Below are 269,984 nucleotides of genomic sequence, written 5' to 3'. Positions count from 1 at the left end.
GTAATTTCTACAATCGGCAAGTACTGAATGCATAAATATCGATAATGTTGTTATGTAATTGTTATTATTAGGAAAGAAAATCACTAGTAAAACTAGACACTAGTAAAATTAACCTAAATAAGTAAAATATTTAATACCACCTCATATAAAACTATGTATGAACTAAGCATATTGTTTTAACCTTGCTTTAAATGAGATTTCACTAGATTAAACTTCAATTAATTTAAAGATGTAAGTAATTTTTATATGTAATCCGGTAAAATGTTGTTAGTTATCAAAGTCTTTGAACGTACCTAAGATTTTTTATGATTATAGCGTGTTTTCTTGCTTTTGCAAACTGCACTCTCCTTTTTTTTTTTTTAATAAAAACTGGACTAATAACATTTTAGCTATTCTGCTTGTTATGATAGGTAGGTAAGTGATCTTTTGTATGAGTTGAACAAATTTTTTATTAAGTAAATTGACCAAGTTTTTTTTATTGAGCAATTTAACCAAGTTTTTTTACTTATGATTTAAGTTTTGTAAGAAAAAAAGTTTTTTTCCAAAACTAAGAGCTTAGCAATCAGAAAAAGCGAACACAGAGAATGTTTCGTTGTTGATCAATTTTATACTATATTACTACTAGGAAATGCGGATTCTGGCGCATTGATACCTTTCCATACTTAAGGATTCTGACGCATTGATACCTTTCCATACTTAAGCTGACCTTTTTTTTGACGTATTAATATCTTGCCAGAACCTGCAATAAAGTATTAAAAATGTTTCTTGCCGTAAGCTATTCCAGACCAAAGACTTTATCATAAATTTAAAACAAGGTCTTTTTTTTATAATGCCCAATAGCCAAGGTGTGTATGCCGTCTTCCAAGATGATTCTTTTGTCGTCGTTAGCGCTGAGTGCGACTTTGTTAATTTCTTCAGTGTAGACATTGTGAAGATGAGATCGGATGACGTTCATGGTTGCAAGCTTTTCTTTGTTATTTATTAAGCAGTCGTAATAATCTTGATGATTTATTTTATTTTTAACAACGATCTTCTTGACTCCTTTGCATTTTTTGTGTTCATCTTTAGTGATTTTGTAAGAGTAGAGCTTGGGTCGAAGTCCAACAAACTCTTTAATTTGTTTACCAGCAGCCTCATCTTTGAACATTCCGATAACCTTTTTATTTTCGCCTACTTTGAAGCCAACGTTTTGAATGGCAGGATGGTCTTTTGGAAATTCGCTCGTGTCAAATTTTTCAAGTACATCATCGGCAATATCTTGATAAAAATCTTCTGTTTTGATTTCATAGATGAGCGAGTCAGTGTCAGTCATGAGTAATTTTGCGCGATCGCCGTATTTAGGTTTTATGTAGTCGTAGTGCTGTTCAAACATGAGAGTTTTGCTTATGTCCAGGATACACATTCCCAAGTAAACAGGCTTGTCGTAAAAGAGTTTTGTTCTCTTCATGTGAACCGCGATCAGGTTTTCATCAAAAATGGTATTTCGCTCATAATTAGGTTTTCTTGACAATTTTAAGACTTCTTTTCTCGTGGTAATAAGCCTAACATCAACATGCTTTTGAATATTCTCCATGGTTTTTCCAAACACGGAGTTGTTCATGAGCTTAAAAAATTCTTTTTCAAATTCGTTTTTAGCTTTTGCTCTTAATTGGGTGTTGAGATCAATGTATTGTTTCATAAAAGGTTCTTCTTCAAATCGAATGCCTCGATGAATTTTAGTAATAACCAACCCCAACCGTTCATATAGTTTCATGTTTTCATTATAGACGGTGTATTTTTCTTTGTTGTTTAAATTGGGAACGAGCTTGTCGACTTTATTAATTTTCAATCATTCAGGAGCCAAAGGGTAGTCATTATGTAAATCGTGAAGCTCTTCAGGATAGGATAAATCAACTTCGAGAATGCACGGCATAGATTTCCAATCAGACAATTCGTCTTCAGTCATCCATCTGAATCCTCCAACGGGAAGAGGTTTGCTCATTGCCCATCCATACAAATTGTTAGCATCTAAGTATTGGATGAATGTAGATGGTTTTGAAGGATCGTAGGAATCGCCCATGTATTTGTTGTTAGCAGTCCCATGTCGGTTGGAGATCATGCTAATTCCGCCACGTATCCCTCTTTGAAACATAAGAAGCATGTCAGGGTCAAATAGAAGCTCTAATCGAACTCCAGTTAATTTTAACATTGCATCCCAAGCCAAACCGGGGGAGGTGTAATACCAAGGAGGGTCAAGCCTGTAATAGGTACGACACACGTCTCTGAAATTTTCAAAGACATCAGCAAGTATCAAGACGTCGGACACGTTGTACAGCTCGTGGTAATCTTTAAACGTTTCACATCCAAATACCTTCCAAACGTTTTGAGCATGTGCATAGTCTTCAGAGCTTATTTCCTCATCATTCAGTTTGGAATGGAATGCTTCGATAGGAGGCAATTGCGTTTCGGAAAACTTTTCAATCGAGTCCACCCATTCGTAAGGGTAAACGCCTTTTCTTCGCAATAATTCAAACTGCTTTCCAGAATAATATTGAGCAACGTTTTTGCATAGATCGTCAGTCAGATTTTTAGCTAAAGTGTCTAAACTGTAGGACATGAATCTGAAGCTGTCAATAAACCTCAATTCTTTCCATACTTCCTGAAGTTTACCCTTCTTATTAATAAATTCTCTCACTTTGATGCTTTTTGTGAAGCTAATGTACTTTTCTTCATTGTTGGGTATGCATTTTAATTTCCCGCCTAATTTTTTGATAAACAAATGGCTGTCATAGCCGGACAAATTATGGAAAATGATAGGTATGAATTTTGGAATTTTATAATCCAAGTTGCATTTGTTATGAGCAGCTCCTCGATAATTTCCAGTCAAATGACAGTGGTCTAAGACTTTATCACCGTCAAGATCTTTTTCGCAAATATGGCATTGAGTAGCCTGTTCAAAATTCTTTTCATCCTCATCAGTCATGACTTTCTTTTTTATTAAATCAATCTTGTCGAAAATCTTTTTAAGGTTTTTTTCGAGCGAGTCTATGAACTTTTGAGCCACATCGTCATCATCGCTTTCTGCTGTGTATGAAACAGGTTTTCCTTTGTAAAGGTTGTCGTCAAAGCATTTGATGTAATAGCAGAAGGAGCTTGGAACGTGCTTTTGATACTGTTTGGTGTACGACTGTTTCGAATTTGGGGTGCATGTGTTAACAGGTTTGATGAAACTTTCAAAGTCAGCATTTACGACGTATGGAACTTTCATAGACATTTTATAGTTTTTAAACTGAACGGTTGTTCCTTCTTTAGGAAGTTCAATTCTTACTGAGGTGTTATCATAACAATAAGGTTGATGATGTTGAAGCTTTTCTTCCTGGTCATAACCTTGCAAGCAATTTCTGCAATAATGTTGTTTTCTTTTACCTTTTGATGTTTGCGTAGACAACAATCGACTCAAAATTTTAATCACGCAATAATGGTCAGTGTCTTCGTTTGAAATAAACAACAAATCAACACAATGCTTTCGATCTAAAAATTCAGATGTTCGCAAAGGGTAAGGTTTTTTATTTTCGTATCCAAAGACGTTGATGCTGATGTCGGGATTATTTTTCTCAAACTTGTCGATTTTATTAAGCTTGACAGGAAATTCCATTCCATCCCAATGGAGCTCTTCTGATTTTAGAACCAAGTCTTCATCAATTCTTTCGTTGTCTCTATTTTTCAGATTCAACGCTCGAGTGACCGACCATTTAAAGCATTGATCGTCGTTGTTTTTCATGTTGATGATCGCCTTTTTGTTTTTCAGATCGTCAGGCAGCTCCATGTAGGATCCACCGCTGAGAGGCACGTAATCAGTAAAGTTAATGTCCATTTTTAAAATCTTTGACATGACGCAATTGGATCCCATCTTATTGTATTTATCACTACGCTCCAAGACTTTTTCTTCCATCTCACTCATTAACGTTCTTAAATCTGTAGCCGCTAGAATAATCTCCGAGTTGGATGAAAAATTTGCTTCCCGAGTCACTTCTTCACCAGTCGTGATGCTTACAGATTTCATTTCACACGTTAAAATAATTCTTACCTTTGTGTTTCTTTCCCCTTCCATGGTTTGAATGGCAGACTCTCTTACCAAATTAAAAAAGGCTGCAAGGTCTTGATATCGAGAAGACGGCTTGTAAGAAAATTGTCTCACAGCACGCTCTGCTGAATGTTCAGTCATATTAAACTTTACTGTAAATGGCCTTGGAGCAGGAGCATCAAATACAAGTCCTTTGAGAGACTTGATTGTTTTTTCCACTCCACTTTTCACGTTGTTCACTGTATTCTTCACAGGCGCTGGAACATAAGGATCAATGACGGTAAGCACTTGGTTAAAACCATGAGTGACAGCCGTTGCAATCCTTGAAAACAGTCCAGGTCTCGGTGGAATGACTGGTTTTGGTAGGATGACAGGCGATGAATCTAAAACCGGCTCATCAAGGATGTGTCTTTGCAAATGAATTGGTTTCGGAGCGATGGGCGGTTTTATCACTGCGGAAGGTTTGACAAAAAACTGCACTTTTGCCGGCTTTATTGAAACTTTTGTCGGCTTTACAGAAACTTTTACAGCTGGTTGAACAAACCTAACCACGCTTTCATTAACAGGCAACGGTCTTGCCTCAGTCGTTCGTCTACGAGCTACATGTTGAGGAGCAGGTCCATACCCAATGATGGGTCCTATAGCTTCAATGAGCTCACCTTTTTTCATTCTTGAGATGCCTTTGATATCACCACGGCCTTTAGTCATCTCTTTTAACTCTTTCACAGTTATTTTATTTCGATCTTTTCGATCATTAACAGGCTCTTTGACTCCAATGACAGGTTTTGTTGTTCTTATTGCTTCAACGAGCTGCTCCCCTGTCATTTTGGTATAGCCTTTGAGGTGCCTTTCTTTAGCATCTCTTCGTAATGATGCCATTGAGACTTTTGATTTATTTTCCATTTTTATTAACGGAAGAAAAAATTTTTCGGTGTTTTTATCTTTCGCGATAAATTTTTCTGAAGATTGGCGGCTCATTTTATTTCCGCCGTTACTTTCCTTAAGTCAATTCAATTTTTTTAAAAATCTCGGCAAACTGTCGGCATATTTTAATTCTCGCGTGAAGAATTAAAAATCTTATGATGGTAACTATTAGTCCCTCAAATTCTGTTGATCATATTCCCATTCTTCAAAACCAGAATCAAAATCAACCAAAAGAATATTTCCATCTTTATCAAAGCCGAGTGTGTAAGAAGCACCATATTCATCAATCACATCATAATGGTCAACAAACACATATCGATTTCCAAGAACATCAATGAGATAACCTGATTCATCAATACTAAGCATCTTTTTTAATGCGAAAGAAATTTTTTAAATCGAGTTCAATTTTTTTAATTCTTCGAAAAGAATCAAAAATTCAAAGGCATACGGAAACTAAAAATTCAGAGAAACTAAGCAGCAGGAGCGCAATCAGATTTTTCCCACTCTTCTGCAGTCAACTCTCTTTCCAGCATTCTTCCCATTTCTTCAGGTTCGTCAGCTGCTTCATTAGAAATCCTGTTCATCAAATCAATGTCTTCGGCTGTGAAACTGGCAAGATAGTGATTGCCATCTCTGTACTCAATACTAATTTCCTCATCACCAAGCGTTGAATCTCCAGTTAAACTGTGAACATTAATAACAATTTGATCCCCTGATTCGTTCAAGACGATTGCATATGGTATATCATGTCTGTATTCAACTACAAGTCTTGTTTCAAATAAATGATAGCGATGACCATATTTATCCATCATATATTCAATAACACCATCGTTGAAGCAGACGTACCTTTCACCATTTTCGTCAAACTCAACATCATCTTCAGGCTCTTCAAAAACAGTGATGGTGTTGACATAACCATGGAGCATTTCCACATACTGATGACCCAAGTCGTCAACGCGAACGACATATTGATGTCCAGCCTCATCCGTTTGAATCAAGACCCTTTTTCCGAAAGAGTCAAATTCATAAGGAAGACTAAACCCATATCGACTTTCCCAAAGTTGCTCACCAGAGGAACCTGTCACGTATTGCCCATTTATTGCATCCATTTTTTCTTGCTGCGTAAATGCCATTACTCGAATTCAATTTTTTTTTCAGCAAATGGAAAATATTCATATTTTTGGATCATCGTGTCCATTTTCAGTTTTGCCGACATTTTCTTCATGTTCATCATCATCAAATGAAAAGTCATCGCTTCAAATCTCGAGTTCAATTTTCAATTCTTTAAAAAGAATCAAAAATTCAGAGAATTTCCAGTGATCAATAGATGATAACCTAAAGAGCCTTATAGCCATCTAGCAACCTACCATCTTTATCTACATATATAACCATACCAGAGCATGTATTGCTGTTTATCCCATGAAGATTAACATTTATTTTTTCATCACCTGGCTTGTAAAATTCATACCCTCCAAAAAATTCATCTTTAAAAATTTTGCTTTGATTATTTCCCATCTTTTTTAATCGCTGTCAATGATCTTACTCGAATTTAATTTTTTTTTTTCAGCAAAAGGAAAATATTCATATTTTTGGAGCATCGTGTCCATTTTCAGTTTTGCCGACATTTTCTTCATGTTCATCATCATCAAATGAAAAGTCATTTTCAACTCTTTTTTGAAGAATTGAAAAAATCAACGAGGGTAAAGAATTTCAAACTTGATTCCATTTTCAACCTTTCCATTTCGATTAGCAAAATATTCACATTTATGTCCAGTTCCTTTCACTGCCTTGTAAATAGACTTGTATTCAGTCACCTCACCTGCTTCAACGTTGGTCAATCTCACAGTGATTGGATTTTTTCTTGCTGAACGAAGCCATTCCCATTTTTGAATACCAACTGGTCTGCACTCTTTCACACTTTCCAAAAGATCATCTTTACTAATCAAGTTATTTTCAACTGCAAGCATCAACAGACCTAATAATTTGTTTAAGGTTTTGGTGACTCCGTTTTCCCTAAGCAAATTTTTCAAATACGACGTTGTATATCTCATTTTATTTACGGAAGAAAAAATATTTTTTAGATCATTTCATGATCCTTTCTGAAGGGTGTAAATATTCAAACTTGATTCCATTTTCAACCTTTCCATCTCGAAGCTTAAAATATCTCCATCCATGACCAGTTTCTTTCTTCGCTTTGTACATAGACTTGTACTCAGTCACCTCACCTGTTTCAACGTTGGTCAATCTTACAGTGATTTTCTTAACAGGATCAGCAATCTTCTTTTCTTTAGTCGACGTGTTCTCTTTTCTGTGGCTTTCTCCAAAAGATCATCTTTACTAATCAAGTTATTTTCAATCGCAAGCATCAACAACGTTGGCATATTTTTAGCTGTTTTAGTAACACCGTTTTCATTCAGTAAATTTTTCAAAAACTTTTTTGTGTAATACATTTTATTTACGCCGTGATTTTTTTAAGTCAATTCAATTTTTTAACACGGTAAAAGTTAAAAAATCATTTCCATGGATCTTGCTCAATAAACAGCAGTCATGTGAGTTCCATTTGAAACAAAATTAAGCATTTTATCAGAAATCACCACTGCAAAGATAACGGTATTTGCAACAGTTGAAGTTCGAAATTTAAGGTTGATCACCAATTCAGCTGTTTCTGAAGCCACTCTTTCTTTTTGCTTGCTGATATCAACAAAGAACAAGGGATACAATTTTAAATAATGAAACAAGGTTAACCCAGATTGACAAACAAGTTCGTTTGTGCCGTAATATTTTTCATCAAAAGAAAACGTATCTGCATAAGCCATGGTCACTTTCTTTTCTCCAAAATTCAAGTCGTAATTAAAATTTGGATACTTTATTCCATTGACGGTCACGTAAAAATTGCTAATATCGCAATGGTCAAATAGTGACGGATTAACAGTTTGACTGGTTGGTCTGTTCGTCTGAAGTCCAAACAAAACAAACATCGGAACGCTTTTGTCGGTGATTCTTCCAAGCGACCAGGTAAATTCTGTTTGACCAGCAGGAATAAGCTGTCTTTCACATTTGTTTGATTTATAAGCTACTTCGATAGGTATCTTTTGAGCTATTAAACTCATGAATTCAGCATTTTTAGAAACACTCAATTCAACGCGTGGCATATAAAGCTTGAATTTTTTAAGATCGATCATTCCTATACTAGCGCTTTCCGCTCTGTAAATCGCATCATCACATTCTTTCTTTGTAAAGGTGATGGTGTGTCTAAACCCATAAACAACTTTATCATAGGTTTCACAAAAACCAAAAATGTGTTTTAAAGGTATTCTAAACGAAAAAGCGCCAACGGATGTAGTGTCTGCAAACAAATGGTCTCGTCTAACTTTAAATCCTTCATTTTCAACAAGATTTGATGTGTCCATAAACCACATTTGCTTCATACCATCTGTCATCTGAAAACCGAAAGGATATTTCAACAATCCAAGAATGGTGGTGGCATGACCTGGATAAATAACTCTTTCCACTTGCTCTCCAGACAAGTCATAAGTCACGTCGTTGAACAAATACATCAAAGCATTATTCACCAAGGCGATCTTGTCTGTGGCTTTATAAAAGGTTCCATCACTCCTTCAATAAGAATGTAAACCTCTGATGGTAATGTTTTAATAGATTGACAGTCAATCTCAAAAGTGATCGTGCCTGAAGAATTTAAATCAAGATTGGTTGGAAGGTACTCAAAAAAATCCACTTTTTCAATGCCAGTGTCATACTCTGGTTTATCACTCAGTCTTAATCGATCAGTAGTTATCATTTTATAGAAAGAAAATTTTTTTTAGATCATTTCACACTCATCCTTCATGCGATTTTCATGCCTCTTCCCATCTTCACTAAGTCTTGGATTCGAATCGCATTCTGTTTCGACATTTTATTAATGGATGAACCAGTCTTTAATTTCTCAATGGTCTTTTTACCTTTATCAACAGCCGCATCTTTAGCAGCAGAAATGGCAGAAAAGGCTAACTCAGTACCAGCAGATTTTGCAGCTGTAATCGCTTCTTGACCAATTTTGCTTGATGCAGCATTTTTAAGCATAGTCATTGTTGCTTTTGACATACTTGAAGAAGCTGCTCTTTTGATGAAATTTTTAATCAAGTCTACAATGCCACCTCCTCCAACAACGTTCTTTTTCACATATCTTCTTTTGTTCACAATGAGCATTTTTCGTTAAGATCCTTTCATGTTAAATCCCTTGATGCTTTGGATCCGTGGTGTGTATTAAATTTTATCAACCGTCTTCATTAACGACTTGTATTCACTTTTATTAATTTCCTTTTGTCTCAACAACTCATCGCAAATGCTCACAGCTACATTTCTCGATGCTGTATTTCCAGCATGCCAGGAAGCAATACTCAATTCAAGCTTTTCAACTAACGCATTCGGATCGCTCGGAAGAATAATCACTCCACGACCTTTTTTCCCTTTTTCAATACGCACCATTTTTTCCCAAATAGGAGCAATAAGTTTCTGATACTTTGGTCTTCTTGAAGCTTTCGGTTTATTCGGCTTCGTATCAGATTGTATAGCATCGCTGTCCATTAAATTTTTTTCATAATTCTCCAAATCTTCATCCGTATACTCGCTTGGTATTTCAAATTTAGTCATGAGATCCCAAAGACCTTTTGTTCTTTCATACCTTTCATCACCAACAATAATGTAATCTCCATCCATTTCAACCTCCATTTTACCAATAAACATTTTATCTCCAACCTTATTCACTTCAAAAGGCATTTTTGACACAAATTTTTTAGATCCTTTGGATCCATGGAAAATCTTCTCGTTGCTTTCAATGAGAGGTCTAAACAGCTTGCTCGCATTAGCTTGAAAATCAGCATCTAAAATGTTGCCGTTAATGCTGTTCTGATAAATCCCCTTTCTTCTGTCATTCACTTCCTTCACAATCTCATCTCTTTTGTTAGGGTCTTGTATTTTAAAGAAAAACATCTTTTTAAAATACGTAGACAAAATATCCTAAATCAGTTTTCACATTAATGTTTCTTAAGATCCTTTGGATCCATGGAAAAAATTAATTTTTTTTAAACATGTTATTGAACGCTTTAATCGCGTGATCTCGACCTTTTTGGATCAAGTTTTCTTTCATCACTTCATCTATTCCGTTTTTAGTTTTGGTTCGTATTTCCTCCATCAAGGTCTTAAACTTTTGAAGCTCATCAAGAATCAACTGAAACTCTGAATCGCTTATTCTTCCATCTACCAACGCCTTGTAAATGTGCTCGCTGATCGTGTTCAATTTTGACTCTGCCAGCACTTTTATCTTTTCATGCTTTTCCGCTTTCAAAGCCATTCTTTTGTTCACTTGACCTCCGACAATCGATAAAAAACCCATTCCAATAGCCACCCCTTCACACGCAATCGCAACAGGACCGGCAATAATCGTAGACAAAAGACCAATTCCAGTCACACCCAATGCTATGCATAAACCTTGCATCGTATTGTCCACATTCGAAAAGATCCTGAAAACGCGATGGTACTTTTTGCTCAAAGCCATTCTTTTCACTTTTTCAGTTTCTATTTCTTTTTGAATCTCGCCAATCTTCTGAAGACGTTGTCCTTCATCTACAGGAGCTGATGGAAGAACTGGATAAATTTTTTCATTCAATATCTCCATTTTTTCATTAAGAAAGATTATTTTAAATCAATGTGCGTAATCGTGCAGAGCTTTTCACCCTTTTTAACAATCACGTCCTCTTTGCTGTTGCTGTTCACGTCCATAATAACGTTTTCTACAGGCTCTGAAATAATGACTTCGTTCTTTCTATAATTCAACTGCTCAGTGGTTTTGTTCATTAATGTCACCACTGCAATACCTTTCTCAAACTTCAACCCAATGGATAAAGCTATCGTTGTATGTGAGAGAGCAGCAAATTTAATATCTTTCTGAGCAAAAATCTCATACTGTCCTTTGTCGCTATAATAGGGTGGATGATCCAACGTTTTCGTATACATAATAATATTACTTGGTTTTCTCTCTTCCAACTCCCTAATCCTCTCTTCTAAAAATTTTAGTTGCAATTCCAAAGTGTGAACTTCAGCTGAAGCAACATTTCTAAAAAACTTGTGAGGAGCATGCATTTTCAAGATGAAGAAAATAATTTTAAATCCTTTTTGGATCTTGCAAACTGATTAATTCATCGTTGTTCACCCACGAATTAAACGAGTCTGGATACCCTAACCATTTGACTAACGATCTGGTCTTTGTTTTACGAACAATTTTTTCAATCCTGAATATGTTTTGATGCGTCTTTTGCATTTCCTGCTCGTAAAAAGTACCTTGAATTTCTTCACCGTTAGCATCAGCGATTTTATATGTGGGTGGATTCGTATGCTGAACATTTGATACGGTAAAAACCTCCTCACTCCATCTCGGTGTATACCCTTTTTCAAAATGAGACTTCTTTTTTACGATCCTCACTTGATCACCCATAGAAAATTTCGGTTTTTCTGGTAATGTTTGATCCTTTCCATACAGATTCCACCATACCCTACCTTTTTTCTTTTCATCGTGTTGTTGTAATTTTTTACCATCTCATCCAAAACGTCAACGTATTTATTGGTATTGTTGGCTGAAAAATATTTAAACATCCTCTCTTTCATCGTCCTGTTCCATCGCTCAACGACACAGCTTTTTTCCTCGTTTTCAGTAGAGTACAATTGAATACCTAACGCTCTCACATGCTTGTTGTAAAATTCTTTTCCTTTATCTACCCACAATTTGATGCATTTTCTTTCACCGAAAATCTTTTTCAACGCTTCAGCCACTTCAAGACCCGTTTTGCTTTTTAACGGAACAATCCATCCATACTTTGAAAACACGTCGATCACCATGAGCAAATATTTCACGCCGTTATTGAATTTTGAAAAAGACTGCATATCGACCAAATCTGCAGCCCATATCTCATCAATGTCGTTCACAATCACCCTTCTTCTTTTAAAATGGTGAATGACAGGTTTATGAAGCTCCTCTGCAAGCTGGTCTGTCCATTTCAAATCACTTACACCCAATCCAAATTTAGCTTTGGCTTTGATGATGGGAGCAATAAGCTTTCTTTCGTTAATCTCTTTTTGAGTAGGATTGGGAATTGAATTCCTCTCCTCAAGCATCATTTGATCAGCCACATTCCTGTTTTGTCGGTCGTTAAAATATTTATAAGCCAAATCATGATGATACGCTGCATTGTCCACTCTGTCTACCGGCTTGCTCCAATCTTGATACATGTCCGTAGAAGTCAATCTCTTATCCAAATTGGTTCCAGGCCCTGCAAAGTTCATCCCAGGAATATGCATTTCTCCTGGAAATTTTGCCCATGGAAGCTTGATTTTACTCGACAGCTTATTGATCGATTCGACCAAATCACCTCCTTTTGTTGTCTCGACAGCATCTTTAGAAATAAATTGGCATTTGGTCGTTCCACAAGAATCACATGTTCCTTTGATCATGTTTCTGTTGTTTTTTGTCATCTCCTTTTTCAAGTGAATGGTTTCAGTTTCTCTTTTGCATTTAACGCAGTACATTTTAACATATATAAAGTTTTTTTAACATAAAAATGGACATTGTTGATTTGTCATATGATAAAGAAAGCACAAGAAATCATAACAACTTTTTTCCAAGAGACATTCGAGGACTCATCGTTGGAAAGTCCGGTTGTGGAAAAACAACATTGATGTTAAACCTGTTATTAAGACCTGGATGGCTGGATTATAACCACTTGCAAGTCTTTGGCAAATCCCTTTTCCAACCCGAATACAAAATACTCAAAAAAGCCTTTGAGAAGAAACTACCAAAAGAAATCGTTCTCCAATTGCTTAATAAAAACAAAATGAAAAAATTGAATTTAAACCCTAAAGATGTGATTGATGAACTTTCAAAAAATTATTCTGAAAACGAGTGTATAGAGTGTCATTTTTTCGAAAATGAAGAAGACGTTCCTAACCCTTCCGAACTTGATCGAACAAAAAACAATCTGATGATCTTCGACGATTTAAGAGGAGAAAAACAAAGCATGTGTGAAAAATACTACACGCATGGAAGACACTCTAACGCAGACTGCTTTTATCTCGCTCAAAATTTTTTCGATCTTGACGGACATGCCATTAGAACCAATGCCAATTTTATTTGTCTATTCCCTCAAGACGATGGAACTGTTGGTGAAATTTATAAAAGACACGCCTCATGTGATATGGACATAAATGAATTTAGAAAGTTTTGTAGAGATTGCTGGTCTAAACATCGTGGATTTGTCGTCATTGATCTATCCTCTGAAAAAGATAATGGAAAATACAGAAGAGGTCTGGATGAATTTGCCTTTTTCTAACTTAAAAAAATTCTTTCCACGGATCCAAAAGGATCTAAAAAAATTTCGTCCATTTTTAAAAAATGTCAGGTACTATAATCGATGTAGATGATAAATCAAGTGTTATCACGACTAATTTTTTAGACAAAATCGTCTTTGAAAAAGGAAAAAGCTACGAAATGGCTTTTCTCGGACTTGAGACCTATAACAGTATTCCAAACATAAACAGCAAAAATAATTCAATCAAATACAGCATGAACAATGGTGCTCATTGGGAAACCGTTATCATCCCTGACGGAAGCTACGAAATTAAAGACATCAATGAGTTTATGCAAAGGTCAATTTCATCCACCATACAAAAGGCTCAACGTGGAAGTTATATTATTGCGAATAAAATTAGCTACTCATCAAGCAACCTTCAAATTGCAGTGAATGTCAACACCTTAAAATCAACCATTAAACTTGGAGCGAATTATATAATCGACTTTAACGTGGATAACAGCATTGCTTCAGTTTTAGGGTTTACTAAAAGAAAATTAAACTCCAATTCAGAACACGAGTCAGATCATATCGCTAAAATTTTAAGCATCAATACCATTAGAATTGTTAATAACGTCATCGGATCATCCTACGTTAATGGTAAGCAATTAAACTGCATCTACTCCTTTTACCCGCAAGTTGACCCTGGTTACAAAATCATCGAGAGACCTATGCATTTGATTTATCTTCCTGTTCAAGTTCCTGAAATTTCAACAATGGTTACTCGCATCATTGATAACAATGGAGATTTGGTTGATTTTCGTGGAGGGGATGTTACAATCCGTTATCACATTCGAGAAGTGAAATAAATAAATTTCTTAACTCTATAAAATGTATCAAAACATTAAACTCAACATCTCGCAAGGACAAGCCGACAAAGTTAAAAAAGCGTTGCATGATAAAACTGCAACCAGCATAAAACTCACTCATCAAGACTTGTACGGTGAACATGTTCTTGCTGTCACGCAAACCCAACTCAACCAAATTGCAAAAGCCTATAAAGCTGGAAAAGGCCTCACGCTCAAGCTCAGCAAAAAACAACTCATGCACAACGCAAAAGTAGAAGGTGGATTCATCGGTGCTCTTTTACCTTTACTCGGTACGCTTGCATCCCGTGCAGCTCCAGTACTTGCAAAAGGTTTATTAGGTGGACTTGCTTCATCTGCCGGTTCAGCTATGGTTGATTCTATCGCTGGACGAGGTGTTAATCATAAAAACCCCAAAACATTTTACTTGAGCAAAGATGGAAAAGGAATAAAAATAACCAAATTTGGTTCAGGCTTATTCTTAAAACCTTGGACTGGAAATACTCAAGGCGATGGGCTCTTTGTTAAAACTGGAAAAGGACTCTTTGCTCAAACTGGAAAAGGACATGAAATAACAGGAGGTTTCATCGGTGCTCTACTCCTCTTACTCGGTACGCTTGCAAGCACTCTTATTTCTGGTTCTGGTTTACTTCTCGGTCCAAATTCACCCTTCAATAGCATACCCATTTTAGGCTCCATTCTATGAAAATCGCTTGTTACAAAATTCGGATAAACTTTTTAAGAAATTAAAAAAATGATCGACTTTCAATGGATTGACGTAGAAGGAATTGTTTTACCTAATGAAGCTTTAACTAACTTTCAATTGATAAAGGCTGCTAAACAGTTAAAATTGAAAAACTTTCAAGGTGTTTTTGTGAGGGATGATTTATCAAAAAAACCGAGAAGAAAAGAATGTGGGATTGTCAACACGGGGGATTCGAGCACTGTAGGGTTTCATTGGGTGTGCTGGTATAAAGACGCTGACAAAAAATACAGCTTCGACTCTTATGCTCAGCCTCCTCTTGTTGAGCTGGTCGACTACTTGAAAAGCCCGGTTTATTATAACAGTGAAAGAGTGCAATTTGGTGACACTTCTTATTGCGGCCATTTGTGTCTTTACGTCTTGAAAAAGTTGGATGATGGTCTTGACTTTCAAAGCATTATTAACACCTAGTGGTAGACTGCTTAATAAATAACAAAGAAAAGCTTGCAACCATGAACGTCATCCGATCTCATCTTCACAATGTCTACACTGAAGAAATTAACAAAGTCGCACTCAGCGCTAACGACGACAAAAGAATCATCTTGGAAGACGGCATACACACCTTGGCTATTGGGCATTATAAAAAAAAACCTTGTTTTAAATTTATGATAAAGTCTTTGGTCTGGAATAGCTTACGGCAAGAAACATTTTTAATACTTTATTGCAGGTTCTGGCAAGATATTAATACGTCAAAAAAAAGGTCAGCTTAAGTATGGAAAGGTATCAATGCGTCAGAATCCTTAAGTATGGAAAGGTATCAATGCGCCAGAATCCGCATTTCCTAGTAGTTATATTTTACTAGAGCCGTATACTTGGTGGTTGGATAAACTTATTAGATTCTATTTTTATATTATTGTACATAATATATTTATCATATTTATTTTCTCTCAGCTAAATGCTTGGTAGTTGGGCTAAATGTGCAAACGAAATAAGTTAGTGCTAAAGACTTTACATTAGCCTTTAGAGTTAACTGGTCTTTCATAATTGGATGGTGTTCAGCATCTGTTCCTGTTTTAGCTGGATTACTTTGCTTCGTTGATAATTGCGAGTTCAAATCCATGAAATTTACTCAATCAAAATAAATTATGGGGACTTTTTTTTATATAACATGTTATAAACTTTTGTAAATTTGATTATTAATAAATTCTGTTTTTTTTCTCTTATTAAAAGGAATATGGAGAATCTACTCGTAAAAGGGTTTCGACAAGTTGAATTACAAATTGCGTTAAATCCATAATTCAACAATAAAAGTAGTTATACTAATATTAGTGCTTATAATAATGCAAACACTATTGGTTTAGATGCTTTTATTAGTACTAATTATTATTTCTAAATAACGATAGTGTTGATAATTATTTTGTTAATCAAGACGATATTGAAATAAGTTTTTTTATTTTCAGGAAAATAAATCTATCATTAGAGTGGCGCACTAAAACAAAGAACTATAGATTTTAATGTTATCGAAACAATAGTAAGATAAATCAGTAGAAAAACTACAAAAAATTAAAACTAGCTCATTAGCAATAAAAACTAATTAAAAACTAATAATTAAAAGTGTCTTTCACTTCTTTTTGCAAGCTGTGCATCCATTGAATCGATTTGGCCTGGCTATTGGAAGTTTCATTTGAAAATCTTCTGATTTGATTTTAATGAAGTATTATCTAGTGCTTCATTATAATCCAAACAAACGCAAATACCAGTACTCCAGCCACCATCTTGCGTTAGGTAATTGTGAATCAGAAGGAGTAGGTTGAAAATTTGGGTGATCAGATATATTTTGAAAATTAACTTGAAATCTGGAGTGGTAAAAAAGTATTTTGAGGAAATGTAAGTGAAGGAAATGTCCAACGAATTAAATTAGTTAAATCAAAACAACATGTCTTGTTTGCATTAATATCAAACGTAGGCAAGTTCTATATGGAAAGGGTATATTTATACACTTTTCATATAGAATATATATTGAGTATCGATATTGAATATATACACAATCAAGGGAGAAGAAATTTCTATTTGTAATTTTTAAAAATAGAGAAGAAAGTGAGAGCTATTGCAGTTAGAACCCCATAAGAGAGAAACAACTAAGCCTTAAACATTTAAGCCTTGCCCTTCCCACAAACAAAATATCCCCAGACCCTTAACCTCACCCTTAACCTCCATTCTTCTTGTATTTAAACTTCATGCCCATATCTCTATAGCCCTCTGTTACTCTTTCGTACATTTCCTCACACATCATTAAAGTTTCTCTCATTTTTCGTCAGAATAGTTACAGCAAAACGAAACATCCGAGGTTTTGTGTGCTTTATTTCAGTCTTTGAAGAGTATGATTGGTATATAGGCATTTAATCAAAATTGATTAGATGTTTTTAAACAGAACTTAAAGTCATGCTTGTAAATTTTTCTTCCTTTCTATCCGCTTCATGTATGTACCGAGGATTTTTGAAATATAGTGTGAATCAAAAAATTTGAAATTCCAATTAAAAAATGTGAAACTCGATTCAAATAAAACATACCATTAGAATATAAGCTTTGAGCGTGGTTATACTCTAGTCTTTTTCATTTGGGTAAGTCTTATTTGATGGTTAGAGTTCTATTATTAATAGTTGTTAATTAACTTAAAAAGTCATTCAAGCTATAATATCTTGAGGTTTCACTATTGTAAAATAACGAGGTTTTCAAAAAAATGATTTGGCATGTTTTTGCATCTCGAATACTTTTGTGGGGAATTATTTAGATTTTCCCTGAGACACGAAAGAGTCACTTTTTCTTTATGAGTTTGATAATATCTTTTACATCTGACTGCGAATCATACATTTTACAAACTACACTCCCCTTTTATACAGTTTTAGAAACGTGTCATTTTAAAACATTAAATATATTAAGACCGTACATGCTTAACAGCTACGTACATCAACACCCCACACACATTTAACACTTTACATGCTTTAACACCTACACACACGCTAATTGCATCTTGAAGACGTTATTCACGACGTTTTTTGGGTTAATAGCTCTTGGTTTCATTTTCGCCGTGGCGTCAACAGCAGGAGAATATTGGGAAGCGCAATCAGTATCTCATGATTCTTTCCATGTTAGACTTTTCAGGGGATGCAGAGTTAGATCTGTAGAAAAATCGTGTTTCTAAATAAAAAAAAAGCTTAGCATATCAAAAGATCGTAATTTCGAATGGTCCCAAATAATTGGTTGGTTTTCGGCAATTATTGCTTTTTCGACTGGAGGCACAGTTGATATTTTTGGGGATAGTGCCCTTCTAGCTAACCCAAAAAAGACACCTATATGGGGTGATAGTGGACACATGTAAGTGTCCTGAAATGGGAGTTTTGAAATCCATTTACTACGTCCTAGAAAAAAAAAACAATTTTAAGTTGAAAATTTCCCAATTTTTTTATTGTTTCGATTGTTTACAAAACAAGCCATAAAATTGAAATGGGTCATTGGAACTTCATGAAATTCTATGGTGTTCTACCTATATAGTATGGCTATCAATTTATAAAATTTTATGCAGATATCTTGCTTGCTTATAAAGTTATAGGCCAAAACGTTTTCCAAAATCATACATTTTGACAGTGTTGGTACCAAAAGTTTTTAGTTTTGGTAAAAAAATTTTGTCTGATTGCCCTGAATTTTTGTATGTATACTCTATAGACAAAAGGCAACAACTTTTATTATTAGAGTTTCGGAATTAGACTCTTTGCTAAAAAACTGTGGCCACAAAATCATTTCGAGCCCCAAAATTTCCTTATAAAATTGGCAAATCAATTTTCAATGAAAATGACCAACTGAGGGGTCCATTTTGCATTTTTTTTTACCCTGAGCACCAATCAATATAAAAAGTTATAGAGCCTATTGAAAAATATCACAAATTTGCAACTTTTAGGTCAGTTTTTAGATTTTCATAAAAAGGCCTTTTTCGTGTACATTTTCTATGCTTTAGTATAGGTTCAAAATGGAAAAGCAATAAGTAACCATGGCTTTTTTTGCATGAAAAACTAAAAAATAAAATTAGATTGTAAAATATAATGGAATGCATGTACATATAACTTAAATTGGGGGGTTTTGCCCAATAAGTTAATTTTAAGACTTCCTCTTCATGCACCTTTGGGCTTTAGTAAGGGTTCATAGCTGAAAAAAACTTTTAGATGCAATAAAACTTGAATTTTAATCAGGTAAGTCACCTGAAATAGTTGTAATGAAGAGTTGAAGAAAACTCAAATATTAGAGGTGAAAGCTTTTAACTCAATAATTTTATTTTCTTCTTAAATTGATTACTTAACAATTTACTCTCAATCACAATTTAGGTTTGTTTTCTTGATTCAAGAAACACCTACTTTCTAATTTAATTAAACAGTTCTAAAATAAGCTGCACAATTTTAGAATTATAAAATGTGGCATTTTTGGCAGAGTAAGACTATTAAAGGTGCTTGCTGTTGTAGTCCACAAGACAGTTTTTAAGTCTAAGAGCGTATTCTGAATGAGATGGCAGTCGTTTGCATCGTTGCCAATGATGAGAGTAGTCTTGATGAGCTGCTTCAACTACCTGTTTGCTGCAAATTCCAAGTGGTGACATGTGGCGGTTCACAAATTCTTTGATGTGGTGAAATTCCATATGGATCTTGGGTGTAACACTAGCATTCGGAATGGCAAGGTATGAGTCTTGAAATTGTTGGATTTTGTCCAAAAAGTCATCTTCAAGGTCTGATCAAAAGCAGCTTTTCACGACAGTATCAAACTTCCTGAGCGCTTCAATGAATCCAAAAACTTGGAAAGCCGACTCAGCTTCTACCAACTGTTGAAGCCTATCCACATTCCGAAGAAGCTTGCGACAATCGTTTCTTTCAAACATGCCTCCATGATGGGGGCTCCAGCTTTCTCTAGATTTGCAAAATCATTGCTACACCAAGAGCAAGGGTAAGAGCTTGAGTGAGCTTGAAGCCCACAGACAGTGTTGGCCAGTTTAAAGTCACAAGCAACAATGGTCTTCACTCTATCGACTTGAATGAGCGACCAAATATGGCGGACATTCTCATAAGTCTCGGGAAGCTCTTCTGCAACTGCCACAAGCATCTGGTGCTTTACACCCGTGTTTTTTGCAAGCCTGTCAGTCAAGAGACGCTTTTGAGGTGGCGACTCTTTTTTGGCTCTGTCGATGACTCCTAAGCAAAACTTCAGAAATCCCTTGCCACCATCGATTCCAATTTTTATAATTTGCTCAGTTGAAACATTTCGAGATGTGCTGATTGTGCCGATAAGGTCAGTGATGTTTTTACATTTGGTAACAGTGTGATCTGAATCAGTTTCACCTTTTGCATCAGAAGCCTTTATATTTGAGTGGGTAAAAAAATCACTCAGTTTTCGACCAGCAGCCAGAAAGTGTTTCTTGAAATTCGGCTCAACGAGCTTTGTGCCTGAAGTCTGGTTTACTACTCTTGCCAATTTCATCGTTCCCACATTAGATAAACCTGTGTTGAGCTGAACATTGACCATGTCTTGTGTCTTCAAAGCAGGAGAGATGGTTTTTGGTTTATCTCCACTTGGCCCTGTAATTACAAATTGGCTTATAAACCATTTTTCTAATTACTAAATTTTTGAGGAGAAAAATACTTCTTGAATAAAAATATTTGTCGTGTAAATGTAACATTACTTGAGGTATTCAATATTAAATGAAGCATCTGGAGTCACAGGAAGAGGTTTTGATAGCCTAACAGTGCCTTCAGATGGTTTTGATAGCCTAACAGTGCCTTTTGGTGAAGCTGTTTTGCTTGCAATCACCTTTGCAGCAATCTGTTCTGCAACTTTCTCATCTTGAGCAGCTAGCCCTTTGAGGTTTTCACGAAATGTGGTTACAATTGTGTGGAAAGCCTTTCCCAATGGGACTCAGACAATCGTTGCAGCGCGCAAAGGGCCCTTTCTCATAAGCTCGAGAAACATATAGCGGAAGTTTCTCATTCAGCTTTAGACGCCCAATCCTGCAGATGAGACAGTCACAGTTTTCGCCACGAGTTTCCAATCTGACACGGATAAACTTGAAGTCATACAGTGATGGTAGAACAACTACTTTGCCTTCATCTCGCTTCATGATTGTCCGGCATGTATCACATATTCCTTGAGGCACTCTTGCAATGCCCAAGTCAAAGTTGATGCCATAGATTTTGACAAACGCTTCGCTTGCAATGAAGTTATTTACCTGGTGCACTTTTTAAGGCAAGTTAGACACAATTTTTCTGTTCTCCTCGTGGCCTCTTGCATGATTTGGCATTGTGAGAAATTGCTTAGTCTCCTGTAAATGCAACAATATTCAAATAGTTTTATCAGTCTTGAAGTTTAAACTATCTCTTAGTTGTGCAAAGGGAAAGAATTAAAAAAAATATGAACGGTCACAAAAGTGAGGGTGAACCTTTTATTTGAAGATTGGTCTAAAGTTTAAGCAATGCTTTGTCACAAAATTTAAAATAATTTAATTTCAGAGCTTTAAAATATATTTATTAGGATTAAAATAGTTTTGATATAAAAGCAAACTTTTTTCATATCTACTCTCCCTTTAGTTCATTTACCCACTTGTCATCTTACAGTATTTTATATAGTATAGTTTGCATATGAGTATAGTGCACACTCAACTTTTTAACAATAAATATCAAATACATCTATTAAACAAATTTTTTTTTTAAAGTGTACACCTTTTTCTTTGATATAATTTTTTTGTAATAAAATTGCGCACGATACTCAATAAAATACAATACTTTTTACCACTTCCTACTTTTTCCGCTAAAAAACATTTTGATCTTAAACATCATAGACCAAAATCTTTTCTCAGAAGTTGAAAATGTAAAAAATAGAATCTTACCTTGATAATTGTAGTTTTGTAGAAGAAAGAAATTAATTCCAAATCCAATAAAATGCAAGATTTTATATCAATAACAAGCGATTTTTTTATGGATTAACTTGAAAAATCCGCTTAAACAAAAAAATAGGGAATGCCGTACATTTCTTTTTTCGGTAAAAGTTGTCTCTGTCAAAAACTACCCGTCAGATTTCAACCAAAATTTACACAAATGTTCTTAGTCTATTGCTCACATTGCGTTCTATTTTATTACTCGATAGCTCAAATTTTACGGCCTCTATAATCCTTTTTCTGAATGAAATTCATACAGACATAATGAAAAGAGCGAATTACTTTAAAAATCTACTACTTTAAAATCTACTTATTTTGCTAAACCCTCCAAATTGTGTTATGTGTAGATGCATTTCATTATATTTTATATAGATTACTGCTCAGGGTAGCAAAAAATGCAAAAACTTTCCCCAGAGGTGGTCATTTCACTCAAAAATTGAATAACCCATATTATGAGGAGATTTTGTGATTTTAAATGATTTTGTAGCCACAGTTTTTCAGCAAAAGTCCTAATTCCAAAGCAGTCTTAATAAAAGTTGTTTCTTATAACCTATAGAGTTTGACACAAAAAATTCAGGGCAATTAAACAAAATTTTTTTACCAAAACTAAAAACTTTTGGTACCAACACTGTCAAAATGTATGATTTTGCAAAACGTTTTGGTTTTTAACTTTATAAGCAAGCAACATATCTGCATGAAATTATATATATTGATACCCATACTATATAGATACAACACCATAAAATTTCATGAGGTTCCACTTACCTATTTCAATTTTATGGGTTGTTTAGTAAATAATCGAAACAGTAAAAAAAAATTGGGAAATATTCAACTTAAAATTGTTTTTTTTTTCTCGGACGTAGTAAATGGATTTCAAAACTCCCATTTCTGGACACTTACAAGTGTCCACTATAACCCCATATAGGTGTCTTTTTTGGGTTAGCTAGAAAGGCACTATTCCTAAAAATATCAACTGTGGAGGGGTTTCTTTGTTTATTCATGATCAACTCAAACTATTAGCTAACTTATCATAAAAGTTTTTTGTTTTGTTTAATAAAGAGAGCAGTTAGTTTTTAATGAACAGAAATTCGTTTTCGTATTATTGTATGAGGTAAAGACTTAAAATAAACTAATGAAAGTAATGCTCTTTGTTCAAACGCTTTTGAGTTCATAAAATGAAATGTTAAAAATATATTTTCGAAAGAGACTTTTGTATTGAAACCACGGAGATTTTATCAAACAATTAAAAATTTATTCAATACAAGTTTTATTAACGATAAACTTTCTAATTAACACCATAAACTATCTACAATTATCTGGTAAATCTGAAATTAATATAGTTTAAGCAAAATTTGTATAGTGTAACTCTACTTAGTGAAAGTGAATTTTGGCATGGACTAGGGAATGTCATCGGGTCCTGTTTTTCAAAAAATATTTTCGGGTCCCGAACCCGTTCCGGTATAAACCCATTAAATACCCGATAACTCGAAGCAATGATCAAACAGGTTATCGAGCACCGATAGCTAAGGAACCGAAACCGATAGTTTATCGGGTCCCGTTTGGGTATTGAATTTTTTTTTTACCCGAAAACCGGAACCCGTTCAGTTTTTGGCTTTATCACCGTTCTGGTCCCGAAACTTAGTAAAAGATATTTAAAAATTGCGAAAATCGCTAAAAATCACTAAGTTTTTGCTAAAGAGTTATTGCTTACGGTAATTTTAGCATCTTTGGAAGATTCTGTGAAATGTTTAAAGTAAAATTTTAAAAATGTACTAAATCGAACTTACTTAAGCAAGGAGTTAATGAAGTATTTAATTTAAGTTAACAGTTAATTAAACAACATGAGTAAATGAAAGAGGCTAAATGATGTGAAAATATATGCAGATTTGGTATCAAAAGTTAACTTTCTAAACACACTAGTTGCCTTAGTCATCATAGAAACAAAACACTGGCAAGTATAGCAATTTCACCTTAGAATTTTTGTCTAACTCTGATTACAAAATAAACATTTAAAGTTTGGAGATGTACTGATTCGGAGACTGTTTTAATGAGTTTCATAGCAAGAAACGAATTGGAAGAATTATGAACCAAGTTTTAAAAAATCATTTTCGACAAATTCTTTGTCTTCTCAATGTCATACATGTCCATAATGTTAATTGCGTCAACAGGAGCTTCCTCGATGTCATAATTCGGGTCCTCATTTGGAATTGATGAAGAGGTTTTGGTTTCTGAGCAGTCTTCGAGCAACATTTTTCTCTCAAACTGAGAGTAGTTGCTCTTGATGAAGAGCAGTTTTTCAGCTTCAGAGGATCCGTGCGATTTCTTCCCTTCGTGCCTGTCAGCGCTGAACAAGCGCTTTGAGGATGCTGAACTTGTAGGAATGCTCAGAATAGGATGATGTTCCGTTTTATCACCCAGAACCGCTTTGGCTTCACATCCATGCAGAAACTGCCTCAACATCATTTTCATCGGCAAAAAGTTTTCTTTTCAATCCATTCGCGCTTCTTCTGCTTCTTTGGCTGGATAAAACTCAAAGAGAAGCTTCCATATTGTGAGTGCCAAAGGCTGTCGTCGACGAGGAATGGTTCAATCTCGGAGCCATCTTCCCCACTATTGCCAAACAAACTTGACAAGAACTCTTTTACAGCTTCTTTAAGATCCTTGGCCACATTCTGGAGACTGAATTTTATTTCTTTGAGCCTGGCTTTCAAGAACTTGATGTATTGGTCTGAAAAATAAAATAGAGAATTTAAAAAGTTAGACTTTCATGGGCAAAAAGACTGACTTTAAGGGCAGATAGTCAGACTTTTTCATACTTTAACCAATTTTTACTGAGTTTGTGTCCAAAGATTTACATTTATTTGCATTTATGGAATTGTTCGCAACTATTCCCTCTCATTTCTTTTAACAATTCGCAACTGCATTACTTTAGATCATTAGTAGCACTTATTTATATTAGCAACTTCAGATGTAACATTTGACAATTGGCCACGTCTAACGGTGGGATTAGCAACTTGCACAAGAGTAGACTACAGCCAGTTACATTGCAACTTTTGACTAATAATATTTTTGAATGATCTGAAGATAGTGTAGGGTTTCCTTTTTCACGTTCACTTCCTTCTTCGTTTTCAGTATCAACATCGCCTAGACTTTGTGAAGACAGAGTACTTGACTGGCTGGCAAACATTTTCGAAAAGTTTTTCTCCAATTTTAAATTCAAAATTTCAAAATCACAGCCTTTCTAACATCATTTTAAGAAACGGAAAAGGAAACAATTTTGACACTCAATGATGCTTTACGATCGCTTTTATTGGTTTTGGCTTACCTTGGATTTTTTGTAACAACCAATCAGAGTCGAGGATTGCAAATAAAGGGTGAGATAAAGTAATTTTGCCAAACGGATGGCGTGAAAGGCATAAGGAAATATATTAAATTTTGTTTAACTGCCAAAAGGCGAAGTTCGGGAACCAATAGGATAAATACTGTCAAATGGGGTGACTATGAACGCTTTTTAAATATTTTTGCATCATATAACAAAACAGATCGCTACTTTTTTTTCTTTTAACAGAACATTTTTACTATCTAGCTTCCAGAATTGGTTCTAAGGCCTGATAAATATTATAAAGTAGATACCTCAATTTTCAATTATACAAGCATCTTCGTATTTTTAAAACGGGGTGACTATGAACACGGGATTCGGGGTGACGGGGTTACCAGCAAACATTAAATAGATGATTGCTTCGAATGTTCCTGTTTGTTTTCAACACGGTGTCCATGTCCACAACGAACAATAACAGCTTTGGATCCTGGATTATCTGTTATATTGGTCTTGTCATAATTATGTATGTTTTCTGGAGGTATACCTTTTAACTCTTGATATAAGTTGTTAAAATAACGGTAAAGGGTTTCTTCATTGACTAAAGCCCTACTGTGCTTTACATTGTCAGCAACCCTTTTCGTCAAACAATGCCTTTTCATGAGAGACTGAACCCAATCTGCATCAGGCATATTATTTTTAAATATAAAGTCTGTTATTTTCCTTTTATCACAATAACATTTAGCTAAAAGTCGAATGTCCAAAGAATTAAGTGGTACCCTCCAATCTGTCATATAAGTAATTGTTTGAACAGTTAAATTTTTTTAGAACTATCAAATCTGGTTTGTCCACCATGCTTTTTTGGAACTTGATTTTCAAGTTTTACGTTTTTACGGAGAATTCCTAGCGGAATGTTATAAGCTTTAGCTGCTTTCCTGATAGTAAATCCGTGATTTTTCGCTTTATTTACTGCTGCTTGTAAGTCTTTTTGAGTGTAATTTGTTTTGTAACCTCCGCTATATTCCTTTCTTTTGTAATTTCGAGGCATAGTTCCTTAAGTTAATAAAAAAAAAACTTTAATTCTTGATTAAAAAATGTCATTTTAAAATGAGCAAATAATCATTTACTGACAAGTTACCAGTGATATTTTCATTAACGTGAAGTAAAATTAGAAGTAAAAATAATTGATTTCGTTAATGTGAATAAAAATTTAAAATTAGGATATATCTGAAGAACGAAAACTGAAATAGAATTGAATATAAGCATCAAAAAACGAAAATAGGAATAAAATTAGGAATTATTACCGAACGAAAATTATTGAATATTAAAAGAAATTTCGATACACTAATTAGTTTTTTTTGACAATTAATTTACAAATTTTGCATACTTGCTTTAAAATTGGCGCACATGTTTGACCATAACGATGATATTTGGAATGATTATAGAATGTATCAATGGACCACAAAACGTGCTTGTCATTACGTTAAGTATAAATTCAATGCGTTCAATCTTTTGTTGTAAAATAAAATAAACATCTAAAGATTCTTAAGAGTTGCAAATTAATAACAGAATAATGAGTTTATCAAGGTTGTTGGCTGGTAGGAAGCGTGACAGTACTGTATGGAAATTCTTCGTTTACGATGAAAAAACTGACAAATCCAAGTGTCTAGTACAGGACATAAATAATGAGGGCGCGTGTGGCGCATTTCTTGCCGGAAAAAATTCCAGTAACTTAGTAGCGCACATTCAGAGAATACATAAAGAGACACACAAATGTTACACGGATGAAAAGAAAAAACGAAATGCAGAAAAAATGTTTTTGAAACGTAAAATTGATGAAATCAATTCTACATCTTCCCGAAATAGTGGAAAGACAAAAACCCAGACAATAAGAGAGAGCTTTGAACACCGAATCACCGCGTGGCCAGCGGAATCAAGTGAATATCAAGTTCGTCAGGAAAGCGTGATTGAAATGATTGTTAATACCAGCTATCCAATGGTATTGCTAGATCAGCCGTCGTTTCGAAAGATGGTAAAAACGCTTGACCCAAAATTTAAATTGCCAGGTAATAATTAACACAACTAAATTTTTCAACTATTGTTTTAGATTCATTCAATGCTAAACAATTTTTAAATGTTTACCTGTAATTATAGTATGATTAATGTAACACTATAGTAACTAACTACACAAACTGATGTGCATTAAATTTTAACTGATTTAAATTTTACATTGCAGGGTCTGCAACACTGAACAAGCGGATAAACAAGCGTTTTCTTCTACAATCTGCACAACTGAAAGACTTGATAAATCGTACACGCAAAGTAACAATTTGTCTTGATGGTTGGACGAAGAAGGGTCTCACAGCATCGTTCCTTGGAATATCTGCGTGTTTCTATGACACCACCATTGATAAAACACGGCATGCTTTCCTAAATTTGATGGAACTCCAACATCCCCACACGGGTGAGATGCTTGCCGAATGTTTAAAGAAATGTCTTGACCAGTGAGGTATTAGAGAAAATCAAGTTATGTTGATTGTTTCAAACAACGGGTCTAATATGGTTAAAGCCATCAGGCTCTTACAGGAAGTGCATGCAGCTAAGAAATCTGACGAATCTAAATCTTATGAGTTTGAATCTGACGAGTCTGAATATGAAACTTATGAGGAAGAGATCCAGTCTCAGTCAGAACAAACTGATTTATTCCTACCAGATCATATTCCATATCGTTGAATCCCCTGTATGGCTCACACACTCCAGCTTTTCATAAAACCAGTTTATGAACATTATAGTGCAACCATCTTAGAAACGAGACAAGTTGTATCAAGAATTAGGAAATCAAGTGTGGCAGTTGAGAAACTTATTGACAAATGTGGGAAGTCTGTGATAACTGACTGCACCTCAAGATGGAACAGTACATATCAGATGATTGACCGGCTGTTGAAAATAAAGACATCGGTGAATGAAGTTCTTACAGAAATTGGTACATATTATTTTATTATTTATGTTATTAGTGTATATAAATTGTTTTAGGAATTTTATTAAATCTACAAAATTGTGTCTTACCTTATTTAAACTAAAAAAACGAAAATGTTAAAAAAGAGACGTACATCAATGACAATTATTAGTTATTACAATTGTTATAAGTAAACTTTAATTACAGATAGTTTACTTAAATTTAGGAATCGACACATTCAAAGCAAGTGAATGGGTTCGTCTTCAAAACATTTCTTCACTTTTGGAACCATTTGCAGTACAAACAGATATACTTTAGACCGATGCCCAGTCTCTTTCACAGGTTCTACCATCTATACTCAATTTGTAATGCCATTTACAAGAATATCCTACCAACAAGTCTTTGACAGCGAATCTTCTTGGAGATCTACGTCTACGGTTTCAATCAACTCTGCAGCCGGACTCAGATACGTTTAATTTTCTTCCGTCTGCTGCATGTTTGTTAGATCCAACCGTTGCTGTCTTTATCCTCACACCGGAAACGGGCACCTTGCTCCATGCAACAAAGATGTATATAATAAAAGTTTGTGGAGTAGAACAAGAATTACAAGCTGCTGCTGAGTCAAATGGATCTGAATGTGAATTTGCTGCCATAAAGCGCTTTAAGTTCTTGTCAAATAAAATCTTTACAAAAGAAGGAAAGATTTATAACCAAGACAATATCACTGTTGCAAGTCAGCTGTCAAGGTATTTGGTTAACATAAGCGGTGATGAAGCGCTGCCAAGTAACGGCCTGCTCTTTTGGAAACAAAACAAAAGCAAGTATAGCAAGATTGCAATGTTGGCTGAAGATTTACTGTCCGCCCCAGCATCACAGGCGTTTGTAGAAAGGATTTTTTCACTTTATGGAATTTTAACTGTTGGTCGCCGCAATCGAATGAAAAAATCATTAGAGATGAGAACTTTTATGAAACTGAACAAAAACTTGTAACTATAATTCAACCAGATATTTTCTTTCAATTTCGAAAAAAAATCTTATTATAACTCAATTGAATCATTGAATGACTATTTTATGACTATTTCTATGGTTATTCAGATGTTTATTACTAAGTTAAAAAATTTTTTAAATTTTTTTCTTGAAACTTATGTATTACATTATTTCTAGAAATAACGATAGGGGAGACCGGGGCTAGTTGTCAGTAGGGGTAAGTTGACGAATTGCGTTTATCTGTCTTTTATCAAAAAGTATCAAAAATCTCAGGGAACTTTCCTAATTGACCATTTCATCTTGGGTCCTATGAATAAAACTACTATAAATATTCCAGTCACAATTGATTTACTATTATCAGTCAGGTTTTTTTAGTAGTTGTTGTTTTTCAGGATCTTTAGGCAGTTTATTGAAAGGCTTTTGGGGTTTATTGGCAAAATTTTCACTGGGGAAGCTGGAAAACAAAAATATCTTTATAAAATCAATTTTTTTTGAAATTATTATTTGTAACAATATTGAAAAAATTTATTTTTACAAAAATAAATTTTCTTAATTTATTTTTTACAAAAAAAATTTTTTAGGAGATTTTGTTACCAGGAACAAAGGTGGGGTGTTGTTTTGGCTTCATATTCGAACTACTAACTGCTTCTAGCTCATAGAAATATTAAAAATTTTTTATAAATTTTTACTCACTAATACGTTTGTAATCTTTATTATAGTTTGCGCCAACTTACCCCGGGGTGGGGTAAGTTTTTTTTTTTTTTTTTTAAGGCCCAGGAAGGAGCCATAAGATTTTTTTTTTTTTTAAATGAATGCAACTAGTACAAGTTACCCAAATTCATACACTTCAAGACTACACTTTAATTTTTTCAAAAAATTGTGCCGTTAGGACTACTAATTGCTGTAAGATTTGATAGAAGTAAAATATGAACTGATTTAGAAACTGAAATAAGAATTAAAATGATTGAAATCATAAGAACTGAACTGAAATTAATTTCATCAGAACTGATTCAAAAGAAGTAAAATTAAAATTAGAAATTAAATCAATGCTACAAGAACGAAGTAAAAATGGAAATTGAAATTATATTTATAACTTAAATATCACTGCAAGTTACACCCTCAATGTTGAATTCACTAGAACAATATGTACCTGAACTTGATGTGTAGCAATTTTTATAGAGTTTTGATGCGCGCTTCTTAAGATATAGCTTAACAATTCAACTAACTGCCCGAACAATTTAACTCATACTGTTGATATGCGATAAAGAAAAGGAAAATATTTTGCTCAGCCTAAAACAAGGTTTTAAATATTATATTTAACGCAACTGGATCAAAATAACACGCAATTAAGATCTAATTGTGTGTGCTGTTTCACCTTTTAGTTAACTTGGTACTGATGTTTATAGTAACCCCGCTTTTTATAGTCACCTCCGTTGACGGTAACTTTCGGAGACCGATAATTTAAATTACCCGAATGATTAAGTCGGATCGGGTATGAAAAATTTTGACTACCCAATTTTATCGGCGTTATCGGGTAATACCCGTTCGGGTAATCGGAGTCCGATAAATTTTTTTTTAGCTTTCATCGTTATCCGATTTATCGGATACCGATAAAAGCTTTGAGTAATTTTTCCAAAGTAAAAGTTTGTTTTCGAAAATCTTTTTTATATACTTTTTGTTACTTACCTTAATTGCAGGATTATTTTTGACAATTGGGTTAATCGTGTACTCAGTAAACAAAACCGTCAACCCAATAATAAAATCATCTTCAACTAAATACGGCTGGTCTTATATCATTGGTTGGTGCTCCGCAGTTGATGCTTTTATAGCTGGAGGCGTTTGTTTGCTTGATCGTTTTATTTAACCACAGCTTAACTTATCATAAACATTTATTTGTTTTTGTTTTAAAAAGGAATTCATTTTATTTTTAATGGAAAGAAAATGCGCTTCTTTTTTGTATCGAAGATGACTTGGTAAAGAGCTGGTGAAAATGGTTCCTCTTTGTTCAAATAAAACGCTTTTGAGCCCATAATATTGAATATTAGGAGATGTTCACCAAGGATTGAATCCAAAATAGGTTCTTAAACAATGTGCTAGTTTATTTATTACAAGCTTTATTTACAACTAACTTTTGTAACAAACTCATTAACTAGCAACATTATCCCATAAATCTAAAATTCATATTGTTTAAGCAAGAATCGTACAATGTTACACTGCGTAACGAGAGTGACTAAAGCTGAAAAGTAATTCAGATATGCAGCAACTTATTGTCAGGGTTGCCATTTGGTTTTTTTTCAAGCCAGATTTCTCAAATCAGGTTTGTTTTTTTTAGGTTTTGCTCGAAATTTTTTTTCTGGTTTATTTTAAAAAATCTGGTTTAAATCTGGTTTTGTTTAAAAGCGTTTGGTTTTTTTTCTTTTTGGATTATTTTATTAAATCTGGTTTAATTCTGTTTTGTTTTTTTGTTAAATCAATTTAATCAAGCTTTTTTGTTTCATAAAAAAGTGAAATAGAGCGAAATAAACGAAAATGAATGAAAATACGAAAAAACGAAAAGAGAAAAAGAACGAAAATGAGTAAAAAAAATGTTTATTTGTTTATTACGGCTTATTAAAGAAATTCAAAGAAATTCAAAGAATGAATTAACTCTCAGTCATCAGTTTCAATAAGTTCAAACAATTTATTTGGATTCTGCCCATTCATTTAAAATTCGGTTTTTTTCTTTAAAAAGTTTTTTTCAAATAATTTATTGCATTTGCGGAAAATATTAAAAAATTCTGGCATTTAAAAAGACAATTTAAAGTGAAATACTTTACATAAAAAGGTAAAACGAATGTTTCTTCGGATATTGAAATTTAGTAACTGTTACTATTTAAATAATAACTAATTAATCTTTGCTTTCTTCTTAAAATATCTAATTTAAAAATTGATCATACCTATTGGTTATTAAGTTTAACAATCTGTAGCTTGACTCTTTGTTTTAGATTAACATCTTTAAATAGATAATGCCAAACAAAAAATCATATGAAAACTCTCGTAGTTATCGAAGTGAATGGAAAAAAGAATTTGCCTAGGTAAAAAAAAGCTCTGATGCATCTGAACAAGCTTTTTGTTGCCTCTGCCGCACTAATCTACGTCCACACAAAGGTAGCTTAGAGCAACATCAAAAAGCAGCTTCACACATTAAAAGAGAAAAAACCTTGAATCCGTTTCAAAAGAAGATTAATTTTCCAGGTCAAGTAAAACTTTCAGATGAAAACAAAAAAGCAGACATTCAGCTTGCTATGTGTATATGCTGTCACTCAGCAATTTCAACTGCTGACCATTTTTGTGAAATTGTTTCTAAGTTTGGTGTAGGCAGTCCCCTGGAACATCTAAAACTCCACCGCACTAAGTGCACTAAAGTAATCCAGAATGTTATCTCATCAACTCTAGAAGAAGAAATTTCTAAAGAAATCAAATCAAAGCCGTTTTCCATCCTCATTGATGAATCAACCAATGTGATCTCAACAGCTGAATCAACCAATGAATGATCTCAACAAATGAATCAACCAATGTGATCTCAACTACTGGCGAAGATCTCTTTAATGTTTTGAATTACAAACTCCACTCTATTGGATTAAATCTTGAAAACTGCATCGGATACAGTTCAGATGGTGCTTCAAATGTTATTGGCATAGATAACTCAGTCTGGTCTCGTGTACTAACTAAATCGCCTAACTGTATTATGATGAGGTGCATTTGTCACTCTCTAAATCTTGTGGTGCAATATGCTTTTAATGCAATTCCATCTCCAGTCGGCTTTCTTCTGAGCGAGACTCCCCGGTTTTTTAACAAGAGCATTCTTCGTCGAAACGAGTATGAAAAGCTATTTGAACTCATGAATCGAAACAATGAACGCGTGGGAACCCCGTCCCCTTTTCAGAAGTTTTCTGCAACTCGTTGGTTGGTTCGAGGAAAGTGTTTTTATAACTTGCTTGTGAAATGGCAAGAACTAAAAGCATTCTTTATTTGTGCTGAAATGAATGCAAACTCTGAGGTCCGTTACAAAATCTCTTCAATAAGCAAAATGTTCCAAGACAACACCCTTTACCTCTATGTTGTTTTTCTCACTCCAGTCATTCAAGAGTTTGAGCGTCTAAACTCTCTCTTTCAAGGGTCAAATGTTGGTCCAGAAAATCTAATGAATGAGCTAAATATGCACTTCAAAAGCTTAAAGCAGCGTGTTTTTGATACTAAGGGCTTTGTACTTCCTCTTCAGTGTGTTGATTTTGGAGCCAAATTTTCCTCAAAGTGCGAAATTTACATTCAAGGGCAACCTTCAAATGTAAAACTGAATGCTGAAGAATCAGTCAAAATGTAAAAATTCGCTGTCATGATTTCTTCAGATGGCGATAACCGAGCTTGAAAAAAGACTTCCAGAGAACAGATCAATTTTTCACGGCTTGTCAAATCTGTCTCCAATGAAAGTTCTTTCCCAAGTTGAAAAAGTTCCATTTTCAAAGTTACCTTTTCCTCACCTAATGGGTACAAAAAGTCAAGAAATTGAAAACCAATACAGAAAAGTCAGTATCGTTGAATGGACTGAGTCTGATATTTTTAAAGAAAAAGAAGTTCCTAAAAATACTGCTGAATTCTGGATAACTTTAAGGGACTATGTCGACATTTTTGGACATCACGCTTTTCGCGACATTTCTGACTACTGCCTTGCTTGTCTATGTATTCCTGTTTCTAACTGTTTTGTTAAGAGAGTCTTTTCACAGGTCACCTATGTGAAAAGCAAACAGAGAAATAGAATGTGAAACCAAGTCTTGGATGCAGTTATTCGCATAAAATCTTATTTAATGAGCCGAAAGATTTGTTGTAAAGACTTTAACGTTCCCGAATCAATGATTTCAAAGGTCGGAAATGAAATTTACGCAACAGATGCATGCGAAAATGAAGACGACCTCCAAGTATTGACGGAACTTTATTAAATGTTTTAGAGATTAATACTTAACCAAATAAATTTTTGAATGAAATAGTTCTACTTTACTTCTTTTTTTTTTTTTTTTGTTCTGGTTTATTTCTGGTTTATTTTTTATTCATTTTTGGCTTATTGCCGGAAAAAAAACCTGGCAACCCTGGCAACAACGTGAACCTATTGCTTTTTTTTGCGAACCATGCTCGTTGCGCATTTTTTCAAATCTTTTGTTTTAAACAATACAAATTAAGTTATATTAAAGTCTGTCGGATCCGTCGAAAGTTTTTGGTCTCGTCTAACCAGTCATATCAACTTCCTTTTAGTTATTCAAGATAACACCAATAAAATCAGGTTTTAAAATATAATTTTATATAGCGAGATATTCTTAATACTTTTAGAAATAACGCTGATGATAATATAGAAATTGAGATCTAAACAAAAGTTAGTCGTTGTTCCAGATCATATATATTATCTTAAACAATGTTAGTTTCGAAAGTTGAAACAGTAAATATAAAAAACAACAATATAATAAAGATTATTGCAAGAAATGATTAATGTCATATTTCTACAAGATCATTTACTTAACTACTTTAGTACATATATAGGTAGAGATATAGTAAGTAATACAAAATATCAACTAGTTTTGTAGCTACCTAGAGCATGTTGGTTTCATGTCCAGGGAACTACTCCATCTACTATATTGCTGTAGACTTCTAGTTTATGAATATTATAGAATTTTCTATTTTTTATGTTTAACAACAGAAATATATACAGTTATGGATAAATAACTTAAACATAAAATGAATGTAAATACAATAAAGAAAAAAAATAATTTGTCACAGTATTAAAGAATTTCTCAAAGCCAATTTATGGCAAACCGCAAGAATAACTATTTAATTTTAACATAACTTGATTTACCAGCTATATATAAACTAATTTTTATTTGACGAAAACATATGGGTTATTCTGTGCCTTTTATGACAAATGAAATAATTTATGATATATGAGAAACGAAAACATGAAATATCTGGCCGCATTTTGCAAGATAATTGTAAATTTGAATAACGTTTTAGAAGGTTTTGCATTATCAAATGAATTATAAAAAAGCTTATTAGAAAATAGACCTACTAAAAGATAATGCATAGTGGAATATATATTATGGAGCTTATAGAGTAGTCGAGGCAAAAAATGGCGACATATCGGAAAAAATACTCAAAAAAGACACAAAATTAAGCTTGGTGAATGAAGGACCAAGGAGTTGAATGAAACCAGATCTTGATTAAAAAATTTATTTAAGCTTTTTTATATTTTGCTTTACTTTTTTTAGTTATTTTAAAATTATCCTTACTGGTCTATTTTATTATTGACGGAACTTTGTTTACACGAAAAAAGTACCCAAATTTACAAATGTTTATCTTGGAAAAATGATGAAAATCTGTTCGTGCCGACAACTAATTTCCTTTACCTTGGTGTAATTTGTTTATTAATTAATCAACGCGTGAAGTAGTTATTTTATTCTGAACAGTCTTATTAAACAAATGCTATAAAAGTTTAAACTAACCCCACGTGATCAGAGTTTCCGTTTTACAACTGTGGACAGCCATTTTGATAGATTTTTTTGTTTACGTGAAAATTTAGAGTTTGTCGGAAACTCGCTTGGCTCGCTGATTTCTGCCGCCTCTTTGATATAAAACATTAGGTTGCACGTCCATCTCTTATAGGTCCATACTGGAATTAAAAGCAAATTAGCCCCCAGTGCAATCTAGTAACTAGTGCAATCCAGCCACTGGCGCAGTTTAGTTATCTAATCAACAGCGCAGTTCAGTAAAAGCTTTAGTACCAGTAATCAAAATTAAACGCAATCTAAAAAATTTTTAAATTATACGATTAAATCTTCAAAAAAAATCTTTACTTTTTTCTTGTCCTAACGCGTTTGTGCGTCTTTCGCTATTACCAGAAAATGAGATGTCTATTCGCAGGGTTATAAACTTTCTGCTACCGTTTAATTAAAAACAAAGAATTTTGAAAACTTTTATTTGAATTCGACTGTTTTACAAGGACAGAGATTAGCACCGTGCGATTTTTTTTTGACGTGTGTTTGTTAGCAGTTCAAGTTAATATATAGGACTTGCAAATCTTGTTGTAATTAGCTGTAGCGCTGTTAATTAGAGGCTCATTTTGATAAATGTGAAGTATTATTGCAAATCTAGAAGGACCAAACTAAAAAATAATCCAGTAACTCAATTTATTCTCCCATAAAAAAAAGAAAAAAAAAAAAAATTAATAAATGCTTTTCCGTAATTATTGGCCTTATTGAACAGGGTTTCAGGTACAAATGAACTCAATTTCACATTGCGATAGTTTATTTTATTATTATTATTAAGAACTAAAGCTAAAATTCAACTGTAAAAGTATAAAATGTTAATGTTTTAAACAGTCGTTCTTTTCGTACAAATTATCATCCGTATTTTTACAAATTGCAAAATTAGTGTTGTGAGGTAGGGTTGTTCGCCGTAAAAAAAAACTTGCGAAAATTTCGCATTTTTATCTTCCGTATTTCAAGTTGCTATTGCGAAAGTTGTTCTTGGGCAAATTCACCTTCCGTAATGCGTTATACGAAAAAAATAAATAATAATTATTCCGCAATAACTCTTTACGAAAAGAAACTTGCGAAACAAATCATTTCGAAAGAATACTTGCGAAACAGTTCCTTACGGAAGGAGCGTTTCGGAATGTGCACTTACGGAATAGACTCGAAAGAATTCATTAAACTGTTATACACAAAAATATTATTATTTATTATTTAAGTAATGTTGTTAAATGATTCTTCAATAGTTTTTACATATATATCTGTATATGTATATATATATATATATATATATATATATATATATACATATGTGTATATATATGTGTATATATATATATATACATATGTGTGTATATATATGTGTATATATATATACATATGTGTATATATATATGTGTGTATATATGTATATATATATATATATATACACACAGATATATATATATATGTATATATGTATATAAATATATATACATATATATATATATATATTATATATATATATATATATATATATATATATATATATATATATATATATATATATATATATATATATATATATATATATATATACATATATATATACATACAGTGACCTAGAAGGATTAAGAACGTTAGGACGGGGTATGGCGGTGCTGAAACAGAATATAAGGGGGCCTAACGTAGCTAAAATTTTTAAATTTTAGCTGCGTTAGGCCCCCTTATATTCTATTATTAAATATATTAAATATATTATAATAATTAGTATTTTAGTTACCTAGTTAATTATACGTATTTGATTCATAAAACGTAATTAAATATTTAAAATTAGCCGCGTTTCGTAAGTGTTTTTCTGTTAAGAACCGTTTCGCGAGTTGCGGTGCGAAAGAGTTTCGTTTCGAAAGAAATTTGGTTTTTTATCATTATTTCAAAAAATAAAACCTTAAAATGTTCATATGTTGCAATACTGAAGATAAAATTTGATTATAAACCTTTTGGTATATAAAAATTTTATTTTTTACAATTATATCCGTTTGGCCGACAAAATTTTGTTATAGACTTCAAAACGTCGTTTAGCGAAAGAGCTCGTTCCGCAAGTGCGACTTCCGTAAGCGCTACTTTCGTATGTAGCAAAATAGTTTTATTTCGCAATTCAACTTGCGAAAGGCGACATTTCGTAAGTAGCATTTGCGAAATGAACATCAACGGTTTTTTTTGTTTCGTAAAATTCGGTACGAAAAAAAAAAATTCCTGATTCTCAATATCCTTCCGTAAGAATTTTATTTTTCCGGAATTGCACGAAATATTGCGGTTAACAACCCTATTGTGAGGCCTATTTTTGTCATGATGTAATTTGGAACATTTACCTTTAATTATCTCATTTGACTGTTATATATCTCTTATTAACAAGTACATAGGAAGATTATCTATAATTATATGTAATAATTATAATAATAAATTTATATTTGAAAATGATATAGTAAGAAACCTTAAATAGAACTATGATTTAAAAAAATACTTTTTCATAATTTTTTATGTTAAGGATTTTTTTAAAAATTATTTTAAAACAATCAAAAGCATTTTTCTAAAAGAATAACGCACAATTCAATAATCAAAGTCTATTGGTCTGAAAGAATAACGGAAAAAGTTTGCTACATTTGTCATGTTTTGTTGCAAATAGTATTGTTTTTCTTCGAGAAAGTTGATTTTTAATTAACATCATAGCCGTTTGCTTGTCGCTAAAGTCATATTTAAAGACAAAAGCTGATGCTCCTCGACCTGTTTTAGGAACAAAGTAAGTAGGATATCAAATATTTTATGGTTCTTGATGTAGTCTGCTTCAGCAACATATAAAAATGTAATATTAATCAAAATGTAATATTAATCAGCAAATTGTAATATTAATCAGCAAATTGTAATATTAATCAGCAAATTGTAATATTAATCAGCAAATTGTAATATTAATCAGCAAATTGTAATATTAATCAGCAAATTGTAATATTAATCAGCAAATTGTATTATTAATCAGCTATAATCACATTTAGAATTACATTTAAAAAATAGTTTTGCAACAACAGTTACCCAGTGGGCATTCATCATCCGCACGACGTTTTACAGACGTCTTACGGACGTCAAAGGGACTTATGGACGCCTTACGGACGTCTTTCGGACATTGTGCGAACAATGCATGCCAACTGGATATGGTAAGATAACTAGGGAATATCACACTGAATATTTAAACACATCAAAGTCATACAAAAAAAAATTCTAATGGGAAACTTTTTAAAATGAGAAGTACCTTTTTATCACTAAGTTTTCATATTCTCGTTTTCGGCTGTATAAGCATTTTGAAATCTTCTTAAGGCTATTTAGACTATTTAAAAGAATAAATTTTACCTTTTTTCAATGAGCAGTAAAGTAAATAGGAAACAAATGGGGGAAAACGAAAACAAAGTCCGGTGATGAATAGAAACCAACTTGTAACTATAATGATTTGATAAGCAGATGAATTTTATAAATTGAGGAATTTTTAGCAAAACAACTTTTTCTAAAAGCTGATTATTGTAATAATATAACAAATTGATTAATTGAAGTTTAAAGACATCAAATTAAAAACATCTAGGACTCACTTGAATAGACTGTTACATAAAATATACAAGAAAGTTTCTAAATCTAAACTAAATAATGGGGATTAAAGCTATGGGCGTAAATAAAACAGTGAAACAACGGAGTAAACCCGTCGAATATTTTGTGAATCCCGTTATCTCGGCTTTCAGATTGCGCATACAATATGTTGCTGCATATCTGAATTACTTTTCAGCTTTAGTCACTCTCGTTACGTAGCGTAACATTGTACGATTTTTGCTTAAACTATATGAATTTCAGATTTACGAGATAATGTTGCTAGTTAATGAGTTTGTTACAAAAGTTAGTTGTTAATAAAGCTTGTAATAAATAAACTAGCACATTGTTTAAGAACCTTTTTTGGATTTATTACAAGAAATCCTTGGTAAACATCTCCTAATATTCAATATTATGGGCTCAAAAGCGTTTTATTTGAACAAAGAGGAACCATTTTCACCAGCTCTTTACCAAGTCATCTTCGATACAAAAAAGAAGCGCATTTTCTTTCCATTAAAAATAAAATGAATTCCTTTTTAAAACAAAAACAAATAAATGTTTATGATAAGTTAAGCTGTGGTTAAATAAAACGATCAAGCAAACAAACGCCTCCAGCTATAAAAGCATCAACTGCGGAGCACCAACCAATGATATAAGACCAGCCGTATTTAGTTGAAGATGATTTTATTATTGGGTTGACGGTTTTGTTTACTGAGTACACGATTAACCCAATTGTCAAAAATAATCCTGCAATTAAGATAAGCAACAAAAACTTTTACTTTCGAAAAAACGTCGTGAAAAATCCATATTTTTGGGAATTTAAAATTTTCAATGAAGACAAGTATTTTTTAAATGTAGAAAAAGATGAAATGTTGATAGCGAAAAAAAAAAGCTTTACTTAACACAGCAGCTTTGAGTAGTTTATGATTTGAACAGCGCTTACCTGTTGCAAAGTGACCAACAATAAATGGTATTATTGATAAGTCTTTTTTGAAGAATAGAATACCAACGTAAAAGACCGAGAACCAGTAGCCCAGGCATCCCAATACCATAAAAGCCCTCGTCACCTTCAATTCATCTGTAATAAAACTGTATTAACATTTCAGTAAGTTTTATTATACGGCGCATTAACAAGAAAAAACCATACCTGATTCGAGTCTATCATTACAGAAGTAATAAACTGAACATGATCTCCATATTCCGAAGTGTGCGGTTTCATCATTTATTGTTAAAGTTTCCCAATTTACACCTACTGTTGATATCACAGCGAATATTAAGCCCAAAACAATTAACCCGATATTTATATAAAGTTTGGTAACTTGCGAAATTATGTTTTAGAAATCCTTGGTATTTTACAATAGCAAAGCCCCAAGACGTATATTATTTTATAGAAAATCTATTTAATAACCGCTGTTGATAAAAAGCCAACTACCAGATACTACTTTCCGAAAGAAAATGAATTCTTAAAATATAATACCAATCGAAACTGATATTAAATTGGTCTATTTGATTCCAATCCCTTTACAATTATAAAGAATCTACTCCCAAAGTATTGGAATTAGTTGGGCATGTAACCGGTTTTCTAAAACCGCTTTTAAACCGGTTTTTTTTAGTTTAGGAAAAAATCATAATCGGTTTTTTTGTCGGCGGCTTTTTTAATCAATATAACGAAAACTTTGAATATGTTTCTCTCGTATCTTTATTAAAGTAAACAATCAATTACAAGTTTCAACTGGATTTTGGCAACCCTTTAGTTTCTTTTAACGTCATATTTCCGGTGCTGCAGAATGAACTTAAACTATGAGCTGAACTCAAAAACATTTTTCCATCTCGAAGTCGTTTAAAAATGTCCTTCAAGGAAGAAAATAAAGATTCGCCCGTTTGGAACCACTTTTTGCACTGCAAAATATTGGAGCTCGCTAAGTGCAAGAAATATGACAAAGAGATGAAATGTAAAGGAGTATCTACAAGTGCAATGAGAGCTCATTTGAAGTCAAGGCATAGCATTGACTTGTCTGAGATTAAGATCTCTGCGGAAAATACAAAAAAACTCCCTAAAATTGACCACTTGTTCTAAGCAGAAAATGATTCCCTTTCAGTGGTTTTGTTAGAGCTAGTGGCTTTTGATGAAATTCCAGTTCGAATTCAAAATGTCAGCGATTAAGAGATGCTTTTGTAGTTCAGGTATACAAGGTTCCAGCTGATGCAAATCTAATTCGAGCCATTGCAATGAAGCAAGGGGTAGAAGCAGAGGATCCAAAATCGAGAAAAAACAGAGTCGAGAAAAATCGAGAAAAAACTCCGTCGGAGTCGAGAAAAAATCGGAGTTTTGATAAAACCTTGTTACAAATTAAAAAATTAAACTATCTAGTTGATAATTAAATTACATTGTTCTTATATTTACTTTTTTTAATTTTATATACTTTGATTTATAATTCATAATAAATTTTTAAAAAATTTATATTTTTATATTTCTTAGTACTTAAATATTTTTCTTATCACAATCTTTTAACGAACAAGTTTTATATAATAAATGGCTTTCTAACCGGCATCGGTTAGGAAGAAGGCGTGAACTTTCAGTTAAATGCCCTTCCGCGGTGCTCTGTAATAAAGACTTCTTGCGGTACCTATAGTAAAAACTAAAAAAAAAATATTAAAAAGTATTTATTCTGAAGATCTTTTAAAATGATATTTTAAAAAGATGAAAACATGGATGGATAGTTCAAATTTCAAAACTGCTTCTGATTTCACAGCAGTTACTTCGTATTCTTTTAACTGATCGGTGAAGGTCTTGACTTTTTTTTGGCTTTTTAGCTGTTGATTGATTTTGATATAAAACTTCTTGAATTTCGACCAAAAAAGATGTCGATTGTGATGGTTCTTCTAGCTTGCTTTTAGCGCGATCATCTGATTTTGTTTGGAGACTATTTTCTTTTGTTGCAAATAGTTGATCAAATAATTTTGCAGCATAAACTTGAATATCTTTATGGAAGCGTAAAAAAATGTGCGGTTTTTATTTTTAAAAAAATTGGGATTGTGCAAATAACGACTCAATGATACCATATAATGTTTTTACGATTTTCGTATCTGGAGATTAACGCCTCTGCAAAATTAGAACTGATGTCAATTTCTACAACCTTCAATTTCCTTACTAACGTTTCCATAATGATGTCACACTCCAAAATTGTTGTACTTGGTTTTTCCAAGCGAACTACAGCGTCAGCAATGACTTCCCATAAGTCAGACAGCGATTTTAAGAAATCCAAGTCAATTTCATCTAACATGTTTAAGCAGTTTAGTTCTTCGAGTGTTTTTTTTTTAACAGCTTCTAAGCAATCCAAAAATCTTTTGATCATCTGAAAAACACTGTTCCATCTAGTGCGGTTGTTGAGCAACAGTTCTTTGTCATGTGAAGATCCGTAAATTTTGTGTATTACTCTTTTAAGAAATTCATATCGATGAATATTTTAAAAACTTAATTAGTATTCGAAGTTTCTGTAGACTTTTTTCGATACTTTATTCATACTCAATCTCATTCTCCGAAAAGTCAAACAGAAACTCTCCTTCAGTCTCTCCATCAGTTTCCGTTTCTGTTTCAATATCCGATTCAGTTTCTTTGTTCAGAATTTCGTGACAATCTTTTTTAGCGTATATTAAATCACAAACACTTAAATGAATTGAATGACTCTGGCAGATTTGATGTGGAAATATAAATATGGTACTCAATTTCACCATCCAGCTACAGCCATCCGTAGTTTAACCTGCAACATCTTCATCATCTATACCGAATTCTTTTAATTTTTGCATTATCAAAATGTTAAATGTTTTGGCAGAACTAGAAGATGGCAACTTCATCATTTCTAAACAATATGTTCGGTCGTGATGAACATTTAAATTGTAGTATCTTCTACCTCAATTGTTACAACATTCGTCACCTGTTAGTCCAAATGTTTCTCCTTTTGCTTTCAAGTATGTTTTATTATATGGTTTTGAATAGAACAAGCTTTTTTTTGAGGTTTTTTCCACCATCACCACCTGTCCCACTGTGCATTACTGATTACTTCGCGGTGTAAATTAGTGTTGATATTGAACAAAGAGAACACTTATATTTTGAAAACAACATGAACTATTGTAAAAGCAGCGTAGAAATAAAATAAGACTTTAATTATTTTACGAGTAAAAATTGATATTTTCTAAAAACCTCGTCGAAGTTCCGTCGAGGTTTCTCGATATCTCTCAAACTCCGAAACTCCGAAAAACCGAGAAAAATCCGACGAGACGGAGTTCCGAATGGATCCATTGGGTAGAAGTCAAAACTCTCTTCAAGAAACAATTTCAGGATCTAAGAAATTTGAACCATTTTTTTTAAACAAAACTCTAGATGAATACACTTCTATGCGAAATCGACGTTACATGAATATTAATGTTCATGTTGAGGATCGTCATTGGAATCTTTGCTTTGTGAGAATCATTGGATCCATGCCAGCCAAAATAGCAGTAGCTGTAATGAAGAAAAAGCTTGATGAGTTTGGAATTAATCTTAATTCAGAGGTTGTGGCTGCAACCACTGACGGAGCTTCTGTGATGGTAAAATTTGGCAAATCCATTTTTAAAATTCACCAATTATGCTCAGCACATGGCATACGTTTGGCCGTTTGTTATGTCCTATATAAGATTTGATAAGATTTGGAGCCAAATCCAGGTGACTTAACAATTGGTGATGACACTTTATCTGATGAAATGTCTGTATTTTAATGTAGAAAATATCGTACAAAAAATTTAGATATGTCATTTAATGTTTTAAAAAGTATATGTGTCACCCAGGTTAGAGGCAGAACGTTCATTTTCAGCAAGCGGTTTGTTTGTTACTAAGCTTAGGACAAGCTTAAATGATGATGCACTTGATATGTTTTGTATGTTTAGAGTCTCATCTTAAATCGGTTTTCATCGGTTGTTCATGTTTTCATCAGTTGTTCATGTTTTCATCGGTTGTTCATGTTTTCATCGGTTGTGCATGTTTCAGCACAGTGTTGTTTTGAGTTTATTATGTTGCTAAAAATGTAAATTCTTATGTCTATTTTCAGCTCGGACTATTTGTTTTCCAATAACTGCATTTCGATTTTTTGTTAAAAAGAGCCAAAAATTAACAGTTTCTTCTAATAATATTGATATTATCGGTGTTAAATAAATATAAAAAAGCCCTTTTTGCTCGCGTTTTAAGTCTAAAAATGAAATAGTAAAATACCGGTTTATTCCGGGTTGTTTTCTCGAAAACCGCGGTTTTTACCGTAACCGGTTTTTTTTGAAAGATAAACTAACCAGTATGCCTTAATTTGAATGACATTTCACATTTTTTCGTTTAGAATTGGTTTTCACAATTTCTATGAAAAATGAGAACTATTTGTTGTCATTATGCATTTTTCAATTTCCAGTGGATTCAAAAAATGACTCTGATCACCAAGATAATCAGCATACTTTTTCTGATTCGAAACTATCTATCGCAAAGTGGTAGCTTGAGTACAGATGTTTGGAGTTGCTTTGATTTTTTAACAGAACCCAATAAAAAAAGTGAAGCACACTCTTCATTACTAGTTTTGATGTTTATTGCTGCAGTGTTCATTTCTTTTATCGTAGCTTTTCTCTGATTTGTTTTACCCTTGTATTTGATAACATTTAACAAAATAGGTACATGTTTTAGTGCGCCGCCCTGATGAAATATTTATTTATTTTTCTAAGAAAAAAAAAATCAATGCAATATCGAGTTAAGTTTTACTTTCATGGCACTTTAGTTAAGCTTCCAGCAAAAAAATACCTCTAAGCACTTTCATTTTTTAAAACTACTCCATATATTTTTTAAGAATGGAAATTAAGTTTCACTTCTTGTAAATTTGCTATTCACTTTTTGTAAAACATGTAAATGATAAATGATAAAATACCTAGAAAATTTGTTATTTACGCGATGCTTTTATGATTACATAAATAATTATCAGCTCTGTCATTATTTACAAGTAATATTTACTGATAACTATAACGACATTGTTTGCATTTTTATTACAATTATTAAATTGATATCACTAATTTTACTGTTGTTTATTACTAATAATTATAGTTATTACTAGTCAGACGCAATTTGCACATTTCCTAAGTATTCGTGCTTTTTTTTATGAACAAACGGTTTAACGTATTTTTTAAGTTAACATGTCCGAAGCCGTTTGAGAGCAGATTTTTAATATTCTTTTTAATAAGAGTGGTATTACTTAAATTCTTATGTCGATGCTACCATTATTGATTCGATACCTCACGATGCCGAAAACAATAGAATTCACAGCAAACATCAGACGTCTTAAGACCGTCTTATTCAGGTCTTTAAATAATCTTGTCTTCGAATGATGTCTGCAAGACGTCTTTTAAAAGACTGTATCGTCGTGAAAAAATGACCGTCTTCGTAAGACGTCTTGATAACGTCTTAACTTTTCGCATAATTCCAGCAAACTAAAGGACGTCTTTTTGTCGTTTTAAAGACGTTATTAAAAAGACTTTCGTAATGAGTAAATTTCATGTCATTTAAAGATGCGAAGTTTTTCATATAAACCTTTACCTCAACCAATATAAATTCTCTAAACCATTTTTCTAGCAAAAGATTTTTATAAAGAAAACTGAAAATCGAAGAAGCCTCGTCGCTTGAACAAAAGTACGTTGAATTTGATTATAACATTAGGAGATGAAGATGTTAAGTCAGTATATCGGATTTGAATCCTGAATTTAATGCTTCTCAGGCTTAGCCTCAAAATCCTTGTTAAGCTCTAAGTAATGTTTTTAAAGAATACGGAGAAAACAATAAGTCTCTGAGATGTAGTTATGAGAACTTTGAATGTTATGATGCAGCACCACTATTGACAACAGAAACATTATCCGAAAATTTAGCAATCCTACGAGCCTTTGAATATTTTTAAAAAACATGGTCATTCAGAGTTACCAAAAGAGGCAAGAACCCTTTTTAATACCCCTAAAATTGTTACAGTAGGCAGGAAATGTGGTGGAAATTTCGCGTATTTTACTATTGCTGATGGCATAAATTGTTTTTTGAATTTAAAAAATGATTCTAAATGTACTGAGCTATCTATTACTATTAACGTTAATGGGCTAACTCTTTTTAAATCTTCTAATCTTTAATTATGGCCATTACTTGGTCAAATAGGGAACTATATTTTTATTATTGCACTTTTCTGTGGAGATGGCTAACCAAACTGCTTAGATAATTTTCTTAATGATTTTCTCAAAGAATCTTTATTGTTAAGTAATGAAGATTTATAATATAATAATAAAAAAACTGATGTTACACATAAAGAATTCATATGTTATACACCTTCTCGCTCTTTTCTTTAATGTATACAGGTCATTACTTCTGTGAACGATGCCATGTTAAAGGATTTTACAAGGAACATAGAGTGGTTTTCATTGATAACAACCCATCAACTCCAAGACAAAATGAGGAGTTTAATACCTTTTTATATACTGATCATTAGAAATCTCTTACTCCTTTACCTAAACTTAAAGCATCTTGTGTTTCTGATTTTGTTTTGGATTACCAACCAAAATAAATTAGAACCATATTCCATTTACAGGTAGGTCATTGGAAAGCAACAGAGTTCAGACAATTTATTTCATACACTTGTCCCTTAGCTTTAAAGAGTGTTGTTAGGAAAGATATGTTGCAATGATGATCATGGGCGCCGGCAGGATTTTTTTCAAGGGGGGGGGGGGGGGGAAATAAAATTCAAAAGTAATATTTCAAAAACTACATAAATGCATCAATTAATCATGTCATTTTATTAGACCAGTGACAACAGAAAATTAAAGGAAATAAAAAATAAAAACACAAGAGTTAAATCATTGTTATTCAGTAAATAGAAATTGTAGTCGTGTGCGTTTACTGCCAAACTTATTTACAATTTGTTCCAAAAATTCAGATTTTCTGGAGCGTATTTTTTCACGATGAACGCTCAGCATGCAAAGCCCAGACAAACGCTCATAATGCTACTAATGCTTAATTATACCAAATAATGCTAAATTATATAATAATATAATGATTTGTTAAAAAACATTGATTTATTAAATACAAATTAGACATTCCAAAAAACAAAACAAAAATTAAAATCCAGCAGGTTAATTCAAGTTAATCAAATTAAATATATATAATTGTAATAATCAACATTTAGGTAGCAAAAAACACAAGGTAATAGTATTATTAAAATGAATATAACACAATAAATAGGAAAAAAATAAATAGAAATACAATACAAACAAGAAACATTTTGCCAACAAACAAAAAAACAACAGCATAAAAAAGTAAATGAAACTGACACATTAAAAAATAATTTTAAAAATTTGATCACTGCATCCAATTCTTTCTTCGTCAGTTTGAAGTTTATTTGTTTGAGTAAGAACTTTGTTATTGTAATTCGATTTCTTTTTTTTAATTATTATTTCCTTTATTTTCCATTTTTTTCTTCTTCTCTTCTTTTTGTTTTCTATACTTCTCCTTTATCTATTGTTTTTTACTATTTATTCCTTTTTTTTTTTTCTATGATCTATTTCTATCATATTTTTTTTTTAAACTTTCATTCAAACATCTTTTTTTAATAATATAAAATATGCCTTTATAAAAAAGCTTCCGCCATCGTGGAAGTCATTGGATTTTATAGTAATATTTCATTTAAACTTGTCATTTACATTACGGACAGTAAACTATAAATGAGTTGAATTGATAAGATATCGAAATAAACAGTTAAAAGAAATTTTGTGAATATCAAAATTTGTTATTTTGGTTTTCCAGGGGGGGGGGCAACTGCCCCACCTTGCCCTTGCCTGCCTGCGCCCATGATGATGATTCTCTTAAATGAAATCAATTTATGAATCATTATCTTGCATTTGCTGGAGAACTTATTTATTATGTTGTAATCAATTCGAAACATATACAAATTCACTCTGTGTTTATAATGTTCACAGTTTACTCCATGTTTGTGATGATGTTGTTAAGTTTGATTGTTCACTAAATGATATCTTGTTTTCCGTTTGAAAATCATATGCAAATATCTTTAGCAAATTCATTGGTGAAGGAGCGCTAACTGATACAAATTGTTTGCGATTATTTAAATAAACTTTTAACCATTTAAGAATATTTTCAGTTATTCCGTAATGTTTGAGTTATTTAAATAGAATTTCATGGTCTATAGTATCAAAGGCTTTGGAAAAGTCAATGAAGATGCCTAAGGTATACTCAGATTTTTCAAACGAATCAGTGATACTGCGTGTTAACTAGAGAATCGCGTGTTCTGCAGAGTTGTTTTTTTTTAAACCCATACTGGTGGTTATATAACAAATGATTGTCAGTAAGATGTGTGTAAATTCTGTTATACATAACTCTTTCTAGAATTTTTGAAAAAACTGGAAGAACAGATATAGGGCGATAGTTATTAACATTTGTTAGATCTCCTCCTTTGAATATCGCTGTAACTTTTGCAATTTTAAACTTATCAGGAAAAACTCCTTGTCTTATTGAAGATAAAAAAATCTTAAAAAGAATGTCTTTAATTACTTTGTTTGAATTTTTAACTATTTTGGTATTTATATCATCAAAACCACTCGCTTTGTTTGGTTTTAGCATAGTAAAAGCAGTTTCAAATTTCTCATGTGATAATTCAAAAGAATCAAGATTAGTTGTTGCTAAGGACGAGATATCAATTTTTTCTTTTTTTATATTTGGAATTTTTCTTGCTAAAGTTTGTTTAGTTCTGTTGCTATGAGAATCATATATGATTTCATCACTAATTTTAATGCCATTTTTTATAGCGCATGATTTAGAGTCCAAGTCTTTCAAAAACTTTTGCATAATTCTTGTAGATGGTTTTACTTTCAATTGTCTTAGCTTTTAAATATTTAATGTATAATTTTTGTTTGACTTTAGAAGATTTTCTTAGACTGTTCGTAATTCAAGGCGATTTTACATTTTTCGGTTTTAGATTTATTTTACATTTTGGAAAGTTAGCATCATATATTTCATAAAAATATTTTAGGAATTGGTTGTAAGCTAAGTTAACGTCTGATGAAGTATTTATATTTTTCCAATGAAGCAATGGCAGTTGCTCCCAAAACGATGATAAATTTGCTTCGTTGTAGATGCGTTTAAAAAAAATTTGTTTGCCAATTGGTATTTCATTTGTTTCTAAATTTTTAGAGAAAAAAATAGGAAAATGATCGGAGATGTCAATTTTAATGATACCCTTTTCCAGAGATTCATTAAAAATATGGTTTGTTATGATGTCACGAATTAAATAGTAAAATTTATTTTTTTGGTCAGTTTTTTTTTAGTTGTTGTAAATAAATAATTGTTAAAACATTTAACTACGCCAGAAGGTGGTCGATAGCAACAACTTAAAAGTATATTTTTAGTTTTTTTTGTTAAAATTTCGATTGTTAAAATCTCTTTATCGTCATCAGAAATACACGTATCAAACCTCGTAAAGACTTTCTTTTATGTAAATAAGAACACCGCCACCTCGCTTTTTCGCTTTACACGCAAGTGATATTTTAAAACCAAGCAAGTGGATATTTGAATTAGAATTTACTGCATCAGAATCGCACCATGTTTCGGTTATACAAATCAAATTAAAAATGTTCAGGGTAGATAGAAAGTATCTTTCATACTTTCAAAAGTATGAAAGATACTTTCTATCTTTTCAAAAACTTTAAAAACTTTTTTTAAGACTTATTTTATTAATATGCAAAACATTTAAGCGGTCACGCTCTAAGAATTCTTTTATTTCAATTGCCTAGAAATAAGTGCAATTACTTTGCAATTCACGTGCTTCGCTAAAATAATTTAGATCTGAGTCGGATCTTTCATCAATAAGATAATGATTTGTTTGAAAAAAATTAAATGACGTTAATTGAAAATCGTTAACTAAAACGGAATCTACTTTAGTAATAAAACAACTCTAAATTTCTAAAATGTTAGAAATAAAAGAATTCTAACTCTAAAGAATCACGCGTTATCAATTTATCGTAAACAACTTTCGCATATTTACCTTTTTGTTCGTAGTTCTTTAGCTTCTATAAACTATTCCTTTCTTATTTCCGTTGTTCTCTCGCTATAATCTTCGTTTATGTATATTTCCGTTGTTCTCTCGCTGTAATCTTCGTTTATGTATATTTCCGTTGTTTTCTCGCTATAATCTTCGTTTATGTATATTTCCGTTGTTCTCTCGCTATAATCTTCGTTTATGTATATTTCGTTTATGTATATTTCCGTTGTTCTCTCGCTATAATCTTCGTTTGTTTACGATCTGTCCAGAGTTTTAACTTCGAGTAATTTTCCATTACTAAATGTTTATCTTTATAATTTAAGAATTTTACAACTATAGATCGGTTTTTTAATTTTTCACTATGTTCTTTTTTTCCAATTCGATGCGCTCTTTCGATTACAATACTCTTTTCAATACCAAGTTTTGAATTTAATAACTCTTGTATTTTTATCTCGTTCTCTTGCCAAGTTTCATTATTGCTTTCTTTGATACCACTAAACCTTAAATTATTTCGCCAACTGCGATACTCTAGTTCCACTATTTTGTCTTTAATCGTATTATTGCTCTGCTCAAGGTCAATGCTAGGATTATTTAATGGTAATGTTGCTATTTTCTTTTTAGATTCAATCAGTTCTGATAATATGTTTTCGTATTTTTCATTTATGAACACAACTGATTTCTTTAGTTCGCCAATTTCATTTTTTAAGTTTGCGTTTTCCATTTGCACCCCAACAAGCTTGTTTTCCATTTTATCAAATGTATCATTAAATACTTTCAGTATTGTACTTTCGTGAACCTCTAGAAGTTCCTTTACTTGTGAAAAAGTAAATTTTGCCATCTTTATTTTTTAAAAAGTTATTTGTCTTATAGCACGTCCGTTCACATTCACGGCTTGATTGATGATCCATTAATTGAATTTCCATGATCAAATGAAGTATTTGGATGAAAGACAATTCTTACAAATTACATAAGTATATATATTTGCAAATCTCCCTTTTCTAAATGCAAACACAATGGAATAACGTTGGTTTATAAACATTAGATCAACATTAGGCCATACATTTTGGATTAATATTGCGTTATAAACACTGGATTAATGTTAATTCATATACATTAGGTCAATGTGGGGTTATACACATTTGGTCAACGTTGATCCATATACATTGGATCAAAGTTGATACCTATATATTGGATCAACGTTGGGTTTAGATATGAAAAACAATTAACTTTTGCAATGTTTTTACATACTGTGAGGAGGGAAAACTAAAATAAAAACGACGATCGATAGAAAAACATACACAAGATGATTCAGCAACTCTTCACATAAATAAGTGATAAAGCGTTAGAAGAAAAGTTAAATACAACTGTGGAAAAACGTAAATACGAAGACGCGTAAATGGTAAAGCGATAATAAGAAAAGCTAAAAGCAACGATCGGAAAAGACACATACAAGATGACTCGTCCACTATTCACATAAATAAATGATAAAGTAAAAAGAATTAAGTTAAAAACAACAACTGAGAAAAGACGTAAACGTGGAGACTCGTAAACGATAAAGCGACAATTAGAAAAGTTAAAAACAACGATCAGAAAAGACTTATACACGATGATTCACCGATCTATCACGTAAGTAGACGATAAAACGGAAAGAAGAAAAGTTAAAAACAACTGAGAAAAGACGTAAACACGAAGACTCATAAACCTGCCATATAAATAAATGAAAAGATATCGCAACAGGAAAACAAGCAAAAACTATAAAAGCTCAAAAAAGAAAGAATCTGACGGTTAACTGGAGTTAAGTGGAGTTAACTAGAGTTAACTGGAGTTAAGTGGAGGAAGAGTTAAGAGAAGAAGAATTAGAGTTTTTAAGTGAAGTTTTTGGGAGAAGAGAAAGAGTTTTTGAAGAAGAGATTTAAAAGAGAATTTTAAGAGAAAGAGTTTTAAAAAAAAAAGATTTAAAAGATTTTTATGAGAAAAGAGTTATAAGAGATTTAAAGAGGATTTTAAAGAAGAAAAAGAATTTTGTGGTAAGAAGAGTGTTTTGATGAATAAACAGTTTAATAAGCAGTTGAATAAAAGAAGAAAAGAAGATTTTAATATTGATTGTTGGAGAATAACCAGAAGATTTAATTAAAGAAGAGATATTTGTAATAAAAGAAGATATAAAAGAAAGAGGAGTAATTGAAATAAAAAGTATTGAACACTGCAAGAAGCGTAAGAGAATATTATTTGTATTATATAAAAGTTATAAGAGTAAGAGTGCTACCATTACACATTAAGAGAAAAAAAAAAAAAAAAAAACACCGCCCTCACACTGGAGGTCCCATGGTTCTGTTGCTGGTATTGGTTGTAGTGGAGCTTTATATTTTGGACGATTTCCTTTTCTTTGTGAACAGTGAGTACATCCTCGTATCCAGTGTTCAACATCAGAGTACATTAGTGGCCAATAATACTTCTTCCTAAGCTTATCGAGAGTCTTAATGAATCCAAAGTGTCCAGCAGTGGCATGGTTGTGAGCCCAATACATGATGTCGTCTCTAAACTTAGGAGGCATAACTAGTTGTTTGTAAATTCCTTCGGTAGTTTTCTTAGAAGGTTCGTATATGTGATAAAGAATGTCGTTTTCATCTAGTATGTAACTATTTATATCAGCTAATAATCTAATCGCTTCCTTCTTATCATCTGGAATAGTTTAATTTTTAAGGTAGAGTATTTTATGTGAGAGCTCTTTGTCGGATAGCTGTAAACATTTTAGTTCTTCTTTTTCTGGGGTTAATTTGTTGTGGATAAAGAAATGTTCCTCTTCCAGTTGTGGGCCATTCGTTTCATCATCTTCCTGATTTACAGTGTTATTATCCTCATGGTCTCCTGACATTTCTACTAATACGTTGTTGTCTGAAATGTCGTTCTCCAAAGAGCATCCTTCTAAAGCTTTGTTTGGTTGGTCAGCAATTGAACAGAGAAATATGTCATCTTCATTTGAAAAGTCTCCTTCGTAAGTTCTTCTGGATAAAGCATCTGCGCTCCCATTTTTTCTTCCAGGTCTGTATTCAACATCATAGTCATATGATTGCAATAGTAAAGCCCATCTTGTGATCTTTCCAGTGGGTTCCTTGGAGTTTAAGATATAATTTAATGGTTGGTGATCGGTAACTATTGTAAAGCATTTACCATGTAAATAAGCATGACATTTCTTGACTGCAACAACTATAGCTAGCGCCTCTCTTTCTGTTACACTAGCTTTTTGTTCTCTGGCTGAAAATTGTCGTCCTCCATATAAAATTGGTCTTTCTTTTCTGTTTATTCTTTGACTAAGAGTAAAGCCAAGTCCTGTCGCACTGGCATCAGTTGTGAGGATAAACTTTTGGGTAAAATCCGGATAAGCAAGTAAAGGTTCTTCAACAAGTCTTTGTTTTAAAATATTGAAAGCTTGTTGACAGTTGTTAGTCCATTGAAATTTGACTCCTAACCTGGTGAGGTTATAAAGGGGTGCTGCAATTTTACTAAAATTTTTAATGAATCTGCGGTAGTAGCATACTAATCCCAAGAATGATCTTGTCTGTTTTACATTTTTCGGTATCGGATAACTTCGTACGGCAGATAGATTTTCTTGGTTCGGTTTTATTCCATCCTTAGTTACGATGTGGCCAAGGAAGGTAGCTGATTCTTGCGCAATATTGCATTTGCTAGCCTTCAGTTTTAAGTTTGCTTCTGCAAGTCTCTGAAATACTTTATCAATATGCTGAAGATGTTCTTCAAACCCAGTAGAGAATATGATTATGTCATCAATATATATTAAACAGAATTTCCATAACTCTTCTTGTAAAACATATTCCATCAGTCGCTGAAAGGTGCTAGGCGCGTTACAAAGTCCGAATGGCATTACGTTGCATTCGTATAATCCTCGGTGTGTTATAAAAGCTGTTTTCTCTTTAGAAGTATCTTCCATTTCAATTTGCCAAAACCCACTCATCAAATCTAGTGTTGTAAAATATCGCGCACCGTTGAGACTGTCCAGTACGTCATCAATTCTAGGAAGAGTATGTGAATCCTTTTTAGTCACTGCATTAACTTCTCTAAAATCAATGCAAAGTCTCACTTCTCCATTTGGTTTTGGAACAAAGATAACTGGTGCTGCCCAAGGACTCACTGACTTCCTTATAACGTTTGTCTTCAACAATACGTTGGACCAATGTAACTTTGTTAACAATTTTTAATTACGTCTATATTAGGATTTTCGTTAATATAAACATGATACAACTAACATTGGGTAAACGTTTACTTACATTCGAAAAATAATAGCCAACGTTCGCGATCTATATACATACGTTGTCCCAACGTAAGTATGCTTACTGCCCGACAAGAAAATTTAACGTGGGCCATATATGGCAATTGCATGTTAACCATATATTTCCCACTCTCCTTTATGGGATGGCGCTTATGCGTCCCTTATGTGGCTTTAATGTTTATAGCAATAAAACCACACTAAATAAGAACAAATGCCACTCTTAATTTGTGCGCAAAAGTTCAAATGGCCCACGCGTGGGAAGCATTTGCTAGCCATATCATTACCACACTTCTTAATGGGATGGCTTTAGTGCGGGCCATATGTGGGTTTAATGCTTATAGCACTAAAACCACACTAAATAAGAACGAAAGCCACACTTCATCTGTGCGCAAAGGTTCATCTGGCCCACGTGTGGGAAGTATATATTAGCCATATATTTACCACTACTCATTATGGGATGGCGTTGGAGTGGCTCACGTGTGGCAATAGTACTTATATCGCTCAAAACCACTTTCAGAACGAAAGTACACTAACTTTTGACATGAAATCTGATATATATATATATATATATATATATATATATATATATATATATATATATATATATATATATATATATATATATATATGAAAAATAATATGCTTCTTGCTTTTTGTTATAAATTTATTTACAAACATTTTATTTATTTACAATAACTTTTCATTAAATTTATTTATTCATTCTTCTCTCGATGCATACGTCTACCACCACGATCTGCTGAGTTATGCAGTGAAGCGGTGATGGCTTCATTGACATCTTTGTCTGTAGCATTTTTGCAATGCCTTTGAACAGCAACTAAAATCAGTTTATTATTATTTATTATTTCGATTAAACAAAAAATTAATTAATTTATTAAGGGTTAATGTCAACTTTATCAATAAGTACTTGTACTTGACAAACGGTTAACTCTAACGGAATAGCTACTTTGCTTACTTGCAATAAACTTTACAAAAGCCTCAATTGAATATTTGTTTGAGCGTTTCCCAGTACGACAACAACTCATCTGTAACTCATCAGCCATGAAAACATTCAAAATGTTTCGTACCGTATCAGATATATACTTTCCACCTGCTGTTGCTAGCCAGTTAATCTACATTCAGAAAAAGAAAGTAAACAATTTAAAAGTACACAAAGGTGTATAAACACATACAAAAATATATATAAGTGATTACTAAAAAATAAAATTTATATATGAATTCAAATTATATAAAAAATTGTATTATCTAAAAAAAGGTTAAATATTCGAATTTTTAATTTTTCAATGGATGCAACCGGAGTTTTTATTAAAAAGTTTTTCAATAATATTTAAGTACAACTTGCAAAAAGTGAGGCCATTTCTTCATCCTGGCATTGCAACAAAACAGCATCTAACTCTTCTATGCTGCTTGATTTCGTAAATAAACTTTCTTCAGTATGACCAATTGGCATACGCTCTATCTAATGTTTAATCTCTTTTGTCGCAGACATTACAGATTTTACTAAATCTAATCAAATCGAACTGTTATAAGTATTTAAAAGATAGACAAATTAATATATGTACTTTAAAAGATTTTTCACCTTTAAGTAAATTTTCAATGGAGGACAATCGGTATTCAATTGACTGTGTGATTGGTGTAAGGGTGTTAGTGGAATTTTTGGTGTATGGCATTGGCAAGAACTCCTGATATAATTTTAAAAAAAAATTCTACTTTAATTACATTTATGCATATTTAAATTTAATGATCTTCAATTATAATTATTCTACTTAACAGCAAACTTATAATTACTAAAATAAAATTTACAAAAATCTTACTGAAGCTAAATTTATTTCATCAGGATCATTTAGTAATGACACAAAGCTTTGACTAGATTTTCCTTGGTGCTGCATCTCTCGAAAAACATTCTAATCATATATCAAAATTAAATGTCTAATAATAACATTGACAAATTTTAACTTATAGTATTGCTATCAAGCAACATGTTTAATACTTACAGCATGATGTGGTATTGGCAGTAATGGTTGGCTACCTGGTGTTGATGTCTAAAATATTTTATCCTAATTATTAAAATCTAGTAAAACTTTATCTAATTTAAGAAAATAAAAATTTGTTGATTGTAATCAACAAGAGTAAGCCATGTTTAAATAAATATTTTCGTTTCCACATTTAAAATAATTATTTAACATTTTTTTCATTAACGTAAGCAAGTTAATGAAAAAAACTTGTTTTTAATAAAGTCACTTTATAAGCTTACAGAAATGACAGCCTGCTGAAGAGATGTAGGCATGTTGAAATCAGAATCATCTTCACTAGACATATTGCCATGAATTTGAGAAGCAAATAATGAAGGGGATAATCGTTTTGATGTTGTCTTCCTACGACATGAATTACCTTCATATTCTGAAGCAAGATCACTTGTTTCTTCAGATATTTTTAACTTTTCTAATGCTCTTTCCTCACAGTCTGTAACAAAGTAGTCAAAGTAGTACAAAGTAACAAAAATGTGAGTTGATTGTGCATTAAAGTAATATTAATAAACCAGGTATAACTTAAACGCACACACACACACAAACACACATATGTGTGTTTTTACCTGCAGTAGATAAAATTCGTATTTTGTATCTTTCCCAATCTTTATTGGGAATCTGTCTCTTCCGGCGCATTCCTTTTAATGAAGTCATGCTACATTTTGGCCACATACACTCGCTGTTTCCATTAAGCCATTCCTTTGGAACATACTCCACAGTATTGTCGTTAAGGAAATTAACAATATAAAACATATCTTTACACTGTAAAAAATATAAATAATATAAACTATTTGTGCATATTATAAAAAACTCAAGGAATTAGGAAAGATAATTTCAGTAAATATCGTTTTGGGCTGGCACAATATTTACAGGGTATTTGCCACCCTGATGACACTATGTTTACAATAGAATTACCATAATTCAATAAAAAAAATTTTGCATAAGTAATAGTAGTAAAATAACTATATAAATTCCCAATACTTGCTAGGACTATAGCAATATAAATTAACAATATCAAGTAAATAAAAAATAGGTAAAACAACTCATACTTTTCTATATATAATTATTTCATAAAAAATATCTTTATTACATAGATATAAAATTCATAAGAATGCCTATAAAAAAATAACACTAAAAAACTCATTAAAAAATTAAACATCTTTTACGCAACTGATATAAATTGGTTATACAACTAATTATGTAACAAACTGTTTTTTAAAATTAAATACAAAATTTAAAAACTAGATAAAAGTCATTTTTCAAGATTTAAATTGAAGACTATAAGTGCTAAAAGTAAAAATGTCTTCAATTGTTAAACAGTTCAAAATTTGATGCTGTTCAAAAACTAATAGTTTATATAAATAATTCTGGTATTTTGATCAATAACTAAACAATTTATTAGAAGCAAATGGAATAATGTAAAATATACTATTCTCACAAGAAATACACACACATTTGTTAATTATTGAAACATTGCATACATTACTATTTGAGTGTTTATACAAACCTATATGGATAAATGAAGAAGGATATGGATGGGAATACACGTCTTCATATAAAGTCATTACATTTCCATTACACACAACATCGGTAACAAACGAAGTAACACATACTATTCCAGAAGAGGTGAGATATATATTGTCTGGTGAATGTGTAGATAAGTAAAATAAGTTATTGCAAGATGGCGATAATGTTTTGAAAATTGAACTTCTAATTACATTATTGATGCACTGTTTGAGGCAATTGGTGTTGGAATTAATGGTCTTTTTAATATGCCTTAATTTATTCTCAAAAGGAAATGATGACCAAAAGTCAAGTGGACCAAGGTTTTTTACAAACTCATCTAAATGTAAAAGACAATGAATGTTATACACTAAATTACCTTTACCATAATGATCTGCAAACGTAGTAACAAATTTCTTCAAACACCAGGAAATGTTATCCATAATTGGTAAAAAATCTGATCCAAGCATATTGAATGCTGCAAAATGGAGAAGCATAGTATGAGCATAAACACTGGGATGCAGAAAAGATCTCATGACTAATGGTGCCAAATAAATAAAAAAAGTTCTAAATTCAGTTGCTTTCCATCGGTCCATCTCAACCAATGGTCTCACTTTTCTGTGTTTAAATTCTTTAGGCATGTGTTTCCCATTTTCAACGATCTTATTTGATAAAGCAACTCGATTAGACGGTGGTATGCGAAATGAACCTTTGTACACACATGTTGAAGAAACCCATAAAAACAAAAGTTTTCTGAACACACCTTCACATAACAGATGCATGTACTCAGCTGGCACACAAGTAACAGGAGGTACAATACTACCAATTGCCGTCATTTCCTTTTGGTGATCTTTTTCTTGAAAATTCAAAAACTGTTGATCAGTTCGAGCAGGAGCATCATGATTATCAAAAACAACCTTTCCATTAATATAGCTACCAGTTTGTCTGCAATACTCACACCCATTGTAACCATTAAAATACTTTATACCCTTTATAAATGCTCTTGCCGGAGCATCACTTACAATACAAAAAGCTCTAATAAGATACCTCTGTCCTGAAACTACAATTGGGTATTTTAAATTGTTCAAGTTTTCTACAATCCCTGAAAAATATTTATTCAGGTCATTCGGTTTATTTGTGCCAAAATAAAGAGATACAATGAAAGGCTCAAGGCAAGTACTTTCATTAACTTTTGCTAAAATAGGCCAAAATGAATTAGAGCAGGATTTGAATAAAGGCATCCCATCGATATTAAATGTTAACGTGATAAGTGTAGAATGAAAATGAGTAGCTTCAGCGCAAAGCAAATTATATCGATCTGAACTTATCCTAAAGCTTTGCAAACCACATTCTATATACCTAATAAGTTCAGTTTCTAGGCCAAAGTGAACAAATTCTCCACTACCCATCTTTGAGATATTCAAATGGGTCAAAGAACATTTTAAAAGTGTTTTACATGATTTAGGTAACTCCGGATGTTTTGTTATAAGAATTTTTAACAAATCATCCAATGCTTTATTTTCAACATTGTATTGAATTGCCCAAACACGAATTTCCTCTAAAAGTGACTTATTTTTAATTTCTTCTGAGCTTGTATCTATGATACTTTCAAAAGAACGATAACTACCAAGGTTAATGCTATTATTGCTACTTGCTTCTAACGAAGAACTCTTGGGCTCTTCTTGATCGTAACTAACAACAACCTCATGAATTGCAGCATCTTCCTGAGCTTTTTTGTAAAAAGTATCAACTTCTTCATTAATGACAAGCCTTTTTTTCTCCTTTGACAGCCCACTCCATTTTTTATCCTTTAAGAAATAATATGATACAGAAGTAATTAAAAATAAATTGTATTTTAAATGTATTTTATACTAAAAAATGTAAATAAATATGAGTATATATATATACATAATATACATATAAATGTATATATACAATGTATATATATATGCAATGTATATATATATATATATATATATATATATATATATATATATATATATATATATATATATATACATATATATATATATATATATATATATATATATATATATATATATATATATGTGTTTATATATATATATATATATATGTGTTTATATATATATATATATAAATATATATATATATATGTTTAAAAGTCTATATTTATATATTAAATTAATAGTTGATACCTATTAAATATAAATAATAATTTAAATATATATTTATATAAAAAGTATCTATATATAATATATCTATATATAATATATATATATATATATATATATATATATATATATATATATATATATATATATATATATATATATATATATATATATATATATATATATATATATATATATATATATAGTAGAAATAATATCAATAGATACAAAGTACGCTTACATTGTTAGCCATTTTATTTAATTCTTTTATTACTATTCCCGCTTCTTTTATGCGATTGTGTGAGATGATTTTTTTTTTCTAGAAATTAAACTGAGATATTTGGAAAAATTATTTTACTAAGTAATATTTTCCTCACTTCTTTTATGCAATGTGCATAAGGCTGATTTTTTTATTTCTTGAAATAAACTAGGATATTTTTAATAATTTATATTGGATAACAAGCCACAAAAATTGTCATTAAAATACCGCTAAAAGTTATATTGGGTATATATACCCAATATAACTTTTAACAATAATATATTATTAATATACCCAATAACAATAATATATTACCCTTTAACAATAATATAATACCCTTTTACCCCCTTAACAATAATATTATATTACTATTTAGAGAATATTACTATTTGCCATTAGATGTTTACCTTAAAGGCAGTCTTTTAATAAAATGATTTTCCAGTAGGTATTATTCAAATAGCAACTATAACAATTATCAGTAGATTGTTCCATCTTATGTAACCTACACTAATAGGCAGATGATCACTGATGAACTTAACACTGGCAACAGAAATGTTTTCTACCTATTAATTAAACATCATACTAACAGCTTGAATTATAAATAAACAGGGTGTGAGAAGGGGACTATTATAGATTGACAAAAACATTTATTGGTGCAAAACATTGCTGGTAAATTTAAAAATTAAGTTGAAAATAAAAATTTAGGGCAAAAAGTACCCAAGTGCAAAACATCTTATTTCTTACAAAATCATTATTTTTTTACAAAACAAGTATAAAACTTGGTTTAGATATGTAGCAGTGTGTGCTGGATATAAAAAAAAATGTTACAGTTGAGTAAAATGAATAAAAGGTATTTCAGCTTCAATTTAAAAACTTTGACCTACTTTTTCTCAAAACTCTCAAAATACACTTAAGTACTTTTTCCACTGAGCCCTTCATATATATATATAAGTATATATATATAAATATATAAATATATATATATATATATAAATATATATATATATATAAATATATATATATATATAAATATATATATATATATATATATAAATATATATATATAAATATATATATATATATATATATATATATATATATATATATATATTTATATATATATGTATATATTTATATATATATGAAGGGCTCAGTGTGTGTGTGTGTGTGTGTGTGTGTGTGTGTGTGTGTGTGTGTGTGTGTGTGTGTGTGTGTGTGTGTGTGTGTGTGTATATATATATATGTATGTATGCGTATATATATATGTATGTGCATATATATATATATATATGTATGTATATATATATTAGCTTTATGCTTGACCTGTTTTAAACGTCCAACTATTAAACAATTTCTAGAGCAAAATTGTTATCCTTGCCAATTAAGTAATCCTATTAATTTGTGGTGTTACTTTCAAAACTTCAAGCCATCATAATGTCTGTTAATTTGTATTTACTTCAGACACTTTATAACAAAGCTAAGTTTATTTTCACTTTCATAATTATAGTTTAAAATAGTCATAAGTTTAAATGATTTTACATTTTTTCATAAATTTAAACACAGAATTATGTTCTTTTTCCTTATTTCTTTTCTTTTTTTGCGCTTAATTTGTTTGCTTACAGTTGAAACATGTTTTTAATTTAGTGAATTTATGATGTAAAGTTTTTTTGTAATAATTATTAGTCAACAGTTAGAAAAAACTAGAAATTTACATAAATAAAATGAAAAAAATTTAGTTTTCTGGTAACATAAGAAAATCAGTTTTTATTGTTAATTGAGTTTTAGCTGTTTTGCGCAACTATGTTTATATAATTTTCATTAACTTTTCTTATGCTCATAAATATTTACTTTTTCTAACACAGTGCCTTGAAGAAGCTAATTATCTCTCTCCTAAATGAGGATTTTTTAACAAGGGGAGATTTGATAGAACCCTCGATGTAATTGCTGAGATCTTACGTATTTCTTAATAAAATAATTGATAATGACCATGTATAAGAAATATCTTATGAGTTGCTTGCTATTTTATAAGATAGTTGTCGAATTGCTTAACTAGAATTTTTTTTTATCTTTTAAATTTATTTTGTCAAATTGTTTACAATATTTTGTTGTTTAGACTATAACTGTATATTTATTTATAACTGTATATTTGTAACCTGACGGGAGCAGGCAGAAGACAAAAGTCTTATCTCCGTTGTGTCTTTTACATATTTAACAAATAATAAGCTATCATATAAAAAAAATATTATTGTCTCGGTGAAATTATGTTAAATGATTTTTAATAAAAAGTTTTACTTTTTTTTTCATTCTGAATAATATATAACTTAAAATAAAAAAACAATAAAATTTCAAGTTAGGTATTGATGTAAATAGTGATATCGTTTTTAAACAAATGAAAAAACTGAAAAAAAGGAATAATTTAAAAATAAAATAAGATTTGAGATACGTCATAATCGAGTAACTATCTTTTTAAGATAATTTCAAAAGTTTAAATTGATATTATAGTTTTACTATTGTTTAGTAGAAATGACTTCCACAAATGTGGCTCTTAGTAAGTTATTAAAAATTCGGACTTTTTTAACAATGTTCTTGATACCTGATAATAAGGCAAATAGTCTCTAGTTTTTAATGGTGTAAGATCTTCTTAGTTCTGCCATTCGTACAGAGCACTATGCATCGCTTAGCGGAAATAGGATTTTGTACATATTTTTTAGTGATTTTTCATATTTAAATTTTTTAAGTTTGTTTTTTTTGCATTCAGTTTTTAATTCTCTTTAAAAAAAAAATCATTTTTAGTTTTTTTAAACTTTTGACATCTTAAGGGTTTTTTTAAGGTTTTAAAAAACTCGCATTTTTGTTAAAATCCTTTCAAAGTATATGATAAGTGTTAAATTTCTATATTATTTTTATGCGAAATTAAAATAATAATGTATTTAATTGAATGTAAAACAAGAAATAAAAAAAAAGGTTTTTGAATAGCATTTTTTTTGCTGATTTTTTGATTTCTTAAACGTTGATTGATTTAAGCATGTGGTCACAGAGGTCGCCTCGTTTTTTTTTAAATAAAATATAGCTACTGCAAATCGACTTTACTGCCATGCAAAAAAATTGAGGCGACCTCTGTGACCTCATGCTTTAAAATCATTTTTACTACTGTGAGTTTTATTAAAAACCGACTAAATTTTGTGAAGTAAATGAAAATTCCGTAGTTCAATAACATACGGTAAGTTTTTATTTGATTCAGTTTTACCTTGCGATGGTTTTTATAAATTATCAAAATGGCTACTTTCACTCTTCGTCAACTTTTAACACATACATTTCCAGAGCAGGTGAAATATTCAGAAACTAAAGTAAAATGTAATCTCTTCAATATGATCAAACATTCAGTTTCTAGAGAGTTTGAGTATCTTTTGGAGGATGAAGATAATTCTATTAAAGTTTTAGCACAGGAGGAACGTGATATCATATGTTATTTGCAAAGTGGGTGGTGATGGTCAGAGTGACCAATCTGAGTTTCAGAATGCAGCAACTATGAAGAGAGGTGTGGATGATTACACTGTGTTATAGTAAAGTGTTTGTACTGTTGGAGATTCGAAGTGGAAAAAAGATACTATGGAAAAATTGTAATCCAAATAGTCCAGATGCAACCCGTCATCTTATGTTTTGTTTTTCCAAAGAGACTACCAGTTTTATTCAAGAGAAGTTTGAACATTTACAAAATGAAATTTTGTCTTTAGAGAACGTTAAAAGTAAACTTACACTTCATGACAATGCTTTTGTTATAAATTCAAGTTTGTCAACTATTTATACCACAATGAATGATGGTAAAACACTTAATGGTATCAAAAATGCTTTAAAAAAATATAGCATCTTAGTGCTGTCATGGATGTCAAGCAAGTCCTAAGGAGTTTAGTTTGGAAACCATTTGGAATAAAGATAAAAATATAGACAAGAATATATTGAAACTTGGAATTTGCAGTCTTCATTTGTGGATATGCAGCATGGAGTGGGTTTTTTTTAATACTACTTGCAAACTTCCAGCAGTGAAACAAGGAAGAAAAATTGCAGCAAAAAATAGCCAAGAATTTATTGAAAACAAAAAAAAAATTCCAGCACTTATTCAAAATACAATTAAAAATAAGGGTATCTTTTGTCAGGAAGGGAAGTGGTATATCCTACACTAGCAATGTTGCATGAAAATTCTTTAATAATCCATCTATGACTGGAAGAATACCACTATGATCAAACTATTTAGGGACCTGCTCATTGATATGAATAGTGCAACCACAACACCAGATGTGAAAATTTTCAAGCAGAAATCTGAACGTCTGTTTGATCTTATTTCTAATGATCAGTTTTTAAAAATCATTTGTTATAAATAATAACTAATTATCAATTTACAACTCTCTTGAGAAATATTATAATCGTCGCGTTATAACTACCATTTAATTTTTTATTGTATTGATCTACGTTATTTGATAGATAAAACCTTTGGAGTTAAGAGGTTATTATTTCAATTTATCTATCAAAAAAAATTAAAAAATTAAAAAAAAAAAAAAAAGTAATTTTCATGGAGAAATATCTGCGTCCTGAAAGATTTGACGCGAATCCAAATTCTTCAACATCAGGCAAAGAATGGACTCACTGGTTTAAAACTCTCGAAAATTTTTTCTTATCTTCAGAATCTACATCTGACGAAAAGCTAAAAATATTAATAAACTTTGTATCACCAACTGTTTATGAATGTATATCCGATTCACTATCTTTTGAAAATGCGATCGACGTTCTCAAATCGTTGTACGTTAAACCAAAAAACGAAATATTTACTCGGCATCAATTAGCAACACGTAAGCAACAAGCTGGCGAAACACTAGACGAATTTATACAAGCTCTCCGAACTCTTGCAAAAGATTGCAACTTCAAAGCAGTAACAGCCGATGTTTATTGTGATGAGTCTATTAGAGATGCGTTTATCACTGGCTTAAACTCAAGCATAATACGTCAAAGGCTACTGGAAAACACGACACTCACACTAACATCGGCATTCGACCAAGCACGCTCATTAGAACTTGCTCAAAAGCACTCGGAACAGTACCAATCTAGCGTACCCCAAATCAATGCAATGCATAATGCAAGAAAATACACTGATAATCAGTTAACTTCACCTCCGTCCACAAAACTGTGCTACTTTTGTGGAAACAATCGCCATCCACGCAGTGCTTGTCCTGCTCAAGAAACCACATGTCACAAATGTCAAAAACGAGGACACTTTGCAAAAGTGTGTTAATCAAACAAATCATTAGCTGTTACCGAATCCGATGATATAGTAGCAATGATTAGTGCAGGGACAACTAATTGCCTTTCGTACGCAATTCGGAAGGTGGAAATAAATGGATGGAACTTTTCTGCTTTAATAGATACGGGAAGCTCGGACAATTTTATCAACAAATACATAGTAGATAATTACCAAATCCCATATACGAAAAGTAGCGGCAGTGTATCAATGGCATTATCACCACTCAGTACAAAAATTCAAGGCTACTGTAGGGTAAATATGATTTTCCAAAACCAAAAGTATGCTAATATCACCTTGTCAATCTTACCTAACTTATGCGCTGATATTATCCTTGGTCAAGCTTTTATGAAACAGCATAGCAATATAACAATCCCTTTTGGGGGAATATTACCCCCTTTGTCAGTTTGTAGCTTAAAGAAATCGCAAATATCACCTGCAACATTATTTGCAAATCTTTCCAAAGACTGTCGACCGATTGCAACAAAATCCCGAAGATTCAGTGACGTTGATAAGCTGTTTATTCAATCCGAAATTAAGAAATTATTAAAGGACGAAATTATAGAACCAAGTAACTCACCTTGGAGGGCCCAAATTGTAATCACTACAAATGAACGACACAAAAAACGAATTTGTGCTGATTATTCCCAAACTATAAACAAGTTCACTTACCTCGATGCCTATCCTCTACCCAGAATAGAAGACCAAGTTAACGAATTGTCCAAGTACCACTTTTTCAGTACTCTTGATCTTACTAGCGCCTATCATCAGATACCACTTCTAACAGAAGATAAGCCATATACAGCATTTGAAGCTGATGGCAAACTATATCAATTTACTCGCTTGCCATTCGGTCTAACAAATGCCGTTGCTGTTTTCCAACGGAAAATTGACGAATTTATAAATGAGAACTCTTTAAAAAACACCTATGCGTATTTAGATAATATTACAGTAGCAGGGATGACTCAAGCTGAACACGATTCTAATTTAAAGAAGTTATACGAAGCAGCGAAGGAAAACAAACTTACTTTTAACAGCAGCAAAAGTGTAATTTCAGTTAGTTCAATAAATCTACTTGGCTATGTTGTATCTCATAACAGCATAAAGGCAGACCCAGAAAGATTACAACCCCTACTTAATTTACCTTTACCACTTAATGGTAAAGCTTTACAAAGAACTGTAGGACTCTTCTCCTATTACTCAAAGTTTATCCGTAATTATTCTGAAAAAATTCGTCCATTATTACAGTGTCTAACATTCCCACTCAATCAACAAGCTACAGACGCTTTTAAACTACTAAAGAACGATATTGCAAATGCTGTTGTAAAAACAATTGATGAAACAATCCCATTTGTTGTCGAAACGGACGCCTCTGACTTTTCGTTGGCTGCAACATTAAACCAAAATGGTCAGCCAGTGGCCTTCTTCTCGAAATCTCTAAACCAACCTGAAACGCATAATCCGGCTATTGAAAAAGAAGCATACGCGATTGTAGAAGCTCTTCGGAAGTGGAAACATTATTTGACCGGACGCCATTTTACCTTAGTAACCGACCAACAAGCTGTTTCGTATATGTTCAATCAGAACCATCGAGGCAAAATTAAAAACGATAAAATTATACGATGGCGTACTGAACTTGGTTGCTACAGCTACGACATACAGTCAGAGTTGTTAGTGGGTTGGGTTAACCCATGGGTTGGGTTGGGTTGGGTTGGGTTGGGTTGAGGAAGTATAACCCACTGATAACCCACGCCTTAGCTGCATTTTCATTGTATTTTCGCCGTTTCACCGTTATGTTTATTTCATTATTTGCGCTAAAGATTTAACGGATTTGCTATCGAATGACGCAGTTTTATTAAAGCCAACCGTCGAAATTCGTGATGTGACTGACGGCATAAAAGATATATTTGAAGGTATGGAGAAGGTTACTGAACCAACTATGCAACTAGTAGTTCCGTCTTACTACCTACTGATTAAGCGGCTTCAACCTGCACCAGGATTGACAACAGCAGCAGCAACATTTCGGCAAAAACTCATTAAATACTTAGATTTAAAGTTTTGGACATCTATTAAAGCAATGCATTGGCTATCTTGTTTCCTAGATCCCTCTTTCAGAAATTTTGCATTTATACCTAATGTGACGGCGGCTGACAAAAGATTTAAGCGTGACTTGCTCAATGACGTCGATCAGTGGCTTCTGGCTGAAATGCAGCCCGCTGCTACACAAATTGCCAGGAAAGCAGCAGCAGAAGAATTGATGGAACAAGGTGTCCAACTCCAATTGGAAGCGCCAGCAAAGAAGAGAAGAACGGACCCGTTTGATGAGCTGCGAACAATGCAGTCAAAGCGAGATCGGCCACAGACGCAAGACGCGCAATTACATAATGAAGCAACAGTGCTACAGGAGACTTACCAACATGAACTGTCCAGCTACAAGAGTCTTCGTGTTACTGCTGCGTGCAAGAATCCCGTAACCTTCTGGAAGGACAACGCAGCCGATTATCCCATTCTAGCAGCAACATCTCGCAGACTATACTGCATATCAGCAAGCTCTGCGCAGTCAGAAAGAGACTTTTCTTCTGTTGGGCACTCCATTACAGACACAAGGTCGCAACTATCACCGGCTAACGTAGAAGCTATCGAATTAGTACGCTGGGGAATGCGAAATGACATGTTTCACTAATATAGTGCTCATTTATGTTAAAGCTGTTCTTTGTTAGTTTGCTTACTAACACATATAGTGACAGTAACTGAGTAACAACATATTATTTGTATCTAATATGGTTGTATAGGCTAGAATGTATTAAAATGTCGCCAATTTAACGGTATAATTATACATGTTTGCATGCACTCCGTGGGTCAACCTATGGGTTGGGTTGGGTTCATGTGGCAGTGGGTTGGGTTGGGTTGGGTTCAATTTTCTTAACCCACTAACAACTCTACATACAGTATCGACCAGGAAAATATAACCAAGCAGCTGATTGTTTAACACGTTCCTTGTGCTCCGCTTTACTGACTCAAAAATTATCAAACAATGACAGCTCACTTTGTTCGTATATTAGTAACAATAAAATAAAATTAGAGGAGCTTCATAATGCTCTCTGCCACCCAGGCATCACAAGAATGAATCATTTTGTCCGCAGTCGAAACTTACCATACTCTATAGAAGAGATTAAAAGTGTCGTAAACCAGTGCATTACCTCCTGCGAACTGAAACCTCGATTCTACAAACCACCCAGTACTCATCTTATAAAAGCAACCCAACCATTCGAGCGCCTTAACATAGATTTTAATGGCCCACTTCCAACATCAACTAAAAATCGTTACATCTTTACAATTATTGATGAATACTCACGATTCCCATTTGCTTTTGCTTGCCCTGATACTTCTTCCGCATCGGTAATAAAGTGTTTTAAGAATCTTTTCTCGTTATTTGGCATGCCTGCTTATGTTCATTCTGACAGAGGAAGCTCCCTAACATCAGAGGAACTACGTACTTTCCTTCATACTCGAGGCGTTGCAACGAGCAGAACGACACCTTATAACCCTAGAGGAAATAATATGGAAATCAATAACATTAGCCCTCAAATCGAAAAATCTACCAGTCGAAAACTGGGAAATCGTGTTACAAGATGCCTTACATTCGATACGTTCTTTACTCTGTACTGCAATAAATGCAACACCACACGAAAGGTTCTGCAATTTTCCATGGAGATCTACGAACGGACAATCTATGCCAACCTGGTTACTAGAATAAGGGAAAGTATTTATAAAGAAGCACTTTCAATCTAGTAAATACAATCCCCTAGTAGAAGAAGCCGATCTAATAGAAGCAGAACCACAGTACGCCCATATCAAATATCCAAACGGACGAGAATCTACTGTATCAATTAAAGATTTAGCACCATTAGAAGGAGATAAAACTCCCTAATTCTAATCCTGAAAATGCTGACAAAAAGGATTCCGTTCACTCTGAGCATACCCCACAATTAAATAAACCATTAATTACAGACCGAGAAAACTTGCTTGATAGGGTATCTGAAATGGAAACTCATCCAGAAGTACAACCTTTTCCCAGACGTTCTCAACGAAATCGGAAAGCGCCCCAAAGGTTTAGATTTGAGGACAATTAATTTATTGATTGGAAGAATGTTATAAATTATAACTAATTATCAATTTACAACTCTCTTGAGAAATATTATAATCGTCGCGTTATAACTACCATTTAATTTTTATTGTATTGATCTACGTTATTTGATAGATAAAACCTTTGGAGTTAAGAGGTTATTATTTCACCATTTTAATGTCACAGTCTTTGCATAGAATGGTAGTTCATGGTGTTTCTTTTATTAAATATTTTAAGTATCCAACAGGTTCTTTGTCTGAGAGTGCCATTGAAGCCAGAAACAAAGCCAACAAAAATGCATGAGTAGGTCATGTACGTTTAACTTCTTTTGCTGAAAATACTAGGGATACAGCTAATTATTTATTTATGACACCTGACATGTACCTATACTGTAAGAAGAAAAAAATGCAAGAGGTATAAAAGCTATACTGCAAGCTGATAACTGCTCTTAAGGTAAATATTGGAGAAAGCGATGTATATCTTAAATTTAAATATTTAATGTTATCATTTAATTTTATTAATGATACATTTTAGGTGCTGGTGGTAGCCAATCTGATATTTCTTAGATCTTTTCACATAATCAACACAGTATGTTTTTTTATGCTTGAAAAAAAAAACAAAAACTAATTGTTAGAAAAGTTGAAGCATAAGAATCCCAAGCTTTTATGTTTGAGGAAAAATTGCATCAATTGGCCTCAAATTGACTCAATTTTGCCATGTTTTTGTTTTCCTCAAAGATGTGTCTAAAGTTCTATTTCTACTTAGTGATGCATAATGCAATTCTTGAAGGCTTGTTGTAAATAAGGATTTCTGAGACATGTTTAGAATGAAAATTTAAATTATATTTCAATTATATACATTTATTACAGTGAATACAGTTTTTTCTTGAATGTAAAATTATTAGAATTAGAATTTGATAGATAATTTCTATAATAATTAGTTTATATCTTAAACTATACTATTTTTTACAGTAACAAAACTTTTTAAAATTTTAATGTTTGTTATTAAATAATTTTAGGAAGTCAAAGAGCAATGGTTCATATTAAGAAAAGAAATCAAGGAAGCATCATTAAACCATGCAGCTGTAATTGATAAGCAACTTTTAAAAAACGGCTATTTTCATAGCCACATATTGTTAAAAACCTATTTTAGCATCAGAACCTTTATTCTGCATTTGAGGGGAATGGAACTTCTGGAGTATTTATTTTACTTTTATTTATAATAAAATACTTATGTTATTTCCTTTTTTATTTAACATGAAAATATAATATGGAGACTAAAAATGCCTGTAACCCTTAAAAAACATAAATTGATATATCAGGCTTAGAGTTTTAAATATCAAAAACTATCGGTTTTATATCTTTTTATTCAAAAATCAAATTAGTCCGGATAAACCAACTAAAAAACCGGAATGAAACCGGTTTTAAAAAAGACCGGACTTTTTTTATAAATATTTGTGTTAACAAACAATACCTCATAACTGATGCTTTGTTAAAAAAATTACTTCAAAATGTTAAACAGTTCTCCAGATATAAGGCTATTTCCTTTTTTTCTATCAGCGCGACGCATAGTGCAGCGTTGCGAACAAACGTCAATAAGTGTAAACGCCTTTAATATATGGTGTCTATAAGTGTAAATGTCTTTAGTATATGTTGAGTTTGCAGGCAGCATATGGAACAATTGTGTACAATAAAACTTTAAAAATAGTACTTTATTTTGTGATTTTTAATCAATAAATTAAGAGAACGTCATAGCAGCATAACACCTGAAACTTTTATACAATTTTTTGGATGCAGAATTTTAGTTTGTCAGGGGGTAACATTAATCCTATTATAAGTTTTGATTAAACTGCGTTAATTTTCATTTTAAAAGATAAAAATTATTTTTAACAAAATTATATTTTATAAAAAAAAACGACCTGTTCTGATTAAGAAATTAAGGTATTCCAATTTAAGGAATTTGTTGCTTTAATTGGAACAAAATGGTATTTTTGAAAAAACAAATTTATTGCCAATGACAGTGGAATCAATTAAGTCAAGTTATGGTTAAAAGTATAGTAGGGTTGTCTGTTTGTAAAAATCAACTCTTTTTTATAGTTAAATCATCTTTGGTTAAAAATATTTATTCCTTAATTGTTTCAATTAATGCAACTCTCCCCTATGATAAAAATGCTATACTATAATTACTGTAACAAACATTTTGCTTTAAATATTGCGCATAATAACTGCACTATAAAAGGTTTTAGTTTTATTGCTCTTAAAGCAATTTTAAAATGAATTATTTTACGTAAAAATATTGAAATAAACAACTCATTAGATCAGATCAGCTAGTGTTATAGATTGTTTTGAGTTTCCGTAATTGATCTAGCTTACTTACTCCATTTAATTTATAAAAAAGAAGTCCTATATTAATTTATACGTTCAATGCCATTTATTGCTTAAGGATTCAATATTAATATAACTTAACCGTTCTATTTTAGAAATAAAGTAAACGTTCTATATTGGGTATTACTTAACTTTTCTGCATTTGTTATAACAAATTTATTCAATTTTAATTATAGACCACACGTTTATTAATAGTTAGAACCCTCTTTTAAGTTGTTTTGGTGCTCAGGAAACTCCTTAAGGTTACATCACAGAGCGTAGCAGAATAGCATGATACTTATATGGTCAGATGTCCAGAGCCGGCTTCAAACTACAAACCTCTAGTTCTAAAGCAAGTAATCTAACCACAACTCCACCGCTGCGTCAAAAAATAAAGAGCTTAACCTCCCGATATTATTCAGAAATTAAACATTCCATAGTGTCAAAAGCTTTTAAGTTCCATAAATTTTTTATGTTGTACTTTCTTTCTTATTTTTTATATAGCGTAATCATAAAACTTACGGCGTAACTCTTTCATATTTCATTTTTTTGAGTTAATGCACTTTAATGCTAGTTATCTCTAAACCATTCAATATATAAGGTAGAGATAACTCAACCTGTTTTATCTTTACCCTTAGTTTAACATACGAGTTATGATAAAATTCAAAATTTAGATAAAGTTAAAATTGACTTTAACATATCATAACTCGTATATTTAATGTGCTGAAGTCGAACTTCTGACCTTTTGGTTGTTAGTCAGAACCAATGCGCTACAGCTGCAGCATGTGTTGGAGTTATTACATATTCTTATTACGCAGCATTTATAATAACTTGTTATTATATATGCTTTTATGATATATATATGTTATTATAAATATGTCATTATATATAAAGTTATACTATACGTTACCGCTCATTGTTATTTAAATGAGATCAACTTTTTTAGAAAATGCAATTTTTTATTTACTTATTATTTATGTTTATTTATGCACTGTAAGAAAACTTAAAAGTGTTTCGATTAAAATGCTTTGAAAAAACTTATAATAATAGTTAAAATGCTAAAGAGGGCAAAACTACTTAAAATACGGACCATCAATGACTGGAAACGTGGACCGACGTGTTAAAGTTTTAAATCATTAATTTCAAGACAAGATTGTTTGCCTGGAAAAAAATCGTTAAATGTATGATAAATTAGTGCGTATTATCTTTAAAACATGTTGGATATAGTGTAAGGTGTTGGGCTGTTTTGGAAGTCATTTTGTTTTTTTGTAAGAAAATAACTTTATGCTTAAATCCAAAACATACTTTTTTAAAAGTTGTGTAAGTTATTTGACTGAGTTTGAGAGCGATCAAATATTGAACGGAATGATTTAGCTACCCCAATCACAAGCTCTCTCTCCTATCGGATTTTTATGGGAAGAAATAAAATTGATGTCAAAAACATATGCGCTAATGATGCATAAGATGTGGAAAAAACTGCTTAGTTAGTGGCATAAAATATTGAGCTTAACAAATTGGATGAGCCGTCAAGAAGAACGCCAAGAATATTGTGAGGGTGGCGTTTTTTTTTTTTTTATTTTTATTATTATTATTATTATGTTTATTGTGTTTTGCAGTAAAGGGGAAGGGGAAGGGGAAGTTTGGGTTTTCTGTTATGTTTGGATTAGGTATATGGAGGTTGGGAACGAGGTTAGTGGTCTGGGAAGTACTTGGTTAGGAAAGGGCTAGGTTTGGGAATAGTTTGGTTAGGAATGGGCAAGGTTTAATCTAAAAGGGCTAAACTTATAATCGCCGTCCTCAGTATATTCTATAATATAATAAAACTCAACAAATGTTCTTTTAATGTGTAATGGTAGCACTCTTACTCTTATAACTTTTATATAATACAAATAATATTCTCTTACGCTTCTTGCAGTGTTCAATACTTTTTATTTCAATTACTCCTCTTTCTTTTATATCTTCTTTTATTACAAATATCTCTTCTTTAATTAAATCTTCTGGTTATTCTCCAACAATCAATATTAAAATCTTCTTTTCTTCTTTTATTCAACTGCTTATTAAACTGTTTATTCATCAAAACACTCTTCTTACCACAAAATTCTTTTTCTTCTTTAAAATCCTCTTTAAATCTCTTATAACTCTTTTCTCATAAAAATCTTTTAAATCTTTTTTTTTTAAAACTCTTTCTCTTAAAATTCTCTTTTAAATCTCTTCTTCAAAAACTCTTTCTCTTCTCCCAAAAACTTCACTTAAAAACTCTAATTCTTCTTCTCTTAACTCTTCCTCCACTTAACTCCAGTTAACTCTAGTTAACTCCACTTAACTCCAGTTAACCGTCAGATTCTTTCTTTTTTGAGCTTTTATAGTTTTTGCTTGTTTTCCTGTTGCGATATCTTTTCATTTATTTATATGGCAGGTTTATGAGTCTTCGTGTTTACGTCTTTTCTCAGTTGTTTTTAACTTTTCTTCTTTCCGTTTTATCGTCTACTTACGTGATAGATCGGTGAATCATCGTGTATAAGTCTTTTCTGATCGTTGTTTTTAACTTTTCTAATTGTCGCTTTATCGTTTACGAGTCTCCACGTTTACGTCTTTTCTCAGTTGTTGTTTTTAACTTAATTCTTTTTACTTTATCATTTATTTATGTGAATAGTGGACGAGTCATCTTGTATGTGTCTTTTCCGATCGTTGCTTTTAGCTTTTCTTATTATCGCTTTACCATTTACGCGTCTTCGTATTTACGTTTTTCCACAGTTGTATTTAACTTTTCTTCTAACGCTTTATCACTTATTTATGTGAAGAGTTGCTGAATCATCTTGTGTATGTTTTTCTATCGATCGTCGTTTTTATTTTAGTTTTCCCTCCTCACAATATGTATGGAGGTTGTCGCCGCTAAGGTTGATTAAAAGGCTGGGATATTCCATGAGAAAGTGGGACAAATATTCTAGTCCTGTAACCCACCATCTCAGATTTTCTTCATACTTTGTGAAAATGATCACTAACATCACATAGATTACCTTGTAAAATTTCAGCACTGTAATCAAAATGGTTTTTGAGATATCGTTATTTCAAAATCACCTATTTTGGAGGATTTTTTTCATTTGGCGGCCATCTTGATTTTCGTGTTGTTTTTGTTTTGCATGTTATTGTAAAACCATACATGTGATCAAACTAAATTGTGCACCTTAATAGTTTTGATGATGAGGAATCAGAATATAATGTTTACTTTATATAAAAGCAATGGGAAAAAAGTAAAAATAAGAATTGTATTTCACCTATAGTCTATCTGGGAAAATTTAATTGACCAAGAAGGGCGGCCTGGGAAGCAAGGTAGCATTATAATTTTATCAACTTTTTTTACTTTTTTTTTAAATACATATTTTAATAAGTCTTTTGTTGAAAAAATAAGAGGTGGGTTTTTTGAGTTTTTTTATAAATAATCAAACAGAGTTGAGTAATAAATTACGTTTGGTTTTTAGATAAATACTTCTTTAGAAATTCTTGAATCTTATCCGTTATCATTAGTCTACTACTACTATGGCTGAGTTAAATTAAGGAATGGACCTTAAGCAAATCTTCTGTGTCTATCTGGTATCTGTGGCCTGTTGTTGAAAATGACAGTGTTTTTAGCATAATTAGGATATGAGGTTTAGGTACCCAACAACAATCATCTCTGCTAGGCCAATTGAAAAAATTGTTGGGTAAATGAGGATGCATGAATTTTACAAGGGCATCTTCATTGTTTTCATCAACTTCTAATACCAAACCGACCCACTTAAGCATATCGTATTTGCAGATATAATATTTTCCTGCTCTAATTTCTTGGAGATATTGTATTGAGCTTGTAAGGTTGAATGTTAAATTGAATTCCTCCTGCTCAGAGACTCTTTTGACACATATGCTTGTTGCATCCTGTGGAATAAATTGATGGAAACTTCTTGTACCAGGTAAAGTCTTTGCATTATTGAATCGGGGAGTCAAAGATTTACGAACTGAGCAAATATCTTCAGCCTTTAAAAAAGTAAAGTAGATGCCAGGTATGTTGTCTTTAGAAAAATTGAACATTTCATCAGCATTCTGAATTTGTAAGCCAGTTGGAAGTTGAAGACTTGCATTGGAAACAAGTCTTTTAACTGTCCCACCAATGCCATCACATGGTGACTTTCCATGTGATGTCGCAAAGAAATTCCATTCACATTGCATCTCAAAATCTTTAGCATAACATAAATTTAAGAAATGCTTTCAATTTTTGTACTGGCCAGCACAACCGTCAGAAAAATAGTGGATTTTTTTTGTATTGGGGAACATTTCTTGTACAAATGTGACAGTTCTTTTCATAACACAATAAACAAATCCAACATCATGTGCTAAGTCATCAGATATAATACATAAAGATGTTGGTTGACTTTCAGTAGCACCCTTATCTTGTTTTGTATAAATAACTACAGGGTGCAGTGTGCATTGTTGTTGGTTCCAGTGGTAATTTTGGATTTCGTCTTGTATGACAAATTTAAAGTTTTCTGCAAAATCAACCAAAACAATAATTTAATTTGGGGGTATCGATGACTTTAATTTATTTAAGTATTTACCTTGTGCTTTTGCAATATAAGAGTGGGATGTTATATTATCAAGCTTCTCACAAAGACCTTCTATGAATTCACCAACTGTAGATGTGTAACTTAAAAGTTCTGCTCTATCTGTTGTAGTCCACTGTTTAAACTCAATTATTTTATCTTCATAAACTTCGTCATTCTCTTCAAGTTGTTTTTCATTTTGTAATAACTTTGAGGTTACATAATTGATAATATTCTGAATTCCAGGGCAACTATTGCATCGATGGACCATGCATTCCCTTGACTCTCTACTACAAACAATTTTCTCCATAAACTCATGGTAACTTTTCTCCAGTTTAACTGCACTAAGCATAAGCTTAAGGTTCTGGTGTACCGTACAGACGCATACAGCATGGGTTCCTTTTTGCCCAGCGTAGATACACCATTTTGGCTTCAACTGAGCGAATTTGGAAAATCCTTTTTTGGGCTGAGGGTTTTTTATTTTAAATTCAGCATATAATTCTTTAATATTGCAAAGAAGTAATCGTTTTGATACATGTTTATTTTTAGATGTTCTTACAAAATCCTTTTTACCTGGCAATTGCCGACTGAACTGATCATTGCAGTAAAGGCTTTACACTGTACCTATGACATCTGGGTTAATTCTAACAATATTAGTTTTTTCTGGAAGTGCTAATATCCCCTTTTCAGCTTTAAGTTTCCTTGCTTTAATTATTGTTGACTTTTATGTGTTAAATACTTCAGCTGCTTTATTTAAAGGCCATGAATCAGGAATCAAAGTCAAAACCTGAATCATTTCCCTTCTGTTTGCAATTTTTAGTTTTTCTTGCATTGAAAATATTAACTTATCTAGATCATCGGCTTTCTTTTAGTATTCAACATTGGGGCACTTCAGTAACTTCACTTCTCAGGTCTGCTTCATTAACATTGAGGATTACTGATAGCTTTTTTGACATGACTTCATTAGCTTGCATTAATTTTCTTTTGCCTAGGGAAATCTTTGCATGTTGTGGGATCCCATGAAATTTACTGGTAATACATCTAAAATATCAAAACTGCTGTTTATAAGTTCTTTTTCTTGTGAAACTTCGATCTCTTCATTAAAAAAATTTTGTTCCAGAGAGTCATCTTCACCATTGTGATCCTGTAATGCAGACCAATCATCTATTTTTTGTACCACTTCTTTTCGACAGGAAGGACACATTTTAAAACCAGGTGTTGTTACCACACCAATTGAACACATATCTTTTGCCAGTTGAATATTGATTTCTCTCAAACCACCTATAATCATTAAGAGTAAAAATGGTCTACAAAAGTAAGAAGTATGATTTAGGAACTGAGAAAAAGAAACTGAAAAATTGTTAATATATTTAAAAGCATAGTTTATGTACTCTTTGTAAAAAGTAGTTGCATAACTATTTAAAAACAAATGATTTTACCTTTTATATTGGTTTTATGCCTCTTAAATGGGTCAAAGCAATTCTTTTGGAAATTAGCAAATCTGTTAAGTAAAAGTTGTTCATGATGAAAACAGATTTTAAAATTAACATTCAATATTGATAACCCAGATCGCCATAATAATAAATTTCTATCTCTCTCTGAATAACTTGAAATATCTGTCAATCCAGTTGATTTAGTGTATACCATTTTATGGCATTGATCATTTGATAAAATACCAACTGTACATAAGTCCTTGCTCATTTTAGATACTACTTTTTATTAGTATACTAGAAGTAAACACAAAATAACACTGACTGATACACAGTCTCATTATCATTAACATTTTTATATATTGCATATGTTTTGTAACTTTTATTGAAAGGCTTATTTGTAATTTAACAATTAACTAGGGGAAAAAAACAACAGCTACTCAGATGACTAATGATCTGACTAATCCTAAGTCTTTCAGTTTAAATGTTCATTATTTTATTTGATTTAGTAAAAAACTAACTGACTAAGTATGTCAGTAGTATCTAAAAGGAAGCAAACATTTGATGATTTGAATAAAAATAGGTGAATATAGTTTTAATAGGAATAGGTGAAATAAATTTTACCAACTTTTCTTTTGTATAAGTTTTCTGATTTGATTAAGAAAAAGGAGTAACCAACACATACCCACAATACTTTCAACCATTTTTTCACATAATTTTCCTACATTTTTATAACAAATCCACATAAAACCCACATCCAATTTTTTGCAAAAGCATTCTTTAAAACATGTATTTTGATAACAGCAAAAAAAAAATGACAAAAAAAAAGGGCTACCTTGGTTAACAGACCTCTTTTCTTTGTCAATTAAATTTTCCCAGATAGACTATAGGTGAAATACAATTCTTATTTTTACTTTGTTCCCATTGTTTTTATATAAAGTAAACATTATATTCTGATTCCTCATCATCAAAACTATTAAGGTGCACAATTTCAGTTTGATCACATGTATGGTTTTACAATAACATGCAAAACAAAAACAACACGAAAATCAAGATGGCCGCCAAATGAAAAAAATCCTCCAAAATAGGTGATTTTGAAATAACGATATCTCAAAAACCATTTTGATTACAATGCTGAAATTTTACAAGGTAATCTATGTGATGTTAGTGATCATTTTCACAAAGTATGAAGAGAATCTGAAATGGTGGGTTACATGCCTGTCCCACTTTCTCATGGAATACCCCGGCTAGTAAATTATAAACAAATCTAATGGAACTTTATATTAACTTTTCTGTAAGCCTAAGAAATTGGAGGATAACATATAAATCAGGTTGTCCTTTTTTTCAGTTTCTCTCCCATTAATAAGTAAAAATTTGACATCTTATATCGAAAAGTACGACCATTCAAATAATTATGGACGGTAGTATATATGCTGTTATATTTAATAAGTTAGTTATTATATAAAAACTAAATTATCATATATAATAGTTATTACTTACTCTTCACATATAAGTTTAGCTCAGCCAATTTATATTAGTGACTTAATAAGTATTAAATCATGGTTATAAGTATTTATCTACAATAAAGCACATAAATATGCATTAACTTTCTAATATTTTTTTTACAAAACTCAAACGGTTTTTTTTTTTTTGAAAGAAAAAACAAAAAATAATAAAAAAGAAACTTGTAATGATGTGACAGCAACTCCATTTCACGTTTCAAAGAATGCTTTTATATGTAAATGCGGTTGCATGAACATACGATCCAAAATATTTACTTTAACTTTCGATAATAGTTATAGCCAAACCGTTCTATATTTATTAAAAGTTTTGCATTGTTTTATTTCTTCTTAGTTGAAGATTTCATATTAGTTGAAGTTTATTAATTATTTTATTTAAACTTTAAGCTTATTAGTTACAGATTATGTTTATTACATGTTTAGAATTATTTGTAGAAAAATTGTTCAGTTAAATTTTCAATATTTAACTGAGCAATTATTCTAAATTATTTTTAATTAGTTAAAAATTAGTTATAGTTTTATTTATAGATTCCCGAATTAATACTAGATATATCGATGGCTCCGCGCAAAATCGGACTATCTGCAATCTCCGCCAAAAACAAAATTGGCATATCTGCAATCTCCGCGTAAAACAAAATTGGACTATCTGCATTTTCCGCCAGCTTTATTTTTGAACTATCTGCATTCTCCGGGCGTTCAAAGTTTTTATTGCATGAAATTATGCGCCTTGTCAAAATGTGATTTCACTACAAATGGCAGATCTCATGAAATAAGTTGTTAATAAGAAGACAGTAATTGCATTATTTTCCATCTATTCCTGAGATATAAATCTGTTTAAGTTTTAACACAAAGTTTCACTTGCCACATTTGATTTTGTTTAGAAGTAATTATTTTAAATAGTTATATGACATATGGTATGTTAATGCAAATGAAAAATTTACAATATTTCTAGAACATCATTTTAGCTGCTAAGTATCTCAAGTCTGAACTTAGTAAGCGTATACACATCATGAATTGATCAAAGTGTAGCTGATCGCAAAACCAATTTTATGTATTCAAATTTAATTTGAAATTAAAATGCTGCTGGATTAAGAAAACGTTTTACAGTTTTACGAGGCTTATTCGAAACATTGTTTGGTGTTTTTCAAGTTTGTCTATTTTCAACAGAAAAAAAAAAAGTAGTGTTACTGTGTTATCTATATTATATAGGTATACTATATAGCATATAGCAGTCAGTCATGTTTTGGTTAAATGTGAAAATAACAAGTTGGTTTGTTTAGCTTACAAAATTAATTAATTCAAGTGTATTATTGCTATCGTCAAATAAAATTTGTTAGATCTTAAAAATATGTAAGGACTACAAAATTATAGATGTTTTTAGATAAGTTGTGTTTGTTGTTAAATTATAATTTCTAAAATTAAAAGTTACCTAAATGTGACTATAATTTAAATTCAAGTAATTAATATTGTCTATTACAAATGTGATAATTTATTATATTGGGTATACTGTAAAAGTAATAAAAGCCTGATATTCAGATCAATGTGCAAGTTAAGGATATGTTTATTTAAAACAGCAGTTTTTTGTTATTTTGTAATTATTCTTTTATAGAAAAAATACAGCTATTTTTGATTGTATCATAGTTATTACTATCATAGTAAAAAAATTAAAACCCTTTTTTATATATCATTACATCCCAAAGTCTTGGATATGTAAAAATTATCAAATATAATTGGACCAAAATTGTTTGATCATCACTGCAGTTGAGGTGACATCTGATTAAACCAATGTTTAATGGTTTAGAGCTCAAATCCAACTGAACCTTAGGTTCAGTTTGATTTTGATCCTAATTATTGATAAACCAAGTTTAAGAAAAGTTGGAAACCATAATGTTTAATACTCATGCATGAGTTTTTAACTAGTTTGTGTTCAGTTAAGTGGCATCTCCAAAAAAGAATGGTTTTAAGTAGACAACAAAGAAAACTCCACATAGTTTGATTGCTTAATGAACAAAAATAGGTTAATAACAATAATTTTGTTAGTTACGATCTAGGTTACAATATATATATATATATATATATATATATTTATAAATGCGTGTGTGTATATATATATGTGTATATATAAATATATGTATGTATATATATATATACATACATATATTTATATATACACATATAGTATATATATATACATACATATATTTATATATACACAAAATTATTGTGATATGTGTATATATATATATATATATATATATATATATATATATATATATATATATATTATATATATATATATATATAAATTAGCAAAAATACTTATCTAATTTTTTCTTTGACAGCTTGTTTTACCATCAGTAGGTTCATCAGGAAGTCTGATGAACCTAGTGATGGTGAAAGATAAGTTTATCAATATATAAGGTTAATATATAACATGTTGACTAATGATTAATTTGTTAACTTTCCTGATTACTTATTGATGGTGAAACAAGTTGTGGAAGAAAAAATTAGATAAGTGTTTTTACTAATTTATTACTGCTCTGCTCTTTAAGACCATTGAACACTCTATTTATAGAATACACTAACATCGTTTATATATATATATATATATATATATATATATATATATATATATATATATATATATATATATATATATATATATATATATATATATATATATATACACAGGGTGTCTGCCAATATTATAAGTTGGATTTCCCTAGCTTTTCCCTGATATTTACCTATTTATCGTTTAGAAAAATGCTCTTCAACTGCAAAAATATAAACAATAATACAACCCACATTAAATATATCAAGAGAAGTTCATAAAACTATCTGCCAAATAAACTTTTAGATTACGTGAACTATATACAACTTATTTAAGTTATATAAGTTTGATAAAGACTCATCTTTCCTGATTTTTTTAAAATTTAACCTAATTTCTCTGATAATCCCCTGATTTTTTTGAAGATATCCGAATTCCCTGGCATTTCCCTGATTTCGCAGACATCCTGTATATATTTATATGCAGATCTTGTGTATAAAGACCACTTAGCAACATTGCAACATAACATAACAAGAATTTAATTTGATCTAAACTTATTAGTCACAACAACAAGGCTAAATAAAATTGACAAAGTATGTATGATGAATTTAGCAATTAGTATGTAACATAACAATGTTTTGTTACATATGCTATATAATTATTAACAATAACATAAGTTATTTTTAACATATTTATCTTAATTAAAACTACTTGATTACTCACAAACTTAATCAAGTTATGATCAAGGTTTTGTGTTTAAATAATCGCTATTAATAAATGTTTAAATAATCGCTATTATTTAAAAAATTGTAGAATTTTATAAAAAACCTCAAATATTTAAAGAAACACAACCAAAAATTTATGCACCCGAAAAACGCAGATAGTCCAAAAATGTATCTGGCAAAAATGCAGATAGTCCAATTTTGTTTTACGCGGAGATTGCAGATATGCCAAATTTGTTTTTGGCGGAGATTGCAGATATGCCAAATTTGTTTTCCGCGGAGATTGCAGATAGTCCGATTTTGCGCGGAGCCATCGATATATTTATTCCGTATTAGTTGAATATTACCGGCATAAATAAATGTAACGAAGAAAAACAATATTTTGATAAGATTAAAATACAATATTTAAATCTAAAAAAACATTTTCGTAAAAATAAAAACTCAAAACTAACCCCTTAATATTCATAAAAATAAAGAAAGAAAAAACCACGTTTACAAGTTTGAAAGAATAAGAATTTGGTTGTCTAAGATGCAGCTACGATACAAACGACGCTACTGTCTTTTTTCTATTTTATAACGGACAAAACGTTTCAACCTAAAATTTTTGAAATGTAAAAAAAAGAAACATTTTAACAAAAAATTGAGTACTAAAACAAAAATTAAAGAAGCATAAGTAATATGGTATGCAAACAAAATGGCCTTTTTATGCTAAAATATTTAACTATGCTTAAGACAAAATGTAATTTAATTAATTTTTTTTTTTATTTTTATTTTTCGTACATCACTTTTATTCATACCTATTTACAGGTTTCAAAACTCAAACGAAAAGTTCCTAAAAGTTTATTTTTAAAAGATACCTAAAATTTCGCACAAGAAGCACCAAACAAATTCTTTCAACATAAGTTGGTATTTTGAAGTCATATTTTAAGAGAATTAAGGAAACATAAGCAAAATCTAAAAGCATTAGCATTCAAAGATGTCCGATGCATTCACCTATGCCCGTTTAACAAAACAAAGCCTTAGTGAAATATTTTTTACATGTTAAAGCTTTAATAATGATAAATTATTCTAAAAATGAATGATTTATTTTGACTTTAAATTAATATTTAAGTTTTTGATTTTTATACTACTAAAATGATATTTCTTCATTTAAAAAAAACTGACGTTACATTAAGCTTTATAGGGCCGGGGCTAGTTGGAACGTTTTTTTTTCATTTGTAAACTTGTGGCCAAAATACAAATATTTTTTGAAATTTTTTTTATTGTCTTAATGCTACTAAAGCACACTATATTCACTAATAATGATTAAATTTAGTTATGTAGCTTTTAATATCTTTTATCAGAGAGCTGTAAAAAAATGTTCCAACAAGCCCCATTATTGGATCTAGTTGGAACAGAAAATGGGGTTAGTAGTTAGTATTTTATAATTAATTAAATTGTTAACATTGAGTTATTTTTAAAACATCATTCTAAAAAAAAAGCTGTCCTCAAATTACGTCACGCAATTTTTAAATTGTGTTAATTAATTATAATACTTATAAGATTTATTATATTTTACTATGAGCAATTTAAGTTCCTATACAAATCATAGTTATGAAACATTTGTAGAAAACGAATTTTATTGAACTTAAATCTGTCTTTTCTCTCAAAGTCCCCAAGTTTCGGAAAAATAATTTGAATTTTTAAATTTGATGAAACTAGTACGTAATATAAACTTTTTTTTTCATTAGCTCAATTAGTACTTTTTATTTTTTAGAATTAAATGTTATGATTCTCATTTACAATAAAGCGTACTTCATTACAAAAAAAAATAATTTTTTTAGAAGCATAAACTTTCATTTACTCTCCAGAATTTATTTATTTGTTTTAATTATTTTATATCTATCTTTTCAGTATCCATTTCTCATGATGTGCAAAGATTTTAAACTATTTGTTTTGCAGAATAATTGATTTATTAAAGAAATCTTAACAGGACTGTTTTCTAAAGATTTAAATCGGCATTACATTTTAATATAAATTTCTTCAATGCGCACATAATTGGTTTAAGAGAGAACAAAAAATTTTTTTTTTCAACTTATTTCCTTAATTTTTTGAAAAAACGTTTATAGGAATTTAATAATGTTTAATATTAATTTAGATTCACAAGTGGAAATATTCAGTATTTTAGATAAGTTCCGCTAGGGATGACGGAATAGGAATTCTTTATTTGTTTATTCTTTTAAGCATTAAACAAGTGCTGTTCCATCTTGTTTAGACATCTTGTTTAGACATCTTGTTTAGACATCTTGTTTAGACATCAAGTTTAGACATCTTCTTTTGACATCTTCTTTCGACATCTTGTTCAGATATCTTGTTCAGACATCAAGTTTAGACATCTTCAACAAGACAAAGAGTTTTAAGATTTTTATTTTCTAAATTTTGCTTGAAAATTTAACATCCAAGGGATGAAAGGTTAAAATGAATATATTGTCAACTTTTTAAAATATCATTATTCATAGTTTTTAAAGTCGAATATTTAAATGTGAGTTTAAAATGTTTAAAATATCTATTTTGTTGAACCTGAAAAACTTTCTGATAAATGAATATGGCAGTGCACTGCAATGCTCATTTATAAATAGTCTATAGATTGAGAAGTTTTTAGCCTAATAGATCCCACTTGGCATATTGCTGGCGCCATCATCTTTTTTATTTCAACTTAATTTTTCCAGCTATTCAACATTCTAGATATGTTTTTCTAACATTCTAGATAATACACTTTCTAACATTCTAGATAAGTTTATTTTAGAATGGCTTTCATAACAATCAGATGCGTGTAATACAAATCAATTCTGTTAAAATATTATTTCAATGTATTGTATTCACAATGCATTGTATTCACATTGTATTCGCAATGTTTTAAATGTTTTATGAGAAATCAGCGAAAATCGATAGCTAAGGTTTCATTTGAATAAATAAAAAAATAAATAAAAGCTTTCATTTGACTAAACAAAAGCTTTCTTATGACTTAAGTAAAGCTCTCATTTAAATAAAGAAAAACTTTCGTTTGGAATTTGACTTGTCACTTTTTGTAATTTATTAAAATTTTGTTTTTCAAGTCCATGATATGTTAAGGAGATATTTTGTTTGAAAAATATTTCCTAAACAAATATTCCTACTTACTTTATTATTCCTTCAAAAATATTCCTGCTTATTTTACTTATTATTTTTATGCTTTTTAATTTATATTTTGGTTTATCTCTGTATAAAGTTCTCATGAAAGATCCTCATGATCTTTCTTCAGATACCTTGTAGATTTGTAAAAGCTTAATAACTTTTTGTTTATCTTATCATTGTTAAATTCTCATTTAAGGTTCTAACGACAAGATCCTTGCAAAGTTCTTTCATATACCTTTTTAGTTTGTTATACTTTCTATCATTTTAAGTTTATATTACTATTTTTATTACCAGTTATATAAAAATCTACAACAAACTACAAATGTAAACCAAAAAACAAAAAAAAGCAACAATGTATATATATATACATATATATATATAAATAAATAAATAAATAAATAAATATATATATATATATATATATATATATATATATATATATATATATATATATATATATATATATATATATATATATATATATATATATATATATATATATATAATTCTTCTTTTTATTTCTTGTAGTCTGAACACAGTTTAATAATAAAAGTAATAGTGTGACAACAATTGCAATGTTACTAAACAATAACTCATTGTAGCAACTAAAAAGTAGAAAATAAAATATAGCAAAAATATTTGCTGAAAAATATAATCTTTTTTGTTATATAAAGTGGATAATAATGGATAATTAAACTAAATATGGATAATTAAATTAAATATGGATAATTAAACTAAATATGGATAATTAAACTAAATATTGCAAGGTCCGTATTGAAATAAATTTTGTGCAGGTTTAGATTTATTTGTCGCCTACGAAATTGAATTACAATTTAATTGATAATAAGTTTGATTGTTTGTTTGTTTTTAAATTGCTTAGCTCTTGGTCTTATTTTTAAATAAATATTCGCTGTTTTCAGCACATTTTATTAACAAAATATCTAGTTTTTATGCATAAATATTCCACTTTTATTTAAAAAGACCTTTATAGATAGCTACAATAATATTGTTTTCCTCTGCAAGAGAGGATATCCTTTAGACACAAATAAAACATTTATTTGATATATGTTTATCAGGTTGCTATAAAATCTATAATCTATAAATCTATAAGCATAAAGTTTATATATATAGTCTGTAAAATTAAGTTATTGTGTCTATTGGCATTATAACTAAAACTTAAACTGTACATTAAACAACGCCTTAAAGACCTTTTCCTTAACTTTTTACTGTTTACACCAGTTGATGTGGTTTTTGATAGTGACATATTTCTAAATTTGTGATGTAGCATATAATATTTTCACTCCCTCAAGATAAAATTTGAAGATATGGTTCCAACCACTTATGATAACATTTATATGAATAAAAAAGAAATGCCATTTACCTTACTCAAGTAGATAACTATTGAACACACAGATCCATCAACTCCATGGTTTCTATAATAAGGATCATTTCGCCAGTTCGATAGCATCCACTTAAAAAAGAAGTATTAAAAATAAAATTTAATTTCTTTGTTTTTTTTTTATGTTTTTTTCTTTTTTTGTTCACTGTAGTACATTAACATATTATGCCATATATTAAAAAATTGACTATATTAAAACCTACAAATTAAAACAATAGTTTAATCAAATTTGTAAAAATAAAAAAGTAGAGGTAACACAACTTTTATTATTTTAAACTGCAAATACTTTATTTTTAGCAAGCTCTATTTTGTTTTATATTTTTGACAACAACTGATATTAAGTTGTTTACAATATTCAATAGTTACGAGGTGTAATTGAGCAACTCTGTAACTTGCAATTTACTATCTACATTTACTAAACATCTATATATCTGCATCCATCATCTTTAAATATTTTCCATCATATAACATTTTTTTAACTTAAAACATAGAGACGACAAAATAGGAGAAAATAAAATTTAAAATTATTAAATTTCCTAATGTAAAATAAAACTATGCACAACATAAATATAAATCAATACCAAATATAATTTTAAAAAAATAATTGGACAACATTAAACAGAAAGGAATCTACAACAAAAATCTCTAACTGAGAAAATGACAAACAAAAATAAAATTTACAATTAAAAGACATAAAAATCAACATTATAAAACTGCTTTATAACACATGAGCAGTTGATTTTGCAGTTGGTTCTTTATTTACAAATATTAGACAAGAAGTAGCGAATTCAATAGCGATAAAATATTATGGTATGCTGAATTATCGGTTGGTTCCTTTCTGTTGAACATCGTTCAGTTAACTTAGCAATAAATTTTTACTAAGACTTTAAAAAAACTAAATTATTTAAATGTGAGTTTAAAATGTTTAAAATATCTATTTTTGAGTTACTTACTTTAACTTTATTTAGGCAATGTGGGTATGAAGGATTACTAGGTACAATACAAGGACAAAATCTTTCCACCTAAAAAAATAAACTTCTTGAGTACTTTATTTATATGCATTTATGATAACATTATTAAATTTAAAAAATTGCTAATTACCTTACTCAAGTAGTTTATTATTGAACACACAGATCCATCAACTCCATTTTTTTTATAATATGGGTCATTTCTCCAGTTTGCTTGCATCCACTTTTGAAGAAATAAATATAAAAAATTAAATCTTTTGTTGTGTACACAGGCTCTCAAAACAATAAAAGATCTACTTTTGTTGTCAATGACAGCAATACATTAACGCACTGAATAAAAACAACAACTTCAAAAAAAAATTTTAAGTTTATTTTGTACTAAATGAAAATAATTAGTTAACTCTTGGTATGGGCACATCATATGATAGCTAAAGAAATAGCATTTAACCAGGAAGTTCATGCCTCCGCCTTTATCAATGATGCATATATGGCTAAAGTCGGAGTTGAACCAGGGACTTCTAATTCTGTAGTCAGAACACTAAGCGCTAGACCAAGGTTGCTATTTAAGAACACAAGAACTCAGAGAGGATCTTAGGGTTATATCACCGAGAAGCGTTAAACAATAAAATAGTAATAAGCCAATTATTTCAAAAAAATGTACAAAAATAAAATAAAGTTAATAAAAGAATATAAATTTGATAAGGTATCTGAAATGTAAAACACGGTTTTTCAACGCAATGAAAATACTATCAAATATTGATGGTTAGCACGGATCCTGATGCTGCCAATCTAGTTGACCAAAAAATGCCACTTATATAAGTTGATAGCGTACACATCAAGCTACTCCGTGATGCAAACTTTGATATCTTTTAATTCGATTCGCGGTAAATAACTCAATTTGAATGTTCTAATTAAATGAAACTTTGACTTTGTAGTGCGACAATAAAAGCACCAGTAGAATGAGATCCACTAGATGCAATTTCATAAAGAAGTTAGGTTCTTATCAAACTATAAGCTGTGGTATATAGAGTTCACTACATATAACTTGATGAAAACGTATAGTGTGGCCATATGCAAACGGAGTATGTAGCCACACAAAACTATGGATAAAATTCGATCAGTCGGATTGGTAAACTGGTTTAAGATTTATGGCAGTTTAAGTTAATATTTTGTAAGGTTTTTGCTACATAGGTTTCAAAACGTTATTCATAATTTGATATTCGATTTGTAATATTCGGTCACTATTGTCAAAAAAAGGTTACATAGGATAGTGTTTTACTATGTAATAACAATAAGTTTTACTATAGTTGTTTTATTGCTACATGTTTTTTTAATCTATAGACTAAAATACTGATATGCTATTTTAAAATTGTTTTAATTTGGTTTATGCATAGTGTAATTATCTTCTTGTTTCCTATTACAAAAAGTTCAAAACCTGACCTAAAGACTATCAGTTGGTAAAACAAAGAAACCGTTTCTGTCTGAAGATATTTTGTTGGCCCTTAAAACCTTCTTAAATATATTAACTTTCAAAACTAAGTGAAAAAATACCTATATAAACCGACTTTTTATAATTTAAATAAATTATAAGACATGAACTTTGATTTTTTCTACAAAAAGTTCATTCAAAAAAAGCTTAACATAGTTTTTTAGTTAAATGCTCTTAAATATTTTTACATGCAATATTTAAAAACAATAATTACTAACAGCATGTAATGATTAAAATGTTTAAAATATTTAGATTCTATCCACGCAGTTTTAAGTATCTTTAAAAGATGTTTGACGACCCCGATAAGGAGATTTAATTTCATTGGTGGAACTATTTCAAAAATCGGAACATTGTCAGGCCTACTGATGACAGGCTTTCGAATGATATTTCCAAACAACTTTGCGCGAGCAACAACCCCGCTAGATTGCTGAAAAGACTCGAGGCTAGATTTGATTAATCTAAGTGTTCGCAAATTTCCAGATTAGCACATGGATTTGACGTCACAGCATGCACAAGGATGCATACTTTAGTAATCAGATTTGTTCAATCTAAGAATGGGTTTCTTGCAAATCTTCTGATACAGCAAAGAGAATGTGACTCTTAACTCCAATGTCTTTTCCCATCATTTGAGTGAGAGGTTTATTTTTGAGACGGTAAGCTAGTATCAACAATGCTTAGACGAAACTTGAGAAAACCTTTAACTCCATCAACCAGGGCCAAAGACACCGGAGGTGCCGAAGAGCTCTTTTTTATAAAAATTTAACATATAGAGGACTTTTTTTAGAAAATGACAATTGTGCCACTTCACTTTGAAACCCGTGTCGTCAATCGTGCTGTCAACCGTGTCGTCAACCGTGTCGTCAATCGTGCCAATTCCGAACTTAAGAAGTTACCCACCAGAAGTTTTCTGGGATTGAATGCTTAGACGTACCACTTCACTTTGAAACCCGTGTAGTTAACCGTGCCGTCAATCGTGTTGTCAATCGTGACAATTCCGAATTTAAAAAAGTATTCACATGAAACTTTTTGGGATTAAATAGCATGATTCACAAGACTTTATTTAAATATTATCATTTGTTTTGTCATTTATAAACATTTTGCAATGTTCTTATTTTAAAAGTTTCATCAATAAAACAAGTTAATACATAGTTAAAAAAAACAACAATAAACTGCAACAACAAAATAAATTGATAAAATAAGAAATATTATAAGACGTTTTTTTTTTTTTTTAACTTAAAAAAAACAAATAAATGTTTGTGTCTGTAATTTCAAGTTAATACTGTTTAACTATATTGGTTAAAACTATTTATTAAAGTTATAATTTTCATTATTTTATTAAGACCTATGTTCCACAGATGAGGTCCTTTACATTGAAATGGAGTTTTAAGAGTTAACTTAGGTAAGTTAAAGTTATGAATATTGTACCTCTAAGTATTTATGATCAGTTTTTTAAAATTGGTTTTTGGACGATTTTGGAAAGGATGTCGTTTTGGTATTTAAACACAAGTAACAAGTTTTGGAACAGGTTTCTTTAACCCGTTATTTGAGTACCGTATTTAATTGAACATTTAAAAGAGCTAGAGAGGTCAATTTTGGAGCGCTTGCAGGTGGCTGAGCACTATTTCGACCTAAAAACAAAACATACATATTTTATCTTTATTTTAAACTTTGTTCAGTTTAAAAGTTAAAGTTTTTTAAAAAACCAAAAATTTGAAAGTTTCTTTTAAACTTTCAAACTTCTGGTTTTTTAAAAAAATCAGAAACTTGTTGAAAAATTTACTTTCCGAAACCTTTTACTTGCGTTATTTTTCAAAGATTTTCTTTGAATATGTAAAAACTATTTGTAATATTTACACATGTATTCAAAGAAAATATGTATAAATATTTACCTGGGTTAATTGTAAGTGGAGGTCTCCCAGATCTTTAGTGAGTCGAATAAGACGTGTACACGAAATAAGTGTTAAAGTAGAAAACAGAAACAACTTAAAAAAGGTTCTCATTAACTTTTATTTAGAACTAAGTATTATTTTAATACATTGGTATAAGAAATATGATATTTCAAAGAAATTAAATTGTTACCGTGGGTATTTATAGAATTTTGAGCTTATGCTTTGGTGGTACACATAACCTTGTGCCCAGAATAACAATCAAAACTTGATATTTCTTAAATTAAATTTTTAAATCTTTAACATTTCTGCATAGTTTTTATTTTTATCATTTTTCGTTTAATAGTTACCCAGTACTTTGCAATAATTTTGAGTTATAGACGGTTAGGAGGATTTGCTATTTTATACACAACTTTCATGTCATTTTGTTTATTTGCCTTACCTGCAAAAAGCCTGCCAAATAAATCCTTTTTTTAACAAGCTTATCATGTTTTGTGTAATTAATTTTCTTATCTGCTTTTCCGTTATATTTGGCATTATAATAGAAAGCAACAAAAATTTGCAGATAATCGTACTTCATAAAGATTTCATCATTTTCAACAATTGAGAAATTTTTAGAAATTTAATTGTCTTGAAACTTTTTTTCAGGGGGTTCTTGCACTTTTTTTAGAAAAAATTTCAGAACGTTAAACACTTTTTTTGTGATTTAAAAAACATTTTGAACTTTTTACAACAAAACTGTAAGAAAAGCCTTTTTTTTTTTTTGCGCATTCTCATAACGAGAGGCTTGGATTATTTATAAAAACTGTTAACCAGTTTTATACCTTAAAAAACCTCCTATCCTTCATTGCCAGATTTGCGTTGGATCGAATTTGTTTGGGAAGACGTTAAATAAAGGTGTAGGGATGTATTTGCAACTATTTTGCAACTGAATTATGGCTTCTAATCAGGTTTTTTCGTAATATTTGTGCAAAGTACTTTTCTAACGTCTTCTTCTTTTGTCATTTTTAAAAACTTATTTTAAGTTAAATATAATAGCCAAAACATTTTTTAAAGATTGTTACATTTTGCCAACAAAATATGAACACAATTAGAAATATGTTAATACAGTCATTGAAAAATAATGACGTGTTTACTCTTTCACATTTATTTTGTGTACACGCTTTAGTTCCTTTAGGGGATAATTCTTTATTGGAAATAACTCAAGATACAAGTTGCTTATTTGCTGCTAAGATGGAATGTTTTTCTTGAACTTTATTTGAGAGCATTGGTAGTGCAATTTTTTTCCTGAAGGGCAGAGGTTCGTACTTCCCCCTCTTGTGTCCTGCGCAAAATTGTTCTATAAGATTCGCAGAGTCCTTGTGGTATCCGAGAATCACTGATATTGATCTTCGTCCAATACAGTTGGCATATTCGATATGCTTGGAAAGTAGTAAGCTCTTTTAAAGCAGTAAGCTGTATTAAACTTTTTTTAGACAGAACAAGCACACAAACTTTCGTTTTTTATCGTGAATCTTTACTTGATTTTGCATTGTGGCAATACACTAAGTTGAACTTTACTAAATCAAACTACCCCTTATACAAATTTTAACCTGAATTTGTATTGGAAAACAATCCATTAACATACTTTTAAATATTAACATATACCGAAAAAACTTTGCAGCCGCATTTAACAAATGCAAACTTGGAGAGAGACAATGATTAGTTGTATACAATATTATTATTTATTTTTCACTTCCACTCTAACTAATGTAACCTTTTAAATCTAAACTAAGAATCTTATAACCGCTCTATTGTTAGATAACTCGTTCATTTATCAAAATTATTTTTTGCATAACGTTCACAATATACTTTTCTCAAACTAAAAGACTGGTTGACTAATTTAAATCATATTAAAAAACTATTCAACTTTTAATTAGGATTTAACTTTAATATTTTTAATTATGTTAATCAAAATTTTTAGTACTTTTTTTGGTACTAAATCTTGATATCTAATCATAGCTTTATTTTTTTATTATTAATTACTAAACTATTTCTCACTTCCAACTTAATTGATACACATATTGATATAACAATAGTATACACACTGATAGCCTTAGGCGAACCGGAATATAAATATATTGATGGAGAGTTTTGGTTCTAGCAAGCACTCTTTAAGTCAAAATAAAATTCTTTATCATATACAAAGTACTTTCCGTAAAAAGTTTAGGAAAATTTCTTTGTAAAATGTTGGGTTAAATGCTTTATCAAAATAATTAATAAAAATAGAGAGTTAGTAGATTAATTGATAAAAATAGAGAGCTAGTAGATTAACTAATAAAAATAGAGAGTTAGTAGATTATTTACAGCTTTAAGAAAGTTAATACAGTTTTCATAATTTATCTAAATAAATTAAAATGAATATAGTTTGTAGTTCCAATTAAAATTTTTAAAAATTTTTTGATAAAAATAAGAATAATTTAAAGACCCACATGGCATGATATTATGACTAAGTTTTCACTTTGCAGATTAGAAAAATAACTACAAAAACTTCAATGTTCTCAAGTAAACAAAAAGCAAGTAATGTGACTGATATAAAAATTTTTACTCATTTATTTTTTTAGTTTGATTTCAAAGATTAAACATAACTTAAATTGACCTTTTAAAAATTAACATAACCTTAGATTAATGATGAATGTACTGTTCGTATAATTTATTTCTTAGTAAGTGTTACAACGTTTTAATAAAACTCTCGTATCCACCGTCAAAACAATAAAACTAAGGAACCGTTATTATAACAATATTCAACATAATATCAATAACAATATTCAACATAATATCTGTATTTTAAAAGTAGCTTTCGAACTGACATTCACAAGGAGCATAAAAAACTTAAAAAAAACACAAGGAGCATAAAAAACCAAATTTAAAACTTACCGAAACTTTTGCTCTGCAATATGGATATTTTGGATCGTCTTGCACATTGCACCCAATTGAGTCTCGTAGATACTCTATATAAATAGGAATATTTTTTATTGTATAAGTTTTAATTGTTGGTTATCCACAGCAGGCACAGAACGTCCCCTAGAAGTCTTAAGAATGTCCTACGGGCCCAAGACGTCAATAAGACATTGTATAGACGTTCGACGGATGTCTGTACCCGTTGGTTTTTTTGTATCAAAGGTATTTAAAATCTAAAAATTATAAAACATTTAAATATTTACAAGCTGTCCGGTCCTGTAAAAGGGTCCACCTTATACCGATCATTTCTATGCTTTTCCTTATAGCAATACTTTTTAGTAAATAGTAGAAAAGTAGTTGTATATAAAATTATATATATATATATATATATATATATATATATATATATATATATATATATATATATATATATAATATAAATTTTAAATAAAATTTATATTGTAATATTTCTTCTACTTAAATATTAACAGAAATAAAAATAGAAATAGAGATAAAAACTAGTTTGAAAAATTGTTACGCTCATTTCAATAATTAAGGCAAATAATTAGTTCTTTTATTGAAAACTTTATGCATGCCTCTAAAATATCATTTATTGTTAAGACGAATATTAAGGAAAATTTTCAAATAACTTAATAAATAATTAGTTCTTTTTCGGAAACTGTTTGTATGCATCAAAAACTATCACGTTTTATTAAGGCAAATATTAAGGAAATATTGAGGCAAATATTTCAATAAAAAGTCAGTAAATCGAAAATGTGATTTGATCCGTGTTTTCGAATTTTTAATCCGAAAATTAATCCTTATTAACAATCTGATCCGTTTTTGTGGATTTTAAATTCAATAAATAATCCGAAATATTCGTCCGATCCGATATGGCAAACTCAATCCGATTCGTTTCTTTTTTTTTTTTTATTTCACTTTTTTTTTCTTTTCAGATGCCTAAGCTGTCTAATATTTGGGAATTCTTCAACAATCTGGAGGAAAACAAGGCAAAATGCAAGGCCTGTGGCAAAATATACTTAATCAATAAAAGCACCACAAGTCCTTTAAGGAACCATTTGAAAAGAGTCCACTTGAATTTATATAAACAATTAGAAAAGAAAGACAAGCAAAAATCAACAATACCAGACATTTTTGATGAGCTTGCCTCTGAAGACTCAGATTTTGAACAAACACAAGAAAGAGGAAAAAAGAGGAGATGTCCACAAACACAAAAAGATACACCAGTATCGCCACAGCCTGGACCAAGTGGAACTTGTGGCACTTCCAACACACAGACACTGCAAGGCAGAAAACAGGCTACCAAACCTGAATGGGAAGTTACTGACATCAATCAAATAAGAACTGTTGTTGACATTACTAAATGGGTGATTGAGGACACTCAACCATTTTCTATTGTAGAAACTGACGCATTCACCCGGATGATGAAAACTGCAACCAACGGTCAATTCAGAGCCATTACAGCAAAGAACATATCTACAAAATACATTCCTCTCCTTTTTAAATTCATCAAGGAACAAGTAAAAAACATTTTCAATTCAGACAAGTCAAATCTTGATGGAGTGGCCTTTACATCCGACGCGTGGACCACTGATCACACCAATTTGTCTTTCATGAGCCTTACACTCCACTATATAGATTCAAAGTTCCAATTACAGCGCTTCTTGGTAGAAATGTCCTACTTCCCCGAACAACATACTGCCGACAATATTGCCAAGAAGCTCAATGAATCTATCAACAAACTGGAACTTGATTTTGGAGTCAAAACCTGGATAACAGTCGACGGTGCAGCTAATGTCCAAGCAGGTGTTAGGAAATCAATTGGGGTTTAAAGTGCAATTTGGTGTGTCGACCACCGTCTAAATCTAGTTGTCAGTGGTGCTGTCGATGATAAAAGATGTCCAAAATGGTCAATTCTCAACCATAAAATAACAAAATTAGTAGGTCACTTCAACCAGTCCTCTCAAAAAGCTATGACTTTAGTTAATGCTGCCAAAGCCTTAAAAAACTCCAGAACGAAGTTAGTACAGAGATGCCCCACAAGATGGAACTCTGACCTCCATCAAATGGAGTCTGTGGTGGATCTTCTTCCGGCAATGCATTCTTTAAAGAATCCGAACCCTACTGTTTCTGGAGGTTGTAAGTTGACAGATCTTTTACCAACAGATGATGAAGTGGAATCTATTCAATCTGTCATCCGGCTTCTGAGAGGCTTTTCAGAATTCTCTGAGAAATGCAGCAGTGAAAAGAATGTTAGCATCTGTTCCGTTATTAATTGCCTATACAACATCAGAGGAAGATTAGCAAGGGAGATGATCAAGCCAAAAACCGAGGTGTCATCAGAGCTTGCTCACTACTTCAATGAAGATCTAAACAAAAGATTCAAAGGGGAGTTGATGAATATTGAATTCTCTATAGCTCATTTTTTAGATCCTAACAGCAAGGGCATGTGCTTTGTGGATGAGGGGGAAAAATTTGAAGTAGTCAAAACTGCAGTAAAAAAAGCTATGGAAGAACTGTCAAAAAATGAAATTTTGGCTAGCCAAAGCACTCCTTCCCCTTCAATGTTGGATGATGAAGATGATGACGACTTTGATTACACTGAACAACTGAGGAAGAAAGTGTTTGGTGCAGGTTACATTAATCCTGGAGGTGAAACAAGCACCAAGAAAGCCATTTCTACTGAAATTGAGGGGTATTTGAATTCAAAACCAGTTCCAGCAAATACAAATGTACTGGAATTCTGGAAACAAAACCAGTATATTTACCCAATAATGTCAAGGCTGGCCAGAAAAAACCTCTGTATACCTGCTGCATCATCAACATCTGAAAGAGTTTTCTCAACAGCAGGGAATATATACAGCTCTAGAAGAACCAATCTTTCAATCTCAAAGGTTGAGATGTTGGTATATATGAAAGAAAACACTAAGCAACTCAGTAAAATTCAAGACATTGTGTGGCCAGGAAATGAATTTGGAAAATGATTAACTTTCAGTGTGATTTTGACTTTTTTTTATTTCTTAACAAGGAAATCATTTCGTTTCATTGTATATTTGAATATTATAAATAAATAAAAATGAATCTTAATTCGAAAGCTTTTTTTATTCTGAATCCGTATAAATCCGTAAAAATAATATCGGTTCGGATTCCAATTCGAAAAAAATTTTTCGAATTGCAATCCGATCCGAAAGTATCGAATCGGATTGCAATCCGAAAAAATAATCCGAAAAAATTTTAACGAATTATTTTCCGATAAATTATTTTCGGATCAAATCAATCCGTAAGTAGTTTGAACCGTTTAGCATAGATAATTCGGTGCACAATCCGCAAACCGATAAGCAGTAACGAATCGGCGGTCTCTACGTTTTATTACATGATAATGGTATATCAAATCAAGTATAAGGAACTCAATGATATATTAAAAATGTCTAACTTCCGCGTATTTTTTGAAGCAAAAATCGGCCATTATGGAAGGCAAATTTAACAAATCATAAGCTTCGTATTTGTTTTGATAAATAGCGTAAAGATTTTGCCCCCCATAATGGCCGATTTTTGCTTCACTTTTTCTTACGCCGATTTACGGCAGTTAGATATCTAGTTATTCTTAATATATCATTGAAGGAACTTGACCACCTCAATAAATGGTTTAAAGCTAACAAACTCTTTCTGATATAAACTAATAAAAATTACATTTTTAAAAGATAACTAAACTGGAAAGAACATTCGACGTTAAATTCTTAGACTCAATGACCAATGAGTTGGAAAGGACACATTATTCTAACGAAAACTTCAATTTCAAAAATTAGTTAAATGATGTACAAAACACGGTTCACGATGGATAAAAACTCTTTAAAATCCATTTATTTTTTATTTAAACATAGCTGTATAAGTTTTTGTAATATTGTTTGAGCAAGCACTTAATCTTCAAATCTAACACTATCTAAAAGAAACAAAAATAAAAAGCCTTTACACTTAACCCAGCCAACACACAACGTTGAAACAACGTTGAAATAACGTTGATCAACGTCGATCAACGTTATTTCAACGTTGTTTCAACGTTATGTGCTTGCTGGGAATGTTAATAAATACAGTACCAGTCGCTTAAAGAACTTGGAGTGCTCAATATAATATACTTTAATTCATGTTTAGATTTAGAATTATACATATTTTTTTAAAGACCACTTCAATTTTATATATAATATATGAGTACCTAAAAATGCACTAATTGCACATTTGTCAGTTTTTTTTTATTTTGAACCAATCAGAGCTTTTTTTTAATTTGAATTTTATGCGATAAATTTTGTATCATCTAAAAAGATTATGGTAGCTAATTGTAAAATTTTCTGAAGAATATTGATGTATATTAAACATTTTATATACACCACATTTTATGTTCAGTAATATCTAAGAAACGGAGCATTTATTGTAAATATATTGTTTTCTGTTAATTAAAATATTTCTTGAACTAACTTAATGTGTGATCTTTTATACCATAAATGATTGGTTTTGTAAAAAAGATCTTATGATTAACAGTATCAAAAGCATTGGAGGGTTTGATAAACGCTTCCGATGTAGTATGAAAATTTTTTAGACGTTAGACGTTAAGATGTTAGACGTATTTCGGAGAATAGCGTGTTCAGTTAAATTTTTTCTTTTAAACTCAAACTCGCTTTAATAGAGTAATTTATTGTCAATATGAAAGGTATAGACTCAATTATATGATACATTCTATTATTGAAGTTATGAAGAAAATGAAGAATCGAAATACAGCAGCAGTTTATTATATTATTATTATTATCACCGGTCTTGGAGATTTGACTTGTCTTTGTTATCTTTAGTTGATTTGAATAATATTATTAATTGATAGATGGTCTGATTATTTTATAGAGAACTTCATTAATAACACTATAAGAGACTATTAAAATACAAGCTGTCTGGACCAATCTAATACGGGTCTTTGTTAGTCTATTCCACTCCGATCATTTCTATACTTATACCATACTTCAATACCTTTTAGTACGCCTTAGAAAAGTAATTATCTCTCTGTTTATCCATCTATCTACCTATGTATATATATATATATATATATATATATATATATATATATATATATATATATATATATATATATATATATATAAACATGCCATGTATATATATGCCTCACCATATCTAATTAGCGTAGCAAATAGAATATTGATTAGAATAGAGAATGTAGACCTTTCAGGTAAATCTTATATAATAGATTCATTGAAGTGAGAATTTATTTTGGTCCGAAAAATTGGCGCGTTCTAGAGTATTTAGATGACGATTCTGTCGAAAATAAAAAATTTTTTTATCCACATTATTCACATAGATTACGCCAAAAGTTTTGTATTTCTCCTCCAATCAAATTCTCCTTCAATCAAATTTTGTATTTCTCCTCCAATATGATTCAACTTCTTCACTCAACCTTTATTTATAAATTTGTGACATGAACACCAAGACCTTTTAAATAAAGTCTTTATTACCTTCATCTTATCATCTAAAAATGTATTTTTTCATTTAATTAAGACACTGCCCAGTGGGCACAGGAACGTTTTGCAAACGTTTAGTAAGCGTTTAATGGTCGGTTGAACGTCGAATATATTGGTAAAACGTTTTAAAAACGTTTGATAAACGTTTTAATAAGACTTTTTTTTATTACTTTTGCGGGACCTTAGAAAAACCTTTAAAAAACGCTTTTTGAAAACTGTAAACGACTAACTGCGCATGCGTAATATTAGACAAATTTGAACAACAAAGATATATATGTAAGCATATAAGCAAAGTTAATTTTTGGGGTTTCTCACTTACATTATATATATATATATATATATATATATATATATATATATATATATATATATATATATATATATATATATATATATATATATATATATATATATATATATATATATATTATATGTATGTATGTATGTATGTATGTATGTATGTATGTATGTATGTATGTATGTATGTATGTATGTATGTATGTATGTATGTATGTATGTATGTATGTATGTATGTATGTATGTATGTATGTATGTATGTATGTATGTATGTATGTATGTATGTATGTATGTATGTATGTATGTATGTATGTATGGGCGCTACTCGACTTTCTTTCTAATATTCGCCATTTTGAAAATACTAAGTTAATGATCTTTTAGCTGACAAAAGCAAAACATTAATAGCATGGTTTTTACGTTAAAAAAATCGTTAAAGTATGTTTATCTTGCGCAATTTTTTGTGGCAATGAAAATAGCCGTTTTTTGATTTATTAGAGAATAAACTATATTGCAAGTAATGTACTTTTGTAATAAATTTTAAAAAAGAATTCAAAAGTTTTTTTTCTTAGAAGAAGAACTTTTGAAACTTAGTTCATAGTTGTTCTATCACATGTAAAATTTAGAAAATGTAACCTTCAAACCATTTTTTTTTAATAAAAAAAACCAGCGTACGATACAATAATAATTATTCATCAATTTTTCTACCTTCTCATATTCTACGTTCAACCTTTATTTGAAATCTTCTATTAATTTCATTTCGTTATAACACTTTCGTTACAATACTTTAAAATAATAATGCTAAGGCTTATGGAAACCAGGTCTGTTTATTGCGCAATGTAACGGTAACTAATTTTCGTTAAAAATGAAAGCGTTTTGAAAAAAAATGGCGAATATTAGGGTTTTTAGTGGGATTTTTTACAACTTTGACTTCGAATTAGAGCACTTTCCATTGATTTTGAGACCCATATTTTTATACGATTCTTAATCAGCATAAAATTCTCTATCAGAATCAATCATAAAATTAGGGGGGGGGGGAGAAGGTCGAGTAGCGCCGTATGTATGTATGTATGTATGTATATATTAAACTGCCATAACTAAAGTTAAACTACCATCCTCAAATATAAGCAACAAGGAAGCAATTGTAGTTACATAAAAATAGTCAGAACCTATTACAAGGTAAGTTTGAATTATAAAAATTTTTTATTTTTTTATTTTTATTATTAATGTATGTAGCTATTTCTAGGAGGAATGTTCTTCTCCAGCTAGAAACAGTTTTACAACCTATGTACAAGTAAAAACACTTTTTTTCCATAATGACATTCATAGGATAATATTTCTATAAAATTATTGAGCAATTACATGTTTTTAGCTAAGTAAAAATTCTTTATTACGCAGTATTATTGAAGATTTAAAATTTAAAAAATGACTGTAAATTTAGTAGACTTTTTAGACTATTTAGATTATAGTAGACTATTTAGTTGATAAAAAATGATCTTCTTTTTTTGCATTTGTTTGAATGTAATGATGTAGCATATCACATTTGTTTGCATATTAGAGAAGCAAGTCCATATATTGCAGTGTAAAAAGTTGTTGATTATAAGTTTGTCAAAAAATGTGTTAATTGTAATTTTTTTGTTTTTATTCAACATTTTATCTTGATGAAGTTAAAAAATATGTATGCATTTTTAATAAGTTAAAAATAATATATTATTTATTTTTTTTTACAAGTTAAAAAAGACTACCTAAGAAGCTGGAATTTAAAACTTTTAAAGTAATAACTTTTTTTATTTTTTTCAAATTCAAATATTTTTAAATTTTGTAATTAATTATATTACTTTTGTAAAATTATTAACATAATGTTTAAAGTGTGATTTTCCCTCAATAAATTACTTTTATAAATGTGTGTATATGTAACACCCTTTACACGAGCAAGTTAAACGCAGTTTATAAAAAATTTATGTAGAATTTTTTGTTGCTGTTGTTGTTAAAAGTTTCACAAACAAAATATAGTTTGGTGTATAAGTTGATAAGAAATCATTTAAACTGAACTCCTGATAGGATGCATGAAAAATAATGGGTAAAAAAATAGAGTACAGAACATGGGTGTTTCCTAAGGACACAGAAATGTTTGATGTTTGCCCGAGTAACAATTTGTAATTAAATCCTTTAAAAAACATTTTAAAAACTTCTTAAGTTAATAATAATTTTTACTCCGTATAATATTTTTGCAGGACCTATAAAAATGGCTTCACAACCCTTATCATAAAAACTGTAATCATTTACTTACACATGTGTACGCTTTACAAGAACATGGAATGCCTTCATATAAATGCTCTACAAGTTTTTTTAATAAAACTTTTTTAAATATAACTGTTATACACTTTATGATTTTTTATATGGTCATATAAAATTATTTTTATATAATATTATAATATTAATAAAGTAAATTATTATAGTAGAATTATTAATCTATTAATTTGTATTATGGTATTATATAGCTATAATAAAGTACATAGATAACTGCATAGCCTATATATATTTCTTTTGTGATTGTTGTATTTTGATATATAATAAGCATCAATGTATAAAAATAAATTTATAATAAATATATATACATATTTTTAAATAAATGCATAAATATACATATGTATATATACAGATATATAGTTAGAACATATAAGGAGTCTTGCTAAATTGACTGAGGGTTTTGGTTTGGGCAGGCAATTTATCAATTAAACACCTTTTATTTACAATTTTTAAACTTTTTTTAATCTTCTAAATTAATTTCTTTTTTATTTCAATTTGACATTTAATGGTAAAAATTATATATATATATATATATATATATATATATATATATATATATATATATATACACACACACTAGAGTGACATCAGGCATACTTTTTCTATTTTAACAGGTTTTTTTTTCAACCTAAAATAACAATTTCAAATATCTCAAATGCATTTAATAGTGCTGCTATTATGAAATATATATATATATATATATATATATATATATATATATATATATATATATATATATATATATATATATATATATATATATATATATATATAATTTTTATAAAAATTATATATATATATATTTATATATATATATAAAAGCAGTTTTTTTGTTGTTTTTTTTATTTAATGTATGAAATTTTACATTTTTTAGTTTTTGTTATACACATTTTATTATAAAGTATTAAAATAAAGTTATTCACTTTTTACAACAATTTAGTGCATTTCTTTTAATTTCTAACTTGTAGTTTTTGTATTTGTTACTGTAAATTATAGATATAATATAATACAAAGATTTTTGTGCATATGTTCTCAGTAATGAGTAGCAAAGAAATAGTCGCAAGAAAACAATCTCAACCAAATTTAAGTTATTTTAAAGGGCGTTTTTTATAATAAAATTAGTATATATATATGAAATGTAAATGAGATAAAAATTACTATTTTAGTGTATGGAGAAAAAATAGAAGTAGAAACGAAATTTATTAATGATTTCATTGAACCTAATTTTGATGAGTATTATGAGTATCAAATGTGCAGACATTGCTACAAGCAAATAAATGCAAGGTATGTTTGAGTTAAAAATATTAGATAAATAAATTTTTTAATAAATGTATGAAGCTATTTCTATTCATATTTGAATGAAACAGTGCAACATGTCACAGTTATTTGCACATAAGAGAAGCAAGTCCTATTATTAAGGTGCAAAAAGTTTCTGAATGTAAGTTTATCAAAGAATGTCATCTGGTTTTACTAAACATTTTATGTAAATAAATATTTTTTATCAAGTTTGAAAGTATTTCCAACGTTAATAAATAATATATGAAGTTTTTTTTCATCAAGTTTAAAAAACTACCCATGAAGCATCACTTGAATTTATTGTTATGAGGAACTTTCATCAGGCTTTTTTTTTTTTATTTTATTACATAATCAAATTATAACAAGGTTAAAAAAATTGTTAAATAAACTAAAAGTGAAGTGTAGAATTTACCATGAGTATAAATGTGTGTTCAAGTAACACCCTTTATATGTGCTAGTTGAAATCCATGAAAGATTTCTATAGTAGTTCTGTTTTTAGAAACACTGGTGTCACATACAACGAAGTTCGATTCGGTCGATAAGTTGAAGATCATTTGAAGAGAGCTCTTGACAGAATTGCATAACAATTATTTTATTACGTTTTTGTAGGCTTATTTGTAAATGTATGCTTTTTTTTGTATGCTTATATTTTAAATAAACAAAAAATTAAACTTTTAGAAATTTATTAAATTATCGGGATCTAGGCTGTTGCTCCTAAATTTTCGTTTGTAAAAGATTTTTTTTCTGCATAACATAAGTTATTTACTGAAATAACTTATACTTAAATGCATTTAGGATAATCCTTGAAAAGGTTAAAACGTTTCATTTACATAAAATAAAAACCCATCAAAAAAGGTTTTCGTGAGACCTTTAAAAAACGTTCAAAAAACGTTTTTAGGAAAACGTCCGGTCACCGTTTCATATGAACGTTCAAAAAACAATTAAAAAACGTTTTTGTGAGACGCTTAGAAAACGTTCAAAAAACGTTTTTAGGAAAATGTCCGGTCACCGTTTCATTTAAACGTTCAAAAAACCATTAAAAAACGTTTCACGGGACCTTTAAAAAACGTTTGCAAAACGTTCTTGTGCCCACTGGGTGACATGTTTATTATGAGGTTTGATGAAGAGACATACCAGTTTTCTCAGCCAAGAATTTCATTGAATAGGGCTTCCATTAAAGAGATTGTATAACAAATAAACCGATCCGAATTAGTTTATCACTTTAACGGAAGATTCAGCGGATCTTCCGTTAAACGAATGATTACCGGCAAAGTTAATATTATAAGCGATGTATGATACATAAAGAGCATGAGGATTTTTATGAAGTATAATTGTTTCTACTCTTGTATAAAGTATATTAGGGTATTATTATAAGCAAAAATTGAAATATTTTCTAAATAGTAATGCTGGTTTGAAAATGTATGCAAGTAAACAACTTTTAGGGATCACTATTTATAATCTACATAGATTTTTTGTCAAATCGTTTCTCAAGAAAAAAGAGGTTTTAAAAAGTAGTAAAAATGCTCATATTACCCAGACCATTTGGTGCTATGAGCACTTTAAATTTGCTCAAAAAAAACATTAAGTACAAAAATGTCCTCCTGACAATTAGAACTAATTTGTTAAATTCGTTATTAATAAAACTTTTAATTAAAAAATCATATCTCACACCACTAATTGTTGAAACAATAGTACTTTTTTTATGCACAACAACAGCCAAAAAAAAGCGTTATTTTATCAAATTTATCAACTCAAACCTTCAAACGATGAAATTAATAAAACTTTTGAAGTTTATGATTTTAAACAAAGTAATTTCAACGAGTTACTCTGGGTAATTTAAGCATGTTATTACACAAAAAATGCATCTTTAAATAATGACAAAACAAAATGTTTCTATGCATTGTTTTTCAAAGAAAAAGTGTTGACGATTTTTAGCATGCATCTGAAATCGGTTGTGAAAATTGTTTAAACTGTGGACCTGGAAAGTTTCCTATATTTACGCAAAAACGGAAAACAATTCAAAAACAACAAGAACCTACTTTTGGTGCATGCTAAAAAAACTTTACCAACTGTTTATGTTATTATTATGTAATTGTAAAAAATTAACGGCTAAATCAACGTTATTATTTTATTAAATTAACTTTTTTTAAAAAAACTTTTAGTATTGATTATTGAAAAGATGATTTTATTGTTACTCTCAAATATATATATATATATATATATATATATATATATATATATATATATATATATATATATATATATATATATATATATATATATATATATATATATATATGTATATATATACATATATATACATATTAATTATTCACCTCCCCAAGGCCGAGAAGGCCACTACAGTCGAGAAGGCTACTTTTTGTGGTTACAACCCTCTCTCAACTCTATAACTCTGAAACACGAACCTCGACAAACAAGTCCACTGCGCTGAGAAAAAAGTTAAGCGCGGTACTACCAGGGACGTGGTGGGAATATATATGCATATATATATTTATTAACATATATATATATATATATATGTATATATATATATACATACATATATATATATATAATAGCCACCAAAAATTGGCATAGGATTAGCACACTTTTTGCATCTCTTGATGTAGAAGATAAAGAAAAAAAAAATTTTTATTCTCATAAGGGACATTCTGAAAAAATGAATCAAGATTTTTATCAGGCTCCATTGGGATTATTGGAATTAACATGTGTTGGGAAGCAACTAATGAAAGTTGATGTTGGTGTTGTATTTTTTGTATTAGTTTCTGGTATATTCATAAAAACTTAAAAGTTAACTTGAGTGTATTAACAAATCTTTTGATTTTAATGTTCTATTTATATTTTGTAAAGCTTCTAAATTGTCCAATATTTTTACTAAGTGTAAAGTTGTTTAAAAAAAGTATTTAGACCTAGTTTAACTTTTTTTATTTATAAAATTACGGTTTTTATAAAATTACAATCTTACACAAAATAACCACACAATATAATAAACTTTGTTTTGTTAAATTTACTTTAGGACAATCTGATGTGATACAGGATCTGTCTAAAAAAGATATCTGATTTATCTATAAATATTTTTTAATTAAATTGAATGCTTTGCCGGCAACGCCTAATTTTTATTTTATTATAAATTATCTTGAATCTGATAAGGAAGCTTATGAGAATGAATCTGATGAGAATGTTGTTGATCAAGATTCTGATGAGAATGTTGTTCAGGAAAATGACTCTCACGCTTTAACTATAAAAGGTTTACAACCTTAACTTTTAAAAAAGTTGTATGACATTTATAATAAATTTAAATATTTGCTTTTATTCTAAAAGATCTATATCTAGGTAATGATGTTTTTGGCATTAAGGAGAAAGTTGGTGATTCTCCTAATAAGGAAATTATGTTTGATAATCCAACTTGATAAATAAATGTTCCTCATCTATTGCAGGTGACTTTTGCAATTTTAAATTTACATTTTTCAATATTAATTTCATGTTGTGCAATATAATAAAAATCATAACTCCTCATTTAACTTTTAGAAGAACATGAAGAAATATCAGTTAAGGCAATTGAGTCAAGTATTGATGCTAATTTCACTAAAGTTTTTAACGATTTAAACTTGAAAGTTTATCCAAAAAGGTCAATCAAAAAAGGTTTTTTTTCTTTTTTTTTGTTCAGCAAATTAATAAAAAAAAAATTATTTGATTATATTTTATAAAATTTATGATATTGTTTGCATTATAATTTCAGTTAATTATCGAAATAAAGAAAATAGTGAAGAAAAGATTTAAGAAAGTGAACCTGATTACATTAATGAAAGTCAAGATCCGTTCTAAATTAGTTAATGATCGCGAGAAAAGCAGACGACAGATAAAAGTATCAGGGCAAAATTTTCGAATAAGCGATGCCAAGACATGAACATGTAGATTGTTACATATGTAATAAAAGTATTTATTTTGTCAAGTTGTTTATTTTCTTATTCCCCTATTTAAATTAACTATTTGACATAATATAATCCAATATTGTTCTTTTATATTCTTAATTATAAAAACAGTTTATTAAAGTTTAAGCGCTTAAACCACTGTTTTTTTTTATCAAATCGCTACTAATTGAGCAATTTAGAAGGTGCCTCGTAATCTTCACAATAGGCTTAAAAAACAATGCATTAAAATTTTTTAAATTCTTTGATTTAGCCTATTCTTAAAAATCAAGTTAAAACACACTTAACTTTATTATTTACTGTTATAATTTTATCGAAAAAACACTTTTATTTTAATATCAAAGTACGTCCCGAAATGTACACAATCTTACATGTCCCCGCAATGTACCTAGAAGTAGTATATAGATATATATATATATATATATATATATATATATATATATATATATATATATATATATATATATATATATATATATATATATATATATATACACTACCGTGCAAAAGTCTCCGCTCATGTGTAATATTTTCAAGGAACAGTAAATGCAATACATTTTAGGATGATTTTAAATATATAAAAAGAAAAAAATGTTAATACAAAAATTTAATGAGGCCAAATCATAATTTTGCATACTTTTTCCTTTTCTTTTTGTTTCAAATAATTTTGTTTACCTTTGTTTTGTTGAGTTCTGCTGCTAAAAACATGGCAGAAATTTTTCTAAAGGGTGTTTTTTTTAGAGGTATAGAACTTTAAGTTGGCATTACTGTTCAAGATGGCGACCGATTTAACAGGTGACAAGTGATTTATTCTCAGTTTGGTTTGGCAATTCACCATGAATAGACTCACGCCTGAACAACGCTTGCAAATAGTTCAATTTTATTTCGAAAATAATGGTTCTGTGCGGAATACGTATCGCGCTCTACGTCCATTTTATCCTCGACAAAATCATCCATCAGAGCAGTTAATTCGATTAACCATGGAACGTTTTCGTACCACGTTTACTCTTATTGATAACTCGCATCCCCAGAGACGCCGTACGGTGCGTACAGAAGAAGCTATTGCTACTGTAGAGCGTAGCATTGCGGAAGACCCGAATGAGTCTATCCGCCATCGAGCACAGGAATTGGATCTGTGTCCATCCACTGTGTCCATCCACTGTATGGAAGATTTTGCTGAAGGATCTTGGTATGCGTGCTTACAAAATCCAACTCGTGCAAGAATTGAAGCCAAACGATCATCAAGCAAGGCGTAGATTCGTCGAATGTGCCCAAAACGAGATTGCCGTTGTTCCCGATTTTCATAAGCGAACTTTCTTTAGCGATGAAGCGCACTTCTGGTTGAATGGTTACGTCAACAAACAAAACTGCCGCATTTGGAGTGAAGATAATCCTCAAGTGTATGTCAAAACACCGTTACATCCAGAAAAAATGACTGTTTGGTGCGCTTTATGGGCTGGTGGAATCATTGGTCCGTACTTCTTCAAAAATGATGATGGCCAGAACGTTTCAGTCAATGGTGATAGGTATAGAGCCATGATTACAAACTTTTTCATTCCTGAATTGAACAACCATGATGTCCAGGAGCTGTGGTTTCAACAAGACGGCGCAACATGTCACACAGCTCGTGCCACAATCGATTTATTGAAAGACACGTTTGGTGACCGCCTAATTTCACGTTTTGGACCTGTGAATTGGCCTCCAAGATCTTGTGATTTAACACCGCTAGACTACTTTCTGTGGGGCTATGTAAAGTCATTGGTCTATGCGGATAAGCCACAAACGCTTGACCATTTGGAAGACAACATTCGCCGTGTTATTGCCGATATACGACCACAAATGTTGGAAAAAGTCATCGAAAATTGGACGTCCAGATTGGACTACATCCGAGCCAGCCGTGGCGGTCTTATGCCAGATATTATATTTAAAATGTAATGCCACAAGATTATCTTTCTAATAAAAAAAATTCTTTTCAATCGAATAATCCATCGTTGTTTTATTGCAATTTAAAGTTCTATACCTCTAAAAAAAAACACCCTTTATATGAATAACCTTTTTCACGTAAAATACATATAAAGTTCTTCAGTATTCTTTATTAAATTTAAAACTGCACAAAAGTTTAACCAAAATATTTTTTGTAAGCTTAGGTTTGACAGTAGCATGATACTTTCCGGCATGGTAAGGATGTTTTCAGTAATTTTAATTGGTTGCTTTTAATAGACTTATGTTTATATTTATACTTGAAAATGGCATTAGTGTGCGCATTTAATGTCTTGAATTTAATAAAGAATTTGAGAAATGGTGAAAGTAAAGAAAGAATATTGTGAAGAACTTCGTGGCAAAATATGTATTTTACGTGAAGAAGGTTATTCATATAGAAAAATTGCTTCCAGGTTAAAAATATCCGAATCAGGTGTGAGATATGCTCTACAACGATTGCATGATATTGGTTCCAACAGTGACAGATCACGTTCTGGAAGACCAAGAGTTACATCACGGCAAGAAGATACGTTTATTGTTGTGTCCAGCAAAAGAAATAGAAAAATTCCAGCCACAATTTTAACAGCAGAACTCAACAAAACAAGGGTAAAGCCAGTATCAACTGATACTGTAAAAAGAAGACTAAGATCAGTCAACTTAATTGGACGCATTGCTGCACGTAAACCTTTGTTGAGGGCAGTAAATAAGAAGAAAAGATTGGAATGGGCAAAAATGCATAAAAATTGGGGATTAGAAGATTGGAAGAAAGTTCTATGGACAGACGAGAGTAGGTTCGAACTTTTTGGTACCCGACGTCGCGTGCATGTTAGGCATTTACACAATGAAAGAGTGCTTCCTCAATGTATACAAAGTACTGTAAAACATGGAGGTGGTAATATTATGCTTTGGGGATGTTTTGGCAATGGGTTAACTGGAGATTTAGTTAAAATCACATCTACCATGGATAAACACATGTACCATAATATTTTGGTTAAGCACGCGATTCCATCTGGCATTCGTATAATTGGGAAAGGATTCATCATGCAGCAGGACAACGATCCAAAACATGCATCTGGATTATGCAAAAATTATTTGAAACTAAAAGAAAGGGGAAAAGTTTGCAAAATTATGACTTGGCCTCCTCAATCACCAGATCTATCACCCATCGAAAAGTTGTGGGATGAACTGGATCGGAAGATCAGAGAAGCAGGTGAAACATCTTTTATTAATCAGCAAATGCTATGGGAACGTTTGCAAAAAGCTTGGAATGAGATAACAGCGGAAACCATGAATAAATTATTAGCCCGAATGCCAAGATTATGTGCTGCTGTTATACGCTCCAAGGGGTCTCATATTGATGAAAATAAAATTTAACATTTACAACTTTGTATATTAACATTTTCTTGATTTTATATATTTAAAATCATCCTAAAATGTATTGTATTTACTGTCTAATTCATTGTTTAATAAACAATTAAAAATAAACGCAATTTTCTTGCAAACTTTTGTTACTTTATTGAAATATTACAAATGAGCGGAGACTTTTGCACGGTAGTGTATATATATATATATATATATATATATATATATATATATATATATATATATATATATATATATATATATATATATATATATATATATATATATATATATATATATATATATACATATATATATATATATATATATATATATATATATATATATATATATATATATATATATATATATCCTCTTCGTTTTCGATCAAACTTTATTATTTGTTATAAAAATTTGTTATATTTTTGTTTATCATAAAAAAAAAAAATTATGAAAATTTAGTTATAATCATTGTAGTATACTGTTGCATCCTAACTTATCACGCATAGATACGCTTCGTTATTGTTAAAATCATTCGAATACTTAACGCTTTACGTTTTATTATTTCTATAGCTTAAAAAGATAATACTTCTACTTAGATCGTGCATTAAGGGCGATTTTATTGGAACTTCTTATCATTGCCTCGGCTGTTAAACATCAGCTCGTCGCGTTAAAAAAGTCTTAATAATCTGACTTTGCGTCTCAAATTAAGGGGGAAAAAAAGGTTCGTTTTCGTTAATTTGTTCAACACATTTGTTATTCTGCTTAGTCTTTACAGCACAAAATATTAACGGCAAAAGTTTGAACGAAGTTTCAAACCAAAATTTTTAGCTTTTGTAAAAAACCAAAGTTTTCAGTATCAAAATAGTTTCAAACCTAGTACTTGTTTGTTTAACTTTCCGTAAAAGTTGTTTCTAAAAGCTTGTGAATTATATGTTCTCTGTATAATGAACCTTAATAAAGATAATTTTATTTTCAGATCCTTTAGTTTAGAAAACTTAAAAAAACGAGAAAACTAGTTACAGAAAATGCTGAAAAATTTACATGTTAAGATAAAAAAAATCTTAATTAACAATTAAAAAAAAACTATTAGTCTGATATCATTATTATCTAAAACATTGCAAAAAGTAATTTAAGTAAAAATATACATAATTTTAAAATTTTATTATACAATGATGTAATTTAATCAAATAATAAAAACAAAATATTAATTTCTAAAACATATAATTCTTTATTATTACTATTATTATCATTTTAAATTTGTTCGGAGATGTATTATTTTAGTTTGGATGCTATGAATAGGGTGCTACTTTTAGATAATTGTGTCATATAGAGCATTTGTTATATCTTCTAATAAAATAAATAATTTTAATGTATAATATTGTTTATATTAAAATTTATATTATAAACTATAAAAAAATTTTGCTTACGTCTTCCGGCAACAAAAGCTATTAGAGTCCCAATGATGAAAAGCCTCATTTTTAAAAAGAAAGCCTTTTTAACTTTTTTAAAAGTTCACCTTTACTTTGCGTGTATCGTGAAACAAATGCCGATGCTTGATACACCTTTAAAAGCATTACGCTTTGAATTGTGGGATCGGCTAAAATTATAATTTATTAGACTTTAATCCTTTAATGATTTGCGCTACTTAAAATTGAATAGTTTTACAACTAATTGGTTTAAGTATTTCCATATGATAGAAATAAAATGCTCTAAATGCAGTTGTAGCGAAATATTGGGAAAGTCAGAATCTTTTTATCACAGAAACATTTTTCAAAAGTGTTAGAAATAATTTTTCTACTCTTTATTCTTCAGATTTATTATCAGTTTGATTTATTTTAATTAAAAAATAAATATTTAGTATTTTTAGTTGATATGTTTTAAGTAATATATTTATTTTAGTAAAATAAACCAAACTCAACCATAAACTGGTCTGCATACGATAAGGGGCCGATATAAAACCAGTTTTTAAAAAAATGTTTTTAGTGAAGGTAAAAAATTAAATGTAAAATCTTTATTACATACTAAAATAAATAAAACCTAACGTAGTAAGAAGATGCTGTACTTATGGGCGTTAATCTGGGTGAAATACAGATCTGTTCTAAAATCTAAAATCTAACTCTCTTTTCCTCCTATTTTGATCAATAAAAAAAAAATTAGTAAATAAAATATTTAAAGAAACTTTAATTAATCAACTGTTTTAATATTTATCTCTTCAGTTTCTGGAAATTATATGGATAATTTTTAATTTCTTTCATTTTTTGAAATAAACGTTCCGACTTTAATGAATTTGTTCGTTCAGGTCCGTGTAGATGCTTACACGGCGATCTTCTATTTGACTTATTAGCAATGATATAAAGATATTACCTAGATATGGGGTAAAGTGACCAAATTCCAGCCGCATCTTTACAAAATAGTTTCTACAGACATATTAACAAGAAGGTCTATATGAAAACTATGCATTTCTAGAAAGATAAATCTTTCAGCATTTAGGATATAATTACAGCATTTATTGTAAATGAAAATTGTTTGAAAAAACAACGATAACAAAAAGTATATAAATTAGACCAAAATACAGCCACTATGACCAAATTTCAGTCAGGCGTATGCGGAATGAACCTAATTACAGCCAATATCAAAGACAAGCTTTTTACCAATACTTTTATGGGTTGGCATTTAAAATATTTAAAAATTAATTGTATTACTAAATATTGTATCAATAATTTTTTTAAATCCACAAATTAGCCGGTTGACAGATAAACAATAAGTAAAACAGTTTTAGCAAAATTGGATTTACTTAAAGTTTATTTAGGTTAAATTTAAAATGAACATGTTCTTAAACATCAATTAGAAAATGATTGCTTAACTTAATACTAAGCATTAATCAATAAATAAACTTGCCTAAACTTAGTAAGGATGCCTTAACTTGTAAAAAAATATGTTTTCAGGAGATGAGTTGCACCACCTTGTCCAAGGGCAAGAGAAAAAAAAACGTTTACATGTTGGTAACAAATAAAAGGAAATTTTTTTTTAAATGCAAATAAAAACCAAACATAAAACTAGGTTTAATATTTTAAATAAGAACCTATTATGTGTAAATCAGGATAATTAAAGTCAATGTAATAATCTGACCTGCTGTTTTAAAAGATTTGCATAGAATATAATATTTATGTTAAAAAAAAAAAGAATTCAGTGAACTATATAAAAGACTTTTTTAAGCAATAAGAACAAAAATTCATAACAACATAATCAAATTACACATTGTTTTTTTATACTTTTATTGGTTCATTTTTATAGCGAAGGTTTTTTTCTAGGATTATCTTTTGACAATATCTTTGCTTCCTTTATTTTTAAGTTTTGTAGTCTTTTCAATTTACGCATTTCTTTTTCCGTTTCATTTTGAGCTTTTTTTTGTACCTGCTTTAATTGTGACTCATATGCTTCCTTAGAAGTAAGCACAAAAAACTTGTCTGCATACTTAGCTTTTTTGCTTTTTGTAAAATTTGCATCTAAATATGGCAAAATATCATTATCTCCATCTCCTGGATAAGATGAATTTTTAAAAGGGAAATTTGGGGCAAAAGATCGAGTTTTTACAAAATCAGAAGTTAAAGGAGTTGAAACTGTAAAATCAATTTCATACTGATCAATAGGCTGTTCAATTTCAGAGTCAGACATCATCCTAAAGCTGTCTTCAAACTTACTAGTAAATGCAGCTTTATTACTTGCAGCTTTTAGTTTTACAGTTTTCATAATTAGTTCCACTAAACCACCACTTCTATGTTCTGGAATTTCTACTACGGTTATTGGTTCAGCTAAATAGTCATGATTATTTACTATAGCAAATCTTGGGTTGGTAATTATATGTTGTTCCAACTCAATATCCAGTAAAAGTATTTTTGTGCTGTCTGTTGTTTGATTAATCTGCTCAACTGTTGTTGTATTATCAATTGTTTTAATTTAATCAAAGAGATTAGTCACTAACCTGTCTTCAGAATACACATAGTTTGGCAAGTAAGCTTCAGCTGGAATAATTGAAGGATTATATGGAAAGATTCCACATGATTTAAAGCCAGATTCAATATTGGCTTTTGTCATACTTTTATTCCAGGCCTTGGTTAAAAGTCCTGTGAAATTGGCCTTGTTTATTATAACCCCAGGGTGATTAGACATCATATCCTGGGCTGCTTTATTATATGAAACTTTGAATGGCTTAAATACAGTTCGATCGCAAGGTTGAAGCCAATTGCTTGTATATGAGCAGGTAATTCAACAATTTCAATTTGGTTTTGTATGGCCATATCTATTAACTCCACAAAATTGTGGGAATCATGGCCATCCAAAATTAAAACTTGTGGACGTTGTGGTCCAATGTTTTTTAAAAATGTAAGCTCAAACCATAGTTTTGCAATCCCTTGTTTAGTCCAACCAGATTCACTTGGACTCCAGTTGGTTCCTTCAGGGGCATCTAGAACTTGAAAACTTTAAAGGGGTTTTACTGTTTTCCCTTTTGGAACCACATGAGGTGGTAAGGCTCTTCCTGCTGCATTCACACAAACAATTAAAGTAATCATTTCTCAATTTCCACTGGTTCTCATATGTAAATATTTAGTACCTTTTGCAGCAACAATTTTGTGTGCCTTAAAGTCTAGCTGCAGCCCTGTCTCATCCATGTTCCATATTACTTCAGGCTGACAGTCTTTAATGACTTCTTTAAGTGCAGTAAAATAATTTGCCACCTTTATCGGATTCATACATTGATGACGAACTGATGCTGTTGATTCTGGTTGTCGAAGAGTTACTTTTTTGTAATGTCGGTTGTTTAGTAGTCTCCACCATTTATTAGATGGTTTTCCATTCTTAAAAGAATATCCATATTTTCTGGCAAGCTTGCCAGCATATACCATGAATTGTTCTTTACCAAAACCAATGCCCATCCTAGCTCTGTTGTCTGCAAAATCAAGTAACTTTTTTTCAAGATCAAGTGGCATTAAACTTTTTCTTCCTGCTTTTGAACCAATCTCAATTTTTCCTTTTATCCTGCTCTGCAAAGTTGCTCGGGGTACTTTAAAAAATTTAGCAGCAGCTCTAACGGATATTTTAGGTGAAGTAATAACACTGTTTATAGCTTCAAGTAACACTTCCTCTTTATATTTTAAATATTTACCTCGAGTTGGAAGACATTGTTTCTTATTATGAAATTTTTTTTTATTATCAGCCATTCTAAAATGAAAACTTTATATTATAAATTATCAAAATTTTCAATTAAGGATTATTTTCTCATATAATATATCTTATCAGCAATAATCTACATGAAACAATATATATTCAATTATTTAGACTTTTGTTTATCTTTAAGTCTTCGTCCTCATATTTGAAAAATATTACATAAATATTTAACTAAATAAGTCCATATATTTAAGATTGATAACTTTTAGGATATAAATATAACATAAAGTAGTTATATTAAAAGAACAAAATCTAATAATATAAATATCTTACAAGTATGAGTAACTTTTAGACACTCGTGTACCTAATTTCGGTCTTGGCCGGAATAAGGTATAAAACCTGGCCGGATTTAGGTCTTTCTACCAGGTGCATTTAATTGAGAAATACAATCTATAGAAATGACTCAGCATAATTATAGAACTAAAATTGTCTTTTTAAGAAATATATTTATAGTTTAAAATAATTACCATTTCATTAAGTAATAAATATTTAATGTTTATAAGCTTCAAACTGGATGCTTACATAATCTTTTAAATCTAAACTAGTACTTTTTTGAGATAAGTATTTGTTATTATAATACTTCTATTATAAACACCCGCCAACTAAAATAATGTTGGTTTTTTATTGGCTGAGTTCATACCAGTCTCAAAAAATTCGGATTTACAAACATAAAGCAGAAACCAAGACAGAAATATTAAATTTAAAATGTGGCTGAAATTTGGTCACTGGCTGGGATTTGGTCACTTTACCCTGCAACTTCGCCGTATTTAGTGCAGCCAATTTAATATTGCGTAATATGTTGGAGGCCATTTTTATATCGGGCAAAAGCTTTCAGTGGATCAAAGTCGAATGAAAGGAAATTTGCAATTATAAAGTTTTGATTAAAGTTGGAATTAAAGATGATTAGCTAAGAGATGATAAATGTGATGAGTCTATAGCCAATATAAATTTGTATTGGTCAAAGAGGATTGTATTGGCTTACAAACTAAAACAAGCGGCTATTTAAATAGCCACAAATTAAAAAACATATTTAAAAACATATTTGCATTTAGAACTTTAAACGAAAACATCGTAATGTATTTTAATTTTTTATATTTTAAAATTAAATATTTATAAACCCTTAAATAACAATAATTTATTCGTTTGTTGTCTTAATCCAATTGATGACTTCCTTAGCACTTTAGTGGTATAATCCTGGCAGTGGCGTATCTAGGGTATGGCAGGCAGGGCACGTGCCATGGGCGCCAACCTGAAAGGGGCGCAAAAGAGGCTTGGTTGCAATACAATAAGCGAGAATTATATAAAATAAATTAAGAAATAATATATTATATAAAACAAATATATTATATAAAATAAAGTTTGTATCATCATTTATTAAAAAAATTGTAATTAAGTACTTTATGTGGGGGAGGAGGGGCGCGTGATTGGTGTTTGCCCCAGGCGCTATTTACCCTAGGTACGCCACTGAATCCTGGGCATATCTAAACATTCGAATTTTAAAGTAATATTCACTTATCTTTTTAACAAGCTGGCTAGAATGTAGATCTTCATTAACAGTCCAATATTCTATGTCATGGCTATCAAGTCCTTTAAATACTTTTTTTATCATAATTAATTTTTTTTACACAATGAATCATTTTCTGCTTTATATTTCGGTCAGAGGTGATTTTTGGTTTTTTAAAATCTTTACCACTAATGAAGTTAAATATTTTTTCACATGACTCAACAACAGAAATAACATCCCTTGATGGCAAAAACAAACCACCACGATTTTTTACATTATTTAACGAAGAATAAGATTTCACATAGGCATGTTCAAATAATAAAATATCAGTTAATGATTGGGCACAAATATTGCAAGAAATCTTATTTATCAACTTTCTGACTATAAAACCAGAGATATATCCCTATTGCTTCTTTGTAGTTACTCATTTGAAGTTCATCACAGTACAAAGAAACTTCTTCTAAGTCAATATTGTCCTGATCAAAATTATCAACAGAACACAACCTTTTGCTCCAATTAAGAGAAAAAATAGAACCATTGGAATAGGGTTCAAACATTAGGCAGTTTGCATGATTTGATCCAACTATGGAATTTCGCAGCAGAATTCGTTTTAAAGATGACTTTAACTGTACAACATCAGGATTGTTATTGTAACCATTTTTGCCACGAATGCAAGCAAATAGTAGTTCAAGATGATCTTGGGAATACTTGTAAGTAAGAACATACTTAAATGGTTTCTCTGGAAGTGTCAACAGATCGGTGGATAACTTTTCAGTGCTTTTAGCTGCTATAATTAAACCTAAAACAAATGTCTTTCTTCTATGTAAAAGTAAAGGAATGCAATTTTTATCAGTCAACTTGCTTAGATAAGTAATTGTATCATTTAAAAAATCTTTCCAATAAAGTTGATCATGAAGATATAAAGGTTTTTTAAAGTTTTTACTATTTGTATTTCTTGAATTTAGCATGTCAAATAATTTGTCAATAACTCGAATAAAACGGATTGTACCATTTGCTCCCAAGAATGATGGATGTTGAGATACCATTAAAAATTCAATTGCATCAGCAACAGAGCTGCTGAGAGTTTGGCCAGCTATTTTCACATTCATTATGTGTCGATGAAATTCTATGTTTCCTTGAAAGTTTGTTTGCAAATTTCAATCCTTCAAACTCTTGTAATTCAAACAAAGCTTTAATGTAACTCCATTTAATATACTGGCCATCACCATCAATAAAAACACCCAAATCATTAAAAGAATTTCTTGCTAATTTAAGCATATGACATGGATCAAGGAAATTGTGTATCAGTTGGTTGTTATATGAAAAGGTACTGACTATATTGTCAATGTCTTTGCCAAACTGGCATCCAAAGGGGATAACAGAACTTAAATTGGTACTTGTACCATCAAATGTAACACTTTTGATATAAAGTTCATGTGTCAAAGCCAAATTCAAAATGTTTTTGATAAAGGATGTTAAATCACTTGCTTTAACTTTATTTGATAAAACATAACCAATGGGTGTTTTCCAATGTCCTCGCAAGCCAACTAACATGAAAACTAATGCCTCAGTAGCTGGAGTATCAGGTTCGCATACAATAATATCCTTGCCGAAATCACAAAAACCAATATAGTGACCTGAACTTTTGTCATAGATTATACTGTTTTTGATTGCCATAGCATCAATAATGAGGGCACAATATTTAAAGTTTACATCTGTTTTCTGTTTATCACCAAGATAGGCAAAAACATCATGGAATAAACCAGGGTCACAATTTACAGATGATGTCCAATGTGATATTGACCTGGCAGCTGGAAGACACAACATTGGTTGAAGAAAGTTATATGCACGTGGAGAATAAAAATGAAGAGTTAAAGCAAATTTTTTTACTTCATCATTGTATCTGTGACCTTTTGGTTTAACATTTTGATTGAGAAATTGATTTTTAATGATTTCATAAGAGAGTCCAGAAAAATTTTCGCTTAAAACGGTTGCAGCATCTGTAGTCAAATAATTTTTAGATTGTAAATGAGAAATCATGTCTTTTAAAGAACTAATTTTTTTTTCATTTCTTCTTAACTTTTGCTGTAAAGCTTTGACTTTTTTTTTTAATTTTTCTTTTGTTGGTGATAAAGATCTTACAGATAGTGTTGAAGATTGATTAGTTAGGTCAGTACTATGAGTTGTGTTTTCTGGCTGATAATTATGTGTTAAACTATTTTCTTTGTCGGTGTCATTTATAGCAGGATAGACATCAACTTTTTTTCTTTTTGACAACGGTTCAATTTTCGGTAGTGTTCGTATTGTTGGGAGTTTCCTTTTTGGCTTTTGTGTATTTGCAGAAAAAATACAAAAACTGATGGTACAGCATTCAATTTTAAAATTGGTTTATAATGATGATCAACACTTGAAATATTTTTATCTGGGATACAATAATTATAGTCTGCTTCTAAAAAATGGTCGCTACATATACAAGTATATTTAGTTGGGATAAAATTTTCACGATTTAAAGCAACAATCCATGTTTTACACAATTCTGAATTTTTAATAGGAAATTTATGGAAGGATTTTGAGCCGCCTTTTACATATCTACTAGAACATCCATACGCAGCACACTAATTAACCATTGTATGATGAAATTACTAAAAGAAATAATTAACTTAAATGAATGCTAAAGAAAATGAACAGAAATTATGTCGGGATATAACTGTTTTTATTATATGATATATTGACTGTTTTGCCCGATATAATAATGGCCGATTAAAAGTGTAAACAAAAAAATCGGCTTCACTTGCAGCTTATAAAAAAACCCGGAGTTTCCTATCTAGTTATTTATTATACGTCATTACTTATTAGTAAATTTTTCGAGATCGTCCGTGTTTTATCATTCGGTCTTATTTTTTTAAGATTTTTCATTCCGTACTTTCAAGGCCTTCTCAAACAGGCCACAACAGCTCATTTTCCGTAAAATTAGCAAAGGCCGACTTTTTTACGGTTAAAATTACTTTTTATCCTTGCTTTTGTAAACAAACTTTAGAAAGAAATAAAGAGCTTTATTAGGACAAAACATTTTGATTAAATTTCGGAAGCAAATATTGTAGAATTTTTTTTTTACGTTTATAAATAAGTTGATTACAATAAAAATTTAAAGAGTTTAGCTAAAAATGACTAAATAATTTTTATAACTATATGTTATATATATTTTAGCTGTTTAACACTTGTAATACAAATAATAAATTTTTTGATAAAAACAAACAAATATGTTAACTTTATTTTATTAAAATTATTTTGACTTTTTTTAACTCAAAGTATTTTATTTTGAAGTTGAAAGATTTGCTTGTTTTATCAAATATTCCTTCCCAAAATCTTCAGTGTGTTTTTTACAATAATTGTTTAAAAAAATGTTTGCTAAAATGCAGCAAACTTTTTTAACACTTCGAACAAGCAATTGAAATTTACTATTGCAGTTAATAAAAATGTCAATTAATCCTCTCTTGCACAGCAATGGTGAAACTTTATTCACAAGTGTCACTTCAATTATAAAAAAACAATAAATAACAAAGTAGACTAATTTGTCAGAAGGTTCTCTTAGTCTTTCCCTGTTCAAAGAACTAATTAAAGTTCCATATTCTTGAAACATATCAAAGGTGTCTATTTCTTCTAAAATTGAATGTAATTCCGGAAGTTTGTAAGCAATAAAACCTGCAATATATAAAAGCCCTTGTTTGCATTCATTTGGCAACTGAACCTCACATATTGACATATCAAACTACAATTTTCACATATTGACATATCAAACTACACATCAAGTTCACAGTTATCACAGTGGTGGTGAGCAGGAAGAAATATTGTAAAATCTGCTTGCTCGTCTATCAAATTACAAGTTTTGTCGATTCTAAATTTTTGAGTAACATTTTGCACAGTTATCAGATATGTGCCACCTGACACTTGTTGATATTTCCTAAACTGTTTTTCTAGTGCATCTGATTGCATTTGTCCTAGCAATACATAAGATATTCAATAAATACTTGGCACAACTTGCTAATCTTTTAGAAGTTTTTTGCAAAGCACTCACAGTATCCATTATTAACTTTTTCTCTTTTAATTTTGAATTTATGCATTTCAAATTTTCAGCAAAATAAGAAATATAGTTCTCTAAGAAATCTATTTGCTAATCATTGACTGAAGTAATAGGCTTTCTTTGAATATCATTTAATCTAATATATAGACCTTTTGCTTTATGATTTTGATCAGGACTATATCCCAGAAGAGATTATTCATGAGAATGTTTTAAACCCAAGTAGTGAATCTAATGTGAAATTATCTAAATATTTGGATGTAAGCCCAGTACAATTTCAAATAAATAAAACATCAGTAGGTATGCTTAGCGAAGATACTAAGAAATGCCTAAAGCGAAAACATCAACATATATACACTATTGTATATGTGTATACTATACATAGTCTATGTACATAGACTATGTATAGTATACACATATACAATAGTGTATACTGTCATAGTATATACAGTATACAGTACTGTACTGCAGTATGTGTGTGTGTGTGTGTATATATATATATATATATATATATATATATATATATATATATATATATATATATATATATATATATATATATATATATATATATATATATATATATATATATATATATATATATATATATAGTACTGTCACAGTAATCGTCACAGCTTACCTTATTATTACTGGTGTTATCAATACTATAATTATTTTTTATTATTATTATATTGGGCTCACCTACAACCATATATAGCATCAAGAGGAATACAACAAATCTGGGAACCTTCCTTTACTTTTTTATTGTAATGTTCAACTTTTTCTTTTGAATCAATTCTAACGGGGTGAAAATTTAGTCTACAATATTCATTAACAGACTTTTCTGCTTCATCAAAATCTTTATAATTCTTTATAAAAATATCCTCCATTTTTTAATCTTTTGAACTCTAATTAAAACTCTTAACCCTTCTTTCTACAAAAACATTATTCTAAAATAAACTCGTTGTTTTAAGCATGCGCACTTAGCAAAATGAAAGTAAATTTTCAAAAATATTCTAAAAATAGATTTTCACTGTACCTATCAAAAAACGCATCCTTAGGTACAGTGAATTTTCACTGTACTTATAATTAACGAAAATACAGAAAGAAATTATTTTGTTATTTATTTGAACAAAATACAGACACGCAATTGTTTCTTTAAAGTTAAATAATTTTGCAGACCTGGAATCTTGTGACGCATTCGGTTAAAAATTCTAAAAAAAGACTGATTTTTTAAATAGTAAATTCTACATAACAAAAATAACAAACCTTTCTCTTTCTACTTTTCTTAATAAAACAGGTCTTATTTTTCCTAATTGTAAAAAAAAATCAAAATTCCTTCGTTCCTTAGTGTGTATTTTTAAATGCCCCCGAACGTCGGTAATCTGCCCCCGAACGTCGATAATCTTAAAAGTGCATTTTATTTGCATGGTTTCGTCAAAACAACATTTTTTTTTTTTGAAAACAAAAGAACAACGTTCTTACTGTATAACGCACAAGTTTTTGTTTACAAAGTTAGGTGAATTCGCATTGTATAAAACATTTTAAATAGGTTACATGGAGTTGTTTCACTATTTGGTAATTTCCAGATCCACGGATATTAGGAAAATCTATATACGAAAGATCGCCGTGTTAATAATATTGGATTTTATTTAATAATTAGAAACATATGACAATCTGGTTGTCCAATCGTAACTTTTTTATGAATCAATTGTGATAAGGAAAATAGTTCATTTTCGTGAACACAATTGATTTTTTTTTTTTATTGATCAAAATTTCTCTTCTCTTTTCAAGGAAAAAACTTGTTTTTATTATTCATTCTAGTAGATACAAATATAAAATTAGAACTTGATGGCAAAGTAAAGTTGTTATAATATAAAATCATCTTATTTCATCTTTTACTATTTATGTACCACAGCAAGCAAAAAACATTAGAATATCTTTTGTTTCTTAAACTTTGGCTTAGCTTTTTCAATAAAAGAAGCTTATTCCATATAAAGCTAAATTTTTATCAGGATTATATTTTGTTCTTTATATTTTATAAAAATTCAATATATGTAGATATAGATAAAATTTGATTATCCTTTTTATTAAATCAGGTAAACTGGAAATTTTCGTTATGTTTGCCATTACTTACTAAAACATTTCATTTTATAAATAACAACTTTTTATTTATGAAAACAAAGAAAGTTAAAATTTTATCATGTATGACTGCAGATACTTGGTACATATGACAACAGATAGTTTGACTGTTGTTCCAGTTTTAGTTAACTGAAGATTAAATAGCTTACAATATCACTTAGCAACAAAAATAATAAGGTGAAAACTGCCTTTGCTTGCTACTTTTTTTTTAATAACCTTCCGATAATAAACAATGAGGAGCTCTTTATTTTCATTGATCCTACTCACAAATTCAATAGCGTTTTTGACATTTTTACGTGTCTTAAAATGTTTCTTGTTCTAATATACACCAAGAGATTTGTTAATCAACTTTGAGTTACACCTTCTGGTTTAAAATGTATCAATGCAGATTTTAACAATATTTTACAGATTTTTTAATATGGGAGGAAAAACCGCTCGAAAGTTGCCCGTCATTTATCAAAACAATGCTTTGAGCTTACAAATATCCAAAAAATATCAGTAATACTGTTACATAATATTCCATGAAAAAATTGCTTGTGTCTAAACTTTTAGAACAAAAATAGATATTTACAAAGTTCTACTTGGAATACTAATAACAATTTAATAGAAGGATTTATGAAAGTTTGAAAAGCAGGAAATGTGAAACCTCCAGTTGCTGTTTGACACAAACGAGAAATACTTATGAAAGCAATTCGATTACCTTTTGATCAAAAATTAGTTGTTTTGAATAATGTTAAATAAGCCTGTATTAGGAATAAATTCCTAATACAAGGCTTATCCTACATTCACAACATTTTACAAAGAAAACTTTGAGTCATTGAGGGGGAAAAAATTGCGTTTTTTTGTTAATACAGGTAGTTTTATTAACATTTTAGTAGCATATCTTTTATCCAACAGTATTAACTTTTTTTTAACAAAATAAAGTGATCTACTGTATCATAAGCTATTTTTTAATCAACAAGTACACCACATCAAAGTAAATATCTTCAAAAGCTTAACTAACTATTTCAGTCATATTAATTAGAGCATAAGTTGTAGAGTGATTATGACGAAATTCATATAAGTTTATATAAAATCATTCACATTTTTCCCGGAAAGCAAACAATTAATTATGCATCGCTTTTTAAAGAAATAATTTACATTAGAAAGCAGGAAGATAGTTGCCCAGATAGCAAGCACAAGTTGGCCCGACTTCGGGCCATCGTATTATCGGCTAGAAAAATTACATTAAAGCATTCACTAAGGTTTTCTGCGCTTTGCTTACTCAATAGTTGCTTTTTTTTGAAAATTAACATAATTATGTCCAATTATTTTTGGTTTAGTTATTTTTTTTTTTTATTATTTTTACTTCTATGCCTAGTAAATATTCTTCTGTTATTATTTTTATATATTTTTACTCTTAATAAATAATCTTTGTTTATCATTTTTATATATTTTATACATTAATGATAAATAATTATAAATAATTGATAATAATCTTTGATTTCACTTGATAAATAATCTTTATTTGTTAAGTATAAGTAATAATTTTATTAAGTTTTTTTTTACATCTACTTTTTTATTTTGTTTTGTTTTTTCACTTATTATTTTTATTACTTTTTTTTATTACGTTTAAGCATAATATAAGTATAAGAAATGGAAGTGAAACGCGTTGTTATTTTTGGGAACCATTAATACTTTTTTTTTTACTAAGTTTTTTGTCGTGAATAAAGTCTTAAGGATGTAATTAGCGTGTACGAAGATGTTAATGTTTGTAGGTACCAATGTGTGTAGGTGTTAATGTATGTAATTGTTATTGCATTAAATGTGTGAAAATGACGCGATTGTAAAAATGTATAAAAAGAATGTATTTTGTAAAATGTACTGATTCGCAGTCAGATGTAAAATATATTATCAAGTTCAAAAAGTGACTCTTTAGTGTCTCAGCGAAAGTCTAAATAATTCCCCACATTTTTTTACGTTTACGTTGATTTTTTTTTTAATTTTTTTATTTTATTACATTTTTTTATAATGTTTCAACATTTTAAATATAATATAATAAAAGAAATGGACATGAAACTTAATATTTTTGCAAACATGTTTAATAATTAAGCGCGCGTTTTGTTAAAAACCCAAATGTTATTATATATTAAACAGCAATTAATTATATTTCAACAAGTCTCTTAACGACGCACAGTGGAAAATTGAAGAGCAACAGCATATCATAAATGTTTGTTACTAATGTCGCTACTGTCATTAAATTTCAATTTTATTTAATAGTTTAATGGTCAATCATTACTATAATGCAGGAATTTCACATAACTTTATGTAAAAATAAAAGATTTGAAGCCCTATTGTTTATAACTTTTGCGGATGTTCATTTCAAACCTGTTCGCTTCATCACTCTAAAAGTTAATTTTCTATAAAACTTTCTAGGAATAAGTATAAAGTATTATACATTTTTGAAAAGCTCATGTTATGGAGATTTTAAGAAAATTATACATTTTTACTTATATGGTTCAGTTTAGGAGTAATTATTTGAACAATAAAATAAATAAAAAAAAAAATATTCTTCAAGTTCACTGAGACTTTTGGTAGTTACCCAAGCTTCCCCACGCTTTACATTTAATGTAGTATTGTAGCCTAGGTGTTTATTAAAAACATGTATAAGAATGAGTTGCAGAAACGTGCGGTTTCCGAAGTTATCGAGAAAATAGTGATAAAAGTAAAAAAACAGAAAACCGCTTTTTATCGTGGTTTCAAATTTTGTTCATTTATAACAATAGCTTGGTATATGTTTTTTAATTTATTATCAATTTTTTTTTGATACCATGGCATTGTTTTATTTTTGCACTCCTTTTGTGGTGAATGTACACTGCCAATATATAAAGAATTGAAACATTTATATCAGTATAACAAATTCATAGTGGAAATTAAATCGACTCGTTTGAGTATTGAATATTACTTAAGTTACTTTTGTGACTTGTTAAAATGACAACTTTTAAGTGTTTGAAATGTAAATTATTGCTTTCCTATATTGATGGAGGAAAGACAGTTGAGGCACTGTCAACAATTTTAAAAGAAAATTATCAACTTTCTGAGGACAACTTGTGTTTCATCATTAGTGATATTTAAAGGCACATTGTTCCGTCTTTTAATAAACGATGGATACTGGCGTCACGGAAAAAGGAAGCTTTTTTATCTAAGAACAGTGATTGGTTGGATATTAAGTATCTTTACCTAACTCAGAAGAGGCAATTACCGACTCCACGCCATCTACTTCTTTTGAAAAACGCGGAAGGCCGTGGGTGTCTTATGGAGATTCGTCAGAATCCAGCAAAAAAAGAAAAAATTCCATGTTACTTAAGGAATATGGATTCGAGCATATCTTTAATACATATCTTCAGGCATTGCATTCAATAGGAGAAGAAGCAGAAGCAAAACTTGTGGAATCATTAAGGATTGCTGATAAAGACAAAAAAAAATTAATATCGAGTTTTATGGAAAACGCAAGCCAGAAAAATATGCTAACTGATGAAGAAGCACTCAGCGTGTTTATTGATTAAGATTTAACAAAAGCACAATATTTGTACATGAGGAAGGTGACAAATGAACGAAACTGTTCCATATTTCCACCATATTGTAAAATTCAAGAAATTAAACAGACCTGCTATCCACCATCTTCTGCAATAGAAATTAAGAACACACATCCGAAAATTCTGGAACTGCAAGATTTATTGGATCACACTGTAGCTAGAATTTTGACCATAGATTCCGTGTACAGTATTGAATTCAAGCATTTACTTTCATATAGTAAATGGGCCTGTGATGGTTCCTCTGGCCAAAGCCAATACAAGTAGAAACTTCCAGAGGAATCTGAACTTATTTCTGATTCAAATTTGTTTACTAGTTCTTTGGTGCCTATCAAACTAATTGATAAAGTAACTGGCGCAGTTGTTTGGCAAAATCCGGCACCTTCATATGTTCGTTTTTGTCGACCTATATGCATAGAATTCTGCAAAGAGACTTCCAAGAAAAATAAAGCCATTGTAGATGAAGTAAAGAGCCAAATAAATTCTTTGCGTGAAATGTGCAAGAACTTGATGAAGATACTCTGCAGCTTTTGAAAGTCAACGAACTGATTTCCGGAACTGAAAGTCCCTATGTAGTTATGATATAGTACCTTTAAGGTGGTACCAGGGTAAAAAACGGCTATTTTTGATAAAATTTTGAAAAATACCAAAATTAATGCTTTGAATTCTTAAATCTACCTATTTCAATAAGCGTTTTGCAAAAAGTCAAAAATCTTCTTAACTTTAATCAAATTTGGCCTTTTTTTAAAGAGCAGTTTGGTTCTTGCTTCATAACAACGACCTTAGAAACGCCTTTTTTCTCTCTAAATCTAAATTTTTCAGAAAAAATAACTTTTCATAGAAAATAGATAATGGGCTGAAATTTTACAGGTTTAAAGATGAACATATTACGAATGTTGTCTGTGAAGCAAATTTTTGTTATTTTTTATTTAAAACTCATTTTTATCATGCTTTGGTCCCAAACTACCCTTAGTTTTATATCTTAAAGTTCGAATGTCAACCTGATAAAATTAAAAATGTTTTAAAAAATTCTGTTTCATAGACAACATTCTTAATACATTAAAGAATTCATGTTCAAATCTTCAAGCAGTTTTGACTCTTTTTGAGTTAGTTATATTAGATGAAAGAATAAGCAGTTTTGGGGGTTACATAACACTAATTATGCGCATAATTAATGACGTCATCACTAAAAAATTTTTTTTGGGCTACTGTTTTATATATTTTTTTTGTTCATTAATAGAAAAGAGCTAAAGTCTATTAATAGCTTTCAACTTCTTGTTAAAAAGTTACCTTTACCCTGGTACCACCTTAATATACCTATACATTATTTCGTCGCCTTAGAGGGCAGAGGTTCTATCTCCATGTTGTGCTCAAATTCAACTATGACTTTAAGGGACATCTTCAATGTTAATAATTTCAAAAAAGTTGAGTTATTCCTATCATGTTTGATAGTTCTAATTGATCAAAAAACATTAACACTAACAAAAAATGAAATTGCTGATTTATGCTTAATGCTCAAACTTTGTTTTTGTTCTCCTGCAAAACTACCCAAAATGGAGATAGAACCTCTGCCCTCTAAGGCGACGATTTCATAAAAGCAACTATTTAAAAATTGTTATTAAGAAACTGTTTTAAATATTTCTATAATTAGTAGGTAAGCACTTTATGTATTTTTCGTCGTTTATAATAATTTTAAGGTATTTTCATACATTTGTAAAGCATTGTGTTAAAGTGTAAATTAACAATCTGCCAATTTTTAAGTTTTTGATTTTTATTTATTTATTTTTGATATTGTATTACAAAAAATTCTTATAAAAAGTATTTCTCAAGAAGCGTCATATACTACTTTACATTTGTGCAAAATTTCAAATCTCTATTTTTAGTAACAAAAAAGTTATCGATTTTTGGTCCGAAACACACCTTTATTTTCCACTGTGCGACGCTACGGTAACTTGCTTAAAGATCACGTAGTTTTGAAAAATTTGCACAAATTGGTTAAGTTTAAATATAAACTAAGTTTATAGGTTTGTTATGAAAGTTAGCGATAAAAGTAGTTTGTATCAGAGTTGCCAGATTGACCACTATGTGGCCAAATCCGTAAATCTGGCCACTGCAAAAAATAATCGACCGATCGGCAATTTAGCTTTTTTGGGTTTATTATTTCATTATTATTTAATTTCTTAATTGGCTTAATAAGATTTTTTAATTCTTTTAAGTGTAAAATAATGTTATTTTCAAGCTTTTACAATGTTATTGTTATGAATCAATAATTTAATTCAGATATAATTTATAAAATGATAGTATAAGCAGTTGAACATATTTAATGTTGTTTTATAACTTTTATTAACAATTCTGTTAAAAAAACGAAACAAGAACAACAGTTTGATTGTATTTATTTTTAGAATCTAAAAAAGTTTATTAGCATCATTATCAGAAAAATGGAAGAGTTCTTACGATACTAATTACCAATATAAGTAGATATGAGAGCAAAAGTTTTTATAACTTTTATAATGTAAAATATATAAGGTTGACAAAACATGTTATTTCTCTTTTTACTGAAAGATGATTTTGTTGAGAAATGTTATTTCTCCTTCATTGAAAGATGAAAACATAAAAAAGAAAAAAAAATATGCCTTAATAAGAGATGAATCTACTGACATTTCAGCAAGTAAACATTTGTGCATTTTTAGTGACAAGAATCAAAGATGTGTCACCTAAATATTTCAAACTTAAGTGCATCTGTCTGTCATTACACTGTAAAAAATGTCACGGCAAATTGTCTAATAAAACTGCCATGTCACGAAGCCCGATTTAACGCGCGACATCAAGGATTAAAACTGTCACAACTTTTAGATAATAAATTTGGCGTGACATTTATAATTAAAGTAGTCACGCGACTTTTGTTAATAAAGTATGGCGTGACACTTAAATTTTTTATTTGTCACAGGACATCTAAAACACTATCGGGTCGCATGTCACCAAGCCCGATTTAACGCGCCACATTAAGAGAAATTAAATGTGGCGCGTTAAATCGGACTTGGTGACATGCGACACGATAGTGTTTTAGATGCGCCGTGACAAATAAAAAATTCAAATGTCACGCCATACTTAATTTTAAAAATCGCGTGACTAATTTAATTTACTAATGTCTCAACTTAATAAATAAATTGAATAAATGGCACACTTTACTTAAATAAAATAAATAAAAAGACCAAAAAAGTAATAAAAATTATATTTTATTTTTTTAAAAAGAAACCATCATCAAATATAAACATAAATATTTAATTTTGAAATTTCCTAATGTTTTTATTTGAAGAGTTAAACAGTTTAAAAATATAAAGATACCACAACACTTTTCACAACACTTTGCATTTTTTTAGCTAAAGTTTATTAGTACAAGCAAATGGTATTTGCAAGACATAATGCTGCAACAGTCCCAAAACTCCTCCAAATGATCTTGGGTACGAGAGGTCCATGATATAATAATACGCGATAAGTTGAAGCACATGTAGTGAATCATTATGCCGATGACTTATTGCTATTACTTTCCCTTTGTCAACAAATGTTACATTTTCTCCTAAAATAAGTTGCGGCCCAGGAGAAGAAACATCTGCAGCCTAAAAATTTTTTAAAAAGTGAAATTAAGTTTACCTTAATAACATACATTACAAAAATCAAAATATCAAAATATAAAAAAGCAACAACTTTTTGTTAAACTTACACTAACAATAACAATTGGACACAACACCCCTCTTCTGGTAGTGTTCTTATGAAATTGTATTAGGGCAGATGGAAAATCTATGCCGGGATACAACTTTTGAACAACTTGCAATAGCCTATCTAATGCTGCTTCTTTGGTAACTATGTTCATTCTTTCATATTTGTCCATGATCTAAAAAAGTTGCAACCACATAAAGAACATTTTGTTAAAAGTGCACAAGACACAAATTTATTAAAGAAATGAAAAAAACTTCACACTCGTAAAATTTTCTGAAAAAAATTTTAATGTTAAATTTTCTGTTTTATAAAAAATCGCCCCTTGAACAAAAGTTTAAAGAAAAAAGTAAACTATTTGAATGAAAATAATAAATCAAGTTTTAAAGGTTCATACTAGTTTTATTCATGAAACACATATTATAATAAATTATATCAATGAAAAAAATATTTGTGTTTTGGTCACATATTCACAATTGAAAGTTCAGACTAACTCTGATCTCCCCCATTGGGAATGGGAGGGAGTGCATATATATATATATATACATATATATGCGTTTAACAAAAAGCGATTCATATATCCATATTATCGTCAATGTGTCAATAATATAAGTATTATTTGCTTACAATTTCTGGATAGAACAGGTGCTCTTTGTGTTCTGAATATGGCAAAGAACAGTGCATATTCCTAACTAAACAACATATGTGTTCAATATCAGGAACTTTTTGTACCAAAGCAAACTAACATGCAAAAAAATTGGATTAACTCTAAATTAAACCTTATTAAATTCTTACTGTATAATTTAGGTAAATTTTTATTAAAAAAATATTGATAAAAAAACATTTCTTTTGAAAAAGGTATTATGGGTATCACTTTTCTATCTTCATTAAGTGAGCTATCATTTATTCCTGAAATGTTAAGCATTCTGTAAGCATTTTTTACCTCTATCAAACTTTTTAAACAACGCTCGCGTTGCTTCTGAATTACATTCGACACACATTTTACAACTCCACCCTGAAAAATAAAATTTATCATTTGAATATTATCTAGCTTTGTGTAACAAATGGATATGTTACATACACCTGAAGATTAAAAAAAAATTATCATTTTACCTTTATTTGGAATAATAACCTATGCTGTGCTTAATTAAACATCAAATAGAATTAATGCTATGAACTATTTATTGGTTTTTACAATTTATTTTTGCATAAATTGTTTCGCCGATGTGTTAATGAAAATTTAAAAATATGATAATAGTATATAAGTGGTATAACTCAAACTTACTGCACCCTCTTCTCCAAAAGTACAGTTTGGATATTACTGTTTCAAAAGTACAGTAACAATGATAATATTTTTTTCTTATTGAAGGCATTCACTTGGGAAGACACCCTTCAAGGTGATGTGCCAATTCATTACAGATATCTTTTAAAGTGTGTTTACGGCAAGGCACCAAACCGTTTAAATAACTGCTGCATTCCATTGAAAAGATAGGTAACTAATAATAAAAATATATAAATATATAGACAGAATAAACATTTCTAATGCTTAGATGACATTTTAGCAAATATATATTCTATATACATTTAAACGCTTATATATAAATGAACAGTTTATAAGTGATCTTATAAAGTTAATAAGAATTATTAACTGTTGAAATAATATCACCAACTTGGTATGCAACTGAACCAATCACAATTCTTTTTTTAAAATGTTGAGTCTGCCGTAAAAAGGATAAGGAATCAGTTGACCATTATCATCAAGGAAGTTTAAAATTGTGTTCCACCGAAGATGTTGACAAAGTGATTTGGCAATGTTTTTAAACTTTTACCAACGTACACTTTTTATTTTATTGTGCTTTGCTTCAAAAGTCATGCAAAATTGATTTTTTAGTGGACCAAATTGATGCATTTGTTCAACAAAATGAAGTAAAAAATGATGTTTTGGTATCAGATTATTTGGCCATAGTAAAGCACATGATTTGTTATGCTTTTCAATAAGAGCTTGTAAATCCAAAACAGTTCTATTTGTAGTTATTGGTGACAAAATAAGTTGAAGAATTTCCAAAAGATCAAGAAAATTAACGTAATGAGGATCATTGCAATCGCTGTATTGTCCAAGAAAAGTGGAATGATACGAGCAAGAATCAAAATTTGAGCAGATGTTTGAGACCCTGAAATATCAAAGGTAGTTGGATAAATATTAGGCTTATCTCTGGCTTCAGAGTATGAATAAGGAAACTATTTAAGTGCAGCTAATGAGTATATATGTTTTTCACAAATATGTAATCGCAGCAGAAGACATAGTTCATGGGGCACTAGTCCTTTTAGTAAAATGTGCATGGGATCATGTGGTGTGTTTTCAATAATATCAAAAGCGGTGATTAATAAAAGTGCACTCTCATAGTTTATGCCATAAAATCTTGACCAATAGAGTTTATACTACTAAACCTGTAATAAAATTATCAGAACAAACTCTAGAATAATTTATATAGAAATTCATCTTTTCAGGTTTTATTGCAATAAACCAGTTACTTTTAGCACAATAAGAGTTAACATTTTAGTGCAACAAAAAATTCTGTACTTGTTTGTTATTTGAACCATCATGACTTATTAAAAATTCTATTTTTGTAAAAGCTAGTGAGGCCAGATCAGAACACTAATACTATATGACACAAATAGTCTAATAAAGTTTTTTAAACAACAATAATAATTGTAAATAATCGATTGGCAGTCCAATTGCGAATAATAGCAATGTACACAATGATATTGTGTTAAGATAATCATTATCATAGTGTATAACATGGTAAAATGAGCTTTAAATACTGAGTAATGTATTAAGAATAACAATTATAAATGAAGAATAGGTATTCTTAATGCATCATTGAAAGTACTTATATCAGATGTATTATTAACTTATTTTAATGACATAAGTTGTGACAATTTATGTAGAGTGTATTTTTAGCAAATGTTCTTTAAACATTGTATTAATGGTAATATAATAAAAAATACACCTCATCATACATATCATCTACAGCCAAAACCAATGGCATGAATTTTGATAAATATGAAATTTTAATTATTTTAGACATTTTAGTCACAGAATAGCCACGAAAAATTAATTGGTGTGATACTTCTTTTTTTCGCTGCGGACAATTGTATGTTTTATTAGTCACGCGATATTTAGCGTGTGGCGCGAAATTTATAAGTATGGCGTTACATTTAAACAGTTATACTCTCCGTGACATTTATAATTGCTTGGAAATTGTATAAATCGCGCGACTTAGAGCATTTCTTTGTTAAGATTAAAAAGTGGCGTGAAATTTTAGTATTTTGATGTGACATTTAAGAATTTGGCGTGACATTTTTTGCAGTGTAGCATTGTGCAGTGAAAACGTAGTGTCTAAATTGCTTTCCAATATTGCGTTTTTTGTCAGAGACCTCATAGGTTTTGTAATAGCTCATTAAGACGTGAAAATTACATAATTTTTTTTAGTGTAATGAATGCTGCTATCGAATCTGAGACAGCTTGATTTGCCCCTCTTCCATTTGAAAAATCTTCTGTCATAAACATTTATTAAACCACGCGATGACGTCAAGTATTTTTACAGTAATTAATATATGGTATGAAGTTGGTAATTATTATCTTATTTTTAGTTACGAATAATTGTCAACTATGTCAGATTTAGTATAAATAACGCTGTTTTCTTAATAAGAATATATATAAACAAGTTACAAAAAAGGCGTTGAGTCGATCTTCCTTAGTCAGTTAAAAACAAAGAAATATTCACAACACTTCGTTTACAAGGTGCTTGCTCGTGGAAAAGAGATGTTTAACATTTTAATGAATTGAGAAGAGCTTAAAGCTTAATTTATTTGTGCTGAACAATCACCTTCAAATTTTACATTTAGATTCAAAGCAAGACTTTTAAAAGAAATGCTGTTAGACATAGACAATTTTCTTTTTTTTTCACTTTATAACACCTACTGTTTAGGAATTTGAAAGAACGAAAAGCCTCTTTCAGCAAACAAAAGCTGATCCAATTGATCTTTACAAACAATGAATTTGTGCCTAAATAAGCCTTAAGCACAGAATTTATGATTTAAGCAGTAGCAAGAAGAGTACATAAGACGTTGACTAAATTTATAAAAGAATGTAATTTTTTTTTATATAAGTGCAATCATAGCACTGGCTCTTGTATCAAAATAAGAAATGTAAAAAAAATATATTTGTATGTACTCGATAAAGCTTATATTCAAGTAACATCAAGACGATCATCATTAATGGAGACATTTAAAAAGCTATCGAACTTGAATCCAGACATAATTTTGAGTAAAGGATTTTTTTATTAAACATATTCATTAAGAGAAATAACACATTAAACAAAAAATTTGTTTACTGTGTTATTTCTCTTAATGAATATGTTTACCCCGAATAATTAAAATAGTGAAGCAATCTATACATGGTCTAACATGGCATTATTCCATGAAAAGAATAACCTTTTGTCAACTTTTTAAGAAACTATTAGGGGAACATGGGGCAAGATGACGAACGTTTTGAAAAGCACTTATATCTTATTCAATAACTGTTTCAATGAGTAAAACTTTATCAAAAAGTGGAAAAAAAATTATCATGCGTCACATATGTATAAAAAAAACCCATATAAAAATTAAAAATAGCCTGGAAAAAACTCATTAACCAAAGTTACCTCAAATTATCATCTTGCCCCGTATGCGGGGCAAGATGGCGGCTTTAAAAAAAGTAAACTCCATTATACCATTACCTTCTTAAATAACGCGATATCATAAATTCTAGTTAATAAGATATGTAATACAAACGGTTATGTAACTTTTTTTTAACAATTAAACTATATATTTATATAGGGCTATGCAAATAAAAGTCTACTAATCAGTTCATAGCAAATTCCAACACAACAAAATAAAGCAAATGTCAAACAAAATATTTTAATCCATAATAAAGCAATATAATAATGACTAAGCTACACAAAAGGTATTACATTACAAGGTTTATGGTAAAACATGTACTTTGGCGAATGGACAAACGAGTCATCTTGCCCCGTTCATCTTGCCCCTAGGCTAGTTAATCTTCAAAATGACTCAGAACTCTACATAAATAAGTTATCATAGTTTAATACTACTTGTATGGCTTCCAAATTGAACAAACTGAATGAGAAATTCTTGCTTACCTTTGGCTGGTAATGTAATGATGAAATAAATCAAATACAAATGGATAAATTTTTTTTTTTCCTTGATATAGGAAAAACCTTTTTAATAATTATCTTTGATTCCAAAAATAATATTTATAAAGAAAGCATAAATAAATCTAGTAGATGTAATCTACTTCCCTTTCAGCTACAATTAGATTTCATATTTAGTTGAGTTTTGAAGATAACAATATGTTTTCACCTTGCCCCATTCGTCAGCTTACCCCATGTTCCCCTACTTTAGAAACGACAATAAGATTATAGTCGAGTTTTTATAGCATTTATTAATTAATAGATTATTTTTTTAAGCTGCCGCACTATGCGTTGCTAAGCGGAAATAGGATTTTGTACATATTTTTTAGTGATTTTTCATATTTAAACTTTTTAAGTTTTTTTTTTATTGCATTCAGTTTTTAATTCTCTATAAAAAAAAAAAAAATTAGTTTTGGTTTTTTTGAACTTTTGATATTTTAAGGGTTTTTTCAAGGTTTTAAAAAACTCGCGTTTTTGTTAAAATCCTTTCAAAGTATATGATAAGTGCAAGGACTACTATACGGCAGGACGCGCAAAGTCGATTTCCTGACTCTGCTAGCGAAGGCCATTCAATATTTCTCACTAAACTCTTATTTAACTAAACTTGGCCGAAATAACGTTCTATAAAATCAAATTACTGAAATATTATTAAAATAATTTTGCGTTATTGTTAATAAAAAATTAATAACAAATTAAAAACTTATTTAAAAAAGCATAAAAGATCAATATAAAAAAATTCCTCTATGAAAAAACGTAAACATTATATCCTCTAGAGACTTTTTAACAAAGTGAAAACTTTAAAAAAAAAAACATGAATTTAATATAATAAACTTCTTAAAAAAAGAAACAACAAAATATTATATATATATCATAATGACATTATTCAGCTAGGCGTGCCTTCTTAATTGATGTCTGATAAAGACATGCATTTTTCGTTTGGTCTTTATCCAAATTCTGCATTCCATGCAGGAGAACATTTGCCGAACGCCTGAAAAGGCTTTTTGAAGATAAACCTAAATCATAGTACGTGTCCATTTCAGAAAGAATGTTTATAAGTCTTTTTCTACAATATGCTCTGTGTTTTTTTTCTTTTACAAAGCATAAACCAATTTTAACTAGTTGATAGGTACACTCAAGTGGGACTGTCAAATATCCCCTTGAAACTTCCTCAATAAAGTCTTTAGCTTCATTTTTTAGTTTTGGTTCATCATCTGGATAAACTAGTTCACCTTCACATTTTTTCTCAAGCCACTCTGCCACATAGGCAGCAGAGTTCTCTTCAGTTTCAAAAAGACTCACATCATAAATGCATGTTTCAATTGAGGTTGCATCTTCAATACTAATTGCACCCTCGCAAATGTGACCTTTTCTATTGGGTTGCCCTACTTCCACTGATTCTAAAAATGATGCAGCAAACCGAGCTAAACGCTTTTTAAAAGCAGAGAAAACATCACCAGCTGCCATAAAAGCATTTGCCCCTGTTGATTGTCTATAAACAGAAAATTCTCCTTCTATTCTGTCACTTTGTAGCTCACGAAGCAAAACATAATCAAAACCAACTGAAAACAAATGCTTGCAGATAGCTATCAACCCTTCAGTGGTTTGCACAAGGGCTTTTTTGGTATCATGGGTAACACACTGAACTCGTTCAGGTCCATGTCCTGATTTCATACATTTAAATATGTCTAAAAACAATTGAAGATTATTTGAATCTTTATCTTGCACAGATCGGTTGTGATCTCTCAGCCTAATATCTTGCCCTTTTGCAGAAACATTAACAATGTTCCACCAATCTAAAATATTCTGAATAAAAGAGGAGGTTTCATAAGCTCCTTTTAGTTTTAGGGCAGCTACTACTTTCTCATTAAATACTCTTAAAACATGTTGCACATTCTGTAGTTGAAGTCTCGAAGGATAAACAGCGGCATAGGATAAAAGAACTGATTTTAAAATGCTCTCTTTCTCATATTGATATAGACCTTTCACATCTGAAAATGAAGCTATGGTTTTTTTTATCTAAAGATATCTTTTGACACTTTTCAGAAATCCAATTATTTCGTAAGCATTTAAGTAGATGAACTGTGTCAAACAAAAGAAACCAAACACGATGATCGTCTAATGGATGAATGGCCTGATAGTCAGTAATTCTGTTAAATATTTTGCAGTATTGCTGATTGATTTTATGATTATCAGTTAAAAATCCTAAAACTATTCCACTGTGTTTTTCAATTATAATAGCAGCTTCTTTCACAACAATGAACTGATACAATGATGTTAGTTTTTGAACAGGAGTAACAGAAATCATTAAACTAGGTCCGCCATGTAAGCATTTCATCATAACACATAGCATAGAGGTTGCTTTGGATTCTGGATCATTTTTTGCCATCCCATTTAAAACTCCACATGAATAAGCAACTGTTGGTCTAATTTTTACCTCGTCAACTATCAAAATAACATTTTTCTGGTAATTATTCTTTACTTTTTCAAACGTTTTTTGTAAAACCTGATCAATGTTATTGGCAGAAATTATAGACTGCAGCTTTCTTTTACTTGGAAGGACTAAAAAATCACGAAGTTGATGGTAGTTGCAGTTATAAAAAGACTCGATTGCATAGCAAAAATCAGCTATAGAGAAACTTTTGTGACGCAAGAGTCTAAGTTGTCTTGTAATGAAATTCAATTTCTTTTGCTTAATATCATCATCTAATTCAAATTCATTTTCTGAAAGAGTATTTGTCACCTTTTCAATAAAATCATTAATATGGAGTCTATAATTATGAACTAAATTAATTGCTTCGAAAAACTGTGAGTAGAAGATTAAGCCATTGTTTGGATTCAATATATTACCTAATGAAACACTAATTCCATGTTTAAAAGCAGAAAAAGTTAGTGGTGAACACAAGGTTTATGAATGAAAATCAGGACTATGGTAGCCCTATCTTTAGGTGATTTAAAAACACGACACTTATTAAATTTTTTATAATTCCCTTTACACTTTACAACGCCACATTTGTTCACCATAATAAAAGTAAAAGATTTTCAAAAATTATTACTGGAACGTAAAAGAACACTACAACTTTGATAAAAACAATGGCCTTCGCTAGCGAAGTCAGGAAATCGACTAGCGAAGTCAGGAAATCGACTTTTTCCTGCCGTATAAGTGTTAAATTTTTATATTATTTTTATGCGAAATTAAAATAATCTTATACATGAATATTTGGGCATGTGGCCACAGTGCACAGTGGGCCAGAATGCACTTTTACTGAAGAAAATTCGTAACTAATTTAATATTAGAGCTATATTCACTAAAATTAGTATGAGTACTAATATGATGTCTGCGCTTTTTATGAAGGTAATATTTTTTTATTTCGTTGCTATCGATACCTATATTTTGCTTAGCAACAGCCTACTTTTGTTACCTGCTAGTGATCGACCGGAATTCGGTCCGGAACCGAAATTCCGGTTCCTGTTCCGGGTTTATTTAAGATTTCTGTTCCGGCCGGATTTCCGGTTCAAAATGCTACCGAAAATATATATTATAAAGCTTTATTTAGCATAATACCCTTATGATCATTTTTATAAAAATGATTAAAAAAATTTTTAAGTTAGTTGTTAAGCTTGAGAATTAATGTTAATAAAATTTGGCTTTGTTTGAAAACTAATTAATTTTCTTGTTTAAATTAACTTTAAATTAATATTCATATCTTGTAATGTTTTTATCGCTATTATTTGAGCTGAAGTTACACCATTCTGATTCTTACCAGCTCATTTTCTTAAACATATTGTCATGATCCAAATGGACAATTTTGAACCTCCTAAAGATGAATTTGGCTCCTGCAGCTCATCTTTTTCGCACATTGTAAAAATTATTGCGCAACTTCGAACAGGGGAAAACGATTAATGTGCATTTTGACAATCCAAAAAATCATTTAGGTGTTAAATGATTTTTTTGGATTGTCAACTGCTTCTCTATGCCTTGGGTTTCGGAAAAACTTTTAAAAAAAAATGTAAAATTTTAGTTATTTTTACTACATTAACTTTTGTTTAAATTAGAACTAACTTTTTAAAAATATATTACTTGTTTTCGGTTCCGGTTTCGGTTCCTGTTCCGGTTGGGATTTATTTTCGGTTCCGGTTCCGGTTAGGAATATTTAGAATCTATTACCGGTTTGGTTCCGGTTCCGGCAAAATATCTGTTCCGGTCGATCTCTATTACCTGCAGATATTTTATAAGTGCTATATTCACTAAATTTGGCATGAGTACCAGTATGAGATCTTACTTCTTACAAAAGTGATAACTTTTTAAATTTAGTTGTTATGGATACTTACATTGCTTAGTTACCGGATACTTTTCTTAGTTACAAAGTGGAAAATTGATATTTGAATATTTTATCGGATTTTTGACCCACCTATATTGAATAACAATTGAGTATTTAGGTAAATAATGTTTTAGGAATAATAAAAGCAAAAAATAGTGCAAGAAAACATCAATTTTAAATTACATCAAAAAATTATAAAACAATGATATCGTTTGAAGATTGTTTAAGTAATTGTAAAACATCTGAAGGAAATACTTTATGATTTGTTTGGTGTGATGTTGATTTACGCAGTGATGAAATAACAGGATCACTGGAAGTTAGGAGTCTATTGATAAGATTAGTATTTGTTGCTTTTCTGTATGTTTTTCGGCTGAAATTTTCGCGATAAGATTTGAAGTCTTTATTTCTAGCCTCTTGAGCTTCCTCTGACATAAGTCCGATGGGTAATGTAAGGCTTTTAATTATGTCATGTCCATGAAACTATACTTTGTGAACTGATTGAGCCATGTAATACCATGGATAAGGGACGCATATAGTCTAAAAGTGTCAAAACAATAATCCTTGAACTTTAAGCAGTCTATTTCATATCCTGAAGAGAGCGTTACCAAGATAATGTAAAATCTGAATATAAGGTTTGATCAATACCCAGAATTTCAGCTGTTTGTTCATATGCTGCAAAAGCACATCTTAAGGTATTGCCATCATTGCTTGTTCCAGAACCACCACTTTTAGGGAAATCAACAAGTCCCATTTTGTTCATAAAATTAGTCTGAATCTTTCGTTTAGCTACAGATGCCTTTTCTTTGTGTTCTTTAGATCTTGCTTGCCACTTTCTTGTTTCTTTTTTATATGCAATGTGCAATACCATCTCAAAAAATCGAATCCATGCATGAAGACTGGAAAGACCATATTTGATCTCTCTGTTAGTATAATCTATGTTAAGGATATCAAGACTATTCATATTTTTTGGAGAGACACCACACACTGAACAGCATTGGTATGAGTTATTTTTTTCAGATAATATTGTTTGAACCTTCCCATCAATCATTGTAAGTTCAATAATACTCTTCAATAGAAGATCCGCTTACCTCTAATAAAATCATACCCTAGGTTTCTACCTCACTTTTAATGTACTGATCTTCTTCAATCACAGATCCCTTATATTCCATTTTCTATGCAAATCTTATGGGTCTACATTAGGCTGTGGAGGACAACTTTTGATTTCTCCAAATAGGCACTTTTTCGTTGCTGTTGTTAAATCCAGTAAAATCCAATGGGACTAGACAAGTAATAAATAATGATTCTTCACGCTTTAAATCTCTGTTAATGTCAGGTTCTGATAAAACTTGTTTATAAATCCTTTGGCCAGTAACACCATCAAAACCAGCCTTACACGTTAGTGTCATTGTTTTTATTGCTTTGTCGTTCAATATCAAGTGCCTTAGCACAGGTTCCCGAACTGCACAGATTCTTTGCAAAGTATGAATCATTAAATCTTTTAAAGGAACTGAAGCTGAATAGTCCTCCACTGTTATGTTTGCAGGATAACATTCCAATTTTGCATCTCTGACATCATTGAAAGCGGGGTAGATGTTATACTCTTTCTCCAAGGCTCCGCTTCTAATAAATTGATAGGAAGCATTGGTCAGACTTGCATCAATTATTAAAGCCAGGCTTCGTCTGCTGAATATTTAGTTGCTTTATCTGTATTTGAACTATTTAAAACGGTCTTGGCAGCAATAACAATAGATTCATCTCTAAATTTTTTATTAGCAGCAAAAAATAATTCATTGGATGAATGAGGTTCAATTAAACAAGATACACGCCGTTTTTTAGTTTTATTAGAACTTTTATTAAATGCAACTGGTTTTCGACCACGTCTACTTGCAGTTGGTTCATTGTCTTTTTTTCTGACAATTAAATATTCATTAAGCCAGTTTACAAACTTCTTTTCAAAATTTTTGACAGTATGGTTTGCAGATTTCCACTTTTTTTTATATAAGCAAACAAATCTAAAATCAACGTCTTTAAAATCAGCAAATTTTGGCTGAATAAATTTTAATATATCTTCAGTAATATTTTGTTTTGAAATACTGAGATTGCTTTTTTGGAGAAAATTATGAATGTCTAAGTTTAACAAAACCATATCTAAATAATTATTGTAACAAGTATTTTGTATTTAAAAGTTTAATGTTATAATATATATGCCGCCTGGACTACTAATACTTGTTAGTAATTAAGTTACTACAAGTGTTAGTAATTAAAATTAAAAGTAATTAAGTTACTGTCAGTGTTAATAATTAAATACTAACAACTACCGAAAATATGTTGTTACTATGCTATGCAAAGTAAGGTATCCATAGTCACCAAAAAAAGTTAACCTCATAAGAATTGTGAATCTCATTTTAATACATACCCCCAATATTGTGTACTTAGCGGAAGTAAAATACTTTTAAAACAACGTTAATGTAAAAATGAGTTGTTGCTATGCAAAATTTAGTACCATAGGAACCAAGTTAAAACATACATAAAATCTGAACGGGGATTTAAGGGGACAAGCAATCAATTAAAACTCGATTGAAGCATCATATAGCTCAAATAAATACAAGACAACACATGGCAAATTGTGGTAATTATAAGTTATAGTGCGGCAAAAAATAAATTTTTTAAGGAATTATCTTTTTTTAATCTGTGATTTTCAAAGTAAAACTGAGTTAACATGCTATGACAAATTTATTTCACACATTGGTTTTTCTTATCTCTAAATACTCTAGAATAACATGTACTAATTTTTTGTTTCAAAAACGGAGATGTAATTGAAATAAAACACAACGTTGATGTCACAGTTAATTACTTATTTATAATTTTTTTTTTCTTTTTTTATCTCAATATTCAAATGCTTAGAGTCCTGGTAACTAAGGGATTTAATACAAATAAATTATCAATAAATTTCTCCAAATATATGTAGATACTAAAATTAAGTAGGTTTTCAAGATTAGACAACTAAAATTTTTCCCATTTTGTCCACCTACTGGCCCACTGTGCAGTGGTCGCCTCGCATTTTTTAAATAAAATATAGCTACTGCAAATTGACTTTACTGCCATGTAAAAATATTCAGGCAACCTCTGTGACCTCATGCTTTAAAATCATTTTTTTACTGTGAATTTTATTCAAAAACCGAATAAAATTTTTGTGAAGCAATTCCCAGCAAACATGTCAGCGTTGAATCAACGTTGAAAACCGGTCGCAGCGTAGAAAAAGCGTTAGTGACAAAAACAACGTCTTTTCAACGTTATGTTGCGACGTTTATGCAACGCTTTTTTAGTAACATTTTTTCAACGTTTAGTTGCGACATTTTTGTAACGTCTTTTAGTAACGTTTTTTCAACGTTACGCAACAACGCTTAATCAACGTATCTTTAACAACGTTACATATCTTTGCAAAATCGATTACTTTGTCAACGTTTCCGCAACATCTTTTGCGACCGGTTTTCAACGTTGATTCAACGCTGACATGTTTGCTGGGTGACGAGAGCCTGAAGGATATATTATACTATAGTTGGATTCATCAAAAAAAACCTTTTTTTCTTGAGTTTCCTTAAAAAGTTTTAAAGATGTGTTTCTCTGGTGAAAGTGACATCTTTTTTAAGTTTTTTAAATTTGGATAAATTCTTAATGATTTTGTAGAGACCGTTGTCATAAATATTTTTATCTAGAATAACCACACTATATCCTTTATCTGGTTTTATGTTAACGGCATCTGGATTTTTACATAATTTATTTAGAATGTCATGCTTTTTTAGAGTTTTTTTAGATGGGCGATATTTATATATATAGGAATTATCAAATTAAGAAAGTTCAGCTTTATGTTGACTGAAGTTTTTATTATTTTTTAAATTATTCTGAAGATATCGTTTATGAGTTCAAATGAAGAATATGTCGGTTTTTTTAAGATACTGTGGTTAAATAGATCAGTTCAGTCCATTTTTAAGGATGTCTAACTCGTCTTCTGAAAGCTTAAATGAAGAAAGATTCTTAATAATACCCTAAGTATTAAAAGGTACTTAAACTATGACCATTAGTTAGTCATGGCACACCTTTACACCACACTCTGCTGCCTCATTTACCTCCTGATGTTTGTCGACAATCAGCTTCATGTTTTGATAGTCTTCATGTTTTGATAGTTAAATTTTTTAATTTATTTTTGTGTATTTTTAAACATTTTTTTCTTTTTCCTTTTTGGAAGTTATTTTTCAAAAGCCTTATTTAAATAAACAAAAATAAATTGGATAGGTAAATATTAAAATTAGTTTCAATTAAAATAACCTCATAAAATTGTTGTTTCTCCTCGTTGCGTTTTACTATTTACGTATATCACGTATATTTACATATCTCATATCTCCTCGTTACATACATATCTCCTCGTTAAGCTTTACTATTGCACTTCGGAGTAATCTGTTCCGTATAAGGCGAGTGTCCAATTTCGTTACGCCCGGTAAATTAAAACAAATCAACTTTGGCAAAGCTTCTAACTTTTTATAATCATTTAAAAAATTTAAACCTAAATCTGCTTTGCATAACTTTAATTGTAACTTTTCTAGTTTTCTAAAATCACTTTTTGAAAATTGTTTGCACTTGTGTGCTATGTCATTTATTACATTTCCAAAGTTTCTCTTCAGCACAACATTTTCTCGGTACTCTGCATAAACGTTTTTAGTTTTGCTTCATTTTTATACAAAGTTAGTCTGTTAAATGTTTAGTTGATAGAGCTTATCAAATAAGCAACACTGGTCTCGGTCTTAGTCGTGATACTAACGATCTTTTTAAAGTTCTCAAACGCAACTTGTACCCGTTTTGGTTGATTTAAAAAATCCATAGCTCTTATATTAACAACACCAATATCGACATTTCATCGCGTTCGGATAACCTACAAAATCATCAGTGTTTTAAACATCCTTATATTGGAAAAATATCTCATTTAACAAAACAAAGACTAAACGCAATCATCGAAAGATATTGTAAATCGGTCACCGTAAGATTGGTTTTTACTTCATTTAAAATTGCAAAATTTTTTTCCGCAAAAAATTCCTTTGCTACAGACTTTTATTCATTTTTTGTCTATAAATTTGAACGCACAGGCTGTAAATTCTGTTATATTGGCGAAACTACTCCCCATTTAGAGACACGATTAATTGAGCACCAAAAAGGAATAAAAACTCACATATTGATAAACATATTCATTCAAATGAAAGCTGTTTTAATAGTTTTAATCATGCTAACTTTTCAAATTTGGATTCACTTCCAACAAAGTTATATTAAAATTCAAAGAAAGCATGCACATAGAGTGGAAAAAACCCACTATTAATAAACAAATCAATCATGTAAATATGACAATATCAATCTAGTTCCTTTTAACATTACAGGGGTTTTCGTATCTTTTTTAAATATATATATATATATATATATATATATATATATAGATATATATATAACTACTATAAAAGGCGGGTTCTGGCTCATTGATACTTTTCTATACTTAAGGGTTCTGGCTCATTTCCATTTTTGCGCATTTTCATAATGAGATGACATTATGAAAAAAGGTTGTGAATGTGTTAGTTAATTTATTCTTTATTTTGGTTGTTCTTCAAGTATGGAAAAAGGTGTTTATATTTTTCTCTTCGAAAAGTTTTTACCGTTTTTTTAATTCTTTTCGCGGGAGAATTAAAAACTTATGAAACAAGATAATTGTCAAAAATTTCGCTTATTGAGTTGTATACATGTGCTTGACCCATTTCATCAAATCTAATCGTATACTTTCTTCCCCACTCGTCATGTGCAGTAAATTCGCATCCAGCCGCATGAATTTCTTTTTCTTCATCAAACAGATGCGCACGACCCATGGTATCAAATTCAATCACATACTTCCTCTCCATCTTTTTATTTATGCCAAGAATTTTATTTAAGTCATTTTCAATTTTTTTTTCATCTGTACATTAGATCCTTTGGATCAATGGAAATTCTTCGAATTTTTAAGCGTAATAATAGACTTGTCCGAGAAGAAGGTAAAAGCTTCCGGATTGACCGAATTGAGCATCACCAGAGTTGAGCGTGACAACGAGTCTTCTACCAGCTGCGACACTGGGCATGGAGTCAGCTTCTCCGAAATTTCTGTAAAAGGAGATGGTGGTTGTAGAACCGATGGATGAAGTGGATTGATACAGAAGTCCTGTTGATTTGTTGTTGAAGGAAGTCACATTTGTCCCGTTCCACGACGACAAGTAAAAATCTTCCAATCCAGAAGAGGAAAAGAAGCATGTGCTGTCACCGTCATATCCTGGAAAATACGTGTAATTGTTGGTGTTGTACGGTGTCCAAGGAGTGAGAACAGTGCCGTTACCTGGAGGTAAATTCCCATCGTACATTCGGACTCTAGATTCCCACCAGTTTCCAGAGGCACCAATGATGTGCATCCTGATGTATTTCAACGACACACCATGTCCTTTTCCGTTGGTGTTCATCAAAACGTATTCGCTGCCATAACTGGTGTTCAAATATCGAAACGTTCTGCAGTACAGCTTGTAAAGAGGGATGGTTGCAGGAATGGAAGCAAGTGTGGAAATGAACGGTTGAATCCAATACGTGATGGCAGTAGCATTTCTGTTGACGAGTTGAATGGAGACGTCGTTTCTGAAAGGCATGTCCAATGTGAAATATCCTCCCAAGGAAGTGGTGTTAAACATGTTGCATCCCTGCAAAGAATTGGTGTAAAAAGCTCCTCCTAAAGGAGAGAAAAGCAAATCGGTAGCAAGTCCTGTTTGATCCACTCCAATTCCTTCCGTTGTTTCTACATAATTCCCCACATTGATTTCTTCGTCAGTGAAGATTCGAATGAAAACTTGACCGGGAATATTCGTGCCAGAGGAGCTGTATAAAGCCAACCACAATCTTCTCAACACTCCAGATTTTCCGGAAAACGCAAACACAGGAGAAGTCGTTAACGCCGCAACCGTCTGAGACTTGAACCCCAAACTGGTAAAGCTAGAGCTTGGAATGACACTGGTCAAACTCGATTTTTGCAACAGCAAGTCTACATAATTCTTTGTTGCTCCGTCTTGCGCGTTTGTCGGATCAGTCACGTTGATCAATTTGTGCGAATTCAAATCCAAATCTGCAGCACCTACAGTCGTACCACCTGAAGCATGCGTGTCTACATAATTTTTCGTAGCTGAATCCGAAGCTGATGTAGGTTCAGCTAAATTAGTCAATTTGTGCGACGTCATGTTAATGTCGGTGTATGAAATAGTGTTGTAAGAGACTTTGGTGTCTACATAGCCTTTTATTGCAGCGTCTTTTAAAGCGGTAGGATCGCTCACATTAATCAACTTGTGAGAGTTCATGTCGATGATCCCTGTGATGGTGCTGGATCCGTCTGTTTTAACACATAGACTCGAACTCACATTGACATAATTTTTTGTGGCGGCGTCATGAAGATTAGTCGGTTCGTTCAAATTGATTGCCTTGTGAAAATTTAAATCCAAATCTGTAGTTCCAATCACCGTTCCAGTTCCACCTGTCACGTGATTGTCTACGTAATTTTTAGTAGCGGCATCGTGTGCGTTGGTGGGTTCACCCAAGTTGATGATTTTATGAGAGTTGTAATCCAAATCTGCAGTGATGGTGCTCGATCCGTCCGTTTTAATATAAACGTTGCTTGTTGAGTCTGATGCAAGATTATCAAAATAAACACTGAATTCGCTTCTGTTGAATTTGTCAATCATTTTTTAATGGGGTAAAATTTTTTTAAATGGGTGAAACTTTTAAAAATCACCAAAGGGTGTTGACAACGTCTTGAAAGCTGTCTCCCTCTTCGCATTTTTTCAAGACGTAAAGACACAAGTGTCCACAATAAGACGTGTTTCCAAATTGAACCCTTTCACTGTTGTAAAAGACAGGACTTTTCAAATAGTCAACGAGCTCGACGAGAGGTGGCTGAGCGTAAGAGTCAAAGCTGAATTTTTTGTCTCCGTCTTTGAACCAACACACCCAATGAAATCCATCTGTGCTCGAATCCCCCGTGTTGACAATTCCACATTCTTTTTTTCTTGACTTTTTTGGCAACGCGTCTCTGACAAAAACTCCTCGAAAGTTTTTTATTTTTAATTTTTTTGCTGCTTCCATCAACTGAATAGTGGATAAAGCCTCGTTTGGTAAAACAATTCCCTCCACATTTATTTTTTTGTTTCTCATTTTTTTATTTTGTTATTTTTTTTAAATTTGTTTCTCCTCGCCTTTATCACTTACCTTTTTTAATTTGTAGTGACCATAAGCCAACGTGTGTATTCCATCTTCCAAAATGACTCTTTTGTCGTCGTTAGAGCTGAGTGCGACTTTGTTGATTTCTTCGGTGTAGACATCGTGATGATGAGATCGTATGACATTCATGGTTGCATGTTTTTCTTTCTTTTTCATTAAGCATTCTTTATAATCTTGATGAGTGATGTGCTTTTCAACCACACATTTCTGAATTCCTTTGCATTTTTTATGTTCTTGATCATCTATTTCTTCAGGGATGTAGTAAGAGTAGAGTTTGGGCCGAAGACCAACAAATTCAACAATGATCTTACCACCAGCATCATCTTTAAACATTCCAAGAACCTTACCGTTTTCTCCAATGTAGAATCCAAAAAATTCAACGGCTTTATGATTTTTAGGAAAGTTGCTCGTGTCAAATTTAGCTTTAACATCGTTATTAATGTCTTTGTAAAAGTCTTCCGTTTCTATTTCATAAAAGAGCGAGTCAGTATCAGTCATGAGTAATTTCAGCTTATCCCCGTATTTAGGTTTCATGTAGTCGTAGTGATGTTCATACATGAGTGTTTTGCTGATGTCTAGGATGCTCATTCCCAAGAAAACAGGTTTGTCGTAAAAAACAAATGTCTTTTCCATGTGAACCGCGATTAAGTTTTCATCAAAAATGGTGTTTCGTTTATATTTAATTTTTTTAGATAATTTTATAGCTTCTTTTCTCGTGGTAATGAGTCTAACATCAACGCGTTTTAGAATATTCTCCATGGTTTTTCCAAACACCGAATTGTTCATCAGCTTGAAAAATTCCTTCTCAAACTCGCTGGTGGCTTTTGTTCTCAATTCGGTGTTGAGATCAATGTATTTTTTCATGAAAGGTTCTTCTTCAAAGGTGATACCTCGATGAATTTTAGTAGTGATCAACCCCATTTGTTCATAGAGTTTTAGGTTTTCATGGTGAATGACATATTTTTCTTTGTTGTTTAAATTGGGAACTAACTTTTCCACTTTTCCAACGAGCATTCTTTCAGGAGCTAAAGGGTAATCATTGTGTAAATCGTGAAGACTTTCAGGATAATCTAAATCAACTTCGAGAATGCAAGGCATGGATTTCCAATTTAAAAGTTCATCCTCAGTCATCCATCTAAATCCTCTAACGGGAAGAGGTTTGCACATAGCCCATCCATAAAGATTATTGGCGTCTAAATACTGAAGGAATTTCGAAGGTTCTGAAGGTTTATAATCATCACCCATGTATTTGTTGTTAGCAGTTCCATGTCGATTGGAGATCATGCAGATTCCACCGCGTATTCCTTTTCGAATCATGTTGAGCATATCAATATCGGTTATAAGCTCTATTACAACTTCAGTTTTCTTTAGCATAGCATCCCAAGCCAAACCAGGGGAGGTGTAATACCAAGCAGGATCAAGACTGTAATGTTCCATGCAAGTGTCTCTAAAAGTTTCAAAGGCATCTGCCAGTATCAACACATCCGACACGTTGTACAAATCGTGATAATCTCTGAACGTTTTGCATTGAAACGTACTCCAAACCTTTTGCGCATGCGCATATTCTTCGTCGCTTATTTTCTCGTGTTTAAGTTTTGAGAAAAACTCTTCTTTTGGTGGTAATTGCGTTTCTTGAAATTTATCGAATCCGTCCACCCAATCGTAAGGATACACGCCTTTTTTACAAAGCAAATTAAATTTTTCACCTTCAAAATGTAATGCAAGGCTTTTAAACTGCTCTGGCTTTAAATTTTTAGACAAAGTATCCAAACTGAAGGAAAGGAATTTAAAGCTGTCGATGAACCTCAATTCAATTTTTTTGTTTTTTGGTTTTCCATCTTTTCCAATGTACTCTCCCACTTTGATTTTTTTCGAGAAGCTGATATATTTTTCTTCATTGTTGGGTATAAAATTGAGTTTTCCACCTAATTTTTTGATAAACAAATGAGTGTCGTAACCAGACAAATTATGAAAAACGATTGGGATGAATTTTGGAACTTGATATTTTTTATTGCAATCGTCGTGAGCCGCTCCTCGATATTTTCCAGTAAAATGACAGTGATCGCGTACTTTGTCGCCTTTGAGATTTTTATTGCAAATTTGGCAAACTGTTGCGGATTTGAAATTATTTTCGTCCTCTTTTGTCAAAACCATCTTTTTTTTCTCGATTTTTCCAAAAAGTTCTTTTATTGCGCTTTCCAAATTTTCAACAAAAAATTGAGCCACGTCTTGGTTCTCGTTTGACGATACGGAAATGACTGGATCGTGCTCTAAAACGGTTTCATCAAAACATTGGATGTAATAGGAAAAGGAACATGGAATGTGTCTTTGCAACTTTTTTGTGTAAGACTGGTTTGAGTTGGGAGCGCACGAGTCTATCGGCTTGATAAAGCTTTCAAAGTCAGCATATACGATAAATGGAACCCTCATTGACTTTCCGATGCCTTTAAACTGAAGAGTTGCACCCTTTTTAGGAAGTTCAATTCTCATTGGAGCGTTTTTATAACAATCTTCTCGATGTTTTTGAAGCTTTTCTTCTTGATCATAACATTGAAGACACCTTCTGCAAAAATGTTGTTTTCTTTTACCTTTTGATGCTGAGGAGCCGGCAAATCGACTGAAACTATTAATGAGACAGTAATGTTCTGTGTCTTTGTTTTTAATATACAGCAAATCAACATTATGCTTTCGATCGAGAAAGTCAGATACTTTCAAAGGGTTGGGTTTTTCATTTTCATACTCAAAAACGCTGATGCTAATGTCTGGATTATTTTTTTCAAACTTGTCAATATTATGGTAATTCACAGGAAACTCCATTCCTTCCCAATTCAGCTCTTTTGACTTTTCAATCAAGTCTTCATCAATTCTTTCGTTGTTTTTATTTTTCAGATTCAACGCTCTGGTAACTGACCATTTAAAGCATTGGTTGTCGTTGTTTTTCATGTTGATGATTGCTTTTTTGTCTTTTAGATCGTCAGTCAGCTCAATGTAGGATCCACCGCTGAGAGGTGTGTAATCGATAAAGTTTATATCCATTCTTAAAATCTTAGATAGGGTGCTATTAGAACCTAAAGCATTGTATTTGACACTACTTTCCAAGACTTTTTCTTCCATCTCACCCATGAGTTCTCTTACATCTGTAGCTGCTCGAATAATTTCCGAGCTGGATGAAAAGCTTGCTTCCCGAGTCACTTCTTCACCAGTCATGATGCTTACAGATTTCATTTCGCACGTTAAAATAATTCTTACTTTTGTATTCCTTTCTCCTTCCATGGTTTGAATGGCAGACTCTCTTACCAAATTAAAAAAGGATGCAATGTCTTGATATTGAGAAGAAGGCTCGTAAGAATATAACCTAACAGTATTACCCAACGCGTGTTCAGCCAACTTGAATTTTATTTTATAAGGCTTTGGCACGGGCTGTTTATACACTGTTTTTAATACAAGTGATTTGATAGACTGTATCTTTTTATCGATTTGTTCCGCTGATTCGTTTACCTTCTCCTTGACTACTTCAGGAACGTAGGGTTCTATCCAATCTTTAACATCATCAAACTTAGTTTTAACATACGACGCCACACTTTTTGCAGCTGTCTTCAGACTTGAAAAAAATGAAGGTCTCGGTGGAATGAATGGTTTTGGTGTTATGGCAGGTGTTAAATCTAAAACAGGCTCATCAAGGATGTGTTTTTGCAAATGAATTGGTTTCGGAGCAATAGGAGGCTTTACTACAGTAGGTCTTGGTGGGATGATCGCTGGTTTCGGAGCAATAGGAGGCTTTATCACTGCAGAAGGAACAACCCTTACTTTTGTTGGCTTTAATGAAACTTTTACAGCTGGCCTAACAAACCTCACCACGGTAGCATTAACAGGCAAAGGTCTTGCCTCAGTCGTTCGTCTACGAAGAGCAGCAGGAGCAGAGACAACTCTAGGAGGGTGCAAAGCCATTATAAGTTCCCCCTTTCTCATTTTAGAATACCCTCTTATTTTTTGCTCTTTAGCAATTTCTCGCAATTCTTTCAACGTTTTGTTTTCCATTTTTGTTATAGCAAGAAGTTTATTTAACCCAAAATCATTTTTCTAATACTTTTATTTCTTTTCAATTCTCTGAAAAAAGAATTGAAAAATTTATTTACATTTCTCACGGACTTTTTCTTTCTAGCTTTTCCGAATTTAAAATTTCAATCTTTATTCCATCTTCCACTTTTCCATTTCGACGTTCCAAATATCTCCATCCATGTCCTGTCTTTTTCATTGCTTTGTAAAGGGATTTGTATTCAGTCACTTCCCCGGTTTCCATATTGGTTGTTTTCACAGACACAGGCTTATTTCGAATTGAAGCAAGTCTCTCGTATTTTGGATCGATCGGTTTTTTTTCCGCTTTCTCATTTTTCATTTTTATTTCTTTTTTTGGTCGACCCACTGACCTATGTTCTTTTACACCTTTCAAAAGCGAATCTTTACTTATTAGATTATTCTCAATCGCAATCATCATCAAAGGCAACATTTTGTTTGAGGTTAATGTGATTCCATTTTCCATAAGCAAATTTTTCAGATAATTTTTTGTATATCTCATGTTTTATTTTTAAAAAGAAAAAAATTTATTTAAATCATTTTTGTTAAGAATCTCATGACGGTCTTTCAAACCTAATAAACAACGTTCATGCTGGTTCCGTTGGAAACGAAATTGAGCAATTTGTCGGAAATGATCACTGCAAAAATAACGGTGTTTTCTGGTACTGCTGTTCGAAATTTGAGGTTGACTACCAATTCTGCCGTTTCAGAAACAACTCTTTCTTTTTGCTTGCTAATGTCTACAAAAAACAACGGAAACAAATTTTTATATTCAAGCAGAGACAAACCAGATTGACAAACAAGTTCGTTTGTACCGTAATATTTATCGTCAAAAGAGAACGCGTCAGAATGAGCCATGGTAATTTTCTTTTCTCCAAAATTCAAATCGTAATTGTAATTTGGATATTTTATTCCATTGACGGTTACGAAAAAATTGCTGACATCACAATGGTTGAAAATGGCTGGATTTACGATTTGACTGGAATTCTTGTTTGTCTGAAGCCCAAACACGATATATCTCGGAACGCTTTTGTCTGTGATTCTTCCAAGGGTCCAAGTGAATTCTGTGAGACCGGCAGGAATGGCTTGTCTTTCGACTTTGTTTGACTTATAGGCTACTGGGACGGAAATTTTACTCGCCATTAATTTCAAGAATTCGGCTTTCTTCGAAACATCCAACTCTATTCTAGGCATAAAAAGTCTGAATTTTTTAATGTCGATCATTCCTGCGGCAACAGTCTCAGCTCTGTAAATGGCGTCGTCGTATTCTTTTTTTGTGAAGGTAATGGTGTGTCTGAATCCATAAACGACTTTGTCGTAAGTTTCGCAAAAACCAAAAATGTGTTTTAATGGTATCTTGAAAGAAAATGCACCAATGGATGTCGTGTCTGCAAACAAGTGGTCTCGCCTTACAACAAATCCTGAATTTCCGGTGGCGTTTGAAGTGTCTTTATACCACATTTGCTTCAAACCATCTGCAAGCTGAAAACCAAAAGGGTATTTCAACAATCCAAGCATGGTTGTTCCTTGACCTGGATACATGACCCTTTCCACTTGTTGTCCTGATAAATCATAGGTGACATCGCTGAACAAATACATGATGGCGTTGTTTATCAGAGCAATGTTGTCTGTTGCTGTGTATGCAGTTCCATCCGCTTTTTTGAGAACCCCTTCAACGAGGATGTAAGCATCAGACGGAACTGTTTGCACAGATTGACAATCAATTTCAAAAACGATCGATCCTGAAGAATTTAAATCGAGGTTTGTTGGGAGGTACTCGAAAAAATCAACTTTTTCAATGCCAGTGTCATACTCTGGCATTTCATCAACTCTTAATCTATCGGTGTTTATCATTTTTAAAATGAGAAAAAAAAATTTATGTCATTTTTGATTCGTTAAAAAAAAATCAAGCAATCAAAAGCCCGCTCCCCATTTTAACGAGATCTTGGATTCTAGCCGCGTTCTTTTTCGTCATTTTCTTTTTCTCACTTGAATGGAAGAACCAAACATTTTTTTATGCAGCTCTTCCATTGGATTAATATACGGATCAGTCTTTGCCGCTTCGTTTACAATCGTGGTGAGTAATTGGTTTGGATTCACTGTTCCTGTCTTGGCGTAAACTTTTTCAAGCGCTTTTTTTCCTTTGTCGATGGCAACGTCTTTAGCAGTGGATATAGCTGAAGAGGCTAATTCTTTTCCAGCAGATTTGGCGGCTGTGATTGCTTCTCTTCCAATTTCGCTTGCTGCTGCTTTTCTCAATAAATGAAGAGACGATCGTGAAGCATTTGTGGCTGCCATTCTCCTCAAAAAATTTTTAATCGCGTCCATGATTCCCCCACCTCCAACGACGTTCTTTTTAAAATATCTTCTGTTGTTCACAATGAGCATTTTTTTAAAATGAGAAAATATTTTTTTAGATCCGTTTGCGGATCAATGGAATTTCACTTGTGAAATTTTTTAGATTCTTTGAATCCATTGAAATCTACGATTTCTTAAATCTGTTCTCACGACTCGATGTATTTTTGAATTGCTCTGTATTCTTCTTTGTTTATTTCCCCCTGTCTCAAAAGCTCGTCACAAATGGCAACGGCTTCGTTTCTCGATGCTATATTTCCAGCATGTCCTGCAGCGATGCTCAAGTTAAGCCTTTGCGTAAGCACATTCGGATCGCTCGGAAGAATGATCACTCCTCGACCTTTTCTTCCACTCGTTTTTGTGTAATTTTTTTCCCAAATTTTTGAAACAATCGTTCCCCACTTTTCAGTTCTCGAAGATTTTGGCACGGTTGGTCTCCCTTCTTTCTCCATTGCATGCGTTTCAACGAGTATTTTTTCATAATTTTTCATGTCCTCGTCTGACACCTTTGTTGTATTAGGCTTGGATCTTGTGATCAACTCCCAAAGACCTGTCGTCCCCTCGTACTTTTCTCCATCAATAATAACGTCGTTATTGTCGATAAAAATTTCTTTGTCTCCAATAAACATTTTTCCGGGTTCTTCTTTTTTTGTGTGAATTCCAAAAACTTTGTCTGCACTATTTTTAACTGTTGCGTAAGTGTATAAATATTCCAAAGCAATATTTCCAAAAGTTTTTAAAAAAGTTTTATCATCGCTATCTGGATAAGTCAAAGCCAGTGGAGTGTTTTCAACCTCTCTGTATGCGATGCTTTTTAGTTCGTTTTTTATATTTTCATTGCTCTCAATCAGAGGTTTAAAAAACTTGCTCAAATCAGTCTGATAATTTGCATCTGAAATGTTGGTGTTGAGACTCTCATTGTAAAGCTTTTCTCTATTAGCTCTATATTCTCTCAAAATCTCATCTCGCTTTTCAGGATCTTGTATTCTAAAAAAAGACATTTTTAGAATACGGAGAAAAAAACTTAAAACAAAAACTCGATTGCGTTTACGATTTCTTTTTGGATTCTTTAATTTTTCTTAGATTCTTTGAATCCATGGAAATCTACAATTTCTTAGATTCGCTTGCGAATCCGTTGAAAAATATTAGTTTTTCTTAGATCCTTTGGATTCATGGAAAATCATGATGATTTTTTAAACAGGTTGTTGAATGCTTTTATCGCATCCTCTCTTCCTTTTTGGATTAACGACTCTTTAGTCAATTCGTCAATGACGCTTTTTGTCTTGGTTCTGATTCTTCAGTCATAGTTTTGAATTTTTGAAGCTCGCTGAGAATGAGTTCGTACTCGGAATCACTTACAAATCCATCCATGAGAGATTTTGAAATGTGGTCGCTAATCGTATTCAATTTTGACTCGGAAAGAACTTTCAATTTTTCGTGCTTTTCAACCTTTAGCATCATTTTTTTGTTCTGATGATTTCCGAAAATGGATAAAGCTCCCAATACAACAGCAATCCCTTCACACGCAATCGAAACTGGAGTGGCAACGACGGTTGATAAAAGTGCAATCCCTGCAACCCCTAAACCAATGCATACCGTTTGCAATCCGTCGTCGGTTAAACGAATTATTTTTGCCGCTCGATGGTATTTTTTACTCAAAGCCATTCGTTTCACTTTTTCATTCTCTATTTCTTTTTGGATCTCGCTTATTTTTTGAAGTCGATATAAATGTCCTCCATCCGATGGTGCCGTTGGAAGAACTGGATAATTGTTTTTTATTATTTCCATCTTTTTAACAAAGACACATTTTTTTTAATTCGAATCGATGTAGTTTATTTTACAAAGCTTTTCACCTTTTTTAACGGTGACTTCCTGGTTGTTATAATTGTGTATGGTCATGACTATGTTATCCACAGACTCGGAAAAAATAGCATCGTTTTTGAAATAATTCAATTGATTGCTTATTTTATTCATCAAAGTGTCGACAGCAATTCCTTTGTCTAATTGTAAACCTACGGACAACGATATCTGCTTGTGAGATACAGGAGGAAATTTAATGTCTTGTTGAGCAAAAATCTCGTGCTGTCTGTTGATGTTGAAATAGGTAGGATAATCCAACTTTTTCTTTGTTACAATAATGTTTTTTGTATTTTTTCGTTCCAACTCTTTGATTCTATCCTCTAAATGACTCAGATGGAAATTAAAATTGTGAATCTCTGCTGAGGCGCTGTTTTTAAACAACTTGTGTGGGGCATGCATTTTTTTAATATGAAAATAAAATGTTTTAAGTCGTTTTATTTTCAGTTTTTTGTGCTTTTTACATTTCCTCGTCAGAATCAATTTCTCCCAAATCCAAGTTTTCACACATCATGATGCTATGAGGTAAAGATGCATTTTTTACGATGATGGCTTCGGACAGTTTAACTTGAATAGACACAATCGAAGGACCATTATACACCCCATCAATTCTAAGTGCTCCAATAGCGTAACATCGTTGATTGATAAAACCATGTCCAGAAGATATGACCAAATTTTTATTATGACGTTCTCCTTTGGCTCCATTTTTTATATCAAGAGCTGTTTTCTTTCTATGAAATGTAGAAGTAATGAATATTTCGTCTTCATTTTTAGTTATATACATTTTAGCATAAAACACTGGCGCTGCATCAGCATTGTCAGCTTTATATTTTAAAATACTCAATTCGTTAGAGTTAATTTGCTTTCTTCTTCCTCCTTTTTTAAGTTTGGATGACAATTTATCTACTTCACCTCTAATAAACAAAGTAATCTTTTCCATTGTGCTAATAAACTTTGCTTCTTCTTCAGTTTTACCCTTTTTAGCATCAAAGCAAACAAAGGACATGGAATATCCAGTCAATTTTTGTGTTACCGGATCTTTATTCTCACACACACCATACGAAAATAATGTAGGTGATCGTAATACAAGAGGACCATCTCCAGTTGGATAAGAATATTTTACTGGCACTTTTTGATAGACTACTGGTTTTGTTGCTGCGTAAATTTCTCCAACTGATAATTTGCTCTCATCAAAATTTTCAATTGTAATAAAATTCATTTCTTTTCTATATACAAGATTTTTATTTAACTCAAAATAAAAATTTTTTTTCACTTCTTTATTATTCTACCCCTTGGCTAAGGAATTAACTTTATCATCATTTGAATTATTTCACCAATTTTATCACAGTGTCTATGCAAGTTATTCATGTATGTTTCCAATTTCATATTTCTACTATCCCATCGAAAATAATATTCCACTTCTAAAAAATCATCAACCAATTCACTTTCAAAATAAAACATCTTTTCAAGGATATCTTTCATATCATCTAAATTCACTGCTTCATGCATACTACAACGCAATTCATTCAACATCAATTGGTACTTAGACATGAACCTATTCAAGTCAATATGTTTCATGCTTTCATACATATCATCTTCAAGCACATTTATTTTTATAATCATCTTATTCATTGTCGCATTCATTTCTTTTCTATATACAAGATTTTCATTTAACTCAAAATCAAAAATTTTTTTCTTGCCATACAAAACGACGCGTCTATTTTTGCAAACGTATCAATTCTTTATGATCTACCCAAGAGTTGAATGAATCTGGATATCCAAACCATTTGACTAAAGATCTGTTCTTTTGCTTTCGAATGACTTTTTCAATTCTAAATATGTCTTGATTGGTCTTTTGCATTTCTTGTTCATAAAATGTACCTTTAATTTCTTCACCGTTAGTATCAGCGATTTTATACGTGGGTGGATTCGTATGCTGAACATTTAACACGGTAAAAACCTCTTCAGTCCATCTCGGTGTATACCCCTTTTCAAAATGAGACTTTTTTTTTACGATCCTCACTTTGTCACCCATTGAAAATTTTGGTCCTGCTCTTTCTGTTTGCGTCTTTCCATTCAGGTTTATCCAAACCCTATATTTATTCTTTTTATCGCTAGCTTCCACTGGAGTCATTTTGATGGAAGAGTGCTTTGTGTTGTTGTAATTTTTCACCATTTCATCTAATACGTCAATGTATTTATGAGTGTTGTTGGCTGAAAATATTTAAACATTCTCTCTTTCATCGTTCTGTTCCATCGTTCAACAACGGAACTTTTTTCCTCGTTTTCAGTGGAATACAATTGCACTCCCAACGCTTTCACATGCTTGTTATAAAACTCTTTACCTTTGTCTACCCACATCTTTGTACACCTTCTCTCCTCAAATATTTTGCTTAGAGCGTTAGCTACATCAACTCCAGTTTTACTCTTTAACGGTACAATCCATCCATACTTTGAAAACACGTCGATCACCATGAGCAAATATTTTACCCCGTTGTTGAATTTTGAAAACAATTGCATGTCAACCAAATCTGCAGCCCATATTTCATCCATGTCGTTCACAAACACTTTTCTTCTTTTAAAATGATGAATGACTGGTTTATGAAGCTCGTTTGCAAGTTGATCCGTCCATTTCAGGTTCTCCGGTGCTTTTTTTTAGATCCTTTGGATACACCTAATCCGAATTTAGCTTTGGCTTTGATGATGGGTGTGATCAGTTTTCTTTCCTTTATCTCTTTTTGAGTAGGGTTTGGAATGGAGTTCATTTCTTCAAGCATCATTTGATCTGCCAAATTTCTGCTTTGAACGTCGTTTAAATATTTATAAGCTAAATCGTGATGGTATGCTGCATTGTCCACTCGATCTACCGGTTTGCTCCACTCTTGATACATGTCTGTGGATGTGAGTCTTTTGTCCAAGTTTGTGCCAGGTCCTGCAAAATTCATTCCTGGAATGTGCATTTCTCCTGGAAATTTTGCCCATGGAAGCTTTATTTTTTTTGAAAAATTGTTGATCGATTCCACCAAGTCTCCTCCTTTTGCCGTATGCGAAGATGATCCTTTGAGTGCATGCGAAGAAACAAACTTACATTTGGTCGTTCCGCAAACGTTGCAAGCCCCTTTGACTATATGCTTGTTGTTTTTTGTGATTTCGTTTCTCAAATGATTCGTTTCTGTTTTCCTTTTGCATTTAACACAGTACATTTTATTTTAAAAAAATATTTTTAAACTAAAAATGGAAGTGTCTGATTTGTCATGGAATATTGGAAAAATCAAAAGAAACAACAACAAGCTTTTACCGAGAAGCATTCGAGGAATCATCGTTGGAAAATCCGGATGTGGAAAAACAACGTTGCTTCTCAATTTATTGCTCAGACCTGGATGGTTGGATTATAACCATTTGCAAGTTTTTGGAAAATCTCTTTTCCAACCCGAGTACAAAATACTAAAAAGTTCGTTCGAAAAAAAATTACCAAAAAAAATAATTCTCGACTTGTTCAAGGTACAAACCGAAATTGAAAAATTAAAACTAGACCCTGAATGCGTTATCAACGACCTTTCAAAAAATTTTTCCGAAACCGAGGGTATGGAGTGTGAATTTTTTGAAACGGCTGACGATGTGCCTAATCCTGAAGATCTTGATTCATCCAAAAACAATTTAATGATCTTTGACGATTTACAACTAACCAAACAAAACAAGTGTGAAAAATATTACATCCGAGGAAGACACTCTAACGTCGACTGCTTTTACCTCGCTCAAAATTATTTCATGCTCCCAAGACAAACGATCAGAGAAAACACCAATTTTATCTGTCTCTTTCCCCAAGACTTAAAAAACATTAACCACATTTATCAAGACCACGTTTCTAGCGATATGGAAAAAAAAGAGTTTGAAAAGTTTTGCAGACATTGTTGGTCTGAACCTCACGAATTTGCGGTGATTGATTTGTCGTCAAAAAAGGACAATGGAAAATATCGAAGCGGATTTGACACTTTTTATTTTCCAAAAGAAGCCATTTAAAAAATGTCACATAATAAAAAATGTCAGGCATAATCATCGACGTGGATGGAAATTCCAACGTAATCATAACAGAATTTTTAGACAAAATCGTTTTTGAAAAAGGAAAAACTTATGAAATGGCTTTTCTAGGGCTTGAGACGTACAACAGCTTTCCAAACATCACCAGCAAAAACAATTCTTTCCGGTATAGCATGAACAACGGAATCAATTGGGAAAATGTCGCCATTCCAGACGGGAGCTATGACATCATTGACATTAACAATTATTTACAAAAGACCGTCTCAAACACAATAAAAAATTATACATCTCAAAGCGCAAGCTTCGTCACAACAAATAAAATCAGCTACTCTCCAGATAACATAAAAATCGGATCCAATTTAAACACTTTAAAATCAACCATCACACTTGGATTGAATTATATGATGGATTTGAATGTGGATAACAGCATCGCCTCACTTTTAGGATTCACAAAAAGACAATTGGATCCTAATTCCGAATATGAGTCTGACGATGTCGTCAGAATTTCAAGCATCAACACGATTAGAATCCTCAACAACGTCATCGGGTCGGCTTACATCAACGGCTCCCAACTCAATTGCATCTACTCTTTTTATCCAGCTGTTGGTCCTGGGTTTAAAATCATCGAAAGACCCACTCATTTGGTTTACCTCCCTGTCAAAGTCCCAGAAATCTCCACAATGATCACTCGCGTTGTTGACCAAAATGGAAATTTAGTTGATTTTCGTGGAGAGGACATTACGATCCGTTATCACATTCGAGAAGTGAAATAAATATTTTTTCCCACATTTAAAAATGAGCAAATATGTTAGTGTTAAATTAAATGTGTCTCAGGGACAGATTGAAAAAATAAAAAAATCAATGATAGCAGGTAAACCCGTGAGCATCCGTATTTCAAAAGATGATTTTAACGGAAACGACGTTTTACTTGTAACACAAAATCAACATCGAAAACTTTTGGACGCTCTCCATAGAGGAGTTGGAGTCACCATTAAAATGAGCAGAACCCAATTGGAACATAACGCAAATGTGAAAGGAGGATTTATTGGAGCTCTTCTACCTTTATTGGGTATGTTGGGTAGTACACTTGCAACAAGAGTTCCAGCTCTTGCCACCGGATTGTTAGCAGGTGTAGGATCTTCTGCAGGTTCTGCTATGGTTGATAAAATTGCAGGAAGAGGTATCGTTTATTTGAAAAAGAATGGAAATGGAATGAAAATGGGAACGCACAGAGGAAACGGATTATTTTTAACACCCTGGCCTAAAGGAGGATCATTCAAAGACGGAGTTTACGTTAAAAGCGGAAGAGGATATGAATCTATCGGCGCTGGTTTGCTTCTCGGACCAAACTCTCCATTCTCAAGCATCCCTTTTTTAAATTCAATTTTGTAAAATATACAGTGAAAACTTTTTTTAAAATGACTTAAATAAATTTTTTCTTGTTATAAAAAATGAGTATTACAGAACAAGAAGAATATGAGGAATTCTGTTACAGTGAACTACAGGAAATAATTAAACCCACTTTTGATCCAGAATTACACAGAATTTCTATACAATTCCACTATGATAATCACAAAAACAAAATTGATGAAAATTATCTTAATAAAATTAAAAAATTAAATACCTTACCCATTCATCACAATACTAAACTCTTACTACAACATGGATTTGAAGAACAACGACAAAAAGAACATAATCAATTAATTAGAGAAACACGAAGAGAAAAATATAAACACCTTTTTCCATACTTGAAGAACAACCAAAACAAAGAATAAATTAACTAACACATTCACAACCTTTTTTCATAATGTCATCTCATTATGAAAATGCGCAAAAATGGAAATGAGCCAGAACCCTTAAGTATAGAAAAGTATCAATGAGCCAGAACCCGCCTTTTATAGTAGTTATATATATATATATATATATATATATATATATATATATATATATATATATATATATATATATATATATATATATATATATATATATATATATATATATATATATGTATAAATATATGTGTATATATATGTATAAATATATATATGTATATATATATATGTATATATATATATATATATATATATATATATATATATATATATATATATATAAATATATATATATATGTATATAAATATATATATATATATATATATATATGTATGTATGTATGTATGTATGTATGTATGTATGTATGTATGTATGTATGTATGTATGTATGTATGTATGTATTTAAACAAATTTAAAATGTATTCTACAAAGTAGAGTGCTCAATGTTCTTAAAAGAACAGAGCAATTATAAATTAGTAGAAAATGACTTGACAAAAGTGTTTTCTCATATTACACAGTGTTTCATCAATTAAGACTCATCAGAAATGAAAGGTAAAATTATTAAAACTTCAATTTATACCAAAAATTAAATTACAGGAAGTCGCATATGTCTTAAAAACTGTATATTTTTACACATATGTGGAATTTGCTGGCTCTTTTTTTTAAAAAAAAGAATTCTTTGGAAATGATTACTTATGTCTTTTTAGAAAAATTTTTTTTTAAAAAGGGGGACTTAATGTAACTATTATTTAAGCTCATTTATTTTTATAGTTTTTTTAGGAGAGACTTATTTTCGTGCCTGCATATTGAAATTAATTCTGATTTTTTGTTCAATAAACATTCTTGATTTGCATCCGTAATTCTTTCAAATTTTGCTTGTAGGCATAGTATACATTTGAAGGAAATATTTTTATATGCAGGCGCTGTGTTAAGAATGGACCGATTCAGTAAAAAATCATCAATGTTTTTATCTTTTAATTCCCATACATACTTTGACAGCATGGTGTCTTTTGAATACTTTTTATTTTTAAAAGACTGCTTATGATTGGCAAAGCGTTTTTTTCCATTCACCCTCTGTTTCGCAATATTTTGCTTATCTGGTACATACTTAGAGGAAACACCACATTTATATACCACATTTTTTGATAAACATCTTCCACTCATTTGAAAACTTTTTTTTTTGTTTAAAATTACAATTTTCTGTAGTTTTTTCATTTAGGATTTCTTTTTTGTTCAACAAAGCATTTTTGTGACTTTTTAAAATTCTTTCCATATTTTTTGTGCAACTGTAGCTAACTTTAATTGTATTTCGATTAAAAATTTTATGTAATTTACTAGAGGGCGGGAAATGCTTATCAACTAATTTTAAAAACACTTTTTTTATGTAAGTGGAAACATTTTTTTTATATGGGGGGTTGAACCAAATTACATTTCTAGTTCTATTTCGCTTTTTTTTACTCTTTTTTTTCAGGGTCGAATTTTAGTTCAAAATTTTCAAAACCACTTTTTTTCAGGGCATCTTCAAATATTTGTGTAACGGAATTCAATACATTTTCATTAGAGGAGTTTTGGTTTAGCCTGTTATTAATTAAAATTAAAATTGGGATTTGTTTTAGAGCTTGGGGTGGATAATTTGAGTTAATTTTAATATACAATAATTCATCGTTTGGTTTTTTGAATGGCTTATGTGAATTTTCAGAGAGGTTAAATGTGACATCAAGGAAGTTCACAACTTTTAAATTTATGTTTATTTCGATTTGAAAGCCAATATTTTTAAAAGTTTTTATAATATTTTTTCTAATTTTATCGAGCTGTTGACCAGAATTTTTACGCATTACTATTAAACTATCGTCGCAATAAAAGCCTAAGTCATTTATATTGATTATTTTACTTAATAAATCTAAAATGTATAGTCCGACAAATTCACAAATCTCTGCTCCGTCATAACTGACCATTGTTACATCAAAGCAGTCATTGTTACATCAAAAAATTGTTACATCAAAGCATTGTTACATCAAAGCAAAAAAACATCAAAGTTTCTTTTTCCAAGTTTTCTTATTAAAATAAAGTAAGGTTTTCTCACAATGTTTTATTTTATACGGTTTGTTTCTTCAGGTGTAACTGTGTGGTTTTTTGCAAATTCAATTGTTTTATCTAATATGTCTGCAGCTATTGAAGGGTAAAAAGCATTAATATCAAATTGAATAAATGTTTATTCATTTTTATTTTCGATTCTGGAAAACCAATGTATAACATCAGTGGTATTTTTCCATTATTGCAAATTTAATTTATTTCTAAGAATATTATTCATTTTGCTTACATGTCCAATCTCACTTTTTGAGGGAACCAATAACCTACAAGGAAGTTTGTTTTGAAAATTCGGATTATGGTCTTTTATTGTTACGAAGGCTTGGCCATGTGCTGTTGATTCGATTTTGTTACCAAGGCTTTTTTTTTTAGCAATACTCGGCGCTTCTAAATTAAATTGTGTTTTCCAAATTTTTTGGGCCAAATATTTTGGGCCTAAATTGCGTTTTCCAAATTTTTTGGGCCTTTCTCTGAGAACTGGTAATATTGTCGCGTAAAATTTTTTCGTAGTTATCTGTTGTGAGTTGATAAATGCTATTTGTTTTATCGGCAAAAACCAAAATATTAGGGTTTGATTTAATTTTTTTAACATCTAACTTTAATTCTGTTTGAAATTCGTTTTTTATCGGGCGAAACTTTATTGTTTTAATTAAATGTAATACGTCATTTTCAAAATTTTCCAAATCAGGTATAAAAGCTGGGGTATTTTTTTGAATCCATAATTATCATTATCTTGGTTATTATTAAATACATCATCTGTGTTTGTATTTGGTTTTAAGAAAAAATGGACTTTCCAGCGAATTCTTTTAATAAAATGCTTAACTTTTTCAATCAAAGAAATAGTATAACTTTTTTTATCTAGTATAGGTATATTTTTCAACGAGAAAGTAAAATTATTGGTTTCCATATTTACACGGAAAGTTAAAACACAATTATGAGTGCTCAACAAATATTAATGAGGAGCCTAATATATATTTAAACAATTTTAAAATGTATTCTACAAAGTAGAGTGCTCAATGTTCTTAAATTGCTCTGTTCTTTTAAGAACATTTAGCACTTACTTTGTAGAATACATTTTAAATTTGTTTAAATATATATATATATTTACTTTATAAATATATATATATAAATATATGCATATATATATAAATATATATATATAAATATATACATATATACATATATATATATATATATATATATATATATATATATATATATATATATATATGTATATATATATGTATATATTTATATATATATATATATATATATATATATATATATATATATATATATATATATATATATATATATATATATATATATATATGTATATATTTATATATATATATTTATATATATATGCATATATTTATATATATATATTTATAAAGTAAATATATATATATATTTAAACAAATTTAAAATGTATTCTACAAAGTAAGTGCTAAATGTTCTTAAAAGAACAGAGCAATTTAAGAACATTGAGCACTCTACTTTGTAGAATACATTTTAAAATTGTTTAAATATATATTAGGCTCCTCATTAATATTTGTTGAGCACTCATAATTGTGTTTTAACTTTCCGTGTAAATATGGAAACCAATAATTTTACTTTCTCGTATTTATATATATATACATATATATACATACATACATACATATATATATATATATATATATATATATATATATATATATATATATATATATATATATATATATATATATATATATATATATATAATACCATAGTCATAGTGTTTAAATAATCTGGAAACACGGACCGCTTTCTTTAGATTTCTTAAAATAACTGGAATTTTATGGGGTGACCGGAGTGAGGGTGCATCAAATATTTTTTAAATGACCTTTATGGCGCAGACTTTAAATATTTGAATGAATTCGATGCTGTTTTAGCTGCTATTGAGTTGCTATTTGTTGGATACTGACCTCAATTTTAGTTCAAGCATTAGACTACCTAATTTAATTTATCCTAACCAAAGTGAAGCAAGAATTTTTATGTGTTTGTTGTAGTTTTTTCTCGCAATCAACAATTCACTAAATAGCAATAACTTTCTCTCCTAACTAACTGTCCTTTTTTACAAATTTTCTCCTTTATGTATACCCCATGCTTTTCCCAAAATATCCTTCCACAAACCGTCATAAATCACCACAAACACATATTTACAATTCTTATTGGTAAAAACTATTAAAGCTATTAAATCCCTAACGTCATCAAATGTTCTAGAACTTTCCGGAATTACACTCCTCCTTGATCCTTACGGATCATCCAAATAGCAATCAAAGTATTTTGAAGGCATGCGCCGTTCCCGACCACTCCGTCGCAAAAGCATGTCGATTTCTTAGGGTCTATCTTCAGCTTCGATATTTTCCTCGTTCGTCTCTAATACATCTTTAATTGGATCTCCTTGGTTTTCAGCGTTCACTTGATCAGTTTCAACATTCATCTCTACTTCCACATCAGGGATAATGTAGGACTGAGTATCATTTCGAGGTCTAATGTGTTTCACATGACGCGGAATGCCGTTCACTTCTACGGTTTGGTTTAACGCATTCCGAGTTACCGTAGCTGGTTGCCACTTTGTATGGCACCTCGCATTTGGTGGTTTCAGCCAGACTTTATCGCCAATTCGAAATCTCTCGTTCATGACATTTCGTGCAGGAAGATTCTCTTTTTTCAATCCTTTCACACCAATGGGATAGCTGTATATTTTGCCGATCGGGCTTGCACCATTTTTGTCGGCTGAGACATTGTACCAATATAGTGCTTCCGGTATCGACATTTTTGATCGTTCTGCTATTCTCTTGATCGTACGGTGGTTTCTTTCCACAATTCCATTTCCTTCAGGATAATAAGCGGCTCTATATCTAATTTGCACTCCCCAACTATCAAGGAAACTCCTTATCTCTTTAGTTTTAAATGTTGGCTCATTGTCAGTTAATATCTCAGACGGTGCTCCACGTTCACAAAAAACAAGACGGAGTATTCGGACTATGGCAACACTTCCGTATGAGCTCGATAATTATTGCCACAACGCGTATTTTGAAGGTCCACAATCAATTAGACTCAAAAACTTGTCAGTGCCATAATGCGTGATATCCATGGCCAATCTCTCCCAGTTTCCTTCAACATCCAATTTTCCTTTTTCCCACCGTATTGGCGCTGGATCTATTGACTGACATGGTTCGCAATTTTTTATCACATTTCGAAAATCGTTTTCAGTAACAGTCGGAATTGTTTTACGAACAAAGTTTAACGTTCGATTCACTCCAAAATGTCCAGTTCTTTTGTGTATATCGGAAATAGATTCAGCCTTCGTAGCTGCGACTCCCATACAACTATTCCGGCACTCTGGCACAGTCAGTTTGTTGAGCCATCTGCTGCGAACTCTAGTTAATGCGTCGGCCAAATTATCTTTAGAAGGAATGAGTTTCACCTCGACGCTAACATCGTATTCTTCAATTAGTTGTTGCAACACGCTCAGTCTTCTTCGAATCAGCATTTCCCCCGTCGCTTTTGATCTCAACCTTGATTTTCCCGTAAGGGCGTCAGAAACCCAGTGGTACACAGTCACGGAATCGGTAAAAACAGTCACTTTCTTCAGCTTCCACATCAGAGCCATATTCATTCCCCGTATCACAGCGTCTAGTTCTGCCATGTTTATATGAACATCAGACGTTTCTTTTCGCAGCCATGTTGCATCCTCCACAGTAGTCTCCCCAACTTGAATAAGAGCACCAATCGCTAAAGAACTGGCATCAACCCACACTTTTCCCTCATCACCACGCACAGTCCAATCACCACAAGCAGGCTCGCAGCGTTCAACCTCAGCAAATACTTCCTGAAGCACCCACTTAACGTTCTCATCACAAACTTCATCGTCTCAACCCGTCGTCAGACTGACAGCTTTTCTCTTCAAGAGACTACAAATCACTCGCAGCCAACCACACACGGGTAAATGTCCTACCAACTGTCCACAGATTGAAAACACAACTCTCCTGGTTAACTTTTGCGAGATAGCATTAACTCGATTCCCTCTGGACCACATCAGTTTGTTACCAATCTTGCGCACACACAACCTAACACACGAACTCCATTACCATCAATTTGCTCACCATCTTTACTCTCTAAACCATATTTCAAAAAATGCCTCTTAACATAGTCAAGACTCACCACACTTTCGTCTACGAAAATGTTGTCTACATAAGCAGACGTTCCCCTCTTCACCAATTCGTCTTGATCAATGACGGCACTCACAACGGATTTCATGATCATTGGCGCAACATTCAATCCGAAACCAAGTCGTGTCAAGCAATACCTTTTATTTCAAAATACCACTGTTTGGAACGGCCAAAGAGATTTATCAGTTTTCAGTTGAAGATAAGCCTTGCGTAAATCGATGATTGCTGGTTTGTTACCCATCCTTCTCCATTCTCTAAGCTTTTCGACACACACACATCTGCATCTCTCGTGTATGCCTCAATGAAATCGTTAGCTTCTCTCCAGTCTAGAACAGGTCGGATTTTGTTGTCTTTGTTTCTCTGAATGACAGCCATTAAGGGAATCTGCCCTTTGGGCGGCCCCAATTCATTTTCGTCATACTCTAACAGCCCTTTCCGATCAATCCAATCCTGTAGTTCGTTTTCATAGTCTGCTCTAGCGTATGGTGGAATTCCGTACTGTGCCACTTTATTATACAATCTGTTGGGGCCTTCTCCATCTCTCCATTTCCATTTGACTCTCCATTCAACACCATTAAAAATTGCTTCATGATCGTTCTTTTTAATTTCGATTTTCTTGACTTTGTTCTTACTCGAAGCCGATGCTCCACAGTAACTCAGTCCGAACTTCGCTTTTCCCAAAGGAGAAACGGATACTCCTCCTAGTAATTTAACTCATTCGAAGCATCATATCAACTCCAAACGGTTGGAAATCCACTAAAATAACCTCATCACGTGCTTTAATGCCATCAACCTCAAGAATCATGAACGCTGACCCAGTGCACTGATGAACCTTTCCTTCAAACGTTACTACCTTTTGAGAGTTTGAGTACCTACATTGACTTTTGGGCAGGAAATTTTTATTCAAAATTGTCTTCGAACACCCTGTGTCTACTAAAACTGTCGCAACCATACCATTAACTTTCAAACAAACAGCAGATAATGCGCTCATTCCACCGATGTTCAGGAGCGAGGTAGCGCAGATTCCTCGCTCCTGCAATCGTTTCCCTGCAGCTTCCAGCATCTCGATGCAATATGTTCTTCCTCACCACATTTAAAACATCTAATGGTCTTCGGAGACAAGTTCTTCGCAAGCGAACAGTTCTTTGCAATGTGGTTCAAACCTTTAGAGTTGAAACACACTAATGCAGTTTTTGTAGCATAGCGTCTAGATACAGCGCCAACAGCATCACTGTCAATCACATTTGCACAGTTCATCGCAGCTCTCACTCTGGGTAACATTATATCAATCGGGTCCATTACGGCTCGAAATCTTGATGATAAGACTTCTGGCAAACCCACAACAAATGCCAAACGCACAGACTCCTCTGGTAACTTTGCAAGATAGGCTAATCGTCTTAAATCAGCCAAAAACACATCGACTTTTTCTCCGTCACATAATTTTCGTTTTGTAAACAGTTCATATGCAGTGTAGGCATCTATAGAAAACGCCGCTAATAACACACGCTCGACTTCCACTACATCTTTTTTGACTTCCGCGGTTAAAGCATCGTACACTGCATAAGTAGCTTCTCTGAGAAGAATCGGAAAAATTAGTTCAAGCTTTAAGTTCTGAATTTCTGCAATCACTTTTGTTCCTTGAATCCAGACAGCAGCATCCGAAGTGCCATCATACGTTTCAAACATATCAAATAATCTCATACTTGGTTCCATGCCCGGTTAGCTTGTAGTTTTTTCTCGCAATCAACAAGTCACTAAATAGCAATAATTTTCTCTTCTAACTAACTGTCCTTTTTTACAAGTTTTCTCCTTTATATATACCCTATGCTTTTCCACAAACCGTCATAAATCACCACAAACACATATTTACAATTCTTATTGGCAAAAACTATTAAAGCTATTAAATCTCTAACGTCTTACAATATATATATATATATATATATATATATATATATATATATTGTAATTCCGGAAAGTTCTAGAACATTTGATGACTAATGACGACTTGGGACTAATTAAATAAGTTTAAATATATACATATTTAAACTTATTTAATTAGTCCCAAGTTATAAAGATACTTTTTGTATATATGTATAGATGTATAGACTATGCATATCAATAATAGTAATATCAGTTTTATTATTTATTTCTTATTTTTGAGTGTGTCTTTTGTGGTTTGAGGCTCTCCTGGGGATAAAGCAAGGAGACAAAAAAATCCAAAAATTAAAAGTCATTATTAGGGATGAACCGTGGCTTCTCTTCAAAAATGTCAAAATAAATAAGTTGTGCGTTTCGCCAAATGTTTCACCTACAGAAATACTGAAAGTCAACCAAGGTGAGAAGGCAATTTAGTGTGTGTGGTGCAAAAGAAGCGGAATCAACCACTTGGTGGAAAGACGACGATAAACGTCAATAGTGGGATTCTAGACAAAAACGGCAAAAAACAATTAAAAACCGCGAATAGACCGTGCAAAAAGAACCAAATCGTTTTTTACCATGATAACTCGTTGTTTTTATATTGTTAATATATTGTTTTTTTTAACAAACTTCATTTAAAATGAAGTTTGTTAAAAAAAACCGCAATAACTATGCACTGACTCAATTCGTTTACCACTTCAATATACTAATACATTTTATTCCTGCTTGAAATACTTTTCGTCAAATCTTTTGGGGAAAAAATAGATAACGTGAGTTGACATTGCTTACGAAAACTGTGACTTCCAAAAGCATAGAGAAAAGGGTTTACCGCTGAATAGGAGTATGTCAATATTGAGCTTATATCAAGGCTCACATCGTTATAACACTTAGAACAAAATGGTCCCAAGAATATTTGCAAGTAATACGGAAACAGTGTGATGAAAAAGGTGAAAATAATGGTGCCTATCATTCTCATTGCTTTATTATGTTTAGTAAGTTGCTTTTTTTTTAAAAATGTCGTTTCATCTTTTTTCTGCTCAATACTTTCTTTTTCAACGTTTATTACTTCCGTAATATTTAGATTTTCAACTGTGTTCAAAGAATTTCTGAGCGAGATTTTGCAACGTTTCGGTATTATTCGAAGCTGCTGTTTTATTAACAAGTACATTTTCACATTGATAAATACGGCTAAAGCCATTGGTGTAAAAAAACCTAAAATGATTGACACTAATAAGAAGTAGAACTCGATGTCCTCTACTGTTGAATCGAACGATACTTGATGCAAACTACCGAAACAAAGGTTTTCAGAAACTTTATAGTTTTTTGCTGCAATATGCCGTTGGTATAAAATGATTGGAGTCCACAGTAAAAAAGCAACAAGCCAAGTGCCCAGCAAGTAATACCTCACCCGAGATTTCGTTTGCGCAACTCGATATTTTAACGGCTGTCTAATTGATAGATAACGGTCTATGCTAATTATTATGATATGGTAAATTGAAACTTGAGAAAGCAACGAGTCTGTCAATAGAGCAAAATCACAATATCTTTTTCCAAACGGCCACACCTCTAGGGCTATTTCTGTCAGATACATGTTTACAGGATAGGACCCAACGATCATGTCTGTTAATGCTAGAGATACAAGATAAAAGTTGGTGACAGTTTGAATTCTTTTATTTTTGTAAAATAAGACGACAATCAGAAAGTTCCCCAAAAATGCTGTAACGCTTAAAATTGCTAGTCCCGCGGCTGCAACTACCTTCATCGTTTGGGTCCTTCTTAGGTAATTATCTAATTGGGTTATAGTTACGTTAGATTTCAATGTATTATTTGAAAATAAACTTGCACTATAGAGAAAACTGTTTGAATATTTTTTATGAGATATCATTCTTGATGTCAGTTGGTAGATCTTTTACTTTTGAACGGCGGTTTTGCGTAGAACTTTTATTATTTTTTATCTTTTTATTTCCTAAAGTCATTAAGTTAAACATAAATAAACTTCATAGTTGTTATCCTTTATCAGGTTTTATCCTTTAGCGTATGTGAAGCCATAAGAAATTAGAAGATTAGCGTTACTTCATTCCATACATCTAATAATTTTCTATTTTTGCAATCGATTGAATCGTTTTCAAACAAACCAAAAAAAAGAAATTTCTCTTGTTTTTGTATCAATAATACCTTATAATTAATAAAGAAAATACATTTAAAATTGAAAAAAGCCTTGTTGATATAAAAAATTTTTGAAAAATAAAGTTATTTTGGAATAATTTTGAAACTCAGAGATTTCTATATCCAACTTTTTTTAACTTTAAATTAAACCAAAAACCAAACAAATTTGCATGACTTGAATTTTTAGACATTAAAGAGATATATATTGTAGTGTAAAGAATAAAAACAATTAGTTACAAAAAAACTAAAAGCTAATTCACAGATACTTTCAGTTAATTTTTTTCCTTGTGGCAGTGAGATTTTAACACCTAAATACAGGTTTAGTGATAAATTATTTACGGTGTTAATAAATGATTGTTGTAAAGTGAAAAACACACTTTTCTTTTTGCGGATAAAAGGTACATTAACTAATGAGGTTTGTCAACATCCACTGCAACGAATTCCGCTTTTAACGATCCTTTGTTTTATCGAAATAAAGTGTTAGGCGCCTTGAGATTTCTTTTCTTTTAAAAAATTACGCTATAAAATTATTTTTTAAATTACGCTATTGCAAACAAAGTTTGCTCCACAAAGAGTATTTTACAATGTAAAATAATTTAAAGCGGGATCATTTTTCAAACGTTGGTGAATAGCGAAAAAAACATTGTTGAATAGGCAAAAAATGCATCGATGCGATGTACTTCAGATTCTCAATTACAGAACGAGACAAAAACATGGTAGAGAAACTCAAAGTTAAAAGAAAAGTTGATCGAAAACTGAATAGATAGTATAATATGTTCTTAAAATTTAAAACGTTTGAATCATAATACAAATCACACAAAAAATTTTAACATTTTCTTCAAAAAAAAATTTAAACATTCTTCTCAAAAAAAACTGCATTTTTCTTTTCTTAAAAGTTTGACTAAATATTCAAAAAATTTCAAAAATTAATTTTTTATTTTTCGAAAAACATCAAAAGCTGACTTAATGTTTGATAGGATCTCCTTTACTTTGAATTACTGTTTTAATTCTTCATGGAATTGACTCAATAATGAGTCAACAATTCTCAAATCAATCTCTTGCCAGACCTTCTCGATTTGTTCTAACAATTCATCACTAGTCTTCACATTTGCACGCTCAATCTTACTGTCAAGTATTTCCCAGAAATTTTCGATGGGATTCAAGTCAGGGCTTTATGTACACCACTCCATTACGGTAATATTCTTTGGCGATATTCTTGTCCTTGAACCATTATTTTAAGACTTTCTGACGTATGTTCGGGGTCATTGTCCTGTTGAAAAATCCATTTTAGAGGCATCTCCCATTCAGCATTTGGCAACATAACATCTTCAATAAGATCTTTTGTACACAAAGCGGTCCATAGTTCCATTACTTTGTGAATAGGAGCAGTTCCTAGTGCTGAGACACATCCCCGAACCATAGAAGACATTCCATACTTAACACTCTTCTTGTTATCTATTTAGTGTTGTATCTGGTATCCTTTGGTTTCCATACTTGTTTCTTACCATCGCTTCCAAAGAGGGTATATTTTGGTTCATCTTTAAAAAGTATATTTTTCCACTGCTCTACAAGTCCAAGTTTGGTCTGCTTTGGCAAACTCAAGTCTTAGCTTTTTATTTTAAAAAGAAGTTGGAGGTTTCATTCAAGAAGTTTCTGGGCAGGCATTCGAGAAAACAACTTGCCTTCTTTAGCTCTTCTGTGATTTTTGTGGATGACAAGAATCACAGAAGAGCTAACGATCTGTTTAATAACTCATCCATAGGCGCCGAGTCTACGGGGGCAACAAGGGCAATTTCCCCCCGGAAATTTATACTAATAATATATTATCACAGATTATCAAGAGGGCGAGAGTCTCTATTCCCCCCCGTAATAATCCGTGATAATATATTGTTAGTATAAATTTCCGGGAGGGGCCACTGCCCCTGTTGCCCCCGTGGATTTAGTGCCTATGAATTCATCGATCTAGTTTTTGTGATGTTTTTCTTGAATGTCCGCCCCAATGGTTTGTTTCATAGCACTCACGACATCCAAATGGTATTACAGTTTTGCTTACAGTCGACTTCCAATTTTAAAATCTTTAATAATATTTTCACTTAAAACACTTCCTAATTTGTTTTAAATCCATTTTTTAATTTAATTGAAAAAATAAAAGATCAGACGTTGCAAAAGCTTTTTTATTATTTTAGAGTACCGTTATGATAAAAGTGAAAATAAAATGAATAAAGACAATCAAATCTTATAAAAAATGCATCGTTTTGTTTTGTCCAATGAAAATTGCAGTTTTTTTGTGGAAAATGAAAATAAATAAAAATTTTATGTAGTTCTATTTACGATTTAAATGTTTTAAATTTTGTTAAGAATTTAATAAACTATTTAAAAATTAATATGTTCAACTGTTTTACTACTTTTTTTCAGTTTTTAATCAAATTTTGTTTTAAATCTGAGTTTGTCCACTATGTCTTGTCCAATACTGTAAGTAGCAAGTCGACGAGTCGGTACATATGGATAATCGTTGACCCTTTCACCATGTAGCATATCCTCAGGTTGGATGACGTCGGAGACCTTTCTAGTGGTTTGAAGAATGTCATATATTTGAGTTTTTTCGCAACAAACATATCAATTAAATAATATAATATTACACAAAAATATTGCTAAAAAGTAAAACGTAAAGATGATTGACAGAATGATTTGATTACATCTACAATTCAATTGTATATCTAATAAGAGATAAAAGACAAATGTTCCTACTTATAAATATGCCACAAATATACTCAAAAATGTCTTAAAACTATAATTTTCATATCCTTGTAGCTAAAATGTAAAAGTAATGATACACCAATATATATCAATAAAAATTTAAAAAAATGGCTTCAGTTTCACATGATGCAAATAACTTTTGTTTCTGATGATGCATCTTTCAGTTTCACATATTTCATAAATAAAATTGAGAATGTCACTGATTGGTTGTCATATAATTATACTATAGTACAAAATGAACTTTCTAATTACACAACTGCTGTTTAATGCAATAAATGTTTTGCTGTTGAATATTCTTTTCTTGTAGAATTTATTAAAGTTTGTGTTTGAAAATAAATAAATAAAACATCAGTGTTTTAAATCTCATGATTTCAAAATTTTTAATTTGCTATATTATCGAAATAAATAGTCAGAGAAAAAGATCAGATAACTGGTCCCGGGCCACTTTGTGTTCCCAATCCCCCCCCCGGGTCATATACAATGATTCAATACTGTACTGCTCTCCTAATCAATAATAACCAGTCAATTACCATGATTTGAGTCTATTACATTTAAAACAGATCAAGATATACAGTATTGGACAAAACATTTGCAACCAAATAATGCTAATTTAGTTTCTTTATATAAAAGTGCTGCATTTTTTCAATTTAGAAAAATAACTATGTAACTGTTTAGAGACAAAGTTCTTCAAGTTTTATTCATCTCAAAGTTCATTATTTCTACACAAAAATTAATAAATTAATCAAAAGTATTAAAAAAAGTTGATTTCCTTCTGGACAAAACAAGTGCAACTCGACAAAATGTTGACCAAGCTGTATTTCGCTATCAATATTTCGTGGCGAATCCTTTGTTGTCGATCACAGCCTTGCATCTTCGAGGCATAGATTCGATCAGGTGATCAATGAAACTTTGTGGAATCGCTGCCCAGGCCTTTTGGATTTGTTCAAACAGTTGATTCTTATTACGAACACCTTCACGATTAATTCTGCGGTTGACAATCTCCCACAGGTTCTCGATAGGGTTGAGATCCGGAGATTGAGGCGGCCAATCCATCACCGATAGGTGGTTGTCTAGAAACCACTGCTTGACTACTTTTGCAGTGTGTTTCGGATCGTTGTTTTGCTGAAAAACCCATTTTATTGGCATATTCCATTCAGCATGAGGTAACATAACATCTTTCAGGATATTTTTATACATGAAACGGTCCATTATTCCATCGTTTCGATGTATTGGATCTAGACCGTTAGCAGAAAAACACTCCCAGACCATTATATTGCCTCCACCATGCTTCACGGTTTTATGGCAGTAAAGTAAATCGAGGCGTTTTCCGGCCGGTCGACGTACACGGCAAATGCCATCGCTCCCAATGATGTTGAACTTCGATTCATCACTGAACAGGACATGTCGCCATTTCTGCACATTCTAGTCAATATGAGATGTAGCAAACAGGAGTCTTTTCTTCTGGTTTTTTAGTGAAATCAGCGTTTTCTTTGCAGGGCGTCGAGAAAACAATCTGGCTTCAACAGCACGTCGTCTGATTGTTCGGTCTGATACAGGCAGCTCTAATTGCTTTTTGATATCCAGGGATCCTTCTTGACGGATCTGACGATCATAGAATCCTCTCTAGAAGTGGTGGAACGCGGCCTTCCACCTTTGTTATCTGCTGCCAACTTGCCCGTAGAACGATATTTGGAACATAGTCTTGATACGGTCCATTTTTTCACGCGATATTTATCACAAGTACTTTTTTGTGACATTGCACTTACGTAATCGCTAATAATTTTCTTTCTTAGTTCCAATCCAAGACTGTCGGGAGCCATTTTTGCACTTGAAGTCATAAAAATAATAAATATTTCTGGATGCTACTGGATGCTTCCAGATGCTTCTTCTGGAAACTTCTGGAAGCTTCTGCATGCTTCTGGAAACTTCTGAATACTTCTTTTAATTATTAAAAAACTTCCGTGACGTTGACACGGACCAGACTTAAGAAAATGAAACAAACCAAAAATGTTGCACTTGTTTTGTCCGCTGCGAAATGGCACTTGTCAACGAAATTCTGCCTGTGTGCTGTCACCTGTCAGCTGATGTTCATGTCATGGCATGCTATGACTCCAGACTCCTGGACTGTTTGCTGTGGTAGTATAGTTCGTTTCGTTTTTAAGACATGTAAAATTAGGAACAATTTTTAGGATTGTTCGATGTTGGTTGCAAATGTTTTGTCCAATACTGTATGTAATATAAATTTAGTAAATCAAAAATGCATTAACATTATATTCAACAATATTTTGCCTCGACTATTTCCTTGTAAGTGTTTTTGGAGACCCTCGATCTGTTTTCATCTTTCAATCACCTTAGACTATCAAGTTAGTTAAACTAAAGAAAAGACTCTCAACCTTCAAAAACGTTATTGTAAACATTTTGTCAAGGGAAAGAAATGCTATTTTCCTGGGTAAAACTATAGCTTATGTCATCCAAAGAAATTCTTTATGAGGGTGCTTTAGAATACTTTTTACGAAAACCAATCTGATGTTTATATAAAAATAAATTTTGATTTAGGAAGTCGTATAATTTTGATTATAAGATTCGCAAAATGAATTATTTTAAATGCTAGTGGTTCGCATAGATTTTTTCTGACACCAGAAGTTTTGTTGGAAGAATATTTTGTCCAAACTCTCACCTACAATGATAGTGGAATTTACATAGCCGAAGGTACTACTAGAAAATGCGGGTTCTGGCTCATTTTCATTTTTGATCTCCGTTCTGGTTTTATTTTTTGATAATCGCTGGGGTGAAAATTTTCTGGTTTAAAATAAAAAAAAATCGGTCAACAAAAAAAACATTTTTTTCATGACGTGATAAACACGCGTAATGAAAAAAATTTAATTTTTGCAAAGGTGTTTAAATCTTGCGCGAAAAATTTCTTTTTTTATTTGTTCTTGTTTTTGTTCTTGTTTTTGTTCAAGTTCTTGTTCGAGAATTGATTTGTAAATTTCAATTTCACGCCATCCTACTCCTTTGCTCCTTAAATATTCAATGGGGTCAAGTGTTTTTATGCTTTTAATTTTTCCGTCCTCATTTCGCAAGATCCTTGTTTTTCCGTTCATTTTATTATGTCAAGAAAAAAAAAAATTTTTTTTAAAGGATTTTTGAGAATGGGTCCGAGAAGAAATTAAGATAGGATGGGGACATATTTTCTGTCTCTTTTGAAGTATAATCCATCTTTGAGTGAGCTTCCTGTGACCCAGGGTGTTAAAAACAGTCCGTCTCCTTTGTATGTGGCAATTTTCATTCCTTTTCCATTGCTTTTGAGGTAAGCAATACCATTTCCAACAATTTTTTCGATCAAAGTGGGTGCAAGAGCTCCCAATAAAGGTAAAAGAAAAGGAAGAAACCCTCCTTCTGATTTTATTCCATTTCCTAAAATTTTGTCGATCATATTGGATCCAAGAGAAGAGGCAACCCCGCCCAAAGCGGCCTTACCAAAAACTGGGACGGCTTTAGCTGCAACCCTTCCCAATAAAGGTAAAAGAGCACCAAGAAATCCTCCTTCTACTTTTGCGTTGTGTTCCAATTGTGTTTTGCTCATTTTTATGGTGACTCCAACTCCTCGATTGAGAGCGTCCACAATTTTTCGATGTTGGCTTTCTGTTAAAAGTAAAACGTCGTTTCCGTGAAGATTATCTTTTGAAATACGGATGCTCGCGGGTTTTCCTTCAATGATTGATTTTTTTATTTTATCGATCTGTCCCTGAGACACATTTAATTTGACACGAATGAAATTGCTCATTTTTAAAATGCCGGAAAAAATATTTATTTTACTTCTCGAATGTGATAACGAATCGTGATGTCCTCGCCGCGAAAGTTGATTAAATTTCCGTTTTGATCGACAACGCGTGTGATCATCGTTGAGATCTCAGGGACTTTGACAGGGAGGTAAACCAAATGGGTAGGTCTTTCGATGATTTTAAAACCAGGACCCACAGAGGGGTAAAAGGAGTAAATGCAATTTAATTGCGAGCCGTTGATGTATGCCGACCCGATGACGTTGTTGACGATTCTGATCGTGTTGACGTTTGTAATTCTGACAATGTCGTCGGACTCGTATTCGGAATTGGAGTCTAATTGTCTTTTTGTGAAGCCCAAAAGGGAAGCGATGCTGTTTTCAACGTTCAGGTCCATCATATAGTTCAATCCAAGTTTGATGGTTGATTTTAAAGTGTTTGAATTGGATCCAATCTTGATGTTTTCTGGTGAGTAGCTGATTTTATTTGCGGTGACGTAGCTTGCGCTTTGAGACGCGTAATTTTTGATTGTGTTTGAGACGGTTTTTTGCAAATAATTGTTGATGTCGATAATGTCGTAGCTTCCTTCTGGAATGACGACGTTTTCCCAATTGGCACCGTTGGTCATGCTGTACCGGAAAGAATTGTTTTTGCTGGTGATGTTTGGAAAGCTGTTGTACGTCTCAAGACCGAGAAAAGCCATCTCATATTTTTTTCCTTTTTCAAAAACGATTTTGTCCAAAAATTCTGTTTCTATTATGTTGGATGTTCCATCCACATCGATGATTATGCCTGACATTTTTTTAAATGGGTGAAAAAATTTTTTAAATGGCTTCTTTTGGAAAATAAAAATTGTTAAATCCGCTTCGATATTTTCCATTGTATTTTTTTGACGACAAATCGATAACGGTAAATCCGTGAGGTTCAGACCAGCAGTATTTGCAAAACTTTTTGAACTCTTCTTTTTTCATATCGCACGAAACGCGGTCTCGATAAATGAGATTGAGGTCATTTTCGTCTTGAGGAAAGAGGCAAATAAAGTTGGCATTTGTTCGTATGGTTTCTCTTGGGACCATGAAATAATTTTGAGCGAGGTAAAACATGTCGACGTTGGAGTGTCTTCCCAGCACATAATATGTTTCGCATTTGTTTTGTTTGGAGAGTTGCAGATCGTCAAATATCATCAAATTGTTTTTGGTTTTATCGAGACCTTTTGGATTTGGAACATCATCATCCGTTTCGAAAAATTGACACTCAATGTCCTCGTTTTTGGATTTTTTTTTTGAAAAATCATCAATAACATCTTCGGGGCTTAAATTCAATTTTTCCATTTCTCCTTGCACTTTGAACAAATCAATAATTTTTTTTTTTTGACAGTTTCTTCTCAAAGGATTTTTCGAGTATTTGGTATTCAGGTTGAAAAAGAGATTTGCAAAATACCTGTAAGTGGTTATAATCCAACCATCCAGGTTTGAGCAGTAAATTGAGAAGGAAGGTTGTTTTTCCGCAACCGGACTTTCCTACGATGATTCCTCGAATGCTTCTTGGTAAAAGCTCGTTGTTGTTCCTTTTGTTTTTTCCAATATTCCATGACAAATCGGTCACTTCCATTTTTTTAATTTAAAAATAATTATTTAAAATAAAAAAAAATGTACTGTGTCAAATGCAAAAGGAAAACAGAAACGATACATCTGAGAAACGAGAGGACAAAAAATAACAGAAACATGATCAAAGGGACTTGCGACTCTTGTGGAACGACCAAATGCACGTTTGTTTCTTCGACGGCAAAAGGGGGCGACTTGGTCGAATCGATCAACAATTTTTCAGAAAAAATAAAACTTCCGTGGGCAAAATTTCCAGGAGAAATGCACATTCCAGGAATGAATTTTGCAGGTCCTGGAACAAACCTGGACAAAAGGCTCACATCCACCGACATGTATCAAGAGTGGAGCAAACCGGTGGACCGAGTGGACAATGCAGCGTACCACCACGATTTGGCCTATAAATATTTAAACGACGTTAAAAGCAGAAATTTGGCAGATCAAATGATGCTTGAAGAAATGAACTCCATTCCAAACCCCACTCAAAAAGAAATAAACGAAAGAAAGCTTATCGAGCAATCATCAAAGCCAAAGCCAAATTCGGATTGGGTGTCTCTGCAAAAAAAAAAAAAAAAAATTTTTTCAAGTTTAAAATGGACGGATCAGCTTGCAGAAGAGCTTCACAAACCGGTCATTCGCCATTTTAAAAAAAGAAAAGTGTTTGTGAACGACATTGATGAAATATGGGCTGTCGATTTGGTTGACATGCAATCGTTTTCAAAATTCAACAAGGGCGTAAAATATTTGCTCATGGTGATCGAGGTGTTTTCAAAGTATGGGTGGATCGTTCCGTTGAAAAGCAAAACGGGACTTGAAGTAGCTGAAGCGTTGAAAAAAATCTTCGAAGAAAGAAAGTGTGCCAAAATGTGGGTGGACAAAGGAAAAGAGTTTTACAACAAGCACGTGAAAGCGCTGGGTGTTCAATTATATTCCACTGAAAACGAGGAAAAAAGCTGTGTCGTCGAGCGATGGAACAGAACGATGAAAGAAAAAATGTTTAAATATTTTTCAGCCAACAGCACCAATAAATACATTGACGTTTTGGATGAAATGGTGAAAAATTACAACAGCACAAAGCACTCGTCCATAAAAATGACTCCAATTGAGGCCAGCGAGGAAAAAAATAAAAATATTGTCTGGATGAACCTGAATGGAAAGATGCAAAAAGGAAGACCAGAACCAAAATTTTTAATGGGTGACAAAGTGAGGATCACAAAAAAGAAGACCAATTTTGAAAAAGGGTACACGCCGAGATGGACCGAGGAGGTTTTTACCGTGTCAAAAGTTCAGCGAACGGATCCAACCACGTATAAAATCGCTGACGCCAAAGGTGAAGACATTCAAGGCACTTTTTACATTCAAGGCACTTTTTAATATGCTCTGATCCGTCTTTTGCAGGAGATGCAAAAGACGGATCAGAGCATATTCAGGATTGAAAAAATCGTTCGCAGAACAAAAAGCAAATCACTGGTCAAATGGAAAGGATATCCAGACTCGTTCAACTCATGGGTGGACAATAATAAATTGATCCGTTTGAAAAAATGAGTTTAAAAAATTTTCTTTTCATATTAAAAAGATGAATTTCGTGACGATTGAGAATTTTGACGGCAACAAATTATCGGTTGGAGAGATTTATTCCGCAACCAAACCAATTCAGTATCAAAAGAATCCTTTTTTTTTATGAGTACCCCTCTGGAAAAGGCTCTTTTATTTTAAGAACCCCCGTTTTGTTTTCTCTGGGTGTGTTTGAGAACTGCAGTTTTGGAACGAACGAGCTGGAGGGATATTCCATGTCCTTTCTCGGTTTCAACGAAAAAAATGGAATGAGCGAAAAAGAAAAAAAGTTTATCGAGGTGACTGAAAAAATATCAAAATTTCTTCGCGAAAAAGTCAAGGAAATGATTCCAATTTTGAAAAAAGGAGGAAGAACGAAAAAAATAACGACGGAGGATCTGTCCATTTTTAAAAACAAATCTGCGACGACGTCGCCACATGCATCTCCCATTTTTTTCGGAAAATTGTTTACAAAGAAAAGCGAAAAAAAACATTGAGGTTTCTTCTTTGTTTTTCAAAATTGTGAACAAAAAGCTGGTAAAAACAGATCCTTTGGGATATGTTCGACAAAAGTGTTACGCCGTTGCCTCTTTGAAAATTGAAGGTGTTTTTGTTGGAGCGCAGATCGAGTCCATTCAGGTTAGGATTTCCGAAGTGGTCATCGCAAAAAACGCGCCTTCAGTTCAAAGCATCATGGGTGACGATTTAGATTTGGGGGAAATGGAATCTGACGAAGAAATGGAATCTGGCGAAGAAATGTGAAAACACGAAGAAAAAAATGAAAATAAAATGAGTTAAAACATTTTCTTTTCATATTAAAAAATGCATGCCCCTCACAAGTTTTTTAAAAACGTTTCCTCGGCAGAAAAACATGTCAATTCGAGTTTGGAGATCTCGAAAATGTATTTGGGACATATGGATGAGAGGATAAAAGAGTTGGAGAGATTCAAAGAGTCGGATCGAACCAAAAATTTTGAAAACTTGGTGGACAGGATCAAAGAGCTGGAAAATTTGGTGGAGACAATCAAAAACCTGCAAAAAAAGACATCGCAAAATATTATTGTGGCAAAAAAAGATTTGGATCATCCAAATTGTTATAACATAAACGGTCATCATGAGATTTTTGCTCAGAAAGACATTAAATTTTCTGCTCTTTCTTACACGCCAATATCGTTGTCCAACAGTACTAATGACATCATAGTCAAAAAAGGTGAAAAGCTTTGCAAAATAATTCACATCGATTCGAATTAAAAAAATCTGTCTTTGTTAAAAAGATGGAGATAATAAAAAACACTGAAAAAATTTATCCAGTTCTTCCAAAAGCGCCACCCGATAGAGGACACGTTTACCGATTCAAAAAATAAGCGAGATCCAAAAAGAAATGGAAGATGAAAAAGTGAAAAGAATGGCTTTGAGCAAAAAGTACCATCGAGTGGCAAAAATTATTCGTTTTGCAGACGATGAGTTGCAAACGATGTGCATTGGTTTGGGGATTACAGGTATTGCACTTTTGTCAACCGTCGTTGCCACCCCAGTTTCTATTGCGTGTGAGGGGATTGCGGTTGGAATGGGTGCTTTGTCCATTTTTGGAAACCATCAAAACAAAAAAATGATGATAAAAGCTGAAAAGCACAAAAAATTAAAGGTTCTTTCCGAGTCAAAATTGAACACGATTAGCGATCACATTTAAAAATCGCTCATGGACGGGTTTGTGAGCGATTCCGAATACGAACTAATCCTCGGCGAGCTTCAAAAATTTAAAACCATGACCGAAGAAATCCGAACAAATGCAAAAAGCAGCATTGACGAATTGACCAAAGAGTCGTTGATTCAAAAAGGAAGAGAAGAAGCCATTCAAGCATTTAATAACCTTTACAAAAAAGGAAAATGAGCGCAAACGCAAACGAGTTTTCGTTTTTGTTTAAGTTTTTTTTCTCCGTATTTTAAAAAATGGAGTTCTTTAAAATACATGACCCAAAAAAGAGAGATGAGATTGTGAAAAATTACATGGCCAACAGGGAGAAGCTTTACAATGAGAGCCTTAACCGGGACGTTTCAAATGCAAATTATCAGACTGATTAGTCAAAGTTTTTTCAACCGTTAATCGAGAGCAACGAAAAAGTGAAAAACGAGATAAAGAGCATCGCATACAAAGAGGATGGAAACACTCCACTGGCTTTGACTTACCCAGAAAGCGAGACGTCTTTTGAAAGTTTAAAGGCTCCTGAAAGAATGAATTTAGGAGTCCTCGCGTCTTATTATTTGTCGCATTATGCGTTGGAAAGAGGTATATGTGACAGAGTGTTTGGGATTCACACAAAAAAAGGAAAACGCGGAAAAATGTTTATTGGAGAAGAAGAAATTTTCATCGATGAAAACGATATCATTGTTGGTGGAGAAAGATACAACGGGACAGAAGGACTTTGGGAGCTGATTTCAAGATTCGAGCCTGATGAAAAAAAGGTAACAGAAGAGGACTTGAAAAATTATGAAAAAATACTGGTCGAAACGCATGCAATGGAGAGAGAAGGGAAGCCAACCATACCAAAAGCTTCGAGAAGTAAAAAGTGGGAGAATATTGTTTCAAAATTTTGGGAAAAAAATTACAAAAAAACGAGGGGAATAAAAGGTCGTGGAGTGATCATTCTTCCGAGCGATGCAAATGCGCTTGTTCAAAGATTAAGCTTGAGCATTGCCGCGGGTCATGCTGGAAATATCGCATCGAGAAACGAAGTTGCCATTTGTAACGAGCTTTTGAGGCAGGGTGAAATAAACAAAGAGGAATACCGATCGATTCAAAAATACATCGAGTCGTGAAACACGAATTAAAAAAAATATTTTCTCATTTTAAAAAAAAGCTCATTGTGAACAACAGAAGATATTTAAAAAAGAACGTTGTCGGAGGAGGAGGGATCGTTGACACGTTTAAAAATTTTTTGAGGAGAATGATAGCTTCAAACGCATCAAAGTCATCTCTTCATTTATTGAGGAAAGCAGCAGCAAGCGAAATTGGAAAAGAAGCGATAACCGCCGCCAGATCTGCCGGAAAAGAATTGGCCTCTTCTGCCATATCAACTGCCAGAGACGTTGCCATTGACAAAGGGAAAAAACCGATTGAAAAAGTTTACGCCAAGACAGGGACGGTGAATCCAAACCAATTGGCCAGCACGATTTTGAACGAAGCAGCAAAGCAATATGAATCTATTAATCCGATGGAAGAACTGCATAAAAAAATGTTTGGTTCGTCCATTCAAGCAAAAAAGAAAATGACAAAAAAGAACGCTTCCAGAATCCAAGATCTGGTCAAAATGGGGAGCGGGCTTTTGATTGCGTGATTTTTTTGACGAATCAAAAATGACATAAAAATTTTTTTTCTCATTTTAAAAAAATGATAAACACCGACAGATTAATAATTGACGAAAAGCCGGTCTACGACACCGGCATTGAAAAAGTTGACTTTTTCGAGTACCTTCCCACAAATCTCGATTTAAATTCTTCAGGATCGATCGTTTTTGAGATTGAATGCCAGTCTGTGCAGACACTTCCGTCTGAGGCTTACATCCTCGTCGAAGGGGTTCTGAAAAAAGCAGACGGAACCGCTTACACAGCAGCAAGCGAAATTGCTCTGGTGAACAACGCCATTATGTATTTGTTCAGCGACGTCACTTACGACTTGTCAGGACAGCAAGTGGAAAGAGTCATGTACCCAGGTCAGGGAACAACCATGCTTGGATTGTTGAAATATCCTTTCGGTTTTCAGCTTTCCGATGGTTTGAAGCAAATGTGGTACAAAGATACTTCAAACGCAACTGGAACCACATGATTCAACGTCAGACGAGACCACTTGTTTGCAGACACAACGTCTGTTGGCGCATTTTCTTTTAGGATACCTTTAAAACACATTTTTGGTTTTTGCGAAACATATGACAATAAAAATGGAAAACAAAATGCGAAAAATCGGAAAAACCAAAAAAATTGATATTGAGTTAAATAATTTTCTTGGCAATAAAAAAATTGATAGCAAAACTGTCAAAGAAAAAAAAGTTTTAATGGCAACATTGAAAAGTCAGGCAAAAGACCGAGCGATAAAAGGTTTTCAAAAAATGACCAGGGAACAGCTCGTTGAGGCAATAAAAACAACAAGACCTGTCATTGGTCCTCATCCTGTATCTCGTAGACGGACGACAGATGCGAGGTCAATTGTTCCTGCTCCTCGTTCGATTGCTCAAAGCCCAGTTTCGAGACCGGATCCTGCTCCGCCTTTTGCCGTTGCAACTGTTCCAGAGCCGTCACGTTATATCTTTGACGATCCTGTTCCAGATTCGTCTTCTGTGATGACTCCTTGAGTTTTTTTCAAGGTTTACGACGTCTGTGACAAATGTGGTCGTCAACAGTTTCAACAGCTTGCTTGAGTTTGTTGATCCGTATGTTCCAGAGTCGGTAAAGAGAACAATAAGCAATGTGGGGAATGAAGTGAAAAAAAAAGTAGATTCTCTTAAATCAACAGTCCTCAAATCAATTGTGCGCGAAGCAGTTTACAAACCCATCATTCATTTTCATTTGACCGATCACGCTCTGAAGTATGTTGCAAAACAATTTTCGCATCAAGTCAAAGGAAACCAAAAGGACGCTTCTGCCTTTTTAGATTTGGCGAAAGACGGAGCGATAAAAATTCTTCAAGAGAATAAAAACAAAAAAGCGAGCCTTGTTTTGACAATCGATATGGAGAGCGTCAGCCTTACAACTGGAGAGGAGGTGCATCGAACTGTTCCTTTTTTGTCAAAGGCTGGGATTATTTTGGAGTCGACGGATTTGGGAGAATTTTACGAAAAAGCAAAAGATGAGATCCTGGAAAACATGGAAAAATACAACAAAATGGGCTCGAATTGCACAGTGTCCGCCATCTTGAAAATGGACATGAATTTACAAGCTCGACCCAGCCTGGTATTACACGTCTCCCGGGTTGGCTTGGGACGCTTGTTTGAAACTGACAAAAATAAAATTGGAATTGTTGAGCAACCCCGACATGCTTCGAATGATCCAAAGAGGAGCCCGTGGAGGTATAAGCATGATCTCCAACCGGCATGGAAAATCAAACAACAAATACATGGGCGACTCGTACGATCCAAGCCAACCATCAAAATTCATTCAATACTTGGACGCAAGCAACCTGTACGGATGGGCCATGTGCAAACCTCTTCCCACTCACGGTTTCGAATGGATGACAGAAGACGAACTGTCCGATTGGAGATCGGTTCCTTGCATTTTGGAGGTTGATTTGGATTATCCTGAAAGCCTTCACGATGAACACAACGATTATCCGTTGGCCCCCGAGAGAATGAAAATTGGAAAAGCGGATAAGCTCGTTCCAAACTTAAACGACAAAATAAATTATGTCCTTCACTGCGAAAACCTGAAATTGTACGAACGTTTGGGAATGAAAATTTCAAAGGTGCACAGAGGAATAAAATTTGAGCAACGTGATTGGATGAAACCGTACATTGACCTCAACACCAAAGAGAGAAAAAAAGCTGAAAACGAATCTGAGAAGGAATTTTTCAAGTTGATGAACAATTCGGTGTTTGGAAAAACAATGGAAAACATTGAAAAGCGAGTCGACGTTAGACTGGTGACAGAAAAGGAAAAGGCAATAAAATTACGACCGACACACGATTTTCGATGAAAACTTGATTGCCGTTCACATGAAAAGGACAAAATTTTTTACAACAAACCAATTTATTTGGGCATGTCCATTTTGGATTTGAGCAAAACCTTAATGTTCGAGTTCCACTATGATTACATCAAAAAAAAATATCCTAGTGACGCAAAGCTTCTAATGACAGACACGGACTCTCTGGTTTATGAAATAAAAACGGACGATTTTTACAAAGACATTGCCGACGATGTGGAAAAAAAATTCGACACGAGCGATTTTAGCAAAAGCCATCCAGCCATTCAAAGAGCTGGGTTCAAAGTAGGTTTAAACAAAAAGGACATTGGGATGTTCAAAGACGAAACCGGAGGAAAACAGATTGAAGAGTTTGTCGGCCTCCGGTCAAAATTGTACTCTTACAAAATACAACAAGAAAAACAAGAAAAAAAATGCAAAAAATGCAAGGGGGTGAAAACATATGTTGTCGAAAAATACATCACACACGAAGATTACAAAAAATGTCTCAAAACCAAAAAAAAAAGTTAAACAAAATGAATGTCATCCGATCCCATTTGCACGACATTTACACGGAGGAAATCAACAAAACCTCTCTCAGCTCCGACGATGATAAAAGAATCATTTTGGATGATGGGATACACATGTTGGCTTATGGTCACTACAAAAAAAGACCCAATTGCATCGCTTATTCGGTCGATAATGATAAGTTTTTCGGTCCAGAGACAGAGACAGAGCCATAGGCATAACCCGAGGAAGAGCCAAAAAGGTAAGTGACAAAAAAATGCGGGAAAAAAAGGTAAGTTACAAAAAATGAACAAAATAAAAAAATGAACAAATTAAAAAAATGAATAAAATGATCAATGTGGAAGGAGTTATTTTACCAAACGAGGCTTTGACCAATTTTCAATTGATGGAAGCAGCAAAAAAACTAAAAATAAAAAATTTTCGTGGGGTTTTTGTCAGAGACATATTGCCAAAAAAACCGAAAAAAAAAGAATGCGGGATTATCAACACGGGGGATTCGAGCACTGGAGGGTTTCATTGGGTGTGCTGGTACAAAGACGGAGACGCAAAGTTCAGCTTTGACTCTTATGCTCAGCCCCCTCTCGTCGAGCTCGTCGATTATTTAAAAAGCCCTGTCTTTTACAACAGCGAAAGGGTTCAATTTGGAAACACGTCTTATTGTGGTCATTTGTGTCTTTACGTCTTGAAAAAATGTGAAGAGGGAAACAGCTTTCAAGACGTTGTCAACACCCTTTGGTGATCACTTGCGAATTAAAAAAATTTTTACCCTTTTAAAAAATGATTGACAAATTCAACAGAAACGAGTTCAGCGCTTATTTAGAAAATCTTACCGCAGACTCAACAAGCAACGTTTATATCAAAACGAATGGGTCAAGCACCATCACTGCAGACATTGATTTTAACTCTCAAAAAATCATCAACCTGGCAGAACCAACCAACTCGCACGACGCCGCCACAAAAAATTACGTTGACACGAATTCGACAGGCGGAACTACTGTAGGAACGACTGACTTGAATTTGAATTCGCATAAACTGATCAATGTGCTCGACCCTTCAAACGCGCAAGACTGCGCGACAAAAAGTTACGCAGACGTTTTGTTACAAAAATCCAACTTTTTAGGGCTTGTTCCAAATTCAAGTTTTTCGTCCTTAGGATTAAAATCGCAAACGGTAGCATCAGCCGCCACGACAACAGTTTTCACTAACTCGGACGGACCTGGTGTTCTAAGAAGTTTATGGTTGGCTCTCAGTGGAAACTTTCCTGGAAATGTTTTCATTCCAATATTTACAGATGGCGAGATTAGGAGTGGAATATTTACAGATGGCGAGATTAGGAAGGAATAGGAGTGGACAACACTGGACTTGCTTGCGACTTGCTTTTTTCTCCCATCGGCGGACCTTTTTACGCCAATTCTTTGCAAGGATGCAACGTTTTAAGCAACACTTCGTTGGGAGGATATTTTACTCTTGACATGCCGTTCAGGACAAACATCAGCATCCAATTGGTCAACAAAAATACCTCTACAATCACTTACTGGATTCAACCGTTCATTTCCACTCTTGCTTCCATTCCTGCCTCCATCCCTCTTTTCAAACTTTACTGCAAGACCTTCAGATATTTAAACACCACTTACGGAAACGAATATGTTTTGCTTGACACAAATGGAAAAGGAAATGGAGTTTTTCTAAAATACATCAGGATGCACATCATCGGCGCTTCTGGAAGCTGGTGGGAATCGAGAGTCGGAATGTACGACGGCAATTTGCCTCCTGGAAACGGAACCGTTCTCAGTCCTTGGACACCTTATAATACAAACAATTACACTACTTTTTCTGGATATGACGGTAACAGCAAATGCATCTTTTCCTCGTCTGGATTGGAAGATTTTTATTTGTCTTCTTGGAACGGATCAAACGTATCCTCGTTCAACTACACATCGTCTGGACTGCTGTTACAATCCAACTCCACCATCGGATCCACCGCCACCATTTCCTTTTACAGAAATTTTGGAGAAGCAGATTCCATGCCCAGCGTCGCAGCCGGAAGAAGGCTCGTCGTCACTCTCAACTCCGGCGACGCGCAAGTCGGTCAATCCGGAAGCTTTAAACTTCTTCTCGGACAAGCCTATTATTACGCCTAATTCGCAAGATTTAAACACCTTTACAGCCATTAAATTTTTTTCATTACGCGTGTTTATCACGTCATGAAAAAAATGTTTTTTTTGTTGACCGATTTTTTTTTATTTTAAACCAGAAAATTTTCACCCCAGCGATTATCAAAAAATAAAACCAGAACGGAGATCAAAAATGAAAATGAGCCAGAACCCGCATTTTCTCAGATACTTTTGAAACTTTAATATAGAATTTGGAATTCCGTTGGTTAATTTTAACAATCGCAGCGAAAAAATTATTAAAATGACTGGAGATAGCTTTATGATTGGATTCCATTTATTTTGCTTAACAGCGGATACAAACCATTCATGATACCTTTTTAAAAACTATTTTCAAACAAGAAAACACAGACGCAATGTTGATATAATGTAATGCTATCCATCTCTTTTGCATTGATTTTGCAAGATTGTTGTAAATTTTGGTTGAAACCACGTCTTGTTGGAACCGTCACCATAATTATTTCTTAAAATTATTTTTATACCAAAAGACAAAATTCGCTCCGAAGTGAATGAATACGAAGCATTATGAAAAATAACTTCAAAACTTTCATAAAATAAAAACATTTTATCTCAGCAATTTCTTTTTAAAAAAAAATTTTTTTCATTTTTTGTATAACTTATATATAAACTATTTGTAATATAATAAATACATAATTATATTAATTATTTTATATGCAATTATATATTATATAATAATATATTTGCCAAGCAAAAAAATATTCAAACTATTTTTCATAGAGTTTATATATATTTTGTTTATTACATAGTATGTATATTTTTTTATATATAATACAATTTAGATATAATTTATTTGTTATATAATTTATGACTAAACATTTTTTGAAATTCATTAACATGCTCAGGAAAAATTTTTTACATCAATACTTCGGATTTTTTAATTTAATAAATTAGAAATATTAATTTTGGCGTTAACGCTTTATAGTCATCAACTAGAAACAACTTGTTAGAATTTATTTATTAATATACTTTACCTTTCTGAAGAATAATTTTTGTCACTGTACTCTGATGAACAGTATTTTGTTTATTATTTGCGTTATTATTCCACAAAACATTATCACCTCTTTGCTGTTGACTTTATTATGCAATTGCATAAATATTTATATTATGCAAAATTTAAAGCCAATGCAACGGAGGCTTTAACAACAACATTAACAACTCACAGAATCAAAAAGCTCAAAAAAAAAACACAAAACAAAAAAAGCATAGGATAGCCATCGAGTTGAAGGTTTGATAAAAAATTTCATACTTTGAAATATGCTTACGCGAAAATACTCACGTCATATATTTTTTTGGTTGGTGGTCATTGGTGCGGTCCTCGCTGTTTTGTCAACTGCAGGAAATTATTGGGAAAAGTATTCATATGCAAATGGCAATGCTATTTACGCCGGTCTTTGGATTTTTTGTAGGCATCCATTTTCAAAACAAACTTGCATGGAAAGAACAAGCAGTATAATTTTTTTTTTTTGATTTTACAATTAAAAAATAATTAGAAAAGTATACGTTTAAAAACAGAAGTGTTGCCAAAAATTACAGACTTTAATTCCTAATTCTAGATGAGTTGAGAGTGACACAAGTTTTTATGATCATGGGATGCTTTGGGTATTTGACTGCGTTTATTTATTGTGTTTTTATTCATACTAAAAAAATGTTGACGGTTAAACTACTAGCTGTTATCTTCAACATCACAGGTAAAATGATTTGAAACTCTAAAAAAATTTAAACTTACTGTTAAATCTTGGTAAATCGAGCCTTCAAGGGACCAAGGAAAATGGTTCGACTTAACGAAGGTTCGATTTAAGTTTATTCCATTATTGAATTAACCGGTGTTCGAGTTACCGTGATTTAACTGTAAAAAGAATTTTTAACAGTGAAATGCGATTATTAAAATAAAAATTGTTGCATGTCTTTCTTTAAAAATGTTGTCAAAGAAAAAATTAATACGTTTTACTTTTAACTGCTTACAGCTTTATGTTTAATGATGGGATTGCTGACGTACACAAGCCAAAGAAGCACAACGACGCTACTTAGTTATAGCTGGTCTTATGTAGTCGGCTGGTTTTCGGTAATCATCGCACTCTCAGCTGGGGTACTCTGCTTATTTGACCATGCTGGGTACATTCCTATTGAATAATCAACGAGTTCGACGAGTTAAAAAGTCGCTAAAAAACTGAAAAAATAAAAAATACTTTAAAAGATCATCAACTTTTGCAAGTAACACTCCAGCTCAGATGTTTGACTTAGACCGCCTCAAATATATTCAAATGCAAATAGTTTAACTTTAGACTATTTACATTATTTTCTTGTATTTACTGAATAAATGTGAAAAACGTATTTCGAATATCGTATATCGAATATCGAATATCGAATAACGTATCTACGAAGCAGCAAAAAGATTAAATTTTTCTCTAAGAGTTATTTTTTCTATATTATATACAAGTCCATCGAGAGGATGAGCGAGGCCCGCGCTAACTTATTATGTTGGGCTTCTGGAGCCCAGGAACCGCTCCGAAGGCGGGGATGGGTAGGGATTGCTTTCCAGTCGCCACCCTTTTTGAAAATTTATCTTGAAAATGTTCTCTTTTATTGGGAGAACTGGGATTTGATTGGGCTAAAAAAAAAAAGTTTGTAAAAGTAATTTGGTTTAAGAAAAGTTATGCAACTTTATCATCCAAAAAAAAAAAAAAGTGCATAGTAATCAACTAAATTCTTGTGAAAAAAAAAACTCGGTAAAAAATTTATTTTCATCATTCAAGTTCGTGAACCCCAGCATGATTCTCTCGATGGCCCAGGTTATATGCGATTTCAGTGATAGTTCTTTCGCTATTTACAAGATTTTTTTTTTTTTTTCAAATAATTATTAAAATGGGAGTGGATTTTTAAAATTACATAGTTCTTACAAATTTATAACTTGTAGCATGTAAAATTCCCATTTAACGAAGTATTGTTTGTGGTTACTCACCTGAGAGCGTAGCAAATTTCTGAAAAGTAGCGTCAGCAACCATTTTTTAAGTTAATTTTCACAAAAAAAAAAAGGTTAAAAATAGTTGAAAAATAACAATAGAAAAGAAGCCATTAAGAAGTCATTAAGAAGCCATTACTTTTCATTCTTGAAGAATACCACAAATGAAGGAGACTTTTAAACATTGAAAACTTTTAAAAAAAAATTTCACAGCTTTCTTCTTTTTCTTTCTCTCTATAAACTGATGATAAAAAATTATAAATAAACTTCTTGCTTGTTTTTTTTTTCAGGACAAACAATGACATCATATTGATACCGCATTTTACAACCCATGGTATAAATAGTTTAGTTATTAAGAGAAGAATATAGAGCAAAGACGCTTCTTCTAAAAATCTAAACTACGAGGAATGTTTTAAAGAATTAAGACCAAATTTTATTAAACATTCACTTTAAAATTTGGATTATCGTCTTACTGCATATAGAATAATACGTTTTAAGTGAAAAAAAAAATTAAGCATAATAACTCTATAATGAGGCTGTTAAAATACGTCTGCAGCCTCAATATTCTGTTCGCATGTTTTTTGACGTTTTTATGTTTTATAAGTTAAAGCCAAAAAACGTTTTAGAAATTAACAAAATACCTTTTATCTTTTCAATTTTGTTATATGTTTGTTATTTTTTTAGTAATATTGTTGTTAAAAATATTATTAATAATATTTGGTATAAATATTTGGATTTTAGTTTTAAAAAGTATTTTTCTTCTTGCTTGGACCTGAAATCTTATTAATATGAATCTTATTTACAACTAATTTTAGAATAAAAGAAATTCAATTTTCCACAAATACATTCAATTTCCTACGAATGATTTTTCTTTGGTAATTTAACGAAAGCCACAGTTTTTCATAAGTAAATTAATGAAAACCACAATAGGAAAACAAAAATGCTTTCTGTAATTATTACGAAGTAGTTTTTAAGCCAATATTTCATTAGCCAAAAACGGTTTGGCACATCTTCGAATGTAGTGTCAAATGTTCATTAACTGGTGAAGATGCGAGTGGGTGTTAATGACGCATATTTTATTAAATGTAGTTAGAAAATATTTTCCAACTTTATCTACGTAAAACCTACATTAGAAATTTTCATTCTGTTAATCTTGGCTTGAACTTAGTCTCCAAAAAGAAATTAAATTAAACGCGAGTCAGGCTTTGCGTATCTTTCCGCTCTGCTCTTTTGTTTGCTTATGTGAAAAAGGATGGACGCATATGAACAATGCAGGTATTGCTGGGATATTTTTGATACAACTCTCAACTTTCGTTACGTTATAGATACATATAGTTTCTCTTACGTTATAATTGCTCAGAGCTTAATTGTTATTGGGTTATGTGAAAGAAAAAATAATCGCTAAACAATTTGTTGTTACATTTAATTACACTTAATTGGGCCTTAGGGAATAGAAAGGTTTACTCGTACTTCGATATTTTTATAATGCGGTCAGAGCAATTCTTAGTCAAATATTCTACGTTTTTATGAAATTGCTTCTTCTTCTTTAGTTTTTGGGATGTTGATATTCCAACTGTTGAAAATGTATGGTCTTTTGGTGATGCAAAAAACTGTTGTATGTAGATACGTTCACTTTTTAAAATAGCTTTTAAAGTTTTTCAGATTATGAATTTGAAAAAAAAAAAAAAAAATGTTTGGAATCTTGAGGGTGGTGATAAAAAAAGTGGCATAGGAGGAATTTGTGACACAATCAGTATTTTAGATGAAAGTAATATTTTTTAAACTAATGATAAAAGTATGATATTTAGATGAATCCTCAGAGTACAGTGACAAAAATTCTTCTTCAGAAAGGTTAAGTTTATATACGAATAAATTCTAATTATTTTGATTTTTTTATTACCAATAATAAACTTTTGAATAACGGATTCGCCAATAAATATGAGTGACTTTTTTTAGTCCTGGTAGCTTTCATGAAAAATCTCCAAACTTAGATGAACTGATGGCGTTGGATATCTCGGATTTTGTACCTATTCAGAAATATGGTAAATTTATGGGTATAAATTTTGCATTAATATGTAAATGTTAAATTAATTATGCCAATAATGATTAGCCCGAGTGGGGCAGCTTGATTTAAATTTAAATTTTGATTTCACAACTTTTTACCCGAAATATATTTTCATCAATTTTTAGAAACAGTTTAACATAATAAAACAGACTTATAAATTAGTTTTTAAGATTTTTATAAAAAATATCTTATTGATTAAAAAACAATAACAAGTAAAATAAATAAACAAGCAATAATAATAACTTCAAAAAAAGAAATTTGTTATTGAAAGATATATTTTTTTAAATTTAGAAATATCAGAGTACAAGTACGATATGGATTTATTTCACCGACGTTTAAGGTAAATATATTTTTAGCAAAAAATTGCTGAGTTTTTAGAGTTGTTTATCACATATTATTGATAAACAACTCTAAAAATATAACAGTATAAATATATAATAGCATTCATTCGTTATATGAATTTTTAAAAAATTTTTGTTTGAAGCTGAAAAGAATTGTTTTATACCAAGTTACAAAACTTTAAGTTGTTCTTTTGCATGAAAGTTCTAAAAGCTATTGTTAGCAATCACTCGTGGCACTTTTAGAGACTTCCCCAATTCCTAATTTTTATTTTTTACTTTAATGTACACTTCAAGATATTCCCCTCTCCCTATCCTCCAAGTGTGCATTGTCGGGACACAACTGTCATAAATAATTTAGTTTTATTTAATTTGGTAGACTCAAACGAATATTTTTGTTTTTTTCCCCTATATAGCTTGGAGGACTCTTTAACATCAGAAAACAGCAACGAAGATAATCAAAAAACTGATAAAACAGAATGCTTCTTTAATTCAGATGAACTTGCAAATTATTCCAATGGGTATTTGCACAATCAGTCTTTAATAAACGCTTTTCTAGACTCTCGAGTTGCCCTCCAAACGTTTGTCTCTCAAAATGGTGGTGATGATATAAAATTTGAAAAATTTAATACCTCAATCAATACCATGCAAGTTAAGGTCGAACCGAATGAAAACTTAGCATTTGAAAAAACGCAATTCTTTAAAAGCTCTATTACAGGTAACTACAATAATAGATACAATGATTAAAGTTCTTAAAATAACATATCTAAATAAAGATGCCATTTGTTATCTTATCAGTTGCTTATTGACGAATAGTTGATTCTTTTAGATAAGATCAGACTTTACCAGTTTATATTGAAACTTTTGAAAGAACGTCAAACGGATTGTGTGCGATGGATCGATAAGCGCACTGGAGAGTTTGAAATCACTAGCTCTGCGAAGATTTCTTCGAGATGGGGAAAGCTTAGAGGAAACCCAAACATGACATACGAGAAGCTTGCACGTGGTTTACGGCATTATTACAAAATAAACATTCTATGTCATTACAAGCACAGAGAAAAGTTGAGGTACAAGTTTTCAGAAAATATCTTGAAAAAATATGGCGTATGAGATGCATTAGATCGGAAATTTTGCTGGTCAAATTCCTTGTGTAATCTTTTGCTTTAATAACATTTTTTAAATGAAACTTATATAAAATATTTATTTTATTTTTATTGAAAGATTTATATTTATTTAAGTTACCCAGATCTCTTCATGTTTTAAGTTACCCAGATCTCTTCATGAAGTATCCATCTACATTTTAAGTGAGATTTACATTTTAAGTGAGATTTACATTTTAAGTGAGATTTACATTTTAAGTGAGATTGAAAGATTGATTTTTAGAGAAATCTCCTTTTTGTTAAAATGAAAAATAGTTTATTAAAATAAAGAACAAAGACAATCGTTCAAAATTCACGTTTTGAATCTTTTTTTTTTTTTTTTTTTTTTCATACTATTTAAAGATACTAAATAATATGTTTCCATGGTTTTCCTATTTTTTGAGTTTTCGGGAAAACCAAAAATGTAGGAACTTATACGCCATCAAATTTGGAAGCAATTAGTAAAGTTGCTTGTCCCATTTTAAGGAGTCACAACAACTTCATCTAAACTTGACAAACGATCATCTCTTGATATGTTTGATGATCTCAGCTGTGTGCTGCGGAGAAATAATTTTATCAGATAAAATAATTTTACAAGACCTTTAAAACTTTAGAAGACCTTTAAGCTAAAAACCTGTCCACCATCTTTAGAAAATTTCATTTCGTGAAATAAAAGATTAGTGAAATACTCAAATTTAATTTTTTTGATTGCATTCAAAACTTCAAAAATCTTAAATTTTTTCATGTACTTTATAAGACGCTGTTGTATTTAGTTAAGGATGGTTAGGCCAGTGTACTGTCTCTAAAAATCTATTAATTATCAAAATTGCGTGATACTTAAGACGTAATAGCTTGTTACATTTTGATAGACCTCCTTGCAAAGACATAACCATTATGCAGTTACTATGAAAAAAAAAAGAAAAAAAAAACAACAACTTCCCAGTCTACAGTATATTGTTAATAGGAAAACTCAGTTCAGTTTGCAATAGACTGGTTGTTTCTCAACCAGTATTTTGCAAACAAACTACCGACCTCGATGGCAAAATTAAAAAATACTAAAATTAAGTTTCTGTGTTAAACTTTGTTAAAAAAGTTTTGGGTGAGGAATCCCAGACCCAGTCTACTTTTTTAATAAAATCTTCTATGAATAGATATATTAATAATATACCCGAGACGTTCTACAATCACAGAAGCTCGAGTACCACTAAAATCTAACAATTGAGATTAAAATAACAAACAATCTGAACTTTTACGTCAACAAAATGTAAGCAATAGTTAGACATTTTTTTCTTCCAAAAAGTTTTTTTAAAATCCTTTTATTTCTTAAACACGCAATAGAAACTGATTCTAAAATTAACACGTGGGAAGATTGTCTCGGCAAAACGCCTCAGCCATTTCCTTATAGCAGCAAATCGAGACTTGATAAACCCTTAATAGATCATATATTTTTTAAATCTTTTTTAATTACACATATGAATAGCCAATAACATTTTTTTTGTACTGGCTGCTAATTAACATTTCAGAATTTTTTACATAAAAGCTACGTAAAATACTTTTCTTAAACACATTTTAGAAAACTTATTTTTGAAATAAGTAAATAAAATAGTTTAAAAAAATTCTTTTCTTCTTCAGAATTTTTAAATTTCTTTTAGAATCTCAAGAACCTGTTAGTATGTAAAAACTTTTTATACAGTTCAATATTATCCAATTGCTTGTTATTTGGACAAATAATAGTGGCTAGATGATTCAATACAAGTGAAAAATTTGGATAATTTGTTTGACTTGTCTGCCACTCAACTTATCCAAATTTTTCATGAATAGAAATATTCTTGCATCTGATGTGCTGATCTCGCTAACTCAATTTCACCTCTATTTAAGAGAAAGTACCATCGTCATTATGAATTTAATCATGGATAGTTGAGGAAGTAAGTAGGTAGTGACAATTTGTGTTGTGAGCTTTATATTTGACTCGCTAATATATTTATCAATCCCTGTTTTACATTAATCACTTCGATATGAGCTGGTATTTTCCTATGGCTGACAGAGGTGGATTTTATTTAGCAATGGTGTAATTTCCCAATATTCTTCAAAATTGGTTTTTCTTTTAAATTCCTTTATCATTTATTGACAAGTATGGTTTAGATAGCGGAAACCAGTGAGGTTACTTTGTCAAGATCACTATATTTGGTTTCCATGAGTGATTTGATAGTATAAATCAAGAAGGATCTTATCTGAAAAAAAAGGTAGAAAAGAAACAACATGTTTTGAAAATGATTAGAAAATAACATCTCTTTAAGTCCTGAAACTACTTTATAGAAGTTATTAGACTCAGCAAATTTCCTTGGCAAATGTAATAAGTTGAAGTTTTTGTGAATAAATGATAGAATTCTTGCTCATAATAATTTTCTAAGTGGAGAACCCTCTAGGCTTCCGAGCAGCGAGAGTTAATTCATCCATCTCTTGATATTAAATAAGTTATTGCATAACTTCAGCGCTCTTTGGTTGAATGGTAATGAACTCATTTGTATGCTGTATAAAATTTGGAGGGGGGGGGGTCTACTGTGAATTAGTAATCAAGGGGACCGCTGTGAATACGTAATCGGGGGGATCCACTGTGACAAGTAAAGTTAAGACAAGTAAAGTTAAGAGGAATACACTTTAAAAAAATGGAGTCGTGTAAAAATAATACTAACTTCAATCTCTTCAAACAAGTTGGATCTTTGCTGTTGAAAATAAATTATGTCGAGATAAATGAAGTTTGGGAACTAAGCTCAACTAATTCATTCATATACCATAAGCACCAACTTCATCTAATTACATTCATTTGTACATTAACTGGCCAAAAAAGCTATACTTAAAAAAAAAGGGAAAAAATGTTTCTAAAATTTTGCTTATTGATTAGATAGAGCCACTGATTATAAATGGCATTGAGAAATCTATGTTAACTGGTTCTTCAATAAGCTATAAGCTAACTTTCTTTCTTCAGGCATGTAATTATTTACTTGCTAACAAGAAATGTGGTAGTTTTTGACACAACAGGTGGATTATTGCTGGTCAAACAATCCTTTGGCTTTACAATAGTAAAGATGGCTTTGCAGGAAAAATTCTTCAATTTTTAAATTCACTTTTACATTAAAAAAATATTTTCCAAAAGTATTTAAAGCGAAGGGGCATAAAAATATCCTCTTTAAGATAAAACCATACCCAAATTTATTTATTCGAAAGTTACAAATTTATAAAAAATAAAATATGCCTTTAAAATTAACCTAACAATAAAATGAAATGAAAAAAATAAAATGAATTTCACTTGGTTAACATATTAACAGTATTTAAAAGTTGCTCTAAAAAAATTAGAATATACTAAGTTTTTCATGCTGAACATGTTAAAAGTAAAAAATCATTTTAGAAAATATTTTTCTTTTTTTATGAGACATTAATTAAAAGTATTTTATTATAGAAAATTTTGCAGGTTTAAAAAACCGTAACTTCTAAAAAATTTTTTTTGATCTTAAAAATTTTTCCTATTATTTGAACGAAGTCCTATTATTTGAACGAAGTCCTATTATTTGAACGAAGATTAATTAACAAATTTGTAATAAAGATAGCAAGTGTGATGAACTAAAAATTAATAAATTTGTTGTGATGAACCAAAAATTTAGAAGAATTTGGATAAATAAAAACAACTCTATTCTTGCTTCATTTGTCCCTGAAGAGTCCGGGAAAAACCTTTTAAACATTAAAAAGCAAAATAAACCTGTTAAAGGCTTGCTTATACCAGTTACCTATATCAGTTATACCAGTTATTGAAAACAGTTTTTTTAATAATGTGAAATAAAAATATGTACACTTTTAAAAGTAACAAAAAAAAACTTGAGTGAATTTAATTGTTAACATTGAAAAGTTGAAAATTGTACCCATCACCACAAAAAGAATTTTTCTATGTTGAAAATGAAACTTGAAATGGAAACAGTATACGTTCCCCGAGGAAAGCAAGTTGCATATCCACGATCGATTAAATTCCGTTGAGGTAAGCTCGTACACAATTGTAAAAAATGTCGTCGAGCAATATCGTGCTTGCCGATCTCATCTGTAAGTTAAGATGCTTCAGCTTGAGTTTTTATTTTGACATAATTCACTTCCCTTCTTAACACAGTACTCACACATACTATCAGTAACTGCTGTTGGCCGCAAAGCAGTATTAATTGAATATTCATCCACTTTATAAAAGTCAGATTTATTATCAGCAGTAGCATCAGTCACGGTGTCTAACTCTACTGCATCAACAAACTGATTTGGCCCATTATTGTCATTGCCAAACTTACTTCCTGTTTTTACATTTCGAACATCTTGAGAATGAGAAGTTGCCTCGTGCACAGCAGCACTTTGAGCAGAAGATCATCAAGAGGCATTTGTTCTGTAACTGTTACTGAATGTTGCTTCCCATTTTTTGTCATTACTTCTGTGTGTGCTTCTATCGCACGTTTTCTTTCACGACGCTTAAGAGTTCCTGACTTATAATGATATAACAGTTACGCGACTTCACAAAAGATCGGTATAATACTGTATATTAAACTTTAATTACTCAAAGATATTGGTAACTGCAAAACACTAACAAGTTTAAACTTTAAACGAAACACCGCACAGCGGTCACAGTGTTTAACAACGCACTGGAAAATTCCGGGTATGACGTCTATCACGTCAGTGATCTAAGTGTTGTGCATAGATCTTCAGCGTATAATTAACTACAGCCAGGACTGTTTAAAAGGCTAGAGAGAGGGGGAACTTACCGGAAGGGCCCGGGCCATAAGAGTTGCCTGAAGTCGCCATGGGGCTCCACAACTTAGGAACAAGATAATGTTCGCATGATTATTGCATATGATCAAAGCCTGAATCTGACTGATAGATTACAGATGATAGACGCACGGGTTTGTCATGGGGCCATGGGGACTAGTTAGCCTAATGGACTGTCCGCCACTGCCACAGAACCAGTATCTTTTTTCAAAACTTATAATGAGTAGGCAATCTCGGACAGGGATCTTTAGCTCATAGTTTTTACCATCCGTAGATCATTAACAAATTTTTTTATCAAATATAAAATTATTAAATTTTTACTACAGAAATTTTTGTAATCAAAACTAGATCTGTGTGCAATAAATTGAACGTATTGTAATCAAAGAAGATTTACGTCACCTTAAGTCATTTCTTGATTATTTTTCAGGGCGCATTAAAATTACAATAGAAGTAACTCTTTTTTATGAAACGTATGATTTTTTTCTTTTAACTGTTGCATAACGATTGTAAAATGTTTTTAGAATTTGGTTTCGAATTGATTTATTTAATCGACTTACTACGTATTAGAATTTAATTCGCAAAAAATGGAATTCATTGTATTTAAATTAAGGAGACTTTCTAACAAAAAGTATTTTTAAGGGTACTTTTTCATTAATGTTTTTTATGAGCAAAAAACTCGTTTAAAGACATTGTTCACTCCTTTAATAAAAATTGTTACGTTTGGCTATTTGTAAAGTTTTGGTTAATTGTTTCACGTCATTAGTTTTTACAAAACTTACAAAGTAACCTTTGTTTACATTAAGTTTAATACTTACAGAGTGAAACCGTTACCTCAGTTCACTTAAATATTTATATTTCAAGGATATTTTTATGGGTTTCATTACTGTTATTTTATTTCCGGCAAATTAACCGGATTAGTGCTGATCGCACATATTCAAAACATCAATAAATGCATAGCTGTGCATAAAATGCATACGGATAACGTTTTTATACTTGGCAACCTTTTTATTTTGTTTTGCTTCTTATATCGTATATAACAATAATAAAAGTTTGATTTTATGTTTTTAAGCAATTTTTTTACAACGTCGGCTATTTTTTTTACTAAAACTTAAACCTTAAACTTTATGCTTTATTAACAGCTTGCAGTCAAATAACACCCTTTCTTAACTAGATTAACTATGGGTGAAAAAATAATGCTTTTAATCTAGTTATAAATATATAATTTATGCAAATGTATTAGTTGTGCTAGTATCATTAGTAGAAAATGCTGTTCTGTAAATTATTTCTAAATTTTTGAAACAAAATCTACTCCAAAATCCAATTCATAAGTATTATTGGTTGCCTTAATATGTTACCTTGCAATATTCATATATTCATACCTACTTACCTACCTTCTTTCCTGCATATGTATGTATTACGTATGTATGTATGTATGTATGTATGTATGTATGTATGTATGTATGTATGTATGTATGCATGTATGTTGTATGTATGTATGTATGTATGTATGTATGTATGTATGTATGTATGTATGTATGCATATATGCATGTATGTTTGTGAATCAAATCAAGGTTATCAGATAAAACAATCTATTTACATTGATACGGAAGTGTGCAGATGGTAGATTCTGCTGAAAGCTTCCCTAATACTGCACCAATACCCTCATGTAGGCCAAAGTTGTTTGAAACAAACAGCAAACTAATTCTGACGCCTGAAAAAAAGGTTAATGTGGTCAATGAAGCATTTAAATCCATACCAGTTATAAAAAGTGGTGTTACAGTCAAAGAAAATGTTAAAGATTTTGATGATTCTTGTCCGTAAGTTAATTTAATACAATCCAGTAAAATTTTGTAGTTAAATCATAAATATTTTAAAGATGTGTCTGATTTTTCCATTTTTAGGTTTATGTAAGTAGATGAGATGCTTATCCTTTTTAAGGCTCTTAAACTAATATATATATATAAAAAGCTTTATGAACTATTACGTAAATATATACACATTTGCATGCTTTATACTCTGTTCTATATTGAAGAAACCTTGGGTTAATAAAGAGATTTTATGTTTTTATTTATTTAGTCTTTCATATCCTGCATTAAATTCTACAAACCGACTTGTGCAACAACTTGAAGAGGTTAAAAATGCAGTTTTTAACAATAAACAAGTATTAGAAGAGATTTCTGATGTCAATATGAAAACACATAGCAAATTGAATCATTTAGATTATGATTTAAATGACCGAAGGTATGCTTCTCTAACTTCTCTTAGCTCCCAAGTAAAAACCACATTACCTAGAACTCAGTGCAAGCTTAAAAAACAAGATGAGAATCTTCAGCCACCTCTCATTGAAGATCTAAGGTTTCTGGCTGAATATGACACTGAAATTGCAAAAATTGATTATAAAGTTGATTTTGGTTGTGTATCCGAATCGGGTGATGACTTTGATTACTTATTTGACTTATATAGAAGTATGAATTTTCTTTAACATTTCACATAAATTTTCGAGGAAATATGTTTTTTGAATGACAATATAATTTGTTTTTAAGTACAATTAAAAAAAAAAAAAAAGAAAAGGGTTGATTCTGCCTCTAAAATTCTGCCTATTATTAAACAATTGCTTAAGTTTTATACTTTACATAGTATGTTTTACTGTTGTAATTTTAGACCATATATTTACTCCTTGTTTTAAAATATAAACAACAAACCTCATCCCAATATTACAGATATTACTCAAATTATCAATGAAATAAATTGCTTATTTTCAAAGTGGCTAGTGATGCCAAATTACATTAGCCAGATCTCTAGAGTTTCTTAAAGTACATTATATCAGAATTACCAATCTCAATAAATTAATCGTTTCTTGCTTTTTTTAAAAAGTTATTTTGACTTAAAATTAAAAATAAAAAGTACTAAAAACAAATGCCAAAATACTGAAGTTCTTTACAAAAAACTATTTAGTTTTATTTGAGAAATTTTTTTTTACTATGATCTCTGTTTACTTAATTACTGCTGGATGAAAATATAAATTTTGTTCTAAAAATATCATTATACATTATTGTTGTATTGATTATAAAACTAAGTATAATATTATATACTTAATAAAAATATTCACATTAAGAATTGTGTAAGTTTGTTTCCTCAAAATTTAAGTAGTTTTAGTAATTATTAGTAAGTGTGTTTGACCATTAGAAAAAAAAAAAAGGCGTCTGATGTTCAGTCAGTAAATGACAAGTAGCCCATCTCTAAATGGTGATCTGGCAAAAGTTGAAGATGAACTCTGTGAAAAACTTTTAGAAAATAAAAATTTGAAGCTGTATAATTCTTCTGATATGGCACTGGAATTAATGTTGAAGAGAGCGTTTTGTCTTTATTAAATGCATTTAACAAAAAGTCTTTAAAACATTGTGATATTAATTTTACAGATAAGGGTACATTCTTTACATGAAACAGCTATGAGAGATTGTCAGTATACAATGGAGCCAAAGTTGACTCTCTAGACCAAAATAAAAATACTCCATTATATTGAGCTGTTTTATATCTCTGATATGACAATGTAAAACTTTTAGTCTCATTTGGTGCTAATATAAACCAAAAAAATGATAGTAAACTGTCTCCCTTAGGACTGGCAAAAAGAATGAGTGGCATCAATACCAAAATATTGTTGCTTCAAAAACCTCTACCTGAATCAACTGCAGAAAAAAATTGATCAAATTAATAAGAATATTTGAAAGCTTTTTAGCTGTAACATCTGTTCCATCTTCTTTTCTAAAAAGGAAGAACACAAACATTGAAATTCAAAATAAACATCATTGTATAAGACTTAATGAAGATTTAAATCTTTTCTTTGAGGCAAAAAATAAAATCTGACTTCATAAGTTAATGAAGTTCGTATCAAGTTTTTGATTTAATGTTTTATTTTGTTTTTTAAACAGTTTTTTAATTTTTGGTAAAAAGATTAAAATAAAAAAGCTTAGCCAATATAATTAAACCATGAAGCTTTATTGTTCATGTGTGCTATTGTACACACCGAAAACTCAAGTAATAATAGCAAATAACAACTGGTTTTTTAGAGTGCATTTGTTGACTTGTTTTTTTTTTGGTTTGATTATGACCTATTTGACAAAGAACTTGAGGATGATTTTGAAAATTTCATTGATGTAAATAATTCTGTTTTACTTTTCTGTTCTACTACTTTTTTTTTTTTTTTTTTTTCAATAAAGAAACAGTCTAAATATAATAAATCAACAGTCTGGTATGCATTTTTATATCACACAACAATTGTTCAGGGTGAAAAAGTTATAGTCACTGGCTATTATTATATGTTTTTAACTTACACAAAGGAAGGTTGCAAAAAATTTATCTGATTCAAGTCAACATTCTTGGGAAAACTAAATGCATGCAGTTAATTCAAATGGTAATGTAAATGTCAATGTCAGAACTTAATAGTCTTTAAAATAATTGCAGAGGATTGTTTAGAAGCCAATTTTAAAGAATTTTTTCATTTCATTTTCCACTTTCATTTCATTGCATGATACAAAGCTATTTTCCAGTTCATTTATTGAAAAGTTATTGCATCAACAATGTGCCTGAAATCTTTTGAACACTGTGATTTTAAATCTCTTTGATGTACCAATTGAATGCATGTTTACTGCTTCTATGGTTAAAAGTCCAATCACAGTAATACTTTTCACTTTTTTTTTCTTCAGAAACATACATGCTCAAGTGAGTCTTTTTGTATTCACTAAAGTGGTATCAAATGACATCTGTTCTGTCCCAGGATACTGTTAAATTATAAAATGCAGTTGCTGCAGCATCACTTGCTCCTGCTGATAATTTTGAAATGCTAACAGCTGTCAGTTCCTTGACCTGACACTAGATTCAGAAATCTGTCCACTTTGTTTTTCTTCAGTGTCTTTATCTGAGTGGGTAGTTAATCCAACAATTAGATTGAAATCGCTTTTTAGGTTTTCAGCCACAGGCTGCTGAAAAAGAACTTAGAATGTAATTAGAATCGGTCTTTTTTTTTTTTTTTTAATAAAGTTTTGAGATAAAAACAAGAAATTTTTATCATTAGTTCAAGAAAACATAAATTTATGATTGAAACTTTATTGAGTATACAGACTTCTATTTTAGGTATTTAAAATGATTTGAGCTAATAAAATATTTTTCATTTACTCATAAACTTCTAAAATCTTGATGCTAAATCTTTAAATGCTTTTTTTTTTTTTTTTTTTCTCCGTGATTTTATCATTTCATAAAACATTTTAATATTAAATAATTGTCAGGATGTTTTATTATATATTTTTTCCTTTTTAAGATTTTTTTTAAATCAAAGCTTTTAAAAATCAATTCTTATCTTTCTAAATTAACATTTGAAAATTTAGTTATTAATTTTAAAGTTTATTTTTAACAATTCATACATGAAAATTGTATTTAAAATCAAAATTTGTGTAATAAATTATATTTAAAAACAAAATTGTAGTAATGTATATTTTAGGTTAAACACTTCCAACAGTGTTTTTGAAAACCTAGAATCTCCTTAAAAGGAAATCTCAGAATTAACCTCAACTTTTATTCTAATTGTTCAGTGTTTTACAAGATGTTCCTTTTTTTTTTTAAGCAAATGACATCTCGGCATAAAGCAGGAACATTAAAGTTAAAAAGAACTTTTTCTACTGAAATAAAATGTGGCTATTGAATGAAAGAAAATAAATGTCACTTTAAAAAATGTGTTATGTACAAAAGTTTATAAAACAACATACCAGGAGATTGGGTAACTGTTCACTTTTTTTCGTAGGTGAAAAATATTTTTACAATGAAGTATTACCAGCAAAAATCTATATAACCTATTTTCATAAATAAGGGAATAAATTGATAAAATCTGTTTATTTGATTTGATTTGTAAGTTTTCTTATGTTTTTTTAGGAACAGATTTATAAAACTTGTTATTTTAATTTCCGTTTGTTATTTTTGTAAAAGGTGATCAAAATTTTAATAGACTAAATTGTTGTCAAGTGTTTGTTTTCAAAAAATCTTCTCTTTAAGTCATACTTATTCTTTTTTGGAAAAAAAAAAAAAGTGTTATTAGATTATATTTTGAGTGTTAGGTACAACTTATTCTACCATTAAAATGTTCTTGCATTGGAATGTTACATGCAGCTTACTTTTTTTTACTTAGATTTATTTGTAAACTACTAGAGCAAATTTTAGGACAATTAGTTTCATTTGACAGCATTAGTTGCTCCATAGCTTTAATGCTGTCAAAGCTGATTTTTTAAACAATAAATTAACCATTAAAGAAACGAATATAGCAAATATCAATTTGCAATTATTTTAATCTTTAAAATCAATAAGAAATTTTATAATTAATTCTCGGAATAAGTAGTCAATTTCAAAATAGCTTCTTTCTTTTTGATATCTGTTTGATTACACTTATCTTTACATTAATAGTTTGTGTTGTTTTGATATTTTATTGATTTTTAGTTTTTGTTAAAGTATTTTCAGCTTCAATTGATAAAAATACAACCTTAACAATAAAAAGACACATAACACAAGACGCTGGTTGCATGGTGTTTTTTTGATGCTTGTAATTTTCAACATGAATATTGACAATGGAAGTTAACAAGTCTCCAAAAGCAAGTTTAAAAAGATTTTCATTAGGAATTTTCCTCCTAGTTATTGTTGATATTATTTGGGTGGCTTCAGCTGAGTTGAGTGTTTACATATTTCATAATGAAAGTTTTAATAAACCATTTTTTACAACCTACTTCAAAACAGCAATGTTTTCTATTTACCTAATTGGCTTCGTATTTATCAAGAGGTGGCAGAAGCAACTATTTTCTATATGTGTTAATCCAAATGAAAACAAAAAACTTTTTAAGGAAGTGAAACGTTTTTCAGATAACAATCCTCACAGTGTGAACATTTCAGAAAATATTTCTTGCTCATCTACACCTAATACAGAAGGAAATATAACTCCGCCAACCTTTGAGGACATGACTGAAGATGATTCCAGTGAATATTCTGAAGAGGTTCCTCATCGAAAAGTTTGTTTTAATAATGTGCGTGAAGTCCGTTCACTTGCGCACAAGCATGGAGATGCACAAATTTTAGCTCGAATGTCACAGAGTTCTATTAATGAATTACATAGTCAATTAGAAGTTTTGCATGGAAAACTAAGTCTTTTTGATACATTGAAATTATCTTTAATGTTTGTTTTCTTGTGGATTTTGGGTACTTTAATGTACCAAGAAGCTTTAGCTAAAGAATCTGCCGCAGTAACAAATATCTTATCTTCAACCTCAGGTTTGTTCACTTTAATATTAGCGTCAATATTTCCAAGTTCTGTGAATGATAGATTTACTTTATCAAAGCTTTTATCTGTATTAGTTAACCTTGGTGGGATCTTTATTATTTGTTGGTTTGATCCTAATAGACCTCCAACTACTATCAACCTTGGAGAAATATATAGTTTATTGGGTGCCTTGTTTTATGCATGTTATATTGTTTTAATTAAAAAGAAAGTTGGTGATGGTGAAAAACTTGATATGCCTTTATTCTTTGGATTTGTTGGTTTCTTTGGTGCCATTCTCTTTCTACCTGTATTTGTCATTTTTCACTATACTAATTTAGAGCACTTTGAACTCCCAACTCATAAGACTACTTGGAGTTATTTAATAATAAACGCTCTTATTGGAACAGTGTTTTCTGAGTTGCTCTGGCTTGGGGGTTGTTTTTTGACAAGCTCATTAATGGCAACATTAGCACTGGGAATGATTATTCCAATGACAATAACATATGACTTTATTGTGAATGGTATTAAATTTTCTCATGCATTTTTACTAGGTTCACTGCCAATTTTTCTATCTTTTGTAGCAGTGACAATATTAACACACTATAGTGACTGGGACCCTATCAAAGATTTGATTTGTTTTTGTTGCTGTTGTTTCTATAGCAAAGAAGAAACTGTCCCTCTGCTGAATGATAAAAAGATATGCGATGATGCTAGACTTTTAAAAGAATGACTTTTTTATGTTAAGGATTTACTATTTATATAATAATTATAATCTGAAGAATTAAAATTTTCAATTTTTATAGCTGTAAATTAGATGGTGTTTTGTTATTTCATTTTAAAATAATCGTAATGTTTGATATTGCTGCATGGAAAATATTTTTATTTATCATAACTCAAGTTCTTTAAATTTCATATTTCGTTTTCATTTGCAAAATGTAAATAATTGATGCTTGGATTCTCTGTAAATGTTTTCAGTTTCAATTTAATTAATTCAGCTTAATTTTTTTAAAGCTGATTTAAGTATCTTTAATGTAGTAAAATTTATAACATACAATTTTTATAGTCATACTTCGCTCATGTTTATGATGATATGTTTTGTTAGTTAAGTAATTGACCTCATGAATTGTTCAAAAGTTTATTATACAGTCAATTATATTTTTAAGCATAAACATGATACTCATTAATGATTTAATTTGATTAAATCAAAAGTAATATAATGACTGAGCTGACTCCAGATGAAGTAAGTCTTTTTTTATTTTAAAATATAGCTATAAAGGTTTATGACCATGAATTCTTATTTGAATTCATGGTCATAACCTTTAATTTAGGAATACCTTAAGAAGTTATGGTCTAATTAAAATCTTTTAAATTTATACCCATTTAGTATTTTCCTTTTCATACCCTTTTTCACACATATATAGTTCTTACACATCTATACCCATTCCCATACTTCAAAATTCAAATTGAAGACTAAGCTTATGAAATAATAAATGAAATGATAAACCATAAAAATGATAATTAAGATTTCAGTTGAATTACAAGTAAAATAAGCCAAAGTGTTCTCTGAGTTTAATTATTTTTAATGTTTATATTTATATGGTTATTTTTTTATCTTTTGTATAAAATGATATTGTCATATTATAATCTTAAAGCCATCTTTTTTACTTTTTTATGGTGTTATATATTAAGGTTCGGCAACGTCGCTTGGCAAGACTTAGTGGTGGGAATGTACCACAAGCCATACCTCTTAGAATCCCTAATCAACCATTATGCATTACACCATTGAATTTTAGTTCTCCAACTACTCATTATATTGAGAATATAAGTCCAGCATCTAATGCCACATTGTATGGTAAGTTCATTTGGTCTTGTATTTTTGATTTGTGAAGCATTTTAACTATAGTTATATATAGTTAGTCTTTTTTCTTCCCTTCCTTACAAAGCTTTTATTGGCTTAAAGAAAATTTCTAGCGAAATTATTAAAATCCTCAAAGAAATGAGGTTATCTACTCTTTTATTACTCTGCTTTGGAACTTTAAAATTCCCTGTCAGAAAGTTAGCTTGGTGTACAAGTTAACTTTATAATTTTAAGTAAAAAGAGTGCTTTAATGTTTTATAATCAATGTGTACTAAAGTTATATTTTCAACAGATTGTTTTTGTCTACTTGCACATAATAGCAATTTAATAACAAAAAAACTCTTGATAAAGTTTTTTACTTTTGCTATTGAATTTTTTTACATAAAAGTTTTCCAGCAATTTGTGGTAAAGTTTTATTTTTGTTTTGAAATATTAAGTTGTTGCATTGCATTAATATCAAACACCAAGAACATCTAGTTAAATTTTTAATGTTTTCTGCCATAGCAAGTTTTTTTTGCTTTTAATCAAGTAGAGTTAAATTAGATAACTACCCTACACCAGTCTTTTGGTATAACCTGCCCTAGGATATTTATTGAGGAGATCAGACCATTGCACAAGTAGTTGATCAGCAAATGCAAACAAAATCTTTGTGGATAGTGACAGCAAGTTGACACTTAAACTCTCAACAAAAACAATTTTTGTGCTAATCAAAAAGATGATTTGAAATAAAAATGGTGATGGTTCATTTATGTCAATCAAAATTTGTTCACTTAAAAGAACTATTTAACTATTAAATGGTTATTCTCAGTTCTACAATCCAATTCTTTTTCTTTCTGGTTTCCTCAATCATAAAAAGCTTTTTTATCAACTAAAAATTTTTATTATCTTTTCAGTAATTTATCCCTCACACTGGGCCAAAGTAAGTGTCAGGTTTAATGTCGTTGCACTCAAATAAAACCATTTTTTACATAAGAGTATTATCCATATAGCTATAGCTAAAATCTTTTCTGAAATAGAAATGGGTGCTAAATATACTTTTAGATAAAACAAAATATACATATGAAAAACTTAAAAGTAATAATTCTCTATTAGTTCTGGAACTTTGGAAATATCAACTTAAGCATTTGTAAACTATTACAAGTTGTGTGTCAACAGGAGGTAAAATAGTTTGATTCTTAACTTACCACGCTAAAAGAAACTTTTAAATTTACATATATTTATTCATATGTATAGTAAACTTAATGTGAATTAGTTTTAGAAGTTCAAGGTTTTAGTTGTGGATTATCACCTGTAACAACCCAACGTAAACTACCTTATTTCCTACATTAAATTTGATATTTATTGTAATTTCAAAATATCAAATTTGTAAAAGGATCTCTTGTAACAAAGTATGTTTCTCTCAACTAACTATAATTTCAGATCTAGGTCCAAGTTTTAAATAGTTAGAATGAAAACCTAGAAGAATAAATGCAGCTGTTTAACTTTCCTGGATATTCAAGGAACAACAAATGCTCTTGTTGTTTGGCTTTTAGAGAAATTTCTAAAAACTTAAGAGGTTGGATAAGGATCTAAATTCTTCTTGTGGTGAATGAGGACCTTAAGTACCTAAGGTATATTTATCTTTAAATCTCCATCCTTTTCTTTCTTATTTTTTATTATTAAAAAGTTTATTTTTAAAATAGGTTGTGTAGAAAAGCCTTCTGAGGATTAGCTGCACTGCAAGTCTCCTTCCTCCTGATCATATAATTGTACTCAAGTCTGAAGTCAACTTACGTTCTTCCTGTCAAACAATCACAAATTAGAACTCTTAAACAAAAAACAAAAAAAAGTAAATCAAAAGAGATGGTTCCCACTCTTCATAAAGGTTTAGAAATTGAACTATTTATTGAGTTTAATATTCTTGGTTGGCTGTTGAAATTAGAGGATTGTGAATAGTAAAAAGCAAATACTTTTGTGAGAACTTGTCTATGTTCAGAAAACATCCAATTTTTTGCTAGATTTGTTATTATTCTGTGACTTAGATTTCAAATAGCAGGTTTTGTATTTAAAGTAATCATCAATTTTTTTGACTATGATGAGTGAAATGATTAATATTTTTACCTAATTAGTTTCGTATTTTTGAATCTAATAAAAATTTCAGCCAAATTGTTGAAAAAGGGAATTTGCAAGATCAACAGTATTACGTTGCTTTTGACTTGAAATGTGGGACTGCAATATTCAGCCTTTGCATTCTGCAAAAAGGAACTTTTCTGTTAGAGTTAACAAATAAACAAACTTAGCAGTATTTTAATATCAGTAAAGTAAATATATAGAAATAAATCAATGAAGTTATAAATGATGGATTTTATGAAAGATTTCCATCCTAGAATTTTGTATCTTTGTTCAGATCTAATTATATTTTTTGAGCAGCTGATTCCTTCACCAGAACTTCTTTTGTTAATTGGTTTTAGTTAATTTAATTCAAGTTTAATTGTTTAGTGTTTGCAAAATTTTCAGAATGCTTTTTTTTTAAGTTGCTGTTTTTCCAGCAAATTAAAGCAAGGCTATAAAGAGGCCCTAACAAATGTAAAGAATATGTTTCTTGCAACACAAGAGGATACTTTAAAAATAGATAAGTTAGTGTGTCCTTCAATCATTGGGAAGTTTTACTGAATGATGTTTAGTTGTGATCCAAATTGATGTGGGCAAGTTTTAAAAGATAGGAGGAACATCCAGGTCATGGAGACAGTCTACTATCAGTAGATCATGAAGACAGTTTACTATCAGCAGATTATGGACACAATCTACTCTCAGCAGATCATGGAGACAGTCTGTATCAGCAGTTTTTGATCTTTGATTGAAAAGAATTTAATTATTTTGTTTATTTTTATATTTTTGTATCTAAACATTTATTTTTAAATTTAATTTAAAAATACCAATTTTTAAAACTTTGTATTTTGTTATTACTCAAATTAGGGGCTGGTCCTTTAGTCTATAATATTGTAATTCACAATAATACAAAATTAGTTATAAACTTGTTATTATTTTTAATTATAATACTACAAATTCAAAGAGAAAAAAATGTAAAGACCTCTAAGGTTGTAAATACCCAAGGACCCCTCAGGGTTAACACTTTACTCCATTTTTTCTCCCTAGCACTTTGTCCAGATTTCAAAAACCCTCTTCTATAACTACAGAACTAATATTGATAAAAAAAGGTTTTATTTGAGACTCATAAAATTGAACCTGGTATTTACTTTAGGCCAGTGTGCTCTTTGAGTTTAGAACCAGTAGTATAAGTCGATCTCTTTTTAGAAGACAATATTAGAGAGTTAAAATTCTACTGAATTAAAAATTTTTTCCATTTATGTGAATGTTGATCACCAACAGCATTCAAAATCATCTGCTATTCCAGTGCTTATTTTATTTAAAAATATGACTATAATGAGAAACATATATAACTTTCCACATTGCACTTTTTAATCATGTAAAAGTGTTCTCTTGACTCAGTATGTAAGTTGGCTGGATGTTTAAGTCAACTTGATTTATAGTTTATACCACTTGTGAATGAATCTGATAGATCCATCTGTGAATGAATCTGATAGATCCATCTAAGTGGTATTTTATGTTCAGCTTGTTAAAGTATAACCTTGTCAATGATTTCCTTGAAATCGATTTGATCAAGGATACTGTCAGTATGGTGAATCACATCAATCTGAAGTCACATCTGAAGCAAACTAGTATGTTTAACAGTGAGAAGTTGACACTTAGAATTAAGTCTTTGACTGACAATGTGTTTTGTTCCATGAGATTTAATGAACTTGACATGTCACTCCAGAAAATTTTCTCATCTAAATAGTTAATTATAAAACTATTTAATTGAAGTAAAACTAAAAAGTACATTCTTTTCTTTAGGGCAGTCACCATTAATGACAAGTGGCTCTTTGGAAAGTAGATATGGATCACAACCAATGGATATTGATAACGAAGCAATTATTGATTCTCCATATCTTGAAAAAAATAACAAAAGGCCATTTAACACAAGCAAACCTCCTCGTGATGGAAAATTAATTAGAGTTAGCACTCAAGAAACAGTTTGTGTTTTATTTTTTAACTTTGATATTTTTTTTTTTCTGACATGATGTGATGTTGGTTAATTTTATTTCTAAAATCCTAAAAAGGTTTTCTGTCTATGCTAAGTCATGTTATGTGTCGTACATACTACAATGTTCAACTTCTCTTCTCTGATTTTATCTTTTAAATAATTAATAACAAGAATAATAAGTTATTTTCAAGCTTAGAAGAAATCTGAAGTCAATAACAAATGAGATGAAAATCTATTTTTAAATGCATTACTCCTTATATACTGATAATAGTAACAAAAATGTGATTGCACCAGTAAAAAAAGGATAATTTTTTATATTTATTTACATATTCACATATGGTCCGAGAAGGCTGTAACCCCAACTTGATGTTCCAGAGAAACCCTTTGGAGGGAATGATATATACACACCTCTGATATCAAAAATCCAAAAACTGAAATAAAGCTATTTTGTCTGAGAAAAAAAAAATCTTTTTTAAAATTCTCATTTTATTAAACATAATCTGTAAACTACACCGTCTTATATTTTGCATTTTTTACAGTATTAGGAATGCTTTTCTAAAAATGAACTCTGAAATTATCCTTTGATCTGATAATAGACACATGGCATGAAATTTTTCAGTATATAATGCATCTTTCTAATAACAATCAATGACAAACACAAATGAACATAAAATTTATGTTGCATATTTCTGTTATTTCTACTGCAATTTACAAATTTTTATTGTTGTAGTACACAACATAGAGTTGCATCTATTTTCCATATTCAGGATAGCTGTTTGCTCTTTTGTATTGCTCCTAGTGAGAATGAAAGCTGAGATGCAGAAATTCAGTTGCTTGTTTACTGAGCTTAGCAAGAGGCTCTTTTCATTTTTCAATGAGTTGTGCAATGTGATAGAACAAAGCATGAACTTTGGGAGTCAGCTTTTAAATTCAGTAATTGTTTGGGCATAGTTCTCATCAAGAGATGTTCCAAAACAGGAAGAAACAACTTTTCCGAATTTTCTAAGTGTGTTAATAATGCTTAAAATTTGGAAAGCACAATTCTGTTCAGAAAACCTTCAAAGCACTTCAATGTTTTTCAGTAGATTGTGGCAGTCATTTCCTGCAGAGTGACCTTGATGAAAAGGCTGGATTTTAATGTGAAGTACAATAGGCGTTTCTTCTGCCATTGACCACCTGTCTTTCAATGCTTTGTAGAGGAGGTCCGCCACACCCAGAAGATGTAGTTCCATTGGTGGAATCAAGTCAAGCACAAGTTCACTATTTGACATAGAGATAAGGGGCTCCTGGGCTGCATTTTTGAAATCTTCTGCTTTTTTCAAGTCTATTCCAGCAGCTTTGAAGGGTTCAAAGCAATTTTGATGTGATCCAAGTGTACAAAGATTTCCACAATTTTCCAAATTTTGTCAGTCAGTGTCACACCATGTGCATGGATGACTACTTGCATGTCACTGCAAGCCACAGAGAATGTGTGACAATTTCAAGTCACATGATACAACAAATGGAACATTTTCAAAACAGATCAAGGTCAAAAGTTTCTTGACATTATCATAATTTTCTGGTATGTTTCACACTGCTGTCTGCTGCAGTTTGGCAAAGTCAAGGTCCTTTTGCTGGGTGGGCATGGAATGGGACTATTTGTACTGAGCTTTTGATTGATTTTCAAAAAGCCACCACCACCATCCAAATCCAGCTTGAAAAAATATTCTGAGTATATTTGTTTCTGTGTCAAGATCACATTTTGAATCTCTTTAAGGTTCTTGCAGCATACAACAATTTCTTGCCTTGCTTTTGCTTGATCCAGGCAAATATCAATTGCACTCTGAGAATAATAATTGGTAAGTTGAGTTCCAAGTTGCATAAACTTTGCTCTATAATTTGGCTTAACAATTGGTGATTTTGTAACTTGATTCAGAGTGGTGGCACATTTTTTAATGCTTGAATTAGACAACCCTGTGTTTGGCTGAAGTTATACTAAATCCTCTGCTGTCAACTTTGACTTACTACCAAAAAAGTTTTTGGAACAATAAGGAACTAGAATTAAATTGAAGTATTATTGTAATGAATAGTGGACATATTTAAAATATAAGTTGTATTTTCTAAAACTAAGAGTTTGAAAGAATACCATTGATAAGTTGCTGTCAAAAAGTATGTTCAAAAACATTCACTTATATTTAACAAATGCAGATAATTAAAAAATATGAAATATGAAAGCTTAAATTAACTGTTGCGAATTTTTAACAAATTCAAATGAATAAACATTTTTGAAAAGTTTCTTCAACTGATAAGTGATATTCATAGCTCATAAAATGTTAGCTTAAAGCTTTACCTTGTGTAATAGGATCAGGTCTTCCACTTTTTGCCTGTGTGATTCTGATAGTACCATGTGGTGAAGCATCTTTAGAAGTGATAACTGAAGATGCAATTTGTTCATTTACTGTAAAAAAATACTGTAAAAAATGCAAAATATATGAGGCTATCATTCAAACAGTATGTGTTAAAAAATGAGATTTTTAAAAATGATTTTTTTTTTTCAGAAGAAATAGTTCCATTTCAGTTTTTTCATATTTGATATCAGGGATGTGTATATATTATTCCCTCCAAAGGGTTTTTTTGAAACTTCAAGTTGGTGGGTTATAGCGTACTCAGGCCATATGTGATATTACATTTCATTCATACAAAAAGTACCAGATTGAAATCTCTGTGCATATTTTTTGCATCCAACCCTTCATTTAAACCAAGCTCAGTTTGGTATGAAGGCGTTGTTCATACCCCATGTTTGTTTTGGTAACAATAAATTATTTAAACTCCTGTAACTCATTTATCTCCTACAACTCATTTATCTCCTGTTTGTTTTGGTAACAATAAATCATTTAAAACAAATGGGAGAATATGGCTGACAATTATGTGCACTATTCAGGTACCCTCCAGCTTTGTTTTAAATATATTTTTTGCTGCAGCTTAAGAATTGACCTCTTAAGTTCTTTAACAGTTGATATTGTTACCTTATTCTAATCCAAAGATGCATAATTTTACTTTTGAAAACAGGTGCTATAGGTAGTAAATTAGGTTAAAGTGCTAAACTCCTGAAATGTTTTTCCCAGAGGTTTACTAGCACTATTTCAGCCAAATCATTTAAGCAGTATATACTGTACTCATTGAAACCCACTTCATGTCAACCATTTTATTCACAGTCTCTGATAACTTTGCTCCATTTTCAACATACAATTTGCACCAATCATCAAATTACCCAATGTTCTTGGGGTTCTTTCTTTTAAGAAACGTTCTTCTTTATACTACAAACAGTTACATTTACCAGAATGAGAAAACAGATCAAAGGTTCTCTAAGCATAATTTAAGTCAAATGCCAATTGGTAGATAGCTTTATCCAGATTCAATCTAATTAAGATTTCAATTGTCTTTAGATATACCTCCTACAATAGCTAGAAGAAAACAATTTATCTCTGCTCTCAATTTAAATTTACTCTTATCTCTGCTTATAGTGTAAATCTACTCTTATTTCTGTTATAGTGTAAATCTTTTTTGTTGTTTTCATCAAACACATTTAGAATTACTTTAAGCAGTTTCTGACTTCTTTTGCAAGATTTATTATCTTTAAAACTAAAGGGCTCCCAACTTAAAACTAATTTTTATATATTTAAATGTTCTTTTTTGGAGTTTATTTAAACAAACATGTAAAAATGTCATTATTTAAAATATAAAACTCTTGTAGTAAAACAGGCATAGATAATGTTTCATTAATCTTGAACTATACTTAGTATAATAGCAATACAAATTTGTTACATACAAATTTGTTGAATAAGAAGTAAGCAATTTACAATTACTAATTTAATTGGAATTTATTAACCTTTGGCAAAGTAAAGCAGCAACTAGATATTGAATTTCACACAGCTTCTTACTTGCATTATATGTGTTTAATAATATCAATAAGATTAGTATTAAGTCTAACTCTTGACTTCTTAATCTTTAAAAGCAAACAAAAAAGAATTTCTATGAATATTAAAATTTAACTGTTTTTTAAATCTTAATGTTCTGTTTTTTTCTAAACAATTTGTTTTTCTAAACAATTTTTCTTTTTACATTTTTAAATCTTTAAATTACTTATATTTCTAATCAACTTCAGATTTTATTCTGGGCTTGAAAATACCTTATGAAAGCTGTTTCTAGAATCAGGTGAATTATACTGAAGCAATCAGCAATATCTTCAACCATAGTTGAACCCCAACAAATTTCTGTGACAAAATGTGATCTCATCATAGAGGTTTATTGATGGAACCTGGCTGATGTTCATTTAGTGCTTTTGAGTGCTTTAAATTAGTTTTTGTTACTTTTATTTTAGTTTTAGTGTTGAGTTTTTTCAAATTTACATTCTCTTTTCTTCAGGAAGATACTTTCGCCTGCACCTCAGCAATTTTAACTTCGTTAGGGAAGATATTTCTTGTGAAGTTTCATGAGAATGTTGACAACAATTTTACTCTAGTTAAAGAAGTTGGTGAACAGATATATGATGGTGAAATAAGTAATCAGATTGTTTTGAGTTGTTTAGTTTTCAATTTCATAATTAATTATAGATTCTTTATAATATTAGTAATGATATTATCTTCTCCTAAATACATAATAAGAACTCTTCCATTTTATCAAGTGCATATAAAAAAATGTGTAAATGTGAAAAAAAGGTTCTGGATTGATTTCTTCTGTTTTTTCTTCTCAAACCAACTGTTGTTTGTAAGTATTTTACTAATTAATGTTGATTTTATGATGACATCTATAAAAATTTGCACAAAACTGCTAATGATGAAGATTTAAGTTAAATTTAAGATTTTTCTTGAGATTTTAAAGATCTGAAAGTTAAGATACATAGAAATGGGTCAAAAAAGCAGTGAGCAAACCAACATAGTAGCTATGAAGAGTGGTTTTATTGTTAGCAATAGAGAAATAGCAAGTAGATTTTAAAATTTTCCAGGATGGTGTCAGAAATACTCTGAAAACATTTCAAATAACAACATTTAATATCATCCAGGATCCAGTAATTCAAAAAAAGCAATGGGCTATGAGAACAGTCTAAACATTGTACAGAGCTGCATGTGCTAAATGCATTAAAAATACTTGCATGTAAATATTTCACCAAATTAAAATGTGTATGTTACTTATCACATAGTTTTTGTTTGTTTTTTTTATCTACAAAAATATTGAGATAGAAAAACAAAAAAAAATATTTCTAAATGAAATTTTAAAAAAATGGGGGTTTGTTAATAGATATTCTAGATGTAAATGTATGTACCCTTCAGGTATTCAACTGGTATTCGTTTACATGAGCAATCATTAAAACATTTTTACAAACTGGATTTTACTACAAAGTAAATCCTGATTAAGTGTAAAACATCTTTTTCAAACCATGATCATGATCCACACTAAAGTTTTCAAGGATTTCCCATTTAAAATATTGCTAGTTATATAGAGATCTTTTTAGATAAATTTAATCTTTCATTGATATTTTTTTATAAATTTGTCGATTAAAATCTTTTTTTAAAATTAATGTTTAAAACAAAGTGAGTTAATAATAAATTAGTTTTGAAAAGATTTTAAGTAATAGATTTAAAGTGTAGTCCCTTCCTTGTTATTTTTTTAAAAAAAGCATTTGTTGCAATTTGTTTTTTGTTTTTTTTGTTGTTTTTTTTATACTTTTTAACTAAATATTCCTCTTTCTTTAGTTAAAAACATGATAAACTTTAAAGATATTGTCCAGCAAATTATTATGAATCAGCTTCTTCATTCATCAAACTGTCTTCCATCTAAAGTGCAAGCTTCACAGGTTCTTAAGGAAATTGATGTTATTTCAGTAAATATGCAGTCAGATACATCGCCCGAGTCTATAAATCCATCTAAAGCACTTTCGCAAACTGACATAATTGAAAAGGTTGATCATTTAACCCATGTTTTACCACCCTTAGCCCAGATTCCTATTGATTATACAATGCTGGAGCATCGTGTTGCTGCTCTTAGATATTTATGTGGTTGTTATGAACGAGCAAAGACTGAAGGGTCTCAATCATTGGTTAGCTTTTAAAATTGATATAAACTTAAATTTCAAATTCAACCCAAAATTATTTTCTGAAAATAGAGGAAATTTAGAAGAAATATGTTTGGTATCAAAGTTATTAAGATTATGAATGCTCTCACATTTACTCCTGTCAGCTGATTTTATGCTTTAGAATTGAAGTTCAGAATGACATCTTTTTGTTATTACTATTGTCTATTGTTCTGCAATTTGTCTTTTTGTTGTTTCTGATGAAAGTTATTAATCTATAGAGAAATTCAAATGAAAAGTGGAAAAAAGTAATATCAAGTGTGAATGATATTTGTATCAACTATGCCATCCTTCTTGTACAAGGAAAACTATCAGACAAAAGGTTAGTGAAACACTATTGTTTGAAGGATATATCTAGAAATAAAGTTGTAATAAATTTGTAATATTTTATGTAATTATGAAAATAGTAATAAATGTAATGAAGGTGGATGTACTGAAATTAATATTTTTGTTAATATTGATGTACTTAAAGTTGATGTACTGAAATTTATGTTTAGAGTGAACAATGCAAGTTGTGTCATTACCCATTTTTTGTTAGAAGAAAAAGATTGCTTGTCTGAGGAATTTCTCAGCAATTTTGTATCTACCTTATGGCTCACTGGTGATGGATGCTTTCAGCAGGTGCTAATTATAATTATAAAATTGCTAACTAGCTTTTGAACTTTGATTACTTTAGCATTTTTTTTTTTGTTTCTCTTTAAAAATAATTTTGGAAACTTTTATGACAATAATTTTCATTTTTATCTTTCATCAGTAATTTTTTGATTTTTTGTTAGACCGTTATTATAAATTTTGCTGCTGGAATCTAACATTAGCTAATCTGATGCACTTTAACCACTTTTTAGTAGATGCAATATGGCTGACTTTTTTCAACTATTAAAATACCTTATTACATTTATGTCATTAAAAACTCTTCTTTTTTACTTGCGATTGGTTAAGTAAGAGTCTCCAGTAAAATTCAGTTTAATTTACCATTACACACTGATGATAACCAGCATGCTCTCCTATTTTCATACTATTTTCTTGTGTTATAATAACTATTTTAAATTCAAGATATGCTTTATATTCTTGTTTCTGTTGTCCAAAGTTGACAATCAACCATTGCTATAGAAACAGTTTTCCACCTGAACTGAGGGAACAGAATTCTTTTTTTTTTTTAGTAATCTTTAAAATATTTTAAGATTTTTACTGATGAATTTTCGTGTAGGTTTATTGCGCACCTTTTAGATATTTGAACCGGTTTTAAAGTCAATGTTGGAAAAAGTTTCACGTTGCAGTCTGGCTGATGAAACTTTTAAGTATCCTTTAATGGTATTTCAATAAATTTATACCTCTAACATAGAAAGATAAGTTTTTCATTTTTATGGTTATGATCTTTTTTAAATCCCCAGTTATATTTTTTCTTTATTTATTCAAGGCACTTTCTACTCTTTGTGACATTAAATTGGCAAATGGGACCAGACCACTTTGCAGTTTGGTAAGACACGATAATTGTGTGATTTTTGTAACTAGTTGTTACTTGGCACTCATGATTATTTCCAGAATTCTATCATTTTGAATTAAATTTTGTATTTTGATTGTTAAGTAAACTTTAAATGATTTACTTAGATAACAAGTATGCATAATTGGTTACCAGTTCCTCTTTCGACTGCAAGTGGGCGGGAAATTCAAATGTTTTCATTCTTGGGACCTTTCTTACAGTTTTCTGTTTTCTTTGAAGATGATGTAAGAATTACCTTACTGTTATTAAACTATTTTAAATGTTTGTTGTTGTTTTTTCTCATCTTTCCCTTTTTTTTCATTTTTTTTCATTTTCTTTTTTTATAGCCAAAAGTAGCAAAGAAGTATTTTTCTGATGGCAAGCCTAGTTCTGATAACACCCAGCTAACACGTTCTACACTTCGGACATGTCTTCAGCTTGTCAGGGTAAAGCATTTCACCAACTTACAAATAAAAAGCTTATGGTGAACAAAAATGAAGTTTAAAAGATGTTTTTTTATTTTTTTTTTTAAAAAAACTTTCGGCTAAGTATTTTTTTGTTATTAGGTAATGCCTAAATATCAACTTAATATATTTTATTACTTGTTTTTTTTTCCCTTTTAGTCTGAGATGTTCAAAGTTATTCATAGTCTGCTGCTGTCTTCTGATGTAAGAGGAAATTGCCTTGACTACTTTGCTGCAATTTTATCCAGGAATTCTAAAAAAAATCAGCTTCAGGTAATTTTAAAAAATACTCTAAAATCTTGTTAACTTAGCAACTATATATCACAAGGTATTATAGATAGATGGAAATAATTTTTGTTCAAAATAGTTAAAATATTTTATTATTTTCTAAATATAAGTTTTTTAGTGAAAAGTTTCTATTTTCAAATTTAAATATTGTGATATTTTGATATATTGTAAAAAGTTTTATTTGCTGTAATATAGCTTATTACATTTGCAGGTTAATGAAAAGCTTTTGGCATCAGATGGCTTTTTGTTGAATGTTTTATCAATTCTTCAGCATCTTTCTGTGAAAATCAAATTAGATAAGGTAAGGGAAAACATTCTTAAAAATTGTGAATTTGTCACCTCCTTTCCCCCCCCCCCCCCCCTTTTTTTTTTTTTAATGTATTTGTTTTTGATTTTTGAAGATAGATCAGCTTTACTTAATTCACCCCCAATGTCGTTTGAACACTTCACAATTTTCTGCAATAAAAGCTAAAAAAGAAGAAATTGATGCATGGAAGGATAGTTTAGGTATTTTTATTGAATTAGTGATTTTTTTAACTCTCTTAGAAACTATTAAATCCCAGGGTTATTACACTATGCAATGGTTTTTTTTATTGGACTTAAATTTATATTCTTAAACAAGTATTATTATCAAATTTCTAAGTGTTTGAAAGAAGTTGGAATACAAAAGCAAAATATTTTCTGGGTTTGTAATAGTTAAAAGCTTTAACAAATATATATATGACAAGTTTGTATTTATAGAGAAATCAAAGGCTTGGGTTGAGCCCAAATTTCCAACAGAGTGTTTTTTCCTTACATATCATTGCCATCATATCTCTGTTATACCAGCAACACGAAAGTATATTCAGCGCATGCGTGAAATTCGTGACATGAATAAACTCATTAACGAATTAGAATCACATGAAAATGATTGGAAGCTTACACATTCAGCAGCGAGGAACAGATTGCTTTTAAAGAAGTGGAAAGCCAAAATACAGGTAATAAAAATTATGTTGTGTATTATATTAATACATAGTTTTATCATAAATTTTTTTTGGAAATGAGCTATAAGTTTTACCAGCATGCTGGAGGGTTTTAAATGCTTTATGTTCTCACATAAAATGTGTGTAAAATAAGGAAGCATTTGTTTGTATTTTTTGATTAATTCCTCATAAAAAAGTTTTTTCTGGGACTATCTTCCATAATATGAGTTATAATCAATTGTTATGATTTATAATTGCATAATTTGTTTGAATTGTAATGTAGAAAAATATCTTCTCTTAAGGTTTTAATAACGCAAGATGCTTGTGCTGTAACTGGACTTGTTGATGAAAGTTTAATGAGAAGGTGTCTTCGCTTTTACAGTAACGCAGCATATTGGCTTCTTAATCTTATTTTGCAAGGAAAAGATACTTACTATCCTCTTCCAAAAACAGTGCCATTAGAATTTGGAGCACTACCCGATTATTATATTGAAGATATGATTGAATGTTTATTGTTTATTGATTTGTGAGTTTTAAATTATTTTTAAAAATTGTGATAAATATACTTTGTAACGGTTGATAACTAAAAATCCGGACAAAGTTTAAAGGATCATAACTTCCTCATTTTTTAATGTTTTACAAAAGTAAAAAAAGAATTTTGTAGAGAATGATTTAATTTATTCAATATAATATTCAATTAAATTCAATCACTCCATTTCATCTGACACGGTCAATCAAACTCTTGGTGCGACTAACTGTTTCTTGGATAGCATTAGGATCAACTTTGGTCAAACAATACTTAATTCTTTCTTTAAGTTGTGAAAGTTTTCTTGCTTGCCAATTATTCTTATACACAAGACCTTTCAATATTGGCCAAAAATTTTCAATGGGCCTGCATTCAGGTAAATTTGGCGGATTATCTTTTTTTGGTACAATTTCAATATTTTTAGTCTTTAAATATTCCAACACGCTTTAAGCATAATGAGCAGATGCAAGATCTGGCCAGAACACAAAATTATCATTTAAATGATGCTCTTCTATAAACGGGATAAGTCTCTTTTGAGCACAATGCTCTAAGTAAATAAACTGGTTGATAGCGTTGCTAGATTCTCAAAAATATGGTTTTGAGGTACCTTTGGCCAAAATAGCAATCCAGACCATTATTTTTTCTGGAAACTTCTCTTTTTGTCTGTATTTTACATTCTGTGGAGTCAACAAAATATCACTGGAGTAGTAATTAGCATTTCCATTTATTGAACTGTGATTTAAAGTAAAATACGATTCATCGTCAATGATCCATTCAAAGTCTCTGTAATTTTGGTAAAGCCACCTGCAGTATGTTCGAATTCTTAGCATCATTTGCTCATCTCACTTTGGAATCTTTTGCTTTTTTATAACATTTGATAGCAAATACTGAATTTACGAGCTATTTGCCTCTGTGAAATACCATCTTGATGGTCAAACATGGTTTTAAGCTTAGAAACCTTACTTTTTGGCATTTTTTTGGCTATACGACCACTTCCAGGTTTTCTTTCATGTCCAAATTTGTTTTCAGCGCGTTTTATTATGTCAATGGTAGTTCTTGATATATTTTCAGCAAGAAAATGCTTTACTGTGTATGTTTTGCTGAGATTTATATTTTCCAAATAAAACTCATACACACGTTTCTGTTGCTCATTTTCGTTTTTTTGGTTCACCTTCATTTTTAAATGATTGATTCAAATACTTTTTATGTTTTTTTAAAAAAAGAATATGTGAGCTAAATAAATATATTTTAACTATTATGTATACTTATTTTAACACGAAGCAAAATTAGCTTTAACTTTGTCCTGATTTTTAGTCATTTTATCACCCGTTATCTATTATTTAAAAAGCTTACAATTTAAAGTTAATGATATGATGTTCATAATAAATGTGATTGCAGTGAGCTTACTCTAATTTCTCAACTTTTATTTTATTTTTAAGTCACATGCCACAAATCCTTGATGATGAGTATTTGGATAGTTTTGTTCCCCTTCTTGTTATTCTAATGTGCAACTATAGTTACATTGCTAATCCTTACTTAGTTGCTAAACTTGTTGAGGTATATGATCTTTTACTACAAATTAAGATATATGATTTTTTTTAATATAAATTTGTTATAATGTATGATCTATTACTAAAAGTTTGTTTGGGCATTAATCGTTTACTATAAATTTGTTAACTGTACTTTTGTTGAGACAAAAATAGTTAAATATAACATCTTGTAATTGTGTTTGTTTTCACTCCTTTTATAGTTGCTATTTGCAATTGACCCTTCTCTTCAACCACGAGCAATTAACTTATATGAAAAAGTTACTTCAAATCCAATTGGTCAATTATTTCTTATTCCATCTCTCCTCAAGTTTTACATTGGTAATTTTTTGTTTTTGTTTTGTAAGAGTGTTGTTAATTATAAGAATTGTGTTTATGAAATTGTTTATCTAAAGGTATCAAAGTTCATAAGTTTTAAATTCTTCTTACGTTTTAATGTAGGAAGAATAGTTAGAAAAAAGAAATCATTATTTTTGATTAAAAAACATCTGTTAATTTTTGTAAACAACTTTACAGATGTGGAAACTACAGGCAGTTCAAGTGAATTTTATGATAAGTTTGGAATTCGCTATCATATCTCTGTTATCTTAAAAGGTTTATGGAAAAAACCAATGCACAAAGCTGCTATAGTCAAAGAGAGCAGGTTTCATCAAAAATGTTCTGTTTTTTTGGTTCTATTTTATTCATTTTTTACATATTTAAAATTCTCTTACTTTTTTGAATTTTAGCTGTGATAATTTTACGCGATTTATCAACATGTTGATAAATGATACAACATTTTTGTTGGATGAGTCCATCGATACCTTGCGAAATATCAGAGACACACAAGATGCTATGGCAAACACTAAAGAATGGGAGCAACTATCAGGAGAAGCGCGTCAAACGAGGCAACGCCAATTGGCTACCGATGAACGGCAGTGTAAATCATATTTAACGCTAGCTACAGAAACCGTGGATATGCTTCATTATTTGACTGATGAAATCAAAGGGCCCTTCTTGCAACATGTGAATAATTAGTTTTTGTATTACTGTTTTATGTATTATTATTATTATTATTTATTTTTTTTATAATTATTATTGTTATTGTTATTATTATTGTTATTATTGTTGTTGTTATTATTATTATTATTATTATTGTTATTATTATTATTATTATTATTATTATTATTATTATTATTATTATTATTATTATTATTATTATTATTATTATTACTTTTATTATTGTTATTATTATTATCATTTTTATTGTTATTTTTTTTATAATCATTATTATTATTTATTATTATTATTGTTTATTATTATTATTATTATTATCATTATTATTATTATTATTATTATTATTATTATTATTATTATTATTATTATTATTATTATTATTCACGGAAACTTTCGGTGGTTTTCTTTTAAAATTTTTCCTTCAGTCTTTATTTTTTTATATGTTAAGTTGGTTTTGATATATATTTTCATTTATGTTTTAACATATGCTTTTATATAGGAGCTTGCTAAAAGATTATCTGTCATGCTAAACTATAACGTCAAGCAGTTAACAGGTGAAAAATATAAAAATTTAAAGGTATGTTTATTAGAATTTATCAAGCCTTTTTTAAAACTTTAGAGATCTTGCTGAATTCTTATAGGCATTTTTCTTTTTTTTAAAAAAAAAAAAAAATACCGGAAGTAATTGTCTTTCTACTTCAGGTGAGAAACCCTGAGAAATACGGCTTCGAACCGAAGAAGTTATTAGACCGAATAATTGATATATATTTGCATTTGGATTCGGATGAGTTTGCTCAAGCTGTTGCTGCTGATGAAGTAATTTTTTGTTTGTTCGTTTGTTTTTGTTGTTTTTTTGGACAGAAAATTTCTCACTTTTGAGCTCACTTATGATCCACCTTATAAGGAATAGTAGCTTATATCCTTCTCCATCATATTCTTGCAAAAACTAGTGTCATCATTTAGATTTTTTCGTAAACCCTTTTGAAGATCATTTCCTTTTTTTTATGCTCATAGAATTTTTTTTTTTTTATTACAGCGCTCCTACAGAAAAGAGCTTTTTGATGACTGCATAATGTTGTTACAAAGAACTGTTCTTAAAACGCAGGTAAAAATTTCTCTCGCTTTTATTTAATCCTACAAATAACTTAAGAAGTTGTTGCTAATTTAACAATTCACATCCATAGAATCAACTAGAACAATTGCGACGCTTCGCAGACCGAGTGGAACGTATTATTGTTGAAAATTACAAAAACGCAATTGATCTTGATGATGCTCCTGATGAGTTTAAAGGTAAAACAAAAAAACAAAAAAAAAACCATGGTTATCAACAACACTTTGGTGTTGTAATTAGTAAATTAGAAGTAATGTTATTTGTTTGTTCATTCCTCTCTTTTTCCTCCTTGAGGATTGTATGCGATTGTAAGTATTTTGCTTTTAGATCCTCTGATTGATACGGTGATGGTTGATCCAGTTATCTTACCTAGTGGTACAATTATGGATCGGTCTGTTATTTTACGCCATCTACTAAACTCCAATACTGACCCTTTCAATCGGCAAAAATTAACTGAAGATATGCTTCGGCCAGGTTTTTATCGGATATTTTCTTTTTTTTTTTAAAAAAAAAATTGAGTTCTTGCTTGTCTTTTTGCGTAAAAGATTTTCATGAAAACTGAGTTCGTAATAATTATTGCCCCTGTTAAATATTAAGATAATGGAGGCCCATTATTTGGGGGTATGAATGTAATATGTCTGATAAAAAAAATGCATCAACCATTTTTATTTATTTTTTAATTTGTTTAGCAAACGAATTAAAAACAAAAATCGATAATTGGATTGAATCGAAGAAGTCAAAAAGACATAAAAACATGTAAATATAGACCACTTTTGCTGCAAAGTGTATAGTTATAGAAGATTCAATTGTGTTGCAATATATTTATTTCATATTTCTAGGCATTATGTTTGTGTTTGTCATTTCGCGTGTTATTTTTGTTTTTATATTATGGCCTTAATCCTAAAAATCAAAGCTAAAACACTTTGAGGAAAGAGTATTCGGGTTATTCTTTGATAAAAGAGTGCAGCTTATTCTTGCGCAAAACTCGTCTTAATTCTGAGAAATTACTAAAACGGCTTACTTTTAATGCTGCAAACGTTTTGAAAATTTATTTTAAGTATGTTAATAGGTGATTTAATTTGTCAAAGCGCTAGCAGCATGTTAAAAGAAAGAATTTTCAAAGGAAAGAGAATTTTAAACGTGGAACAATTTTACTGCTCGTGTTTAGGATATAAAACTACGACACGCACAAATTTTGTCTGCATAAATCTCATGTCATAACAACTTTTTTAACAATATTTTGTTTTTATCTACATTACTGTGAGGAGGGAGAATTAGATTAAAAGCAATGATCAGAGAAGAGATGTACACAAGATGACTCGTCAACCCTTCATATAAATAAATTATAAAGCGAAAAGATTTAGGTTAAAAACAACAAATGAGAAAAGACGAACACACATAGACTTATTCAACCTGTCATATAAATAAATAATAAAACGAAAAGAAGAAAGGTTAAAAACAACGATTGGGAGGAAATTTACACACGATGATTCATCAGCCAAAAACGTAAATTATAAAACGGAAAGAAAAAATTTTAAAAACAACTGGGAAAAGACGTAAACACGAAGACTCATCAACCTGCCGTATAAATAAATGATGAATAGGTATCGCAACCGAAAACAGCGTAAAACTACAAAAACCTCAAAAAAATAATGTTCGACGAGACAGACGAGAAGGAGAGAAGCTAAGAGGAAGACAGACATTTAAAGGGGAATTTTTTTAGGAAAGTTTTAAAGAAGAATTTTAAAGAGAAAGAGTTTTGTGATTGAAAAATATTTGGATAAACAAGACGTTTTATAAGTGAATAAAAGAGAAAAAAAAAAGAAGAGATTTTTGATAATCAGAAGAAGTAAAGAATTAAATAGAAGCTAGAAGAAATTTTGATTAAAGAAGAATAAACAGAAGTTTTTGGCTGTTTCAAATAAAGATTAGATATTCGTATTAAAAAGAAGAACAAGAAGAGGAGTAATTGATAAAAACAGTATGAAATACTACAAGTAGAGTAAGAGAGAATTATTTGTATTTTCTAAACGTTATAAATAAAAGAGTGCAAAGCATTGCACACTAATAGAACGCTTATTGAGTTGTGTAATAGAATATACTGAGGACGGTAAACACATCAATAACCCTTTAACAATTAAACCTTGCCCATTCCTAACCAAACTATCCCCACACCACCAACCTCAACCTCCACATTACCTTTCCATGTAGCCCTAGAGCCTATAATCCCCTAAATCCTAACCTTACAACAGTATCATGCTACAAACAAACAGATAAAATATTTGAACTAAAATAAAACCCCGCTCTCAGACTACACTTTATTTGTAACTGGACGATGAGATCCATATACAATCTTAAGATCTGCTCTTATTAAGGCGCGTAAAGTGACTAAAAGACAAATTTCAAATACAGTAACGTTGTATTGATCGATCAAAAGTTTTCATATATTTTATGCAGCTTTCATACCTTTGCCTCACCAAAAAAAACTTTAATTACGTCATTTTATATCATCAACGATAAAAGTTTTACCATGTCCTTTTTTAAGAAACGAAATAAATGCCAATCTGATGGCTCCAAATCTGGTGAATTTAATGAATTTTTACATCACATTTGACTTTCATCAATTGTGATAGAACCCAAATATAAAAATTTAGAAGTGATGCTGTTACTTTTATCTTTGAGTAGTAAACCAATTATTTATTTGTCTGAGAAAATTAAAATTCACAAATATTTACAACATTTAAGTTAAAGACACGTGCAACTTTATGTTCGGTAAGTTCAACAAATTGTAAAAACAAATTATAAATATACGAATTGTTTTTTTTTTATATATATAAGCAGTACTTTTAAAACTGTCAATTTCATTTGAAATCTCAGTTATCCATTACAAAAAAAGTTTAATGGTCTGAAGGTGGAACCTGAAAAGGACCGATTCAAAATTTACATTTGCATGACTAAGTAACCACTAAAAAAGACTAAGTAACCACTTAGTGGTCAATTTATCAAAAAGTAATCATTTAAATTTTCTGACTATTTTACGAGTTATTGCAAAATGACTTAGCTTGACAAATACTATTGCCCTATAGAAGTATTATGTGATGCTTGGTTAGGAAATGAGTTGTGTTAACGCTAATTTACTGTAATAATGCAAGAATCAAGTTCAACAAGTTTTTTAGAATAATAAAATATTCGATTGATTGTTCGTGATTGCAAAAGCATGATTTTCGCGAATTTTCGTCAAATATCTTACACAAACACATCTTGCGTATTTTCGTGAAATATCTTGACGCAAACTCTTTTCGCATAACTTCGTAAAATATGTTGACGCAAACGCTTCTCGCGTATTTTCGTGAAATATCTTGACGCAAACGCTTCTCGCGTATTTTCGCAAATTATCTTCAAACTTCTGACAAACTTGCAATGATTTCACACACTGAAGAGTCAAAAAGTATTTGTTATACAGTTTATGTAATTATGCTACACAATTTGCGTAATAATTACATCTTATTCATTTAATATACATATAATTTGAAGCTTCTTCGACATTCCTTTATTTAAAGAACTCGATTCAGTTCACAAGCCACTTACTAGCAACTTTCGTTACTAGGAAAAGCTTGTTGAACAACAAATCTTCAGGCTTTAAAGGTTTCTTTAGTTTAGGAAAATCGTGCGGTCGCTCTTGAGCTTCATGAGTGTTTCTAGGTGGGGACAAGTAAAAAATCTTTTTAAAGCAAATTTGAGCTGAACTTAAATTTCCGCTCCAAGTCATATAAAAATCTTCAAAACATATGTCATGTTAATTAAGTACTCGTAACAAAAATATGAATTCGGATTTGAAATTAAAACGTCAATTAGCATCAACTGCGTTCAATTATTAAAGAATGAAAAGAAATCATCTTAAAAAAAATCAGTAAAAAAAAAAAATATCGAGAAATCTTAAAATTCATCTTACATTTCTGGTAATTAAATATTTTTAAGTCGGGTAATTAATTGTTAATTTATTAATTTTCCCTCAATTCATCTTTTTAAAGTCCTTATTTCCTTTTTCATTTCCGATGTTTTTCACTTTTTTTTTTCACATTCAACATTTACACAATTAGTAAAAATATATATATATTGAAAAAGTTAACATAAGCGCTAATGAAAACGCCAAACATATTTCTTTTCTTTTTAGATTTTTTTTTTTTTTTTTTTTTTCTTCACTATTAAAGAGTTATTATTTAAAGAATTGTTATTTGAAATATCTTTTTTGAAAAAACCAAAAGCGCGAAACAAGAAAAGAATAAAAACCTTTTTGAAAAAAAAGAAAACTACTTGCTGTCATTCTCTTCCTGTTATATTATCTTCATCAACCCTGCTCGTTGATAGAGAAGATAATAGCAATGAGAAAAATTTCTACTGCAATTCGGCGCAAGAAATCCGAGACCAAAGGAAAAAGTCATACCAAACGAGAGAATAACAATAATGTAAGAGAGTTTTTGTAAAGCGAAAGAAATATCCAATAGTTATTTCATATTTTGATTATTATAAGCTGAAATTTAAGGTTCACGTTTTTAAAAAGGCGTTTTTAAATCTAGCTCAAAAAGTCAACCACATGTTTTAGTGTTTATAGGTGCAGATGTCGAGATGAGATTAAATCCTAGTTCATATTGTTAAATTATTCTTTAAGTAAAAAAACAAATGTGATCTATTCAAACACATTAACAGTAGTTTATCTTTTGTTCGTTTGCTCGACATCGTCAAGCACAAAAAGTCCTTTAACAGGGTAGATATAAAAATGCGGACGAATTGATAACGTTTTCAATATGTATACTATAAGCCTGGTTTTTTTGTTACAGGAGCAGTATGAAGATGATCAATCACCAGGTATGTAGCTAATTATATTTAGGTATGTAGATAATTACGTTTTATCACTTTTCTGTTTATTATTACTATATTTATTTATTTATTTATTTTTTTATTATAGTGTATAAAGAGGTATTTGATAGCTTTGACAAACATAAAGATGGTCTGATAGGCACTCAGGACTTAAAGTCTGTAATGAGATGTTTAGGATGTAACCCTACCGACTGCTGGTTGCTAAGCACTACTGTCAGGTTTGATGTTGACGGTAAATGGGTTTGTAATGACCTCATTCGTATATTAATAAATATTTAAAATATTATTGCTTTTGATGAAATTTTGCATTATCTAAATATTCATTATTTTTGTAAAAGTTTCATAGAATTTAAATAAAAAAAAAAGAAGTTTTAAGTTCTGCACACTGGGCTCGCATATTTAAATCACATGTTTGCATTATGATTATTATAAGATTGCATTTGAGGAAAAGAACCTGAGGCTAAAGTGGAAAAGAGAGGGAAAATGCTCATTTAACTAATAGGCACGAATGATTAAATTGTTTAGAGGATGGCAAGATAAGTTTTCCGGAATTCCTTGAGTTGATGAAGCAAGTTGTGGAACCTATCGAAGAAGAAACCTTATTGGTAGAAGCATTTCATGTTTTTGACTCCGAAGGTCACGGATCTATCGCTAGCAAAAGCTTACGTGATGCAATTATTAAAGTATTTGAAAATTCAACTTATAATGTGGACAAACTGTTGGAAGATTGTTTATTGAATTTGGATCGCCAACTAAATTACGATGGTATATTATTGTTTGTTTAAAACTTCTTTTCTTCATTTTTTTCTTCCTTTTTTTTTTATTATTTTTTATCTTATATATATATATATATATATATATATATATATATATATATATATATATATATATATATATAAGGGGAATATTATACACGAAAATCATTTTAAAAATGCCATACTGAGTTTTTCGGTGCCTTTTGATACATCTTTTAAAAAAATAGAAGAACGTTTTTCCAAGGTTTTCTATAGTTGGTCTCACAGTCCGAAAATAAAAAGTGTTCAATCTTGAAACTAGGCTATATATACTCCGGTAATTAGTTGTTTTTTTTTTTTTTTTTTTCAAAATGTTTTTTAATTTATGACTAATATTTTTTGATTTATAACTTTAATTTATATTTAATTTATGACTAATATTTTTTAATTTATACTAACATTTTTTAATTTATGACGTTAATATGACTTCTTGTCCTTATTTTTTTTTTTTTTGTTTTTTTTTGCTGCTTGACACACTAAAATTCACTAAAAGGTGGATTTCTGTGAAAAAAATTCCGAGCCAAAGTTTGGCAAAAAGCTAGGATTCCCTTTAACTAATACTGACCAGCTATTTATACTTACATACCAACCAAATGATTGCTACAATAGGAAAAATATATAATTTTAAATAGGTATTTTATGAAGCTGGGGTTTATCAAAATGTTAAAATTTTCCTTGTCACATTTTTAATGAATTTTTCTACTTTTAATTTACCGTTTAGAGAGAAGATTTTTGAGTTAGAAAAGAAGAGAAAGCAATTAAACACAGAAACTGTAAAAATACGGTTTTCAAAAGAGAAACATATTCTAGAATACAAGAGGAAAAATTTGATGTCAACAAAATTGTGAAAGCACCATCATGAAACAAAAACTGCACAAAAAGAAGATGAAGTTTGAAGTTGAAAAAAGATTTTCTTAGTGACCAGAGAGAATTTCATGCTCGAAAAAATGTTGAGCATTGAAAAATTTTCACAGAACATAAAAAATTAAAAAATTTGATACTAGCCCCCTCTTCAATCTAAAAAATATTGAAAAAGATTCCAAATACTTACGATTTGGAATAAGTTCCACTGCACCGAGTTAACAATTGCTCCTGTTATAAGTGACAGTTCTGGACGGACTGATCATTTTTCTATTTCTAAGCGAAGTATTCTGAGACTGAAAAAAAGCAGTATATATATTGAACTTCTTTATTTTCGGACAGCTGGGACCAATCATTAGTGCTTATAGGAAAAAAAAAAGTATTAAAAATTGAAAATGTTAAAAAGCACCCAAAAATTCCTTATGACATTTTTTAAATGACGTGTTTTATGTCCCTACCCTTATTTGTTTATTAAGGCGGGTTGAAATATCTTCGACTTAGAAACGAAGATTTTTAGGCATTAGTGCAAACCAATCAACAGAATCTGCAATTACTAATTTTTGAATTTTAATCATTTCTAGTCCAATTTTCATAACTTTCGGCCCGTTGAGGCGACAGTAGGTTCAGAATGATCCCATTTTGTTAGATTTTTAATGATGAGAATTCACAACTTTTCAACACTATCACAAAAAGATCTGAGATACTTTGAGTTTTTCGAGCCTCTCTTTTGTTGACGACAAATGCAGATCTTTAATACACGTACATAAAACATAAAAAATTTAACTTTTTGTTTATCTTTTAGAATTTTGTTGCTTAATGAGAAAGACGAAAGTGAACAAATTGATCGAAGATTCGAAGAAAATTTGAGGTTGATCGAAGATTCGAAGAAAATTTAAGGTTTCGATTGAGTTTTTGATGCTCGCTAAATTTATAAGAATAGTTGTAACCATTTAAAACTTGTGCACTGATTTTTTCACTGTAATAATATTATTTATATCTTTAGTTACGTGAGAAAAAACGTTTTTTGTTTTTTCAATTGAGTTTATTCCTTTTTAATCCTTTCAGACCCGGCGGTTCCATTTGAAACAAAGAAAAGAGCCAGTGCTTTTTTTTCTTTCAAATGAAACCAAAAATGGAACTCACAATTTGTGAATTTTTTGGAAAAGTTCAATATAAAATTCAATAGGTTGTTTATAACTCGTGTAAATAGAAATATTAATGCAAATCATGATTTTTTTTTAAATCAAACATTAAATTGTGGGAGGGAAAGGGACAAATAAGTTTTAATATTTATTTTTATCACGCGGTTTTATACACGATAAGCATGGGAATTTCGGCCTTCGAAATCGACGAAATTAAACGAAATTCGTGTTTCAATTTCGGATCGAAATTGAGAACGAAATTTCGATTTTTTGGATTGTTTAATTTCGCGAAAAAATTTCGTATAATTTCGGGTCATTAAAGTAACGAAATTGACACAAAATTAAACATAAGTTTTAATTTCGAAATTCGTGAATTTGTAATGTTTAAAAATTTCGTCTTTCGAAATTCAATATAAATTTCGATACGAAATTGAAACACGAATTTCGTTTAATTTCGTCGATTTCGAAGGCCGAAATTCCCATGCTTAATACACGAATATTAATTAAATGAATTCTTAATGTAAACTATGTTTCTAGTATGAGGTTTAATTGAATGAGTCACGTGCTGAACGTAAGTTGAACCACCCATTTATCACCTTAATAAATTATGAAACATCAATGCACTTAGTGCATTTTGAAAAATATTTGCATGCTCAGCTCAACTTTCTCGACGGAATTCCTTGATTGGATTATTATCATTACATTTCAACGGAAATTTATTATGGTAGTGTATTGATTTATCAAAGTTATTGATTTATTAAAATTATTGATTTAAAACTATAAAAATATAGCTTTTTTTTTTTTTCAAAAGATTTCTCCTGATAATTTTATTAATTTTTTTAAGATGACACGGTATGATAAACTTTAAATATGATTAAAAGATTCTTTCTTTTTCAAACTAAAAAAAAGCTTTATTCATGTTATATTTATTACTTTTTTCAATTAACTTTCATTTTAAAACAGCGAAGAACATTTCGTGGAGATTCTCTTTTCTTGTTTGGATTAATGTCGGATTAAAAGTGAGTTCAGTCAGAAAGGTTGAAAAAGTTATGGAAATTTTTACTGTTCCGTCGCTCTATTCTGTGAAACTCGCAAATCCAAAATGACTTTTTTTTTTTAGAGGAAAGTGGTGTTAAACCTTTTTCTAAGAGAAACCGAGATGTCTCTTATAGATGAAGATTATTATTATTATTATTATTTTTTTTACCATTAAATGGGTTTTACACAATCAAAAAAAAAGAAAGTGAATAACATCAAAGAAGACGTGTCTCTTCTACTTCACAAAAAATGAGTTTCTTGATATTAATCTACGTTCGTTAGATCAATTTTTCTTTCGGTGACGAATGATAAGAAATAAAGTGGAAACTTTTACATCAGTGTATTAAGATAAATGCAATTTTCTGAAGGTTTTTAATGCAGACCTTGATATGTGTAAAACACATCGTTTTCATTTATAAATTTTTTACTTTTAAAAAAAAAAAGTTTAAATGATTTTAGTTTATTTGAACTGTTGCGCAATATATTAAATAGTTGAAAAAGTTAATAAAAAGTACTGTGGTGTGACGTAATAAACTCTCATGCTGTAAAAACATCCTAATGTAACAAATGATAAGCTTTGTATATCGTAAAAATTGTTATTAAATAATTATAAAGTATTAGGACGTTTTAACAGCATGACACTTTGTTAGGTCACACCACGTTTAATAGGGCCTTATAAATTTTTTAACGTAATTTTTGAGAACTCTGCATGTCGAAAAATATGTATACGAAAGAAAATTTAAATTTATTTCAAAAAACTAAAACAGAAGTTTTTACTTTATTTGTTATGAATGGAAAAAAAACCAAACTCTTATTTGCTACTTAAATATTTAGGGGAGAATTTTTGTTTAATGACCAAAATGAATTGCGAGATAAAAAACTACTATCTTATCTTACACAGGAAGTTTTATCTGAAAAAATTATTGCGGAGCTACGTGAAACATTTGATCTAATTGATAGAGATGGTAGCGGCACTATCTCAAAAAAAGAGTTGATTACCTTATTTAAAGGTTTAGGCGTTTTATTATCAAGAAGTGAACTAGAAAACTTGATGAAAGATGTGGATTTGAACAGTGATGGAGAAATTGATTTTCAAGAGTTTTTAGTGATAATGGCAAGCCAGAAGAGAGAAGAAAATGACGAAGATATTAAAAATGTAAAGATCGTTTTATCAGAGATCTTATATATTTTTTGCTAATTAGTCGATTTAAATCCAAGTTGATAAAATTCATTCGTTTAATGGGTTCATTTCAGGCTTTTAACGTATTTGATAAAGACGGAAACGGAAGAATAACTGCTTCTGAACTTAAGTTAGCAATGATGAATCTCGGTGAATATTTAAATGACGAAGAAGTGGACGAAATGATAAGAGAAGCAGATCTTGACGGTAACGGGGAAGTTGATTATAAAGGTTGGTTTTCCTTTAACATTCTTATAAACTTAAACGAATTGCTGTTTAATTTTACACTAAAATTAATATTCAACTGTTTGCACATCGATTTGAAGAGTATGACAATTTATTTCAGTCGTAGCACCTGTTTAAATATTCATTCGAACATTTATACTTGCTCGGTAGGCACAGGCTTCTAGATATAATAGGCCTTGACAACGGCGCAGCATTGTTTATATCGAATTTGTTAAGAATTTTGAAATAATGTAATGTAAGTTCATTAACTATGAAGTATGTTACTAAGTTTATCATAAACTCAAAAAATCAAAAGCTACGTTTAAAAAATAATATTTAATGAAATTTCAGCAAAATTCTTTTAGTATTTAATATGTTCCATTTTACTACTAAAATATGCTCAATTTTACACATAGAAAGATATCAGCCAAAAATTTTACCCAACAATTTTATTAAAAATCGAAATAGTAGAACAACACACAACAAAAGTAAGCAAGCACTTATGACAATTTTAAAACTTTCTTTTCCGACTACTTGGAGCTTCTCGGGATTTTTATGTAAGATTTTAGCTAAAAAACTAAAGACAATTATTGATTCTAAATTGAAACCTTTCTAATTTTGATTATTCAAAAAAGTAAGGCATAAAGTTCTTCTGACAACTGTTCAATTTCTGGTTCTTCAAGTTTCGCAAAAAATTACTACAGGAACGTTCATTTCAACCAGAAAAAACATCAACTTTGCATTGAGAGCTATGCATTGACGGTTTTTATTTTATCCGAGACTTACTGATTATAACTGAAGTATGTGACTGCTCAGCCCTGTTGAAGTTTACTGAAAGCTTTCTTTGATGGATCAGTGATTCATGACTCAAATTAAAAAGACTTTCAAAAGATTTTTTTTTTTTAAAATAATTAAAGAGGTTTTTGGCTACTTCGTTTTATCAGCCATATGTGCTGTGTTTCAACAATAACAGGCTTAAATCATATTGAGATCTTATCTTTACAACAAATATTTGCTTTAATAGCTTTTGCATTACAAATTTTCGAGAACTGAACAGTTATCGTCATAAAATTGAAATTGCTTATAAGGCTAACTTTGTTAATTAGGGGATGACTTTTCGTTTGCCTTTCATTTTGTTTTGGTAAGCAGTTTCATTTAACTTGACAACAGTAAATCGTATTTTTCGATTGTGTATCGCAACAAAAGACGCCTTAGCAACAATTGCTTGAAATCAATCGCTTTGTATTTGCTGTTTACGCTCTAATGTGGTTTCGCAGTAAATATTAGTTTAGCTGTAACTACGGCGTAAGATCTTGTACCGGTATATCTTGAAAACCAAATAGCTATCAGTGGACACACGTAGTATTTTAGACGCAGTTATCTAGCGTAACGCTTTCCTTCTGCATCATGGAATCGTTTTTCTAACTATGTCACATTCCCAAAGGAAACAGTAAGGGAAGTAGCTAATCAGATGATAACTGTGAAAACAACTGCGTCTCATCTTGAAGGGCTATACATTTTCAGATAGCCAAATATCAATATCAATCCTGCTAATTTTTATCCTAAATTTTGAGTCGAATTGACGACGAAGCTCTGAGATCATGTTGGACTGCCAACAGCTCGAATGTTTTGACTCTTTTTTTGACTCTTTTCAGCTCTGTGCGATATTTCAGGCGTCCCATACCTTACTCAATCTATATAGTGGTGCGTGAAAAATCTTATGACAGTATCAAAACAAGTGGTTAAAAAAACTAGAGATACGTTCTGGAAAACACTCGAAAATTATTATCGAATCTGTTCAAAATCTATTTTCAAACTCTCCCAAGACTAATACTGAAAGAATCTAACAATAACTTTAATAATAACTCTGTGTGTGTGTAAACATGTGTTTATTCTTGATTACAATTTTTTATGTGAAAATTTTTGTCATAAAATTTCAGTGGTTCGTTTTTTCATCAGGTTGGCACAAAAAACCTGTTTCAATTTAACTTAAAAGAAAAAATACTTTCTCAACACACCCTAATGACTATTCTGTAAACTAACGCTAAAAACTCACATGCAATTGAATTTAAACGTCTAAAAACAATTCGATCCAATGTAAATCTAGCTATGCACACGTGGTTCTAGTCAAAAATAAGTTTAGCGTGTTGTCAAGGCCTACCAATTCTAGAAATACTTGGATGTTAGGGCCTGTTTATATGGAAAGCGGGCTGGCTCGGCAAACGAGCCAGCCCGTTTACCGAGATATCGACGTCATCAATATTTTAACTTAATTTTATTTTGCGTTTATATGAATAAACGAGCTGGTCCGGATAGCGATCCGGGCTAGTTCGTTTATTCATATAAACGCAAAATAAAATTAAGTTGAAATAAGGACGACGTCGAGATCTCGGCAAACGGGCTGGCTCGTTTGCCGAGCCAGCCCGCTTTCCATATAAACAGGCCCTAAGTGTTTAAATTGGTGAATTAGACCAGCAACACTTAATATATTTTACATAGATATTTTATATCAATATTTTTATGTAGAATTTGAAAGAATGATGAAAAAATGAAATTTCTGCCGAATAAACAGCTCTGTCAAATAACTAAAACTCAATTAATCTACATCATTTAATTGACGTAATTAACAGCATCACTACGTTGAAAATGCAAACTCAACAATCGTATCATCAAATTGGTATTTGTCATTTGTGGAGTATATTAATGGATTATGTCATATTGACGTTAAAATAAAAAGTTTATATCAGGAATTTGTTTTAAATTAACTTATTTTAAACTGTTAGAGTTTTTAACGTGGCTTGAAAAAGATTTTTAAACTTTTCGAAGAAATTTAATCTTGTTTTTTTTTTTTTTCATTATAAAGTTCGCCATCAAAGATAACAACACGTAGGATTTTACTGTTAACTATTTGCTGCAGGCTTCAAGTGCTCGATAGCGTGGCTATTTATAAAAATTGCTTTGAATCAATTTAAAACTGTTAAAAGATGACCACCAGTAGAGTAGTAGTTAAAAGATGGCTACTAGAAAAATAATAGTATAGCGACGCCTGAAGTGCTTTTCACCTGCAGTTTATAAAAAAAACAATTCTTTTAATTGATGCAGCAAAAGTAGTATACATAGTTGAACATAAACTGATATATAAAAAAAAAATGTCAAAAAAGGAAAAAAAATACTTTTAGTTGTTGAGCATTATTGATCACATTAACTAAACGCATAAGTTGAACATAAAAAAGTTTCAGCAGTTGAATATTAAAATCTTTAATAAAGAAACAAACTCCTTTTTTGGAACGGTGTTTTCATCTACAAACGGAATACTTCGTTCGTGCTTCGTTTTCTGTTGTCTTTCTTAAACGCTTACTATTATAAAAATCTTTTTTCGATTTAAAGTTAAAATCAATTTCTAACAACTATATTATGTTTATCAGCGGTATAATTCTGACCTGGCATCATGATATCCTTATCAATGATGCATCATGATATCCTTTTCAATGATGCATCATGATGTCTTAATCAAGAGTTTTTGATTACGTTTTAAACTTATTTTTGAAACAGAACAATTGAAAGTGAAGGTGTACAATCCGTGCAGCTCCTCGATAACGTTATCCATGTTATTTAGCATCTTTTGTTGATGTTGTGAAAAACGAAAAAACATAAGTTTATAATTTGCTCTCGATATAAACACCGATATAAAAACCCATACAAAAAAATCTGTATAAACATTTAACTTTAAAAAGTGCGAGTCAGCCGAAACACAAGGCTGACCACACCTGTACAATTTCATGAAGCACAAGGCTGACCACACATGTACAATTTCATGAAGGATAATATAATCAGGCAACTGATGTTTAAATTTGGTTTTGCAATAACGATTAGAAATACAATTATGTTCACATCAGTAAAAAGGTTATAGTTTAATTTCACGACAATATTGCAGGTTTTTTCAAATGATTTTTACTAACGAGTCCGAGAACAGAGACTGACGTTTAAATAAATCAAGAGATAACTAACAAAGCCTGTTCAGAGAAGCTGAACATGTTTGAAAACCTGTTCAGAGAAGCATGACTCAGAGATAGTAACATTAATTTTTGCTATAGGAATTGAGTGTTAACATTAATTGATAAGTATTAAAGAATACTTTTGAGTTTAGGATATTTTTTGAGTTTTATGATAGAAAGGAATGACCAGCAGGAAGTTTAAATATTAATTTTAAGTTAGAAGTTGGGATATAGTTTTGATTTACATTAAAAATTTATTCCTAAAGTTATTTTGAACTAATTTGTTTACTAGTTTACCATTACACACACGATTACGAGAACCATTACACAAACCATATTCGTATATAAAACATGACATAGTTACTAATACACACATCAAACTGTTCTACCAAATAAATAGTCACACACACCCACAGGCTGGATCACACACTGGAAGCAAGATAGTAAACATAAGGAAAAACCTCACAATGTTGTGTTAAAAAAAGGGAAAAATTAATTAACAGTAAATTGAAGTAAGAGAGTGAAACAAAGGAATAATATTTTCCTTTTTCTTTTATCAGAAACAATAAAATTATTATAAATAAAAATGAAATATTTTCCTATTGGCTATTATTAGTTTTTTCATTTTTTTATCATCTTTGAAGTTCACAAACTCTTCCTTCTACACAACCACAATAAAAGACGTTTGTATCCAACTAGGTAGGGTTTGCACATCACAGGGAAAGCAATGGGAATGCCAATTGAGCTCAACATGCTTACGTTGTATCCTATTTGAAGTAATTCGTGCTCTTTTTCAAACGAAAGAGCATCTGTCCAAACCACGTTTATCGATATCTAAAGAGAAGTTAATTACAAAATCATACTTATGGATCAGTTTTCTTTTTTTGCATTCGTGTAGGAGTGCGCATTTTCGTGTGCACGTGTGCGTGATTGTCAATATAAATTGAAAATATCTTACCGCAAGTGGTAACCAAGACAAATAAAATATCAAAACAATAACCCCCATTACTTTTGCAAAACGCTGACTTTCTTTGATATGCTTTATATTGGAGGACCTTTTGCGAATTTTCACTGCATTCCACCTGTCAGCAATTATAGCACTAAACCTTTTTAACTTTTTTCCTTTGTAAGACTTTTGATCTTCTTTGGAAATAACAGATAATGGTAAACTTAGATCATGGTCATCTCTGGTAAATTGAGAATTTACTACTTTAGGATAGCTTTTAGGCTCGTTTTTAAGATTTTCTTTATCTCTGTCAAACCAAGATACCTTGTTAGTATAAATTTTTACGTTTTCTGTTTTTAAAAATTTATCTTCTGTAGAAAGCTTAGTTTCCTTATCTTTTCTTAATGTTCGAAGATTTTCACTCTCTTTTTTGCTAGAGGGAGGTGTAATTTGAATATTATCTGGCATCTGATCAATTAACGCTGAGTTTCTAACAATATATACTGGGCTATGTTCACAGTTTCTAATAACCTTTAAGACTTTGGGACTATAACCAGCTGTTTGTGATTTTATCATTGCTTTCTTACGCCCAATGAAACCCTTGATGCAGTTAAAAATACCAATGTAACATATCAAAACTACAATAAACTGCGTGTACGCAACTGAAAGTACAATTAAAGTAAATTTTGATCTCCAATTCGCGGTGCAAATAGATAGCAAACCCCTGTCTACACCACCAACCCCTAGAAACGGGAGTGCAGCAATGGTAATGCATAGCAACCATAAAAAACTGCAGAGTACGTATCCATATTTTAACTTAGCTTGAGTCCGATAAGTTATGGGCTTGTAAACAGCAATAAATCGGTCTACAGCAACACCAGTTGTTGTTCCAACATCAGTTAGTCTCAGCAAAGTGCCAAAAAAACACTGAACTTTGCAAAAAAAATCTTCTTGGCGTATGCTTTGATTTACCATCCGAATATAGGCAACAACAGAGATTACTGACGCGCAGGTAAATAATGAAGACACGGCTAAATTTAAAATAAAAATCTCCGGTATTCCTCGTTTCGATTTCTCTCTGACGTTGTAAGATATAATAATCATAATGTTTATAAATACAACAAACATGATGAGCAAGACGTACAATATACCTTTACCGACTCCTTCACTGGTAGAAGTCGTCGATACGATACTATGATTCATTATATCGTGTGTACCTAAAAACCGTCAAAAATTCCCAAGCATCTAAAAAGTGTTTTGCAATCATGGAGTACACGATATGTATACCCTAGATTTGAAAATTTTTAATTCTTTTTTTTTATTTAATGGCATTAATTTTAAGTAAAAAAAACAAAGCCTTCGTTTTGTATTTTAACACAAACTCAGTTTGTTTGATTACTTCAGTCAATATTGTTCGAGTGAGTGTGATAAGCTTCGCACGTCCTTTTAAAGTTTTGCGCTTTGGCTGTTTTTAAAAAGGGATAAAAAGTAAACTGCATTTTTCGAGTTGACTTTAAAAAGATGTCAAGAGGCTTCGGTTGAAACTTCGGTTGACTGCGTGGTAGACGGTATTATCATAAAATGCGTGCGGGTAGACGAAATGTAAATTATATGAATAAACAATAAACTTTATTTAAAAAGTTCCGAAATTTAGTTGAGTTATGTTGTATTTAACGTTTTTCCCTTAAGATAAACGTTGTTCTTTTTTGTAGATGCTATAGTTTGTACAAATGTGTCCGTGGTGAAGCAATAAATTAAGGTCAAATTGTTAAATTTTTTTATAGTCTTATACTTATTTAGCTTTGTTAAGATTGTTCTCTACTTTTCATGTTGGTGTGAAGTAATTAGTACTTTTTTTTTCATCTGGATCGCAGATGGCACATCCACCTTTCGAAAAGGATAAAACACTCTTCGGCAAAGAGAAAATATTTGTGCAATACTCGTTGTATTTTATCTAAGTATTTTTGTTGCACAAATATTTTGTATGTTTTATGTACAATTTTAAGATAAAAAACCGCGGTTTTACATGCGTTTAACATTTTTGTTGTATTTTTTGTTTGAGACGGTTTTGTTTTTTTGCAGAAAATCCTGTTATCTTGTTAATGTTTCACTACCCTAAAATGCTCATAACGTGTTCAACATTGCCTATAATATTCTCATTTTGGCAGAACATAAATCTTCCGAAGAGATATTCAGAGAGAGAGAGCCGGAGGAAAAAGATTGATAAAACAACATTGATATAGATGTGCTTTGTTATTAGACCAGTTAAACTGTATAGCAAAAAATATTAATGTAATAATATCAGTAATACCTAAAAACATAGTAGATATTCTTTAATTTCGGAGTAGAGTTAAAATTTATGAAGATGGCGATTTGTTTTTTATCGTAACTAAATGATTGGAAGAAAAAGGTTTCAGCAAACACGTCTATCATTATATCCAAAAGTTTATGCCCTACTGCTCCAGAAGGAGAGCTTTTCAACCGTAATTATACTCGGTTGATGTTTGTTTTTAAAATCCAAGCAAAAGAAAATAACACTTTGGAAGATTATGCAAAAAAAGAAAGATGAAAAAATCATTGGAACAAATCTGAATATAGCTTTAAAAAAATTGGAACATCAAGCAGGAATTTTAATTGTAAGAAAATCATCAATAAATTTATTACATCTCAAAGTTCTAACGTACAAGTCTTGATACCGGAAGCGCTATTTCTTTAATTGTCAGAACAACGGATGAGACATTACAGATAAATTGATTAATTTGAATCTGAACGCTTCGTGTGTGTCAAGCCTTAAATATAGTTTACTAACAAATTTTAAAAGCTCAGCAGCAAAAAAAAAAAAACACAATCAAAAACGTTGTTGTGTTCAGCTTTTATGTTACCCGGTATATAAGGTTGCTTAGATCAGTGTTTATTAGATAATTTCCTGGTTACGAGCTCTATATTTAGATAAACCATAGTAACGTAATAAATGAACACGTCGAATATTAGATTTTAAAGTTCCTTTGAAAGCTTTTTTTTAAATAAAGTTATTGTTTATTGATAATAGTATAATTTGCATTAATTGCAGTTAAGACAAAAATCTTTTTTGTTATTTTTAACAAATGACCCTCTTTTTAGACGTCACATTTCACAAGCATTGGCTGTTCTCAAAATAAAAGCTGATTGGTTTGCTTCTAATTAACGTTTTTAAAAAGCAATCTCGTTGTTTTATAAATTGTTTTAATCAAGTTTAATCGTTTTATTGTTTCAGTCCGTTACGTCGTTCTGTTGCCTCATTTTCCAATCCAAGCAAAAACAATAAAAAATGACAAAAAACTCATTTAAAAAAAAAGATATTATTAAAAACTGTCAGATCCTTATTGATAAATAATTAATTATAAGTATAAAAACCTTGATATTGAATTCTCCGGTTAAACTAATATAATTAAGCAAAGGAATTATTAATTATCATGTAACTTCCATGTTTTCATGCGTTAAAACTGTAATTACCTGTGTAATCATTCTCAGTTACTGGTTTATTTGCATCACGCGCTGTTCAATATCGTTGTGTTTTATACTAGTATACAGTTACAGTTATTTGCAACTTTGAAATGGTAGATGAAATTGAAGAAGATGACAATCGAGAGCAAAAGCTAAGTTATATTCCTGAAAGCTATATAGTAAAAAAGATTTTGGAAAAACGCAGAGTGAGTAATGCTTTTCATAGTAGCACGTTATGTTTAGCAAAGATACATAAAAAAAATATCAACAGAAACCTGTCTGAAGATTTATCAGTAGAAATTTGTAACCAACAAATGAAACGAACAGTAAGTTTAGAAGATTTAGATGCTTACAAAAAAAAAAGAAAATCCAGTTTGATGTTTGATTTAAGTCAAAGATTGAAGAAGGCCATGACGATTTCAAAGACTTATGAGTACACATTAAATCTACAGGAAAATAAAATTTCAAATACAATATACAGCGGCCATTACATTTTAAAAGACTCAAGAAGTGAGCTTACTGAATCATTAGAAGATGGAAAAGAATTGTTTAATAGGAAATTACGGCACCATGAACACAAAAAAAAAATATCAAGTTCTTTAAGCTCTGAAGACGAGGAGTATTTTGAGCGGCAAGTAATGAGCCAAACAAAGAAGTCCACCTTCTTGGATACTGTCAGTAATCGGTTCAGTAACGGACGTCTCTACAAATCACATTCTGCTGACTCAATAAATAGCCGTCTCACAGGTTATACTGTTACTTCTGGCTACCTATCAGACATTGATATTTTATCTGATGATTCTGAAACTTGCCTAAAGTATAAATCCGAAACTTACACAACCTGCAAGCAATACAACAAATTCCGAAGTAAAAGTGTTCAAAATGGAGTTAATGGCGAAATCTCTCCACCCTTTCAGCCATTTATTTCTTCAGATAAAAAATTAAAAACCAGAACAACATTTATACCCAGCTTTAACCGAAACCTAACTATCACTCAAAAGCGATGTCAAAGTCTTCAATCGGAAAGCAACTCTCAAGAAATGTACATTAATTTTCAAAAAAACAAAACATCAAAATCGTTGATAAATTTTTTTCGAGGAAAAAATATCAAAAATAATTCCGAAGATATATCACAGCTATTTTCAACTATGCAATCGGCTTCTAACTTTACCAAACTGATCCGTACCGGAAAGAAATGCATTCAAATTGAATCGCTTATTTAAAAAGAAAAAATCCTTAATTTATTTGATTTTCTTTTATTGCTTAAGAAATTATACTTTATCATTTTTGTAAACCTTCTTAATATATGAGGCAAATATCAAAAACGATTGTTACGTAGGGCTTCTTTTCTTTTGCTTATACTTTTGCTAAGTATAGGTATAAAAACCAAACCCCAAAAATTTGTACAAAAAAATAATGGGGAAGTGTGAAGGTTTACCGCCAAAATAGTAAACCATATTTACGTAAATTGCCAAGTCCAAGAGTATTCTTGCTAAGGAAAAAACTTATTTTCTAAACATTTCTGTAATAGAAATATAAAATTAGTTAATAAACTACTACAATAAAACATTCTCAATAACTTGGTATTGCGAACAATATGTTAAGAATTTAATCAAATTCATATTTCATACAATCTGATTAATCTTAATAGCAATTGAGTTAATTGGAATTGCTCAGTTTACTTGCAAGGTTTGATAAAATCTTTTATATTTTATGATATACAAAGGTTGCTTGAAACTACAGTTTTCACCAATTATAAAACACATTAACGTTTCCAAATGATTGTGCAACCAAGAATTTTGATAATTTTTATTAGCCCACTTTATATACACTTCTTCCTCTTTTTAACTTAAAAAGAGGAAGAAGTATAAATAAAATGCCGCAGCGAATATAATGATACCTTGCAATTTGTTGATTGCAAGCCTTGTAATTCAAATAATTTAACTGAAAAGTTACAATAGAACAAATTTAATGATATAAATATAACTTTCTATTTTTGAAAACAGAAAAAGGATTTTCTTCTTTTACTTTCTTACTACATTTTTGTACTTATTTTTACATAGTTATTATAAAAAAAACAACTTCTATTTAAAAACTGATGTTCTTTTGTTTTGAAACTTATATAGATGCTAAGAAAATGTCTCAAATAGAAATTTATTTTAAGATTTGTTTTAAGATCACTTATATCTTATATATTACTTTTAAAAACATAATTTACTTCTCAAAAACATGATTTACTTCACAAAAACATAATTTTACTTCTCAAAAACATAATTTTACTTTACAAAAACATAATTTACTTTACAAAAACATAATTTACTTCACAAAAACATAATTTACTTCACAAAAAACATAATTTACTTTACAAAAAAACAGCTTTTCTTCCAAATTTGAACCTGATTATCTAAAACTGTTAAACTATTATATTAAAAAAAAGTTAAAAAGTTAAAAAAAGTTAAAAAAATTACCTTAAAATCTGTAAGCATATCAATTTAAAAAGAAAAGATCAAAAAAAAATTTTCCGAGACAAAAATATAGTTAAAATACAAAATCTATTTTTGCTCCTAAAATTCTTGCTCCCAGTAATAATCTAATTATTCAGACCCAAATGAGTTTATAAAAAGAAAAAATTAATGAGCATCATTAAAATTAAAGGATCCCCAGATCCTCAAAAAGTAGAATTTTTGATACCAAAAACTCACTTCCTTAAACTTTGAAGTGCTGAGGACCTGTCAAAAGTTACTTTTATGTGGTAAAAGTTGACACCTATTGTTTTTTTTTTACTACATAACAGCACGTGAAATGAGTATATATATATATATATATATATATATATATATATATTATACTTATTTAATTATTTACTTATTAGCATGCCCTCTTTTTCGTCAAATTCTTTTTCAAGTGCTCCTTTTATTGAGATATGAAAAAGGTTTTAAAAACATATTTGTAGTAAGTTCCTAAGTTAAAAAGAAACACCTTTTTGGTGAACAGACAGCGTGGATCGTGAAAAACACTGCTAACTTGTGAAAGGATACATAAAATAATTGTGAATGGGCAAAAAATTGTTAGTTTATGAAAAAACAAAACAACTAATCCAGTGAAAGGAGAGTGATAATTTGTAGAAAGACACAAGCATGCAGTGATAAGGTACTAGTTATTTAAAAATAATGGAAAAAAAGTATATCAAAGAAAGATTTACCTTGTAAGTAAAAATATTTCTTTGATATAGTTTTTTTCCTTACATAGATCCATCAGAAAAATGAAACAAAGTTATTTGTCAACAAATTAAGACATTATACAATTATTAATTGAATTATACATAACATATTTATTACATAGAACGTTATGCATGAATAAAGTATGTTAGTATCAGAGCACAATACTATTTTCTTCCTTAAGCGATAGAAACTCCCAGTAAATATTAAGTAGCCGCTGACTGGCAGAGGACCGCTGTCAGCACTTATGCCGTACCGACGTCGGCCGCCCGCTGTGGTGCATTGCTGTCTTGCACATCGTATTTATATCGGTCCGCTTATTTGGAAGCTGAAGGCGGTCCAACAGCGGATCGATGGCGGCAAATCGCCAATATTTTAACAACGGTCCGTTGGACGCAAACCAATGTGGGTACGATAGCGGTTCAATATAGGATCTATAGTGGTTTTTAATACCATTTCTAAGGATAGATATACTTGTTTACTTGCACTTTTAATTTTTTTTACGTACTATTCTATTGCAAAGTTAACTGATAATTATATTTTTCAAGTAATTGAATCCTAAGAATGAGCATTTTTATTTTAAGATTGCAACAGGGCGACACAATCTTGGCAAAACAACAGCCGATACTTTTGACCAAATGCTTTGATATATAAACACAAATAAATTCATAGATCAATGCAAATTTGTGAATAAATACAAAAGATATACGAATATTAAAAGATACTCAAAAATACTAAAACATTTTATTATCAAGATATTACAAATTACATATTAAAGTCATAATGAATAAAAAAAATTACTAACAAGCATATAAAGAACAAAAGTGATTTTCTTGCACATAACTAAAATTTGTTGATTTAGCTTGTTACTAAACCTTTACTTATTTCTGATTAAAAAACCTGCACTATGTATTTTTGAAATCTTATATCCTAGAGTGTTTATAGTAAAAGAATCTTTGTAAACAAAGAAAATTTTAATGCTCAAACTGCAAGGTTTTTTTGAGTTAAAAAAGGAAGCATCTGCTAGACAATTTAAAGAATATCTCTTGGTTGAAAATTTTGTGGCTAAGAAAGATAAATTGTTCTAAACTCTGTAAATGTCTAAAACATCACTGTTTCTTTTTAACCTGTCATTTTTTTAAAAAGAGTATATATACTCTTTTTAAAAAAATGCATAACAGGATATAATAATAGTATATAATAGTATAATAGTATATAAGAGTATAATAGTATATAATAGTAGTATTTAAATAATACTATTCCTTAGGGTAAATACTATATTTTGATATGAAAGTATCAAAAGATCTGATATATATATATATATATATATACAGTATTGGACAAAACATTTGCAATCAAATAATGTTAATTTAGTTTCTTTATATAAAAGTGCTGCTTTTTTTCAATTTAGAGAAAGAACTATGTAACTGTTTAGAGACAAAGTTCTTGAAGTTTTATTCATCACAAAGTTCATTATTTCTACACGAAAATTAATAAATTAATCAAAAGTATTAAAAAAAGTTGATTTCCTTCTGGACAAAACAAGTGCAACTCGACAAAATGTTTACCAAGCTGTATTTCGCTATCAATATTTCGTGGCGAATCCTTTGTTGTCGATCACAGCCTTGCATCTTCGAGGCATAGATTCGATCAGGTGATCAATGAAACTTTGTGGAATCGCTGCCCAGGCCTTTTGGATTTGTTCAAACAGTTATTCCTTATTACGAACACCTTCACGATTAATTCTGGGGTTGACAATCTCCCACAGGTTCTTGACAGGGTTGAGATCCGGAGATTGAGGTGGCCAATCCATCACCGATAGGTGGTTGTCTAGAAACCACTGCTTGACTACTTTTGCAGTGTATTTCGGATCGTTGTTTTGCTGGAAAACCCATTTTATTGGCATATTCCATTCAGCATGAGGTAACATAACATCTTTCAGGATATTTTTATACATGAAACGGTCCATTATTCCATCGTTTCGATGTATTGGACCTAGACCGTTAGCAGAAAAAACATTCCCAGACCATTACATTGCCTCCACCATGCTTCACGGTTTTATGGCAGTAAAGTAAATCGAGGCGTTTTCCGGCCGGTCGACGTACACGGCAAATGCCATTGCTCTAAATGATGTTGAACTTCGATTCATCACTGAACAGAACAGTTCGCCTTTTCTGCACATTCCAGTCAATATGAGATGTAGCAAACAGGAATCTTTTCTTCTGGTTTTTTAGTGAAATCAGCGGTTTCTTTGCAGGGCGTCGAGAAAACAATCCGGCTTCAACAGCACGTCGTCTGATTGTTCAATCCGATACAGGCAGCTCTAATTGCTTTTGTATCTCGACTGATGATATCCAGGGATCCTTCTTGACGGATCTGACGAGCATAGAATCCTCTCTTGAAGTGGTGGAACGTGGTCTTCCACCTTTGTTATCTGCTGCCAACTTCCCCGTAGAACGATATTTGGAACATAGTCTTGATACGGTCCATTTTTTCACGCGATATTTATCACAAATACTTTTTTGTGACATTCCACTTACGTAATCGCCAATAATTTTCTTTCGCAGTTCCAATCTAAGACTGTCGGAAGCCATTTTTATAGATATTTCAGGATGATATTTCTGGATGCTACTGGATGCTTCTTCTGGAAACTTCTGGAAGCTTCTGCATGCTTCTGGAAATTTCAGGAAACTTCTGGATACTTCCTTTAATTATTAAAAAACGGACCAGACTTAAGAAAATGAAACAAACCAAAAAAGTTGCACTTGTTTTGTCCGCTGCAAAATGGCACTTGTCAACGAAATTCTGCCTGTGTGCTGTCACCTGTCAGCTGATTGCTCATGTCATGGCATGCTATGACTCCAGACTCCCGAACTGTTTGCTGTGGTTGTATAGTTCGTTTCGTTTTTAAGACATGTAAAATTAGGAACACTTTTTAGCATTGTTCGATGTTGGTTGCAAATGTTTTGTCCAATACTGTATGTATATATATATATATATATATATATATATATATATATATATATATATATATATATATATATATATATATATATGGACTCAATAAAATTTAAAATCTAAATGTTTTTCTTTTTTTAATTTCTGGCTTCATTGCTTTAGATTTTGAACGATTTCTTATATAATGTTCTTTCAACATGCTTTTCAAGTGACGACAACCTTTCATGTGCCAAAATAAACGATTAAGATTGTTAATTCAGCATGCAAACTTTCCTCACCTTGTTCCCCATAAACTTCAATGCTTAATCTCCATTTTTGAAAAACTTAAAGAATATGGGTTTTAAGCAAATGGAGTTACAGATGGATTTAGCTAAGTCAGTTGATAAAATTTCATAACATTGTAGATTGCTCATTCTAAAATTATTTACTTATATGAAAAAGATTTAAATAAATTAATTTAAATAAGCTAACCAAATTTCAACCGAAATAAAAGCAATCAGCAATAATAAATACTTTTCAAAGAAACTCAAAAGATTTTAAATACCTATCTTGTTCCTGAATATCATTATCTTGAAAAGACTGCAAGCTGCTCATGAACTTTAGACATTTTGAGTAATATTGAAATAACTGTTTAAATTTCTGGCTTACATTAATAGTAAATGATCATCTGTGTCAAATTTTGGAATTGCACAAATTAAGCAAAGTTTGAGGCTAAATTTCATATTTATATACTTAAAACATTTTATTACTCTTACTCTTAGCCCACCAGATAGAAATTCTATTATAGGTTTTTTGAATTCTTGATTTTTTGTTTAATGGCATGCAACACTGCATTTTCAATATCATGTTGAATATGACTTGATTTACTAACTTTACATAAATCACCAATTACTGTGCTGCAGTTATTGCTTAAACGATCTTTCTTACACTCATGATTTACACATTTGTCTTAAAAAAATTTTTTTCCACAAATCTTCCATGCAATATACAAAAGTTTCATCATCTTCAGTAGTTTCATCATCTACATGGACAGAGCTGAAAAGGCTATTAATCATGATGTGGGTTGAGAATAAAGGACATTTTGCTTCACTTTCTAGCTAAACTTTAATAATTGATATAACACATAGACTGCAAAGCTAGAGCTGACAATCATTGTTCATGACTGTTTGACGCATTATTCTTACAAATATTCAATGTAATATGTAGATTTAGCTGAAGAAACTTGTTCTTTGCTTAAAGGTTAGGACAAGGATTTAAAAAACTAGTTTATATTTATTTGCATCCGTCTTTTAAAAGTTCCTGCTCTTCCAATATTGGGACTTGGTTTTCAACCAGCCTTACCAAAAATACACAAAAGAGTGTAATCTTTTGTCGGATATTTTAACCAAGTTTTTGGTTTAGCACTGAATAGTTTATTTCTTTGTTTTTCAATATTTCTCATAGTTGTATAACATTTCAAGCACATTTTTGATGGGTGAACCTCTAAACAATCTTCATCTGTTTTTTTTTTTAAAAATATCAATTATTATTTCAGTCTTACAAGCAGGGCTGTGGAGTCGGAGTCGGAGTCGTGGAGTCGGAGTCGGAGTCGGAGCTCATTTTGGCTGGAGTCGGAGTCGGAGTCGGAGTCGGAAAAATTGTACCGACTCCGACTCCGGTTTAAAAAAAATCTTTCAAAGTTTCATAGTTTTCATAAGGATTTTATAGTTGTTACAAAACTACAAGTCCCAGAATGCTCTGAAAGCTGTAGGATATCCAGACACAATGGAGAATTGTAGTTTGCAACAACTGGAGGACAAGGAGTTTGACATGTTATTTTTAGGCCTTTGAAACAGTGATAAGCAATAGGGTATTTTGCTGCTTATCACTGAGAATCATATATCACCTCCCTTGCGCTCTCCTCTAGCTTCCGTTAAACTATATAACTTCGTGATCCCCTAACTCCCGACTTAAATTGTCTGGCACTGTGCTACATATTCTTAGTAGAAAGCTAGGCGTGCCACCACCAAGCACCAAAGAGTTGCTCCACAAACAGAAAGACTGTAAGTATTCAATTAGCTTTGTTTCTCTGGAGAGAGAGAATATTAGAAAATTAGTGATTGAAAAAGCTGTTAAACAAAAAGAAGAACTTAATGAATGTCTCAAGGGACGCTTTGTGTTTCTTAACAGAGTGAACTATTTTGCAATCAATATTTAATTCTTTTTTGAAAAAAATGAAGCAGTTACCAAGAGATTGGCAGTAAAAGACGCCAAAACTAATCACACCAGCGAATTTCTCCAGGTCTCAGTAGAAAAGATTCTTAAAGAATATGAACTTAAAGAAGAACAAGTTCTTTCATGTTTGAAATATTGTCCAACTGACAATATTTCAAACATGATTTTGACAAATTCATAATGTTATTAGCGACTGCATAAGAGTTTATTGCATAACCAGAGTTCAGAACAGTTGTTTATTCAGAAATTGTTTTCTTATAAATATTGTTTAAAGCACTAAGTGGTTGGATTATTTGTATCATAGTGATGAAATAGCCGATGTTAACATTTTACTACAGTTATTTGTTGTTACGAACAAATAACTGTAGTAAAACAAACAACTATTTGTTGTTAGAAATTGGTTACTTATGAAGGAGTCGGAGTCGGGAGTCGGAGTCGGAGTCGGAGTCGGAGTCGGAGTCGGAGTCGGAGTCGGTCCATGATAAAATCAAGGAGTCGGAGTCGGAGTCGGAGTCGGAACAGCAGCTTACCGACTCCACAGCCCTGCTTACAAGCAGTTGTTAAAGAATCTCATCCTGTCAAATTTCCACAAATTCTGCAAACTCTCAATATTTTTTGTTGATGATTTCTAGCCATCTATTAAACGAAGTTTTTGAAATGCTCTTAACTAAATTTTGAAATTTCTTTTCATAAAAAATGACAGGTTATAGAAATCAATATTTTTGGAGAGAAAATTAATAATGCTTTTATTAAAAACTAACCCAAACGTCATAAAAATTTTGCTTCGTTCATAATAGAAATGTTTATAAAGCGTTATTTTAAATAATATTACACTTTTCTGTTCCAATTAGTGTAGTAGATGTTAAAGCATAAATTTCACTTGGACTTTGGGCATATAACAGCTCAAATATGTAGAATACCATTTTATTTGTCTAAATATTAACAATCACATAAAATTGCTTTTAGAAATTGAAAACAGAGCTGCAAGCTACATAATAAGTTTTTAACACAGTAAATAAAAATTTAGATATTTGACTATTAATACCAAACGTATGCGCATAATAAAACCCCAAGCTTTTATAAGTTTTGAATAACAGTGCAAAAATAATGCCAGAACTGGTATTATGTTGGTAAAACTGCAGCGTACCGCATTGTATTTACCGATGCTGGCATGCCTATTTAAAAACGCGTTTACAACGAAGCGTTTTGCCGCTCTGCAGTCGATGGCGGAACGGACCTTCGTTTTGCCAATGACGGCTAGCCGCGCTTTAGATCACAGCGGGCCAGCATTGGCATGCCGACGGCGGCTTTATGTATTAAGGTCCCCTGAAAGCATGTTTACTGGGATTGTATTAGCTCTATAGGAGAATGGCAAATTAAAGTAGTAACAAACTTGTTGTGAATAATTCTACTGAAAAAAACATCAACCTATTTAAAGACTTTGTTTCCGCCAGGATGAAAGGGTTTAAATAAACAAAGTGAGCCATGATGAAAATCTAGGAATGATCTATTCCTGGCGGTGGAAAGAAAAAGAAAGAACGGAAAGGGATAACCAGATAAGAAGAAAACGTTGCAGTTAAGAAGTATTGTGGTATAAGAAGACATTAGCTGATCCTTCAAATCTTAAAAAGGGACTCTCCCCTTGCTTTTTTCCCTAATGCAAGCCTACATTTGTCACAAATGCCTCTGAGCACTCTTGAGTCACTGAAGTCTATAAGAGTTGGAAGGGTTTCTAGCACAACTTGTATCAAGTGGCCTGTCACCTCTCTGACACACTTTCTCATGCAGAGAAAACAAAATGTTTTCCTGCATTCATCATAGGGCTTGACTGAATTAGGCATGATCGCAAAGCAGACCTAAAGAAAATCACTACTTTTATGCATATGATTAGGGCTGTCATTGGTGACTAGCAAAAGTTGACATTGAAAATGTATTTAAAAATTAAAAAGAAAATGAGTTATTGGTCAAGAAACACCTTGTCATCATTAGATTTTTATGGAAAATTTACCTTTAAAATGGGATCCGAAGCAGATAAATTCTCATGCACAGATGTGTAGGTATTGCACACTTTATTTTGTCAGTGCTATTTCCCGGAATTCAGAAAAAAAATTTTGATTAAAAATATAGCACAAAGCAAATATTTAAAGATTGGTCCTTTAGACATGTTGGGAAGAACTAAAAAATCCTGTCTAATAAAAAATTACATATCAGGAAATGGTATCATTTACGGCTTGTTAGAATAGATATAAAACTTTAAAAAGGATTTATATTAATATATTTATATTTTACTTACTTTTTCTTACTAAAGATATTTTTGGTCAAATTCATCTCAGTATCCATATCTAAAGAGTGCTTGAGTAGAATTTGTTTAGGTATGCTGTAAAAATGCAAAAAGAGTCAAAGTTGTCATTCCATGATTTTAAGGAATAAATGAAAAAATTCAAACTGATTTTTTTTTCTCGGACGGTCACAAAAGATTTCATTTTTTGCATTTTTGAGAACAGTAATGTGTGAGGATCATTCTCTCCAAAGGATTTTTTCGGAGTCTTCCGTGACAGTTTCTCATGATTCCCGGGACATGTGGGGTATAACAAAAACTTGATTAATAGTTTATATAACTGTAACGGAAGCGTGTAAAGTGCAAAGCATTGTTCAAGCCAATCAACATTTCTTTATTTTATTAATCGCGAAAAGATGTTGTTTTTTTTGTTTGTTTTACTTACAGCATCATAATTTTTTTAAAAATAATATTTGAAATTATAAATATTTTAAAAATGAGTTCAGAAAAAAAAAGTTTTACAAAAATAATTTTTAAGTATCATTTTTTTTTTTTTTTTGATATTTTGGGGATTTTTTTAAAAAAAAAAGTTTTATGGGCTAATGGCCCACATTTTTTTCATCCACCGTCAACCCTACCCCAACCACCCAATCACAGTACATGAAATGAGGGGTCTGAAAAAAACTTTCATCCCAAAAGAAATATACTATATATATATATATATATATATATATATATATATATATATATATATATATATATATATATATATATATATATATATATATATATATATATTCTTTACTAAGAATCCCAATGTTTACCCTGGAAATAAACATCCTTTATTACATTTAAAAAACAAGTCATGAAAATGATTTTTAAAAAAATTCATTTTCTCGAAAAAAAAAAGATTTGAGTTCTTATTTATTTACAGTAAATTGTGATTAAAAGAAACAAGAAGGAGAGAAGAAATAGAGAGAACTTTTTAATCTTACGTTGCTTGAACTTTCTTTTGTTAAAGAAAATATTCATTTTTAGAAAGTATTAAACTTTAATTTTTTTTTTTTCCATCGGAAACTTTATTTATAATAGTTACCATTGGCGTTCTGCTATTTGATTTTATAATAAAGATTTTTGTTAGATTAATAAACCAACATCTATCTTTATTTTGCAGGAAAAAATATCCACAAAAATATCTTTTTTTGTTACTTCCGCTCCCGTTAAATATCAACCGTTTTTCCTTCAACTATACTGAGGCATTCTTTAAATGGAAGCCACGCATAAAAACTATTGGCAACTGACGTGCAATCAAATTATGTTATTGGGTAAATTACTCCGCCATACTTTCAAATTTGAGAAACAGAGCCAGCTTTAAACGGGGGTCTTAGTCTAAAAGTTATAAAAATTTATTTAAATTAGTTTCAAACATCATTTTGTTTTAGTACAAATATTTAAAAATTTTTTTTTTTTTTTTATGGTCTTGAGTTAACTAATATGCTTTTGAATATATATAACATAATTCTTTTACTTAAGTAATATATTATTCCTCCGATTTAAACTTTCGTCAAGACTTTTTTTAATCCCTCTGCTACGTCATCTAGTCATATTCGTTCCGTAATTAGTCTTGCTTTGGTGTTTTCTATGGGTCAACAATAATAAATTTTAGAAAACAAATTCAGTTACTGTTTTTGTGTATGCAAAAACTTTTACAAGAAATATTTGTTTAAAAAATATATAAAAAGAATGTCTCGTTGGGGAAAAAAACAAAAATCTCCTGAAGTGTTTGACTCCGTAGCAGAAGGGCTTGTTCGCTTATATAAAGAAAAGCTACTACCACTGGAAGAATGCTACAAGTTTCATGAATTCCATTCTCCGAAGTTAGAAGACAGTGATTTTTTAGGCAAACCAATGGTTCTTCTTGTTGGCCAATACTCTACAGGAAAGACAACCTTTATCAAATATTTATTGGAACAAGATTTTCCAGGAATGAGGGTTGGACCAGAACCAACTACTGATTGCTTTACTGCTGTAATGCACGGTAATTATGATAGGATTATACCAGGAAATGCATTAGTTGTTGATGCAAACAAAAGTTTTCGATCTTTGTCAGCATTTGGAAATGCTTTTCTCAATCGTTTAAGTTGCGCTGAAACAAAAAATCCTGTTCTTGAAACCATTACATTAATTGATACTCCAGGTATTTTATCAGGTGAGAAACAATCAATCAATCGTGGCTATGATTATACTGCAATATTGGAATGGTTTGCAGAAAGAGTTGACAGGATTATATTATTATTTGATGCTCACAAGTTAGATATATCAGATGAATTTAGACGAGGTATTGAAGCATTGCATGGATTTGATGATAAAATACGTATTGTGTTAAACAAAGCTGATATGATTTCTACTCAACAGTTAATGAGGGTTTATGGAGCTATGATGTGGTCTCTTGGTAAAGTTATTCAAACACCAGAAGTGACTCGTGTCTATGTTGGTTCTTTTTGGGACCAACCATTAAAGATTGATGATAACAGAAAATTATTTGAATTAGAAGAAAATGATTTATTTAATGACTTACAAACATTACCTAAAAATGCTGCTCTTCGAAAGTTAAATGACTTGATAAAGCGAGCTCGCTTAGCGAAGGTAATAGTTTATAATGTGTAAATTAAAGATTTTAGTGTTAAATTTTTTTTTTCTTTAAATGTTTCAAAGTGTCTTTAACATGGAATTTGTAGACTTAAAAAATTTTATGTGTTAGTTCTTTACTTTGTTTTCTAATTTTCATGAATTTTCCATCAAAACTTACAGACCTCATATAAAAAAAAGTTCTCTTTGTTTTCTATTTATAGTATAAACTAGAACTTCTCTTTTTATTCTGCTCATTTATGAAAATAACTACCTAAAAAAAAAACTGAGCTCATTTACAAAATATTTTGTAAAATTACCCATAAAAATAAATGAACTTTTATACTAATTTTCTCTAGTCATCAGTTTGTAATTTCCAGTGAGTCTTTCTGACATTGACTGACAGATAATTTTATCAAGTTAGCAACTCATTGACAGGCTATATTGCATAATATTGTCTTGATAATAAAAATAAACAAAAGAATGCAAAAAAAGATTTTACTTTATAGATAATTAGTTCACTTATAGCTATTTGGACTTTTGAAGTAAACATAGAGTTTAAGTGTTGTTACCATAAAAAACAATTTTTCTGTACTTTTTTAGGTTCATGCTTACATTATATCTGCATTAAAAGATGAGATGCCTGCAGTGTTTGGTAAAGATAAGAAAAAAGCAGAGCTTATCAAGAATCTACGTGAGACATACAGGCGAATTCAAAGTCAGTATGAAATTTCACCTGGAGATTTCCCAAACTTAGAAAGAATGCAAGAAAACCTTGAGTTACATGATTTTTCAAAATTTCCAAATCTTAGACCAAAATTGATTGAAAGAGTTGATCAAATGCTAAGTGAAGACATTGCAAGGTTAATGGCCATGTTACCGCAGGAAGCAGAATCTCGTGCTGATTCCCAAATTGTAAGAGGTGGTGTATTTTCAAGTGCTGAAGGAGAACTTAATCCGTTTGCAACTGGTGCTGCAGAAGGGTATGCATTAGGAGCTGGAACTAGCCAGTGGATAGTTAATGCATCAGGTGATAAACAAAAATATGATAAGTTGTTCAATGAACTCAATCCTATCGAAGGAAAAATTACAGGTGCAACAGCAAAAAAAGAAATGATGAAATCTAAGTTACCTAAAAATGCTCTTGCTAAAATTTGGTCATTAGCAGATATTGATAAAGATGGCCATTTAGATGAGGAAGAATTTGCTCTTGCAATGTATTTAATTGAAGTAAAGATAAAAGATGACGATGAAATTCCATCAGTTCTTCCAGAGCACTTGGTGCCTCCAGGCAAACGGAGATTGGTATTTGGTGCTGCTCATGGTAATTAACACTTAAGAAAATTAATTTTTGAGCAGCAAACGTTGTATTTATTGTGATAAAGATAATTTAAAATGAATTTTGCAATGGGAGTTGTTTTATTTTGAATAATTCTACAATTATATTACCAATATGATTTCATGCGAGTGTTGCAAAAAAAAAATCTTTAAATCTTTTTTTTTTATCGGTTACATATTTTGTGTGTTAAAATTTAATTAAAAAATGATATATTTTTTTTTTGATTGAAAATTTAGTTTTTTTAGATCAGATGTATTTTTATTGCACATCTTATCTTTTTATTGTACCTTTTTTAAATAAATTTCTCTCACTAAAAGGTTCTTTTACTAGTAAGCTAGATTGCTCTATATCAATTTTTGTAATATACTTTTTGCGGCAAAATCTGATTTCGTTTTTGACTATTGCAGTTGATGTAGTCGTTCAAGCTCGTAAGTTTTTAAAGGAATTGAAGATTAAAGTAATCTTTATTTTAAGTATGTTTTTGTGATTAAAAATCATTATTTAAGTGTAATTACTTTCTAGGGTCGCAGTAGAAAAAAAAAAACGAGAGTTATTTTGAGAAAGCATTTCTTTTAAGTTAAAAATCGCGAGCTCAACCCAGAAATTACTTCTTAATTTTATAGATAACGCCTGTTTTTTTTTTAATGTTCAGTAAATCAGTTATTTGAATTCATTTCGCCAGTTAGTTTAAGGCGCTGGTCAATTGAACCTCGCTTTTACCTATTCAAAACAAGTTTTAAACCGGTTTATAACTGATTCTTGTTAAACCATATGTGAAGACCACAGGGGGAAAAAAGCACATTTTTCAATTTTTATAGCTATCGCCCCAACTCAACATACAGTTCAATTTTGTCTCAATTCAAGACCCTAAACAAAACAAAAAAAGTCTATTGATGAGAAAACTTTGAAATAAGTCACCATAAAAAATCGAGAAACAGGTGCGTGCTACCTTAAAGTATGAATCCATCTATGGTCTTCAAATCACCACGAAGAATAAGCGGAGCAAATACTTTCATTAACTCTTAAATAAAACCATTTACAATATATCTTTTAATTCAAAAATACTTTAAGCAAAAATTTCTTCGCTAAATTTTAATATAAAGATATAGATTTTACCCCAATAGAAATGGGAAATTTAATGTTTAAAATTATATATATATATATATATATATATATATATATATATATATATATACACAAAGTTTTTCTTAAAAAAATCAAATGTAATAAAAATAAATCAAATATAATAAAAGTATGAATAAGTTATACAGTTCAGCTATTTAACAATTTTTTCTGTTTTAATTCTTGCGACAGGTTTCTAAAAATTGGCTTTCGGTTTTGTTCAATAACGTAAAATGATTTGCACCCTTCCTTCGTTTATTGTACTTCTAAGGCCTCTGTGCTACACGATTACTGAAAATAACAACAGCATAATTCTCAGTTCACGTCAAATCAACTTACTACTAAGTCGACTTACTAAGTCAATCAAAATTAATATTATTTGATGAAACATCGCCTTGAACTTACAGTTTCTCGTTTGGAGTTTCGGCGATCCGTGTAATAATTCTACAGAATAGCAAAAGTTAAAATCTTCAAATTAAATCTGCTTACTAACAAACGTGAGGAAATTCACCGAACAAACTTATACTAAATTAAATAAATGTATACGAAAATAAAGTAAATTTAAAAAAGAAAGACTTAACTTTGTTCATTTATGGTAAAAAAGTTTTAAAAGTTTATCTTTTTTTGAGAGAATTGTTAGAAATATTGCTTACGATTTTCCATTGAAGTAAATTGAACCAACTCAACAGCTCATCCAATGAACTTGCCATAAAATAGAACGTCCGAAAGGGAAGCACTACACTAAAAGGACATAGTAAATATTAATTCACGATATTAATTCACACGCACAAAACACATCATATTGGATGAGTATGTTCTACCTGATGCATCGTCGACTATCGCATTCTGTTTCAGCAGCCAGTAGCGCATGCCGCAAGTCAATCATTCGAATAGGACTTGAATCCTAAATTCAATAAAAGAACAATAAAATATAAGCAAAACAAACGTCATTTAAAAATTGTCCAAGTAAAAGCATTAACGTACATCTTTGTTTGCATAATACCGCAGTATGCTTTTATTTAATACAAACCAACGTTTCTTCCAATTCTATGAAATAATCAAGTTTAAACATTCTGTAAAGTAATCGAGTTTAAACATATTAGAAAATAGCATAACGTATTTAATATTTTGATTTAAAACCCAACCTTGTGTAAAGCTCCTCTTTTAACCAAATAACCTTCCTTCGATGCAATCTAAGAATTGAAAATATACCGAAATAACTTTTTTTTTAATTTACACAACGAAAGTCCATTGAAAAGAGAAAGAAATCGTTTCTGCAATGAGAAGACATAAAAAGATAAAGAAAAAAACAAAAAACAAAAACAAAAAAAAAAAAAACAAAAGCGGAAACCCAATCTGTTTCCTATAAAAATCTGAAAATATTAACAGAAAATCCTTTATGAAAATTGCTTACATGTAGATCGGTCATTTCCGGATTATTTTGGCTGTAACTTGTTTCGTCCTTGCCATCTTCAGCATGGCGTAACACTTTTTCGTAGCTAGCTGGTTCTGGGACATCTCTGACATATGGAAATCGAAGTACCACTGAAGGACCTTTACAGAAAGTTATTTAACAAAAGAAAAATAAGGTTATCTGAGCAAAAGCTTCAAGCGCAAAATTCAATCGCTAGAAAAACGCTCCAATTTAAAACATTAATGTTTAAAGATGAAAAAATAAATAAACAGTTATACAAACAATAACAAATAACAACAAAAATAAGATGAAAAATGTTGATTCAAGTATGAAGTAAAAAGAGACAACACTCGAAATGCTTGAGAACTTTAAAAAAATCAAAAAAATTAAAAAACACTTTCCATAACAGGAGGACGTACCACTTTCCCCAGTTAAGACGGGTTTACATTCAAAATGATCAATGAGTTCTTGATATGAATCATAGTACCCGGTTCCGAAAGTATAGGCATTCTTAATAGGATCATAACACAAACTATAGTGTTTGATTGAATTTTGGCACCTGGAAAAAAATATTAAATAGATACCATCATGATTTTTTTTAAGCCAAAAAATATGCGAATAAATATATGAAATCTACCTTACAGACACTGTGTAACTCCCAGGGTTGGTTGCACTGTTTCTTACCAGATAGGATCCTTCCACTCCATTCATCAGTAAAAGCGCTTCTGACGTATTTCGCGTCATGTCACCATGGAACCAGCTGAAGAAGAAATATAAAAAAACGTTCACGAGCAACAAAGACGATAGTTGAGAGTATAAACACCTCTTTAAAAATTGACTTACGGAAGATCTTCGATGTACTTAGTGCTAAAATTCGAATGAAGTAGTTGCAAATCGTCTGGATCATCATCTGAACTTAAAAATTGATCATTTTCAACTTCTTCTATCGAATCACCCATATTATTAATTTGACGAATCAATTGTTGATCGCTTAAAGTCATTTTAAACCTAAATACTTTAGGTTCAAAAATTTAAACAAACATGATAGCAAATTTATTCACAAGAATGTGAATAAACTTAATAAGATAAGTATGTAAGTTCAAAGATTAATAGATAAGTATTTAAGTATTTCAAAGAGTAGAAAGCTTAACAGAGTACAACTCTCAAAAGTCCTCCCAATTATTTGATCTGAGGTTTGAAACTTCAACACTCTTTGAACTTATACTACTAGTTATCATAACAAATGAGATCATTTCCTTAACATAAAGCACGATCTTGGCACGTTGTAGAAATAACAAACGTTATTTATGTCTTTTTTCCTCTTCGCTTCATGTTACAAAACACAACTCATATCCTTAAAAAAGTGCTTAATTTGCTTTCGTTATATAAACAGGCTTTTAAAAAAGAAGAAATAATATATAGAAATAGTATAAAGAAATACTGAAAAAAATAATAATAATAATAATAAAAAAGAAAAAAAAAACAGAATTGTTTAAATTCTTCTTTAAAAAAAAATCACCATTAATTGAGAAAAGCAATAAAAAAACAAACTTTTTAAATGTTAACGTTTGATTTTATTTAATATTTTATAAAAACAACTTTATATGTAAAAAATACTTTTAAAAATTTAATAAATCTACAATTGAAATATGAAAGATTAAGAAAAGCCACTAGTAAACTTTCCTTTTTTTTAAAGTGTATCTTCAAAGCAATTTTTTCAAGCAAGCTAGAGCTCTGATATCTTTGTAATGAGCAAGATCTTTACCAGAAATATTAGCAGACGTGCTTTTACTGCGTTGTTGCTTGCAACTTTTTGTAGTAGTCCTAAAATGAAGCACGCCATCATTTGGATTATTGCTAGAGGTTAGATCATATATTGTGTGTATTTTTTTCTTAGAATAAAATGAAGAAATTACATTTAAAAATTTGTAAAATATTTTTCTAAAAAATGAAAACTTTCAATTACAATTTTCCACTGAAAAAAATCAATCCATTCTTTCACTTGTGCAGGAGATTTCCCAACAAAATAAAATGTTCTCTCAGGGAAAACAAGTCTAAAGGAAAGATGAGTAAATTAGTATTTTAGCTGGAAAAATAAACTTACTATTCACATCAGAAAAAATTGTTTTTTTTTTTTGTTTTTTTTTAATTTTTAAATGAAAAAACTGAATACTTTAAATGCTGTTCATAAATTTTATTCCCCTTTTTTTTACAAGCTTGAACGGCTACATCAACTGTAAAAAAGTGAAAAACGAAATCAAACTTTATTCTCTAAAAAATATTCTATCCCAACAAACCTAAAGCAATTAACTTTATTGTCACAGCTATCTTCTCCAGTTTCTATAGCTTTAGTTAAATCCAACGTCTTTATAGGCTTTTTTGCCTAAACAAAATAAAAATGTTTAAATTTGAATTAAATTTTTTGAAAAGGAAATTAATTTAAACTAGTAAAACAGAAGAATGGCTTAACTAAAATAAATTGTTTTATAGCAACATAAAATAAAGGGTAAGTTCCATAGTAACATAGAATAAAGGGTAAGTTTGTCAGCTTCATTAAAAAAAAGTTTAGTTACAGTTTAAAAAACATTTTTTTTTAATTTCCTTATGAAGTTTATCTTGGCGACTTCTATAAAAAACATTAAAATATGGCAGCCTCCCACTACAAAAATGATAATAAAATAGTTGATAACAATGTTACATCTCAAACATACAGTTTTATTGTTAAAATAATGGAGGGAGTTCTTCTGTACAACAAACCATCGCTCTTTCCAATTCTAAAGCACAATCATAAACTTCCAAACATCTTTCTATAACTAAAGAAAAACTTGTTGAAAAAAAAGAAAAAAAAAAAAAAACCTTATGAAATTCTCCACGTTTTATAAGATAGCCTTCCTTTGAAGCATACTGAAAGCAAAGTTGTTTTACAAAATCAAGAGGAAGTTTTCAAATATTTGCTTAGATATAAACATTCCATTTACATTTAAAAACAATATTTACATTGGCATCCATTAAAACATCAACAATTTTAAATTCATAAACAAAATCTGGATATAACTAAGTACATATAATAACATATTTCTAACCTATGATGATTTTCAGTGGTCTGGAAATAATCTGGTATATACTAGTATAACAGATTAGCTTTAATGAGGCTCTTAAATTCTGTATTTTAAAACTATATTCATAGATTAAAAACTTATTCATGAGATAAAAAACTTATTCACAAGATAAAGAACTTGAAAAGGTTTATTTTATACTTTCAAGTCAATTTTTTTATGAAAAGTATTTAAGAGTTTACTTATTAGTAATATATTTTTCTTAGACTTAATAATCATAAGTTTTGATTATTTTTTATAGGTATGGGTTATTTGTTATAAGTGTAGGTTATTAACTACAAGTTCAGATTATTTATTATAGGTCTTATTTAATTATTATAAATCTAGAATGAATGAATGAAATATTTATTATGAACCTCTCATGATAATGTTAGTTTCCATCTACAAATAGTATAAACTATGGCTTACACAACTGTCCATCAGCTCATTTTTTGAAGAGAAACTTTTTCCAGCTTCAGAATGTCTAATTATAGATGTGTAACTATGCAACTCTTCAGTTTGGCATTTATAAGGACTTAGCAGAACAACTGTTTCATCTAAAAATAAAAAATAAAGATTTACAAATAGAAACATTTTAAAATGGTGTTCAAGTCATTTTAAAATGTTTCTATTTGTAAATCTTTAATTTTTAAAATAAAGATTTACAAATTCTATATGT

At 30.8% G+C, this 269,984-nt stretch overlaps 17 protein-coding genes, 1 long non-coding RNA gene and 7 pseudogenes across 34 annotated transcripts in view; 14 read left to right on the top strand and 11 right to left on the bottom strand.

The window, feature by feature from the left end:
* Window positions 1–26,409: 26,409 nt before the first annotated feature.
* LOC149883579 (E3 SUMO-protein ligase ZBED1-like) lies at window positions 26,410–29,145 on the top strand (annotated as a pseudogene). Its single transcript, XR_016455786.1, has 3 exons — window positions 26,410–27,241; window positions 27,412–28,158; window positions 28,358–29,145. The product of XR_016455786.1 is annotated as an E3 SUMO-protein ligase ZBED1-like (transcript).
* A 21,248-nt stretch (window positions 29,146–50,393) lies between these two features.
* On the bottom strand, window positions 50,394–51,179 carry LOC149883578 (uncharacterized). The gene has a single exon (XM_090099132.1). It carries the CDS (start codon window positions 51,105–51,107, stop codon window positions 50,571–50,573), a length of 537 nt encoding a protein of 178 aa, XP_089955258.1. The 5' UTR covers window positions 51,108–51,179; the 3' UTR covers window positions 50,394–50,570.
* Window positions 51,180–55,297: 4,118 nt separating this feature from the next.
* Window positions 55,298–57,484, bottom strand: LOC149883577 (uncharacterized; annotated as a pseudogene). Its single transcript, XR_016455551.1, has 8 exons — window positions 57,259–57,484; window positions 56,920–57,128; window positions 56,660–56,707; window positions 56,480–56,569; window positions 56,245–56,347; window positions 56,008–56,171; window positions 55,621–55,777; window positions 55,298–55,482 (listed from the first exon to the last, which is right to left on the bottom strand). The product of XR_016455551.1 is annotated as an uncharacterized LOC149883577 (transcript).
* A 540-nt stretch (window positions 57,485–58,024) lies between these two features.
* On the bottom strand, window positions 58,025–61,173 carry LOC149883576 (uncharacterized; annotated as a pseudogene). Its single transcript, XR_016455550.1, has 2 exons — window positions 60,590–61,173; window positions 58,025–60,003 (listed from the first exon to the last, which is right to left on the bottom strand). The product of XR_016455550.1 is annotated as an uncharacterized LOC149883576 (transcript).
* A 4,001-nt stretch (window positions 61,174–65,174) lies between these two features.
* On the top strand, window positions 65,175–65,891 carry LOC149883575 (uncharacterized). Its single transcript, XM_090097595.1, has one exon. It carries the CDS (start codon window positions 65,175–65,177, stop codon window positions 65,889–65,891), a length of 717 nt encoding a protein of 238 aa, XP_089953721.1.
* A 41-nt stretch (window positions 65,892–65,932) lies between these two features.
* On the top strand, window positions 65,933–69,828 carry LOC149883574 (uncharacterized; annotated as a pseudogene). Its single transcript, XR_016455576.1, has 3 exons — window positions 65,933–67,617; window positions 67,718–68,570; window positions 68,837–69,828. The product of XR_016455576.1 is annotated as an uncharacterized LOC149883574 (transcript).
* Window positions 69,829–75,906: 6,078 nt separating this feature from the next.
* On the bottom strand, window positions 75,907–78,661 carry LOC149883573 (uncharacterized; annotated as a pseudogene).
* Window positions 78,662–83,542: 4,881 nt separating this feature from the next.
* LOC149883569 (alpha-1,6-mannosylglycoprotein 6-beta-N-acetylglucosaminyltransferase A-like) lies at window positions 83,543–113,338 on the bottom strand. Of its 2 annotated transcripts, XM_090097894.1 has the most exons (6): window positions 113,175–113,338; window positions 94,992–95,065; window positions 88,834–88,923; window positions 88,686–88,754; window positions 87,715–87,804; window positions 83,543–83,775 (listed from the first exon to the last, which is right to left on the bottom strand). In XM_090097894.1, the coding sequence occupies exons 1-6, from the start codon at window positions 113,221–113,223 to the stop codon at window positions 83,752–83,754; spliced, it is 396 nt and encodes a 131-aa protein (XP_089954020.1). In that variant the 5' UTR covers window positions 113,224–113,338; the 3' UTR covers window positions 83,543–83,751. The 2 variants fall into 2 exon arrangements, with proteins under 2 accessions (XP_089954020.1, XP_089954021.1); XM_090097895.1 differs by lacking the exons at window positions 94,992–95,065; window positions 113,175–113,338 and adding an exon at window positions 89,149–89,259.
* LOC149883572 (E3 SUMO-protein ligase ZBED1-like) lies at window positions 95,937–98,717 on the top strand. Its single transcript, XM_090097893.1, has 2 exons — window positions 95,937–98,487; window positions 98,658–98,717. Exon 1 carries the CDS (start codon window positions 97,010–97,012, stop codon window positions 98,018–98,020), a length of 1,011 nt encoding a protein of 336 aa, XP_089954019.1. The 5' UTR covers window positions 95,937–97,009; the 3' UTR covers window positions 98,021–98,487; window positions 98,658–98,717.
* LOC149883571 (uncharacterized) lies at window positions 101,323–105,147 on the top strand. Of its 2 annotated transcripts, XR_016456037.1 has the most exons (4): window positions 101,323–102,025; window positions 102,578–102,620; window positions 104,323–104,440; window positions 104,952–105,147. It is a non-coding gene; the product is annotated as an uncharacterized LOC149883571 (long non-coding RNA). The 2 variants fall into 2 exon arrangements; XR_016456036.1 differs by lacking the exon at window positions 102,578–102,620 and having other exon boundaries at window positions 101,332–102,025; window positions 104,952–105,144.
* LOC149883570 (uncharacterized) lies at window positions 107,133–108,419 on the top strand (annotated as a pseudogene).
* Window positions 113,339–131,622: 18,284 nt separating the features above from the next.
* Window positions 131,623–133,134, bottom strand: LOC149883568 (uncharacterized). The gene is made up of 4 exons (XM_090099244.1): window positions 132,927–133,134; window positions 132,611–132,724; window positions 131,991–132,161; window positions 131,623–131,886 (listed from the first exon to the last, which is right to left on the bottom strand). Exons 1-4 carry the CDS (start codon window positions 133,017–133,019, stop codon window positions 131,650–131,652), a joined length of 615 nt encoding a protein of 204 aa, XP_089955370.1. The 5' UTR covers window positions 133,020–133,134; the 3' UTR covers window positions 131,623–131,649.
* A 35,116-nt stretch (window positions 133,135–168,250) lies between these two features.
* On the bottom strand, window positions 168,251–170,411 carry LOC149883567 (uncharacterized; annotated as a pseudogene).
* Window positions 170,412–172,495: 2,084 nt separating this feature from the next.
* Window positions 172,496–174,368, bottom strand: LOC149883566 (uncharacterized). Its single transcript, XM_090098292.1, has one exon. The coding sequence runs from the start codon at window positions 174,123–174,125 to the stop codon at window positions 172,947–172,949; it is 1,179 nt and encodes a 392-aa protein (XP_089954418.1). The 5' UTR covers window positions 174,126–174,368; the 3' UTR covers window positions 172,496–172,946.
* A 19,251-nt stretch (window positions 174,369–193,619) lies between these two features.
* On the top strand, window positions 193,620–194,833 carry LOC149883565 (lens fiber membrane intrinsic protein-like). Its single transcript, XM_090099232.1, has 3 exons — window positions 193,620–193,935; window positions 194,042–194,176; window positions 194,453–194,833. The coding sequence occupies exons 1-3, from the start codon at window positions 193,743–193,745 to the stop codon at window positions 194,617–194,619; spliced, it is 495 nt and encodes a 164-aa protein (XP_089955358.1). The 5' UTR covers window positions 193,620–193,742; the 3' UTR covers window positions 194,620–194,833.
* Window positions 194,834–196,699: 1,866 nt separating this feature from the next.
* Window positions 196,700–198,962, top strand: LOC149883564 (uncharacterized). Its single transcript, XM_090097592.1, has 7 exons — window positions 196,700–196,722; window positions 196,998–197,062; window positions 197,256–197,298; window positions 197,404–197,501; window positions 197,804–197,852; window positions 198,267–198,568; window positions 198,680–198,962. Exons 1-7 carry the CDS (start codon window positions 196,700–196,702, stop codon window positions 198,958–198,960), a joined length of 861 nt encoding a protein of 286 aa, XP_089953718.1. The 3' UTR covers window positions 198,961–198,962.
* A 6,334-nt stretch (window positions 198,963–205,296) lies between these two features.
* Window positions 205,297–231,339, top strand: LOC145185306 (ubiquitin conjugation factor E4 B-like). Its single transcript, XM_090097591.1, has 28 exons — window positions 205,297–205,598; window positions 205,858–206,259; window positions 212,282–212,312; window positions 212,762–212,924; window positions 216,825–217,003; window positions 221,419–221,554; window positions 222,747–223,090; window positions 223,345–223,445; window positions 223,621–223,744; window positions 224,351–224,434; window positions 224,541–224,600; window positions 224,732–224,848; window positions 224,951–225,049; window positions 225,227–225,340; window positions 225,567–225,656; window positions 225,757–225,862; window positions 226,097–226,332; window positions 226,620–226,843; window positions 228,283–228,400; window positions 228,594–228,711; window positions 228,907–229,033; window positions 229,119–229,395; window positions 229,886–229,963; window positions 230,089–230,202; window positions 230,423–230,491; window positions 230,571–230,676; window positions 230,825–230,971; window positions 231,187–231,339. Exons 1-28 carry the CDS (start codon window positions 205,399–205,401, stop codon window positions 231,255–231,257), a joined length of 4,035 nt encoding a protein of 1,344 aa, XP_089953717.1. The 5' UTR covers window positions 205,297–205,398; the 3' UTR covers window positions 231,258–231,339.
* LOC145185784 (solute carrier family 35 member F5-like) lies at window positions 209,833–211,982 on the top strand. 2 transcript variants are annotated; one of them, XM_080061796.2, is made up of 2 exons: window positions 210,263–211,083; window positions 211,168–211,982. In XM_080061796.2, the coding sequence occupies exons 1-2, from the start codon at window positions 210,390–210,392 to the stop codon at window positions 211,800–211,802; spliced, it is 1,329 nt and encodes a 442-aa protein (XP_079917922.2). In that variant the 5' UTR covers window positions 210,263–210,389; the 3' UTR covers window positions 211,803–211,982. The 2 variants fall into 2 exon arrangements, with proteins under 2 accessions (XP_079917921.2, XP_079917922.2); XM_080061795.2 differs by having other exon boundaries at window positions 209,833–211,982.
* Window positions 231,340–232,149: 810 nt separating the features above from the next.
* Window positions 232,150–238,840, top strand: LOC149883563 (uncharacterized). 5 transcript variants are annotated; one of them, XM_090099014.1, is made up of 6 exons: window positions 233,634–234,963; window positions 235,336–235,363; window positions 235,464–235,607; window positions 235,901–236,140; window positions 237,833–237,927; window positions 238,710–238,840. In XM_090099014.1, the coding sequence occupies exons 1-5, from the start codon at window positions 234,880–234,882 to the stop codon at window positions 237,895–237,897; spliced, it is 561 nt and encodes a 186-aa protein (XP_089955140.1). In that variant the 5' UTR covers window positions 233,634–234,879; the 3' UTR covers window positions 237,898–237,927; window positions 238,710–238,840. The 5 variants fall into 5 exon arrangements, with proteins under 5 accessions (XP_089955143.1, XP_089955139.1, XP_089955142.1 ...); XM_090099017.1 differs by lacking the exons at window positions 233,634–234,963; window positions 237,833–237,927; window positions 238,710–238,840 and adding exons at window positions 232,150–232,499; window positions 236,891–236,983; XM_090099013.1 differs by lacking the exon at window positions 238,710–238,840 and having other exon boundaries at window positions 232,159–234,963; window positions 237,833–238,066.
* On the top strand, window positions 238,776–243,444 carry LOC149883562 (uncharacterized). 2 transcript variants are annotated; one of them, XM_090099012.1, is made up of 4 exons: window positions 238,776–238,896; window positions 240,112–240,366; window positions 240,465–240,621; window positions 243,142–243,444. In XM_090099012.1, exons 1-4 carry the CDS (start codon window positions 238,822–238,824, stop codon window positions 243,165–243,167), a joined length of 513 nt encoding a protein of 170 aa, XP_089955138.1. In that variant the 5' UTR covers window positions 238,776–238,821; the 3' UTR covers window positions 243,168–243,444. The 2 variants fall into 2 exon arrangements, with proteins under 2 accessions (XP_089955138.1, XP_089955137.1); XM_090099011.1 differs by lacking the exon at window positions 243,142–243,444 and having other exon boundaries at window positions 240,465–242,535.
* Window positions 243,445–244,876: 1,432 nt separating this feature from the next.
* On the bottom strand, window positions 244,877–246,880 carry LOC145185727 (dopamine D2-like receptor). 2 transcript variants are annotated; one of them, XM_080061721.2, is made up of 3 exons: window positions 246,708–246,880; window positions 245,569–246,587; window positions 244,877–245,444 (listed from the first exon to the last, which is right to left on the bottom strand). In XM_080061721.2, the coding sequence occupies exons 1-3, from the start codon at window positions 246,757–246,759 to the stop codon at window positions 245,256–245,258; spliced, it is 1,260 nt and encodes a 419-aa protein (XP_079917847.2). In that variant the 5' UTR covers window positions 246,760–246,880; the 3' UTR covers window positions 244,877–245,255. The 2 variants fall into 2 exon arrangements, with proteins under 2 accessions (XP_079917847.2, XP_079917845.2); XM_080061719.2 differs by having other exon boundaries at window positions 245,569–246,880.
* A 77-nt stretch (window positions 246,881–246,957) lies between these two features.
* Window positions 246,958–250,373, top strand: LOC149883561 (uncharacterized). Of its 4 annotated transcripts, none has more exons than XM_090098495.1 (3): window positions 246,958–247,147; window positions 247,269–247,315; window positions 247,639–250,373. In XM_090098495.1, exon 3 carries the CDS (start codon window positions 249,150–249,152, stop codon window positions 250,260–250,262), a length of 1,113 nt encoding a protein of 370 aa, XP_089954621.1. In that variant the 5' UTR covers window positions 246,958–247,147; window positions 247,269–247,315; window positions 247,639–249,149; the 3' UTR covers window positions 250,263–250,373. The 4 variants fall into 4 exon arrangements, with proteins under 4 accessions (XP_089954621.1, XP_089954620.1, XP_089954619.1 ...); XM_090098494.1 differs by having other exon boundaries at window positions 246,958–247,158; XM_090098493.1 differs by having other exon boundaries at window positions 246,958–247,315; window positions 247,639–248,192; window positions 248,677–250,373.
* A 10,929-nt stretch (window positions 250,374–261,302) lies between these two features.
* Window positions 261,303–263,990, top strand: LOC145185161 (EH domain-containing protein 3-like). The gene is made up of 2 exons (XM_080060963.2): window positions 261,303–262,353; window positions 262,939–263,990. Exons 1-2 carry the CDS (start codon window positions 261,451–261,453, stop codon window positions 263,665–263,667), a joined length of 1,632 nt encoding a protein of 543 aa, XP_079917089.2. The 5' UTR covers window positions 261,303–261,450; the 3' UTR covers window positions 263,668–263,990.
* Window positions 263,991–264,901: 911 nt separating this feature from the next.
* LOC145185229 (dual adapter for phosphotyrosine and 3-phosphotyrosine and 3-phosphoinositide-like) lies at window positions 264,902–267,561 on the bottom strand. The gene is made up of 10 exons (XM_090096936.1): window positions 267,054–267,561; window positions 266,848–266,970; window positions 266,630–266,769; window positions 266,211–266,350; window positions 265,942–265,989; window positions 265,781–265,843; window positions 265,618–265,700; window positions 265,450–265,537; window positions 265,202–265,240; window positions 264,902–265,087 (listed from the first exon to the last, which is right to left on the bottom strand). Exons 1-10 carry the CDS (start codon window positions 267,209–267,211, stop codon window positions 265,085–265,087), a joined length of 885 nt encoding a protein of 294 aa, XP_089953062.1. The 5' UTR covers window positions 267,212–267,561; the 3' UTR covers window positions 264,902–265,084.
* A 212-nt stretch (window positions 267,562–267,773) lies between these two features.
* Window positions 267,774–269,984, bottom strand: part of LOC145185638 (dual adapter for phosphotyrosine and 3-phosphotyrosine and 3-phosphoinositide-like) — a 3,603-nt gene continuing 1,392 nt past the window's right edge. Inside the window, exons 4-9 of the mRNA XM_090096939.1 lie at window positions 269,735–269,862; window positions 269,067–269,114; window positions 268,922–268,984; window positions 268,508–268,593; window positions 268,177–268,264; window positions 267,774–268,034 (exon numbers count right to left, since the gene is read on the bottom strand). Of these exons, the coding sequence (XP_089953065.1) occupies window positions 267,999–268,034; window positions 268,177–268,264; window positions 268,508–268,593; window positions 268,922–268,984; window positions 269,067–269,114; window positions 269,735–269,862 (449 nt within the window). The 3' untranslated portion in view covers window positions 267,774–267,998. The remainder of the gene's footprint in view (window positions 268,035–268,176; window positions 268,265–268,507; window positions 268,594–268,921; window positions 268,985–269,066; window positions 269,115–269,734; window positions 269,863–269,984) is intronic.

Source organism: Hydra viridissima, unplaced genomic scaffold (assembly GCF_058129835.1).
Source record: "Hydra viridissima isolate aposymbiotic clone 2 unplaced genomic scaffold, HvirCarnegie_v1 scaffold_9, whole genome shotgun sequence".
In the NCBI taxonomy this organism is placed as follows: Eukaryota; Metazoa; Cnidaria; class Hydrozoa; order Anthoathecata; family Hydridae; genus Hydra; species Hydra viridissima.
The sequence above is the reverse complement of the archived record's forward strand: the minus strand, read 5'-3'. Positions and strand labels throughout refer to the sequence as shown.

What these genes read in the sequence shown, in the direction of transcription:
- LOC149883578 (XM_090099132.1), bottom strand. Translation starts at nt 51,107, where the DNA reads ATGGAAAACAAGCTTGTTGGGGTGCAAATGGAAAACGCAAACTTAAAA.
- LOC149883575 (XM_090097595.1), top strand. Translation starts at nt 65,175, where the DNA reads ATGGAGAAATATCTGCGTCCTGAAAGATTTGACGCGAATCCAAATTCT.
- LOC149883572 (XM_090097893.1), top strand. Translation starts at nt 97,010, where the DNA reads ATGACTTTAGTTAATGCTGCCAAAGCCTTAAAAAACTCCAGAACGAAG.
- LOC149883569 (XM_090097894.1), bottom strand. Translation starts at nt 113,223, where the DNA reads ATGAGGCTTTTCATCATTGGGACTCTAATAGCTTTTGTTGCCGGAAGA. An exon ending in AGCTTTTGTTGCCGGAAGAC is followed by an intron (nt 95,066 to 113,174) that starts GTAAGCAAAATT and finishes CTATTTATATAG; the next exon opens with AGTATCTACGAGACTCAATT. An exon ending in ATTGCCTAAATAAAGTTAAA is followed by an intron (nt 87,805 to 88,685) that starts GTAAGTAACTCA and finishes TTCTTTTTTAAG; the next exon opens with TGGATGCTATCGAACTGGCG.
- LOC149883568 (XM_090099244.1), bottom strand. Translation starts at nt 133,019, where the DNA reads ATGATAAATTTTATTTTTCAGGGTGGAGTTGTAAAATGTGTGTCGAAT. An exon ending in GTTTAAAAAGTTTGATAGAG is followed by an intron (nt 132,725 to 132,926) that starts GTAAAAAATGCT and finishes TTTGCATGTTAG; the next exon opens with TTTGCTTTGGTACAAAAAGT. An exon ending in ACCTGTTCTATCCAGAAATT is followed by an intron (nt 132,162 to 132,610) that starts GTAAGCAAATAA and finishes CAACTTTTTTAG; the next exon opens with ATCATGGACAAATATGAAAG.
- LOC149883566 (XM_090098292.1), bottom strand. Translation starts at nt 174,125, where the DNA reads ATGATATCTCATAAAAAATATTCAAACAGTTTTCTCTATAGTGCAAGT.
- LOC149883565 (XM_090099232.1), top strand. Translation starts at nt 193,743, where the DNA reads ATGCTTACGCGAAAATACTCACGTCATATATTTTTTTGGTTGGTGGTC. An exon ending in TTGCATGGAAAGAACAAGCA is followed by an intron (nt 193,936 to 194,041) that starts GTATAATTTTTT and finishes TCCTAATTCTAG; the next exon opens with ATGAGTTGAGAGTGACACAA. An exon ending in TGTTATCTTCAACATCACAG is followed by an intron (nt 194,177 to 194,452) that starts GTAAAATGATTT and finishes AACTGCTTACAG; the next exon opens with CTTTATGTTTAATGATGGGA.
- LOC149883564 (XM_090097592.1), top strand. Translation starts at nt 196,700, where the DNA reads ATGGACGCATATGAACAATGCAG. An exon ending in GAAATATGGTAAATTTATGG is followed by an intron (nt 197,502 to 197,803) that starts GTATAAATTTTG and finishes TTTTAAATTTAG; the next exon opens with AAATATCAGAGTACAAGTAC. An exon ending in TTATTTCACCGACGTTTAAG is followed by an intron (nt 197,853 to 198,266) that starts GTAAATATATTT and finishes TCCCCTATATAG; the next exon opens with CTTGGAGGACTCTTTAACAT.
- LOC145185306 (XM_090097591.1), top strand. Translation starts at nt 205,399, where the DNA reads ATGGTAGATTCTGCTGAAAGCTTCCCTAATACTGCACCAATACCCTCA. An exon ending in CTGTTTTCTTTGAAGATGAT is followed by an intron (nt 224,849 to 224,950) that starts GTAAGAATTACC and finishes CTTTTTTTATAG; the next exon opens with CCAAAAGTAGCAAAGAAGTA. An exon ending in AAGGGCCCTTCTTGCAACAT is followed by an intron (nt 229,396 to 229,885) that starts GTGAATAATTAG and finishes GCTTTTATATAG; the next exon opens with GAGCTTGCTAAAAGATTATC.
- LOC145185784 (XM_080061795.2), top strand. Translation starts at nt 210,390, where the DNA reads ATGGAAGTTAACAAGTCTCCAAAAGCAAGTTTAAAAAGATTTTCATTA.
- LOC149883563 (XM_090099014.1), top strand. Translation starts at nt 234,880, where the DNA reads ATGAGAAAAATTTCTACTGCAATTCGGCGCAAGAAATCCGAGACCAAA. An exon ending in TGAAGATGATCAATCACCAG is followed by an intron (nt 235,364 to 235,463) that starts GTATGTAGCTAA and finishes TTTTTATTATAG; the next exon opens with TGTATAAAGAGGTATTTGAT. An exon ending in TCGCCAACTAAATTACGATG is followed by an intron (nt 236,141 to 237,832) that starts GTATATTATTGT and finishes TTTATCTTTTAG; the next exon opens with AATTTTGTTGCTTAATGAGA.
- LOC149883562 (XM_090099011.1), top strand. Translation starts at nt 238,822, where the DNA reads ATGCTCAGCTCAACTTTCTCGACGGAATTCCTTGATTGGATTATTATC. An exon ending in TTCAACGGAAATTTATTATG is followed by an intron (nt 238,897 to 240,111) that starts GTAGTGTATTGA and finishes TATCTTACACAG; the next exon opens with GAAGTTTTATCTGAAAAAAT. An exon ending in ATGACGAAGATATTAAAAAT is followed by an intron (nt 240,367 to 240,464) that starts GTAAAGATCGTT and finishes GGTTCATTTCAG; the next exon opens with GCTTTTAACGTATTTGATAA.
- LOC145185727 (XM_080061719.2), bottom strand. Translation starts at nt 246,759, where the DNA reads ATGAATCATAGTATCGTATCGACGACTTCTACCAGTGAAGGAGTCGGT. An exon ending in TGTCTTGGTTACCACTTGCG is followed by an intron (nt 245,445 to 245,568) that starts GTAAGATATTTT and finishes ACTTCTCTTTAG; the next exon opens with ATATCGATAAACGTGGTTTG.
- LOC149883561 (XM_090098495.1), top strand. Translation starts at nt 249,150, where the DNA reads ATGGTAGATGAAATTGAAGAAGATGACAATCGAGAGCAAAAGCTAAGT.
- LOC145185161 (XM_080060963.2), top strand. Translation starts at nt 261,451, where the DNA reads ATGTCTCGTTGGGGAAAAAAACAAAAATCTCCTGAAGTGTTTGACTCC. An exon ending in AGCGAGCTCGCTTAGCGAAG is followed by an intron (nt 262,354 to 262,938) that starts GTAATAGTTTAT and finishes GTACTTTTTTAG; the next exon opens with GTTCATGCTTACATTATATC.
- LOC145185229 (XM_090096936.1), bottom strand. Translation starts at nt 267,211, where the DNA reads ATGACTTTAAGCGATCAACAATTGATTCGTCAAATTAATAATATGGGT. An exon ending in AAGTACATCGAAGATCTTCC is followed by an intron (nt 266,971 to 267,053) that starts GTAAGTCAATTT and finishes TTTCTTCTTCAG; the next exon opens with CTGGTTCCATGGTGACATGA. An exon ending in AGTTACACAGTGTCTGTAAG is followed by an intron (nt 266,770 to 266,847) that starts GTAGATTTCATA and finishes ATTTTTTTCCAG; the next exon opens with GTGCCAAAATTCAATCAAAC.